At 43.2% G+C, this 288358-nt stretch overlaps 1 protein-coding gene and 1 pseudogene across 10 annotated transcripts; one reads left to right on the top strand and one right to left on the bottom strand.

Moving 5' to 3' along the window:
* Nucleotides 1-96278: 96278 nt before the first annotated feature.
* On the top strand, nucleotides 96279-263908 carry Arpp21 (cAMP regulated phosphoprotein 21). Of its 10 annotated transcripts, none has more exons than XM_051140787.1 (21): nucleotides 96279-96559; nucleotides 144924-145100; nucleotides 146957-147120; nucleotides 148090-148131; nucleotides 148888-148977; nucleotides 153384-153528; nucleotides 155502-155580; nucleotides 156245-156304; nucleotides 156981-157121; nucleotides 173251-173359; nucleotides 175625-175726; nucleotides 182134-182171; nucleotides 183896-183955; nucleotides 187341-187570; nucleotides 194184-194420; nucleotides 204345-204526; nucleotides 205301-205405; nucleotides 206821-207084; nucleotides 210703-210829; nucleotides 261804-261952; nucleotides 263119-263908. In XM_051140787.1, exons 3-21 carry the CDS (start codon nucleotides 146995-146997, stop codon nucleotides 263374-263376), a joined length of 2544 nt encoding a protein of 847 aa, XP_050996744.1. In that variant the 5' UTR covers nucleotides 96279-96559; nucleotides 144924-145100; nucleotides 146957-146994; the 3' UTR covers nucleotides 263377-263908. The 10 variants fall into 10 exon arrangements, 9 of the variants coding, with proteins under 9 accessions (XP_050996744.1, XP_050996743.1, XP_050996745.1 ...); XM_051140786.1 differs by lacking the exon at nucleotides 96279-96559 and adding an exon at nucleotides 97576-97830; XM_051140788.1 differs by lacking the exon at nucleotides 96279-96559 and adding an exon at nucleotides 144709-144838 and having other exon boundaries at nucleotides 183899-183955.
* LOC127184408 (protein CEBPZOS-like) lies at nucleotides 210361-210608 on the bottom strand (annotated as a pseudogene).
* Nucleotides 263909-288358: the final 24450 nt, after the last annotated feature.

Genomic DNA, 288358 nt, shown 5'->3' with positions numbered 1-288358 from the left:
GCCAAGGTGACGGAAGGCTAGAAGTGACGAAGGCTAGAAGTGTTAGGTGACTCTGTCTTCTGCCCCTTCCCTCCCTGACACTCTTTCTCCTGTTGGGTTCCTAATAAAGACTCCCGGGTGCCTCTCCTGAAGCAGTGTCTGGTTAGGGTGGCTATTTTTAAGGGACTTGGTTCACATTCAAGAAGTCTGTGTAAGTCTCAGGTCACATCTCAGTGGCCTGAGATTATGAGAATCGTAAGGGATGATTTTTATTAGGTTTTTACTTTTTCTGTAACTGCACGTTTACTGGAACCGATGAACACAATGCAGTCCTCATGCAAGAAGTGACTGCATTGATGGTAAAAAGCCAGGAGTATGCTGGGTATTAGGGGCAAATTGACATGTGGTTCAACAATTAACAGATCACCACAGTTGTCTGTGCATCAAGGCTTCTTCAGCAGAACTAAAGGTCACCAGTGGATGTTTACTTGTCTCTAATTTTCCGGTCGGGCGGGCACAATGCCCTGTTGAGACATAACATGAGCCCACCGTGTCCTCAGATATAGCTGGTCCTGGCATTTCAAATGAAGCCATCCTCATGTTCAGACCCATTTTCCTGCCGTAATTCTGTTTTCTTCATGGCTAAAAAAATCTGCATCAAATATGGAATATATATGTAATATGTTTATGAGCATATACATACATAAGTATTTAAGCACTTGAATACTACTAATGCAGTTTATAAGAGAATGAAATCTAAGGATACAGATAAGAAAAGGTATTCATGTGATTGGTTGTTAATCAATCTATTAAGGTATGATATAAAGAATAAAACTTGGGGCTCAAGAGATGGCTTAGTTGTTGATTATCACTGCTCTTCCTGAGGACGCAGACTTTATTCCCAGAACCCACATAGAAGCTCACAATTGTTTGTAGCTCCAGTTCCAGGGCATCTGACACCCTCTTCTGATCTCCATGGACATCAAGAATGCACATGGTACATAGACATATACACAGGCAAAACACCAATACACGAAAAATATAAGTAAATAAGATTTTTACAAACTAATTTCTAAAAAGAAAATAATCAGGTTGAGAATATTTGAAAAATGGATGACATACCACGAAAAATATAATGAAGACTAGAACAAATCATTATTTCCCACAATTAAATATACAAACATGTCTAAGAACACACACGTATACATAAACATTTACACACCGTAATATAATTTCTAAAAATATAAAATCTTCAATGGCATGATGAAATTCAGGCAATTGTCCAAAGAAATAAACCAAGATTATTTTAGAGTGAAAAACATTAAGAGAAATGCAGAAAAGGGCATAATAATAACCTTTAAAATTAACATTCCATTTTGGAGGGTTTCATGAGAAAAAAATGCAGAGAATGGTAGCAAACAGAAAAGGGTGTGTATTGTTCAACACCGGGGAAAGTGAGGAACCAGATTTGTATGGCAAAATGGAACTCAAACATGATAATTAAGATAATATAACCTTGGTGGGAAAAGTAGAGAACACTAAAGAAAATGAAAACTTTAAGGATGGTGAGTAAATACATTAACTAATAGAAATAATTTAGAAGAATTTCAAAAAGCAAAAATAAAGAGTAAGAGAAAAATAATACCTTCAATGGAAAGAGAAATATTAGCAGCCAGTCTCATGACCACAAACGAGAAAATACAGCAGAAATACATTTTCCACTAAGTAATAGTCCCAAAACTCTCAGGCATTTTCCCTTTTTAAAAATATGTCTTTCTCTAGCTTTAATAATTCAAGTGAAATCCTCTTTGATTTATATAATGACCAAGTTCTTAAGTACCATATTATACAGTCAAATTTCACACTCTACCAAAACACTTAATCTTCTAAATTTTGTGTTGTATGACCAAGCTGGTTTTATCCTAAGACAAAAATATAAAAAGAGTATTGTATCGCAAATGCTCTATATATCTATCTATGTGGTATAAGACTTGCTTTAACTTAAGTTATATATTTCTGTCATTTTATAGATTACATATATTGAAAATTAAACCATTTATCCAAGTACATTTTATGTTGAAATCATGAACATATATGTATATATAACATATTTAATATATAATTATGTTCATATTTTGTGTAATAATATAGTCACATGAACTGAAAAGACTGTGTGCTTTGTCTCATCATCTGTGTGTGTGTTGGTATAATTTGTCAGGTTTTAGGATGCAGGGCTTCACAAAACACAGCCCATCTCCTGGCCTGTGGCCTCACAACTCACTTCCCTGGTCATCACATTGTTGGTACCTGTTCAGTCACTTGTGACCATGGATTGAAGGCCTTCATGTTTTGGTATCAACTGAAAATGATATTTCTTGGCATGGCAACCTTCATAACATGACCAGTTTTTCCCAAAGTCTGATGGAGAATCTCCTAGCAACGTGATTGTCATCTTAGTGGCAATGGTTTTAGAGTAATGTCCCTTCCACTTTGCCATGTTCTGATAATTAGAAGCAGGTCATAGGTGCCATCCACAGTCACTAAGTCAGAGATTCACACAGCACACGTATTGAGGAGGAGGCTGCAAATCGGCTCAGCTGGTAGCTTAAAGTGCATGAATCCCTGGGTTTTATTCAATGCCTCATAAAACTGAGCTTGGATTGGACACTTGTTATCACAATAGTCAGGAAGAAGAGGCCGGGGTACCAGAAGTTCAAGGTCACTCTCAGCTACACAAAAATTTCAAGGCTAGACTGAGACGGGTATATATGATCATGACTCAGAACAAAATAAAACAAAAAACCAAAGATGTAGAGTATGTCAACTACACCCATGTTTATATTTTTAAAATATTTGATAATTTTATAGGGATTAGAACAAAATTTATCTTCTTACCCCTTTTATCTTTTTATCTTCTTTTCTTTTTAAGTAACATCTGTCCTGCAATAGAGCTGAGTCTCTGAACTGCTCTTCAGCTAGGGTAGTTGTCCTGCAGGCATGGCCAGTGGGACACATCCTGGCATGGGTAAAGATATTGAGTGCGATTATAGCTGGGCAATGCCACTATGAACTTTGGAATGAATGATGGTATCTTATAATTAAGTCGTTTAAGTATAGTATTTTATAGAGAAAAAATTCAACCAATGGATCTGGAGAGACAGCTCAGTGATTAAGAATGCTTGCTACACTTGTAGAGAACTCAAGTCAGTCCCAAGCACCCAACTGCCTGTAAGTCCAGCTCCTGGGGACACAAAGGCCTCTTCTGGCCTCCACACACACCTGCATACAGGTGGCACACATGTGCACACACACACACTCACTCACTCATTCACACACACAGAATCACACACTCTTTAAGACACTCACACACACTCACATACATAAACTCACACATTCACACACACTTGCGCACATGCTTACACTCTTACACACATACTCTTACACACTCATTTATACACACAGACTCTCTCAGACACTCACACACAGAGACTCATACACACTTATGCCCTCTCTCTCTGTCTCTCTCTGTCTCTGCCTCTCTCTCTCTCTCTCTCTCTCTCTCTCTCTCTCTCTCTCTCTCTCACTCTCTCTCTCTCTCTCTCTCTCACACACACACACACACACACACACACATTAAAAGTATACATCCCAAAGAGCAGTGCTCTGGATATGTATCGCAGGTTGATCTTCAGCCTTGCCTGACACAGCACAACACTAAAAGACTGAATCTACATATTCCATTGAATGTAATTAACTCAAGTTGGGTCTGGCATAACTGAAAATTGAATTCCCTTGGACACTGCTCTTGTATTTTGTTATTGTACATCTACATAATGAATTTTTGGGACAATTTACTATTCATGTCTATTCTTTTATCTTTGGGACAAGTGTCAAACAATCAGAGCTCATTGATGAAGACAACTTCTTGAAACTTCCACAAAATATTCAGAAATCACTGTGTCCATTCAAAAGGTGGCACAGGCTCGCATTGCATCCAACCATGAGATTTAAGATACTGAAACGACTATTGCCATAATGAATCAGATGTCCATGTTAAACAGCAATATCACTATATATCACGGAAGACAACTCAAGCTATGCCAAATGATGGGTTGCTCTAGTCTTGGAATAGATTAAACCCATTGTTTAACTGTAGAGTCTTTCTAAATTAATATACCTTCTTTTTTCTATTTGAATTGATTTGCAATTACTAATACTAAATGGGAGAAAGTTGAGCTATATCTTTAAAGTTAATTTAACTTAACTAAAGTAATATCACTTTACTTCAAACCAAATTTTCTCTAAGAAATGTGTTTATAGCTTCCAGATTGTACTTGGTTGCAACAGGAAATTGTCAAGCTGGTTCCTATCTAAAGAGAGAGAATCTAGCTGATCAACTAGGGGATGAGAAACCTGCAGTCTTAGACATTGCTTCCCTCCTTGTAGGTGTGTACGCATTGTGTGACAGCACGGTGCTTGTCCATGTGTGTTATAAGCATGTAGAGGTGAGAGGCCAATGGTCGGTGTCTTTTTCAACTGTTCTCAACCAGTTTTCCTTGATTCAGGGTCTCTCCCTGGCCCTGAAGTTCACTGATTCAGCTACACTGGCTGGATAGAGAGCTCTGGGCTGCTGCTGTCTCTGCCTGCTCAGTGTTGGGTTTCCAAGAGCATGCCACAGGTCTCAGCTTTTATATGGGTGCCACGGATCAAACTCAGCTTCTCATAGTTGTGTGGCAAGTATTTTACATACTAGTACATCTCCCATGCCCCATGGCTTTAGCTTTGGAGGCATATTTCCAATCTATAAATAGCTCAGAATGGTCTGTGTTACAGTTTAAATTTGAAATGTTCCCTATAGTGTCGTGGCTTTAAACACGTGGTCCCAACTAGTTGTCCATTTAGAAAGGTTTTGGAACTCTTGGTAAAGGCTGGATGAAGAAAGTAGGTCACTGATGGATGATCCCTGGAAATTCAGAGCCTGGACTTATCTCCTTTTCCTTTTCTGCATTTCTGCATGAGATGCATTGTGAGCAGGCAGCCTCCTGCCTCTGTTCCCATGCCTTTAGCCTGACCCACCTTGATAGACTGTATTTCTCTAGATGTTAAAAAAAAGAAATAGAGAAGAAAAAACTTTCTCCTTTATGTTTCCTTTGTCACCGCAACCTGAGAAGGAGCTGAGATAGCCTGGCCTCACTCACTGTGGCTCAGCCTCCCTAGTGGATATAGGTCCGTGTCATCACACACAGCTGCAGCCTCAAGCATTCTACCTAGACTTCTAACAATCTGTTCCTAATAGGAAGGATTACTATCTTGACTTGGCAACAAGACTCAGCCATCAATGCGTTAAGGAGGATTGGACTAACCAATTCAGATAGTCCAAACTTAATGATCTTCAAGTACTCTGCTGTCTGTGACAGGAGACCTGCTCTCCATTCCTTCAGCTTCATTCAGCCATCAGTGAAAGTTTATAAAATTTTCCAATTATAAAATTGTGTACACACATATATATGTATATATGTGTATATATATATTCCAATTATAAAATTATGTATATATATACCTATGTACATATATGTATATATATGTGTGTGTCTGTGTGTGTGTGTGTGTGTGTGTGTGTGTGTGTGTGTGTGTATTTTCTAAATGTTTTCTATGGTCATGAAAATGTATCCTCCTACACACCCTGCATCTCTCATGTTAGTCACTCTGCAACTTTCCAGAGTTCCTCAACACACTGTGTTCTGCCACCCACCCTCCCTCCCTCCCTCTCTCTCCCTCTTCCTTTCCCCTCCCTCCCACCCTCTTCCCTCTCTTCCTCCTTCCCTCCCTCCCTTCCTTCCTTCTGACACAGTCTTACTATGTAGCTATCATTGTCCTTGAAAGGGTCTGTGGCCCTGGCTAGCCTCAGAACTACAATCCTCCTGACTCTGCCTTCCAGGTGTTGGGACAGCAGGCCCATGACATTTTGCATACTCTTCCCCCTTACTGGAAACACTGACTACCCCCACCTTTACATGAGATCCTATCGCCTGAGCGATTTCACTAGATCCAAGCTGAGTTTTCCCTTGCTCCAGAGAGCTTTCCTTGGTTTTTGAAATGAGACTTAGTGTTAGTAACTTTTCACTAGCAGTTACCATGATTTTACTCTTCTGTAGTCTGTGTGGGCTTATGACTAGCGTCAGTCTGTCCCACCAGTGTTGATTTGTGGCTAACATCTACCTGTCCCACTAGATTTTTAAGTTGATAAGGCTGATATTTATTTTGTTTATCATTTTTCCTCCGTTTTTTTTTTCATGTGTAAGTGTGTGGTGTGCGTGCATATGTACACATAATTTTGCACCAGTGGGCCTATGTATGTGTGGTTGTGTGTGTGTGTGTGTGTGTGTGTATCTGTGTGTGTGTGTGCCAGAAATCATCCTTGACAGCTCATCCTTAGTCATTGGGGCAGGATCTCTCGCTGAATCCCAGAGCTCTCTGATAGGCCTGGTCTTGCTAGCTAGCTTTGGGGATTCTCTGCCCCTGATGCTAGACACGCAGGTGGACTTCCGTACCTACCTGACGTCTACACAGTCTTTGCGGATGTTCATTGTCCCCCCCAGTTAGCAGCACTGTCATGGCTGAGCTGATCCTCAGGACTTGCTCATCATTTCTTGAGCTACGTCTCGTTGAAATGACTCAGTTAATCTTTCTGACTGGGTTCATTTATCATGCCTTTAGCATAATCTTCCCTCCAACTGTTGCCATGGAGTGTGGCTAGTTAGCAGAGCAATGCTTCTGAGGAGAAGCCGTGCTCTCTTCACTGTGACAAAGAGCTTCCTGTGCTATAAAAGGAAGGTTGGGGTGGGCTCAAGGATCAGAAGGTCTTTGTTTCCATGATGAAAATTACAGCTCGCCTGATTAGTCTTTGTCATCCCTTAATGACCAGGAACAAGACAACCAAAAAGAAAGAACAATTTGGTGTGGGAGGGAGATAATGGCCCCAGATCAGGTTGACACCCCAGGGCTCCAAAGTCTGAAAGGAGACACCAATATACATCCCAAATATGACAACAGTATAAAACCTTTTGTGATAGAAATGTCACCATCCGAACCAGTGAGAAAAGAAGACTAATAGTCAAAGACAAAACCAAACAGGTACATCTCATTGCAGAGTGCCCACCCCAGAGAAGGACATATGTGCATGCAAAGGGCTCAGATTGTGTCTCAGATACTAAAAAATAAAATAATGCATGTTTCTTTACAAAAGAAAAAAAAAGCCCAAACATGTTGGTGTGCAGTTTGTGTCCACTGTTGAGGAGAATTGCAAAGGTGAGCATTGAGTTCTTCCTATGCCAAGTTCTTCCTAAACCAATCATAGATGAAAACCCGGAAAATGACATTTGGAAGCTTCTTCCTCAAGCCAGGGTGGGTGGTAATTGGCTACAATCTCAGAAACCTGGATGGTTGCACAGATGGAAGATTGCCATGTCACAAGTCTGAGGCCCGCCTCAGCTATGTGATCAGATCATGCCTCAAAAGAAAGCCCAATGTTTCTTCTTGAGGACAATTAAGTAATATAAGGTCAAGACTGCGAGGTGTTGTCCATGGTGATTCCTTCCTACTTTGCTGTTTTTAGGAATAGAAAACCCATGAACTCAAATTAGCAGTGGCCCTAAACACCCCATCATGGATGGTGTGGCAATTTCCAAGACTCCTCCTTCTTCTGAGGAACTACAGGCAGCTCATGGCTGCTGGGTGAAAAGAAATAATTTCTCAGTGGTATAGCCCAATGGTTCATTATCCTCACTGCAGCAAACAATCCCTTACCCACTTCAGGTAGGCAACCCTAATTAAATGCAGTCACACAACATACACACACACACACACACACACACACACACACACACACTATTGAAGTAGAAGAGGAATTTGGGAAGAAGAAAAAAGAATTAGGTGGGAGTAGAAGCTATGTATGTATGACATTGTAAAATAATAAATAAAAATTTAAAAGCCAAAAAAGAAAATAAGATCATACTCAAAACCAGAGAAGATTCAAAGAGACACACATATACACACGGACACACACAGATAATCAGGAGCCCATGGAGGAGGCATAAGGTCAGAGAAGAAAATGATGCTCACAGGTCCCCACACATCGTACTCTGGTTAGAGAGTTCACAAGCCTCCGTTGTCATTGCTATAAGTAATGGCAGAGACTATAACCTAATGAAGCTGATGAACAACACAACTGGAAGCCCTTGAAAACTGACGTACAGGAAATGAACAACTTTTGAATCCAATGAAAAGTAGAATCCTGACGATACACCCTGCAACAGCAATAGTAGTCTCTGAACACAGCATCAGGTACGGGCATTTAGACCACACAGTATGTACTTAAGGGCACCAAGTCTTTGCACTATTAATCTAGAAACAAAAAGGGGTGCTTTTCCCCCTTCAAAATCATAAAGAAAAGAGTAGACCAGAAGAAGATTGGTAATAAAAAGAATATGTGTAAAATAAGGACAGAAAATGTGAGATAATAATAGTAGATGGGATGTATAAATTCAGATGCTAATATTTTAATCTAATAACAACTATCTTTTAAGAAATATTTAAAATAAGAAAACAATTACAAACTAATATAAAAGAAAAATATAACTTAAGAAATGAAACAGAAAACATTATCAAATAATGGTAGCATTATAAAATCTGGGTATAATTTTTTATAAGTAGAAAATATTTTAAGTCTGTAAATGTTACTAAAATGCTTTTTTAAAACTTCTTGGCAGTCCTTTCTGTTTATAAGCCTCTGAGCAAGGCACCAGCAGAAGCTACAGAGATGGATCAGGGTTTAAGAGTGTTTGCTGGTCATTCAGACCCTACGTCAGTTCTCAGCACCTGTACTGGGAGGCTCACAACTGCCTGTAACTCCAACTCCAGAGAAATCTAACTCCCTCTTCTAGCCTCCATGGACAGCTGAGATCACATGCACATGTCCATATCCGTGCCACACACACACATACACAGTTAAACATGAAATATTAACTGAAGGTATATTAATTAAAGCAGTAGCACAGCTAAGTATTTAAAGAAACCATGGGTAACTTATTTTCATCTTCCTTGAGGGGAAGGCAATTTCTCACTATGACATGAATTCTAGAAAAAATATATTAATTTTATATAATCATTTTAAGTGTTTATACTAAGTACAACCTTTGAAAGATAACTGGTAGAAAGTAAAGATAGAATGCAAAGGTATTTTTATATTTATAAAATCGCAGGCTAAGAAGATAAACATACTTTAGAGAAATAGCTTTTACAGATTATCAAGGATGGAGCTCCCCAGAGAAGACAAAAAGACAAAAATCTATGGGGACTAGAAAAGGAAACTAAAATGGCAAATGATAAGCAAGGAATATATTAAGTCACATTAATCTATAAATGCAAATAAAATAATTAGACACATTTTCCTAAGCAAATATTTCACTCCTTGCAATGATTAAAAGCCTGTCCATATTTTTTTTATTAATTTATTCTTGTTACATCTCAATGTTTATCCCATCCCTTGTATCCTCCCATTCTTCCCTCCCTCCCATTTTCCCATTATTCCCTTCCCCTATGACTGTTCCTGAGGGGGATTACCTCCCCCTGTATATGCTTATAGGATATCAAGTCTCTTCTTGGCAACCTGCTGTCCTTCCTCTGAGTGCCACCAGGTCTCCCCCTCCAGGGGACATGGTCAAATGTGAGGCACCAGAGTACGTGAGAAAGTCATATCCCACTCTCTACTCAATGGTGGAGAATGTTCTGACCATTGCCTAGATCTGGGTAGGGGTTTAAAGTTTACCACCTGTATTGTCCTTGGCTGGTGCCTTAGTTGGAGCGGGACCCCTGAGCAAAAATCTGCCTATCATAATGTTCTACTTGTAGGTTTCTAGGACCCTCTGGATCCTTCTACTTTGCTATTCTCCCATGCTTCTCTCATTTAGAGTCCCAATAGGATGTCCTCCCCTCTGTCCCAGTTTCCTGGTAAGTGAAGGCTTTCGTGAAACATACCCCCTGGGCTAGTATGCAGATATAAGTCAATATATACCATTTGAGTCTTTCTGCTTCTGGGTTAACTCACTCATTATGATCATTTCTAACTTAATCCATTTATCCACAAATTTCAGGAATTCCTTGATTTTAATAGCTGAGTAGTATTCCATAGTGTATATGTACCACAGTTTCTTTATCCACTCTTCTACTGAGGGACACTTAGGCTGTTTCCATGTTCTGGCTATTATGAATAAGGCTGCTATGAACATGGTTGAGCAAATTTTCTTGTGTGCTGGAGCATCTACTGGGTATATTCCAAGGAGTGGAATAGCTGGGTCTTGAGGAAGCCCTATTCCCATTTTTCTGAGATAGCACCAGATAGATTTCCAAAGTGGCTGTACTAGTTTGCATTCCCACCAGCAATGAAGGAGTGTTCCTCTCTCCCCACATCCTTGCCAGCATGTGGTATCACTTGAATTTTTGATCTTAGCCATTCTGATGGGTGTAAGATGGAATCTCAGAGTTGTTTTAATTTGCATTTCCCTGATGACTAAGGAGGTTGAGCATTTCTTTAAGTGTTTCTCAGCCATTTGATATTCCTCTGTTGAGAATTCTCTGTTTAGTTCCAAGCCCCATTTCTCAATTGGGTTATTTGGTTTGGTGATGTTTAATTTCTTGAGTTCTTTTTATATATTTTGGATATTAGACATTTGTCAGATGTAGGGTTGGTGAAGATCTTTTCCCAGTCTGTAGGCTGTCGCTTTGTTCTCTGGACAGTGTCTCCTGCCTTACAGAAAGTTCTCAGCCTCATGAGGTCCCATTTATTAATGGTTGACATTAAGGCCTGGGCCGTTGGTGTTCTGTTCAGGAAGTTGTCTCCTGTGCCAATATGTTCCAGGCTCTTCCCCACTTTTTCCTCTAAGTGACTTAGTGCCTCTGGTTTTATGTTGAGGTCTTTAATCCACTTGGATTTGAGTTTTGTACAAGGTGACAAATATGGGTCCAGTTGCATTTTTTTACACATAGACATCCAGTTAGACCAGCACCATTTGTTGAAGATGCTATCCTTTTTCCATTGAATGGATTTGGCTTCTTTGTCAAAAATCAAGTGACCATATGTGTGTGGATTCATATCTGGGTCTTCGATTTGATTCCACTGATCAACCAGCCTGTTGCTGTGCCAGTACCATGCTGTTTTAATTACTATTGCTTTATAGTACAGTTTGAGATCAGGTATGGAGATTCCTCCAGAGCACCTTTTATTGTACAAGATTGTTTTAGCTATTCTGGGTTTTTTGTTTTTCCATATGAAGTTCAGAATTGAACTTTCAATGTCTTTAAAAAATTGTGTAGGTATTTTGATAGGGATTGCATTGAATCTGTAGATTGCTTTTGGTAGGATGCCATTTTTACTATGTTAATTCTCCCGATCCATGAGCAAGGAAGATCATTCCATCTTCTCAAGTCATCTTCAATCACTTTCTTCAGAGTATTGAAATTTTTTTCAAACAAGTCTTTCACTTGCTTAGTTAGAGTAACTCCTAGATATTTTATATTGCTTGTGGCTAATGTGAAGAATGTGGTTTTCCTATTTTTTTTCCTCTGCAAGCTTGTCATTTGTGTATAGGAAGGCTACAGACTTTTTTGAGTTAATTTTGTATCCAGCTAATTTGCTGAAGTTGCTTATCAGCTGTAAGAGTTCTCTGGTGGAATTTTGAGGGTCACTTATGTACACTATCATATCATCTGCAAATAGGGATAATTTGACTTCCTCCTTTCCCATTTGGATACCCTTGATCTCCTTTTGTTGTCTTATTGCTCTGGCTAGAACTTCGAGTACTATATTGAAGGGATGTAGAGAGAGTGGGCAGCCTTGCCTTGTTCCCAATTTTAGAGGAATTTCCTTGAGTATCTCACCATTTACTTTGATTTTGGCTATTGGCTTGCTGTATATAGCCTTTATTATGTTGAGGAAAGTGCCTTGTATCCCTGATCTCTCTAAAACTTTAAACATGAATGGGTGTTGGATTTTATCAAATGCTTTCTCTGCATCTAAAGAGATGATCATGTGGTTTTTTATTTTCAGTTTGTTTATATGGTGGATTACACTGATGGATTTCTATATATTAAACCATCCCTGCATGCCTGGAATGAAGCCTACTTGGTCATGATGAATGATATCTTTGATGTGTTCTTGTATTCATTTTGCAAGTATTTTATTTAGTATTTTTGCATCGATATTCATAAGAGAAATTGGTCTGAAATTCTCTTTTTTTGATGAGTCTTTGTGAGATTTAGGTATCAATAAGACTATGGCCTCATAGAATGAATTTGGTAATGTTCCATCCATTTCTATCTTTTGGAGTAGCTTGAATAGTATCGGTATTAGCTCGCCCTTGAAGGTCTGGTAGAATTCTGCACTGAAACCATCTGGCCCTGGGCTTTTTTTTGGTTGGGAGACTATCGATGATTGCTTCTATTTCTGTAGGGGAAATGGGACTATTTAGCTTGTTTATCTGTCCTTCACTCAACTTTGGCAAGTGAAATTGATCAAGAAAATTGTCCATTTCCATTAGATTTTCAAATTTTGTGGCGTATATGCCTTCAAAGTAGGATCTTATGATCTTTGAATTTCTTCAGTGTCTGTTGTTATGTCTCCCTTTTCATTTCTGATTTTGTTGATTTCAATACTGTCTCTCTGCCTTTTAGTTAGTTTGGCTAACGGTCTGTCTATCTTGTTGATTTTCTCAAAGAACCAGCTTTTGGTTTTGTTGATTCTTTGGACTGAACCGTCTGTCTATCTTGTTGATTTTCTCAAAGAACCAGCTCTTGGTTTTGTTGATTCTTTGGACTGTTTTCTTAGTTTCTAATTTGTTAATTTCAGCCCTGAGTTTGATTATTTCCAGGCGTCTACTCCTCTTGGGTGTTTCTGCTTCTTTTTTTCCCCCCTAGGGCTTCCAGTTGTGTCGTTAAGATGCTTATGCGCGATGTTTCCAATTTCTTTTTAAAGGCACTTAGTGCTATGAATTTTTCCTCTTAGCACTGCTTTCAATGTATCCCACAAATTTGGGTATGTTGTTCCTTCATTTTCATTGAATTTCAGAAACTCCTTGATTTCTTTCTTTATTTCTTCCCTGACCCAGGTGTCATTTAGCAGAGAGTTGTTTAGTTTCCACAAACGTGTAGGCTTTTTGTTATTTCTGTTGTTGTTGAATTGCAGCCTAAGAGCATGGTGATCTGATAGGATACAAGGTATTATTTCAATCCTCTTGTATCTGTTGAGGCTTGCTTTGTGACCTACGATGTGATCAATTTTGGAGAAGGTTCCATGGGGTGCAGAGAAGAAGGTATATTCTTTCTTGTTTGGGTGAAAGGTTCTATAGATATCTGTTAGATCCATTTGACCCATGGCATTGGTTAATGATATTATTTCTCAGCTTAGTTTCTGTTTCAATGACTTATTCTTCAGTGAGAGTGGGGTGTTGACGTCTCCCACTATTATTGTGTGTGGAACGATGTGTTGTTTAAGCTTTTTTAGCAGATCTTTTATAAATGTGGGTGCCCTTGTATTGGCGCATAGATGTTCAGAATTTTGATGTCATCTTGGTTGACTTTACCTTTGATGAGTATGAAGTGTCCTTCCTCATCCCTTTTGATTAATTTTGATTGAAAGTCTATTTTGTTCGATACTAAAATGGCTACGCCTGCTTGCTTCTTGTGACCATTTGCTTGGAATATTTTTTCCAACCTTTTACCCTGAGGTAATGCCTGTCATTATGGGTGAGATGTGTTTCTTGAATGAAGAAGAATGTTGGATCTTGTTTATGCACCCATTCAGTTAGTCTGTGTCTTTTTATTGGAGAATTGAGACCATTGATGTTGAGAGATATTAATGACCAATGACTGTTAAGAGTCTTAATTTTGATGTTGTTTCCAGTCGAGTGTTTGTGTAGTTGTGTTTTTGCCATGGGATAGTTATCTATTTCCTGAGTAATTTTGGTTGTAGCTTGACCCTTTGGGATGGAGTTTTCCTACTAGTACCTTCTATAAAGCTGGATTTGTGGATAGGTACTGTTTGAAATTGTTTTTGTCATGGAATATTTTGTTTTCTCCATCAATGGTTATTGATAGTTTTGCTGGGTAAAGTAGTCTGGCCTGGCATCTGTGGTCTCTTAGGGTTTGCAGGATCTCTGTCCAGGCCCTTCTGGCTTTTATGGTCTCTGCTGAGAAGTCGGGTGTAATTCTGATAGGTTTGCCATTAAATGTTATTTGGCCCTTTTCCCTCGCAGCTTTTAATATTTTTTCTTTGTTCTGTATGTTTTGTGCTTTGATTATTATGTGACAGGCAGTTTTTCTTTTGTGGTCAATTCTATTTGGTGTTCTGTAGGCCTCATAGGCAACTCTTTCTTTAGATTGGGGAAATTTTCTTCTATGATTTTGTTGAGAATAGTTTCTGGGCCTTGGAGTGTGATAGCTTCTCTTTCTTCAATGCCTATTATCCTCAGATTTCTTCTTTTCATGGTGTCCTTAATCTCTTGGATGTTTTGTGTCAGGAGTTTTCCAGATTTGGCATTTTCTTTAATGGTTGCTTCAAGATCTGTGATTGTATCTTCTAGACCTGAGATTCATTCTTCCATCTCTTGGATTCTGTTAGAAAAGCTCACCTCTGTGTTGCTCGCCTTCTTCTCTGAGGTCTCATGTTCTCGTTTTTCTTCTATCTGTGTGTTTATCATTGAATCCATTTTCATTTTCAGATCTTGAACTGATTTTTTTATTTCTTTCATCTGATTGTTTGTATATTCCTGAGTTTCTTCCATTGCCTCTTTAACGGTCTTCAGAGCTTGAACTGTTTTAATTATTTCTTTCATCTGGTTGTTTGCATTTTCCTGCAATTTTTCCAGTTTCACTCTATGTGCTTCTTTTATGTCTCTCACCTGTTTTGCTGCGTCTTCCTGCATTTAATTACGAATTTTATTTGTTTCTTCCATTACCATCCTTATTACTAAGGATTTAAGGTCATTTTCTTGTATTTCCGTTGTATTTGAGTTCTCTGAGTTGTTTTCTTTGGGATAGCTGGAAACTGGAGACGCCATGTTGTTTTGGGGTTTTTTTGCGTATGCTTTTACGCTGTCCTTTAGACATCTTGCCGTCTTTGTTTTTGTTGGGTAGCTTCCAGAGTTGGATGGAGGGAGTCTGATGATAGATTCACTTGTTTTCTCATGAATTCCCTAGGCTGGGAGCTCTAATGCTTCACTGGTGTAGATGTTAGGAGGTTAGCCCTGTTGTTTTGGACTCTCACAGCCTGTGTTCTTCAGCTCCCCTGTGCTGTTGGTCCTGCAATCGTTCTGGGTCTCTGAATGAGCGTTGGGTCAGGCCAAGGTATCCACAGCCTTCTGTGTCCCCTGCCAAGTCAAGTCAGGAACACTGGGCCCGAACCACGGGCAGAACTCAGCTAGATTCTCAGGGCCTGAACCGTCTGCCGAACTCAGCTAGGGATTCTGCGCCCAAAAATGCACACAGGGTCCAGCCAGAATTTTTGGGCTGGGACTGCGCACCAAGCTCAGCTAGGGGCTTTTGGCCCAAAGTGCGTGCTGTGGTCAGTTATTGACTCAGGGCCTGAACTGTCCACCAAGATCAGCCAGGAATTCTGGATTCAAACTGCACACTGTGTCCAACCAGAGTCTTAGAGCTGGTGGAACTGAGCGCTTCGCCCAGCCTGCGTCACAGCAAGAGAACTGCGGCTGCGCTGAGCTAGGGCTTCCGGTGGAACTGAGCACCCCGCCCAGCCTGCGTCACAGCAAGAGAACTGCGGCTGCGCTGAGCTAGGGCTTCCGGTGGAGTTGAGTGCTCCGCCCAGCCTGCCTCACAGCAGGAGAATTGAGGCTGCACTGAGCTAGCGCCGGTGGTGGAACTGAGCGCTCCGCCCAGCCTGCGTCACAGCAGGAGAACTGCGGCTTCGCTGAGCCAGCGCCCGCCCAGAGTGCACCACCGCAGAGGAGCTGCTGCTGAGCTGAGGTGGTGCCTAGGGTGGAACTGAGCGCTCCGCCCTGCGCCACAGCAGGGGAGCTGTGGCTGCAATCAGTTAGTGCCTCGGGCAGAATTGCTTGCTGGGCTGAGCCAGAACCCGGGACTCTGGGGCCGAACTGTCCGCCGAGTCCAGTCTGGGTCCCAAGGCACCACGCGACCCAAATCCTGCCCAGAGTCCCCTCTCCCACAGCAACTCCCACCAGCCACCACACCCATCACCTCCACCGGAAGTCTATGAGCTGCAAACCTCAGCCACCACCACTGGTGCCGCTGGTGCCGCTGCTGCTGCTGCCTCTGCCGCTGCTGCTCTGATCCGAGAAAATCCGCGCTCCTCCCTTGTGCAGGGGCATGCACCCTGGTCCCTCCGCACCGTGGAGCACTCCCCCTGCCGTGGTGTGGGGACCTTGGTGTTCCTGGCTCGGGAATCTGTGCAATTCCCTGAATTGTTCACTGGAGCCTCCAAACACGGTCCACACTGCTCACCGCCATCTTGGATCCTCGGTAAGTCTATTTTCACCTGTCCATATTTAAATGAGCCAATTAAAAAGGATATTTTGGGGACAATTTGAATGTGGACTTGGCATTTACTTATGATAAGGCACTGTGACAGTCTTAGCATTTGGTAGTGGTACTGGGGTTTTAGAAAGGATTGTCCTTTTGTATACCAAAACCAACACAAACTAAGACGTAAAAGGATGACCTGCCATTGGGCCAGTTTCATGATACACATCAGAAAGACCACAGGGCAACTGATGGCAGCATATTAATGTTGTATCTCATGAGGAGACATGGAGGTTCTGCTATTCTCTGATCTTTGAATTGTTTTTCCAAATAAAGAGTTTGATAAAAATAGTTGTGACTGTTACATGGGCCCATGTGTAAAGAAAATAATGATTTTTCTGAGGATATCAGCAAAGTTGGAATCAGATGTACATTTAAAATTTTTACCCTGTGTATTTGTTACTTCCTTATAATGGCAAAATACCTGACAAGATGCTAGGTAAGGAGGAAGGTCTTCTTTTGACTTCCAGTCTTACATGGGCTATAGCATAACATCGCTAGGGAGACACTGTGCTGCTACAAGAAAGCTTTCCGAGTGTTCACATCACTTGAAGATTGTGGACACAGGTTTCCAAACTACCCTTCAGAGAGCTTCTGTTGACTCATGCTCCTCCTTATGAGAAAACAAAACTCTTTGAAATATAGGGCTAAGTTGGGTATGTTGCCCTAACTGTAATCACAGGACTTGGGAGGTTGGCACAGAATAACTGTGATTTTTGGGACCAGCCTGAGGTACATAGTGAGATAACGTCTTGGAATTACCAAGTAAGAGGAGAGGGATAGAAAAAGGAGGAGAAGGAGAAGGAGGAGGGGAAAAAACAAGAGGAGGAGGAAGGGAGGAAGAGGTTGAGAGTAACGAAGTAAGGGGGGGAAAAACCTCATCATGTGATAGCTGGAACAGAATTAAAGTATGTGTGAATATAGATAACTATTATATATTGCACACATACATATGCACACAAACATATGAGAGATATGTGAATGCAATGCTTTTGCTGTTCATGGGATATTTCTAGGTTTGTTTCCCAGTTCTTTAGAGATGCAGAGAGGGATGGGTTAACTCTAGATAATGGGAATGAATGGAGCAGTCAATTGTGTGATGACTCAGATAAGAACTGTTTTGGTTAAACGAACTAAGAATCTGCTCCTTGGAACAGAAGGTAGGCGTGTCCTAAAGAGAAAGAAGGAATGCCTTTCATTATACACCTACCATGTAAACACCAGGACATGAGCCCAGATGCCCAGTGGGCATGGCAGCTGGCCTATAATCCCAGACTCAAGAAGGCACAGGCAGAGGCTCCATAGGGAAAGTTGGTTTGCTAGAAAGGCTTGAAGCAGAAAGCTCTGGGCTCAATGGAGAGACTCTCCCCCAATATATAAGGTGAAAAATATTGGGGGAGACACTCAACATAAACTTGTGCCATCTGTATTTATGTTCTCAGATGTGTCCTTGAATTCCCACACATATGTGAGCATGGATATGCCACACACATACACAAGAGTTAATATCAATTGGTAGCATTACTGAAAAACAAGCTTAATGGCCATATTGTTGTGTGGTTACTCATAATTAAGACATTTGATATGTTTTACCTCATCATGAAACATCTGGCTTATTAGCCTGTTCAATGAGCATTTATATAGAAGTTAATAAAACTTTTTTATTAAAGTTCTTCCTTCATTAAAAATATGGAAATAGGGAAAGAATTTATTAATGAAGACAATGTGAGATGGGATTTGCTTGCACAGACTCTGCTTCCCAAGATCAGAAGGTTTCAGTTAATTCCACTTGTATATAACATTTCTTCATACTCAAGACAGCTTATAAAGCCCCCCATGGAAATAGCTTATTGCGATAATTATATAGTATATCATTGACATTACTTTGCATGCTACAAAATTGGAAACTTATTGGCTTGAGTTTCCTACTCTGAAAAAAAAAACAGGCAATTAAAAATAGAAGAAAGAGAAAGCATAATTGTATATTGTTATATGGTTACTTTATTTATAAATAGGAAATTTTGATTCTTTTTTGCATAGTCACATGGGTGGTGTGAATGTATTTATGCATGTTCACAAGTGTGTGGGTGCAGTGTACATGCAAGAGTGCTTGCATATGTGCATAGGCCTGAATTGATGCTGAGAGTCTTGATTACTCCCCACTTTATTTATTGAAGCAGGATCTCTCTCTTGTAGAACACAAAACTCTACAGCTGTGGATAGTCTAACTAGCCAGCTTCCTCTGGGATCCCTTATCTCTATCTGCTGGGTGCTAGGATTGCAGTGGACCTCCACACCTGCCCAAGTGCTAAGGACCTGAGCTCTGCCCTCCAGCTTGCACACCCAGTGCTTTATCCAGAGCCATTTCCCCAGTCCGTGAAGAAATTTGACATATGAAATTATTTGCATATACTTATATTATATCAGGGCTGACTCTTGGTATTGATGAATGAGTCTGAGGGCTCCTCCCTGGGGCAGGCTACTTCTCCTCTCAGCATTCCTTAGTTGCCTGCAGTTCTTTGTCTAGGGCTGAGGCCCTCTGAGATTACCACTTCCACGTTAGCACCTGTACTGGTGTCATCCTCTGATCACACATTCGAGATTAAGTAGGTTGTGAGTGTGTATGGGAGGAGTTGGAGGAAAGAACGGGAAGGGGGGAAATGAGGCAATTAAACAACTAAAAAATAAAATTATTTGAAATATTTTGAAAACCATATGAAATATTTGGAATAATCATGTGACAGAGTTTTCAACAGTGCTTGAGATTTGGGATTGTATAGTCTTGACTTTTGGCTGCTTTGTCTCATACCACTTACCCCTTAAAATGGCTTTACCCAATGTTTCTGCTCTGAGAAGGACCCTGTTTGTTGTGATACTTGCATCTATCAACATTAATATCCTCTCAAACTCTAATGCTGCCTTAATTCGTTTGTTCTTTGCTCGCTCCTCATTCTGGTCCTCAGTCTTGTCCTTTACTGAGGTATTTAGGATAACAAAGCTGACCTTTACACACACACACACACACACACACACACACACACACACACACACACACACACAACCTGCTTCGAATGCCTCATTGTCTGCTTCCTCTGTCCATTTCCTCCCCTGCTCTTCTGTTTGCATGAACTGAGCAACATGACCTCAAAAGATTAAAAACACTAGAACAAGAAGTGGTCTTGGAAAAAAAAAAACCAGTTTCTACAATGAAAACTGTTCCCATAGACAATGTACAAGCCTTCAGTTTGTACAGATCATCTGGAGTGCTTCATTCATTGACTAGACTAGGATTGGGTGGCTTCGTTTGTACCCAAACAAACTCTAATTAATTCATGATGCCTGGTTTAGTCATGAAGCCCCAGAGTGAGGTCAATTGAACCAGAAATGACCCACTCAAGTGTAACTTGATTGGCTCTTTTTATTAGTTAAATGGTCTAAAATCCTTAGTGTTTTGAATAACTGTGTTCAAACACAGTTATTGAATGCCACTCCTGGAGGAGAAATTGGCTTTTCTGAGTCCTGGAACCCTGTCTCTGGATGTCAAAGGGGATCTCCACCAAGAGCTAAGTTCCCTTTTTTTCTTTCTCTTCTGAAAGTTTACAGCCACAATTCCTTCTAATTGGCTTTGGTTAGTTAGCTCTTTTGCAGTGTCTCTGGATATTTCTTTCTTCTCAGTCGGAAGGAAGAAAGCCCATGGTAAACTAGTTTGTTTGTCTCTTGTCGATCACTGCTCTGATCTGTCTGATTTCAGCCCTGGACATATCTTCCCAACACTCTGGTATTATCATCTTCATCTCTGGCTTTAAGAACAATCAATAAAATAAATAAATATCTCAAAGATAGACGTAACTCTCCAAACAGCACCTTAGCCCTTCTAAGGCCTCAACCTGCCACTTGGGAAAATTGCATTGTCTACTCTGATCTTATGTACAGCGTAGCCACCCACTGTTCTCTTTTTAACAAGGACCTAAATTCGATGCTATTATTTCTACCTAGCAACAGCCTTCCTGTTTTCTGTTCCCTGCTGTGGGTGACTGCCTCTCTATCTTTTCCCACAACTCCCCTCACCTTATAATACATCCACACACAAATTCATTTTATGTTTACCCAATGGAAAACTCATTCAAAGTGCAAGAACATCTGAAGTAAATGTGAGAGGAAGCATTACGTGAAGACCTTGAAAGATGAACAATGCCAAAGAACAGAACGTTGGCTAGGACTAATCTGATACATTTGAAGAGACCCAATAAACGCTTTGCAGATGATGTTGGTATCAAAAGCTGGTAGCTTTTGAGTTTGGGCATAATTTTATTAACTTGAAGTATATCTGCGTAGCGATTTTCTTCTAAAATAGACCATTTTGAATCCCTTGTCAATTATTTTCATTACTTTCCTGAAATGGATCAATTTCATCCCTGGCTTGTTTGACAGTCAACAGGGAAATTGGATTGCTTTTGAACAGGTAAGTGGGCTCCACACTCCTTCCCTACTGGAGAGGAAATGCTTATTTGTAGCACAAATAAACACCACACATGTCTATTTCCACAATAAGAAAATTCTTTAAAGAAGTCACTCAGCTAAGAAATATACTGGGGGAAAGAAGCTAGATACAAGTTTGTAAAATGATTATGGATAAAAAAAATAAGTAAATATGACCCACTGGACCTATTTACTGATACATCAAGGAAAACTGTGGCATGTGAGTTCTCAATACTTTAGAAAACTCCTTAGCGTCGGCTTGGGTAGAGGTGAGGTTGGACCCCGATATCTCTCTCTCTCTCTCTCTCTCTCTCTCTCTCTCTCTCTCTCTCTCTGTGTGTGTGTGTGTGTGTGTGTGTGTGTGTGTGTGTGTGTGTGTGTTCCTATGTTTTCATATGCTTGTAGATGCTGGAAGTCAACCTTGGCTATTGTTTCTCATGACATAACTCTTTCCACCTTTTTAAAAGACATTCTCTTGTTGGCTCAGCTCACACATGTAAGTAACCTTGCTGGTGAGTGAGTCCCAGGAGTCCACCAGTCTCCACTTCCCTGGTACTGGACTATGAGCAGGCACCACTATGCCTTGACTATTTGGCAGAGACTCTCAGGACAGAACCCAAGTCCTTATTCTTGAACACCAAGCACCTTAGCCACTGTGCGATTTTCCTATACCTAAAAGTTTTTCTTTTAGCATTACTTATTTGGCATTATTTTATTTATTTTAAGAGAAAATCACAAAATAGTTAATAGTTGGTTAGTAATAACTAAGTTCAAGGAGCATGTCACACCACAGAACCCCATGGTTCTGTGTCCCCAAAGACCATGTACCGGGGTCAAGCTCAACCTCAAGGGAGCGTATCAGACCAGTCATCACGGGTCCTGTCACAGCATTTGTATCATGCCTTCTTCTGTGTGACTGGCCCATGTGCTTTCTCTAGAAGAGTCCATTCTACTGGGCGATGCTCTAGAAGACATTCATTTTGTCTCATTGCCATCTTGGTCTCAGGCCTCAGCAGAGTCAACTGTGGCTTCTCTTTTCCACACACACCCCGTTGTTTGGAAGAGTTCACAGTGCTCCTGGTCTTGCTTGCTATTCGTCCTAGAGTTTCCCTTTTGGTGGGATGACTTAGTTTTCTAAGATGTCAGTTATTTGGGGAATAAGATGTCCAGATGTCTGCCCGAGAAATATAACCTCAGAAATCTATCTACCAACTGATATTTTCCAAGTGGAGAGAGTTTCCAATTACCACCATTAAAATAAATCATCAATCCTGATAAGAGTATTTGTATTCAAAATGCAAAATGAAGTCTTAAAACTCAACAATAAGAAAACAACTCAATTAAAAATAAGGTAGTATCTTTCCTAGGGACAATGGTGCTAAGCAGGTCTCTGGGGAGAAAAGACACCAATAATTTTACCCAGCACTGGGCTCTGCATACTACAATACTGACCTGCAGGGTAAGGTTTATATATCCTCTTTCTGATTCTGTGGAGACAGGAGTTTATATGACAGAATGAGGGAAGACTGAAGCTAGCTCCTGATAGCTGTGTCTCCTGATGGTCAAAATGACCCTTTGTGGGATCATAGAGGTCTACTGCAGATTTTACATTGGCTATTTCCCGGTACTTTGTCCTTCAGCATCCCAGCTCTCTCGCTCTCTGATGCTTTCTCTGGGTGTCACTTGTACACATATCTCAAACACTATTTGCAAGCCTTCCATCTAAGAGTCAAGGGATGCAGCTAATTTTTCTTATTTTTATAGTTAAGAATGAATATCAGTTTTAAAACACAATCTTATTTCTGCACTGACTTTCTCTCTCTTCCTGAGTACTTACTTTGTCTTGAGATATCTCATGTATTCCAAGCTAGCCTCAGACTCCTGATCCTCATGTCCCAGGTGTTCTAGAATTGCAGGCATGTGCCACCATGTTCAATTTATGTGAAGCTAAACACTCCATCCCGGAGCTTCCTGCATGCTAGGCAAGCACTCTTGCCAACTGAGCTTCTCCTCAGCCTTTTCCATGTAGTACATCTAAGGATGAGGTGCCTCTTCAGATCCAGGCAGAACTCTGACACACAATGTCTCACACACTCAGATATGGGATGCATAGAAAATATGGCATCTAAATATTATTTGGGGGCAAATTACTTGAAGTCATAACCATTTTTCTATGAAATAAAATTAGAACTAAGAATAAGGGACTTTTGTGTGTGCATGTGTGTGCATGTATGTATGGGTACATGAACACACATGCATGCAGAGTCCAGAATCTGCTTTGTCATTCATTTTGCAAGACTTAGGCTGGCAGGCACAAAGCCTGAACCATCTCCTTGTCTTTCTCTCTCTCTCTCTTAGGAGCATGGGCCAGCATTCTTGAAGGTAGCCATCTTCACTCCCAGTGAGGTGGCTCCTAGTTTCTGAGGCCTCTATTATTCCTGGACCCACATAGTGCAAAGGGCAAACAGACTGCCCTTTGACCTCCTTACGTGCTCCTTGGCATGTGTGTGTCCCCACACACATGCATACATACAACAATAAATAAATCAATAAATGGAATAAAACGTATATATTTTAAGTCATGCAAATGTGTGTTGAATGAATAAGGTAAGGAAACTGAATGTGCGAAGTCACTAGGTTAAGTATTCAGCAAAGATCAACATGATTCCCGATTGAGGAAGAGCACCAGAGTAATTGGCTCATGTAGTATTTTTATAACGCACCCTGTGAACACCAGGAAGGAAACGTAGACATGAATAAGTCCTCAGCCTTTCCCTTGAGGGCTTCATAGTCTAAGAAAAGATACCCAGTCTATAATACACATCCACGTTGGATTTGCTTCAAGAGAAAAATTATTTTCTGGTACAAGCATTGTGGGCACCAGCCATGCAGCCTTGTCTTAATTGAAATCCTCGGCAGAGCACCCATCACCGCCACAAAGACGAGGGGAAGTGCTTCACGTTGGAGAGCATATACCTGGACTGCGAATTTCGCCTCCTCTAAGCCCAGCTCAACGTGCAGTTGTAGATTGATTCTCACATCAAAAAAGAACCCAAATCTATACATACTTAACCTTTGCAACCAGCTACTGCGAGGCAAGAAATAAGCAAGCCTTAGGAGGGGAAATGAGTTGCCGGGAGACTCCATAGCTCTTTTAATCTTGGGAAAGATGGGGACTAAATCAATAAATAACAATAACGTCAAGATGGGCAATTATAGTTTCAAGCCACTTAAGAACACTGGGAAGAAGTGGATGGATGGTTCTAGCTGCTTTCTCTCTCTAAAAGTAACATCAACCTAAACCTTTTACTTCTGAAACTTGGGCAAGAGTCTGGCATGCATTCGGGTGTGCATTTACCAGCTTGGAAACATAGCAACACAAATGAAAACAAATTGAAAATTTAGTCCACGTCAACAGCTTTTCCCCCCTCTTAACCTTCTATCAAATTCTAAAGGACATTTTTAAAACCATGGCCTACATACACAAAGCAGTTCTATATTTATGAATTGCAAGCATTATTTGAACCTTAGCCTGAAAGTGGCTCATTTTGAGTGAAGATAATATGACTTATTCCAAGAAGCAATGTTACTTTTTTTTAAACTATCATATTATAATTTTGACCTAAGCACAAAATATTCTGCTAATGAGTTTTACTGATGTGAGCTTAAGACTCGTTTTGTCCTTTTTGTAGCTAAGCATTTTTCTCTATAAAAAAAGCCCTTTCCCTTTGAATGTGGAACTGTTGGGTCCAGGGATGATTTCAGGCTCCTGCTCCCTCTACCTCAAAAGCTGGAATTCCAGGCACACCGCCTTACATGCTGCTAAGGATCGGCCTGAGGGCTGAGGGCTGCAGCAGGCACACTAGATAAGGCCCAACCAACCAACCCCTGATAAAAGGTTCCTTCAAAGAGGGAACAAACGACATGGTGTCTGATACATAAACCAAGGCCAGGGAATCCTGGCTCACTTCCTTCCATGCTGTGAATCTGAGGTGTGAGCCAGAGGCAGGTATGCGACTGAGCCCCTCCCCTCAGCCTTCCGGTTTTATGTAACAAGTGAATCTCAGCCACCAAGGGGCAGATATAATATGCATGTCTTATCCCATAGGGAGAAATCAGGGAACAGTTAATCCTCTTTCATTGAAGCAACAGACCTCGCAAACTGCCACAAAAGTCCTCCACAGTTTCTCATACTTGCCCCGCCCCTACACCCTCTATAGGTAACTGCTCCCTTGATATTCACTATGGTATTGTCTGCAGTCACACACACACACACACACACACACACACACACACACACACACACACACACAAGCATTGCTCTAGCTCCTTGGGAAATGAGAAGGAGCAACACAGACCGATCTGAGGGTCTAAGGGAAAGCCTCGCAGCAAACAAGAAAGCCAAATTAATACGTAGTGTCAATTACAGTTGGCAAGAGGCAAAAATCAAACAAAAATGGGAGGTGGGAGGTGCAGGATGCTGAACAAGGGAGGCTTTTCAGAGGCCTCGAGCCTTTGGAGAGAATCAAGTGAGGGGGGATCAGGGAAGAATCTCAATAATAATGAAGAGCAAAGAGAAAAAAAGACCCTGGAAAGAGACCAAGGGAGGAGCAGAGGGAGAGTGGCTGGGGAAGAGACTCAGCGAGGGGGAGAAGCAGTCAAGGAGGAAGGCTGTGGCAAAGAGCTCCAGAAACTATGGAGAAGATTCAAGCAAGAAAAGCATCACCGTCATCATCACGCTCCAAAGATCCTGCTGGCAGGGGAGGAGGAGTGATGCTCACAAATCCTTGCTGGGAGCTTGGAGGAAGAGTTCTGCAAAGAATGAGAGGGATTTAAAAAAAAAATAAAATAAAAAATGAAAATAAATAAATAAATAAAACTAAAAACAAAAACAACTCCCTCCAAATGCAGAATATCTCTAAGGAGTGAGGCTCGTGACACAAAAATAGCAAAATTAGTACTTTCAAACCACACAGCGTAGGACATGACAGTGTACGACATGAGTGTGTGTGCGTGGCTGCCTGTTTTAAAAAGCCCCCGGAGGGAAGTGGAGGCGCCATGCCAAACACATGAGAAAGAACTCAGAGAAGGAATGGAGAGGGCTTGACTGGGGGGGTGAGGGGATGGGGGCAAGCCTCTCCTGTTTTTTCCTTTTATTTTTGGCAACAATAACGCTTCCGTTTGTTGACTGCCTGACTTGAATATGAGGAGCAAGAATTATAAAGCTGAATGGAACCCCAGGGGAGTTATTTAAATTAAAAATTATAAAAGTTATGTTTTAACCACTACCTTAGAAAAGATACATATTTTAGAGGATGGGTAATTCCAGAGGCGTGAACTGAATCTGATCGATCTGAATATAAAAATTTTACTTTTGAGTCTTTTTTTTTTCTTGCAACATTAATTTGGGAAATGGAATGCATATGTTTTCCAGGGAAGATGAGTAGACCACAGAAGGGGCAAGCATTGGTTAGAGGAGTCACAGACACTGTCGTCTGAGACGCTTGGTGGAAAATTGTGGAGAAGTTAGTTCTCAAGGCATTGGTGTCTGACAGAGAACAATCCCAATGCCACAGCTCTCCCTAAATATCTCCTTGTGCTCATATAGAACTAAACACTTACACCTGAGGCTATGGTGAGAGCCACAGGGACCCGCTTGGATGGGGACAGGGGTACCATTGCACTGCAGTATCTCTCACCTCCAGAAGAATGGCTCATTTCTCCCTAGAAATGGCAAATGGCAGGACACATGGCAGTGAGAATGTTGCTCTCCTGCCATGGTAAGAAACAAAACTGGTGAAGGCAAGATTTAATTTCTATATAATTAATGAGAACCTGAATGCACAAGTTTCTAGACATGGAAGAAACCCAGTGGAATGAAAAAAAAAAACAAAAACCAAAAACAAAACAAAACCAGTGCAGTGTTGTAGACTTTCAGGCAGGGAAGGCTAGTCACGAATTCTTCTGAGGTAATTGGCTGCCCAACAAGAAACAGCTTTAATTTGTTTGGGGTTCTGCTAAAGCACAGCCTCTTCATGACCACAACCCAAAAGTCCCAGCGAAGGATTGTGGGGGACATTTGAGCGCTGGAGAGTGTAGGCTTAGGTGATACCTGTTGGTGGAACAGAGTAAGCACTGTGTGAAGCTCAAGGCAAGAGCCAAAGAAGGATTCTGTTTTCCACACCAGGAAGAGCCCTGACAGGTGGCTGCTGGGTACTGTAGGATGGGTGACAAATGTGGGTGGGGGAGGGACAGAGGAGGTATTCAGAGACGGCTTTTCCTTGCTAGACTAGAGCATGTGATTTTAGGTTCTCTCTCTCCTTCTCTCTCTCTCTCTCTCTCTCTCTCTCTCTCTCTCTGCATGTGAGCACATGCGTGCATGTGTGCGTAGTCCTGTACAGGAGCTTGGTTCCGCTGCTTTGTACTTCCAGACCACCTTGGTTTCCAATACTTCAGTGAACCCCGAGTGTCCTTCCAGGGATCTGACTTGCTCAAGTGTAACAAAGGCGAATCTGTCTCTGTTGATGGCCAGCAAGGACGCACTGGTTCAGGAGTGGAGTTTTCATCAAATGTTAAATAAGAAAAATTAGAAGAGAAACATAAACATGTACTCCTTGCATTAGCTTTCTGTTACTGCGATAAAACACCCTGACGATATATCACATTGGCGAAGAAAGGGTTTGTTTTTTTTCTTACAATTCCAGAGAGAATACACATGGAGAGGAAAGTGGGGAGGCAAAAGCACTTCGGAGGTCCATCACATCCCATCTATGCCCTGGAAGGAGAAAGAAAAGCCAGGCTACAAAGCCTCAAAATCAACCCCCAGTAATACACGCTCTCTGCAGTGTTCCACCATTAAAGGCTCTGCAACTTTCCAAAGAGCGCTACCAGCTAGTGACCAAGTGTCCCAACATGTGAGTCTGTGGGGACTTGCCTCATCAATACACAACATTCCTAATGCTGCAAGAAAGTGGGGAAGCAAGGGACTCAACGTAGACAGTTGAGGCACACAGTAAGCAAGTTGCTAGCACGACTGCAGGACGGCACAAATAGGCTGCAAATAAATGAAATTGGTTGTCCAGAGGTCTCTTATCGGTCATGCCTACTGCCTGGGAAATTTCCATAAGCAGGTGTGAAAGCTGTAAATAGATGGTTTTTAAAGTGAGTTCTATGCAATGTCTTAAGCATTACTGGAGAAATGGCTCATGTGATGTCATGTGATGTCATTTCTACAAAGATTCTCTCTTCTTTTGAACTCAGCAGGACCAATAGAGTCATCCATTCTATTATCCTGGGGTAAGAAATTGAATTTTTCCATCTAGCACCAGGCGCCCTTATTTTCATTTTCAAGAAGTGCACATTTTCTCTTATGCAAGGAAGGACCAGCTAAAAGCAACCAACTTGTCTGTGTGAACTATGACTCAGGACATAAAGGGAAGTTATTCCTGATGCCCTTGGAGCCAGGCTGCAGCTGGGCATGTTAGGGTTTGATACAGACATTATACACATCAGTGGGTCCACTGTGTAGCTATCTCCGCCTTCTCTCCAATCCTGTCTCCCATGTTGCTCCTTCTTCCTTTCATCTGCACAAACCATCCGTGAGCACAGCATGCTCATGCCTCCGACCATCAGATTTAAGAGTTGCCTTGTTTGTATGTCTTCCAATGTCACTTAGCTCTTAATGTGTGAGTTTACTATGCATATGTTTACATGCACATGCATTCATGTGTAAATGTGGATAACACTGCCTATAGACACTTATTCTATGTGCCTGCCTGCCTTTTTAAATGTGGAACCTAGAGACTCAAGCTCAAGTCCTCACACTGTGTGACATGCATAAGTCATCACTCCGGCCAGTATTTGATCTTCTTAGACACCCCGCCCCCCACTCCCATCTGAATGGCAGGCTGACTATTCAGTCTTAGGGACCACGGAGTCTCTACTTTCTTCTCACAGATAAAGAGGAAACTCAGTTCTTCATGTTGGCATGGAAACAAAACAAAGACAAAAAAGAGTCTCAATTCTGGTCCATCACGGCCTCCACCCTCTGTCCTTGGTGACCCCTGATTGGCTCATAACAATGACAAAAGACATCACTTCACACTATACTCCCGTCATCTCACTGCCTAGAACATGGGTACCAGAACTGCCCAGATACTTCCTCCTATCTCTTTAGGTTCTGTTCATGTCTGTCCACTTCTACCTCCTCTACCCTACATGTCCCTGTTCTTTCTTGTAAGTCAGCACAGTCCCCTGTATCACGTCTTTAAAGACATAACAGTGACTACATGTAGGAGAAGCTGGGAGAAGAACCTTACTCTCCTCAACTCTTTCATTTTGTGATAACCAATAAAAATACTTGGTGGTGGCATAGTGACTTTGTGCTTGCCCTTGGCCATAAAATCCTTGAAGCTATGAAAATTTTGGTATACCATAGGATCCTAGTCTCCTGCTCCTGAACCTATTGACTTCTAAACAAATGGATATTAAATAGAATATCGCAAACAATTTTTCTCTGTAGATCGAACCTGATGCCACCACTCTGTTCCTGAAAAGAGCTTCCGTGTGAAGTCATAAAAGTACATTGATGGGGACAGAGCATCTCAAACCATGATTGTCGAGCACATTTCAATAATTAAATTCTGAGGGACAATTTAAAGCACACATAGTCTTCTCTTCCCTAGAGACAGCTGGTGCTCGCTGACGTTCTCCGGTTTCATTACCAGTTCATTTTCCTGTCTTCAGTGTTGGATGTATTGGCAGAGATGAGATGGCGGGAGCTGGAACACGGGATCACACAGGGGAGGTCTGGAAGGCATCGGGATCTTTGTGCACTTTGTTAAATGGGCAGCGTGGTGCTCATTCTGCCTTCGCCAGGCCAAGCGTTTTGCTTTCAATGAAATCAGGCAAGGTATGCCTGAATTTAAGTTGGCATTTAATGGTGGAGGTTCTACAATCAGTGAAATAAATAGGCTTCAACAAGCCTATTATGAATTTCATGCCTCGTTTTTCTCTCTCTGGATGATGGGGTTGCTGACTGCTGTCCTGGTGTTAGAAGGAGCTCTGTATTCAGAGAAGCACAGGGAACACAGTAGGAGTCTAGCCCAAATGGAGGTGTGGCCAGCACGAGTTAGAGCTTGCTCAGATTACGCCTGGGCTGTTTTTCTCTTCCATCCCACTCAATTCTCAGAAATCTTGTCATTCTTTTAGGACCACTTGAGACAAATGCCCCACCTCTACCCAAAACCCACCAGAGGAAATCATTGAGTCTTGAAATCCTCAAGCTTACCCTTTCTCTCTTCCAAGAAATCTCTCCTCAGCTCTTCAATGGTAATCTTATTTGTCATGGGGGGAGGGGGCGGGTAATAGCAGTGATTACTGACTTTGAAAGAAACGCTGCATCCTAGGTGCATTACTCCATCGCTGGAAAATGCTTCTTGTGAATGCTCAGAAAGTAGGGAATGCTAAAAACACAATTCATCTGCATAAGCAGCTCTCTATCTTTAAGCAAGTGCACAGAACTCAATGTCTCATGCTCCACTCTTCAAAGGACATTTCCCAAGTTCTCTAGTCTGACACTCACTGACAGAGCCCATCAGATGCTTGGCAGGACGGAACGTTCAGAAGAGTCTCACAAGGTGAGTAAACTTGGATCTCAGAGTTTCAAAGGAGATGCTATTTTCAGCTTTCTCCTTGTTCTATTGGGAACTGATATTGTAGGGTTTGAGTGCTTACATAATGTGCCTGAAGGCTGTAGGCAGAAAGATTGGCATGACCGCCACACCTACACCCACAATGGGATAGGAGGCCTGTGGGATAACTGAGCTAGGCCTAAATTTAAATTTTTTTCTTTTGCTTTTTTGAAACCAGATCTCACATAGTACAGGCTGAGCTTGTACTCAATATAGTCTAGGCAAATCTTGAACTCTGCTTCTCCCACTCCTCCTTCCCAATGGTTAGGATCATATAGGTGTAATCCCCCAGAGCTAACATCTGAATTTGGGCATCTTGATTCAGGTGTATGTCTTTTGAATGCCTGATATACAGGAATTTTAATCCAGCAACATGGCTGCTCTGGCAACTGATCCTATCCAAAGACCTTCTAGGTCTATGTGATCTGACTGGAATGCAGATATGCCACACACCTTTAACCCCTCTGGCTGGAATATAGACACAGTCTTAATATACATCTCAAACAATGAAGTCTAATTGAGGGGCAGACAAAGTGAAAAATCAGAGAAAGATTTGACAGAATGAGTCAGAGGTAGGATATGCCCAACTCTCACAAGAACCAACAGGAAGAAGATGCAACTTAAGAGAAGTGCAAGGAGAGAGAGAGTGGAAAAGCTGACTTTGGTGCAGTTCAGTTGAGCCTGTGCAGTTAGTGCAGCTCAGTTTGTGGAGTTCAGAGGCAGTTTTTCCAAGCAGAGCAGTTCAGTGAGGAAGCCAGTTTGAATCAGTCAGCTTGGAGAGGAATTTTGAACCAAAACAGCTGAGTTGAACCAGCCAGCCAGAGCTCAGAAAGGATTAACTAGAGAGGATGAGCTTATTTAGCAGTAAGTCTTAGAGACTTAAAACATTCTAGGCCTAGGTTAGCAGACAGAAGCTGGCAATTGAAGCCTTCAAGGCCCAGGTTTGCAAAAGATTAGGGTGTACAGAGGCTAGAAGCTTCAGGTGTAGGCCTAGAGACAGATTGAAACACTCTGGGCTTACCTCAAGCCATTTATTTGCAAAGCTGGGATACGGCTCTCATCCCCCCAATCAGAGGAAACAAAAATAACATTTACAGCTTGGCAACTAAGTAGTGGTTGATTTCACATTAATTTCTTAACTATCTTGCCAAAGTGTTTGTTCAGCCAAGTCAAGCACAAGTGGACAATAGGCAAAGATCTACTTAAGCATAGATCGTTTTCATTTTTCTAACCAGCCACACTTATGAAGGCAGCTTTCTTACATATAAGCTAGCACTTGATTCTATTGGCTTCACTCAAAATCCCTGTATAAGTCAAAGAAAACTAAACAGCAGCAAAACCTACTCTGTACCTCAAAGAAGGTGATGCCAAATGAACACAGTGAGAGAAGCACAGACATTCAGGAGATTGTGTGAGTCAGATGCTTTCCCACCACCCATTCTGAGTGAAAGGCCGTTCCTCTGCAATCCCACTGCCACAATGCAGCATACTCAGTATATGGGTCAGCTTCCCCACAAACAAGGGCATTGCCTTATCTTTGAACAGCAGAGGGAGAGGTTTGCTCTTGGGGGCCAGGGACAGAAAGCAAAATGTGTTTGGCCTGGTTGAAATGTTTATTCTACCTAATTGCTATGAAAGGATGACCTCTTGCTGAACAGGCACTCCATTAATCTCTGTGAAGGGCGAGTAAGGTGTTCTGGGTGACATTAGGGAGACAACAGGACTAGGGTTTCCTGTAGTCATCCCTCACAGAAACAGATCTGAACAACCTCTGCAGCAGGACAGCACCTTCCCTGGGAGAGGAGGAACCCAAGTGAATGTCATAATACCTTGATGGAGCACAGAAAACTAGATTCATTGTACAGGGGTGGAACAATATCCCACAATGCTCCTCACCGTATACACTGTGCTATTTGCAAAGAGATGGCTTCTCAGAAGGAGACTGAACTGGGCAAAATATTTCATGGTTTCTGGAACCAGGCCTCACCTAAGAAAGCCTAGAAACAGGCCAACTGCTTCAGTCACAAATTTTCAGAACACCTAGCATCATGGGAGTCCTGAAAACTAAGACTCCAAGACAGTATTTGTGGGCCTTGGTCCAGGCCCTTAACAAAGCTAGGTTGACACCTTGACAAACAATAACAACTGAGGCCACAAAATCCAGCTTAGTCCTGAAGACTCAGGCTTCAGGTCCTGCCCCTCAGCAGACCCATCGACCAAGCCTACTTCATTCTAGTCACAACTTTGTGAACTAATCTTAAATCCCAACTGAACACCAGTCAGGCACTAGGGACTCATGCTTCAGGTCAGCTCCTGAAGACACAGGGTCCATACTCACCACACATATCCCTAGTAAGGGGTTGGTCCAAAAGATCCCATTCTCCAGCCCAAACTATAAACTAAGGCACCACACTGCCTATTCAGACCCAAGCTCCAGACTTGCCCAACAAACCAAGGCACCAGATTCCTTCTGCCAGCAAATGTTCAAAATAGAAATATCTGACAAAACTCAGTTGGCTTTTCTAGTGAATTTCTCAATGAGTTCAGTATCAAATTAATGTAACTCAGCAGAATAGGGCCATATATGATAAGGTTAATGCTATGGATACCATACTCCTTAGGGGCAGATGCAAGATGAGAAACATACACTCTGTGGCATCTCTACTCAGTAAGTTCCAAATGTCTTAGTCATGGCAACTATGCAAGAAAAAGAAAAAAAAGAAAGAAATCCCACCCTGACTTACTTTGCTTTCTGTTGCTGTGACACCATGATCAAAAGTAACTTGGGGAGGAAAGGGTTTGTTTTGGCTTACAGCATATAGTCTACCATGAAGAGAAGTCAAGGCAGGGACTCAACCAGGAACATGGAGGCAAGAGCTGACGCAGAAGCCGACAGATGCTTACTGGCTTGTTCCTTGTGTCTTGTTCAGACTGCTCCATTGTACAGTGCAGGACTACTACCTAGGGATAGTACCATCCACAGTGAGCTGGAACCTCCCATGCCAGTCACCAGTCAAGGAATGCCTCATACACACACCCACAGGAAAATCTGGTGGAGACATTACCTCAGTTGATGTTTCCTCTTCACAGATGGCCCTGGCTTGTGTCAAGTTGACCAAAGCGGGGGAGGAGGTGAGGGCAGGGAGGAGAGGGGAAAAAACACACAAATGACAACAACAAAACAGCATGTTACTGGAACAACTGTTAGAAATGGGTTCAGTAAACATGCAGGACACAAAATCAAAAATTTATTTCTATGCAATAAGAGACATTGTACTTTCTTACTGAAAACTGAAGAAGAGGAGGAAGAGGAAGAGGAAAAAGAGGAAGAAGGAAAGAAAGAATTCCTGTCTCCAGTAAGATCAACAATTGTAGAATTCTTGTAAATAAATGTAATGCGGAGGTGAAAGATCTCCTCACTGAAAACTGTAAAGCTTTAATGAAAGGAGGCAAATACATGTGACCAGGCACTCATGTCCTTAGAGCGGAGTTAATATTTTAAGTGCTCACATTACCTGGAGCTACCTGCAGTTCAATTTGATTCCTGTCAAAATCTAAATGTCTATTTTTTTTTCACATAAGAAAAGAAAAACAATATTTATACAAACTCACAGAGGACCTCAAAACACAGAAGTAATTTTGAGCAAACAGAAAAGTTGAAAGTATCATAATACCGGATTTCAAAATAGAATGCCAAACCATACAAAAACACACAGAGGACCGTGAAACACAATACGGAGACCAGAGATTAATGTGGGCATTTATAGACAAATGATGAGGGACACATATGCCAAGAATGTGTAAAGAGAAGAGGGTGGTGTCTTCAGTTCATGGCCTTAGGAAACCAGGCCTCCAGGTGTAGTGCCCTGACCCCCACACCATACCCAGAATGCACTGAAGACATAAATGAAAGACCAGAAACTAAAACTACTCCAATTGAAAACATACTGAAGGGGGTTCACAACATTCATGGCAATTTCAAAAGTATGAGCACAAAAGGCGACATAGATAAATGGCATTGCATAAACCCGAAGAACTTCTACATAGCACAGGAAGGTACCAACCCAGTAAGAACACAGCTCAGTGAAATGAGCCAGGCAAACACAGCCTGGTCTTCCTCTGCAGATCCTGGAAAGGTCAAACCCTAAGAGGCAGAAGGAAGATGATGGTCACTGGTGCTGAAGATGAAAAGCTGGGAGCAGTGATGGTGGAGGTGTACCAAGTCCCAGTATGGATACACTCTAGAGGTCTGATAGACAATGTGGTGAACACAGATAATACTGCTTTGTAGACTTGGTATTTGCCATCTTAATGCAATCAGCATTATGAAAATAAGGTAGCTACTCGACAACGTGAGGTGGTGGGTGTTGATTATCATGGCCACTTGTATAATTTGGCTCTGAAATGTCTCATAGGGCCTCAAGTTGTGAGCACTCACAGTAATTAGCTGGTAATGCTAAATAGAAGGTTATGGGCCTTTCAAAATGGGACCAGGCTGCTGGAAGAAGGTCACCACAGGTGGGCATTAGAAAGTAGGACCCACTGTGGTTCTGGCTTCTCTACATTGTCTGCCAGCACGTGTACAGGCTCTGTGGCACCTTTCCTCTGTAAGGGACAGAGAGAACCCCTCCCACCATCTACTTCCACCACTCACTCTTATCACCCACTTCCCTCACTCAGTCCCATCATCCACTCCCACCATCCACTCCCATCACCCAGTCCTACCACCCACTTCCCTCAACCCACTCCCATCGCCCACTCCCATCACCCACTCCCATCACCCACTCCCATCGCCCACTCCCATCACCCACTCCCATCACCCACTCCCATCGCCCACTCCCATCATCCACTCCCATCGCCTACTCCCATCACCCATTTCCCTCACCCACTCCCATCACCCACTCCCATCGCCCACTCCCATCGCCATTCCTTGAATGCTGTTCAGGACAGAAATATTTCTGAAACCATGAGCCAAAATAACATTTCCTTACATTGTGATAAAAAAAAAACAACAAACACAACTATGGTAATCATTTGTATACCTTATATGTATCTACACATTTTTATTTATTGGTTATGTCTCAGTAAATCTGGAAAATAGATAGCAGCATTATTCTTAGTCTATGACTGCACTGAACACAGTATAAAATGACTAGCTACTACTTCTATATAATTATAGCAGATCAATAGTACACTATTGTCTTATAAAATTTTCAATAGTATGATTTCTATAAAGTACCTTGAAAAATTGCCAACTAACAAATATAAAAGAACAAATATCTAAAGAGTATTGAGGTGCACCTAAGATACCAGATGAAGTTTGTTCAAATTATGAAGGGTCACTGTTAATTGTTCAATAAGAATTGCTAAATGGTGGCTGTACTTGGAAATTACTGTGAGCTAGAATAATAATAATAATAAAAAACAGTAAATACCTTATTTAAAAAGTAAAATGACTTAAAAGAGTGCTGAAGTCTACGGACTTAAAATGGAAAAAAAAAAATCAAAAAAGAGCCTTAAGATTGGGCAGTCACATTTCTGTCTAATGGCCCCCTTGATGAAGCTGGGTGCATACACATCAGTGCGATAGCCCTGCAGTCACTTTCTGAGGACTATGTTCTAGACAGCAGAGAACTTCTTTTGTTCTTTCTTTCTTTTTAAGATTTATTTCTTTATTATGTACACAGTGTTCTGTTCTTAAGCAGGACTGGCCGTGCTGCCGATCTGAGTCGTAACTGCTGATGTGGAGAAGGTTAAGACTTTGCCATCAATGTAGATCCACAGATGAGGCCCTGTTCTATTCTTTAACCACGGTGTTAACTGTCTGCGTAAACATTAATAGTTCATAAGTTTACCATTTTGTAGAAAGTGAAGGAAGCTCAATAATAGTGTCTGTAGTAAGGGGTGGTTTATATATATATATATTCCTGTGTACACCTTATACTTTCAAAAGTATTATCTTACTTCTGATATGAGCTATATTTCTTATAAGCACTGTATTTGCTGCTGTGCTGTACGCGGTTCCCCAGAGACTGAACGGCCCTTGGCTCATGTGATAACTGAGAAGACTTTATTTTTAACACTCGGATGTACGTTCCTACCCGGTACAGTTAATATTTCCATGGGATAGGCTCCCTAGAATCTTCTCTCTGAAGCCTTAGGTAGATTCCTTTGTTGACTCACAAGTTATAAATAGATGGCCCTAAATCACGAAAGCCTCTTCTTAGCCTGGTTTACTCTATCTCTGATTAAATTTAACTGAGAGTCCCAGATAAGACTTTTTGAAGCTTAGTGTATCTTAAATTTCGTTGTTTCTGTAACTCAGTTTGAGGATAAATAGCACAACAGAGCCTAACACATGTCAGACAATGTCATCTTTGGAAGCACAACCTTGAGAGCAATTCCGGGAGGAGCAGAGAGAGCAGTGGGTGGACAGCTGCTCGCTTCAGCCCCCTTCAATGGTTCACACACGGAATCTGTGCAAGGCCTGCCTGTGGCGCAGTCACCATAACTTTAACCTCCTCTGCGGGCTCACACAGAGACACCATGGGTTGTCCAGGCCCAGGATTCCCCAGTCAGATCACTCTGCTTCCCATATCTTCTAAGGTGAATCTTCCTCCTCCAATCCTGTTCAAATCACATATTCTGCCAACTACAGGAAACCGCCCTCTGTCTTCTGTCTTGCCAGGGATCTCAGCAGACCGTTCACCTGACACTACATATTGCATTGAAGTGTTACCGGGCATGGTGACTCACACTTGAAATCTCAGCACTCAGCAGGCTGAGGCAGGGAGATGACTGCACATTTTGAGGCCAGCACTACTTTGTAAGGTACAAGCCAGCCTGGGCTACAGAGCAAGGTCCTGTCTCAGAAATCAGTTTTGTTTTGTTTTTTTTAAAGTACCTGTTTTCATGTTCTCATTCTCTTATTTTCCTCAGAATGCTGAAAATGTCTTCTTTGCTTTAAGATAAGCAGTGTGCTTTCTCATAGACTTTACACTAATACTAAAAAATCCCAGATAACACAGGAAAGAAATAATCACAGACTTAGAGAAAATTCCAGTTTTATATCTGGACAAAGATAGGCCTGTAATGAATCTCTGCTTCTACCTATGTATGAGAAGCATCTGCCTGCCTGTCTGCCTGCCTGCCTGTCTGTCTGTCTAAACTGATTATGTAATTTAAGGTCAAACCCTGCACCAAAATCAGAGCCCTCACCCAACTGCAGCGGGCCTGTCTGTGGGATGAAGTCTTCTAACTTGTGCAACTAAGTCTCTCTCTCTCTCTCTCTCTCTCTCTCTCTCTCTCTCTCTCTCTCTCTCTCTCTCTCTCTCTCTCTCTTTTAACTGATAGCTCACAATTCTATCCATCTTTCCATAGGCAATTACTACCTATGTTGGATAGCTTCTGGCCATGGATGCAATGCTGTGTGTGTGTGTGTGTGTGTGTGTGTGTGTGTGTGTGTATTGTCTTTGTGTGTGTGTGTGTGTGTGTGTGTGTGTATGTGTGTGGCACCCCCCACCCATATGCACATGTGAGTCCAGAGCAGGAAGTGTGATATCTTTTCCTATCCCTCTCCTCTTTATTGCTGTAAGACAGGGTTTCTCAGTGAACGCATATCTCATTATTTGCCTAGACTGGTTGGCCATCCAACAGGCTCTCAGAATCCACCCACTTCTTCGCATCAGTGCTGAGGTTACAGGTATGCCCAGCCATCCCCTGACACTGTGGATTACGGAGACTTAAACTCAAGCTCTCTTGCCTGCAGAGCAAATGCTAGTGCCTACTGTGTTGTCTGCTTGTATGTCAATTAGACACAGGCTAAAGTCATCAGAGAGGAGAGAGCTTCAATTGAGAAAGCGCCTCTATAAGATTCAGCTGTAGGGCATTTTCTTAATTATGGGCGAGGGACCAGCCCACTGTGTGTGGTGTCACCCCTAGGCTGCTGGTCCTGAGTTCCATATACAGCAGACTAAGCAACCCCTGGGAAACAGGAAGCAACACTCCCCCTCACCATGGCCTCTGCATCAGCACCTGCTTCCAGCTTCCTGCCCTGCTTGAGGTCCTGTGCTCACTGCTTTTGAGGACAGCCTGTTATGTGGAGCTCTGAGTGAAATAAACCCTTTTCTACCCAAGTTGCCTTTGGCCATGATGTTTCATTACAGCAAATAGTGACCCTACCTGAGACACCCACTGAGTCAGCTCTGCAACCCTGGTGTGTATGCTTTCCTACATGCTATAAAACGGCTTTTCCATCTCCAGAGGCATGACAAGGTGAGCAGATCATACAAATACAGATGGCCTAGTAGCTTTTTGAGAACTGAAAGAGATTTGTTGTCAGCGGCAGGGCAGTGGCTAATGTCTATTTCACTGCTTTTTTCATTCTATCCCAATTGCAAAAATAAGATTTAGTACACATGCATGGTAACAATTAAGTATGGAAGAAAGAATGAGACTAGAGGGTGCAGAGGTGGCTCTCAATAGCCAACCAACTTCTCCTTCAAAAGACAATATCTCAGACTCCAGGCACCCTCTTTGGGCCCTCTTCTGGACTTCCAAGTATTTTGTATATGTAGAACACATACAGACAAGGACACACACACACACACAGTATGAGGTTTCCAAACCTTCAAAGAACATTGTGCATAACTCTCAGAACTGGTTAGGACTTCTATATACCCTCACTCTCCATTTACTCACCCACCAAGTTAAAAAAAAAATCAGGTAGATGACAGACAAACAGACAATTCTGTATTTGCCTGGACAAAAAAGAAAAACCCTCTCTAGGAATCCTTGGCCCTCCCAGGTTCATTCCATCACTGAGGCTCTGGTTCTGACCTTGGGGAGAGTCCATTGTTTCCATCCCAAGGCAGATGGCCCTGCTTTGCAGATAAGTAACAGATAAGCAGTAATCTAAAAGTAAGTGCTGATGCCACTGGAGGAGAGGATTTGTGAGGCACCTTCAATAAAATGTGCTCACACCTATCCAGAGTACCATTACACTCCTGTGGCTTCATTCTTCGAGGCTTAAGCAATGCTTAAATGTTTTTAAAGTTATTTTTCCAAGACTCTTCTTCTCAGAAGGCCTATCCTTATTGTTGTGTTTGTTGTTGTTGTTGTTTGAGACATGGATTCTCTGTGTAGTCTTGGGTATCCTGGACTCCCTTTGTAGACCAGGCTGGCCTCGAACTCACAATGATCTGCCTGCCTCTGCCTTCCCATCAAGTGCTGGGATTACTGGCTTGGCATATGACAAGCTGCCCATCCATTTTTTAATCACAGAAAACAAAAGCCAAAACAAATACCACATAGAGGATGGCGGTATCCTTTACTTTCTGCCACTCCTCAGTTTTAACATGTCTTGTGCTTTTGGCCATTGAATTACCGCCCCACCTCCCAACCCCAGCCCCGCCCACAACCCTGACCCCACCCCTGACTCCTCCCCCCAATCCCACCCACCCCCCAACCCCTCCCCCCGACTCCACCCTCCGACCCTACACACACATCATGGAGCATCCCATATCCCTGCAGAAAATGGAAGCTCTGCCACCAGGTCCTTGTGAACCAATCTGAACTCACATCACCTTCTGCTAACACTAAGCTTCTGCCATATAAACTCCAGCATCCTGCCCACTTCTACAGATGAATCTTGGATATCATCCCTCTTTCTGTACTTTGTAGTATCTGTCATCCATTTTTAACTCCATATATTCCTACTGTTGGTTGCCCAACAACGTCTCTATCTTCAGATGGGTTTCCCATGAGCAGTAGCCAGCCTCCTACCTGGCTCCTGAAGACTCCTGTGTGGTGGTACTTATACCTTTCCATGCTATTCAGAGTTAGCCAGTGACCTTTCATGGCCTTCCAGACTAACGCAGAGATGAGTGGGTTTCCACTGTGTTCCCTCAGAGTGCTTTCTGTAGAAGAAACACATGCTATGGTGTAAGGACACTCAGGAGCCCATGTAGAAAAGAATCCAAGCCCCTTGTTTTCATCAAATTCCAGGTTCTAGGCCATGCAAAACTGTTCTGTCATCAGGCTCTCAGTTAACTAAAACCCCAGACAATATCTCAGTGTGTCTCAGGTCAAGTCGTCAAGCAGTGCTGTCAGCCACATCTTAGATTGCCAGTTCACAGAAACTGTGCAAGGCAACAGCACACTTACTCTTCTTTTATGCACTCATCTTTGGAGCTATTTGTTATGCAGCATGAAGTAATGACTACAGCACTCTCTGTACATCCATAAAGGCTGTCCGAGCAAGAGCAGGTGACCCACCATTATGCTTTAAAGCCTTTATTTCTCCCAACACTCACACTGGCCTTACCAAGCTCTAGTTCTAGGTCACTGAATTTCCTTGTCTGTTGCACTAGCTTCAAGATATTTAAATAAGGAGCCAACACTCTTATCTCTGAAAGTTCTATGTAGCAGTAGCATTTAATTAGTATGAGGAACATGCGTTCAATACCAGCAACAGTGGCAGAATGTCCTCAATCTTGCTTTGTACTATTAAGAAAAAGGATGAAGATACATCATCGCCGTCTCCAAGACTGAGCCATTCATGATTCATAGTGTCTGATAGAAGTTTATACCTCCGTATTTCTTCAACCATCTCTCTGGGATGTGCAGAAGATGTGGCAAAGGACCCCAGGAGGACACTGCACCTAAGAACTGTTTATCAGGCATACCTTTGATCTTTGCCCTCAGAAGTCAATGTAAGGCAGAGAGAAGCAGAGAGCAGACTAGGGAATAAGACATCAAGAACTTTGAAAGGATGAATCAGGGTCCGTTTTAGTAGAATCAAGACAGCCATTTAGCCTAGAGGGTGGTATTGTAATTTGTGTAAAAGGAGGTTTTATACTGAATTCCTCTCACATCACCGGGCCTAATACATCTTCTGTAAAAAAAAAAAAAAAATAATACTGAAGAAAGAGAATGCAGGAATAATGGATTTACAGTGCTGAGCAGTGAAGGCTGACCTAAAACTAGACAGGAAGGGTCAGTTCTGCAGGAAAATATGCATAAATGGTTCACTCTCATCTCACCACTAGGGTTAGCCCGGAGACAACCACCTTTCCCTTAGCTGCACACACAGAATGTCCAGTTGGGTGAATAATGCCTCAATCTTCAATAAAAATAGACAATCATAGTAAAAGATATTTACAGGCTTCCATCGTGGCATATTGAGAGGCTCGGAAAGCTGAGCAAAATGTTACAAAAACAAATAAAAGGCTATCAGAGGAAATAGGAATATATCCAGGAAACTGTATAAACTGTCCAAATTAAACCATCCTCGCTTACAGTTTTACAATGGCAGCTGCAAAAGAAAAGCAAACAGGAAAATAAAGACAGGGCAACCACAGCACAAGAGCACATGCGTGGAAATCACAAATAGCAGAGTAAGAGTCGGCAGACCAGCTCAACATCATCTCTCCCCAAACTGAACAAAAATACAAAAACTAGGAGAAAAGCATTACAGCTTAAAATTACAAGGTTGGTACACAAAGTGCAACTTTTAACTACATTAACATGTAGAAAATGGGAAGAAAACAACCAAGACAAAAGAAAAAGTTAGTGAAAGTTCCCCAAACCAAGGTAGATAGACTACCCAATGTTACTACAGATGCCATGCACAACAGTGGAAGAAAGGAAAGAAAAACAGCAGACCTTTAAGATTTAACATCAGGCGCCATCAAGATGTCTGTGAGGGTAAAGAGCTTGCCACCAAGCCTGATGACCTGGGTTCAAGTCTTGGGACCCATGTGCTAGGGGAGAGCCATCTCTGGCAAGTGATCCTCTGACCTCCACATGGCAAATACATGAATAAGTAAGTGTAAAAAAAAAAAAACTTTTTAAAAACATTTAACATGAATATTTTATGAAACTGAAGATAAGGCAGAAACCCTAAAAGGGGGAATTGGAAAATTAAATATTGAAAAGTACATTAAAATCAGTTTCAACATTAAAAACTGAAAGACTAGAAATGTACAAGGGTGTTTCTAACCTGGACTCCCTACATCCTGGCAAAACGATTGTCAAATGCAACACAGACTCTGAGACTGTGGACACTAGACACTTGATGTTGCATTGTCCATCTTAAAATACTGGAAGAGTTCATCAAAACAAGGATGGTGTGAGGTACAAGAATTCTTAGGCAGAAGAGCAGAGTTCAGAAGCTTTGGAAGAACAGTGAAGGACTGACCTCCATAGCCAGTGGAGCCGCAGCCTGCAGCACAGGGCATCCTTTCTAGCACAGGGTGCTTTGGTCTGCAGAGTTTGTGCTCCACAGCATGAGATGCTGGGTGGTGGAATTCTGACACATGTCGGAATCAAGCATGTGCATGTGGCATTACTGACTGACACTTCAAAATTGTAGCTTTCTTAACATTAGTGGACTTAACACTTTGCACATGTGGTCTTCTATTATTATTTTCACATGTTCCAATCCACTTTCTATCCATGGAACTGAACATACGTTTTAAAACTTTGAAATTTTGACGTTCTTCCTACATAGTATTTTATGGTATTCATGCCATTCTGATGCACCAGTGACTAGTAGCATCTAATATTTTCTTTTCACTTTAATTTTGATGTGTTTTCTTACGTTGAATTTACATAACTCTCGGCTGTAAAGAGAAATTTCATTTCCCTAAGGTGCATGCCAATCCTTCTTGGGACGAGAGGCTGCTTCAGAAGATTTGTGTTTTGCTTGTTTGGTGTGTGTGTGTGTGTGTGTGTGTGTGTAAGTGGTAACAATAGCATTGCATCAGCTCCAAGAATGGCTAATTCCCACTTTTATGAGGAGAATAGTATCTCCTCAAATATACATATATATATATGTATAATTAAAAGCTGACACATACAAGGCACTAAATTGTTAGATGAATTCTTAAGCTGAACATGCTTATGTCAACCTAGCTAACCCAGGAACGTGCTTTATGGAACTTCTTGGGCCCTCTGACTGTGGAGAAGGATTAGTTGTGGGAGAAACTCTGATCAGAAGAAAAAGGTTCGGCATAGTCACACACACCAGGAGGTCAGTACAGCTTCTCGCATTTTTCTCCTGGTGCATCGGTCGCCTACCCCCAGACACCACATTCTCCTTTGTATCTCTTTGTGACGGATCTAGGCCGATGACTGTGAACCACATGCACAGTTAGAGTCAAATGGGACAGAGGAGAGAGCCAGTGTGCTTGTGAGGAGCCACAGCCCCTCTGAGGCTCCACATCTGCTTTACTAGCTGCCCTGGCAGTGTTCTATTGCTGTGTAGAGATACCATGACCAAGACAACTTACGTGTGGCTGGCTTACCGATTCAGAGGGTCAGTCCACTGTCATTGTGTCAGGGAGAGTGGCAGCATGCTGGCAGATATGGTGCTGGAGAGAGAACTGGGAGTTCTACAGACAGATCGTCAGGCAGAAGACAAAGAGAGAGACACTAGCCCACCTCTAATTACACACCTCCTCCAACAAGACCACACCTCCTAACCCTTCCTAAACAGTTCCACTAAATGGGGACCAATCATTCAAATATATGAGCCTGTGAGAGTTATTCTTATTGAAATCACCATCACATTCACTCTGTGCCCAGCTCTCCAGAACAGTAATGATGTACAGCTATTATCAGCTCAACAAAATGTCTGAACATTCAACTACCTGTATGTCCTGTTCTAGTTATGTTAGTGCCGGCGCCAGGGGATAGACAGCAGTTTCATGTAGTTGAATCTATGTAGCATGCTGGGGAGATGGATGAGTCAAGTATGAGGGCATGAGTTCAATCCTCAGCACCCACATAAAACCTCCAGGCATGGTAGTGTACTCTGTCACCTTGACACTGGTGAGGGAGAGACAGACAGATTCCTGGGACTTGCTGACCAGCCAACCTAACTATGTGAGGAACTCCTGGCCAGTGAGAGACCTTGTCTCAAAGAGTAAGGTTGATAGTGTGTGATGAAGGGCACCTGAGGACCTCTGGCTTCTACTTAAGTGGGTTTCACACACACACACACACACACACACACACACACACACACACACACACCCCTCTATAAAAACGTACCAAGTACATAGATGCTCACACATAGATGTCAGTAGTCCTATTTCTTTGAGAAAGTCCCCATTGTTACACCACTTAAGACAGTTCTTGCCGAAAGTGGTGGTGCACATCTTTAATCCTGGCACTTGGGAGGCAGAGGCAGGCAGGTCTCTGTGAGTTCGAGGCTGGCCTGGTCTACAAAGAGAGTTCTAGGACAGCCATGACTATCCAAAGAGACTGTCTTGACAAACCAAATAATTTTTCTTTAATTAAAAATACAGTTCTTGATAGTTGAGGTTAACTTTTTCATAGAAACAGCAAATTAAGATGGCTTTAATTTAGAAAAACACCTATAAGGTAAAATTCACTCAAATCTATCCTAAATAGGTTTATGCAAGAAATTTAACAAAGGCCAACAGTTATTAACTTATGTCTTTGGCAGAAATCTTAGGTTCTTAACAAATTAATCACAGATATTCCTATGGACTGCATTGCACATGGAGATCCTAGACTCTACAAAACTGAGTTCCGTCTCCTACACTCAGAGCTGTGGGGACAGTTGTGTTTCTGCTGTCTCAGCTGACTGTTCCAGTGTGCCTTCATGATTCACTGGGGCAACATAAGGTCTCGAGCAGACAATCTCAGATGCCGCTTTTGTTTCCTACGTGCAGAGAGTTTGTTTGCAACCCAACCCTGCACCATTAGCCTCCAGTTTCACAGGAGGGCTGTGCCTCATGATGGGTGAAGTACCAGCATGGGTACTTCATGGTGCCAACATAGTACCAAAGTGGGTCTGTGATGGTGATAACCATGTCTCTCTGCCTCAGGAATTATCAAAGCTGATGATGATGGAGTCAGATGGAGCCAGCCATCCTCATTGGGAATGAGTTTCTGGTTTCTGACAGACATCACCATTCCAGCTGGGATAGCATCAGGGACACAGTCTGAGCCCCTTGGCCTTGGGGTAGATTGTAGTCAGATTGTGTTTTTCCATGCAAAACTGATTATCTCCAAGAGTCTTACTGGTGAGCGGAAAGCTTGTCTAGCTCTGGCTCAACTGCTCAGTCCTCGTTTTCATGGACTATCCCTGTGTGTATAAATACTTCAGAAAACGTGTGTGCTGTGATTCTGATACCCCAATTTTTAGACCCCACAGAGGTAATGGGCTATTCTGACTGCATGGCTCAATTAATTTCTATTTTAGCCCAGATCTGCAGATTCAGAGAGTTCTGAATGACTCCAAAGAAAATTGCTTGGATATTTACTGAGAGTTTGTACTTAAGATAGTCTCTCTGATGGACGACTACATATGATGGAAATGTTTGAAGCATGGATTTTGCAGAGATGGGTCAACAAGTATTGGCTTGTTTCCATCTTGTCTGTTTGCACAAACTATTAAGGCAACCAACCCTAGGTGTTCTACTGAGGCTGGCCAACACATACTTCATGACTACTGAGGAAAGTGGATTGTCAAAGAAGCTGCCTCCTGTTCTGACAAGCAAGCATGGAGTGACAGTCTAGTGTAACATCACGCTTCCTTCTTCTTCTTCTTCTTCTTCTTCTTCTTCTTCTTCTTCTTCTTCTTCTTCTCCTTCTTCTTTTTCTTCTTCTTCTTTCTTCTTCTTCTTCTTCTTCTTCTTCTTCTTTTTCTTCTTTTTCTTCTTCTTCTTCTTCTTCTTTCCCAGGAGTCTTCGCAGTGTGTTTCTGTTTTCTTACTACCCACATCGCATCCTCAGAGCTATGGAGATGGGTGTTTTACATGAAAGATAAAGCCTTTCATTAATTTGTCAGTGATTTGCCAGCTAGAACAAGGGAAAACAAAAGAGTTCTGACAGTGCTCCCCCAGATTCCTCACTGCAGCTGGTAAGGTCAGCTGGCTCCAGGGGAATTAACTGTACATAAGGGATGGCCTGAGTAGGTTTCCACTGGGTCTGTGTCCATATCAAATAACTGTGGCTAACGGGGGGTGGGGGAGGGGGAGTTCAAAGACTTTTGAATATAGACTTTCTCACACAGCACCAGCCAGGCTTTACCAAGTTAGCAAGTCTGCTGTGAGTAGCTGGACCTGTTGACACAGGCAGGAGAGCACAGATGCCTTCCAGCCAGCTGCAGTTCTTCCCCCATCAATAAGTTTGTCGATGTCATAATCTGCTTAGCTGCCAATGAAGCTACCAGCTAATCTACATTCAAGCCTCTGGGGGTCACTTCACACCCAAACCGAAACACACAGTGACTTTTTCATAAATCTGTTGGTCATGAGAACAGCTTGCTTTGAAAAGCATCTACCCGTAGACTTTGTTCAGTGTTTGATGGGATCATATTTGTTGTTAAATTCTATAAGGTCTTTGTGTGTTCTGAATACTAATTCCAAATCATATGGACATAATGCTATTTTTCTCTTCACGTGGGTTATATCTTCACTGTCTTGTTTCCTTTGCAGAAACTTTTTAATTTTGCTATAACATTATTATTTTTTATTATTATTGTCATTATTATCTTTATTTCTTGAGATTTTAGTGCCTCATCTACAAAGAAATTGATGTCTCTGTCTCTCTCTGTGTTTTCTTACATCACTTTTTGATACAGTCTGAAGTTTTTGTTTCATTTAGATTGGGTTCTTCTTTTTTGGGCACTTTAAAAATGTTTTTCATTTATTTATCTTTACTCTTTGCATGTGTGAGGGTTCGCCTGCTTATATGTATATGCACCACATGTGTACCTGGTGCCCGCAGAAGAAAGTGTTGGATCCTCAGGAACTGGAATTAGAGGGGGTCATGAGCTGTCATGTGAGTGCTTGGAATCAAACCCAGGTCTTTTTCAAGAACAGCAAGCACTCTTAGCCACTGAGACATCTCTAGAAAATTAGAAGAAATATTTAAGCAGTGTCAATCTCTTTATTCCTTGACCTTATGTCCCCTTTGATTTCTTTTCTCACAGCTTTGTGAGTTTTCACTGTAGAGACTGTTTTTAAGTTCTTTGGATTTATTCCTGGGTATTTTCTTTGGTTGGAGGTGTTGAAGATGGGACCACTTTCATAATTTCTTTTCTAGAAATCTTGGTATTGGTGTATGGAAATGTTGCTAAGTTTGTCTGCATATTTAGTGTACTTCAGCATTACTCTATACCATATTAGTTCTAATAGAAAAGGCTTATTTTAACAGAGAAATTATCTTCCTTTTCTACTCTTAAGAGTTCTTTGTGAATTTTTCAAAAGCTTCGCTTTGTCTAATATGTCTTTGAAAATATTTCTTTCTGAGCCTACATTTTATTTACTTTAAAAATACTTATTGTAAATTGACTATTTATAATCGTGTAGAATTTACAAGACACAGAGTGATCTGGTTTTTTTTTTTTTTTTAGAAGAATGTAGAACAACAAAAAATTCTTTGTCGAGTTTATTTTACTTTAAGTTGGTTGACAGATTAATCGCTGCAGAGTCTTAAAAAAAATACTTGTTGTGAGAACATTTGAAATGCACTGTGCAGCCATTGTGTAATGTAGAGTATGCTTGCTAATTGTCACTAACACAGTGAAGAATACATAGATACAGATGTTTAATACTTCAAGCCTTATGACTGCCATTTCAGTGTTACCCTTATCTACTCTTTATTCTGTAAGTTTGATTTAACTTCATGCATAGGAAACTTTCTGTTCAGTGCCCATCTTTCTTTACCCAGTAGAATGCTTGCATGGTTCACCCGTGTTCTCACACGCAACATCTTCTGTCTTTTTAAGACTTTATTGATTGTATATATTTACCTTCTCTTCTTTTTCCGTCCACTCATGATGAAGACTTAGATACACTCCACATCCTGAGTGTGTCAGTCCATTTTTCACTACAATAATGAAATACCAGAGGCAGGCTAACTTTAAAAAGAAAAGAAGTTTATTTAATTCCAGTGTGTTTAATTCTTTGTTTTGGAGCCTGAGAGACCAAGTAGCCTGCACAGGCTCTGGTGAGGGTCTTCTTGGTTGTGTCACATCATGACTGATAACAAAAATGTGTGTGTGTGTGTGTGTGTGTGTGTGTGTGTGTGTGTGTGTGTGTGTGTAAAGAAAGCACATCTCTTTTGGTGAAACTTTATGTAGAATCAGAATTTCTATTCCTCCATCTTATGGTTATTGCCTCTTCGCTGATTGGTTATCTTTTCACAATCTCGTTACTCCTCCTATAGCAGAATTTTCTATTTTGATGTGCATATGCAGGTACATGTGTGTGAGCATGACAGTGAAGGGCAAACGTCAACCCCAAGTGTCATTCCTCAGAAACTGTTCACTGTTTTTGAGACACAGTTTCTCACTGAGACCTGGCACTTGGTTTTCAGGCTAGTCTGGGCTCTTCACCTGCCCCAGAAACCTGCCCTTCTCCTTCTCTCTGTGCTGAGAGGACAAACACACACCTCCATGCTTGGCTCTTTATGGGACAATGTGGGTCAAATTCATGTTCTCCTGCTGGCACGGGAAGTGCTTTACTGAAAGAGCTGTCTACTTGGGCCACAAAGCTTACAAATCGTTAATGAATTACTGCTTTCCGATTATTTCTTGCATAGACTATGCTTTTCGCAAAGCATCTAGAAGTCATCGCTGTAACCAGGGTCATCTACGCTGTGTCCTCTGCTATCTCCTGCAACATTCATGGCTTCACATGTGATATTTACACCCGCGATCTGTTTTCACTCAAGGACTGACTAGAATCCTTTGTGTATGTGTGGATTTTCAATTGTTCCTGCTCCATTTGTTGAGGAGGCAGTGTCTGTGCCGGGGTGTAGCCCGACTCATCATTAAAGGTTAATTGACTAAGCTGGATATGACAGTGCACACTTGTAGTACCAGCTTCTCTAGGAGATGAGACAGGACGGTGCTTGAGTTCATGAGTTCAAGGTCAGCTTAAGGCAATATGGTGAGATTCCTTCTAGAACAAAAAATCAATTGTATGTATTTATGTACCTTGATTTCTGGTTTCTGTTATTTGTTCTAAGAATAAGTTTATCTTTTCTTCCACTACATTGCCATAATTACTATAGTGGAAGTGAATCTTAAAGCAAGATTCTGTTGTCATCTATCCCCTCGCCTTAGATTTCCCCTTTAGTACCATTTCTTCTGTGTCATTTAACTAGTCATGTCAACTTTAGAGTCAGTTTGTTAGACTCAGAAAATAATTCACTGTGACTTGGGCTCTAGACAAGGAGTTGGGAAGAACTTGGCCGTGAGCATGCCCTTTGCAAAAGCATAGGGTAATCTCTGCATGTTTACTTCTTTGCTTTCAGCACATTTCCACTTTTCCTCCATCTTGGTGTTAATGGAAATGGTGTTGTAGTCTAATTTCAAATCCCACTTGATTCTTTGAGGATAAGTAGGGAAACAATTTTAATATATAAGATTAATTATCCTGAGTTAAGCCACCTTTCCATAATCACAATAGTCTGGGGACATTATTTTTCTTATTTTTATTTCAAATTTCGGGCATAAGCAATAATACCATCTTCAAACAAAGACAATTTTGCTCCTTCCCTCATAAAATTTCTAATTATAATTGTAGTTTACAATGCAGGGAACTGAAAACATAAAGAAATTATGCTACTATCTCAGTCATCTGGTTCTTCAGTACCAGAATCAGGAGAAAAACCTCAAGATTCATGATCTATCCAGAGCCTGAGGTCTAAGGCATTACACTACCAAATGTTCACGAATGTTCCCAGAATTTTCAGGTCATAAATTCACAATGAGACCAGTCTGTGCAGAGAAACACTTTCCTGCAGCTAGCACTCACTGCAGGTGAAGGCAGATGCAGTTGATGAGTGAGTAAGGGTAGTTGAGGAATAGATACCAGGGCGCATCTCAAGTGATAATATCAGTACTAGTGGAACAAGGATATAGTCTCTATAATCTGAAACACCATCTGTATTATTTTTTTTTCTTTATGAAAGAAAATGAAAAAAATTATCATAAACCTCAACTCAAGGAATTGTCCTGTTTAACGTTCAGAGTCACTACAAATCATGTTGAGTGCTTGAAGCTATAGTGACCGCAAAATATTAGGAACTGGACTGCCATTCTGAGTGTAATCAAGGCCTTCTTATCTCAGATCAAGAGTAGAAGGCAGTAAAATGCCACAGCAAGGAGGTCCACTGGGCTCCACTCTTTCCCTTATTAAATGAAAGGTGATTTGGGGACATAGTGTCTGATTTTATGCACAGTAGGAGAAGTCAGAAATTACTTTGAAAATCACCACCTTGAAATCAACACGGAATACTTTCTACTCACTTCCTTGATTGCAAGGCTTATTACATGCCATTAATGAGGTATTAAACTTGAAGATATTTGCAAAGGACCCGGAGAACCATCATGACTTCCAGCCTCATCACAGTTCACAGAAAGCGTCTTTCGACCTGAAACAAACCTTTAAATATATAGTCAAGTCAAATTATAAGTTATAATTTATAAGTTATAGATTTATAAATTATAAGTTATAATTAAATTATATAGTTAAATTAAATAATAATTTTACTGTATCTGCCCATGGGTATACTCTGTCAGGTAGGCCATTGTTGCAGTGTTCAGAGTTAGTGACAGTTAGTGACTTTTCTCCTCCAGCAGACTGCATGGCACTCTCACCTTCCAGCACTATGAAAGCCAGACACTATGAAGGGAGCTTCCAGTCAGTACCAGTGTGGCTACTCCCAAGTCCTATAAACCCACCATTTTCTTTTATTTTGGATATTATAATACAATTACATAGTTTTTTCTTCCCTTTCATCCCTTCAAAACCTTTCATGTACCCCCTTCTTTCTCTCTTTCAAATCCATGACATATTTTATTAAGTATTGTTACATGCGTGTGTGTGTGTGTGTGTGTGTGTGTGTGTGTGTGTGTGTGTGTGTGTGTGTGTTTCTAGATATACCTTGCTCAGTCTGTATAGCATTACTTGCATATGTGTTTTCATGGATGACTGTTTGGGATTGGGTAACCTATTGGTATGCTCTTCTCTGAGGAAGAGTGCTTCTCCCACTCTGAACATTTTTTAGTTGCCTTCATTCTTTGTTCAGGGTTGAGGCCTCATGGTCTTTTCCTGCCCACTTTGGCATGTCTATCACTGCCATCCACACTGAGCAGCCATGTTAGTGAGACTTTACGTGTGTACCATCTGACATTACTAGGAGACACAATCTTGACTAGAATGCCATGGTCCTCTGGCTCTTATGATCTTTCTGACCCTCTTCCACAACATTCTCTGAGAATGGAGTGCAGGTGCCATTTTGTAGACTTATCAATTGGGACTGGGCTCCACCCCTCTGCCTTTTGCTTAGCTGTGGTTTTCTATTTGCTGCAGAGAAGGTCCTTGATAGGGGGCGGGGGTGAGAACTCTGCTTCTCTGTGGGTCTAAAGATGAATTAGTATTTAAAGTGTAGTTAGGGATGATGCTGGTACAGTAAAGCACCAGTTATAGGTTCTCCTTCAAGACCCATGACGTCACTAGTACTGCATAGGTGGCTAGGTTTCTAGTGTCAGGCATGGGCAGGTCGTTAGTCCAATTAGAGCTGATACTGCCAATGTGTGAGTGCAACTACTGCATTCTTGGGGTTACTGTGCCTTGTTGGTTGTTATTATGGGTAATGAATGTCATCAATGGCCCCCACCATTTTTTAAAAACACTGAGTCCTCTACTGCATTTTGATTAAGGATATGCCATTCGACTCACGACTTTCAGAAAAGATAACAGAAAAAAATTTATACTAGCATATTACCTCAATAGCCAAAGTTAAATCCAAATCATATTCCAGTAAACTAGGAATCATGAAATGATATTTTTAACTAAAAGATTTAGATCATTAGAGGGGACTTGGAAATATTGGTCATGGTGTTCAGAAAGATAATAACATAAATAACTAGTGTCAGGAGATGGCATAATAAAAATGAGAGTTGGCAGTCTTTGATAGCTGCAACCTTCCTTCCTTAGCAAGGATGAGTATATGAGAGAAACAAATGTGGGGCACTGAAAGCATTCATAGAGCAGACCGGAAATGTGAGATGAAGCTGCATTGGACTGCATTTTGGACCTATTAGTGTGGGATGAAAAACAAAGGGCTAACAGCTTCCAGTACAGCGGCATCGTAGATGTGTAGACTAGTTGGTGCTTTGGCTCTGGAGCATCTGCCTGTAATGACAGCAAGAACCAATGCAGCACATAGTGACCATTATGGAGAGCCTGCACTGGGCACTGTGATGAGAATTATATGCACAACAACCCAAAGGAGCTTTGTTATTCAATTATACAGACAGTTAAATGTACCATATATAATTTGTCTAAAGTCCTGGACAGAGCATGCTGTATTCCAGGCAGCCTAATTCCAAAGCTGGGCCGTTTAATGCTTCTCTATGCTCATCAATGGTAGAGTCCAATGCTCAGGTGGCTTAAATGATACGAACAACTGGTACAAATTGATGTCTAAGATTTAGGCACAATGGGGCTTCTGGGGAGAGGGCAGCATCATGGCTGTTGTTCATGAAGGATTGTTCTTTTCCCATTTAAGGTCGTCTAGTGGTTAAAGACAGATCTGTCTGCTGCCTGACAGTCTCCCAAATGAAGACTTTGTAAAAATCAAATCCCCACAACCAGTCTTTTTATATTTTTCTCCTGAGAAATAAGTGGGTCATTTTCAGAAACAGCTGTGTCAACTATGGAAAAATGAAATAGGTGCTATTGCTCACAGAGTTAACCATTTTTGCTTTGTCCTCTGCTCAAATCTTCCACTTATAGATACGTCCTATAAAAAGAAAAGAAAAAAAAAAAAGAAAGAAAAGTATCAACTAAAACATCTTTATTGTTGGGATGCAGTCCTTTAAACCTAAGAAATAGGGCACTGAGATGTAAAAACGTAGGCATGACCCTCTCTCAAATAAGCTTATTATTCAATTGCACAGATAGAGAAACATTGAGCACAGCATATAAATTGCCTAAGCTGAGTCCTAGATGGACCATACTGAACTCCATGGACTCCTTATCCAAATCAGAGGCCTCTTACGCTTCTCCGTAGTCAGTAGCAGCCAAAGCCAAGCTGGCATTGCTATTCCAATGTCTGACACACCAGACTTGAAACCGCATTTGATGCCACCACAGGCCTGTGATGCCGCTTTTCCTCCATCACTTCCCTCTGCTTGGCAAGGAGTGGGCTGGGAGGAAAGAGTGGCTCCCTTCTCAACAAAGAAAAGGATGATCAGTGGGCACAGCCTGAGGTCCTAAGTGCCTGCTACTTACATTCTGTGCAACTTTGTGTGCACTGCTCCCCTTGTCCCCAAGTCCTCCTCCCCTCCCAAGGAACAGTTCAGAGGGCCGCCTGCTTACCTCAGCTTTCCCAGTGAGCAAGCCATGGCTCCATGCCTGCACCAATCTTCTCTTTATTGTTTTATTACTAGTTAGCATAGAGGGTAGTGCCTTCATGATGGCGATTGAACACATACATGTCATGGCGCCCACACATTGCCCTTCCTCATGCTCACTTTCCATCCCTGTTTTCTGATATGTTCTCACAGCACTTCCTGGTGACTCTGAAATCCACTGCGATGTGTAGTAGCCACCCACTTCCCATCTCCAATTTTATTAAAGTTTTCTCTTTCTTTTGGGGGAGCATGTTTAAGGGCTTTTCCAAACCTGCTTATTTTTCAGAGATCCAACTCTAATTTACTGATTCCATAAGTCATCTTTTTTCTCTATGAAGTTCTACCCTGATTGTTACTACTTTTGGATTTCCATTGCTCTTGAGCTTATATTGTTCTTGTTTTTGAGATGTACTCTTAGGTTATTTACTTGAGCTTTTTCTTAATTGTCAATATGAGCACTCTTGCAGCTATGAATTCTCCTTTAAAAATTGTATTTCAGCCTCCCAAAGTATCTGGCAAGCCATAATTTCATTTCTAGTCGATCTAGGAATTTCCAAATTCCCTCTTTAGTTTCTCCACTAGTTCATTCAGCCCTGCGTACTTATGTAGTTTCTATTGTTTTTCTCACTGTTGATCTCCAGTGTCAATTCACTGATGGTCTGATAAGACAGAACCAGTTATTAAGATTATTTGTACTTGATAAGACTTTTTTGTAGCCTATAAACATTCTTTTAGTGAATGCTCTTTGGACTAAGATAATATGTATTCTATACCCTTTAGAGAGACGTGTGTGTGTGTGTGTGTGTGTGTGTGTGTGTGTGTGTGTGTGTGTGTGTCCTGGCTATTTTTTTTTTTTTTTGCCAGTTTGATGCAAGCTATACTCATTTGAATGAAGGAAATTCAATAGAAAAAAATGTCCCCACCAGAATGGCCTGTGGCAACGTCTATAAGCTATTTTATTGATTAATCATTGATTGGCCTATTGGAATGTCTGTGAGCTATTTTCATGATTAATGAAGATGTGTGAGAGCTCTAACCATTGTACATGGTGGCACCACTGGGCAGGTGGTACTGAGTTGTATAAGAAAGTACACTAGGGGAATCTAATATGGCGATGCCAATTATGTACTGTGGCTGATCTGCAGGACCTCAGCCGAGGTTGGGAGCTACAGAGCACCAGAGCTGTAGTAACCTGGGTGAAAGGGGTTCCACAATGTACAGAGCACAGGTGGGTCTAGTCTTGGGCCCCTCCACTGGTCCATGGAGGAGTCCCTGGATCACTGCATGTGTGTGCCCAGGCCTCAAAGTCTGGGTGCCTGCTTATGAGCTGTTTCTGTGCTCTACATCTCAGACTCTGTGTCTCAGACTGAACTGCGGGATGCAGGGCACCAGTGTCTAGGTCTTCTAGGCTGTGGGAGACCCCAAGGTATGGAGCATGGGTGGATCTGCAGGTCACCAGATCAATCCATGGAGAGTTACCAGGTCTAAACCAGCACAGGCACAAGTGAAGAAGAGATCCCCAAACCCTAGCCACATGTGTGCAGGTTCTCAACACCCTTGCTCTCTGTCTCTGACTAAGCAGTGAGCCATGAGGCAACAGTATCTGGGCCTTCTAGCCCAGATGAGACCCCACAGTGTGGAACATGGGATCACCCTACCAATCCACGGAGAGTTCTCAGATCTGAACCCAGGTCACCTGCCTAATCATCAGAAGGGTTCCCTGATTCCCACAGGTAAAGCATGTCAAACTACAGCCACTTACATACTAGCTGCTCTCAACAGCCAGTGAAGGACACCAGAAGTTATAACCCAAGACCAGAGACAGCAAGATGAGTGTAGGCCAGTGTAAAAACACAAAAACAAAAGCCAATATGACATCTCCAGAGCCCAGTTATCCCAAAGCAATCAGCCCTGGAAACTCAAACACAACTGAAACACAAGGAAATGACCTCAAATCTTTCATAATGAAGATGATAATGGAGAAAACTAAAAAAAAAAAAAAAATACATAAACAAATACAAGAAGATATAGCTAAACAGATTGAGGACCATAGAGAGGCCATGACAGAGGCCTATAGAGAGGAAATGAAGAAATCACTGGAAGAAATTCAGGAAAATACGAACAATCAGGTCATGCATATTTTCAGGAACAGTCTGTGGGTAACTTTTCCAGTGGAGTATGTTTCTAGAAGTCCACAAACAACTGTCTTTAACCCAGCCAACTTGTTCTTAGTCACTTAACTGATAAGCTAAGGGCATTAATACTTAAGGTAATTATTGAAAGAGGGATACTAATTCCTGTAAATTTTTGGTTATTTTCTTGTTGTTTCAAGTTAATATTAGAAATACACGTGATTCCACACATGCGTGGCACTGTCTCCCCACACACTGCCCTTCATGTTCACTTATGCACCGTGTTGAATATGATGGATTGCCTTCTTAATCAGACCACTTCTCTCTGTTCCATCCCATGAAATGTGTTCTTCCTTGTGCTCCTGTGGTACACGCTTTCTTTCCCCCTTCTGTGTGTGTAATACTCCATTCGGGTCTTCTGCAGAGCTGTCTTCTTGGTCGTGAGCTTCTTTAGTTTATGCCCAACTTAGAGTTCTAGTGGTTTGTTGGTGGTGGAGTTTGTTTGTTTGATTGGTTTGGTTTGGTTTTTTTGTTTTTTTGTTTTTCGTTTTTTGTTTTTATATGAAAGTAGGAGATTTGGATTTGTTGGTATGAAGAAGAAAGTGAGAGGGGAATGTGAGGGGATTGTGGAGGTTGAAAATAACCAAAATATAGTGTGTGTGTGTGTGTGTGTGTGTGTGTGTGTGTGTGTGTGTGTGTGCTTTTCAGTGACTATTTTTAAAGATTTTTAAAGTGTGTCTGTGTGAAGGGATAGTGTACATATATATACCATGGGCATGAAGGAACTTGTGGACATCAGAAAAAACCATCAGAATCCCTGCCACTGGAGTGTTAGGTAATTGTGAGTCCATTGATTTGGGTGTTGGCAGTGGAACCTGGAGTTTCTACAAGAACAGCAAGTGCTCTTAACCATTGAGCAATTGCTCTATCCTCCTAAAAATATGTTATTTATTTAAAGAAAATACATACAAAAAAAAATCAGAGGAAGAAAGGGATCTCAGAATACAAAGACACACAAACAACGAGACTTCAAAATAGTAACTTCAGTGACCCACTAATTTCATCAACAATCATCTGCTTGTGCTAAAAACCGATCCAGGAATACCCATGAGTGTCTTTGCCAAAAAGCCACTAAGGTGTCTATATGCAAAACACTAAAAGTTAAAAGAAAAATGCAGTATGGACTCAGAAATTAAATTTTCATTAGCATTCTTAGAAAAAAACTTAAGTAAACTCCAGTAAGACCAAAAAAAAAAAAAAAAAAAATGAAAGAAAGAAAGAGTAAAAGAAGTACAGACAGAGCCAACCACTCAGTGTGGGTACACCACAGACCATGTTGGAAGAGCTGTGGGAACTCCCACCTTGTGTTTCCATGTGGATCTCCTGGGTAGTACATTTCCTTAGACTGTAACGCTGGGTAGAGAGAGAAGGAAGAGAGACTCATTCTCATCCAAATCCATCCACATGACACAGAAAACCATCCAATGCATGTACTCCAATGTTCTTACATCGATTTCAAAGCAGGATTTTATAGACAGCTTTTTGTCAGTGCCCGAATAACACTTTGTTTTGAAGTCACAAAGCTGTGTGCCTGCGTTCTTCACGTCTCCATTTCTGAGATTGCCTTTGATGTAAATTTCACATCCTCCGAGAGTCCCGTTATTTCCCAGGTTATGCCACTAAGCTGATTTAATTTTTAAATCTTTTTGCAACTTCCCCCCCTCCCCTTTTCATGATCATCCCACTCCACACGTAGAGTAGCTGACTAGAAGATGCCGCCCATGCCCTTCACTTTTCATCTCTCTGGTTATACACTAATTAAGGAAATCAGACTTTGACAAGCATGCAACCTTATTCAAAACAGAGGTGTGTGGGTAGTCAACAAACCACTCCTTGGCAGACACAGCAGGAATTCACACTGAAGGGGGAAATGAGAAGAGAAATAAAGGTGACATAGGCAGGCATAGAGATGATGCAGTAGTTAGGAAGACGTAATTGTTCTTACAGAGGACCCGAATTTGCTTCCCACCGTGCATCTGGTGGCTCACAACCATCGGTAAATCTACTTTAAGAGGATTTTCAACAACCTCTTTTGACCTCCTTCACCAGGCAAACATAGACATATATTCAGGCAAAACAGCCATGTACATAAAATAAATAACTCTTACAAACAATTTTTAAAGAGCATCAGCCTGGGACTGTGCTTGGCTTGGGATGCACTCATGCATACACACAGACACAGACACACACAGACACACACACACACACACACACACACACACACACACACACACTGTGCTTTACACATCAAAGGGAACTTGTCCAAAATCACAGTGCTACTAATTCAGAATGAGAATTGAAATACTGCTTTTGAGTTAAAATAATTTTAAAATTCTTAACCTCAAGCCCCTTCATAATGACAGCCACTATGCTGATAAAACGTTTTCAGTACTGTGGTCTCCCTGTTTCCATCTATGCTTTAACCTTCCAATGAAAGTGACTGAGGCCCGCTCAACAACAACAACAAAAATGCATCTTATCATGCTCAGGGTTTTAAGAGCCTTGAGCACCAAAGTAGCTCAAGAGAACTAGACTTTTCCAATCAGATGGTCCCATAGAGAGCCCTGGCTAAATTAAATGAGTCACAAAATGGAACCAAAAGTCATGATATTGGCAAAGGGTTGATGGGCATGGGGCAAGCTGACAAGTATGGAGGAGTGATGAGAGAGTGGGGAGCGAGGAGAACTAAAGAACATGTTGTTTGTGTTTATAGAAACTGTCGATCAGCAAAATTACTAATAAATGAGACAAGTGAGAAATAGTGTTGAGCACGGCCTCTGAAGAGAGGGGTCCTGAGATATACACAGAAAGCAAGAAGTTCAGCTACTGAACACACCATCAACACTGGTAGCAGCTGTTGATTCTGGAAGTTCAAAGGCCTCTCTGAGGTTCCAAGTATGTAATTGGCAGTCAGAACCTTGGCATACATCAGAACCTTTTGTTTTGGTGAGATCACAGCCTAGGGACTAAATCAACTGTCATAGTCTCGATTTAGAAACAAGTACCTATAGGAACAGAGAGAATGGGGAAAAACATGCACATCCCATCCATCTATCCATCTCTCCATCCATCCATCTCTCCATCCATCCATCCATCCATCAGATTGCACTCAGTCTGATGGCAGAGAAGGATAGATTCAAGGAGACGTGATCATGTGCCCGGTTATTATTTGAGTACAATGTAACTGAGTCCCCGGGATAAGGAAGAAAATCTGACGCAGAGAGGAAATTACATTCATTAATCACCGTTCTTATTTATGATTATCGTCAGATACAGTAAAAACTCAGGCTTATGGGCGACACATTCTTCCTGAGAGAGATGGATGGGATGAGAAATGGTTTCAAGGAGTAAAATCAAGAATCGGTAGGAGGGCATTCCATCTCCCAAAGCCATCCATCTCTGGGTGCTACAGCAGCTATGCGTTATGAGATATGAGAGGTCATTGTCGAGCAGTCATTACTAGTGGTCTGCGTGGGCTGGCAACAGATACATGGCTTGATACGTAGTGGGTAACAATTACAGAAGTCGAGCCATGATGGTAGACTTGTTTCCTCAGCCTTAGCCATTCATTCTGGTAGCCACATGAATCAATGGAAAAGCATTGCTGAAAGTCATTCAGATGGAGAGGCTATTGACTGTTCCAAGACTGAAGGCCTGATTGTGTTATCAACCATCTCTCTCAAGTGTCCCTCTTCTGGGGTAATTATCTCTTTAATGGCTATTTGTACAGAACCACTGAGCAGTGGAGCCAGGATGTTCCGGGGAGATATCATGTCCAGAATGTCACCACTAGAGGCTTTCCTCAGACTCAATCCTATTTGACACTGTAAACAAATCAGAGATGAGTGCTGGATTTGAGGGGCCCTAGAGTGGACTGATCTGATCAACTGTACCTCAGGTCTTGTACCTGCACTGACCCCAGAAGCTCCTTGGACACTGTCACATGATAAAAGAAAATGGGAATCAGTCTCTTGTCTAAACCCTCTTCCTATAGGCAGAGAAACTTATACCCAGAAAAATTAAGCCCTCATCCAAGGTCATGTGGTAAGAGTTGTCACAGCTACCCAAGCTCCCACATACCACGGCTGGTTGTCCACAATCTTTTGACAATAAAAGTTAAAGATTTGACACAGCACCTGGCTATGCTTTTATCATCTACTCCCCCTCGTGTGTATGTGTGTGTGTGTTATGCATGTTTGTGTGTGTGTTCATATGTGGGCATATCCATGCTAAGGAACACATGTGGAGGGGAGAGGACAGCCTCAAATATTAGTTATTTTCTTGCACATTATTTGAGACAGAGACATGACTCTCACTGTGTTCACTAGGCTAACTCTCTGCCTACCATCTCATTGTAGGAGTACCGTACATTGCTGTAAAGACATGTATTTCTCTGCCCATCTTTCATGTGGGTGCTATGTATCCAAACTTAGGATATCTCCCTAACTCATATTCTGTTTACTTATGTGTGTGTGCATGTCCACATGCATGCATGCATGCATGTGTGTTCGTGTGTGTGTGTATGTATGTATGTATGTGTGCGTGTGTGTGTGTACATGTGCGTGTGTGTGTGTGAGTGTGATGCACCTGTGTGATCTATGGAATCTGTGCATGTGTGGAAACTGGAAGAGGTTGTCACTGTTCTCCGCAATCACATTCTTCATATTTCTCTGAGGCAAGATATTTCCCCACAATGGCAGTTCCTATTTTCTCAGCTAGGCTTGAAGCAAGCAGTCCCCCAGTCTTTGCTTTACCTTGGAGCTGTGGTTCTGGGTGTACAAATGACACCTACCTTGCTATGTGAGGGCTGGGATCTGAGCTCCACCCTCCTGATTGTACAGCAAGTGCTCAAACTGCTGCGCATCTCTCCAGCCCACATTTTGGCTCTTCTCCTTTCCTTTCTTCCTCATGTCAAGCAACTTGCACAGCAAAGAGTCTCAAAACCTCAGGAGTTTGCTAACAGCATGATATTAACAATGGGATCCCCATTCCATGATTAATAAAATACAATTTCCTAGGACAGAAGGTAAGATCAAAACCTTTGTAAGCCCTCCCAGCAGGTTCTTCAGTAGCCTGCTGAGCAGTGGCCTCAGGATTTGCCACTGGGGTGACAGCTCTGGTGATGTTGCATCTTATAAAATCTTGCAGCTTAAAACATCACGTACTGTGCAGAAGAATATGAGTCCTATATTTAAATTATTATAAGAATAAGATGACCATAAATGTAAGAAATCGTTTATTAAATTCATCATCATAGTTTGAGTTATCCGTGTAAATTCCTGCTGGCCTCATTTTACAGATTTCTGCTTGAAGTTCATTCCTGGACATTATCATGTGACCACAACCTCCAATAGGGAAGTTGATGGAAGGCTTATTGATACCTTCATTTAGTTGTCTTTCCGTATGTAAACATCTGCCAGGAAGAATTTTCCAGGACACTTGGCCTAACTATTAATGCTGCTTTTTAAAAGTCTCTTGAAAAAGATCAATATACATATTTTACCCTTGTAATATTCAAAATGGAAAAAAAAATGCATCCAAAGGAGACAAAGAAGGTATACCTTTGGTTTTAAAATAATTCACTTTAGAGATTTGAAAGGATCTCAGAATGGGCTATATCCATAGATGTTTCATTTTTTTTATTCCAAGATTTTATATACAACCATGACATGTTTATATATTTTCTACACTCTTCTTCCTATGTCCCCCCAGACACCTTGCCTCTAATTCATGATTTATTCTGTGATATATATTATTTCTCAAACAGACACACACACACACACACACACACACACACACACACACACACACACACACCTTGCTCAGTTGAATTCATTGTTCTTATCTTCATTAGGAGTCCAGATCTTGTCCCTGGTTCTCGCTGTCTCAGAGACCGTTGACTACCCATCGTTCTTCATATAGGGGTAGAGCCTTGGGATAACTTTTTTTTATCCATGTTGACATTTCTATTTGAGTGGTGTTTTCAGATCTTCAGCAGACAGTCATATTTTAGGAGTTCATGGGGGCCAGGCAACATCTCTATCCTGTTCATATAAAAACCTGTCCTATAGCAGTTGTCCAGGCCTCTGGCTTTTATAGTCTTTCTACTTCCTTTTCTGTAAATTTTCCTTAGCCTTAAATATAGGTATGCTGCCAAAGATGTCCTGTTTGGGGCTGGACAACCCAACTTTATGTTTTCTATGCAATTTGGCCAGTTGTGGAGCTCTCTAATACTCCTTGTCACCTGCAAAAGAGAAACTTCTTTGATGATAATTGAAAGTTGTACATATCTTTGAGTATAAAGATATGTACTTAAAAGGAAATTGGAAACGATTGCTTTAGTAATATGATAGCTGTAGGTTCTCCAGATCATGTGACCTCTCAAATAGTGGGTTCTTGGTTAGTTTTACAGGAGTAGAAATTAGTCCCGTTCAGGGCTTTCGATCCAATTATATGGCTGTTGGTTGCCACCTAGATGCAGGTACCACTACTTCACTGTTGAGGGTCTCGTGCCTGTCCTGTAGTTCAGGTCCTCGGGCATTACAACTTGGTTAGACTGCGGATAACTGTTTTCCACTAGTAAATTCGATAACACATTCCAATATTATGAGAGCTAACCCTTAGAGAGGAGGTGTCAAGGTCAATAACAGCTTGATGTCTTCAAGTTTTGTGACTGAATAATGTGATATCTTAAGTAATGGGGTCCTACCTTCATATTCTGGCAGGCATCCAAAAGCAATGGTAGTCACCTATGTTGTGTTGGGGTCTCGTGAACCCCTCTGACCAACAACATGAAGGGCAATGTCTCTTTCCTGGTACTGAGTTTTTGTTATATATGTTATGGCTGTTTGGTAAACATTAGCCCTCTATATGGAATAACTGCATTAAAAGTAACTCTTCTAATGTTATTGCTTTCCCTGCCACTTTCCCAATCATCCTTGGTGTTAGTTATTCCTTTTTCTTCACTCTGTGGTACACTCCACCCCACATTCTCAGGTAAACTCCCCCTTGTCTTTTTCCCTTTTCCCCCCTCTTCATGTCTACATTTTTATTGAGAGGTATCAAGAAATAGCCGTATATACATATATTTCAGCAGGATTAAAACTTGAGTCAAAGACCAGAATAATATCTTGAGTAAATTAAAAAATGGTGTTAGAGCTTGAATCGGAAGCCCTCCAAGAAGACTTATTCATCAGAGAATTGGTGCACAGCTATTGAAGGTGGAGGGCTGGGTCATGATAATGCTCACCTCATCAGTGGGCAAATTCATTGAGAAAGTAACAGACGCAAAGTGCTGTTAGGAGAGGCAGCTGGTCAATGGGGATGAGTGTGTCTTTTAAATATATGTTGGTCTCTATCTTTCTATCTTTCTATTTCTATCTATCTCTTCCGGTTGCTATAACATAAATAGCTTCCTCTGACACACTGTACTGTCATCATAATAGTCTTTTCCTGCCCAAGGCAATGCAATTAGATGACAAGGAAGTGAGACCTCTGAAACCATGAGCCAAGATAAGAAGCCATTCCATCCTTAAGCTGTCCATCTTGGGTGATGGTGCTATAGCGACAAAGACATGCTAGTGTAAACACTGTAGAAAATGAAGGTCCCTAAGAATAATGTATGCTTGAAATGTGGGCTCTCTCAAAACAGGATTTAAAAAAAAAAAGGGAAACTTAACTAAAATTAGAAAAGCCACTCGATTAAGAAGTTTGTAAGTAATCATTTTCATCTCTCAAGTTCTGTTTTCTTTTTCTTTAAGTAAAATCTGAGCACATGCTTTTTATTTGTTTGTTTGTTTGTTTGTTTTGTTTTGTTTTTTTATGAAAAGGAGATTCATGTTCTTTAGTTCCTCAGCCAAGGGACTAACAGGCAGCAACCGTACTCTCAATTTTTAAGATATTATTGCTAATATTGATAAACAAATATTTTACACAAAGAAGAATAAAGGGAAAGTGCAACCATGCCAGTGGTTCCAAGGAATGTGTTGGGGGGGAAGATGAGAAGAGAGAGAAGAAGAAAAGGATGATGATTATCTGGAAGCTCCACTGTTTAAACAAACATGCACAGACTTTCCCCCACTGGTTTATGCTTCCTTCATATTTTATTTTATTCTTAAATTACGAGTTTACATGTGCACATTTATGGAAATGTATAAATTTGTGAGTGCAGATGCCTCTCGAGGCAATGAGAGGACATAGGGCTCCATGGATCTGGAGCTACAGGTGGTTGTGATTCACCCTAAATGAGTACTGAGAACTAAACTCTGGTCTTCAGAGAGCAGTACTATGGTAGTTAGAATGCTAATCTGACCCATAAGCTATTTTTAATTATTGGTCTCCATTTAGTAGAATGGGTTGGGGAAGATTGTTGCTGGAGGCCAGCCCCTATGATGGCCAGGTCCCATGGAGGAGATTAGGAGTCGAAAAGGGAGGAGTGATCAGGCACAGGGGTCTGGGAAGTCTTGCAACCTGATTGACTGGCGCTCACAGTGCTTCTTTATTTGTACAGAACAACATGTTCATCCAAAACATAGATCATATCATTTTTTTCCTTAGACATGTGCCTTAATTTCCTCCGTGTCATACATTTAGTCACCATTGATAAACTGTGGCAGAACAGAATTATCTTTTACAATCATTTTCCATCATCAGTCCCACAACCAAACTTTTAGCAATCTTGTAGTTTCAAGGGTATCAGACAGGGGAAAACAATCTACAAGCCAGGTTGGGCAGAAAATCGTGTGCCAAGCAGTGCATTATCAACTTTTAATGGTCAGAGTGCCAATCGTCATAGGCCCAAGAAAAATATTGAGGTCAAAGCTACTGCAGTTATTCAGTCTCTGCCATAATACAATGCCTAGATTTTATATATTTGTAGACTTTATTTCTATGTCCAAACTTGCTCTTCTCTTGTTCCTTGGTCATACAACACCACAGTGGCCCTGCACAAGCTAACTTTTCTAAGAAAGAGGAGGTCTTAATGCTTCATTTTTTTTTTTCATTTATCCACACCATTCTTTGTCCATCAGTAATAAGAAGAGGCTTTTAATTTTATCGGCTGCCAACTTCTCTAGCTCATTGAGTCTTGTTTATCTTTTTAAGTTTACTTTGTTCTGGTTATCCTGTTCCTAAGTGCAGAGGCAGATGCTCCCAGAGTGTCCTGGAGGCAGAGCCTCATAAGGAGGTCTCTGGCGTCTTCATTTGAATCACAACACCCATGTTGTAAGGAAGACCTTCAAGTAGGCCAGGTAAGGTTATCTCCCTAAAGGTGAGAGGGGTAGTATGCTCAGGACTTTCCTGTGGAAGCTTAGAAGCAGTAATCCTGGGAGAATGTGGAAATGATTCATAAGAAATTTCTCATCAACCCAATATCACAAGTTGTACAAATATTAAAAGCCACCCCAAGCCCCCTCAAGGCAACACATGGAGATCCAGACCAAAAGTAGAAGCGCACATGACAGTAACTGCATCATTTGGCTCAGCTTTGCTGGATCTTTGTCAAGCAACTGTACCAGCTTTATAACTTTCGCTGTCCTTATCAGATATGGCTATGCTGTATTATTAAGTATGGCTTTGTTGGAAGAGATATATCACTGGGTATGGGTTTTGAGGTTTCAAAATCCCATGCCAAATCCTCTCTCTCTCTCTCTCTCTCTGTCTCTCTCTCTCTCTCTCTCTCTCTCTCTCTCTCTCTCTCTCTCTCTCTCTCTCTCTCTCTCTCTCCCTCCCTCTCTGCAACCTGTGAGTCACAGATAAGCTCTCAGCTCCTGTTCCTCCAGCATAATGTCTGTCTGCTTGCTGCCATGCTCCCCACTGTGATGACCACAGAGTAACCCTCTGGCACTGTAATCAAGCCTCCAGTTAAATGCTTCCTTCCATATTATTTTTGTCATGGTGCTTCATCACAGCAATAACTAAGTAACTAAGACAACCATGTAGCTGTCTCTTTGACTCATCCTTATTAATAAAAGACTTTTATACACTGAAATGCACCCTTGCACAGCATTTCTGGTCCAGTGTTTACATGTGCTGGCTATTGTTTAAGCTGCTTTCTCCAGCTCTTCCAAATCCAAGAGCTCTGGTGACAGGGATGTGGGAGGGCCAACACTGCTACCTAGTGAGGACATCTTGATTATGTTTCCTGTTGCTGTGATATATTCCCTTGGGATACATACCTTGATGGAGAAAGAATTTATTCTGTCTCACAGTTCAGGCTTACAGTCTATCATGGCAGGAAAGTTCTAGCAATGGGAGTTTGAGACAGGTGGTCAAGTTGTCTCCACAGTGAGGAAGGAGAGACAGTTTGTGTCCACCTCACTTTCTGCTTTTGGTACAGTCCAGAGTGTCTCAACTCAGGCAACAGTGCATTGTCTAGCCTCAGTGGGCCTAATGAGAGGAATCTCGTCTCCCATGGATGTGCTGGGAGGCTAATCTAATCAAATAACCTCTCACAATTGTGCGTGGAATTGAGTCTCCCAGGTGATTCCATACCCTATGGAGTTGGCAATCAATACTAACCATCACAAGAGAGAATGAAAAAAACCCAGCTATCTGTTCTCGGCCCTGCTCCCAGCTACCTCTTTTTGTTAGCCCTGTCTAGAGCAATGAGGAAAGAACAGTGTGATGTGAGGTGAGGTGATCAGAGGCTATCGGCCAATCTAGTAAGTGTGGTACTTAATCATGCAGCGTCTCTGGAACCAAAGTTGGTACATGTGAAATCTCAATTTGGCTTTTGAGAAATCCTGAAGTTTGGTTCGTGGCACCCAGAATTCTGGATTTTCTCCTTATAACAGTGATAAGGATAGTGATGCTTGCTCCCTTTTAACTCCTGAGTTCAGTTACCCCCTTTGCCTCTGTGCTGCTGTGATACACACCATGAAAAAGGGGAGGAGAAAGTTTGTATTATCATATGCTTCTAGATCAGTCCATCTTTGAGGAAAAGTCTGGGTAAAATCTCACAGCAGGAATGATAAAGAAATGCTACTTACGTGTCTCTTCTCTCTTTTTTTCCTCAATCTTTCTCTTCTCTCTCATTTGTTCAGACTTACTTAGCTTCCTTTTTTCTAATTTTTCCTTTCTTTTTTTTTTTTTTTGCCTGTGTTTTGCTTGCATGTATGTCTGTGCACTTCATGTGTGCCTCGTGCCCTCAGAGACCAAAAGAGGGTGCTGAGTCCCATGGCACTGGACTTACAGACAGTTGTGTATTGTCATGTGGGTTCTTGGACTCAAACCCATATTCTTCAGAAGGGTACCCAGTGCTCTTAGCCAATAAGCCATCTCTCCAGCCCCACATCTGGATTTTGTATATAGCCCAGATCCGCCTACCTAGCAATGTACCATGCACAATGGCTTGTGCCCTCCTCCCACATCAATTAGCAATCAAGATGATGCTGGTAGACATAGCCACAGGCCACACTGATTGAAAATAAATCCTCCAGTGGATACCCCTACCCCACCTCTGTTACTCTGAGCCATGTCAATTTACAGCTAAAGCAAGAAATAGAAGTACTTTATGCCTGGAGTCAAGTGAATTTCCTTCATGATTTATTGTCTTAACTTTCATAACAGTCCCCATGCCAAAATTTATCCCCTCATGAGTGCACCCATCATCTTGTGTTGTTAAAGAACCCCTGCCCCAAACATCGACAATCACTGCCTTTAACTGATCTGTAGATTGGCAATTTGGACTGGATACAGCTGGCTGGTTGCTATGGTTTGCCTACTCTTGGCTGGCCTTTCTTTTACATCTCCAATCAGCTGGTAAGTCAATAGGGCTGCCTGGAACATCTGGGCCCCTGTCCACCTGGAGGGCCAGGGTTTGTTCCCATGGAAATGGAGAGGGTATTAAGGAAGCGGAGTGGAGGCTGTTGGGTCCCTTTAGGGCCAGATTTGAAACAAATATGCTATATAGAGTTTGGTCCTTGAGCAAAACAGTTGTCATCTTCATAAGATTAGCTATACCTTTTTGTTAGAGATCATCTCCACTAGACCTGATGACTGTTGACAATCCCTCAGGGAAGGGGAGGGTCACTGGATCCTCTTGTAAGATTCCCAACACCCCTTCCTGTAGCTTTCAGACATTTGTGTGCAATTCTACCCCTAATTGCATATGGTTTCCTAATCTTAGGAGGCATCTGGATGTGTAGGCAGAGGAAGACATCTGAAGTGGGTAACTTTGTCTATACAACTATGAGGAAAGCATCATCTGTGCTGGGGTGATACTTTCCAGTGGTACAGCCGTTATGGGGTCACCACACACCTATAAGTGATTCCTCCACCCTTGCACTAAGTTAACTCAACTCATCTGTTCTCTTGAGTGAATGTGGCTGGAAGAGTACATTGATTTGTTGTTGAGGATTTAAGGAAGGGGCAGGTGTTACTTATGGCCCCCAGGGTAGGATTTATATAATAAAATATAATACCTCTGCTTGTACTTTTGTCTCAATCACATCCTAAGCCCTGCTTAGGCTGAAAGAGTCAAATTAAAGTCTTCTCTTAACATAAGATCACCTATAATTAATACAATTTTGCCATATATCATAGCATACCAGTTCTCTCTGAAGGCTGTTCATTGACAAAGCTGTGTGCTCTGTGGCTTCTTTGGTTTCCACACACTTCCCTGAGTCGTGCTATCATCATCTGCAATGCAAGATATTTGAAGCCATGACCTATTTTATTTTAACTCAAAATTGCTTCTTCTGGTGATTAATCCCAAGGCTAAAACTAACATGAACTGTCAGGCATTTATTCATTTGGAGGTTAGGGGCTCCTCTTCTTCTTTCCTTTCTGACAGGTGTCCCTAGAAATCCTCTAGAGCAGCAATCTGGCCCTTCTTGTTTCACCAATCTGATCACCCTGGGGTAGGATGGTTTAACAGGAGTAATTAATCATTGTGTTTGCGACAATGGGAATCGAAGGAACATTAGCTTCATGCCAGAGAGCATGTGTGCAAGTGTGTGTGTGTGTGTGTGTGTGTGTGTGTGTGTGTGTGTGTGTGTAATGAGAGAGGTGAGAGTCTTATAATTAAGGAGGAGCATAAATAATAATGAAAGTCATTAGTGCCACTTGGATGAAAGAATGTCATAAATGTAATTGGGACATTAAAGTGAAATCCATTATGACAAACATTAACACATACAAAGGAGGGGACATGTGGTTATCTTGGGTCTGACAGATAGTGTCAGCTTCCAGTGGGGCCCAGATGGCATTCAGGAAAATGTTATGAGCAGTTTATTTTAATATTTTTGGTTATGTGATATTTGGGAATCGAATGTCAACAACACATAAGGAATTTCCGCATGCATGGCCTTCAGGCGGCTGGCAGAGGGGGAAGGTGACCCAGGCAGGGGTAGCCTGGAGGGCTTCCATGGCGGATGCTGGCCCAACAGGCTTGCTGAGGTACCATGGTAACTCAAGGTGCACTGGTAACTCAAGCGCTGCCTGGCACGGAGCCTGTGAAGTGCCCTGCTAAAGTGCATATGCAGCTTGGGTGCCTTCTTTAAAAAATAGCAAAGTTTGGGGAGAGAGACAGGGATGAGAATGAGGACATTTAAACAATTATGCAGGAAATTATAGGATGCTAAAATTGAACAAGGACAGACTGCTCGATGGCAGGATTCCCACTCGTGCTGAGCTCTGCAGAGGGAACGGGTGTTGGCTTTCTCTACAAGACTGTGATTTTTTTTTTTTTGAGCATGAAATAATTCTGGATGCAAAACAAAAGAAAGAAATTAAATATGGCCAGAAATGGAAGCAAAGAGGAAGAAATGAAAGCAGTTAAAAAAAAAAATCATTAAGGTGAAGGGAATTATTTGCACGTGCATACCTGTGTGTACGTATGAGTGTGAGTGTGTGTGTGTGTGTGTGTGTGTGTGTGTGTGTGTGTGAACATGAATGCAAACACACAAACACCCACGCGCATACAAAGAAAGGGACTGATAAGTAAGTGGGTGCTTGAGAAGGGAAAAGCTTTCTTTTGGTTTTCTTTTGGGGATAGCATAGAATCAAGAGCCTCGTGCTTCTGCCACACGGGTATTCTGGGGACACAATGAATCTACCTATATACATCAAAGGCTTAGTACACAAACTGGAAAATGGTAAGCCCTCGATAAATGAGAGCTATAATAACTATCATTATAAACACTATTGTTACCATATATCAAGGCTGATGGAGCATGCCGTGTATTTGGGGATCTAGGATTATTCACACATGATAAGGGAGAGGGAGGAGGGAGTTCCCATGGGTGTGGAGCCCACTGCATGCAAAGAGAATTAGCAAATGTGTTAGTTCGATGAACACACATTGCAAAGCTGCTTGGTAGGTATTATTGCCAACAGTCAGGAAGACAAAGACTCGGGTAGTTAAATACATGTGAAACAGTTAAGGCCATCATTTGTACATGGTATGTGGGTGGTAACTGTCAGCTCCTTTGACTGTCATACCCAAAAGTCATGGTGCAGGCTGATTCTTAGGAGAATTCAGGTTGAATTCTTCTCTCTGATTCTCATTGCACCAAGTTTCTTCTCATATGAGTCATTCTGGGGCAGCTGGAATATGCTGGAAGGGCTTTGAAGCCTACAGTTAAACCTTATGTTGAAGTCTCTACTGTGATGCTTTGGGAGTGTAGGTTTTGTAGTGCAGGTGTGGGCATGATGCCCAGAGCTGAATACAAAGAAAGGGCCGTGTGCCTGCTACTAGGAAGCCTGTCAGTAGAAAGTCTTCCTTTGCCAGCCTTTTGGCTTGCTTCGGTAGCCAAGAATTATCTCATACAAGGTCACAGCCCAGCCTGAGATTGACCATACTTGATGACAGATGGCCTTGGGATTATAGAGGCTGAAACATCTCAACTCAATAGGAGGAAGTCCAAAGGCTGGTCACAGTTCTGGGCCTCGTGGCAGGTAAGGGACGGCACGAGCTAAGGCGGTCCTGGATCAACATTTCAGTTCACCTCCTGGCACGCTGCAGTTCTTTCCCGTCGTAGGAGTGAGTGCCAGGTGTTCTTTCAGTAAACATTCTTGGTGTGTGACTTTTCCTGGGGAGATATAAACAAATGTCTCCTCACCCCTAGATGGGTGGAAGGAAGGCAGACACAGGAAATGATCCCACCCAAGTCTAACTTGATGAGACCATTGATTTATTAAAACCATTTACAGGAGCATGTATGACTCAGAGGCAACTGCATCATTCAATCCCTCCCCACATGCATGCATGCATGTGCACATGTGCGTGCACACACAACCACACACACACACACACACACACACACACACACATTTCAGGGAACCCATCAGAACAAGCAATTCCTTGTCTCATATTGGAGGGACTAAAGGCTCTGTCTCTCTTCAGAACCATCATCACTGCTCTCCACAATGGCTCTTTCTACTCGGTCTCAACTAAATGGTTTCTCCTCCCACTTAGGGCTTTATTGCATCGCGTTCTAACTCCCCCATCAAGGCCCTTCAAAAGGACAATTAGTCTCTTCTCCTCCCTAACAACCTTGAAACATCTTGTGTAAGTTACAATACTGCCTACAGTAGGAACTGTTGTACCTGTCAACAATCTCTACACCTCAGGAAACTTGCCACATGAGCAGAGTAGCTGTTCTCAGATCCTCATTTCGTAGATATACTTGCTTTCTTAAATGTGTGCCTGTGTGTGTGTGTGTGCGCGCACGCGCGTGCACCCTGGTGTTTGAACTCAGATCTTTATGCTTGCAAGCCTCTCTGAGCCTAGATATAGCTAATTCCCACAGACTTGAAGTGTTCTGATATTTTCTATGATTACATCTTTAGCCAGTTAATCATTAAAAATATGCAACTTAATATCTACGTATTTTGGAGGGCATTAGCCATGAATACATTATTGATTTCTAATTTGATTTCATCAAGGTTAGCAGACAGTCTGATCTCTTGTAAATTAGATCTAATTCCTTATTTCCTAGCATATTTTCTGTATCTGTAATGCTTCAAGGGCTTGAGAAGAAAGCAGGTTTTTTTTTTCCTTTGAGGTCATAAAACATTCAACAAAGCTATTAGGTCATACTTGTTAATTTTGGCATTTAATCTCAGTATCTTTACCGTGTTTCCTTTTAATTCACCAGTTTCTCTCATGAATTCTTCCATTTCAGGTGTGTGTGTGTGTGTGTGTGTGTGTGTGTGTGTGTATACATACATATGACATCATTACAACTTTGTCTCTCAGGTACAGTCATCCTTAGGCATGAATTCCTTTATATCCAAAGGTACCTTCATTTTCTGTGGCAGTGCCAGCCGCCCTGGAGTAGGTGATATTTCCTACTAGTCTGGAGAAGGTGAGTTCATCATCTCCCTTCCCTCCTGAGCTTCTGCCAGAGATCACTAATCGATGACAGTCTTCCTCCCCACAGAGCCCAGATGCTCATTGGAACACACTGGTCCAGCACATCTCTGCCAACTGGTCACAGTGTGCCCTTCAAGTAAAGCCTTTTTGCCTTCCCTCCTTAAAACATCACTGAGTCAAGAAAAGAAAGTAAAACTTATTGCCTAGCATTCTGGGATAGAAACATCAAATCTTTTTTTTTTTTTTTAACTAAGCACAGGACCCAGCACTATTACATTTCAATACATCTTTGTGACCTTTTAGAAATAACTACTTGATAGAATCCAGACAACCAAGAAATAAATCAAAATGAACAATCCTATATTAGATAAAGCATGGCAAATGGAATCCATCCAAATCTAATTAACCAATTATAGTCACAGGCCATAAGGAATACAAGATCTACTTTGTTAATACGTATGATAAACGTTACTGGGAAGAAGGAGCCATCTGACCCATGATCTATATATCTCTAATTATGGAGAGGATGTTGCCAGTGAAGGAAAAAGGCTGGTGGAACCAAGTGTTCCTTATATACATTCTAATAAATGATGAAGTTGGCAAACATACTGAGGTGTTTGATAAAAGGAAGGTCTTTCTCTACAGAATACTATGAACAGAATATTCCTTGGTTGGGATGGTTGGCCATGGCTAGGACTGGTAGCAATGAGTCAGTGTAGTGGGATTTTCAAAACTACAATAGTGTAATGCCTATGGGTTCAGGCATTAAGAGCATCAGCCCCAAAGAACATTAAGAGTCTGGGAATCCCTGTAGCCTGTAACTGTTGGGTACCACCTGTTACCCATCTTACAGGTGCAAGTGTCTGTTGTGGTATTTGCTCTCTGCCTAATAACTGCTCCCAAAGGAAGGTTCTCAGGGGACAGAACCCTCCTGTAACACAGAGAGTCTGGGAACTGGATCTAGATCTCTTTCTCATCTTGAAGTGATTGCTACATGTTACCATGTTACAGGGGGTGGGGGAGGGGAGGCCCTAGACTTTGAAGTAAGTGCCTGACAATGAAGGCAGTCCCCTGAGGCGGCAGAGTAAGTAATTTTAAAGAACAAATGAGATTATAAATGATGGATAGTGCTAGGCAACTGTATTTCCTGGGCTGAGAATGAAAAACAAAATCCACATCTTTAACCTCTCACATTTTTGGGTGCCACTGAAGACTGAAGTAATTAAATGGGTCACAAGATAGAGACAATATTTTATAAGTCAGTGTATAAAGTTTGCTTACCTTGCCTTTCCTTTAGGTGAAGTCCATGATTTGTTATTATTGTAAGCTTTGGTCTTCACTGTGCTTTGATGTGGCGATGGTGCCATAATTAAAATATACAGTAGAAACACATGCATAGTATAATAAATTACATTAGAAAACGAAATAAACGCACAAACTGAAAAATGTAGAGTGTGTATTCTCATGATTGTTCTTTTATCTCCCAGAGTATTCATAGTTTAGTATTAAAATCTGTAAGTGAAAAAATAAAGAAAATGGAACGTTTGAATAAAAATATTTATGTTATAATAGTTGTATAAATCATATCAGGTTTTAGATTAATGCTAGATATAATTCAGTCCTGAAATATGTTGATGTACATATCTTTATAACCTAGATTTTACACATATATATGAAAGTAGAAAGGGAACTACTTACTGAGGGAGAAGGGGATATGAGGGAAGAAATAGGAAGGAAGAGGGATTTTGAAAAGATCAGAGTAGAAAATGAATATTGCATATTCTTTCTCTCAATGGCATCTAAAAAATTTAAACTATAATCATGTCAATTAAAACACTGATACATTTATGGAAACGCATAAGGAGTTACTGGTTGGATAAAACCAAACAGGAACATCAATAAAACAGACAGTTGTCAACCCTGGTAAATGGATCAGCATGCATTTAAAAGCCTGAACTCACACCCAGAGGAAATACTTGTGACATGCAGGACTCTTCTTTTACAGAAGTGCCTCCAAGGCTCAGATCCAGCCTGCACTCAGAGGCACCACCCACTGCCGCTTTCAGCACAGCAGACACTCCGGGTGCATAGACTTAGTTGTTTTCTTTGTCTAGGACATAGGGCAAAGTCTCGGGAAAGGCTCTTTCACATGGGACCTGGGATAGTGTTACTCATCCTCACACATGTGGAGTGTGACTCACACTTGTTTGCACTAAGTCCTTGACCCTGAGTGACACTGGGCTCTTAGAGTCTTTGCTAAGTATATGGGGATTCATATGCATGAGTTAACAAAATTTTGCTTGCTATAAAGTCTGGGTCCCAGAGAAGGCCTGTGATATGTCTTTATGTAAAGACTATAGCAACAAGGGTAAATTTATAACTTTTTTCAAATATGCATCTGCCTCCAAAGCTTCCCAATTCCTCTGAATTTAGTTTTCATGCAGCAAGCTTTGGTTGGTGGGCTGTGAGCAGGAGCAATGAGTGTCTTGTCTGTGCAAAGACATTTTAGAGCTGGTGCTACACCCTTCAGCCACCTACAGCCCCCACAGAAGAGCCTCCTTAACTACATAGGGAAGAGCACTGTTCCACATGCAAAGAGAGGCTTAAAAGTTCCCCCATCAAAGCGAATCTCATAACAAAGTGACGTCATTGCTAAATTATATCATACCAGACATTTTAAAGAAGAACAAATACCAGTTCAAATTAAAATGCTGGAAGTCCTTTCAAGGTGGTGGTGGTGAGGGGCTTCCAATATGATTCTGACTTCAGTGGTACCCTGAGAACAAACCAAAAAGGACATTTGTGGGTGGCGGTGGGGGGAAAGGTGAGAGCGGGAGAGAAAAAGAAACGGGAAAGGAAAAAGGGAAAGGAATAAAGGGACAAAAAAAAAAAAAAAAAGTGGAAGGGGAAAGAAGGAAAAGGTAAGAACGAAGAAAGGAAGAAATAAACAGAGTGGAAGATGGCAGAATGAAGGAATGTAGGGGAGAGGACAAGATGGAGGGAGGGGAGGAAGTAGGGGAGATGAGAGAGGGAAGAAGAGAAAGAAGGGGATAAAGGAAGGGATGAAAAGGGAGACAGAGGACAGGAGGGAAAGACTAAAAAGAGAGAAGAAGGGAGGGAGGGAGGGAGGGAGGGAGGGAGGGAGGGAGGGAGGAAAGAAGGAACAAAGAAAGGCAAACTGCAGGAGATTTTTGAGGAACACAAATGTAAACATCCTCAACTATATCCTAGCAAACTAAATCCACATGACAGAACCATTACCAAAATTCACTGAGTGGACCCACTCCAGGAATGCGTGGAGAGTTGAGTGCACATAGGTAACAAATTCGACTGAACATGCATGGTCCCCGTGTTCTACAGCACTGCCCATCATCACAAAGACTGAGGCACAGACATACAAGACATAGCTACATCATCTCAATAATGTCACAAAGGCATTTAACAAAACTCATAATTTCTTTATAGCAAAAGAATCCTCAACAAATTAGGAACAGAGCACCCAACACAAGAAAGGTGCTTTTTACCGACTCATTGCTGATGTCCTACAAATGAGAAACACTCCCCCTTGTAATTCAGAGGACCACGTTATCAGCTTTCACCACTTCTATCAGGCATAGTTCGAGAAATTCCAGCCAGAATGATAGATAATGGAAAGACGTAAAGCACATAAATTGTAAATAAAGCAGTTAAATTGCCCACTTGTGGATAACATGATTATCTAAATAAAACACCACAAAGATGTCAGCAAAAACCTGTTAGAACTAATGAACAAATTCAATAAAGTTGCAGGATACAAAAATCAATAGGAAAAATCAGTAGTGTGTACATTTGCTAATAGAAAAATCATCTGAAATAGAAACCAAGAAAATGATCCCACTTAGAGTGAGTAGAAAAGTGTCTTAGGAATACATTTAACCAACAATGTGAGTCTTCACCATACTGGCAATCACAAATCATTAATGAAAGAAATGGGAGAAGACACAAGTAAATGGAATGATACACAATTTTATGGACTGAAAGAGTTAATATTATTAAAATACCTGTTCTAAATACAGTTACTGTGGTAGGGTAAATGAGAACGGTCCCCCATAGGCTCATGTATTTGAATGGTTGGTCCCTAGTTGGTAACACTGTTTTGGAAGGTTTAGGAAGTATGGCCATGTTGGAGGAAGTGTATCACTGGGGTGGGGTTTGCCCTCTCCTTTCTCTCTCTACGCCCCCCGCTGCTGCTCCAGTATCATGCCTCTATACCTGCTGCCATGTTCTCCACATTGATGGTCATGGACTCTCCATGTAAAACTGTAAGCAAGCCCCATTTAAGTGCTTTCTTTTATAAGTTTCCTGGGTTGTAGTGTCTCTTCGTAGTAATAGACTAGTAATTAAGACAATTGTCTACAAATACCATCCCTATCAAAGCACCAATGACAGTTAGTATTATATGCTTCTCTCCAACACACACAAAAAACTTTTTTCAAAGAAATAAGATAACCAAATAACTTCAAAAGTTATGGGAAACCATGAAAGCAAAAGGCACAAAAATCCAAATTAAAACAAACAAACAAGCCTGGAAGCATCATACCTCCTGACTCCAAAATACAGGGCAGAATTATTTTAGGCTAAATCATGGTTCTGGCATAACAGTACTCACACAGAATAATAGGGAGCAAACATAAACCTGTTTATTCTCTAGTAACTGGTTTTAATGAACGGCCAAGGAAATAGAACAGAGAAAGGACAGTCTCTCTGATAAATGATGTAGGGGAAGCCAATATTCATATACAGGATCATATTGGGCTCATGCATTGCATCATCTGCAGAGCTCAGCTCAAATGATTTATGGACTTACACTTCAGACTCTAAACTGAAACTTCTAGAGCAGGACCCATGAACCTATGGCTTAATAACCTTTGGGGAGGGTTGACCAAGGCCTTCAGAAAACACAGCTATTTATAGCAAGATTCATAGCAGTAGCAAAATTACAAGTATGAGGTAGCAATGAAAATAATTTTATGGTTGGGGGTCACTACCACATGAGGAATGTTAGGAGGGTTGGGAACCGATGCTGTGGAAGAAAAGACAGGAGGAACACGTCATCACCTGGACATGAGCAAAGACTGATTCAACCCTCAAATGCATGAGTAACCATAGTAGGTAAGTATAATTTCTCCAAGCCGCATAGATTCTATATGGCAGAGAAACAGCTACAAAAAGATAAGCCTATAGAATAGGACGAAGTATGAAGGTGCTAAATATAGAAGAATCCATGCTTCTCAATATCGAGAAAATAATTTTTCACTTTTTTGAAACATGAACAAATGGCTTGAACAGACATTTCTCAAAAGAAGACAGACAAATGGCAAATAGATCATTATAAAATTACTCACCAGTGCTAATCAGAGGAAAGGAAATTAAACCATGGTGAGGTATCACCCATTCCTTTTAAGATGGATATTGGCAAAGATGGAGAAAGTGTGACCTTTATTCCACATTGATGATGTTAGTGAGCACTGTAAAACCATGTGAAAGTTACTAAGCAAATTATCATAAATTTACCTTCCTCACTTTAATTACTTTTTTTATTCATGTGTGTGTGTATGTGTGTGTGCATGTGTGTGTGCATGTGTTCACATGCCATGATACAACACATGTGTGTGCATGTGTCTGTGTGTGTGCATGTCTGTGTGCGTGCACGTGTGTGTGTGTGTGTGTGTGTGTGTGTGTGTGTATATGTGTTCACATGCCATGATGCCTGTGTGGAGGTCAGTGGCCATCTAGTGGGGGATCAGTTCTCTCCTAGTATCTGAGCTCCTGGCATTGAAGTCAAGTCAGGTTGTCACACTTAGCAACAAGCACCTCTACCCCCTTAACTCTACCCAAACGAGTGTGAATTTTAAAGCCTCGAATGAATATTCAGTCTACATGAAACAGATTCAGAGTGCAAATGCAATAATAAAGAGGAGTAAAGGACTTGGCCCATCGGGGAGGTCATGCAAGGTCATCTATGTGTCCGCAAAGAAAGCTTTTTTAATAAATATATTTAGTAAAAGTCAATAAAGCTGAAAGAAATAATTGTAATGTAACCAAATTTCAGGATCCTCCTCTTGATAAACGAGAGCATAAATGACTGGCCAAGTCAGTAAGGAAGTAGAAAATGTGGCCTCACTTAAGACAGGCTCTTTTCAAGTGTGTATGGAAGACTGACCAAGATACATCACTTGCTGGCCCATAAAGCGGTTCTCAGTAGCTATTAAAGGATACATGTCCCTTCCACTCCAGGCCAGGCTGGACCCCACCATATCAAATTAAAGCCTTTAGAATTTTGTGCAGAGAATTAAAAAAAAAATGGATATATGGGTGAGGAGCAAAAATAGGAAAATAAAATCTGAAAATGGGTGGTATGATAAGGAAGCTGCTTCTGAGTGATGGAGAAGGGTCTGGAGAGAGAGAATTATGGGCTGTATTTCTGTGGATTGCATATTCAGTTGAAAAAAATTTCAAGTGAAGAACTGAGATTTCCTAAAATCATCTCACCATGCTATCACAAGGCCACGTAGTTAGACTCTTCTGCTGAGGCTGTCTTTGTAGCATTTCCAAAGAGACGATAATATGGTAACAACCACTGTATAACTGCACTGTCTTCCACCATGCACCAAATCGTTGCAATTTTTCTCCCTTCACTAATTCGTCTCTGGGTCTCTTTAGACACTTTAAAAGTCTCCATGGAACTTTCCCAGTTGGCTTCTTCTTCCTCTTCTTTCCTACAGTTGCAGCCAGGTCACAAGACCTTCTCCACCCCCTGTTTGTAAGATAAATTTAGAAAATGCCTGATAGAAGTTCAAAAACGTGTCATGCCATATGTAGATAAATTTGATTAATGTTGTGTAGCCTAGCTACCGTGAACTAAATCTCCGTTTAATTTGGGCACACCCTGGACTGGAGACTCGGCCCTATGGTCTAACACTTGCCTAGCACGTGTGCGACTAATAGGCCAGGATCATCCCCAGCACCACATCAAAGCAGAACAAAGAAAAGGGATAGAAATAGATTAAATCTGAGTCTGTTTAAAAGAAAAAAAAAACAATACTAAGCATCCTATAATGCTGTATATATTGTTCTAGTTTGCTTTCTGTTGCTGTGGCAGAGACTATGACCCAACTCAAGCTGAGGAAGGAAGAAAAGAAGGAATTGATTATGTCTTTAGTTTAAAGTTTAGAACATCAAGGGAATCAAGGATGAAGCTCAAGGCAGGAACTGAGACATGGGACCCAGAGGAATGCTGGAAACCATACTACTTCTGGCTTGCTCACCTAACTTTCTTATACAGATCAGCCTCACAGGCTTAGGCACCATCAAATGGGGCCTTGGGCCTAGGCCCCCCAGGCAGCCATTAATTAAGAAAATGGACTGCTTCTGACATGAACTCTGCTGCCCCAACTTGATCACTTCCTTTTGATGGGGAGGCCCAGAGGCACACAGAGGAAGGGGAAGCAGGCTAACCAGATGAAACCTGATAGGCTGTGGTCATATGGTTGGGAGGGGAAGCGGTCCCGTTCTGTCAGAGGTCTAGGGGAGGGGAATAGGGTGGAAGAGGGAGGGAGGGTGGGAAGGAGAAGATATAAGTGAGGGAATCACAATCGGGATGTGATCTGAGTAAATTATAATTTAAAAGAAGAAAAGAAAACGCTTCCACAGTCATGGTCACATGGAGGACCTAACAATAAACGCCAAACATTCATTCCCTGAGGAAATTGCTGAGAAGTCAGTTTGCTGCCCCCAAATAGCCACAAATCAAAAACAAATCAATGTCTTCCACAGGAAAAAAATAAATAAATAACTATTTACCGTGGAGTATTACATAACAGGTAAGAAGTGTAACCTCTTCCTCCTGTGTACGGCAGCAGATACATCACAGAAATGAGAGTTTTGGCTACAAAAGAACATATCTAAGAGATGATATAAACTATGTAAGTTTATGTGCATTTCATACAAATCTGAAAGAGAAATATGAGGTAAGGCAATAGCTTTCAGGTTTGAGAAACAGACACACAGAGGCTTATACCATTGAGTTGAGGGCAGAAAGAAAGGAACACAAAATCACTGATTAAAGTTGGGAAGAAGTGTTGGGATTAGACTAAGAGAATTCCGGAAGTAGATTTCAACACCTCTGATAAGACCGTAAGGGCTCTTAGAGATGTTCACTGGACGATGAACATGTGGAAGTCTAGGTTATAGTAAGAGTCACACCTATTAGTAAGTTATTTTCTACTCAGCAAATACTTTTAATCAGGGGCTCAGGACGTGCTTGTTTCATGTATGCAAGGCCCCGGGTCAGGTCCCCAGCACCACGACAGCCTGGCATGGTGGCACCGGCTTCTAATCTCAGCACTTGGGAGATGGAGGAAGGAAAGTCAGAAGTTGAAGGCTATCATCTCTGGCTATAGAGTAACTGATTGAGGCAGGAGTTGCAGAAAGAAATAAGCTACACAAGAACCTGTGAAGACTAAAGACTGCAAGAGAAAGGCAATTAGAAAAGTCTAGAACATTGCTGTAACAAAAATACCACAGACAAGATTGCCTCAAAACAGCATAACTTTGTTTCCGAGATACCTGGAGTTGGAAAGTCTGAGATTAGAGACCTGATGTCGTCAGCTTTGGTTGTCTCTCAGGCCAGGTTACAGAGTGTAAACTTAATTTTGTTTTGCTTTATCTGCTTGTGTGCATATGTGTTTGCATGTGTCTGGGAACATATGGTGTGTATGAGCATGTATTTGTGTGCACATTCGTGTTGAAACCTGGCGTTGATGGCTCTTCCGCTATATCCATTCAGGCAGGGTCCCCAGGACAAACCCAAAGCTCACAAATGGCGCTGGTCTTTGCTAGCCTGCTTGCTCTTGAGTCATCCTGTCTGTGCCTTCTAAATGTAGAGTTACACCTGAGCCACGGTGAAAACAACCTAGCATTTAAATGGTTTCAGAGGATCTGAACTCAGTTCCCGGTGTTCGCAAGGTAAACACATGAACCCTGAGCCCTCTCCTCAGCCCCTAGACTGCCAGCTTCTCCTCACATTCTCACAGAGGGGAAAATAGACAAGAGAGCTCCCTACAGTCTCTTGCATCAGAGTGCCAAGCTCACTCATCCAGCCTCCTCTATCGTGATGTCGTCATCCCCTGACGCCCCCCTCCGCCAACCCCAACTCCTAGGGTGCGGGCCACTCAGAGAACAGAGAATTCTATTACAAACCTTTGTTTTCCTCATTGCATACACATGCTGCAAAATCTCCCTCATCTACCCACACATCAGAAATATGAGGAAGAAAAGCCACAGCTTCTGAGTTTTGGGGTTCAACGTGGAGAGCAGCCTTTCCCTAGCCAGGAGAAGTCATGAGAGCGTAGGTCTTCCGTGTGTGCAAGGCTCCGATCTTCCATTGCAGTTACTGAAGATGGGCTACCTATGATACTTACAGAGCAGTCTTCAACAGCATTGAAAATGAGACAAAAAAAAAAAAATCGGGGCCTGACATTTTGATGACAGCTCCCAACCACAGACTCCCCACAGGCCACCCCACAACAGGGTCTGTATTCAATGTCACCAGGTGTCACGTGCTGGCACGCCCTCCCCCCCTTTAAATAGCTTGTGAACAGCTGCGCTGGGTGCTGTGCCTCAGCTCAGCTCACATTCTCTTCCATTTTAATTCATGATCTTCTAGCACTGGACTCTGCCGGACAGCTGTCTGGCGTCCACTAATCTCCCTCCAACGTCTCTGTATTGGTGCAATAATTTGAAGCTGCTTTGATTCTTTAGAGATTTTCACACTTCACGTGTGTAACTGTGTGCAGGTATGTGGGTGTGTGCACGTGCATGCCACGTGCATGCGTGCATGTGTGTGTGCGCACGTGCGTGCGTGTGTGTGTGTGTGTGTGTGTGTGTGTGTGTGTGTGTGTGTGTGTGTTGTACATGCCTGGAACTCCCTACATAGGCTAGACAGGCTGACCAATGAGGCCCAGGTACCTGCGTGCCCCTGCATCCCCAGCCTCAGGTGCCATTTACCCTGTTATTAAGACAATATCTTTCACAGGCCTGGAACTCCCAAAGTAGGCTAGTCGGGCTGACTGAGGTACTTGCTTGTCTCTGCATCCCTAGCAAGTCACGGTGCCAGCTTCTAGGGGGTGGAACTCTAGTCCTTTTTGCTTAAAGAATTTTAGCCACAGAACCAACTCCCAGTTCAAACATCCTTAGTAACATTTCTTGTTGGAGATTCAGACCATGTGAAGCGTGTCCTCATATTTCTAAATGGTCCCTATGCCCATTCCTTTGAAATCTTGAGAGTTTCCAATACACCAAATTTCAAGGTGGCTTTAGTTTTGTCAACTCGTTTCTTCTGCAGCTCAGAGCTGGGCAAAGGTGGAGTTTCCCAACTCTTAGAAGGTGAAGTTGGGATAAGGGGACATTGAGATTCCTCCAGGCAATGGACCCCTTTGGTTGCAGCAAATGTGACTGAGGTGGCCATGGCTGTGGCATCTTCCTTTTGTGCTAGGTTTAACACTGACACTGAGATTCTAACACACACGTGGCTGAATGCTCAACCTTTGGATGGTCTCTTTGCTGCCCTCTGCCATGACTTCCGTCTAAATGTTCCATCTAAACTTCACTTAGCAAGGATATGAATCTTCTTTTGCTTGAGCACCTCTCTTCTTCTCATTAGACATCTACTGGTTCTGTGCAAGGTACCCATCCTCATTGCATTTTCTAATCATGATTTGCCTTTCTTTGACCACAGATCGCATACAGGATAAGACATATACTTACAGAATTCTCTATTGTTTGTATTCTTCCACTTATGTCCCTAATGATAGCGATGCCAGATACCTGCTGTCCACTGGTCGCCTTGTGTCTCTCACCTTACTTTATTGAACGACCCCTCCGCTTAGGTGAAGGACCCGTCGTCCGTGGTAAATGAGACAAAATCCTATGAAGCAGTCTTGCATGACATGCCAGCTATGAACAGGATGAGACATACACCAATTTCTAAAAATCCACTTTTAGTTTATGTGTGTGAGTATTTACACTGTGTGTGCAGCGCCCATGGTGGCCAGAAGGGGGCATCAGATCCATGAGAACTGGCATTACTGGCAGCTGTAAGCCAGCAGAGGCCGCTGGGAAGCAAACCTGGATCTTCTGCCAGAGCAAAGCAGCCAGGTGCTCTTTTAACTGCTGAGCCATTGCTCCAAATTCCCCTCTATTCTTTCTGTTCAATTAAGTCTATTGGATTGTAAGAAATTTGAGTGGCAATGACCAAGACAGGAATACATCAAATTTAATTTATTTTAAAAAGCAATTGGAAGATGATGGTACCTAAGCAGTGTATCTAGCAAATTGAGCAGAAAGACCACATTAGATTTCAATCTACCTTGAATTAGGAACTAGAACCAACAGGAAGATGTTAATTTTTTTTTCTCAAAAGTCCTGAAAAGAGCTTTCTCTGTTAACAAACATGTAGTGTGATATTTTTAAAGTACTTCTACTGTAAAATATGCCAGTTAGCTACCTGGATGCTTCTCTTCTCTCCTCATCAAACTTAATGGGGTAAGTCAATTCAAGTCCGCATTTCAGAGAAAGTTTCTTGATCGAGTTTCAGGAGCAACATAATGAAGGAGGCAAATTGAGAAAGCAAAGAGGAGGTGGTGGGTGAGATAACAATTGTCTGCCTTTTTTTTTTTTTCTTCATCTTTATTAGGACATGTGGAAAGGGAGTCGTGTGTCTATCCAGGCTCCCTTATGCACAGGCACAGTGATGAGACAGGGGAGTATTAGGAGAACCTGGGGTGTCACCTCCTCATCTCCAGAATCAAAGTCCTAGGTGTGCACATTCTTGTTGAGGCTTCCAGTCTGCCTTTCTTTCTCTTTGGAATCCAAGGTTCCCTTGAGTCCTCTTTCTAGTGTGGCTAAAGCAGCTCCTTCCCCCCCCCCCAACAAACCAAAACCTCTCTGCAATGCTAATAGTGAATTCTGGGGAATAAAAGCCAATAGATGTTGGGAGGGGGTTGAATCAAAGGAGCATCAGACACAAGGTTAAACATCTCCATGACTTACAGTTGGCCAACAATCCGAAGTCCGCGCTGGGTGACAGCTAAGCCTCTACATCACACAGGATCCATGGCGAAGAGCCGCCAATCTGTCCATCTCATTCATCTAAGACCTCAGGGGCCCCTGATCCGGTGTGGACCGCTCAGAGTGCAGACCTTCCTGTAGAAGAGGAAGATAAGTGCTTTGAATTTTCAGTCACTGATTTAAATATTGTGGGGGCAACTTGAGGCCAGTCATGTCAAGTCTCTTCTAAAACAAAAAAAGATCCACCCCAACAACACGGGGCCACAACAGGATAAGGACCGGATGCCATTCACCCAGTCTGTCATTTAATGCAACATGATACTCACTCTCAAACAGTAATTATAGGATGGCGTGTAGGCTGATGCCCAGGTAGTTCTGACTGTGGAATTAGTAACAAACAACTTTAGAGCAGTGATCATAATTAAACTAAATGAGGGAAGTGAAATAAATATTTAAACAAATGAAAAGGTAAGGAATATGAAAAAAGAAACAGATGCGGGAAAATGGCAAAAAAAAAAAACCCTGAAAACATCTAAGTGTTTAAGTTATAGCTGTTGTGAGGCTGAAGAGAACATGTGTGCTCCTAAAGAGACTCGAGAATGTTCCAGGCTCTTCTAGTCCTCTGAGCCCGCTGACAGCAGGAGAAACCGCTTTTCCCAGAGCAGAGCAAACCAACTGGCTGTCTAGTACCAAACGCTCAGCCCAAAAAACATACATAGAAGTAGTGTACTACAGACTGCGCAGGTTGTGTTTATGTATTTGGGCATACACGCACACACACACACTCACACGCACAAGCAAACGCACACATGTGTGACAGCAATTATTTTTTTTTTTTAAGTCCACAAATTTGGAGGAAGGCAAGAAGGCAAAGAGGGGCACACGGTACAGTTTGGAGGGAGGAAAGGGAAGGGTGAATAATGCAAATTATAATATAATCTCAGAAACTAAAATAATTTTAAAAGTAAGATATAAGGCATGAAAGCTTACGACGCTGCTAAATTCCTAGACAAAATAAACTTTCCAGATATCATAAAAGCAACCAGAGGTTTCAGGTACATGTATACACGTGAATGTGTACATACGGTCACTATATATACAATAGGTATACTACAGTATATGAGACGTATTACATGCCACAGCGCACTAAATACTCTTTAAAAATCCATTTGTTGAGTAGACAGGAATTTAAAACATAATACATAAATGGAAGCCAGAGGTGGCTCAGTGGTTAGGAGCACGTGCTGCTCTTGCGGAGGGCATGGGTTCAGTTCCTAGCACCCTATAGCAGCTCACAACCACCTGTGACTCCAGCTCCAGGGGGGTCCAATTCCCTGTTCTTACCACTGCAGGCACCAGACATGCACATGGTATGCGTCTATCCATGAAGGCAAGACACTCATGCTGATAATAAACAAATAAATATATATATATATATATATATATAAATACATAAATCTAAAAACTTCAAACCTAAGCATAAAATGCTAAGTAGGCATATGTGTGTGTGTGTGTGTGTGCATGTGTGTGTGTGTGTGCATACACATATATACACACACACACTGTGTGGACAATATACTATGTATGTATCTTACACACAGGTCAATGAATTTTTTAGGAAGCACATTAGCACAACTGAGAATACGTTAAGGAACTTGAACATGCCTTTGAAGCTGTCATGCAAACCCAGTGAAAAGTCTCCCTATACATTATATACACTGCATGTTATAATATACTATAGAATATACCGTACTACAGTATGTACTATAAAATATACACAGGTAATTATATATGTAAGAATGCATATGTGTGAAAATGCTTGGTTTATATAAAATTTTTTGCCTCATTGCTGTAAATCAGCAATGCAACACTGTTTTCTAAGGACAATCTATGAAAGGTGTTGTGTGTTCTAGTTTGTCAGCCAAGAGACGCTATGGACAGTTGATGGCCTCTGAGGTAGAGGGAGTCAGTTTCTTTGGGGTATGGCTCGAGTAGATCAGCTATGTTCCAATGGATACCCCACAGCCCCAAAAATATATATGATTAGCACAAATTGGAGTTGATGGGCTATTGCATTTAAAAAAGAATAAGATATTAATTTAACAATACCTTTAGAATAATTATTTAGTTCATTTTTCTACGGCTTCTCAGTTCACACTGGTGCATCTCTTCTGGTCGAGTTAATAGAAATGGCAAATTCACAAAGAAATTAGAAAGAGCATCCTTGGAGGCTTAGTAATTATGAGAAAGGAACTATAGATTGAAAAGAAAATTAGACTGAGGAAATCATCCAAGTCCTGCTAACGTAGTGGAAAAGAGCCCCATGCAGATTCAAGAGGAGAGTCACAGCTCCAGGAGCCACAAGAAGATGGAACGCTCATGGACTCCAGACAGTGTCCCTGCTGTGGTTGAGTGTGAACTGCCTGGCCACAGGCGCCCATCCTGGACCCCTGGGTTCTCAGCTAGGGTGGCAGTTTGGAGGAGTTGCTGAACCCATAGGAGGCAGGCTTTGGGGAAGAAGTAGGTCAGTGGCAGCAGCTGAAGGCAGTACAGCCTGCACCCACCCTACTTGCAACACTGAGCAAGGCCTTCCTCACCAGCCTCCCGACCTGCTGCCATGCCTTTCCTGCTATTTCTTGCGATGATGGACTAGATTTCTCTGGAATTACAAGCCAAAATAAACCCAATTTCCTTTCAGTTGCTTCTTTTGGGACATTTTCTCACACCAACGCAAAAGAAACCAAGGCAGACAATATGAGGAGAGATATTTAAAAGCACCCAGCATGTCATATCAGTTGTTTGTTATGTTTGCAACAAAAAAAACCCAGCTATATTCTAATAACATGAATATGCAAATGAAAACTAGGTTTTCTGAGACACAGAAAAGTAAAAACTTACTTTTTAATCTTTCAAATATATGAAAAATATTGGACTGAAACGGATTCCTTCAATTATTTTTTAAAAACCTATCAAGGACAGGTTGCTTTAAAGCTTTGTTTTTATTATTTTCAATTGTGCGCAGGTCTGTATGTTGACGTGTGATCTGACGGCAAGAGTGCAGGTGCCCACAGCAGCCACATGTGCTGGGTCCCCTTGGGCTGCAGCTGGTTGTAAGCTGCCTGACCCGTGATGGCAACCAAAGTTGATTCCTGCAGAAAAGCAGCAAGTGTTCCCAACTGCCACTGAGCCCTCTCTCCAGCCTCTCCAGCTCAGCTTCTTAAGGTTAAGGCGACTGAGTCTATTTGCATTCTATTTACATGGAGGAAAGAGAAAGGTGGCAAGTTGGCAGATGGGATGCTCCTCCAGCCTGGTCCTCTGACACTGGGCGCCCCACCGGAAGGGCACTAATAGGCCATGCTAATTGAGGACCGTGGACCAGAAGGTTGGGAAGTGAGCAAAGGAGGCATCCTAAAGCAGAACTTCTAAAATGTGTACAAATGAAATTATAGTTAAAAAACTAACAGATGATTAAGAGCACAGATTGAAAGGAAGAGAAAGAAAAAAAAAAACCCCATCATAGTAAAACACAGGGCAGCCATAAAGAAGTGTGCATGCAGGGAAATGAGACAAGTTTATCTCTAATATAAGCTTCAGGGAAGAAAATTAAGAAGCAATAGTCAAGGGGAAATTTTTCAAAATTAAATCGGGAAGAGATTTTTCACTTTGAACGTTACAGAGCGCATGACCCGTCTGGTGGTGTAAATGAAGACAGGTCTATCCAACACATCCCAGGTTGTAGTTTTAAAAGACCAACACTTGCCTACGTCTAAATGAAACATGACCGTCAGACAGAGCATACCCTCGTGACGATATGGAAGGCATGACGTGAGTGCTGTGTATGTCAACACATGCAGGTCAAAAGGAAACGTCTCTGTCTGCATTAATGACAGGCAAAATAACTAAAAATGCATAGTTAGTAATTATTAAAAAAATATAGTGGAAAAACCACATAATTTAACATCTCATAAGAAACATACTGATAGTGAAAGACACTAAAACCCACGATATTCGTATGGGAAAGGTTAGCATGCTTCCAGGAATAGTGGAACACATTGGTGGTTGTCACTCAGTGACAGGGAGAGCCAGGTGATGGGACACCTGAGCTTCCTTTAACATTAGCGCCAATGGTTTTACTGTTACCTAGCTGAGCTAACAGGTTTACACAGAGCATTGTATTAAGGGACAAACGTTGTTTCCGAAACACAGGAACTACTAAAAGAGATTGCATCACAGAGGCCAGAGGATAACTCAACTAATGAAAACCATTGAGATTAAGCAAAATTAAATCTCTGTGATAAAAGGTGAGGTGTCCTTTACAAAACAAAACAAAACAAAACAAAACAAAACAAAAAACCAAGATCACATTATAAGTTAAATGTAAATGGTAAAAATATTTTCTAAATTCTCATGGTGTGAAAAGGACTTATAATGGCAAATGGCAAATTATGGTGCAGGACAAAATGATAATAAAGCTTTGGTTTGCAGCAAACGGATGCTAAAGTGAGTTGGGGTTATACTTTTAAGCATAGCTAACAGGGAAAAGCATTTGAATTTAATGAGCTAAGTTTACTCCTTAAGAGGCCACAACAATAGCTGAACAACCCCTAAGATGTTCAAGTGAAAAAAATAAAAATGTAGGAGTTAATGAAATAGTAAATAGCCTTTTATTTAACACCTGTGCTAACATTAGTAAAAATAGGTTGGAGCTTAAACAACTAAATCTGGGAATGAAGGAGGTTATGAACAGAAGTAACAGGGATGAGTAGGGAGGGGCACTGAAACTCTCATTACAGGTGAAGACAGCAGAGAATTCAGATTTTTACATTTAGAAAGACAATCACAAATGCCACTGGCTCTCTGCAGTCACTATCTTCAACTCAATTCTAACATAAACACCTTTAATATGTTTTCTGAAGATTTCTAGGATAGTTCTAGAACTCAGCCAAAGACAAGAGTGTGATTATATTGCTAGGACAATGTTGACCTACACTCAGAATGAGCTCCTTCTGGATGGGGGCCAAGCCCTACCGTCCAGTGTCCATAGAGAGGAATGGGATGGATTTGATGCAAAGAGTTTCTTCCCTGCATTTTAGAAATGCAAAAAAAAAAAAAAAAAAAAAAGAGAGAGAGAGAGAGAGTAATAATAAAAAGTATACATAATGGAGGCTCACAGATACAAATGAGCTGCTTGAGTCTTGAATTAATTTGGTGACATATTCTGTAGTAATAGTCTGGCCTTGGGAATCCTAAACCAGGCTCTGTTTACTACAGTGTCTGCCTCATGCTGTGGAACCAGTAGTTTATAAATCCTGGCAATCTAGGTGGACATTGCAGCAAATACCATGTCTCAACGGCTTACACCACAGTACTACTTTCTGCTTAACTTAAGTATCTGATTGGGTCGTCATCAAAGCCAGTTCCTTAGAGACCCTGAGAGGTTTACCAAGTTCATGGAGATCTCATAATCCCATGTCTACATGCTCTGAATGTCCAACCTCATGTGTCACTATGGAGGGTAAAGAAGAACCTTTGTCACTATGTGATATGCACCATTCCCATGGTAGCTGATTGGTCCATTTGTTGTGACCTCATCAGGCTGAAAGAAGGCTGGAGATGGTGGGATAAATGCATGCTGGAAAGAAGGAGAGCAGTGAGCCTGAGTCGCAAGTCCACGAAGCGAAGAAAACCCAACTGCAGACTTGCCTGGGATGCTTTCCTTTCCCACAGAGCCTTCCTTCTTTCTAATGTATCCCTAGGAGCTGAGGAATTACCAGAACATAAGTCAAACCTGTGCCTTTTTCTGTGTGGCTACAGTTAGAAGCAGTGGCAGATGACAGCTTTGGGCAGCTTTGAAGGGTTCCTAGGGATCTATTTTATTCCTGGGAAAGAAGAGGGCAGGCAGATCTCCAGTCCACCAAACCTTAACTTCCTGGTCAGAAAGTGTTCCACTTGATGTAAAAGTGTTCACCAAAGAGGGAAAAAAGACCGTTAGTAAACCCAGATCATTTCTTTTCTTTACTACATGAAAATGATTTTGTCTTAATTGGAAACAATTTGGGCCAGCAAGATGGCTCAGCAGGTTTGCTGCCAAGCCTAAGGATCTGAGTTCAATCTCAGGACCTCACGTGGTGGGAGGAGGGAGCTGACCCCCATATGTTGTTCTCTTAACACACACACACACACACACACACACACACAAGATAATAAAAAATATTTTTAAAATCTCATTCATTCAGAAAATGTATTTAAATATTTCTGTGGGATGCTTTCATTTAATTCTATATAATCAATACCAATGACAAAAACCAACTACTCGATAGTAAATATGAATAATAAAAACAAATGACACTCAGAAACTAGTATGATAACTTTAATCTAAGATTGTACCAAACATAGATCTTTTTTGGATGGAGAGCTCAAGTTTTAAGATTTTCCTTGGGGCTGGTGAGGGAGCTCTGTTGGTAGAGTGCTTGCCTAACACAGAGCATCCTCTGGGTCTGGTTAGCAGCGCTGTACACACTCAGCATGCTGGCATAAACATGTAGTCCAGCCAGGAGTGGTGGTGCTGGCCTTTAATCCCAGCACTTCGGAGGCAGAGGCAGGCCTGTGAGTTCGAGGCCAGCCTGGTCTACAAAGCAAGTCTAGGATAGCCAAGGCTACACAGGGAAACCCTGTCTCAAAAACAAAACAAAATAAAACATACACACACACACACACACACACACACAAAACATAAACCTGTAGTCCAAGTACATTGGATTTGGAAGCAAAAGGATCCATTCAGGGCTATCCTCAGCTGTTTGAGGTGAGCCTGGGCTACAGTAGACCTTGGCAGGGGGAGGTGGGGCATATTTGTTTGCTTTAGAGAGAACTTCTCCCAAGTTGGAGCTCGCCCGTTATTTTACTTATACCGTAAGTATATTCAAGAATTTAATGAATTACTGTACTGCCATTAATATATTAATATAGTCAAAACCATGCAAAGAACTCTAGTGATTCATTCTAAAGTATAAAGGAGAGCAGGGAACAGAGGAGTGGATTATAAAATAACACGTATTCTATAATCCATATGTGCAAAACAGATCCATGGATTTATAGATACATATGTATAGAAATTGGCTAAGCAAAAAAGCTGTGGCAGTTTGGGTGGTTCTATTCTAGGAATTTTTTTTTTTTTTTTTTTTTTTTTTTTTCTCCTTTCCCTTTGATTTTGATATCCTCTTCTTTCCCCCCCAAATGCCTCTAAACATTGCATAGATGTAAATTTTATTTTGAAAAGATAGAAAAAATGTTCTTTGAAGAGTAAGTAGCTTTGGAGAACAAACTGTACATTTACTCAGGAGCTCTGCAGTGCTGTCCTGCGGATTTGCGGTATGAGACAACAGCTATGTTTTCAGTAAGACTTAGGTACTTTTTTTTAAGTATCAAGTGGACAGACATACACGCTCATGTGTACACACACACACACACACACACACACACACACACACACACCTGCATGCACGTACGCACTCACACACCACTCACTTTCAGGTTTGGGGAATAGTTTTTCAAATTCTAAAGTCCTGTCTCACATTACAGGTGGGTTAAAGCTATTTTCCTAACACCTTATTGATAGCCTTTTCTTGTGGTCAAAAAGCCAAATATATGATCTCCAGTTCTAAATAACTTGGTGACACTCATCTGCCTGTGTGAGGAGAGAAGTGATGTCCATCCTGGGGATCTGTGACCTCAGGAAAGGCTCTGAGAGAGATGGGTCACAGACCTGGCTTGCCACAGGTTGAGTTCTCTTCTGTGTCCTTCCCGGGCCTTCATGGGTACCATATTGACCTCTCTTTTCTCTCAGATTCTCCTGATGTTTCTGCTTTTTCGTTATTTTCATTTTCGGGCTAAGGAGGGTTTTTGTTTTGTTTTGAATCAACAACATCTTTGTCTGGGGAAAAGGTTCCTGGCGGTGGGAGCCTTTGCTGTGGAAGCCTAAGGAGCAGAGTTCAGAATGCACCAGAACACCTGACGAGCTTGAAGGCCCAGATGCCCTGGGCAAGCTGGCCAGTTAGCCTAACAGTATTGGTGAGCTCCGGTTCCAGCAAGAGGCCCCACTTTAATAAATAAAAGTGGAGACAAGACGGATGGAGGAAGCCGCCAATATCAATCTCTGACCTCCATACATATGTACACACCCATGCTTGCAAACTGCAGGTACATGTGTGCCCACACACGTGTGAAATTGCATACCTACATACACCACGCACACAAGCAAAAATAGAAAACAATAATGCCTTTAGTGGGTTCCCTGGGGGACTATATTTCTAGCAGAAGTGGTCCCAGAATAATAGATGGTAAGGGTGTCCCACCCCCTCTCTGTACAGTCTTCCTGCCTCTCCCTACCCCACCCCCCATGCCAGAACCCCATAAAAGCCTGGGGCTTCTCAGGGTGAAGATGAACAAACACAATGTTCTGCTTCCCAGCATGGAAGGAGGAAGAAGAAGAAGAAGAAGAAGAAGAAGAAGAAGAAGAAGAAGAAGAAGAAGAAGAAGAAGAAGAAGAAGAAGAAGAAGAAGAAGAAGAGAAGAGAAGAGAAGAAGAAGAGAAGAAGAAGAAGAGAAGAAGAAGAAGAAGAAGAAGAAGAAGAAGAAGAAGAAGAAGAAGAAGAAGAAGAAGAAGAAGAAAACTAGGATGCTCTGGGTGTCAATGCATTTGGCCGAGGGATGCTGAAAAGAAACATGTAACTTATTCCTGGTCTATTGTTGCTCAGATCTCTCTTGTGACAGGTTTTTCTTTAGTAACCTCCTTCTATGCTTTTCCACTGCCCCTCCCTTGATGCAGAGGACGCTCCAGGAAAGCCCCAAACACATTCATTTTTTTTTTTAAAGAGAAATCTTGAGCTGCTTTGGCAACAGAGCATCACTTCACGAGAGTACAGGCCAGGGGGTCATTTGTGGTCTGCCTGCTCACAGGGGTAATTTTCTTACATTGCACAGAGACCACTGCAGAGGAGACAGAGCTGACACCAAGGGATCGGTGCCACCCGAACATTTGGTTTCTAGTCTCCCAAGTCCTCTTTGTTTTTGATCGTGACATTTCTTCATGCTCAGATTCATACATGATGTAACATTCTCTGTTAATGTTCTGAAATGTGTTTTTGAGTTATTTTGGCTTAGTACAAAATAAGAATGGAACTCTCGGCTTCTCTTGTTGAAATGTTACTCGTGCCATCCTCTCACCCCCACCCCACCCCATCCTTCTCCTCGCCTTTCTTCCATGTGCATTTCTAAAGCTTGAAACCCAAACCCAAGCCTGTTATTTAATAGACCCTAGCCAGTTTTGCTGGATACAGGGCAGATGAGAAGCCTCTCTGGGGAGTATGTGGGCCTTTATGGTGGAGGGGGTGTCTGCCCTTAAGTGGAGTTCCTCACAGCCTAATTGTTGAGAAGTGTTGCCAGTTCAGCAGCACGGAAATCCTACTTCTTGCTTCAGCTGAATAGGTGCTCATGAAGGTAGCCGGGTTATTCTAGCAATTCGCCTTATTTTGAAAATCCAATTTGAGAGCTTCATTAAAGGGCACTAATTTAGCGTCTTCCGGGAATACGTGTTTAAAGGAGCTTGTCAACAGTCTTAGATGTTTGCCAGTGTGTAGGTGAGCTCAACTCCCTAAGCTGGGGTTACCTGGTTACAGGCATGCACCTCCATTTCAAACACAATGCCAGCAAACACTCAAGGGCCCTGAGACCAGGAGTAACAGCACCCCCTGCTCCCCCACGTCATCTTTAATGTGAGGATATTACTGCCACCGTGGACCTTCTCACCTAGAGGGACAAAATGGAAAACATTGTTCTAGAGAATTCAAGATCTCTTAATATGGCAGGCCAAAGGCCTGAGCTGTTAGGAGCCATTCTAGGCCATTTAAGGAAATGTGCACATCTCCTGAATGCCTGCAATACTAGCACTGCTCACTACCTCCCTAACAGCCCCCAAGAGGGTATTCCAGTCCCACGCATGGACACAAATTTTTAAAAACTGGATAGTTGAATACCAAATAACACATGGCCTCAAATAAACTTGAGCCTTCTCTGGCCACTGATCTGTTGGCAAAAATGTTAGAAAAGATGGAAAATGAAATCCAGTATTAATGTTTTAATTCCAAGTGTGCTTCTTATTTTCAAACAGAGCTTAAAAGTCCGCAAGAGATGTTACGCTAAACCTCATCATGCAGTTTGTCCATATATTGTTAAGATTTAGAAACTTTTTTTGTCAGAATAAGTGCTAGAGTTGTTTTGTTTCAGCTAAAAATTCTCCCAGAATCCCCTTCCGCTTTTGAAAGGCTGTAATTCCCACTCTGTTGATAGAATTGGATTCTGTTTGGGGGTGAGAGGGAATGTGTGTGTGTGTGTGTGTGTGTCAAGGGCGGGGCAGGTTGTGGGACGTGTCTAGAAGAGCAACCTACACTGACCACACACACAACCTAAAAACGATGGTGGGAGAAGAAACTTAGTGCTTTGTTCTTAGGATGGCATTTGGTTTGAAGAACAGGGATGTGATTAGAAACATTTTAATTGTTTTCTGTTACATTCCAAATGGTTGGAAACACTTACTAATATATTTTGGGAGGCTTTAGGATCCTTTTGCCTGAAACTTTATGCTGTGGATTCACCCTGCCAATAAAAGTGGAAACCCAGGGGGAGAATAATTAATTAATCAAGGACAAGCCCAATCTTCTACTCTATGGCACGTGCACACACACTCACAGACACACACACACACACATACACTTAAAGACCTATAATCTATATGCAAATCACTCTTCTAAACACCACAGAAGCCATATGTAAGCCTGTTTTGTTTTGGGGGGTGTGTGTGCGTGTGTGTTGTTTTCAAGTCTACCATTAAAGGTAGGTGTCACTAAATAGAAGTAAAAAATTGGGGATATTTTGTGGCATGGTTTGTGGTAGTTATATATTTGTTGTCTGTTCGTGGGGTTCCTAATCACCGCCGGTAACAGTTAGGTTTCTTTCCTCAATGTATTGCGGTACTGCAGCAGATCCATGGTTAATTCACTGTCTGTATTTCACAAGCTCGGGTTTTGGATATTGTCAAAATGCGCTTTGGCAATTCCACACAGCAGTGCACAACTATAATTTTGTTACCCATTAATAACAACCCAGCCAAGAAGCCCAGAATCCAAGCCTTGTTCTCAGCTGGGGGTAGGAAGCCAGAATGGACTAACTTGGCTGGTGACCTATACTGTCAGGGAAATAGGATATATAGTCGCTTGGGCATGGGCGGTATTCCGGAAATTTATTCACTCTCTTCACTATACTTTCCTACTTTTGGTAGTGTGCCGTTAGACAATGAAAAAAAAAATGAATTGCAGATAATAAAAATAGTACGCGTCTCCAAAACAAATGGGTAAATCAGCGCTTTTATTTCTTCAGGTGTCAACTCTTCTTCCTGCCCCAGCCCTACCCCTCTGAGCTCTGCAGTGCTAGGTTTCTCTCAGTCAGCGCACCAGCGCCCAGCAGGCGGGCGGCAGTGATCTGGGCGGTCTTGCATCCAGAGGACTAGCCTCGCTGAGCAGCTGGACTTGTGGTCTCTCTCAGCTCCAGAGCCTGGGCATCTGAGCTCAAGCCGGAGAATCATTTCGCGGGTTGGGTGAGGTGCTGCTGCCCTGGGCTGTTCTCTGCTCTCTGCTCTTGGCCAGGAGAGTGAGCGCGGGGTACAAGAGCTCCAGAAGCTCTAGCCAAGAATCCCTTAGGACTGGAGGTGGTACCCCAGCGAGGTAGGCAAGGGCTGGGCGCTGGGGCGCGCCCGATGGCTGGGAGGGAGAGACAGGGTGGCGGGGCCGGGGCAGCGCGCCAGTTTCCTCTCTGATTAATGATGCTCGCGCTGCCGCGCGCGTGGCTCATGCGCTTTGTCTCCAGCCCAGGGGTGGCAAGAGCAGTGGGGATAGCAGCGCCTGGCGCCGGTTGCGCTCAAACCTCGGCATGGTGGCACAGAGGCCAGGCATCTCCAGGCGTCCCCGCAGGGCCACCTCCCTTCGCGAAGGGGTCGGGAACACGGGTCTTAGGGCTAGAGCCATTGAGGGGCCATGTGCAGTGCTTTTGGTGCCCGGCGGGACAAGTCCTGGGCTGGCGGGAGGAGCTGGGCGCTGCCTGGGAGCCGCGCCAGCAGCGTGGGAGGGCATGGTCGGGCGGGGCGGTCAGAGGGACTCATCGAGGCTGTTGACTCCGGTGGGACTGCGAGAGTGACCGGCAGGTGGACGCGTTCACTCAGCCAGAGAGAGATCCAGCGAGGGAGAGAGAAAGAGAGGGCGAGAAGGAGAGGAGAGAGGAGAGAGAGAGAGAGAGAGAGAGAGGAGAGAGAGAGAGAGGAGAGAGAGAGAGAGAGAGAGAGGAGAGAGAGAGAGAGAGGAGAGGAGAGAGAGAGAGAGAGAGAGAGAGAAAGAACTCAGTGAGCAGAGAGAGGGAGAGAGGGAGGGACAGGGACAGCCAGCCCCGCGCACTCGCTCCCTGCAGTCACCTCCTCCCACCCGACCCAGGGAAGTGGCCGGAGCGCAAAGTAGCAGAGACTCTGCGGGCTCCGATGACAGGAGCCTGATCCTGCATTGCTGGTGGGAACGCAGGACGCGGAGGACAGCAGAGCGACAGGAGACAGTAGCTACTCCAGATAGAGGACCGGACCAAAGCCAGGACAGTCCTCCCCCCATCTTTTCCTGGAGCAGACAGACAGACTGACAGACTGGAGCTCAGCAGCTTGGGGTGGCATACAAGCTCGACCTCCAAGCATCCGGAGCAGCAACAGTCAGACAGCCACAGCCAAGCCATCCCCACCAGAGCAGTGCTGGGCAGTGAGAGGACCCCTGCCACCAAGCCAACTGAGGGCTCCTTTGGCTAGCAGTTAAATAAATCGACCAAACAACAAAGGCAAGCCACAAACCAAATTGACCCAACCAAAGCATTCACTGAAAAACAATAATTTTTCACAAAAACCCCAAACGAAATCCAGTCACTCAAGGCATCGGGACGCTGGGTAACTCCACTGTTCCTTCAGGTAATGAGCCAAGTCTCGGGACATGAACATCTCATGCCTTTTGTGTCTCACTGTTGGGCTTTCTGCCTTTGCCGCCCCCCCACCCCTTTTCTTTCTACCATCTATCTGAGCTTTCCCTTTGACCTGTTCGTCTCTTTGTGTTGTTTGTTATCTTGTTTCTATGTCTCGCCGCAGCTAAAGGCATTGGTGGACTTCCCTTAACCCAAAATTTGGCAGAAACTGAAATCTGGGAAGGAAATTGAAAGGGAACTTGCTTTCTATAACAGAAGTTCCCAGTAATTTTATGGGGGATTTTGTGGTGCCAAGTTTGGAAATTCTCTTAATTCAGTTGAAAAAGATTGTAGAGACAATGGAAAGTTGTCACTGTCTTCTGTCACCACAGAGGTCCTGGGTCTCAGGAGGTTGGAGGAAGGAGGGAAGAGTAATAATATTTCTGTTTTATTTTTAAAATCTTGAAGTCATTTTCATGGCAGCTTCTGATTTAAGGTTAGATGTCTCAAGTGATAAATATGGTAATGGGACTGGATTTGAATCGGGCAAGTATCTTGAAAAGTTTATTGGGAGGAGAAATTGTATGGCTTGGTATTTATGTCAGAGATGTGTTAAGTTCAAAACTTGATCACTTTCTACAGACACAGAATGTTACCAGAGAGTAAGTTTAAAAGGAAAAGCAAAGAGAAAAGTTATGGGTGGTGGGATGGGAGGCACAAGGCAAAGGCTGCTGGAAAGGGTCTCCCTAAGAATGGCTTACAGATGGAGATCATCATTTTACCGTCTGACTTCTTAAACTATGCGGCTTCTGCAAGCAAGAATGACAGTCCCTAAAACTGAAATGAATCTTTTTTTTTTTTTCAAAATTTTCTCCAATGCAGAATAAATCCAAACTGTTCCCACCCCTTTCTCATCTGCCTTGGAGATCAAATGTACAGCCACTGCTTTAAGTAAGGAGTGAAGTCGAGATGACAGGAAGGCATTCGTTTTTGTTTTTTGTTATCTTTTTTTAATTCTGTAAAAGTCAGAAAGCCTTTGATACACACTTCAGCACAAGTAGACAGACCATCTTCTTTCTTCTCCAGTACTATGATACCATAGGGCTTGGGTGTCTGAGTAGCATTTTAGCTAATTCATTTTCACGAAAGACAGTCATTTGGAAGGCTCTTCGGGCTCTGGTTATACTTCCTTCAAACGGCAGAGTGATCTTAACGTGGGGCTGCCTGTGAAAGACCTGGCCCTCGGGGGTTATGTAGCCCTTAAAGGTACGTATCTGTTTATGTTTGAGTCACAGTTTCCTTTGTCCTCATCTTCTTTTGCTTTTTAACTGCTTTGACTGACAGGTTGTTTTTATATTTCTAGAGAATAAAAATGTAGATGCCTTTTAAAAAAAGAAACACCTTGTTTTCATTACAAAAGATTGGGAAAAGACCGTCTCTTGCTGCCTGGGCTTGTGTGTGCTATCATGATTTGGTTTCAATGTAATTTTAAAGGCATTGCCTTGGACCGTCATGCTATCTGTGTCAGTTTGTCCTCTCAGGGTGTGATTTATGTCATCAGAATGATACAGTAACTAGTCCTCTTGGTGAATGCTTATTTCACGGCACTTTGGGTCCGGCATATTTACAGGACCTTACACGGCTCTGAGGGATGCCTTTAGGTTTCTTGTGACTTAATTATTTCACTACATAGTGATTTCTTTTTGCTGGTGATGATTCAGTACAGACCTAGACGAGTGTGTGTGTGTGTGTGTGTGTGTGTGTGTGTGTGTGTGTGTGACTAGATTTACAAATTGCCAATCTCCCAGTGACTGCTGGTCACAGGTCCCAGTTGAGTGTGGTTACCTTGAGAACTGTAGCAGCCGCCCTGTTAGAGCATGCTGCACTAGAGAGTTCTTTGCAGTCCGTTTTTTCATGCTGTTTAGTGAAGGAGTGGGAACCTCACTCTGCAATGAAAGAAGCATGAGAAAAGACCGAGCCCCGTGAGGCTGTACAGACTGCAGAGCAAAGGGCAAAGGAAAGGTAAAGCAAGCTACCAAGATAATCCTGTGAATTGGGTCCCTCAATCTTATCAATGAGAATCAATTGCTTCGGGTGGGAGAATTCTCTCTGAATAGCTGGTTAGGTGTTCCTTACGTATCTTCACCGGTTCTTAGAAAGAAGACTCAGTAATTTGAGTTCCTTAAAACTTGAAGGAGATGCTAACTGGGGACTTCCTGCGTGTCTACTATTTTTAATATAGGCGGTGAGAATGTTGGGTAATGAGTGCAGACATAATTTCAGATTCCTGATTCATTGCTCTGCTGTGGCAAATGGGTTGGACCTTATGAAACATTGTGGTATTCAAAGAGCTATCACCTCTTCAGATGTGGTGGTACCGTGAATTTCTGCCTTGGGAATTGTTTGATTTTTATGTCACAAACATGAAACTTTGCTCCAGAACTGTGACAACTAAGGGAGGCAGGAAATTTTGGATGGACTTGATGGAACATTGGGGTTATTTCCTCCTTTTAACTTTGGGGTAAACATTCCATGATTATCTCTCTAAAGACTGCATATTTTAAAATGTCTCAGAGGTAGCATCACTCATCTTTAGAATGCTATCCTCAGGGGAGGGGGGAGGCGAAGTGGATTCACAGAATAGCATGTAAGATACGAAAAGCCAAAGCTGTCTGTCTGCATTGCTGGCAATGCCACCAACGTGGCGATGTTCAGTCAGAAAGGTGTCTTGTTCATTTTCGTTTTAGCAGCATGCAATCATCAGGCCTCTCTTTTGTCCCCCCTCCCCCCCCCAAAGTGAAGCTCATTAGACAAAACACTTAAGTGGTTTCAAAATTAATATACATAAGAACGTGATCAGTTTATATAGAATGGGGAGCTAAGTCATACTGTTTTGTATTGATGCCTCTACAAAAACTTAAAAGGTCAATATGAATGTGACCGAGCTTATAATAAAATAAACAACTAAGAACAATACTTTGCATGGAGATGCTGCAGACTTTTGTTTGTTTGTTTGTTTTTTGTTTTGTTTCATTTTTTTGTTTTTTTATTTAATCTCCAACATGGCATCTCCAGAGGAGAAGCACCCACAGTGCCTATTACTGTCTCCCTCATGGCCCTGCCTTTTGCACCAGCGCACTGGTGCCTTTCTTGAGCTTTTCCAGTCCGAGGGCACTAGCATCTGAATTCAAAGTGCAGTTTGTCTTTGGACAAGCTAGTGATAAGCTACATGGGCAGAGCTTGGAATGAGTCAGCTTCTGAAGATACAAAGTAGCCAATAGCCGGGCATGCATAGGATGGATACTTCTTTTAGGATGAGCAGACAGTCCACAGAGCTGGACGGTGAAATTTAACTATTTGTCCATCAGTCAGTTTAATTTGATTTCTGACCTGGGACGAGAATGGGCAAGAATGGGGCACCTAAAAGTGTGGTTGACACATGGAAAGCCATTTCTTCATGGGTAAGTACTGGCATCTTTTGAACTGGGCTGTGCATTTAGGAAGCCGTAGGTCTCCTGATCGCAGAAGGACCTGGCTTCCATGGCAATGCATCCGGTCACCCGGGAAGTCTCCAACATACCTTAAGGCAGTGATATTGTATTTGCAAAATCATCCACTTCTTCCCTTAAGAGGAAGAATCTTTGTATTTTAAGATATGCTTAATCCAAAGCTTCCATGTTTCTGTGGTTTTTACTTTTTTGTATTGTTCAATCCAGCACTTCATATTAAGTATGAAAAACATATTTTAAACACTGTTATAGGTACATGCTAAAGAACCGTGGAATGCAAAAATAGAGAGAGGCAACAAAAACAAGCCTATGCGTGACTGAACTTATTTGTATTTTTGCTTTTTAGTTATAAGTAGTTTCTTTTAAGATATCTGTATGGTAAGTTTTTAAAATTTGAATTTTTTCAGTTCTCGCTCTGGTCTTAAATTAATTTGGATCATGTTGCGTTATCATTGGCAATAGATACTGAAGTCTAAATTATGTATATTTACATCACAGACATCTCATGTCTGTAAAGATCCAATATGAACTGAGATATGATGTAAATCACCATGTACTTACTAAACGATAAGGAATAAATTCCTTAAGTGTCAAGTTCATGCAACAACTTTTAATGTTGACAAGATTGTCATGTTACGGTCTCCCGATCCCCGTCTGTCTGAAGATGCTTTCTTAACATATCCAATGCCTTCATAGCATCTTGAGTCTGTCATTGCTGGGGCATATCTGTGTGATGGGCAAAAAATAAGAATGGAAGCAAGGCGAAAAGTGAATTGAAATAATTGCACAGAACAATGAAAGAGTTAATGAAAAACACAGGTGTCGACTTAGCTACATGGTATTGGCTTTCTGTATTCAGACTGGGTTCAGACTGGGTCTTTAGCTTCATGGTATGCTGCTGCTTCTTCTTCTTCTTCTTCTTCTTCTTCTTCTTCTTCTTCTTCTTCTTCTTCTTCCTCTTCCTCTTTTCTTAGCTGTCAGCATAGATCCCAGTACTGCCAGATAGAGAGAATGTTAACCACCATCGTCTGTGGTCACAATACATTGATGCTTTAAATTCCATCTCTGTCCTTTTCATATGAAAATCTCTCCTGGCAGTGTTTATAACTACAACTTAATTCATATGACAATCTTACAAGGTGTTTATGCTCTGTATAATCAAAACAGGGATCAAATGGCCATTGCAACTTATTGAAATGCTGATCATTTAGTCTAGGAGTGTCTCATTCAAGGCATATATTCATAATTGTTCCCCAGTCATAAATTCACATCACATTTAGAAATATTAACATTACTCCTTTTACTTAACAACAGATAATCATTAACTTTTTCTCCAGGGGAGGTAAGACACAAAATCTCTCTTTTATAAACTGGCCTCTAGCACATTTTCAATTTTCATATGACTTCAAGATGACACATGCAATTCTTAAATTTAAAAAAAATGTGGATAATATTCAAATTATTGCAGTTGTGCTAATGTTAAAGTCAATAACTCCTTAAGTGAGGTTCATTTAAAGGTGACGACATGCAAAATTTAATGCTGCTTTAAAGAGAGGAGTCAAGACTTTTAAGAACAACAGTGACATCATTTTAAATTTCAAATATTTTGGCAATTTTTATAGAGGCTTGCTTGACAAGTCATGGGCTACGCTTTGAGGCAGAAACGCATAATCTATGGACATATCAAAGCATCTATTTGTAGCTGTTTCCTAGAGACCAGTTCACAAACCTAAAAGAGTCTGGATTGATTAGCTCGTTGTCTCCATCGCCCATTTTAGTGTTAGAGTTCTTAATAATCTGCATCCTTTTATTTATAGGTCACTGGTTGCTTGCTTATTGTACACCAAATACAGCAGGTAGACGCAAAAATCATAACCTGAGAACAAGCCAGGAAGGTGGAGTGCTGATACTTTGGGGAGTCCATTCGTATTGCCTAAATAACAACCCTCACTTCAGAACATTCCAGCATGTGCAGTCTGTCAGTGAAGAGGAGGAGGATAAGTTCATTCATCCTGGCATTTTGACTAAGATGGCATTAGGAATCGTCATAAGGGAGGGGCTTGAGAGATTGCTCAGTGGTTAGGAGCACTTGCTGTTCTTGCGAAGGATCTGAAATCTGTTCCGAGTAACCACATGGTGGCTCACAACCGTCCTTAGACACACACATGGTGCACACACAGGCACACAGGCAAATATTCATAAGCACAAGATAAATGAATTTAACAGTAATTTAAAATTATGTAAAAAGGAATCAACATGCATGAGATAAAACTTCTCAGTTTCTCTGAAGTACAGTGTGGGGCATCAATTTCTAAAAGATTTCGTTTCTCCCCGTTTAAATAAATTGTATTTTCACAAGTATTTTAGGTGGCCCAGAGACCATCCATGCACTCAGCATTTCAAGTTGCTTTCAGGAAACTTCCTCAATGTTACATCAGTTTAGAAAAATCTAAATACAGACCACCAAATTTAAAGGAGGGACAGGCTAGCGCCTTGGCACTCAGGGGTCTTTACTCTTTTTTTTTTTTTTTTTTTTTTTACTTACCTATAATAAGATCAATGGGAAAACTAAAAACTGTCAAATGATTTTCATGTTTCTAAAAGCACAGACAAAATTCTGACATGACGTTCTAGCATTTAATTTGTAGGAAAACACGACGAATGATGTTTTGTGGGCTGGTGTTCTGTCTGTAGCTCCATGTAACTTCAGTGGGAATCCCAGCCCTGCTGTGATGACTTAATGACATCATCACTGAAATGAAAACAAGCAGATCCACCTGCGCAGTAGAATGAACATCTCTGCAGCACTTGCGTTAGCTAAGCACTGTGTCTCGGAAAGAAGTGGCTGAGTAAGCATTAAGCAAGTTAGTAGTTGAAAATGGTTCACTTTTGTTTGTTTGTTTGTTTATCAGAAAATGAGTCTATACAGTTTATCATCAGCTCATGACTCCTTAAGCCAATATGATACAAAGACAAAATCGATGTTGCGTCCTCCAAAATGAATTGTGAAAATTCTGCAGAATGGCTGAGCTAACACATGTACGTTTGTGTTGTTTCATGTGTTTATGCTTTATTTATTATAAATTTACTTAATGGCAGAGTTTTAGGAGACAAGAAACTCCACAGCAAAGAGTTGATCTAATGTTTTTTTTTTTCTGGGTGGGGGGAGATACTCATTCCCTGGCCTTTTAAAATTTGTTCTTAACACATTTCATTTGTAAAGATTGAAATCCTTTTCAATCCTGAGACATCCCGGGAACATCCAGTCATGCTGTGTTGATCGAGCTGCAGGGGGGAGGCTGAAGAACCCTGCTCGCCCCAGAACACCGTGTGTACTGTAAGGAAGTGCATGTTTCGTCTCACAATTGTTGCTTTCTCCTAGAACTATAAATAACTTCCGTTGAGGAATTCTTTTCAGCATCAGGAAGTCAGAAACTAGACACTGTGTGCCAGTTCGCGTGTCACAGAAGTGTCAGGCTCAGTGAGATGAGTCAGCCAGTGAAGGTCTCTGCTCTAAGACGGATGACCTGAGTTCAGTCCCTGGGACCCACATGTGGAAGGAGAGAACGGACTCCTGCAAGTTAGCTTCTGAAGGTCACTCACACACAGTGGCGTGCGAACACACACATATACAACACACTGAAAATAAAAATTGAAACGTATCTTTAAAAAAAGATACATCTTCTAGGGCACCAATATAATTATCCTTCTACAATTTGGGGGGGGGGGTTCAAGACAGGGTCTCTCTGTGTAGCCGTGGCTGTCCTGGACTCGCTTTGTAGACCAGGCTGTCCTCAAACTCACAGCGATCCGCCTGCCTCTGCCTCCCGCGTGCTGGGCTTAAAGGCATGCGCCACCACACCCGGCGTCTACAAATCTATGTGGTCAAATGCAATGCAGAAAGTTAGAAGCAAAAATATTTTGACTTAAGTGGAGTTTGGGATTGTAACAGAAGTTAGAGCCAGTGCAGAGGATGTGTGCACCAGTAGCCTGGGACCTCATGTGACAAGGGCACAGAACAGCTCTGTGAGATGAAGGACCATCCTTGTGGCTGCCCTCGGATTCGGTGAACAGAATGTGCGTTTCAGTTGGAGGTTCAGGAGATGGAGACTGCCTTCCACAGTTCCAAATCTCAGTTCTCTGCCTTCTGACGCCCAGAACTACAGAGCTGACCACCTGAGCTGCCATTCGGTCTAGATGCCAGGCGTCTTCCCTGAGTTAAGTGACTAGCTGTGGGACCCTAGCTTAGGAGTAAACCGGTGAAGTAGCTAGCACCCCAGCTCTAACAATCTACTATCTAACGGCTTAGTAAATTGCTTACTCCTTCTGAGCCCACTTAAAAAGTAGAACGACACTTGCAGTCCGGGATTAGACCTCGCTAATGTGGAGTGTAATCCACGACCATCAAGTCTTCATCCTTTCATATAGACACATAAGACAGATTAATTTCATTGCATAAATGAAACACGATTCTCTTATTTATTTCATTTTATTTATTTTTTATGTGTATGTCTGCAAGTATGTCTGCACCACACGCATGCCCGGTGCCTACAGAGGTCAGAAGAAGACATGTCACACCCCCTGGAAGGCACGCCACACACACCCATGAGTGCCTCCACATGGTACTGGGAACCAGAATTGTTCCCAGCCCTTCTGGAAAGAGCAACCAGTGCTCTTGATCTAACACAACTCCTTTTAAGAAAAAAAAAAAAAAAGTTTAAAAGAAAGTTAGGGTTCAGTACCTTTCCATTAAGAATGAATACAATTTCTTTTTCTTTTTTCTGTTTTGTTTTGTTTGTTTTACATTTTGGTTTTTCAGATAGGGTCTTGCTATGTGTCACAAGCTACCCTAGAACCCATAACTCTCATGACCTCCAAAGGCTGGAGTTGTAAACATGCCACCATGCCCAGGAGCTAAACATAAGTGAAGCCAATGTTAGTGCTTAAAATTAATGAGCAACTTAATCAAAGGCCTAGACAGTGACTAAATCTCAGAGGAGCCTGACTGTGAAGAGAGCACAGAACTGCATACAGCCCTGTCTTCTAGAAGCTCCTAAGGGAAGGGCATTGTACTTGGGTAATTTTGACCATAGAAAATGCACGGCCCAATTTTCAAATCTCTGAACAGGTGGTAATTGGAATGGCTCCATGAAGAAATAAATTTGCTGTCAACTCTAGGTAGGGGGAGCCAGTCAGCAGAGTTCAGATGACATGGGCGATTAAAAAAAAAACAAAAAAAACAAAACAAAAAGCAAAAAACAAACAAACAAAAAAACAAGTCTCTAGTCTATGACAACAGGTTAGAGTTTGGGGGTTTCTGAGCCGCTCCTGTCACTCTCCCTGACTCCAGCTCCCTGTCTCCCACACTCTGTTTGGACGGAGCAGCTGAGCTGGCCTCTGATCCAGAAGCATCTGCAGATAATTTTGCTCAGTGAGTCAGCACTGTGCCTGCGAATATGGCCGGAGGAGGAAGGCCGCTGCCGTCATGACGAGGGTCCCCACTTACTTCCCCTACCAGGAAGCAGGGAACCACAGCGGCACTCGATACAGAAGAGTGTGAGCCGCACACAGCAGTAGTGGCATCTGACAAGTGCATTGTATTTTCTATTGCAATTTGAATATCTTACATTTTTTTCCTGGGGAGATAACCCCATCAATTATCCAATGAAAATTCTCAGAAGCCCGAGGGTGTGTTTACAACCCTTTCTTATTACAAGATTTGCTGAGAAACAAATAAAAGAATTGCAAGGGTACATAGATGCATAAAAATACAAAGAGCGTGTGTTAAAATCAACACTTACTGACTCTCTTGCATATTTCTCACAGTCTTCAGCAGTTTCAGGCTAGTGATAATGATTATATATGGTAGTTTTTTTTAACCAAAGTTTACTGAATTAAGATGGACTCTTGTTATTATTGATTGCAGCTCGTATTCAGGGTTCCAATTGGTCCTACGTGAAGTTTTAATTGCATTTCCTTCGTGGACTCTCAGCCTGAGCAGAGCCGACTGCTGTCTTTCTGAAAAAAGAACAAAGAGAAGCCCTTAACTATAACACTGTAACTATGCTAGAGGCTCTTCTTTTGCCTTTTCAAACAAGTTTCTTTTCCCATTTCAGGGAGCAAGGAGGAATTCTGTAGCAATCACAAGGCTCCTCCCACCACGTCAGCCTGCATAAACCCACTGAGTACCTGCTTGGAAGTTACAGCTTAGACTCAGTTAGCAAAGTGTTGGGAGATGGCGAGGTGAAAGCAAGCACCACAGTGCTGAGTTCTTGGCTCATGGTGCTGGAGACATCTGGCCTTTCCCGGAGGTGTGACTATGAAGGGATTAAGTCTGGCTTGCGAAGGAAGGGTCAACCCCAAGGACTGGGCAAGTGGGCAGCCAAGTAGCAGAAGGCAGGCTCAGAGGTAGCGAGCAGAGAGCTCTAGCCCACCAGGGCTTCCTCAGGCAAGACCACCTTTCCTAAACTACAGAGTAAGTTGGCATCTTCCTGTCTCTTGGGAAGACAATAGTGTCAATCTGTCTTAAATGCCAAGGGATGCAATCCTCCCCCAGCCACTGATAACTGGTTTACTCTTGGCTATAAGGGTGATCTTGAGATTGATAAATACATAGATTACAGATAGATACACACATGATAGGCAGATGGTTACATAGTTACATGGATACATCAATATATAGATTAGAGATACAAATGATCTCATATTTATAAATAATTGATTATATGTAATAAAACATATGTAAATGAGACTATGTCAAATTAAACTGTAGGCTTTTCTAAAGAGACACTAGAAAATGGACCCATTAAAAATTGTCTAACTGTTCTCAATAGAGAACAGGTAGATGCCTGTGGTTAAAAGGATAGAGTTAGATTCCATACGATAGGGAACCCTTAGTTCCTAGGGAATGGTCTAACCTGTGGTTGCCTGCCAAGCACAGCAGTTGAATCCGATAACTGCACTGTATTTTGTACTAAAATGTGTATATCGAACATTCCTTCTTTTGGTTTTGTGTGTGCACACATGAGGATGCTGGCCAGGCAGCTACTGGGACCTGCCAGTCTATGTAACCAGCACTGTGGCTACAGGTACACGCCAGGGGGCCCAGCTTTTTGCTGGCATCTGAGGGCCTCATACTTTACCTCACGAAGGTCCTGGCGCTTATGCAGCAAGTACTTTGCCAGCTGATCCCCTTGCCCAGCTCCCTCTGACCCCTGACCCTCTCCCTTCCTTTTTATTCAAATGCAGCTCTTTCCATTGACAGAAAGCACCCAAGCAGAAGTCCACTGTGTGCAGTCACTCCCGGGATAGGACTTTAAAGTGATACTGTATTGACGTGTGGCTCATAGGATCGATTAAAGGCAGTGACCAAAACAAAGCATGGCAACGTGAGTCTCCGGATGATGCTACTGGAGCAGGCATCTGGATCCATTGCCCCAGCCTGGTTCATGTCCAAGTACCTTAACCCACAATAGTACACTGCGGGTGGAGGTGGGGGGACGGTGCTATTTAAGGGGCACCTATAAAACGATCCATGATTTCTAAGATCTCTTTTATGTTTATAATTTCCAATGATTCAATGACACTTCTTGTTGTAATAACCATGGGTCTGTTTTTATATTGTACTGTTCATGAATTTTTATTATAGTTTTTTTCCCCTTAGGCTTGAAAGCAAGCATGGGGCTGTGAAATAGGACTAATAGTTTAGATGGCGCTCTTATACAGATTAGTCAGCAAGGAAATAAGGAGGCGAGGTCCCACAAACTGGGCCCGGATCCACCTCCGTGAGGTGATTGTTTATTTCCTAAGTATTCTGCGTTGTCCACTTCATTTCTAAAGTAGCATTGCTGTGAAGGATTGACTACAAAGTGTTCATCCCAGCCGTGGGTTTAATTTTAATTTGTCCTCATAGTTTCCTGCTTTGCCTGGCTGCTTTGGTCACTCCTAGCTGGAGTTCACTTCTAGCACAGCCACGCTGCACATGTTTAGGAGCACAGAAGTCTGTCAGGTGGCCACCTGAGGTCGGGGCCATCTTTCTAGCCGACTGGCTCTTCTTGATTTGGTAGCATGGCTTGCCCTATTCAAAGCCAGCTCAGCAGAGATCCAGGTGAGGATCATTCAGGATTCCGCGTGGCCCTTTATTACCTCCACCTGACTCATCTGAGGGGCGACTACCTCTTTGTGCTCTTTTTCTAAGGAAGTGAACCAGCCTCCCTCCCAGACTCACCTTGGGATAACAGTGAGTTCAATTCTCGAACCCTCCCTGGAGTAATTTGGATTACTAGCTAAGAACCGGAAGTGATCTCAAATGAAACGCAGTCCATAGATCTGTGACTTGTGCCGTGGCAGAAAAAACCCAGGAATTGGGCTAGCACATGTCTTTTGAAAATCAAATCCATCCATTGGATTTCTCCAGACAGTGGAAGCTCTAAAGTAATTTATATTTTCCTAAAATCAAGAGAAAACATGACCTCATTTTGTTAACCTCACTGTGAAAATAGATGTTCTGATGTTTTAAGATGAGAAAATATGGCTTGTTTCATTGTGGATTGATTAGATCTTCGGGGCCTAAGCAAGGATCAGCTGGTTTGCTCTCTATGCCAGAGTGTGTGCAGCTTGGAGAGTCTGACCCCAACATGCAGACTGTGTCTGATGATGTATTTTACTCTGTGTCTACATAAACGTACGGCTAGGAATTGGAATCAGCGAAAGCCCATGATGTCTATGGAAGAATACCGAGGAAGGAAAAAAAAGGAAAAAAGGAAAATGTGGTACTTTTTTAAAAACTGGTTAGGGAAGCTAGTGTGGTTATTTGTAGTGGCAATCACACTCCTTCTGCATTGACTAGCTGATTAGTAGCATTTGTTCTGCTCCGCGGGAATGGCTTGCCTTCCTTCTATGCTGTGAATTACCTTGTTCCTCCAGTCCCCCAAAAAAGGGGGGAAAAATCTTGCTAATGTGGAGAACCAAAACCTCTGCAGGCTGCCCACGCTGATTGCCAAGGCCGCTTGGACAAAGATAAGTCAAATTCTGTTGTTGTTGTTGTTGTTGTTGTGTTGTTGTTGTTGTTGTGTTGTTGTTGAATTCATTCTGAATTTGCGTTTTAGTTATTTGTGATCAGATCTCTTTATAGAGTAACCACTTGCATAAATCATTGTCTCTGCTGTTTTGTGCTGAACGTGTGTGTGTGTGTGTGTGTGTGTGTGTGTGTGTGTGTGTGTGTGATCTCCAAGAGACCCTGCTTTCTGGTAGCGATCACACACAATGCTAGTATCTCTGGTGTGGCATATTTTCTCCCTAGGGAAATAAGACAACATTGTGTTCTTTGTGATAGGAACTATACCTGTAGCATGTAATTTTTAATTTTAAATAACACTTTTAAGTAAACAAATACTTAGGTGGTATAATCTAGAAATGAGAGGTTGAAAATCCCAGGGTCAAGGAAGGTTACGTAATAGGATTCTGATGGAGAAGGAAGGCGGAGGAAACTGGTACAAATGGGTGCCCTTGCCAGGTGTGGCTGCTGTCCTGGGCATGTACGCCTGTGCCATTGGTCCCCCAGTTTCACCTGCCACAGTTTCTCCTCAGGTAATCTGGATGATCTGAATTTGAGTCAGCTCCTCCTCTTTCTCGTCTGCCCAAATTGGCCATGGGGAGCTTGGGGTTTTATTAATGAGTCTTGCATATAAGCACTCCCCATGTAATAGAGACACAAGCCCCTCCTGTTTTTTCTACTCCCGGACTGACTGTGAAAACAGGCCCATGTGTAGCTCCCTTCGCAGAGCACGTTCAAGGCCACTTTTTACTTTATTCCCAGCACCACACACAAGAGAAGGGGAGAAAAAGCCTGAAAGACGTGAGAATTCAGAGAGTGATGCGATGTTAATTTGTTGTTTTAAATATTACAAAGTTTGGGTTTGAGAATGCTCTACAGTTATCTGGCCATGGATGACTAGGGGAAAAAGAGATGATGAAATGAACTTAGGGAGTGCCCAGGGCCTGGTTTCTCAAGAGGGTTTGCAATATGTATTATATAATTGCAGTAATAATAATAACAAAGGACGGGGTAAGGCTCCTACACTCCAAATGTTAACTTACCCTTCAGACTAACCTGACTCAGGCTGCTGGCTTAGGGACCCAGTAGTTTGTACTTAAGAACAAATAAATGCCGACAAACTAAGGAATTATAATATATATATATATATATATATATATATAAACTTTTCAGGGGAAAATGAGCTAATATTGAAAATAAATGATTTTGTAGGTATGTATTAAGTGATGAGTAAAAGTTAAAGAAAAATGACATTTCAATTTTTCTCCCTAAAGGGTTTTCAATCTGGAGACTTTCAAGCTCGTGCTGTGAGATAGCAGCTTTTAGCTCTTTAGCGTGAAGGCAGTGAGATAGCAGCTTTTAGCTCTTTAGCGTGAAGGCATGTTGCCTGAGTCTTCAGATGTGCACTCTCAGCCATCCCTCCCTCCAGCTGGAGAAAAACAGTGGGCTGTTCACCTCTGACCTGATCTCTGTCCCATGCAGAACTATTATTAACAGGTAGAGGAGCTTGTGTTTAACCGATATGTATGCATTTTAGTGATAGTTGGGTTGAAGTTACCCATTTGACGCTACCATCTTCTCCAAGTATTATCCTCCAGGACACTTAAATGAGAACTAGCCAGTGTGGTCCCCTGTCAGATACTGTTGGCCCTTGGCATGTCTTCTACCAGCCAGCCCCCTAACACCTGGGATGCACTTGTGTTTGTGCTGAGCATCAGCGTTCTGCCTGTGTTTGGCACAGGGTGGCGGTTACTCTGCAGATGTTCAGGATCAACATAGTATTTTTCTCTCTCTCCTTCAACCCTCAGGAGTCAGTTTATCAGACAAAGGAAGTGGTGAGGCTAGCAGAAGTTGCAGCATGACCCTAAAATATAAGTTAAATGGAATAAGTACAATAAACCTGTTTATCAAGTATTTGTGAAAGGCAGTGGGGTTCATTAAAAATACTCGAACAGGGACATTTAGAGACAGCGTTTAATTTTTGCTAATGAGATGTTAAATCTTATTTCATGACCGGAAGCAAAGGAATGAATCAAATAATATTATTTATTTTCCCCACCTAGATAAGTGAAAGAAATGCAGAACTGTATAAATATTCATTAAGGGTAGATAAATTTGTTTTCTTTCAATATATTTCAGAACATACATAGCTAACACATTGCTTTAAATTTTTGCATTTGTCTGCTTCAGCATAGGCATAAGCTAACACCGCTCACACAGGCACCAATTCAACTCTTTTTTGAAGAGAGAAGAGAAGAGAAAAACAACAAATATACCTAGACACATATATTACTATGTTGACATAAACACACGCATTTGCAAATATATAAATTGCATATAAACTAATAAGTAGAACTTATTTATATACATATATACATTTGAAGCCTCATTATATCATAAACATCTTAATCTCTGCTATTATAAGCGCTGTGGTAGAGTGAGACAGGCTCCTTTAGCATTCACTTATTCTACAACTAATTAATAATATCCCATTAAGAATAAGGTTACAGAACAGAGTGATAGAGGGGAGAGAATTTGCATGGGCCTCTGGCTCCAAACCTTCACCCCCAGTAAAGTGTAAAAACGGATGGAAGGGAAGGAGTTTCAAATCGCAGCTTAAGAATATATATACATGTGGTTTGTTTTTTTTTTAATATCTCCACCCCAGGCACCAACGTGAACACTATTCCCTGTCTTTCGTGCTCACTGGTGACCCAGGGGTCATTTTAGCACCTGTGAGCTATGTTTTTCCTTGAGTCCTAGTGGAACAGAACCACATGTGTTTCCCTATGTTGTCTCCAGGGGAAACCTCAGACTGCAGCACTTTGTCTTTTGTCACACCCAGCACAGTTCTTGCCTGAAGCAGTTGTCGTCAAACCTGCACAGACATTGGCAAACGTGAAGGGTTTTATAAAATAGAGAGCATCCCATCTCTGTGGGTTGGGACTCCGGTCTGAATTTTTAAGGAGCTCCCAAATGATGCTAGGGTTACCAGTCCGTGAATCCCAGGTTGAGAACACGTTATTTAAGGATTAGGCTTTCTTCACCAAGTGCAGTTTGTATGACCAATGGAAGCCCGTGGGCTGAAACATTAAAGAAGTAATATTAAAAAAAAAAAAAAAAATCTCAGAAACAGACCAGCTTCTAGCTTGGCATGGTAGCTCATGCCTACAATCCCAGGGGCATTTAAAAGACACCTTCTAAAGGAAGCTAGTGTCTTTCTGAAAGAACTACTATTTGAAGCCACTGGGGCCTCTAAAAATGAATGCTTTGAAGGTCAGGGCCTCCCCAAGTCTTCGAAGTCCATTGTAACCAAAGCTGTAATTATGGAATGTGTACACACAACTGCTGAATGGATACATGCATTTTTTTTTTCCCTCTGTGAAAGACAGACAGGCAGTGGCTAAGACACACACAGCTCTAACCAGGTGGCATGGGGACTCGGGATCCCTGTTTTCAGATAAGGAAACTGAGGCCCAAAGGGTAACTGCTGAATTGAAGGTGGAGTTAGACTTCCCTTCATTCCTGGATGGCTAACTTGAGATTTGAGACCAAAACACAACACAACACTTTCTCTGCTTGAAGTTTTTCTTTCTCTGCCTTTTTCTTCTACCATGTAAACCCAGTATCCTTCTTAATATTCCCTTCTAGTTCATAGATCGCATGCAGTCCATGAGATCGGAGGGCTCCCCTAAGTCCTTGTCCGCAACTGATCTTGTCGAGGCACCAGGGAAGAGTTTTCAGATGCTCCTGTTTGAACCTCTCACACAGGAAGCTGATGGGCAAAGTGGGTCTGCCTGTTTACCCACCTATATGGCCACAGCTACAGCTGTGACAGAAGGAAACACCTGGTACCACGGGCTCGGAGGGGCGGGGGGGGGGATGGGAGGCAATGCTGGTAGATGTCCCGGGATGCTCTCATCTTGTACAACCAGGAGGGCACTCTCTGCTGGCCACAGCAGATGCTCCATGACCGAGTAAAAAGAGCATCCTTGAGGTAGCTGGGCGAGAGACCTGCTGCTGACCAAGTGAGCCTGCTTTTCCACTTAATCACATCCAGTAATCAGGCAGGCCCTGAGGGCACAGGACAAGAAGGCTCAGCCTTCTCTCTTTCTCTGACGTGGCTGGGGGAGCAGCTGGTATGATGAGGCCCCTCATTTAGACGTTAAGAGTCAGAAACTTCTCAAGGCTCAAAGCAAACCCCAGCGAGGCTCCCACACAAGCCTGTTCATCAGAGATCGCTCCAGTCAACCCAGTCCTCAGGGATGGCTTTGAACTGAGGTCAGCTCCACCTTAGGGTTCAACTCTTCAGAGAGATCCCCAGACTCAGTGGTCAAGGTAAGACGCCGTGAACCTTAGAAAACCCTTCCCTAAACACAGTTGCATTTTGGGTGAGGGGTGACACATGCATTTGCTAGTAACTGGTCTGTGTGACTAAAGGGCTTCAGCTACAGGGACACAGATGTGTATTTCAGGGTGCATGGGAGAGAGTGCCACGGGTAGGAAGCAACTGCATGTGTCGGGCTATGGGCTGCAGAAACGACGCTGGTTAATGAGACAAGACGCATTGTGAGGTGGCTTGGTGTCTTTCTGCAGGAAGTAATGACGGCTCTATGTGTGGTTGTCGCATTCATTTTGAGTGAACACAACCCAGGTGTGTACACAGAAGGACGTGGTGGGAAACAATGGGCAGAGTGTGGGTTTCCAGACCTGGGTGGAGGATTCCAGCTTTGTTTGACCTTGAACAAGGACTCATCCTTTTTAATCTCAATGATTCCTTCCTTTCCTCTCCCTTCCCTACCTCTCTATCTTTCTCTCCCTCTCTCACTTCTTTCTCCTTTCCCCTTGCTCCCTACATATTTCTTCCCATCCTACCTCCATCTCCATCTTAAATCACACTGATCCATTAATTAACCAATTAATTGGTTTGTGTGTGGCATAGCCACGATGTGCATTTTCAGGAGCTGGTTTTGCCCTTCCCTCAGGTGGGTCCTCAGGTCGTCAGGCTTGGCAGCAAGCACCTCTGCCCACTGAGTCAGCCATCTTTATTTTGTTGTTATTTTTCTTTCATTTTTTTTTCTTCCTCCTTTTCCATTTCCCCTTCTTTATTATGTATAAATAAGTTGTACTAGGCATTATAAACATTATATATAAAATGATCCCTTGGGCACTTGGCGCATGAAATATAAATGAAGCCACAATCGCCGTTATTTTTATGGGAGGTGTAAATGCTTCTGTGTCAAAGGTGAAATCAAATATGAACCGTGATGGGCCTTATGATTGCCACTATCTAAACACTAGCTTTGTGGTTCAGCTTGTCATAAACGTGCAGCGTCATTTTCTCTCGTGTAGGAAAAATGGACCCAAGTTCCTTTTACTTAGAGCATGTCAGTGAGTCTGGTGAGGAGTAGAAGCATCCTAGTTGAGTTTAATTCCAGGACTTCCGTGGAGCTAAAGTGCACATCCATGAGGCATGGCACCCTTTAAGTAGCTGCCTTTAAGACAAGGTTGCTTTTTGAACCAATCCTTGGCCGTGGCTCTAGTTGCATGGCTGATGTGTTCTGTGCTGACTTTCAGGGCTCTGCAGATGTCGCTCTCAGTGTCCTCGCATGCTGAGAGATCCCAGGCCAGCCTTCTGCAGCTGGGAAGAGCAGCTAGCAGCTCCGTGAATTAGGGTCTTGTTTACCATGCTGTCCGCGATAATCATCTGTTTGTTTTAACTAGGATGCTCTGCCTTCATCAGCGGCATCAGTCCTCATATTTTAACGATAAGGCCTTTAAATCTCACAATAGTGTTTGCATTTCACGGGGGTGGGGGGGACCCCAGCATAGCTTGCATTTTCTCTTGACGGCTCTGGAAATCAACGCACAATGTGCGTATCTATCTTTCATCCTTCCTCCTTCATCTTGAACAGAAAGGGAGACACGCTTAGGTCTACCCCAGAGACTCTTTCTGGATACATCCATTTTAAGAAATATTTAATTTAGAATTACACACACACACACATACACGCGTGCACACATGCACACACACACATGTGAAACAAATCCTTGTGACTCAAGCCTTAGCACAGGTAACATACTCTTAGCTCTCTTTCTGCAGTCAGACTCTATATCCATCTGTGCTTTCTACTTATTTCATTGCAAATACCCAGCCGGGGATGTGCTCGGTTGGTAGAGGGCAGGAAGGAAGCCCTGGGAACTAGCCCCAGCAGCCTGTAAGCAGGGATGGCAATCCCAGGACTTGGGAGGTAGAAGTAAGAGGATCAGAAGCTGGGCGTGGTGGCGCACGCCTTTAATCCCAGCACTCGGGAGGCAGAGGCAAGCGGATCGCTGTGAGTTCGAGGCCAGCCTGGTCTACAAAGCAAGTCCAGGACAGTCAAGGCTACACACAGAGAAACCCTGTCTCAAAAAAACCAAAAAAAAAAAGAAGTAAGAGGATCAGAAATTCAAGTCAACCTTAACCTCGGTTTTAAGTTGGTTGTGGGGTGTGTGGAAAAAAAAGTGATTGAGAAAAGAGAGAGGTAAATTAAAAAACACTGAAGTAATGGCCAATCTTCAGGACTCATTAACAGGCCACCCTATCTGAAGTACAGTGATTCACCCGCAGTTTTACTCATGGTCCCCTCTTGTCTCCCATAGTTTGCAAAGCAGAACTTTATGTGCCTAGTTACAAGTAGAATTTATTGATGAGACTTATCACTTCTTTGGGGGGAGACTTGGGTTATAAGCCAGCAGCCACCTGATGTCCTCTTGTTTGTCAGTAAAGGATTTCTTGTCCTAGTTGGCCCACACATACCTGACAGATACTTCCTGTTTTCAGTTCTGATCTCCGGTTGCAACACACACGCCCGGATTAACTTCTCTTTAAAAATCCACCTTAGAACATGATAGTAAAAGTTTAAATGCAAATGGCCAATTCGTAAACAAGCACAAAACCTTAATTTTTAGAAACACTCACTTCTTATTAGAGTCCAGTTTCATTTCTAGGTCCTTGGCACCCAGAGGTAAGAAAGCACAGTCACTGACCCTGTCCCTGAGGTGAAGTGGGGATCTGTAGCCTGGCAGGAACATTAGTGTGACCCCAGGAGCATCCAGGGGATTGTTAGAGAGGTGTCTCCTGAGTCACTCTGTGGGTTAGCGCAGGCTCAGAGCAGTCACAGAGCAATCACCTGTCATACCGAGATGGATTTGTTAGAAAAAAGCAGCAGCAGGAGGATGACGTGAATGGAAGGCAGCTAGGCTTGCCTCAGAAGCTCAGCGCTCCTCCCTGCACCCCGCCCCCCAAGCCTTGTACCCAACAAGGGCAGCTCAGTCAGGATGCCCTGGCAGCCAGGGGGCGACGGGGCATGAGGACGCCTGTGTGTGTAGACTCACTCACTCACGTAAGGTCTTGTAATAAAACAAGATTGCGTTATGACAGGTGCATCACTCCATCTGCTGGCACAGGGAAGCATGAGAGTCATTTCCGGGACGGAGCAGAGTTCCTGTCGGGACAGGCCTTCCTGGCTTCAGTCTCCTGGGCCCTCTCCCCTAAACACAGTCTTCTCAAAGCCATTTTCAGAGGAGACCACCAGGCATTGCTTTCAAGGGAACTGAGACTCTGTGCCACATTTGGACCAAATGGTGGTTCTTGGTTTTTTTTTGGTTTCTTTGTTTTTCTCCCCTAGGGGATGCAGGAAACTAGTAGGTTCACACCTCTGAAAAGGGAGCACTGTGACAACTGAAACAGGTGGCAGGTCACCAGAGGACCTCCTGCTTTTGGCTTCACCTTGGTGCTGGCGTCGTCTCGCTACAAGCCAGCAGCTGCAGCTCTGACTGCTTCTCTCTCACAAACCCTAAATGTGCACCCCAGCTTTGATCTTTTTAAGCCACCTCAGATATTGGCTATGGCCTGTGTTCTCACCACAGAGTGGCCACGCCATCTCTAAAGAAAAGTCCGGGCCAGGATGCATGCTCAGACCCAGGTGTGGGAGGCAGAAGGGTAGCTGTGACTGACTCTGTGGTGTGTGAGAACTAGTCACCACAGTCTCAGATTCTTTTCCTGGTGGGATTCCAAAAGAGAATTACTAGCCCCTGACTATGGATGCTGAGTAACTGTTAGCTGTGTTATTGGATGTAAGAGGGATTGTTTATTTATTTATTTATTTATTTATTTATTTATTTAAATCATGGGTTAGTCTGTTTTCCTTGAATGTTGGCAACTGTATAAAACAGATTTATTTAGAATTCTTTTCTACAATACTTACTGAAAAACAAAGTACTTAGCAAAGTTTTACAATTATTTTAAACTGATTGCAGTGTTTTTTTTTCTTAAAAAAAAAAAGACTCATTTTTATTTTATGTATGTAAGTATTTTGCATGCATGTGCCGTGTGTGTGCTTAGTGCCTGGAGAGGCCAAAAGAGGACAGTAGATTCCCTGGACCTGGAACTGCAGAGTGTTTTGAGCTGCCTTGTGGGTGCTGAAACTCACACCCAAGGGGTGCTCTTGACCACTGAGCCATCTCTCCAGTTCCCAAGTGCAAATTTCTTAAAGAAAGTGTGCTCCTTACAACTCGTAGAACACCCATGAGGGGCCAATTTCACAAGCCTTCTCCATTGCTCCACATACTATTGGCTCTGTCAGCATTCACGCCAATGTACACATGGGCTGCCTAGCCAGATAAAGACAGGCCCTCCTCAGTCCAACTTAAGTGCAAATACAAACCTTGCCAGACTCAAAAAAAAAAAAAAAAAAAAATTAAATACTGCCTCCCACTTGACATTTTTCTGTGAGTTCTTTGCCATATTCAGGACACCAGTCATTGAACTGATGACCAAGAGGACCTGGGGTGCCAAAACTTCAGCGTCCCCAGGGGTGGCCAAAAAGAGAAGAGGAGTAATGAGTGGGGAAACACAAAAGAGTGGTGTGTGAGAGAGACCCCAGGTCCTGAGCAATGGTATCATGGAGTGAGTTCTGTTCAGCACCGAGGAGCATGGCAAGCAGATACTATTACACCCACGTAGGCCATTTCACCTGGTGAGTTCTGGAGTGGTTTTGTACATATTTTTTATGAAATACTGGAACCTGGAAATACATACATCATAGAGGGGAAAACTATATTAATCTCTAATGATCCATTATACATTTTTAAAAATTCAGCTATATTTGACACTACATTTTGATACCCTGCTTCTCCCTGCTGATAATAACACATCTCTTAGGACAAAGGGAGTCACAGCTTTACTGCTTTTAAACGTGTCAGACCTCTGTTGGGAAAGGCATTTGGCCTGGTAGTGCTTGGGGAGGCTAGGTCGAATAGAAAGGTAAAGGCTGAGAGAGAATAAATGAGGTAATTCTGTAAGCTGTTGAGCATTTAGAAGGGTGCTGTTCATCTGTGGGTCGTGACCTCTTTTGGCAAACCCCTATCTTCAAAATATTTACATCATGATTCCTATCAGTAGCAACATTACAGCTATGGGGTAGCAACAGAAATAATTTTATTTTGGGGAGTTACCATAACTTGAGGAACTGTTTCAAAAGGTCAAATCATTAGGGAGATGGAGAACCACTAATTTTGAGTACTAATTGTTTGTTTGTTTGTTTTGAGACAGGATTTCTCTGCATTCCTTGGCTATCCTGGACTAGCTTTATAGACCAGGCTGGCCTCGAACTCACAGAGATCTGCCTGTTTCTGTGTCCCCTAGTGCTGGAATTACAGGCTTGTGCCACCATGGCCAGCTCTAATAGTTCATCTTAAATGTTAACTTGATTTAGAAACCTCTGGGAGATGGAAACACCCTTTTTTGGGTGTATGTGTAAGAACGCTTACTAGAAACCTTCTTGGGGGGGGGGGACAAAAACTGTCCTGAATGCAGGTGACACCATCCCATAAACTAGGGAACTCAGATTGAATTTTTAAAAATCAAAAACGAGGAAGCCAGCCAACTGCTGCCATGCTCTTTTCTCTGCTTCCCCGGGCAGCCATGTAGTGAACTGAACAAGGCTGCCGCACTCTCTCTGCCATGGAAAGCAGAAAGAGCAAATCCATTAGCTAAAATATACCTTCTGTGTGTGGGTTGTTTGTGTTGGATCCTCTGATCACAGCGATAAAACTAACACACACACACACACACACACACACAGAGTCCCACAACCTTAGCCTCCTGTTATGGATTATGTGGAATATTAGTTGCTGGTGGTTTGGAGTTGGAGGGGCAATTTTGAAACACTTAAAGCTTGGGGTTTACAATTGTGGGTAGTAAATTCAATACCCTCTGAATGTGAAGGTGAAAACAAAACAAAACCAAAAAACATAATAACCGTGCACATGTAGAGAGGAATTCACACCCTTAGAGGAATCCACATCGTTTTTATGTGTTTTCTTGTTTAGTTTGTTTACAGTTAAATACGTGGTTACTTGAGAACCAGTAGCCGGAAGCTATGATGGGCAGGCAGGAGCCTCTGGTATTCCCTTTTAGGTCCCTTACTGATAATGTGCAACTCCTGGGTTTTGTAACTACTGCAGAGTCTTTAGAAGGCTGTGTTCAGTGACCATAGCTAGGGTCTCAGGAGCAGGGGCAGCGTGAAGTTATTTATTAACAAGTACTCTGGAGACAAACACTATTGAGAGGCTGAGAGGAAAGCAAGCTGGGAAGAGCCAAAGGGTAAGCTGCTGAGTGTTAATACAAAGAAAATGGCCTCTTCCAGGCCCACAGCATGAAGTGGAGCTAAAATGGCCTCTGGCCTGTGGATCTCCATCTGTGGTAGTCCCTAGTGGATTGGTTATTTTTCTCATGGCTGTGACAAAAAAATCCGACTAAGAGCAACTTCAGAAAGGAAGGATTCAGTTTGGTTCACACCGTTTGAGGGTACAGTCCATCCTGGCAGGCAAGGTATGGTGGCCAGAGCAGGAGGCAGATGACTTCACTACATCCACAAGGAGCAGGCAGAGACAGAGCAATGCCATGCTACGCATCGTTTCTGCAAGTCCTGAATACCCATGGGACAGAACCACTACCATTCAGGATGGGTCTTCCCACGCAGGTGACCCTTTCTGGAAACCCCCCAACAGTCACACTCAGAGGAGTGCATCCTAAGGGAGTTCTAACCCCATCCACCTGACAACAAAGGAAAGGGTGACTTGAGGTGAGCTGAGTCAGCATCCGAGAGGATCTTTCTTTCCAGGCTCCACAGGTGGTTCAGCCTGAAGCTAGGCACTGGACGGACTTCCATGCCCCAGAACCAAGTGGGAGGCATGGCGGTATGTACTTGGAATCCCAGCACTGGGCAGGTGGAGATGGGCAGAACCCTGGTGTTCACTGGCCAGTCAGCTTAGCCTGATTGGCCAGCTCCAGGCCAATCAGAGAGACTTTGTCCCAAAAAACCAAACGGAACAGCAGCACGTGAGGAGGTTGTCCTCTGGCCTCTATATATGCATGCATATACACACATTACAAATACGCACCAGCACACAACTTCTCAGATTCTCTCTCTCTTACACACACACACACACACACACACACACACACACACACACGCGCGCGCGCGCGCATGCACGCACGCGAACACACACACGCACATGGGCTTGCAGAGTCACACATCTAAGGGCACTTGTCCTAGAAGGGAGATTTGTGTCTATGACCTGAACTCCACCAGAAAGGTGAACACCAACACCAGGTATTCTGTGACAGCTGAGCACAAACACATGTCAATTGGTGTTAATGGTACTTCCTCTGCACCTTTACCAGGGAGAAGGGCCCTACCTGAGTCCAGCAGGTTTCCAGATACCTCTCTCTGGGGGGGTCTGCAAGTCTCTCACACTTCCCCTGGGCAGACTCACTCACCTGCAGATCAGAGCCTCCCCCTGGCCTACAACTGAGCATAGTGGGGGCATCCCTCTACAATTGAATCCCCAAGATTAAGTTTTAGATATCAAACTTTTTTATCATAGGAAAATGTCAACACATGAACAGAACAGGATCATGCATTCTGATCTTCTGATTGCACATGGGAGTATCCGGTATTTTGCCTTTCTTTATTCTAGACATACCTATGACAGCACCAAGCATAGCGATTTATGTGGCTGGGTAAATGACCCGGAGGATGGGCGTGGTTTCAGAGCAGGAACAGGATCTCCAGGTCTGAAATCAAGGCTGAAGGCATTGGAGCCATGGTTCCAAAGAGTGGGATGTCCACTGCACAGGCCTTGGGCGGGTCAAGCTGCTCACTTTTATTTTCAAGACTCAGATTGTCCAGAAACCTGGGGACTGCATCTGACTCTGACACCTGAGGCTGCCTCAGTGTCCTGTGACACCCAAGATGACATGTTCTGAGTCCTAGGCCATACAAAGGCACAAGATACCCGAAGGGTTTGCTTCATTTTGTCTGCATGTGTTCTTGTCTGTGCGTGCAGTAGCATACGCACATGTATGTGGTGTGTGTGTGTGGAAAGGCCAGGGACAACCTTAGGTGTCCTTCCTAGGGAACTGTCACTCTTTTTTGTTTGTTTGTTTTGTGTTTTTATTTTTTTATTACCCATTTATGGTTTTTATTAAATCTTTTATTTTTTACATATACATTTATATTATTACACATATATACAATATACTACCTACAGCAAGAAGAACCATGACACAGTCAGACATTATATAAATGTTGCATTCTTAGTGTTTTGGCCAAAACACTAAGAATGTTTTGGGTTTTTTGAAACAGAGTTTCTCTGTGTATCTTTGGCTGCCCTGGACTCCCTTTGTAGACCAGGCTGGCCTGGAAACCACAGAGATCCACCTGCCTCTGAGTGGTGGGATTAAAGGTGTGTGCCAACATGCCCTGTACTTTTTTTTGTTTTGTAAACAGTGTTTCTCACTGACTAGGCTAGACTGATTGGCCAGCTAGCATGAGACATCTATGCATCTTTAGCTACCAACAGTGGGATCACAGACATGCACTGCCATGCATACCTTGTTAGTTGGCTACTAGGGATGAATTTAGGTCCCCACCATTACAAGACAAGCATTTTACCAACTGAGCTATTTCCCCACTCCTCTTGGTGTGTGTGTGTGTGTGTGTGTGTGTGTGTGTGTGTGTGTGTGTGTGTGTGTGTGTGATTATGTTGCCTAGGAGAGGGGGGCTCCTTTTGGGAATCGATGAATCTAAAAGTGACTTGTACAGGCTCATTATGTTTCTGGCATATTTTCACCCCAGTATAAAACCAAAATGAAAACCTCTGCTTAGGAAAGGGGTGTGCTATGGAAAAATCCTCAGGGAATATCGAGAGCAGTGTTTGGAATCTGACATGAGCCCTGCCACTTGAGCACATATTTCTGATTCCCCACAATTCAAATGCACAGATGTTTGGCCGAAGTGTTCAAGATGACCTCCCATGCCCAGCTCTGTCCTCACTGTGAAGGGCCCAGGCATGCCTCCCAGGGAATCAGCAGCTGTTGTGCCATGAAAAGGGAGCAGCAGGCTGGTGCTGGGTGGTTGGCTCTGGAGCAGGTGGCCTGTCGGAGGGGGTAGGGGTGGGCAAGGCTGTAGCGCTTCCTCTTTAAGGTGGGAGCTCAGCTGCTTGCTTGGTCATGTACCCCAGTGAGTGCCTGGAGGAGGCAGGAGGCCAGGAGAACAGCGGAGACAGCAGCCAACTCCCAGCAGCTGCTACTCCTCTTTTTTTTTTTTTTTTTTTTTTAAAGCAGAAGCAGCTCCAAGCCTGTATGAGGCCTGATCTGGCATTTGGGGAGGGGCAGCAGATGAGTGTCACTTGAATACTCCTGACTTAAGTGACCTAAGCCAGCTGCTGTGCTTTCTCTCTCTCTCTCTCTCTCTCTTTCTCTCCCTCTGCCCCTCCCCCTCCCTCCCTCCCTCTATCTCCCTATCTTTTTAAATATATTTTATTAATTTATTCATATTACATCTCAATTGTTATTCCATCCCTTGTATCCTCCCTCTCTCCCTCCCATTTTCCCCTTACTCCCTTCCCCTATGACTGTGATGGACGGGGACCTCTCCCAGTAGAAGAATGGATAAAGAAACTGTGGTACATTTACACTATGGGATACTATTTAGCTATTAAAAACAAGGAATTCCTGAAATTTGTGAACAAATGGATTGAACTAGAAATGATCATAGTGAGTGAGTTAACCCAGAAGCAGAAAGAGTCAAATGGTATATACTCACTTATATCTGGACACTAGCCCAAGGGGCATGTCCCATGAAAGTCTTCACTTACCAGGAAAGTGAGATAAGGGGAAGGACATCCTATTGGGACTCTAGGTGAGAGAAGAATGGGAGAATGGGGAAATAGAAGGATCCAGAAGGTCCTAGAAACCTACAAGAAGAACATTATGACAGGCGCATCTGGGCCCAGGGGTCCTGCTCAAACTATGACACCAGCCAAGGACAATATATGCAGTAAACTTCGAACCCCTTCCCAGATCTACGCAATGAACAGGAAATTCTTCACAGTTGAGTGGAGAGTGGGGTCTGACTTTCACACGAACTCTGGTGTCCTATATTTGACCATGTCCCCTGGATGGGGAGGCCTGGTGGCACTCAGAGGAAGGATAACAGGCTACCAAGAAGAGACTTGATACTCTCTCCCTATCTTAAGTGACACAAATTACTTGAGAAGTTTATGACAGTGAGACATAGAAAGGATGCCCATGCAGCTGGAGGCCCACCAGTCTGCACATCCTCGAGGGATGCTTCATAAAGAGGAGGCTGAGCCTCCCATCCTAACCCACAATGCGTGAGTTTGACCCACACTGCTTAGCTTCTGTCTGCCGTCTGTCTCTAATATGCCCAGAAGCAGCCTGGAGAAAAGCTAGGCTGCTGGAAGGGAAGAAGAAGGGAATGCCACAACACCGCTGAGCACAGACTTGTGGCTTTGGACACCATTGCTTGTTCAAATTTATTTAAGAAAAATGTGAGTGCCTGTTGTGGGCAGTGGACATGCCAAGGCAGACGTGTAGAGATCAGAGCAGAATCTTTTGGAGACAGTTCTCTCCTTCCACGTTCAGGAAAGTTCTGGAACTTGAGTTGCCAGGCTTGGACGGCAAGCACCTTCAGTGCCTGATCTCACCTCAATGGCTGACATCATTGGTTTTTGAGACAAGGTTTTTGCTCTGTACCTCGGTTGATATGAGAGTTGCCAGGTACGTCAGGCTCAAATGTGTCACGATCGCCCTGCTTCTGCTGCACAGGGGGTGTGTGCCCCAAAACCTGTTTTGGGTTTTGTTGCTCCTGTGAATGTCTTGTTTTGTTTTAAACGTAGCCATGGGTATAGGACTCAGAGGAACTCCTACCCCAATAATAATAGAAAGAAATCTGATAGGGAAGGCGCTTTCTGGCAAATGCTTAAATGGAAGCTTTTCTTCTCTACAGTGGTGGTTGTCAGTCTTCCTGATGCTGTGACCCTTCAGTATAGTTCCTCACGTTGTGGTGTCGCCCCGCCCCCAATCGTAAAATTATTTCCATTGCTACTTATAGCTGTAATGTGGCTGCTGTTATGAACCGTAATGTAAATGTCTGTGTTTTACCATGGTCATAGGCTACACTTGTGAAAGGATCCTTGAACTCTCAAAGGGGGTTGCGACTCACGGATTGAGAACCACTGATCTAGAAGAAAAGTGATGGGAAAAAGAGGAAAGGTCCTTGGGCCAACACTGGCCGAGAGAGGCTGTCCCGTCCTTATCAGATGAAGGGTCCAGCCTTATTATTATTTTAAATCGAATTATGTTTCATTATGGTGCTTTCAAAAAATATACATATATTTGTTGCTTCTCGTCCCTTCCTTTTCTAGCAGATGCCCCCTTGCTTTGTATGCCTCCATTTTTTTGCTAGTCTTCTTTCTACTTTATGTCCCACGTGTCCCATTGTCCAACCCTCCACATGTCCTTTTTTTTTCTTCTCATGCTCTTATTTACAGAGTTCACAAGACTGTCCCACACTCTTCCTCATTTGCATACATGCAGATAAGCCTTCTAAGTTGGTTTCATCAGGTCAGGTTGCTGGAGTGGTTCTGGGTCTGGGGTTTTCCCATAAGTCATGAGGTTGGCATTTTCCTGTGTAAGACACACATCAGCCCACAAGTTTGTCCTTAGAGATGGCGTGTCTCTGGCTTGCACCTGGTGGTTTTTGTCTTTGTGATAGGGACAGTGACCAGGACCAGCATTTCAGCATTCCAATGGGTGCATTCCACACATTGCTAGTGAGAGAGGATCTTACAGAAGTGTGTAACAAAGTGATTGAAGACTAGAGAACCTATTTTGTCTCTGTTAGGGTCTGTGTCCACTTCAATAAATAGTAACCCTTCCAGGCCAAATTATGAGGACTTAGATTAATGCATATATATTACACACTTATTTACACACACACACACACACACATACATGCACTTATCTGCTTGTGTATGTATGTACTTATGCACTGTGTGTTACAATGCATATGGAGGTCAGATGACTTGCAGACTTCAGTCCTCTCTTTCCAGATCCTCAGAATTAGCTACAAGCTCCTTTACTCACTGAGTCATCTTACTGTCTCCAAAACCCTTTCTTTGATAGTTAAAGAAACTAAAGCAACTGCAAGCTCCGGGAATAAAAAATCCAATTCATGAATGTCAATAAGCCTCTATCGACTCCAAATGCAAACTTAGACGCATCCCACATGCTGTTTCCACTCAGCAGCAGTTAAACCATCTTCTGACATCATGCCATGAAGTCGATGTGTGTGATGTCTACCTCATTTGAAAAGAAAGGATCAGATTAAACACTTGAGAGTCCTAACTGACTCTTCTGGGTGACTCTCCGCAAGGCCACAGGCCCATCCCCTATCTACAAGTGCTGCAGCCTGGTATAATCTGTTTAATCAGCCCAATGCACCTTCATTGAATTCATACAGCTTGAAGAGATACCTGGACACTGTGTTCTAGTCTTGTCTGTGAGGTCTATCCCTGTCAAGTCCTTAGCTCCAAGTGGTTGCAAGTGTCACATGCGTCTTTCTTCTAAGTTCGCCACTATGGCCTCTCCTAGGAAGCCCACAGTAGTTTGGTTTTCTCTGAAATCCTTTCATCTGTGTCAAACAGAAGGAAGTAAGCTTAAAAATACTCAAGTCTTAGCCAGGTCACATTTTCAGCTCTTCTTGGCTTGGTCTTCAGTGTACTTGTGTTGTTCTGGTGGTTCTTATATTTATTCCAGGCACAGAAATATATCTTATGTGAATTTAAATGATTATCTGATAAGTATGTATATTCTTTTTTGGGGGAGGGGAGGTGTCATTTTTCATTTTATTGTATGGAGTTACACTAGTATAAATTAAAAGTGGATGCCAAATGGTTGCATTATATAAGATATGACATTTTGAAGCATGTGACAGGGTCAGAAGAGTTATTCTATTCATTATTTTAAAAAATAAAATTGGCAGGGCATGGTGGTACATGCCTTTAATTCCAGCACTTGGGAGGCAGAGGCAGGTGAATCTCTGTCAGTTAAGTATGGATATTCTTTTGACATTTCACTAAATAACTTAGTTTGCGTGTGAGGTGTTTCCTTTAGCTTTCTCTTTAACAATTATTTAAACCATTAGGCTATTAACTATTTTTTCTCACACATTCAATTATATGCATTTACAGTTCACTTTTGGCTTTATTATTAACAGTCTTTTGCACTGTGCTGGATCTCTTTCTTCTGTAGGCTGTGTGTGTTGGTCTGTGTGCATGTTGGTGTGCATGAGCACAGGCCCAGGGATTACACCTGTGAAGCATCACACCTGGACTATTTACATGGCTTATTTGCAAGCCAAGCACTTTCCCTGCTGAGCCATCTTCTCAGCCCAGTCCTGTTTTTCCATTAGTATTCAACCTTATTCCCATGTAAAGTGTCAAGTTGCATAAAAGAAAGCTAGCTGTATTCACTGGTGTGGTTTTAGTGGGGATAATGAGAATAGGTAGCTGTTGGTTTGGAAATAAGATGGCAGTGGCTTCATGCTACAGCTAAACTTCATAATCTCATAGATAAATTTAACCGTTACCTCATCTAGTAACTTATAAAGCCATTACTTAAAGTTAGAACTATTACTATAATACAAAAATACAAAAAGCATTAATATTATGTGTCTCAGGACAACAAAATTAAGGGTAGTCTTGTGGTGGCACACGACTTTAATCCCAGCACTTAGGGAGGCAGAGGCAGGTGGATCTCTGTGAGTTCGAGGCCAGCCTGGTCTACAAAGCTAGTCCAGGACAGCCAAGACTACACAGAGAAACCCTGTCTCAAAACAAACAGCAGACTTACTTCTAGCTGCTTGTGGTGGCTTATTCTGAAATTCTAGCACAGCTGTAAGTATGGGGGCTGTCCTGTCTATACAGTGAATCCAGAATAGCCTGGGCTACAGTGTGTCAGAAAGGTCAGTCCACCAGGCAGACCATCAACCAGTGTGGAGCACTTACCTGAGAAGAGCATCAGTCACTTTGAAATTCTCCCTGAACAAACAGCAAGCACATGTGGCATGACTGTTGGAAGCTGGACTCCATCCGTGGCTGTCCTCGATGTCAGTGTCTTGTGGAGAGGCAGGGGGTGGGAGTGAGGAGGAGAAGCATGTGAAAGGCCTTGTAGGCAATGAAAGGAAAGTGCGCTGATATTACCTGATAATCTAATTTCCAATAGCATTTCAGAATAGCATTAAGGCGAAACTCCCAAACGATGCACTTTGAAAGTTTCTTGTGCCACGTACCTCTTGACAACATGAGCACACCCTCACCAAAAGCCACACTAAACAGGCCTTCATAAGATAGGCTTCTGGCTTTGATGCTCCAGATAGGCTGGACCTGGACCAGCTCTGACAAGTTGAATGTCACCTACAAAAACCTCTTTCTTATAGAAACCTGGAATCAAGCAAAGGAAACTAGAAATTCCTCTCCCAAGGGACTGATGATGCCCTCCCTGCAATGCCCTTACCTTTCCTCACTGCAAATGGCCCCTTTGTTTTCATTCTGTTGGGTGAGACAGTTTCTTAAATATGGAGGTGCTTATTTTTTTAAAAAAGTAAAGGAAACTTTGCATCTGAAAATCTGTGTTCAAGGAAAACTGAATGTGTCACTTGCTAATACATATTGTGTTTGCTGCATCCTTTGCTTACATCCCAGTGTGAGGGTGTGAGGATGTATATATCTGAAAGGGGGGCTGTATTGAAATGTCCAAAGGCTACAGAGAGGATGATGAGCACGGTTTCAGGAGGATGATGGGCACAGTTTCAGGAGGATGATGAGCACGGTTTCAGGAGGATGATGAGCACGGTTTCAAGAGGATGATGAGCACGGTTTCAGGAGAATGATGGGCACAGTTTCAGGAGGATGATGGGCACAGTTTCAGGAGGATGATGGGCACAGTTTCAGGAGGATGATGGGCATGGTTTCAGCAGCTGGCTTAAATTGTGCTCCGATGTGACTTCAAGACAAAGCCAGCCTTGTAATTATCTTTCAAAACCTACCAGAGAGATGGAAAACTTAAAAAAAAATCAGTTGTTTTAAGGTGAGAGTGGCAACAGAATAAATTTACTCCTGATTTCTATGTACTGATTTAAAAATAATGTGTGTCGGGGGGCTTGGGAGATGGCTCAGCAGGTACGAGCAACTGCAGGACAAACATAAGTTCAGACTTTTAGCACCCATTTGATAAGCAGGGCCAGCTTGGCTGTGGGTGTGCCTGGGTCCCCAGAGCGTTTGCAAGGGTAAGGCAGAGACAGGGAGACCAGTACAGCTTGCTAACACCAGACTACGCAGGAATACCAGAGATTGTTCTCTTGTCTCTTTGAATATATATGCATACATGTGCATGCATCTGTGTGTATGTATGTGTTCAGTAGCATATGTACAAACATATGTATACATGTGTTCATATATTCACATATAGGGAACTGCCACATCAAAATACCTTAATTTTCTAGCAAGATTTCCATAATAACATCAGGACACACATTCAGAAGAGAAAACGGGGTTGTACAGTGGGTTTTGTTTAAACAAGGGTATTTTTTTTTTCAGCTGTCTTATAAACACATCATTAGTGGGTTTATGGATAGAGGCACCATTTGTCCTGGAAAGTAACCTTGAGTTTGGTGGTGCCTTGGGGACTCAGTGGCCCCACCATGGCACTGTAGCAGGTGTGCCCCTCCAGTGACCTGTCCTTGTTCCTCTTGCCTAGCTGAAGTTCTGATGTTTAGAGACATCTTGGTGTGAGATGGCCCCTCACATCAGCAGGCATGCCCAAGTGCCACAGGGAGGAGAAGTGGACCTCAATGACCCATACCAGCAGCTATTCATAGAACAGTGGCCAGGACATACCTGGCTCTGAGGACAGTTTTAAATGACGTATGGTTTCAAATACCTGAGATCTGCCATATGTATGTTTGCAAATAGGCAGGATTCAGATTTCTCACAAATTTTACGCAGATCCAAATGTTTTAAATTAGGATTCCAATAATGGCTTATGAGGCCAAATGTAGTCATCTATGAAAAGAAGCTTAAAATTCTTCAGCACTTTTAGCCTCAAATTGCTTCCCTTGTCGTCATGGAGAATCCTATTATGTTCCTTGTTTCTCTCCCACGTTGATCTCTTCATTAGTAATAAGTAAATTATCTAAAGTGCTGGACACATGCTCCTATATGCTATATTTTAATAGCGTGATGGAAATGGCATTTCCATCTCGCTTCTAATCTATAATTATGAACAGTGTCCTCTCTGCTAGGTGGTGGTGATAAGGCCCAATGGCTTTCTTTGTTGTCATCATTTTAGATCTTCATAAAAATCCCATTTGGGGGCTGAAGAGATGCTCAGTTTAAAGGACTTACTGTATACACCCGCGTACCTAACTTCAGATCCCAGCATGCCTGTAAAACGCCACGTGTGGTCGGGCACACCTGTGACATCAGTGCTGGGAATGGAGACAGGCAGATCCCTGGGGCTCCTCAGCCTTGTTCGGTGAGCTACAGGGCCAATGAGAGACCCTGTCTCAAAAAGTAATATATGGAGCTACTGAGGAACACACCCCGATATTCCTCTCTGGTTCACGTACACACCAACACTTTTACACACACACACACACACACACACACAGACACACACACACAGACACACACACACCTAAGAAAAGACTTAAAAATTAACAGTATATTTTTTTAAAATACTAAAACCTTTTAAAGAGATGGTTTCACTAAGTTGGCCTGTGTGGACTAGAACTAACAGAGACCTATCAACTTCTGCCTCCCAGATCCTGGGATTAGAGAGGTGCCTAGCTGAATTAATTTTAACTGAATATTTTTACAGTTTCCATCACAAGTCACTAAGTATGCTTTATTCTACTTTTCCATATTAATTCTACACGGGGAGTCTGACAGCTGCCACTCCTGCTCCCCTCCCTCTTCCTCCCGTGTACCCTGGCCTTCCTCAATTCATTGTCATTTTTGTCGTTCATCACATAAGTTTTCCCGTGTTTAGACTTTGTCCCTTTCAGTTAGGATACAGTAAGTCCCAGAAAATGCTCCACCTGGGAACACCATGGATTACTCTTCTATGCCTAAAATCTCAAAGGTTTTACAAAGAAGCCCATAGTTCAAAAACTGAGCCATGGATATCCTTCAGCATGGACAGATAATGCATTTCTGTGACGTGCCTGTCTGAGTAATCTATCCCTGGACCTTTCCACTGCTGTGTCTTGGATACGAGGATTTTCACGCTTTGAAAACTATGTGGTTGTATGTACCTGCTCTGTTATGGAATGTCAGGTGCTCAGCTCCTGTTGGGGAGGCTGGGATGTCTTGTTTTGGTGTAGGGATTCTGTGTCATATTTGGTGGGTAACGACAAGGTTGCACATTAGAGGTATGAGAATGAGGAAGGTACACATGTTTCTTCCTGAAATGTTGGTTTTCATAAGGCTTATCAGCAGTTTACTTGAAGCCTTTGAAAACACACACACACACACACCTCACAACTATTTAATCAGTTTATACCACATGTGTGCAAGGGGACTAGACCAGTCCAAGCCTTTAGCTTGGGCATTATAAAATTCTGTAATTGCATGCCAACAAATATTCAACCTCATCACCAGGAAAACCCCCAGAATCCCTGAACACATTTTAACACTTCCATCAACAGCCCTGGGGTCATTTAGCCATAACCTTGGCACCATGATCTCCAATAAAAGGCCTGAACTCAAGGCCCCTAACGGGATTCTGTTGCAACTGGTTGCTGTCACTCATGCGTAACAGAGGTAAAAATAAACCTGAGAGAAACAAACAAACAAAAAAAAATGAATTTATTCCCAACGTGATCAAACACGGACATCAGCTGATCTGTCCTTCCCAAAATCATAGACACCTTCAGGAGGTTCATTAGTACAGAGAGAACCCAAAAAAAAAATATTCATAGAAGTCAGTTCAGCTAAGCTGTGGACAGGAGTCCAAGGAAAGGATACACTGAAATTCTAGCTTTGTGGTTTCATTAACTTAATTAACCAATGTTTATTGTTATGTGTGCTGTTGGATGCTCTCCGCAGCTCAGGTGAGGACAGAGGCTAATGGTTGACATCTTTCTCAATCATTTCTCTGTCTCTTACTAGACCTGGAACCAATGGATTGGCTAGGTTGGCTGGCCTGCAAGCCCCCAGGATCTGCATGTCTATGTCCCATGCTCCCAACCCAGCACTGGGACTTATAAATATGTTCCACCATGCCTGCCTTTTACATGGGTGCCAAGAGTCTGAACTGAGATGCTCCCATTCTTGGCTTTGTAATTTCTATAGATGCCTACAGCATGGAGTGGCAAGGGTCAGAGATTTGGGCGAACAGCTTGGGATACTGCTTCTAGAGATACTGAAAATAACATTTTTCTTTAAAGTCCTAATTTCAAAGAAGCCCCACACTACTGACACTATCGAGTTACACACCAGACCGACCTTGGGCTTCCTGGTGCTGTGGGAACCTTGGCCAGTTCCTTAATTTAGAACTGAAGGAGGGCCAGCTTTCACCATGTCTTTAGTAACAGGTAGTGCTGGCGTGTCTGAAAAGCTTCCAACGCCTGTACACGCAGTCACTTTCTAAGGTCATTAGCATGCATTATTTAGTTTAAGAAGTAGAGAAAAGCAAAGAGCAAACTTCCATCCCCCCCCCCCCCGCCGCCCCAGACTGCACTTTGTCAGGGTAGAGGAGCTGGTAGGAAGTGGTGCACATTATTTTCACATGCAAACACATCAGGTTTGAATGCCAGCGGCTCTTAAGGCAAGAACATCTACTTAAAGACGATTTGCATAAAGTCAGGCTTGGAGAAGGAGGGGGAAATGTCATCACACCCCAGCTCTGGACCTTGTGATCTCAGTCCTGGCACTGAGTGACAGGAAGCAAATCAGCTCTTAGTAGAAAATGACAGACCACGTAGTCCCCCCTTGTGTGACTTTCTAAACAGGGGGCCTGCTATCATCCCCAAGGATGGGTGCAGCATCCAAGTACTAATGCAAATACACACAGTGCAGCACCTGAAGAAGGAAATTACCTCTGGTCCAGCCTTTGGGCGCATGGTGATGCTCCTGATTCTTCTCCACTGATATGCTGCAGATTTCTTGACAATATTTTCTGTGCAGGCCTGTATCTATTTATCCTTTCAGCCAGCAGTGGTCCTGCTTGGTATGAAGCCACAGTAGGAAGATACGCTGGCCAGAGGCCCTCCTGTCCAGGCAACTTAGAGACCAGTGCCCACATTCATCACTGAAACACTGTATTAGAACATTTATATTGAAAATATAAGACAAACACAAAGAAAAGAAAAACCTTAATGATGTAGAAATAAGGATTTAGAGGCATTCTTCTGCACATCTGCTTCCACAAAACTTGCCAATATCCCACTGGAATGTTGACATGACAACCTCCATCTGAAGACACAAGACTCTCCTGCCCAGTTATCTCTGAGGGAAGGCCTAGAAATCATATGTAGCATCCCATAATCTTTTCCCCCCCAGAACTCTGAACCGAACCCTTCTCTTTAGTGTATCCATAGCCATTCTGAGCTAGCTCCATTGTGACTCTCTTGCAGCTACCATCTTTGTAGATTTACAGAAGTTTTTTTTTTTTTTAAAGGGATAAAATTTCCAACACAATGCTGCTGCTCATTAGAACAACGTTAAATAAACAAAATCAGTCAATGCCAAGTACATCCACATATCTTGAATCTCAAGTGGCACTGTCATATAGGATGTCTGAGAGACATAATGATTATTGAATGTGTTTTGCTATGATTTATAAGTGCTTAAGTTATTTCTAGAAAATGTGTTGATCCCAGTTCAGTGGCTTATACATTTAATAACCATGTACATAGTGTCATCAATGTGAAATTCTAGACAACATTGTATTGTGTGGTGAAAAAGGAAAAAATTACAGAGAGAGAAAGGAGTCTATTATCCTCCATGCTCTTATTATTTGCCTCCCACTTTCAGATTGCTTTCTTACTTGTTCAGTGACCCCTTCAAGTGTGCGCCATCTCTTCATTTTTCGGGTACCCTATTCCAGAGCCATATAATGCTCCCCACAGCGGGTTCTGATGAAATGCACTTCAACTTTCTTTAAGCGCAGTGTCCAACAGTACAGAATTTGCCTGACCATGCATCCAGGCATGGATCCGGGAGCGTGCCATCACTTTGCCCCTGAGCACCTTTTATTGGTTATTGGTTAAACTTATCAAGTTGCTTCTCAGGTGTCTGGGAGTGACTAGAGGTGCTCACCTACAGTTGCAGGAAGCAGAAATGTGGTCCAAGCTGCCTGTCCGTTACTGACTCTGCTGCTCGAAAGCTCAGAACCTCACTTTATTTATCAAGTGAACAAACGCGAATGTGTACCAGGCACTGTCCCTGGGATTGGGGTTAATGTAGAGGGAGACAAGACAGGTATAAATCTCCATGACTGTCATCTTACATAACAGGGGGATGAGAGTGATTTGATGCCTTGGTCCAAACTCTGAAATTTGCTACAGAATGATTATTTTGGGGACCCAGAGGAATCCAGGGGGTAACAGGGTCATCAAGTCACCTGAATTAACACTGAGGAGATAAGGCAAGCATGCAGGGGATTTCTGCATGGTGGCTGACAAAAATAGATGTGGCTGATATAAGGATAAATTGAGTAACTGTGAAACTCAGTCTAAATGGATCACATTGTCAACAGTGAATCGAAGGAAGCTGTGCTGTCGGTTTAGATACTGAATTTTTTTGCAAACAGTGTTTCATCTGTCTGGGAAGATGGCTCCGCGGTTAAAGTGTTTACCATGCAAGTGTGAGGACCAGAGTTCCAATTTCTAGAACCTGTGTTAGTGCCAGGTGGATCTGCTGGTCCCTTTGTAACTCCAGTACTCAGGAGGCAGAGACAGAGCAAGCCACCTAACCCTGCTAGCCTGGCTAACCACATGGGTGAGCTCTCACCTCGGATGAGAGACACTGCCTGCATGAATAAGGTGGAGAGTGCTCAAAAAAGATGTCAGCATGGTTCCTACACACACACATACACCCATGCATGTATGCCTGGGCTCACACAGGTGCACACGCACACACATGCATACACACGTGCATACATCCCACATAAGCATAAGAAATAAAACTTTTTTGACTAACTTTCAAGATGCTAAAACCAAGCTTTATTCCAGAGCACCCTATGTGACTGGAAAGTCCCTTTGTGTGTCCGTAAGTTCCAGATGCTCCTTGCGGGACGGCATCTCTGTCACAACCAGTGTGCTCACTCTGCTCTCGCCCTCTTTCCCTTCCCACTCGAAGAAGGAAACCCATCTCTACCTCGAGAGCTTCTGCACCCAGAGAGACCCTCTGGACGAGCAGTTCTCAACATGTGGACCGCAACCCATTGAGATCCTCCTTGTCAGATGTTTGATTGCGATTCACAGCAGTAGCAAAGTCACCGTGATGGAGTAGCAACGTGGCAATTTTACAGTTGGGGTCATCACATCATGAGGAACTGTATTAAAGGGTCACAGCCTTAGGAAGGTTGAGAACTGCTTCTTTAGACCCACCCTCCATGTGTTCACTTCAGAGATGCCCTTCCATTTCCTAGCTTCTAGGAACATTTCAATACCTTTGCTGCGGGGCTGTGGGCCATGATATGTATCAAAGATGTCTTTGCAGATACTAGTTCTGAAAAAGCAATGTTGAGGCAGGAGCTATTCATTTGTAAGACTGAATGGCACAGCAAACACAAAACTTCATGCTAGTGGAGTTCTATTTTTTCTAACCAGGACTATGGTCATTTCAAAACTCTAGCAAATAACAGGGCACTGGGTTTTTCTCGATTTTGTTCATGTTGGAGAAGTCTCTTTTTTTTTCCTTTTCCTTTCTTTATTTCTTCTTCTTCTTCTTCTTCTTCTTCTTCTTCTTCTTCTTCTTCTTCTTCTTCTTCTTCTTCTTCTTTCTTCTTTCTTTTCTCTTTCTTCTTCTTCTTCTTCTTCTTCTTCTTCTTCTTCTTCTTCTTCTTCTTCTTCTTTTCTTCTTTCTTCTTCTTCTTCTTTTTAATCCTGCAAATGCTAAGCTCCCACTCTGGCACCTGGAACCACATCACATGGGCCAGACTTCATTGTTCTGAAATGACAGGTGCTTTTTTGTACCCCTTGTAGGAAAGCAGGAGAAAAGAGTTCATGTCAAATATGCTGATGATTGTTAAAATTAATATTTCTTCTCCTTTTCAAACGCCTTTCCTCTTTGTGATGATGAATTTCATATTTTGAGCCATTTAAGCAAGGATGAAAGGCATAGGTTTTATAATAAATCTTTGCTCCAAAAGTATATCCAATATAAGTAATGGAATTTTTTTTTTGTTTAGCCTCTGTATAAGGGGGATTATTTTAAATGCTATATGAACTTAGATCTATGAACTACGCAGGATTGTCTTTACTGGTCACAATCATGCCTTTCCATACCTAAGGACCCTGATGCTTGTCGTAAGACCTGTGGGTCACAACCCTTTGGCAACACTTTATCTCCAAGAATATTTACATAATGATTCATAACAGTAGCAAAATTATAGTTATGAAGTAAAAACAAAAATAACTTTATGGTTGGGGTCACCACAGTATGAGGAACTGTATTAAAATGTCACAGTATTTGGAAGGTTGAGGACCACTGGTGCAGGAGATCTCAGTACTAGGATACTGAGGCAGAACACTCAAGATATGTGTAAGATCCAACCTGAAGACATAACTGTCTTAAAATATATATATATATATATATATGTTTCATGAAGGTTTTGCAGTAGCATTAGCCATGTTTTTAGGAAATTTGTTTCATGTTCACTTAGAAGAATATGGTGCCACAGAAGCCTGAGGTCCTAGCATTTTGCCTTAAGATTGGGTTAATACTCATTTCTAGTTGGTGCCTCTAGCCTACCGATACTTATTTTGATTAATGTTTATTTTTAAAAAGTGATTGTTTCTTCCTAAAAACCCTGAGCCTACTTTATCTGAATATCAGGTAGACACATGCTTTTCTACATGGCATCTAGAAAAAAATATGTTGAGGCTCAAGAGGTGACTTATTGTGTAAGAGTGCTTGCAAATGCAAACATGATGACCTGAGTTCAAAGTCCCAGCACCCACTTAAAAAGCTGCATGTTGTCCAGGTTCATGCTTGTAATCCCAAGGGTGTTGGGTGCAGAGAAAGTAATATTTCTGGAGCTTGCTAGCTGCTAGCCTAGCTCCAAGTTTAGTGAGAGAACCTATCTCAAAAGAATAAGGGCAGAGAGTGATAGAATGGGACACCAGACATTCTATACCAGCTTACACACACACACACACACACACACAGAAGCATGTACACAGACTCACATACATTGCATACATTTACCACATGTACATGCTGTACACACACAGAAAGAAGAGAGAAAGAGAGAGCGAGAGAAAGAAAGAAATTAAGAAAGAAAAAGAAGGAAGGAGGGTTGGAGAGATGGCTCAGAGAGGTTAAGAGCACTGACTGATCTTCTGGAGGTCCTGAGTTCAATTCCCAAGAACCACATGGTGGCTCACAACCATCTATAATGTGATCTGATGCCCTCTTCTGGCCTGCAGGTGTATGTGCAGGCAGAGCACTGTATACATAATAATAAATAAATAAGTTTTAAAAAGAAAAGGAAGAAGGAAGGAAGGAAGGAAGGAAGGAAAGAAGATACAACCTCTGGACAAGGAAGATGGCAAGTAGGCAAATAGTTTACATATAGACAGGGCATTTGGATGCCTGGGGCATATGGCTTCCAGGACTGTCAGAGAGAGATGGAGCAGAATGTTTGGCCCAACCTTGCTTGTGAACTTGAGAATAAAATAGTGAAAGACTCTGCTCTTATCAGAATCTGAGGTGCAGTGCTCATGTGATGTTGAGTAGCTCACTGATGAGGTAGAACACAGTGCCCCAGTGAAGACATACCTGATTGCCATGTCCTGTGAGTGAATTGTTTTGATTAGGTAAATAGGTTCACATCATTATGGCAACCAGCAGCATAGGAACAAGAGTGATTGAAAAGGTCTCTGACACCATGCCAGGCAAAATGATTGATGTTAAGTCAGTTCTGCTACCATGTGGTGGTGGGGCCTGTCTAAGCCTCTGGATTTGATGTCTGTTAGGTGAGATTTGCAGTGGCTCTCTGACTCTCTGAATTATGTAATCTTTTACATTAAAGTTTACACCTGTTTGGAAATGGTTGGACCAATGCATCTATGGATATGACATCCTTCACTCCTCATAGAATGATGTCAGAAATACAGGATGCTGGGGCTAGCAAGAGATGGCTCAGCTTGTAAAAGTGTTTGCTGCCAAGCTTGATGACCTCAGAGTGATTACCAGAACTGACACAGTAGAAGGGGATTTCCCCAGGCTGTCCTCTGATCTCAACACAGATACTGTGGCATGTACTTGAACACATACCATAAACAAATGAACAAACAAAAAACTGGAGTAACAGTATGGATGTGGAGGCCATTTTGAAACATCTCTGGGATAGATGATGGTCTGTCAGTCACACTGAACTCAGCCTCAATGCTGTCAGAGTCTTGGTAGCAGGGACATTGATTCCAGTTTTGTCTTAATAAGTTGGGTTTAATAACTCCCTTGAACTACAATTAAAACAAAAATACAAAACACTGGGTCACAGATGTAACAGCTGCCATTCAGTTGTCTTGCCCTGCCCAGCTCTATCTGCCATTCCTGACAGTCAAATGTTTGCACTGCGTGGGGGAGAAAGGAATTGCAGAACTGTACTTTTTTTTTTTTTTCCCAGAAGCAGTGCTTGTTCCCATGGCGGGTAATAACACACTCTAATTTGCTTTCTATTGCTGTGATAAAACGCTAGCTGAAAACAAACTGGAGAAGGAAAGGTTTGTTTCAGCTTATAGGTTAGAGCACGTCTTACTTAGATTTCTATTGCTTCAACAGAACACCATGACCAAACAGCAAGTTGGGGAGAAAAGGGTTTACTCAGCACACACTTCCACATCACCAAAGGAAGTTAAGACAGAAACTCAACAGGGCAAAACGTGGAGGCAAGAGCTGATGCAGAGGTCAGGGAGAGGTGCTGCTTACTGGCTTGCTTCACATGGCTTTCTCAGCCTGCTTTCTAATAGAACCCGGGACCTGCAGCCCAGGGATGGTACCCACCATGGGCTGGGCCCTCCCTTGTTGATCACTAAATGCCTTACAGCTGTATCTCAGGGAGGCATCTCCTCAACTGAGGCTCCTTCATCCCTGATGACTCTAGCTTGTGTCAAGTTGACATAAAGCCAGCCCGGACAGCCCAACCTCAAGAGAAGTCAGGGTCGATGCTCAAGGCAGGAACCTAGAGGCAGGAACTGAAGCAGAGCCTACAGGCTTTTCTTCGTGTAAAATTGGCTTGCTCAGTTTGCTTTCAGAACTACCTGCCTGGGTGCCACTGCCTACAATGGGCTGGGTCAATTATTAATGAAGAAAATGCCCCTCCCCCCGGACTTGTTTACAGGCCCGTCTGAAATTCCACAATTGACATCCCTTCCCAGATGACTCTAGCTTGTGGCAGGTTGACAAAAAAACTAACCAGCATAGCACACATGTCCCACCCCCATACACTGATGCTGGAAGGTTCTGTGACTCTCAGATACCCCTAGCTAATCTCTTCCTCATCAGTTTCCACATTGTATGGATAAGTATCAAAGCCTTACCATGGAAGGATGGCTAAGGTAGTGGTGATGATACAATTTACAAGTCAAGCTTTAGCCTAACCAGGTTAGATCACAGAACTGTTTTGTATGCATTTGTCACCAAGATGCCTGAGGAAACTTTGACAGGCAGGATGCCAGCTTTCCCACTTGGGTGCGCATATCTTGCCTTTGATCGTCTGGGATGTGTAGTAATTTGCTTATTGTTTATCCATATCATATTCAGAAAGGAACAAAATAAAATTTCCAAAGGAAAGTGCATTTTTTGACCCAAATATCATGTCTTGTAGAATGTATCTGTACATAGTGGAACCTTGAAAAGGGCTTGTTTTATGTGAAAAGTAAACTCTCATACTTGACTTTTCTCCTCTAAATGTTTTCATTGACAACAGATCTCCCTCATTTTTAAACATTTGTTTGCTCATGGAGCTACACTTCAGTCCCCAAAGCATCTACTTTGGCATCTACTTCTTGACCTGTGAGGTGCACACACTCAGATATGGACATTGACCTATAAACAGGAGGTTGTATGAAAATGTTAATTAAAAATAGGTCCATGTGAAAAATAAAGTAAAATATTGCCAGAAGGATATCTGTAGAACATTTCAGTTTCCTAGAATTGTAGTGTGAACATTTATTTTCTTAAATGTAGAGGTACTATGCTGTGTTTATTTTCCAAAATGTTTCATTGTCAATTTTCTCATTTGCATACAAGCTTCGTCATCTTAAAAATGTTTGTATGTGTTGTCTGACCAAAAAAAAAATAGTTCAACTGAAGGGTCAAGTTCCTGGTTTAGTGCCCCTTACACATATATTAATCAAATCTTTTTTGGGAAGTTAAATTTATAGGAAAATTTCATGCTTTTTTTTCAACCTTGAGAAAATTCTAGACTTACTAAGGATACGGCATTCTTACCCTCATTTTTCAGGATCTTACATTAAAAAATTTAACCTTCTTAAGACTTAATCTGAGATGCTAAAACTCCTTTTAAAACTTGAAGCAAGCGAGTCTTTAGCGACTGTGTCATATTTTAATTTGTCTATGCTTCTACCTTTCATAGGAAAGAAAAAATAACTACTGTCACTTCAAAATGCAAGTGATTTTTATTTGCAGTTCTAGGACCTACTGAAAAATAGAGCCTATGGGAGAAACCATTCGGTCGTCCTGACGAGTGTCACTTGACTGTGTTGTCTTGTCACAAAACACTTACACAAATTTAGCATCGGGTTAGTCATCTCTGTGTTAATTTTTCACATATTGTGAAGGAGTGACTAATGAAGTGAGCATCTCAACTTGCAGACTTTAAACTTTAACTTCCCATTTCGAGTGGACCCTGAGAAGGAAGATCCTACTGGAATCTCAATGACGTTCTCCAACGTTCTGCAGTGATCAGTGTAGATAACACACAGATACACACAACAGGACATGCAGTGATCAGTGTAGATAACACACAGATACACACAACAGGACATGCAGTGATCAGTGTAGATAACACACAGATACACACAACAGGACATGCAGTGATCAGTGTATATAACACATAGATACATACAACAGGACACGTGAGATTTCTTGGTGGGAACAAAAGACACATATGCCTTGAATTATATTATTCCCCTCTCCAGCTCCTTTTCTCCTCACCACAATGCCAATTGCTGTTACGTTTTATTCTAAAGCAAGCTTAAGACATAAGAAAACAGCATGGACAGTTGAGACAGTCATCATTTTATGATGTTTTCTCTATAAAATAGCTCAGCGCACTGTGTCAGTTCTCTGTAGATTCATTACCCTGATGGGTTCCGCTAAGGAATCCTTCCCAACTCGTGATTAAAGTAATATTTCTAGGGCTGTGAGATGGCTCAGCAAATAAAGGTGCCCATGGCAATCCTGACTGCTTGAGCTCAGTCTCCAGGTCACACATGCTGGAAAGAGAGAGTTAACACCAACAAGTTGCCCTCCGATAGCTGCTCAGGTTCTGGGGCACATGCTTGTCCATATACACGTGTTCACATAAAAGTTATTAAATGTAAAATAAAAATAATGGCAGAAAAGATCTCCAGTAACTCGTCTTTTGTGTGTTATATATACTACGCATATTATATAATAAAAGTTCCTCTCCTTGCTGTCCTTTTATTATATAAATAAAATTTTAATAACCAAATTTATTAACAAAAAAAATTTTGCCAAGAGAAATATTATTTGTTAAATATAATTGTAGCTCTTGATAAAAATGAGAGAACTTGGACCCGGTCCGCATGAAATGGCAACGCATGAGTGGGGTTGGTTTGGCGGGCAGAAAGCTGGAGTAGGGCCGCATTCCTGGCATTGCTTCCTCAGCAAAGAGAACAATTTTAATCAGTTATAAAAATATTTGCTATCCATATGCTCCTCTCTGCTCACTCCCATATGTCCATATTCTCTTTTATCTTGGGAGCGATGATGACTTCATGATTCAGCCGTGTAAGAATAATACCTCGCTGACTTTAGAGTTTGGTTCTATTTCAAAACATGTCCTGGTAATTACGCGCGCGCGCGCACACACACACACACACACACACACAGAGATCCAGGCTGTTAGCATTTGGGTAGCTATGTGGAATATGAGTTTGTTCTGTCTTCTGGGGGGAAATTTTTATCTTACATCCTCCTACTGAAGCCAGGCTGGGTATCCGAGGCTTAGAGTTGAAACTCCATTGTCCTGTCATTTGCCTGCTGGATTAAATGCCCCCACCCAACTGTGAGGGCAAGAAAACCAGGCAAAGGCATGTGGTGGCTCACAATATAATGCCATTCAGCTTGGGAAGAGAAAAACAACACAAAAGGCACCCGGAAACTTTCACAGGAATTGTTAATTCTAGATGATCAGCTTGTAAGCTAAAGTTTATTTATTTATTTACAATTGGACATCTGTCATAGTAGCCATGACACAAGAGGTCAGAATAGAAAACTAAAATTGACCGTCAATTCGTGATTCATTTTCATCTGAGATGTGTGCTGGCCTATCCCCATAGCTACATGGTTTCTAACTAAAGGTGTGTACTTTAAAACCAAGCTCTCCACCAGCATAAAAGATGCATAAATCAGAAATTACTGGTGGGATTCATGGTCGTATTTTCAACAGTTGTTTCCCACTGCACAACAAATGGCTTTGTAACCCAATATGCCATTGACAGAGCCACTGCCAAAACAGCTAGGAGCCAGTCCCGTTCAGCTCAGCTAGTGCGGACGGATGGCAGGGAGAACGGGTTTCTAGCTTTTCAGAGCAGTAGTTGGATGCAGCTAGTGTTTTCAGAGGCAACAGGACCTAAGAGGTGTGTGTGTGCTGCTGGAGTCAGCCCCCCACCCCCGGGAGGCTGAGAGTTTGGGTTTGTTTCTGGCAAATGCTATCAGGAGCCCCGACTCTGTTTGCATCCGAGCTGTCTGTGTGCGGCTGCTTCTGTAGGAGTTGCGAGAAAAGAAAGTGTACATTAGAGCGTGGATTGTCTGCGAGGGGCTTGGACTGTGCCAATCTGTTGCTTGCTGCGGCAGCGATTCTTTGCTGTCACACGGAATGCTCAGCTGGCAGAGCTGTCCTGGTGGGAAGGGAGGGCTGTGGAGAGATTGTTCACCATGAAGCAAGGATGTTAGGAATGTTGTGCAAACTGCCAGTGCCGTGAAAAGTGCTCTCTGTGCTGTGCCAAGGCGAAAGTTTCCTGCTCTCTCTCTCTCTCTCTCTCTCTCTCTCCTCTCCCCGCTCTCTCTCTCTCTCTCTCTCCTCTCTCTCTCTCTCTCTCTCTCTCCTCTCTCTCTCTCTCTCTCTCTCTCTCTCTCTCTCTCTCCTTCATTTAAACTTTGTCGACAAGGCCTCATTAAAGTCAAAAGCCTATACATGTACTGCATGAAGGCACCTCTCACGAAAGACTCACAGATGTAGAATTAAAACATACCGCATCCACCTATAATGTAGACAAAGGCTTCGATTTAGACATAAAAGAGACGAAACCTTTAGCATGTAGGTGACTTTGATTCTTATTGAAGCAAACACACAAACTTGTTTTTTTTTTTTTTTTTTTTTTTAAATATAAAGTGCGAGATTTCACTAAAAAAGGTTAAAATTGAAGTGAGTAATCTTCGGTGCATAATTCAGTTGTTAATTTTAGCTCCTTGCGTGGGTGCCGCTCTGACTTGAACAGCCGGCTGTAGCCTTCATTGGAGAAGAAGCCGGCAGCTTGGGACAGGTAGAGCTGGAGCAAGCTGGGAGCGGGATCTGCTGGAAGCTGGTCATTAGTGTTAGAAACCCAGTCTTACTTACTGTGTGTGTCTCCCGATGGCCACGGCTGCTGTCACCGTGATTCACTCTTCCTCTTTTTTCAGGTTGTCGACCATGTATCCAAGTGTGTAAGGGAACTGCCCGGAGATGGACATTCTGAACTGCTGACAGGGACATGGGATGGCAGTTACCTCTGATCACTCGTGTGGATTCTCTCGGTGCAGAGCGACAGAAGCCGCCAGTCATTCGTCCAGATCTGCAGCTGGAATCCTGTGAAAAAGGTAAAATCACTCATGGGGCTGCATCTCATCTGTGTTTTCATGCCCTTTTTTTCCCTTACCATGCCTGTCTGCATAGACCAGTTCACCACATGCAACCCCCAGAGTCAGGGTCTGTCTGTTGGGGGTGCCCTTGGACTTGTGCTTTCTGAAGATTAGAGCTCCATTTCCTCGGTCTGTTTAGTTGTTAGTTTTTGTTTTGTTTTGTTCTGTTCTGTTTTGTTGTTTAAACTGAAGCAGTCTGAAATTGAGTTAGGGTTAACAGAAGTTCTTTGCCTTCCTGCCCTACCCACTGCTCAGAAGGAAGCAAGCTGTTCACCCATGGGAAAACGAAACTCTTATTTTGTTAACCACACATGTTGGGTGACTCTAAAAATAAAAAAAATAAAAAAATAAAAAAAATTTGGAAAAAAAAAAAAAAGCCCAAAGGCAGAAGATCCTAAAAAATATTGCAAACTTAAAAGCAGCAGATTAACCAGCTCAAACCTCTGCCTCCTTCAGGGAAACTTTTCCTTCTACAATCCCACAATCCTCTGCCAGATAGGTCCGTATACTTGTCAGATTTTGTTACAAGCCATCTGTTCTGTCACGGTGGGTTTTTAGCAAATCCGTAATTGAATTTGCCACATTGTCGATTTGTCTCCTGCTTCCTATTTCCAGGCAAAAATCAAGTTACTAAATTAGTAAAGGGAGCAGAGACATGGGAACAGGGCTCTGTCCAGTGGCACTTTACCACCATAATGACCAGGACGTGACCGTAGGGAAATTTGTGGGGGAAAAAAAAGAAGGACGTTTCTAAGGTGCATCTGCTCCAACCCCACACCCCTCTGCCTTCCCTTCCTTTCTTTCTTCTTTCCTTATCATTTTTTCCTTTCTTTCCTCCATCCTTCTTCTCTTTCCTCCCTTCATTCTCTCACATGTAGAGACGTGAGCAGGAAGTAAATAAATGAATGATAAATGATTTGCAAACACGTCAGAGGGAAAGAATTGCAAGTGCAAGAGATCTTTATGGATGTTAAAAGGGGTGAGGGAGGACAGTGACTGGGGGAATTGAAGTCTGTGAAGCTGCTTCCGGTCTGTGGAGCAGAGTGCAGGGGGCAGCAGCCTGCAGCCCTGAGTCCTGCCTGGCAGGCTGCTCCTTCCTCAGGAGCTTACAGCACAGCAGGGGTACCTGGTAGGACCCTAAGAGGTTGGGGGTTGTGGGGGGGGGGGCTGCTACTGCTGCTGCTGCTTCTGTTAGCTATTAGTTTGAAGCCTCAATGTGCTGACCCTGGGAGGCTCATGGCCCAAAGTAGATCCTATGATTATACCAAGTCATAGCCTTTCCATTTGAGTTTTGTCTCCGTACTTGTCTCTGAATGCAGTGCACTGTATTCCTTGTTGCTAGGGAGGCGTTTCCAGGGCTGAAACTTAAAAATGCTTTTCCGAGTCCTACCTGGGGTGCTGCATCCCCACCAGTAGGACCTCATGACTCAGAAGTTGGAGGTCACCTGTTGAAGCCCTGGGGAACTGTCACCATTTTCTTCTTTCACTGTGAAGCGGGATGTAGGGACCGATAGTTCGGTGGGAGCAATGTGTCTCGGCTACCGTTAGTTGACTCATTTTGACAGAGGGTGCGTGCACGTGTGCTACTGTGCGCGTGGATGGGCTGAGGCTGAGGTGACGAACCTGCCTCCTCTGTGGCACTTGCTGCTCGCTCGATGCTGTCTTGCTCTGTCCTATCGAGTGTGTCAACCGGTCGGTAGGGATGCTGGGTTGCACCTCTGGATGTGAACTTACAGGGGGACAGGAGAGATCTCCAGAATAATTGAAAACACTTCCTTGCACTGGTATTGTTCTCTGATCCTGCCACCTTTTAGGGTCTAAAAACTCGTTGTTTTAATTTGCACCTGGGAGAATGTCTGAGCAAGGAGAACTGAACCCGACCATAGTGGAGGAAGGACGGACGGAGCCAGAGTCCGCCCCAGAAAATGGCATCCTCAAATCGGAAAGTCTGGATGAAGAGGAGAAGCTGGAACTGCAGGTGAGTCCCAGGGACCTGTCTCACCTCGCCTCCACCTCTGGGATGCACTGATACTGCCTCAGGAATTTGGTAGCTGAGGGATTCGGACATCAGTAGTGGGATCCTCCTCCAATTGTTTGGTTGTTTTTTTGTTTTGTTTTGTTTTGTTTTTTGTTTTGTTTTTTTTTAATGCCATAAAATGCCTTTGGAAATGAAAAATGAAAACATCAAAGGAGGACATTTAATTACTGAATCTGCATACAGGAGCCCAGTGCCCCTTGCTAGGACTACCTCAAGCTGAGCACATAAAGCCTTTACAGGTGCGGCTTTGGGCTGTTGGCATAGATTCCCTATGGCATGTAAAGGTAGACACCCAGCTCATGGCCGAGAAACATCCAAACCATGTATTCTATTCGTCATAGACATGTTAAGGCTTAAGTCTTATTATCAGACAAACCGAAGCTCAAAGAGTCCCCAGCTGGAGTCACACACTAACAAAGAATTGAGGGAGGGGTGGGAGCTGAAAGCAGCTGGGAGAAGCAGGAGAGACCCAGGATTAAATACACAGGGATTTACAAGGGGGGGCGGGAGGGGTTGCTCCATGGAAGGCAAACTGAGCTTGTAAAAGCTATAGGTTTTCCTTGATCTGATTTACAACTGCGTTAGCATTTTCCACAAGCCAGCCACATCAAACCAGTGACCACATAGTGATCAGAGCCTTGCCAGGCTGTCATTTCTTCTCTCCTGTGTTTGCTCTGAGGAAAAAGACTGCAACTTAGGCCAGGAGGGTATCCTTCCTAGTGGTCAAAATAGCTTTTTTCTACTGAGGAAATCTCCATTATCAACAATAACGATGTCTTCCCCTTTCCTTCTCTCTCCTCCTGTCTCCTCTCCTGACTCTTCTGTCTTTCTGTCCATTTCATTCTGGTTTTCTGGGTTTTTGTTTTTTTGTTTTTTTCTGTTTTGGTTTTCTCTGTTTCTACCATGCAGCGGCGACTGGCGGCTCAGAACCAAGAAAGAAGAAAATCTAAGGTAGGGATCTTCAGGGTCCCAGGGGAGTGAGTAGCACAGTTATAAGAAATTGCACATTTCCCATGGGAGCAGAAGCTGTGCCTGTAGCTCAGAGGCTGAGTCCTGGCTGTCCCATTGCAAAGGGCTTGTGGTCCCTCTTTTTCTCATAGGATGTTTTTTGCTCAGAATCTGAACATCCATGGTACTCCAATTTGCTCTGTTTTTTGTTTTTTGTTTTTGTTTGTTTGGTTGGTTTGGTTTGGTGTTTTGTTTTGTTTTAACGGTGGTGGACAGTGTGATGCTTTACACAGCCCACATCCACGGGAGGATTTTGTTGCTGTTTTCAGATAAAATTGAGAGCAGACATTTCAAGCTTGCAAAATGATTTCTACCTGGAAACAAATGGGCAGTGCCACTCAGTGCTTGCAGCCTCCTCAACTCGCCTCCTGATTCCATTTTTTTAATGGACATTCCTTCTGTCAGGTGTTTCTTGTGATAATTTCAAGAAAGGCATCTGCTCGCTCACCCTTCATGCACAGGGGTCACCTAAGTTGCTCTTTTCCTCTTTGGTTCTCTGGTACTTTCTTTGCCCTTTGTACCCAGAATCATACAGCACATTAGATCCTGGGCTGAGAAGTTTGACTTAGGAATAGTCACACAAATGCAGCCATGTAATGACCGTCTGCGAATGTTTTCTGGTTTTGTTTCCTTGGTTGTTGTTTGTTTGTTTGTTTGTTTGTTTGTTTGTTTTGACCCTCCTTCCTCCTCCATCCCCAGTCAGGAGCAGGCAAAGGGAAGCTGACCAGAAGCCTCGCTGTCTGTGAAGAATCTTCAGCCAGACCTGGAGGGGAGAGTCATCCGGGTCAGGTATAAACCCTGCTGGTAGAGGAAATTGCATGGCTAGATCTCTGTGCGCACAGCCAATCACTGGCTGGACATGAAAATATGTCTGGGGGGAGAAAACAGGAATTGAGGAAGAATGGCCTATTTTGCTTCCTCCCCTATTTTTGACAACATTCTGCATATTTAGAAGTTTGGGGCTGGGGACATAACTTAGCAAGTAAGTTGCCTGCCAAACCGGTGTTTGGGCGTATGTTCAATCTCTAGAACCAACTCAAAAAACTGAGCATGGTGGCCTATACTTGTAATCAAAATATGGTGGAAAGAGGGACAGACAAGATACCTGTATTCCTGGGATTCAAGGGCCAGCCAGCCTAAGGCTTAATCACTGAGCCCCAGGTCACAGTGAGAGACTGTCTCAATCAATCAATCAATGGTAGATGGCAACAGAGAAGAAGCCCCTTAGAGTGACCTTTGACCCCACAGGCATGTGCCACCCAGGTGTGCCTCCTACAAATATGCACATACCGCCCCTCCACAGGCATACATATCCACAGCCCCCCCATACACACAACTAGTTTAAATGTGTATATCACAGGCTGTTGCATTTGTTTTTTTTCCAGACTCTCTGAAAACTCTCTGCAAATGGAAAGGAACCCAAAAGAATTTAGATTAAAACTTAATTAAAAAAAAAAAAAAAAAAGCACAATAGTGCTGGATGTCCACCAAGGCTCTCTCTTGATAAGGCTGAACCAAATACACCCCAAGCATCCTGTCTTTCTGGAGACAGCTTACCTCTCAGCTCCCCAAATGCACCTGCCTATAAAAAAAATGCCACTGTCAGCTCCCATGAGACTTAGGAAGTCCTGTCTAAGACGCCCCGAACTGTGGAGAAATGCCCTTAAAGCCTTCCAGGAGGGTCTTAATTTTTTTTTGTGACTACTGCAAAACTGGTCCAGAAAAGCATCTGAGCTGGTGGTGATTTTGATAGCAATCAGCTGCCGCCCATCTCCATCCTTATCTCTCTGCTCCTTACAGCAAGATGGGTAGGATGCCCCCCAAAACTTAAAATCCCAGGAGAACATTTCCATAACTGAATGGAGCCCCTCAGCCCCTCCTCCTGTGTGTTTTCCCCCCTTAACTATTATATTCACATAGTCTTGATGTTGAAGTTTTGTGACCTACCTGGGCCCAAGGGGAGGAACATTGATTACAAAATCATTAATTCTTGTTTGAATTTATTTTGTTTCTCTTTCATCCCCCTCCCCTCTTCACTTCCATTGAAATCCTCTAAATTCTCTTTCTGGACACAAAGAATGTGAAGAGCTCGTTCTTTAAAGAACCCAAAACTAAATTCTTTATAGATCTTGTCCCAAGAGTGTTTTCTTTTCTAGTCTCATTTTCTTAACATGCCACTCATGTGGAGAGGCACGGGCAAGCTGTCACGCAGTAGCCATTATTGTGTCTCATATTCAGCCTTTCTTTTTTCTTTAAAAACTCGGACTCTGAGAATCGTGTGGCTTCTCTTCAGCATTTTCTGTGTGCTTCTATTTTTTTTTTTTTTTTTAAACGGGGATGGGAAAGGTGGAACAACGCGAATATTGCTACCAATGTGCACTAATGGCTTGTAATGTGCGGCATACGATCTGTGTGAAGCCTTGTTGAATGGGAGACTCTGGGAGAAGTCACAGCCCAGTTGTCCCTCACTCCTAATGCCAGGCAGAGGAGACCAGCTTCTGGACAGTTCATCTTTGTCTCTTTTGACAAGGCACGGGAGTTTTGTTAAGGGTCATTTGTATCATAGCACCCATTTCAGGGGCAGGTCTAGGGATACCTCCACACAGTGGGTGCAAACGGTGCTTTGTTCCTGCTGGTCCTGAACCCAGAAAAGAGTACTAGGGTTGGAGGAGAGAAGTAGGCCCCTCAGGCTTTCTGTTGACTAGCCTAGGAGTTGTGGGAATAGGGGATTGGTAGTAAGCAGACACATACACAAGCAAGCCACCCAGTTCCAGAATTTACATGCAATGCCTTCACTAGATAACACTGAACACTTAGAAATGTGCGGACTGGCTCCCAGAGAAGTATACAGAACATGGAATGTATTGCTTCCCCCATGTTTGTATATTCACAGTATTTGGGAAACTGCCTTCATTTTCCTGTGTGGGGAAAACTCTTGTTCCCTGTCTTACTTGATCTCAGACCCACACCTGATGGTTAGTCTGTCCTTGAGTTAAAGGAAGTGTGCTTTTCTAATGTTATATTATTTGCTGACCAGTGTGTTACCGCAACTTGAATCATTCTTTTACTGTTGTTGGGTATAAACTTATCCTGTACCGATGTATTTATTAACACTTGTATTTTAATATTGAGCGTATCAATAAAAATATTAAAAAATAACAGATTGTTTTTTACCAACTCTACAGCACTTTTTGTGTATTCTTTCTACACCATATTGTATATTTATGTGTAGAAAATATATATATATTTTTTAACCTGAGTGCAGTATTTGTCAACACATGGCAGCAATTTGTCTATTTTTCTACAGTGGATCTCTTTGGCTTCTGCTTTTCTGTACAGAATATATTGCCCACACAATGATTTTTAGATTGCAACTTAGTGATAGCTGGGTGGTTTTTACAGTGCTGAAGAAGGAATTGGAGCACTCTCTCATGACCCACGTGCCCACAGCTTCTCTCTGAATCTACTGATGGACTGGCCCGTCCTCATGCCATCCAGAGACACATCTTCTCAGTGGGAAATGTCCCAGGGGGTTCCTGAGAAAGCAAAAGTAAAATGAAAACCCTAGCTCCTACTTGAACCCTCACTGATTGGGATGGTTCTGTCCCTAATCATGTTAAGAATGGCAACTGTAGAATTTCACACTGATTTACATATCCTGTATATGTCTACTACACACACACACACACACACACACACACACACACACACACACACACACAGAATAACCTCCTGGGAATCAGAAAACCCAGCTTAGTTAAAAATCTGTAATGAGAGCATGTTTTCTCTCATCCTCTGTATTGCAGAGGTTGGGGATCTTTTGGTTTATTGTTTTCCTCTCACTGCCATGGGAACTTCCCTCCAGCTATCATTTCCAATTAGTGGAGGGGGAAGTGTGGGGGGGGAGGGGGCACAGCTCCCAAAGTGTACAGCTTGCTTTGAGGAGCACTGCTTGTTCCAAGTAGCCACATTTGCTGAGTCATTATAAATCCTAACCCTGGCATGGTTAAAGGCCACTGTCACAGGTCACTGGCCACAGGTCAGGTGAGCTTGCAGGACGTTCTCTGTGAGAAACACTACTTCTCATTGGAAACATTGCCCGCCATGCTGCCCCAACAGCATGAAGCTGTATCGTTGAGTGATCTCTCTCTCATGGAGGCACAAGCCAGCCACATCTTCCCCAACACATCTCAACTCTCATCAGCATACACTTTGCAGAAAGTAAAAATCGAAACAACACATCGTTTGGTGCATTCTGCTTCAAAGAAGCAAACGTGCAATCAGAGTAATGGCTACTGTGTGTCAAGCAGATAGAAGCTGATCAGTTTCCAGAAGGAAAAAAAAAAAGAAATAAAATAAACGAACACAAAAGCAGATCCCGTTCAATACTGTAGTCTGCACCAAGCAGCAGCCCAAGAGAATCTGCTTGGAAAGAATTAACAGCAAATAGATTTACCCAAACATAGATGCTTTAGGTAACTTACGAAAAACGTAGCAGGGCTCACCACATTTTCTAAAAGGCAATGCTTTCTGTGACTTTGAACTGTAGCACAGTGTCACTGACGTTTGTAAGCAAGCCTGGTTGGTGACTCTAGCTCTCAGCTTCCCGCAGCTGCAGAAAAAGTTTTGTGTAGTGTGGGTGTCCTTCTTGATCTACAACCATGAGAGGATTTCTACTGTAGAGTGGCTGTTGGACGCTTTCTTTCTCTGGGTTCTAACTGTAGTTCCAACTCCTGGAGCCTGTCTGTCTGTGTGCGCACGTTGTTTCTCCTTATAAGGAACTCTAGGAGGGAATTGGATAAGCCTTTTTTAGACATGACAGTGACTCCACTGTGAGCAGATAAAGGCTTTTTCCCCTTACACATTTAAAAATAACCCTGTAGAGAAAATAAGAGTTGCGATCTACAGGAGTTTAGCTTGATTGAGGTTAATATTCATGAGGCAAAGTTTAATACTAGATGTGTCTTCTGACCTCCCACTGACTTCTAGATTTCAGTTCACCTTAAAGGGCAAGTATCCTTTTTTTTTTTTTTTTTTTCTGACAGGCTTAATTTTTTTTTTTTAACTATTTAAGAAACAGGAATCTGTATCCAGCTCTCATTTTTCAATGCCTAAGTGGCCTCTGTGCAAAATGGAAACCAGACAGAGGTGGTTACATCTGGCCCTAAAGTATTATATTTTTTTTTCCCCAACAGGAATCAATTCATTTACAGCTTTCCAGTTTCCCCAGCCTGCAAGAGGGGGATAAATCTAGGAAGGATGATTCTGAGAGAGAAAAAGAAAAGGAAAAAAACAGAGATAAACCCTCTGAGAAACCCAAGATCAGAATGTTATCAAAAGGTGAATTTGACAAATGTTTCCTTACCTCTCTTAATACGGGCGCCTATGTAGCCATAGCCAAAAGACACTGCGAACTGAACACAACTGTTTACAGCCCCCCCCCCCCCCCCGGGAGGGCACTCCACAATTAATTTTTGAAGTAGGGGAAAAGAGTGACCTTGACTCTTTTTGTTCTTGTTGTTCCTGGCCCCCCTTATTTGTACAGCTATCAAGCTTATTTTTAGAACTTATTTCTTTGCATCCATGCTTGAATCTTCTGCTCTCAGTGACAAGCTGAGGCGAAAGAGGGGATTCAAATCTGTTCTTGCATTCAAGTTCATTGACAACTGACTTGGATTGGTGGATGAAGGTGATGTGCAGCGTTGTATTTTTCACTCTCACCCTTATATTAAAAGGCAGACAGCAAAGTCCTTAGCACCTCCGCACAGTAAGCCACACGTGATGTGTAGGGGGGTCAGTAGAGTCCCCAACACAGAGAGATGTAAAGTCTCTGCATCCCGACACTACTGCATGTTGTTTCATTTGGAAACAAAAGTTCTGTTTGTAAAAGAGCCATTCCTCCTAAAGGCACAGACCTACAGTGTGGAGCTTTCAGACTGCTGATGTACCTCTAATTGCACAAAGTAGAAATAAGCCAAGCTGTAACAAAAAGAGGCATGCTGGAGACGGCACTGGGAGTCCAACCATCCTAGGAATGGTGGCTACTTTTAATGTTATGTTCTGAAAACATAATCCTGCTTAGAACAGTTAGATTCTGTGTGGATGAAAACCTCAAGCCTAAGGTATAAAAAGGGAGGGACCTTAAAATGTCTAAAATGGCTGTTTAAAACCCGAATTTATCCAGTGCCAGGAGACCAGAAAGACTTGAGAATCTTTATTCCCTGCCATGTTTTATACTGATTAATATTTAGATAGTTTTATAATAGAACCTTCATTCTTTTTAGCTGCTCTGTTTTAATTTAAAAAAAAAAAAAAAAAAAGGTTGTCATGGGATCACAGGCTCTCGAGGTCTCTGTGGGTTGGACGTGCCTGTCATGTGTAGGCAGATGCCCCGCTGCTTGTCAGCATAGAGAGAAGGCATGGTATTTGACACTCCACCACCACCACCCTCTGACACGAGGGGCATCCCTCAGTCAAGATGGCCTCAACCCTCAAGTCTCACTTTCAATCCGATGGCATCCCTCCAGGTTGCAAGTGTCTTCACACCCGTAGCTTCCTTTAACATTTACCTGAGTAGGAAAGAAAACAGAAAGTTTGCAAACCCCTCCTCACTCTGCATCCCCACCCTCCATCCTGGGACACCCCTCCCCATCCTGCATCCCCATCCTCCATCCTGGCACACCCCTCCCCACCCTGTATCCCCACCCTCCATCCTGGCACATCCCTCCCCACCCTGTATCCCCACCCTCCATCCTGGCACACCCCTCCCCACCCTGTATCCCCACCCTCCATCCAGGCACACCCCTCCCCACCCTGCATCCCCACCATCCATCCAGGCACACCCCTCCCCACCCTGCATCCCCACCCTCCATCCAGGCACACCCTTCCCCACCCTGTATCCCCACCCTCCATCCTGGCACACCCCTCCCCACCCTGCATCCCCACCCTCCATCCAGGCACACCCCTTCCCACCCTGCATCCCCACCATCCATCCAGGCATACCCCTCCCCACCCTGTTGAGAATACCACTGGATCAGCACCACCCTGCATCCCCACCCTCCATCCTGGCACACCCCTCCCCACCCTGCATCCCCACCCTCCATCCAGGCACACCCCTCCCCACCCTGTATCCCCACCCTCCATCCTGGCACACCCCTCCCCACCCTGTATCCCCACCCTCCATCCAGGCACACCCCTCCCCACCCTGCATCCCCACCCTCCATCCTGGCGCACCCCTCTCCACCCTCTATTTATTCATCATCATTCTTATCATCAATTCTGGCAACTCAGCTCCACCCTGCTTTTTGTTTCAGATTGCAGCCAAGAGTACACGGATTCCACAGGCATAGACTTACATGAGTTTCTGATTAACACTCTGAAGAACAATTCCAGGTAAATTGTGAGAGGAGATTTTGGCGGTGGCAGGAGGGGGGGGGGAGGGAGGAAGGGAGGAAGGGGGGGAAGGGGAGAGGAAGGAGGAGGGGAGTTTAGGTAGAATGCTATAAAGTGATTAATCAAAATGTGTCTAAGAAATCAAGTACAAAGCACGGATGCCCTCCCTGATGTCTCTCCTGTTCTTCCTCTTCTCTGTTGATAATATATCTCCCTCCAGATGGCTAGCCCTAATAGTGAGAGTGTACCAACTCTAGTTTCCTAACCCCAAGGAAATATCGAAGGAAAAGGGAGAGAATGAAAATAGTCAAATCAATTATGCCCCCAGCGCAGGTGCATATCCAGGAACACTCAGTACCCAGCTTTGCTTGCTTCTGGTTTCTTTCGACTTTAAGTCTCCCTTGGTTGTATGTTTAGTAGTCAAAAACTTACATGGAATAATCAGCATTAAAATGATAACATTCAATACCATCGAATACTTAAAAAATGAGATTAAAATGAAAATCCAGAGTTCGAAGCTGTGGTGCGCAAACCAAGGAGTCAACATAGGCTAGAGATGCCCTAGACAGAGCTCTGTTCTGCTTCCCTTGGATTTGATAAAGTGTATTTGCTCATTGGAAACTGACAGCGCATGAAACCTTTCCTTTGAACATTTATTTTGCAGGGACAGGATGATACTCTTGAAAATGGAGCAGGAAATGATTGATTTCATTGGTGACAGCAAGTATGTTCAATGGTGATGCTAGCTAATTTAATGACATGTCTTGGTTCAGTGTCTAAGTTAATGATTCATTCCAGAGAGAGCTGTAGATAGATAAGAAAGCATCCGTTCATATGGGTTCTTGGTATGTTAAATGGAGAAGTCACTGGACTTTGGGATGACCATTGCTTGGGTCATAGTATCCCTGCCTGTTACGTTCCTGACAAAATGGCCATAAGCAGGTGGGGCCACCGGCTAGCATGGAGGAGATGTTACAAGGAGCGACCCTTTCCATGTTCATTATAATTTTTTAATGGGCTCCAGCTGGCTGCACTCAGTTGTGCCCGGGACTAATTGCACTGCTGCATTGGGTATGAGCTGGGCAGTGACACACGTCCAGATAGTCAGCCGCAATCTCTGCGGTGTCATGGAGCCTGTCTTCTGCCTGCCTCTGTTGATAAGGTATCATGAACTAGGCCAGAACACTTGGCAGCAGGCAGGAGCAATGCCCACCGCAGCTTGATCAAGAAATCTATGATAGTAGAAATTTGTCTGCGAAAGAGGACATCAGGTGATGTTGAGATGAAAGGCACCAGGCATTCCTGGAGAAAAGGAGACAGTGATGTGTAAATCCCTGTAAAATGTGCTACGGACATAAGATGAAGATGCTGATTTCCCTTCTCCAATAATTCCGTTCCAGTAACCACTATAAAAAGTTCCCCCAGATGTCGTCATACCAGAGGATGCTGGTCCATCGGGTGGCAGCCTACTTTGGATTGGACCACAACGTGGATCAAACTGGAAAATCTGTCATCATCAATAAAACGAGCAGCACTAGAATGTAAGTCCCATCTTGGTGTTTGTTTGGTGGTTTTCCTCTTCCATTGGGGCTTGGCTTATAAGGGCACAGCCTACATTGCAAAGTATGTGACAGTTAATACGTGCAATTCTCCTGTCTTTCTGCCCCTAGCAGCCGTGGGGTGACGTAGAACCGTAGTGGACTGCGTTAGATCTGGGGAAGTCTGGAAACTCCAGGCAGTAAATGAATGTATTTTCTGATTTTTTTTTTTTTTACAAAGATCACGATTTTCTTCTTCCTATCAGACTTTCACAAAACTACACAGAAAATGGTGGTGGGGAGGGGGCTCATTTCAAAATAGCATGCTGATTAAAAAAAAAAAAAACAGGTATTGGGTTGGCAGTGTGGCTCAGTGGTAGAGGATTTGAATAACACATGCGAAGTTCATTAGAGTCCCAGGACTGCAAATGGATAGAACATAAGAAAGGAATGAAGGAAGGAAGTATGTAAGTAAGTGAGCGAGTGAGTGAGGAAGTAAGCCCTTTCTGCATAGCCAAGCATGGTGGCATATGCCTGTGATCCCAGTACCCTGCAGACTGAGGCAGGAGGATCATAATTTTAAGGATGGTCCTAGACATATGGCATAATTCTGTCAAAGAGAAGGAGAGGGAAAGAGTGGGCAAAGGACAGGATTTGTAAGGCAGAGGCACATGCAGACATTTGTCCTTTTCTTTCCCTTCTTCTGGAGTGGAGCCATGCCTTCATAAAAGGCTCAGAATAGGGCACAGAAACTTCTTCTGCATTCTTTCCTAGTGACCTGGTGGCCCAGCCTGCTGTGTTTGTTGTTGCCACCTCGGTCTCTTTACCTATGAGATAAGAGTTTTGAGCTTGACAGATAACTAAGTTTTAGCCCTAAGAAGACAATACTTGTGGTTTTTTCCCTCCTCAAGATAATCAGTGTCTTTCATCTTAAAATCTTTTTCCTGTCCCATTGAGTCATCAAGACAGTAGTAACAAGGAGACTTCATTTGCCTTGACATTTGCAATTGTCTACTTTGAACCCTTGTAGCTTCCAAAGAGAGTTTAAGCCACTTCCTTAACAAAAGGTGTGACACCCTCAAAAACTGTAAATCATCATTTAAAAAAAGTTTTTTTTTTTCTTTCTTTGATGAGTTTGGTGGCTGTGAATCACATGGTCGTTGTGTCTGAATGTTGGTGCAGGCACCTTCCTGCTGAATGGAGCACTCAGGATTAAAACACTTAAAACATGCTTTATTTTCTGCTCACTGCAGGTTAGGGCAAGTAGGGTAGCCTGAGGAGCCTCTTTCTCTCCTGGAGATCAGCCTGAGCCCAGCAGACACAGTTAGGAGTAGGAGCCCAGAGTAAGGAGCCTTGACTAAGAGAGGCTATTATCTTGGGGACACTGAGTGCTTCATCTCCCCACCTCCCCCCATGTCTGAGTTTTAGATTGCATTCTGTATCTGTAGACCGGTTTGAAGTGGGTAATGTTTAAGAGCTCTTGAATCTTCAGAATTATTGGGTCTGGCAGCTGCATTCTAAAGCACTGGCAAAACGCGTCTCAAACCTTAGAATCTTTCCACTGTATCTGATTGTTGACTCCGGTGCCTCCTGTTTTGACTGTTTTTTTACCGGAAATTAAAGGTCACTCTTCTTTAATCTGCCACATTTTGTTTCTCCATCAAATCTGCCCGGCTGGGTTGGGTGTATGATTCTTTATGTCTTTTGCTCTCCACTCTAGTTCTTCTTGTGGCTCACAGGTACCATCCAGCAGGGACAGACACATTGAGAACAAAACAGAGAAGGAACTGACTTCCTCTTTCAATTGCTTTGTTGTATCTCTCGCCTAGGCCCTGAGGGATGTGGGCCTGTGCATAGATGGAGTGGACTAAGCCTGAGAGATTTGCAACTGGTAAACAGTGGATTTACTGATAGTTACAAAGGCCTTCCAGTCTCACAGTCATGAGCATCAGCCCATGTTTATGCACTAGTTGATGGGGGATGTTATTGCCTCTGTGAAAACTCTGTGAAGTCACCTTTCACACTGTGGTAGCTCCACTTAAAGTTTAGCTTAGCTAACCTAGCTAAATTTACATTCAATTTGCATTTTAAAACTCAGTTTCCTTATCAAGCTAGTTAACAATGCAACTGCTGAGAAGATCTGGACACATCTAGAACATGTCTATGGCTTGGGGCACTTTTTAATTTTCCTATAGCTCCTTGTGTTTCCTTCAGGCTCTCCAACACCATGGTAGAATGTGGTCTGTCTTTAAGGTTTGCATTATCTCACTAACAGAAGTCCTATCACAAAGCCTCTTCCCTTCAAAGAAGCACAAGGTTTGGTCATTTTTAGGAAGTCTTGGCGCATGCATGCATGTGCTTGTATGTGGCATGTCTGTCTATGTGAGCCACATAAATGCAGTTGTCCATAGTGACCAGAAGGGGCATCAGATTCCCCCTAGATTTAGATTTAAGTAGGCAGTTGTGAGCTGCCCCGGACAGGTGCTGGGAGCCCTGCAAAAGTAGAAAGTACTGTTAACTGATAAGCCATCTCTTGAGCCCCCAGCTCTTTTCTCCCCTGAGCACTGCTAAATAGACTGCACAGGTTTCCACCTTCAGGAGAGCACCAGTGAGCGTGGGCAGATCGAGCCTCTTGAGGTGGTGACTACTTTGGTGCCAGCACCAAATCCAATCTGGTCACCACTATCTTCTCCGCCATCCTCCAATATCCTTCTACCAGCCAAGTCCTGCCTAACCCCACCATAAGCTGTGAACTTCCTAGGCATTAGCTGAAGCATGAAGCCCACTTTCTCCATCCCACCCACCATGCTGACCCTGTGTCACTTACGTGGCTCTTAGGGGCCAAGGCGGCCAGTAGTAGAATTTTGAAAAGGAGCAAACAGAAGGAGGATGGATTCAGTAAAGGCTCTTTCAAATAGCAGCATGTTGCAATTTTCAAGACTTGGGTCATGTTAGCAGTGCGAGCCATGACAGCGGTTTCGTGAGAGTGTGTGTATGTTATAGCTGTCTACTTCAGGGCCTTTGGATTTGAAAGTAGAGGTGAATCATTCTCTTCAGGGCACTGTGTTGAGGATCTAAGATGCCAAGAAGGTTGCAATTACCATTTATTTGGGGGGGGGGGAAATTTGGATTCTCTGCAAGTGTGAAGAGCTGCCTCACCAGAGCAATTGAAAGTCGACTGGAACCAGGCTAATTGGGATATATTGTTGGATTGAAATATGTTGACACGTAGAAGGAGAAGAGCAGGAGTGAGAATTGCTCCCGAGGCCCTGTATAAGTGGTGTATTCAAGGAAGCACCTTTCCAGTGTGTGCAGATTTCTAGAGTTCCCATGCAAATCCTAGAAAACTATGCATTCTAAGTGTCATTGTGGCTTAGGAGAACCGGTCCAGAATATAAACTCTTTGGATGAAGTGTAGAAGTGAGCCAAAAAGTTTTTAGATTGGTTGTTGCTTGATTTTCTTCAGTGAGTTCTCATGGTTCTATAAGGTGTTCCTGTAACACAGATGCATGAATTGTCATCACTGTATCAGCTGAAGCAACTGTCATCAGCTTCCTCCTGTCATGTTTTTCTGCACGAGGGGTGATTTAAGACATTTCAAACAGTGATTTAAGATCATTAAGTTTTTTATAGAGAGAAAATAGTTCTATTTGAAATTCAGACTGCTTGGGTCACAAGGGACCATTGTGTGATGTCATGTGCGAGTGTGACTGGCCTTTGTCTCCTGTTCTGTATCAGATGCTCAGTTGTCATCCGTTAGCTCTCCCATGGTGGAAAGCATTGGTCTCCAGCACATACTTCTGAGTGAGAGCACCTCTTCCTGAGGATCATGGCTCTATGGCACTTACTATGAGTTCACTGTACCCGATGCTTTCACTCTCAGTTTATGTATAACGTCACATCTAATCCCACAAAGAGAATTTCAGCTTGGGCCTCCTCTATAGAGAAGAAAAGAATTAGCAGGACTCAGTTCTAACCCAGTGTGTATAATGCGATGGTTATTTCAAGTCAAGCCATCTCAACTACTGAGCCAAGTCCTCAAGATGTGTGGCTGGATTCGATGGGGATTACAACTCTTTAATTCCTTTGTTGTCTGAAAAGAAATAGGGTTTAAGGAGCTGGGGTTTTAAAGATTTGCTGACTCATATAAGTAAACACCAGAACGTTTCCATAATTTGATAGGCCCTGCCATCACTACTAACATGTGTGGCTTGTTGAAGGAAAACATCCATGAGTCGTATTTATCAATAATGTGACTTTCTCACGTACTCTGGTGCCTCACATTTGACCATGTCCCCTGGAGGGGGAGACCTGGTGGCACTCAGAGGAAGGACAACAGGTTGCCAAGAAGAGACTTGATACCCTATGTGCATATACAGGGGGAGGTAATACCCCTCAGGAACAGTCATAGGGGAGGGGAATAATGGGAAAATGGGGGGGGGGGAGAATGGGAGGATACAAGGGATGGGATAAACATTGAGATGTAACAAGAATAAATTAATAAAAAAATTAAAAAAAAATAATAATGTTAGTACAGAGGCTGAAGCTATGCATTGTGTGCTTGCAAAGCCATAGCCATCAGTAGCCCTAGACTCTCACCACATTCACAGGAGCGATGTAGAATGAGAAAACAAGATGGAGGGAGTCAAGTCAAATCACTAGAAGTTTTATAGTAACACTTCCGATACTCCAGGGATTTGGAGGGAGCACGTGACTCTGCAGCAGAGAGGTTGTGTTCCTGATGCCCTGCAGCAGTGGACAAAACCAAGGGGAGTGAGCGTTCAAATAAATACAGGGAAGAGAGGACTCCTCTGTGGGATTTATGCTAATGCTCTGTGTGTATCGAGCAGTTATGAAGAGCTGAGCTTTCTGTAGTGAAGGTGGTATCTAATTCTTACAGCCCTCTAACAAAAGACTCTTTTAAAGTCACACCAGTGCCTGGACTGGAGGGGAAATCTGCCAAGAGGGAGAGAGAGAGAGTCTCGAGTTCTTATGGGAGAAAATCCAAGATGGTGCTGCCGTAGAAGTAAACCTATGCACATTAGAGAATTGATCATTTTTTTCTGTGATGCTGCAGGTTTTCTATGCCTCAGAATTAACCAAAAGAGAACAGATGAGAGTATGTGACCAATTGCCTCCAGGCACATTCTTTGGCTCATCAACCGGGTCTTAATGAGTAGTGATGACTCCCATTGGAATTATCTAAAACAGCAATTTCAGTTGCTGAGTTGAGGGCCTATGTTTTGGTAATTGTTATTGTTGCTATTTTTTCACATTCGGTTTGTTCCATTGCCCTGTCTCTTTGAATTTTGACAGCAATAAGGTTTATTCTTAAGCACTTTGTATTCCTCACCATTGGACTTCTGGTTCACTGTCGGGTTTTGGTAGCGCCACCCACTGAAAACCTACAGTGCAGATACTAAGGTCTATGATACTTGTCTACCACCAAAGACATTTATAATGTGACTATTCTCTATAATGTCACTTTCCTTCTGTGATATTTAAGATGGAACCCAGAGTCTCATGTTGGCTAGGTAAGAGCTCTACGAGTGAGTTAATGCCCCCACCTCCAGTCTCGCAATAAAATGTTGTCATTTTTGTCTTCAGACAAGCTCTCACAATGCAGTGCAAGCTGGGCTTACATGTGTAAGCTCCTGCCTCACTTTTCCATGTAGCTGAGATCATAAGACTCTACCTCAGATGAATGTTACCTTTCAGACATGTAGACAGGAGACTAGAACTATGGAAGTTTTAGCTTTATAGAAAAAATGTTAATTATGTCTATGTTGCAAGTATATGCCCGTTATGTTGGAAGTGCTGCCTTTTTATTTATTTATTTTTTGTCTCTGATCTCTATTTTCTCTATTTCAATTATTTTTATACATTTAGCACAAAGATATACATTGTTCTTTTTATGGAGTGGTTTTTTTCCATATATTTCATCTCCTTCTCCTTTTTTGTTTTTTCATCCCAGAGAAAGGATGTAGACCTGGAGTTTACCATTTGGAGATTTGAAACATCTATTTCCACTAGCATTTCCCACAAACAATGTGATTATTGCACATGTATACCTGGCTATCTCTGCATATGGCAGATCAACTTTTAACTTGTCTGCAATAATTTTTATGTTAAAAGGTTGTCATCTCTTCAACAATTTCTATTTTGCCTTTCACTCCCACCCACTCTCCTTGCCTCAAATTCCCTACACTTAAGAGTGCAGAGTAAAGCACGGCTACAGAAATTCATCAGAGGACAGCACTTTCACTCTCCACAAACTGTGGGACAGGTGGAGTGGTCCAAAGGTTACTCTTACTCATTGGGAGGATTTCCATGAGCTTGGGGCCAGCCTGGGCTACATACTGAATTTCAGACCAGCCTGGCTACAAGATGCTTGAAGCTGTCCTGGGCTGCAGACTGAATCCCTCAAAAGCAAAACAAAGCAATACAAGTGAAAAGAGGGTTAAGTGGTGTTGGATTCAAGTCCATGGGGTGAGGCATGTGGCCCTTGACACCAGCCTGGAGGGATGTGTGGTGTGCAGTGACTGCTCCAGAAAGCAGTTAACTGAGATGCCTGTCAGTTAAACAAGAACACTGAAGCCTCTTCTAACTGGAGAAGGCCTCTCTAAAAAGCGCCATCCATGAGATGGAAGAACCTTTGCTAAGAATCCCTGAAGAGACAGGGTGTTACTGTCCTTACCCCAGATTGCTGGGCCCTCCACCCTCTCAGGACATAGACCCAGGACAGAGAAGCTGGTGAAGGACCCAGGTGAAGGACCACAGGTCTGCTGAGTGCCTCATGAAGCACTGAGGCTGAACTTGGGGCTTCTTGGCTGGCCACAGTGAGGAGATTAATATCCTATAGGGGACTGTGTTTTCACTGAAGCGGGGGCAGGGGTGTGGTGGGGAGAGACAAAGAACAGACACAGGCTTCCCCTCTTGCTCATAGAGTTCGTGTCCTTGGTTTAGAGCTGTAAGAGGTGCTAGCCCCATGCTCAGCACATGTCCATGCTTACTTAGGGCCTCTGCAGAAGACCAAGCATCCATCTCAGTGCATCTAGGAGTGGTTGTCTGACACCCTAGACACCCTGCCATCTCTAAACACAGTGACACTGCTGTTAGCTTCTTCTAGGATTGCTGCTGCCAATCATCTGACTAGAACCCAGAGACCAGATGCCGAAGAACTGCACTGCTCTCAGTGCAACCATGAGCTTGTGAACTGAACACACTCTACTTCCTTTTCCTTATCCAATCGGCAAACATACTGTGTGGTTTGGATGCTTATGCGTATTGTTTAATGACAGAATGAGAATCATTACCATAATCATCTCTCTAAACATTTACCTTCTTTGGGAAGACACCCAGGGCCTCCCTAATCATCTCTTAAGCATAAACTCATAGCTATTTGTTGACCTTGGTCAAACTCCGTACCATTTTCCTCAAATATTATATTATCTTGCCTTTTCCTCTGAGAATGCAAGACTGTGTGCCTGAGAGAGGTAGATCTCAGGAACAGAGAGCAAGGAGGGAAAAAAACATTTATTGGGTTCTTTTTTCCAATTGGATGATATGGTTTGCTATTTAATTTTGGAAACAAAGCAAGCATAGATCTTGTATACAGATAGAACCTGCATTATTTTAAGGAGCTTTTACACGACACAATGATGCATCTGGGGGTTTTATTTATTTATTTATTTGGTTGGTTGTGTATTCACTTAGCTCTCAGCATTGTAGGATGTCAATCAAGCCAGTCCTTCTTGTAGGAGAGAGACCAAAGCTGGTGTCTGTCTTACCTGCTCAGCTCACAGAAGATCAAAACGAAGGCCAGGAGCTTCTGCTTTTCAGCTCTTAACCTTTCAAAGGTTAAGGAAAGAAGAATTACTATCCATGGACTCAATGATGTCCAATTATGAGGAAAAACAAGAGGATAATTAAGCAGTATTCTTTCAGTGCCATGCACTGCTTCACTTGCAAAATCCCAATTTGCATTTGATTATTTTTAAAACTGTGCAGAGGGATTTGGAGATGGCTCAGTCAGTCAAGTGCTTGCTGTGCAAGCGTGAGGACCTGAGTTTGATCCCCAAGATGCACATAAAAAGCCAGGCTTGGTGATGCATGCTTGTAATCCCAGCACAGGGGAAACAGAGACAGGGCCTCCCGGAGGCGTGGTGGCCAGCCAGCTGCTCCAAAACAGAAATTTTCAGGCCTGAGGGAAACACTTTATTAAACAAAACAAAACAAAAGGCCGAGATGGATCATGTCCAGAGGAATGGTACCTGAGGTTGATCTCTGGTCTTCATACACACATGTACATGCACATGTGCCATGCACACACATGCATACATACACAGATGCATGCCACACTTGAGCATAAAGTATTCAGAAAGCAAAATAAAGAATTATAACACTAAAGTAGGTGGTAAAACTATGAATTGTCTTAGCACATTTTTCAGTGAGGCAAAATATGACCCTGTGTCATTAAAGTATGTTAGGCAAAGAACTATTTCTCAAGTATTCGGTACTGTGAGTCCCATGAAAATGAAAGATTGTAGCTATTTTCTGTCCACTATATGGAAAAGCAGCTTCATTAAGATTGGACATGTAGGTGTACAAGCACAGTTCACAAGGTGTAAATCCAAGGCTGTATGTATGTGTCAAAAAATAAGCTCACAGTTAATAAGGTACAGGACTGAAAAGACACTGTATGTGTTAAGTTTGTTTCTCAGTGTTGTTTGTACACTAAAAGCATTCTAATATTAATGATAGTCTAAAGAATATGTAGTTCATGATCATTTCTTTTGCAGGTTTCACTTTAGGGAATAGAAGTTAGAATCACTGGATATATTAATGTAACAATACTTTTTTTAAAAAAATATTAATTCTTTCAGAATTTTTTGCTGCTTAGTTTTATGTCCACTTGACACAAGCTAAAGTCACCTAAGACAGGGAACCTCCAGTGAGAAAATATCTCCATAAGATCTTCCTGCAGGGCCAACCTGTGCGACATTTTCTTCATTAAGGATTGAAGGGGGAGGGCCCAGCCCATTATTATTGGGGTCACTCCTGGTATGGTGGCCCTGGGTTCTATAAGAAATCAGGATAAGCAAGCCATGGAGAGCAAGCTAGTAAGCAGCACCCCTCCATGGCCTCTGCATTAGCTCCTGCCTCCAGGTTCCTGCCCTGTTTGAGTTCCTGTTTTGGCCATGATGACCAATGATGTAGAAGCCTAAGCCAGCCAAATGAAGCCTGTCCTCCCTAAATGGCTTTTCATCGTGGTTCATCTCAGCAATAGGAACCCTAATTAGGATAAATGTCATCTAATGTACTTTGTTCATAATTTTCCCATGTTACTTTCCTTTGCTCCTCCCACATTCTTTACATAAGACAGAAGTAGATGGGCAAGGCACATTTGAGTTCTTGTAAATTTACTAGCAAGAGAAAGCTTAGAACTTGAATTTTTTCCCATAAATTAATATGATGGAACTGAACAAAAAAAAGTGTCCCATTATGAAGTGTTGGAAGGGAAACCATGTAAAAGCCACATGCAGAGGGGCGTGTCTTCTGTCAGGGCAGGAGCTGGTGAGGGAGGAAAGATAAGGAGATTGAAGCATGTATCATATGTGTGGCCAGGTGGAAACTACATGATTGGTTCATAGGTTTACTTTTTTAAAAAGCACCATTGAGGGTTTTGAAATACGAATAACCTAAAGTTATCTTCAGCTCATCCTGAGTGTGAACCAGCCTAATCCAAAAAATTGACAATTATTTCAAATAGAAGCCATTTTGCAAATTTATTGGCATTTTTGGGATACAAGTTTAGGGATGCCTTTATAGTTTCAGGAACCTAGTTGTGTGTCACATAATTGCCTTTGCACCTGAAAACAGAACTAGACAATATTTCATACACATCTCATGGAAAATCATCCCTCTGTGATTTTTGAAAGACTATCTTTCTGGATATTTTTTTATTTGTATAAACCTTTGGCTTACAGATAAACCTAAATAATGACACCAGTGTCCTAAAACTCAGTGCTTTGATTGTGTTCCTTATTTGGCAGTGCTGAAACTCCGTGCTCAATACAGTCCATGAATTAACTAGCCACTAAACTAAGAATACCATATCAGGTCTTAACTATACGTGACTTGCTTCCCCCTTTAATTTTTTTCATTGTATTCTTTTTATCCCCTTAAATATTTTTCTCTGTTATCATTGTTATGTCTTCCTTATAGCATGCGTGCACATGCACACACATGCATGTGTGCATGCACACACACACGCACACACACACACACACACATTCTTGGTAGTTGTTATCATTTGGCCATTATTATCTTGTCATTGGTAAAATGTCTGTTCATACAAATCAAGAATAACACACCAATACACAGGAATTTTTCAGGCTGAGATGAGTTCTTATGCACTAGAGAGTTCTAATGTGAGAAATCTGACTTGGACAAATGGGCAACACTTAATCTTTCATTTCTAAAACTTGTGGTATAATAGAAAGATTAAGAAATAATTTGGCAAAACATTTAAATCCCCAATTGTGAAGATTATTAAAGAATACATTCAATGAAGAATATCTTGTAAATATTCAAAATATAAGAATAATTGTCTATAATCCAATTATTTGGTATGAGTCATTATTAAGTTGCCTACTTATTTTGCTATCTGTCTGAGGTAATAGCTTTCCTTCTTTTGTTGCTATAAAATAATACATGATTATTGTTAACCATATATCTATAAAAGGTTAGAAGTGAAGCTGCCTGTCAGCTCACCCTCCAAAGGTAAGATTTCTGCTAACATTACTCCTGCCGTCATGTGTTATATCTTAAATGTATACATAGTCAAGTTGTGTTTGTGTTTTTATACATTGCCTTCGCTTGCTGGTCAACGTCACTGGATATTGTTTTAAAGAATATCACGTGGCTATAACATACCTCAAGTTCCTCACACAGTAGAGAAGATGCCGCCGTCACTCTCCCAGTGGGATGAAATCGAATTTGGTGTTCATTTATGGCCATTTCCTTTGGATTCATTCTTAGAATCAATTATCAAGGCAGATTGGCGTGCTTACACTTCTTCATCCACACGGCCTGGGTCTTTGTGGTGTTTCATTTTGTTTTGCTTTGTTTTTGGCAAACGCAAAAGCACCAATTTAAAACAGTCTCACAGACCTGGGTTGTGTTTGAACAGTCTCACAAGTGTCATTCATGTTAGTCTACATAAAAAAGAACCAAGCTGCCATGTTAGCCTGTGTGTCCCTGTTAACACTCAACCACACTAACGCAACTCAAAAGAAAGTGGCTAGTAAAATGTTTGATCTATAAAAACACTCCTTACACAAGCATGAGAAACTGGCCATGGTCTCAGCGTTGGGGAGCAGGAGACCAGAGGACTCCTGGGGCTTGCCAAATCAGGAGGCTCCAAGTGCAGAGAGAGAGATGGTGCCTTGAAGTGTAAGAAAGGGAACACTTGAGGAAGGCACACAGTGTATACCTCTGGCTCTAAAACCACGTACACAGATACACGTGTAACCTCCCACACATATGTACACATGGACATGTGTATACCTAAACTATTCATACATGCAAAAGAAAGAAAATGATTTTGCAAAGCCGTGAAAAATTTGAAAGATTCTACTAGCCAAAGGTATGAGAAGCTTAGGTCTGCAAACAGCCTGAATGTGTGCCCTAGACCTCACATCGTGAAGAGAGAGAAACAACTCCTGCAAATTGTCCTCTGACCTCCACACAGGCACGGTGGTACCCACATGTATACACAAAGTAAACAGTAAACAGACACAAAATACGTACAAAGGTAATTAAAAAATACTTCCACTTCCTATATTAGAGTACAATATATAATATTATATAAAAGAAAATGAAATGAAGCAAAATAAAAACTAATGTGGGAAATGGTAAAACATATTTATTCAGTAAGGATAAAGGGGGTTTTGGTTTTGTTTTGTTTTGTTTTCATTTTCAGTCAATGATCCACTGTTATGATCATTTTAACTGAAATGTTCACAGCACTGTTAGCCATCCTTTACCATTCGTTTCCCCACCCAGCTGTTGCCCAGCAGCGTTTCTTGAGGCACCACCTCACACCAGCACCACCTTGCCTTTGGTCTAGGGGACCTGCCAGGGCTCTCTGTTCCCTCACCCCCACCTCCACCTGCAGCATTAGAGGGTGGAGAGTTCAATTCTGCTTTTCTTCGTGGGGAGGGAGGAAGAGACCCCGCTAAGCTACTTGAAAGATGAGTAGCCAGTTTGGTCTTAAGAACTTAACAGCGAGGCCAAACTGTTGAAAATCCTTAAAGATAAGTGAAAGGTTCAAAACAATAGGAATAGTGAATGTTTGTTTATTTTAAGCTCCCAGGGAAATGGTTTAGAACTAAGATGGGAATAGATTGAGTAGAAGAGAGATCCAGTTTGTCTTTACCAGCCACCGCGTCCGCATGAGTTCCCTCTATAGGAGGAGTGATGTGGAGTCAACTTAAATACTCTTTCCCCCTCAAAGAGGCCAAGATTGTGGCTGGATATGCAAGCACACTCACGAGAAGTAGGAGAGGTGTGAGACAGCCTGGGAGCAATGGGTCTGCTATCTATGCGATGGGTTGTGGGAAAATACATTTGCCTAGAGACAAGGAAGCTATTATCTGTCTAAAATAAGCATCGGTTTGGTTTCCTACATGTTTTGGTGATGGTATGCAGAAAGCTAGACAGGATACCTCATGGAGCAAAATCCAAAGAAGAAAGAAAAGAAAGGGCAAGCGAGGCTGGTCTGATGCATGTCCATGTGTACATAGCAAGGTCCACTTACCATCATGTCATAAGTACCTGGCTTGTTGTAGCCTTGGGAATCGCTATTGAATTGCATCCATGAATTCACAGATTAAAAGTAATTTATTACCATTTGAAATACCATCCCTAAATGAATTACCCTAGTGTCACTCATCTTACGGCTCAGAAATAATAGTAGTATGCTGTTCAATTAGTTGTAGAAGTGATTTTTAATATCTGTGACACAATGGCCCATTGTCACTTGTTTTTAATGCAATGACTACAGTACTTCAATTTATACTTTTGCTAGCTCTAAAGCCATGACTAGTAGTCCATCAAACCTGCCTAGAAAAAAATCATGTTGCATTTGCTTGATGGTCTGTAAACAAACCTCAAAGTCACTTTATGAGCACTCAAAATCTTTTTCAAGAAACCTAAATAAACGAATGTATTTTCTAATTTTTGAAAATATAATTAAGGAAGATACTTGCAAATCAGTCACTGAGACTGTATTTTATATAGTCTATATCAGAGTGTTAAATATGCTTGATAATTATGTTATGAATAACAACAGACCTCTGATTAAGTCATGCTATCAAAGTACTTTTTCACACATGCATACAAGCATATATATGTGTGTGTGTGTGTGTGTGTGTGTATATATATATGTGTGTGTGTGTGTGTGTGTGTGTGTGTGTGTGTGTGTGTCTGTGTGTGTGTGATATATGGTACTATAGAACACTATAAAGAAATGGGATCCCAAAAGAACCATTGAAGTAGAACTTTATCATACTTTACACTAAGATGAGGATTGAGATTCCTTTCCTACTTGAGGAACTCTCAGACTTGTAACAGATTATCATAATTCATAAACATAGATTTGATGTTTAATGATCATTCTGTTTTCTATTTGAATTTATGTTCCAACCAACCAAACTCTCTGATGTCTTGTTAGATAATTACAGAAATTATGACCTCATATCTGACTGAGCGACTCAATGACCAGTCCCTGAGCCATAGTGATCCGTACACAGGGAGGCTAAATTGTAACTCATCCACACACTGATTGATTCATTCATTCAGCTGAGTGTTTGGCTGGCACCAGGTTTGGATGTGGGCATTAAGGCTTATAATGAAACCGTGTCCAGCCCACATAAGCCTACCTGTCAGCCAGCGTTCTAAATTACCATTCAAATACATTTTATTTTAAGAGAAGAAATTAGACTAAACAAACTTTCCTTGGGCTCATGCCTCAAAATGTCCCTGTTCTCGGAAGCTCTCATTTGTGTGTGAATATTTGCAGACTGCCAAAAAACAAATACAAAAAGGGTATCTGTAAATTTAGGCAAAGTATTTAATTTATTAGGGCTTAACAGACTAGTGCCGGAGGATATCAGAAGAGACTAATTAACATTGATATGATGTAATTAACATTGACGTAATCAACATCTTTATTTAAGTTGACATCCTCATCTCAGTTGCTATGGGGAAAAAAAAAAGCAGTAACAGCCAAAGAAGTATTGGAAATGCCACGATTCTGAGCTGTTTGGCAGAGATGTCATTTACCCTAGACTGTGAGTGAATGTGACTACCTAAAGCTCCATTGCACAGCAAGGAGCTCAGGGGTATGGGGACTAACCTCTATCAAACTTGCTCATTCTGAATGGACCATTTCCACTTCCGGTTCAGTTTTAATATATTAAGTGTGGTGGAAAATGTTTACATTGACCACCAAGATGATGCGATGAGGCCTCTTGGTTCTTTAAGTGGAAGGGTGAACTCTACAGCCCACTGTGTAATCAGAGGGACTCAATCACCATGTCTCATGGGGGGAAGGTATAACCAGGATGTTTGATAACTATGGTTTCATGAGCAAAATAATCACTGAAGGATGCTTTCCTCATCTTACAAAATAATAACCTCCTTCTACACCCTGCTTGCACCAACAGGACGGGGCCAGAGGATGTCATTATTTATAGAATGTGCGTACAGTATAGCTGGCACCACCCCAGCTTTTCTCCTCTTGTCTGCTCATTACCACTGTCCTAACTTATGGGCAGGTGCTGAGAAGAAATGACTTCTCACTTTGACTTGAATTAGACAGACACTTAAGCCACACCGTTTGTCCCCAAAGTGCTGTTTATGAGAAAACATTGTCTTAACTGCTGGCCACCTGTTTTAGAACACAAGCACTACAGAGTGGTTTCCTCTGCCTATGAGACCAGGAACCCAGCAGGAGCTCTGGAAGTCATGAGGCACTGTTCTGAACCCAGACACAAACACCTCAGCGTGTCCTGGGTGAGGAACCCAAGTGTCCACTCATTCACTGAGTTCCAGGATCTGTGCAGTGCCAATCGTGGGAAACTAACCCACAACGATTTGGCAAAATTGAGCAGCCACTTTGTATAGTATTCAACTACTTAGAGCCTTCCCTGCACACCGGTCAGCTAATGCATTCTTTTAAACTAAATGTCTTCCACTTTCTTAATCAAGGAACAGATGCAGAAGATAAAGTCTAGAAGTTCAGGAGCTAAAAGATCCAAATTCCAGAGCATCTGTATTGGGGGAAAGCAGAATTCATTTTTAAACAAGGCTCTCACCATAGACTCAGAGGATTTAGCATGTGCTAAGAGGTGGTCACCGGGTGCATGTGAGAAGGTGGGGTCTATGTTTTAAGCATGTCCACTTAGCTGGGCCTTGTAGTATGTACCTGTAGTTCCACCCACTTAGGAGACTGAGGCAGGAGGCCATTGGCTCAAGACAAGCTTGAGCTACCAAGTGAGTTAAGGTCCACTCTGTACTCTCTGCAACATAGTGAGACTGAGTCTCCAAACTAAGAGGAGAAAGGGGGCTGGGAGTGCAGCTCGGAGTTCTAGCCTTTGTCAGTAGGCATGAGCCCATAGGTTCTAGCATCAGTACCAGAAGATATGAGCAGGAACAATAACTTCATGTTTGCTTAAGAATATGAATTGGGGAAAGTGTGTGCTCAGGAGTCACCAAAGGTCAAAACAACCAAGAAAAACATCACAGCATTGCATGTGTTGGGGACTTTAAATGTTTCTATAAGTTCATCCCTGGGGATCAGTATGTAACAAACCAGATTCTGACTTGTAAATACCAAAAGGTATTGTAACCTACGTGTAAAGTGACATATTATGACCTACCTACATATTGCCAGCAATTCTAAGTTCACAAGCAAGAGTAAGCCTTTCTCTTTCTCTCTTTCTCTCTTTCTCTTTTTCTCCTTTAAGTTAAATGTCACTGTGGGGAGGGAAAGCACACTACGAACTAAGTTTATTCAGATGGGGAAAAAATTCTTCTTTATTGATATGTTTTACTTTGCTGGCAGACCAGAGCAAAGGTTTTGTGAACATTTAAAAGATGAAAAAAGTGAAGAATCCCAGAAGCGGTTTATCTTGAAGCGAGATAACTCTAGTATTGATAAAGAAGACAATCAGGTTGGTTCTCCAGTTTGAGAGTGGCTGACATTGTTGTTCTTGAAGTGGGCTGACTGATGTTCTTGTTGTCCCTCTGTTGTCCCCTCCTGCCTCCCAGCCCCGCCCCTCTGCCTCTGACAACCCGCTGCTGCCCTCTCTCCAACCCCTTGGCCTCCTCTGTTGCCTCCCCTTCCAGCTTTCAGTGGGTGGCCACATGGCGATGCTCCAGTTGCTTAGCAATGGCTCTGTGTTGGGCTGCATGGGTGGTGCTTGGCGCAGTCTTTGCTGCATGTTGTGGTGGGGGTGGGGGCTGGGGGATGCCGCAAGCTCCGAGCTGTGGGGGTAAGCTTGTCAGCCGCATTTCCAGATGTCTGTGTAACTCTGCCAGTCGCTCCACTCCCTACAGCTCTGTCCTTCCTTCCGTTGTGCCCAATTTGAGCTGGATTATCAATGAGGACCGATGAGCCAACCGGTGTAGCTGTAAAGAACATACCTTGTTATGGTGAGGACAGGAGGATTTTGCAACTACCCTAAAAATAAGTCTTCACAGAAAAGCATCGAGTTTCTGTTCTAGTCTCCCAGCCTTCTTCCCCTGTTTTATGGTCTATGTAATGTGTTTGCTCGTTTGCATGAAGTATAGCAGAACCGGATCCCTGTGTATTTTGCCTGTGACGAAACACTGTTGTTCTAGAACAGTGTTAATTATAGTCCTTGACCAAAGGTAAAGATGTCTTACCAAATCTCTTCTCTGTGTGGGTAGGAGGGAGGGAGGTCACAAGCAAGAAAACCAAGTAAATGGCAACCTCATCCCCACCCCCGGCCCCGCCCCCCCAAAAAAAACATTTAACGACAATAAGAACATCAGAAAATCAGGAGAATGCCGTGACAATTGTGCTTGGTGTCTGACAATCAAAATAGATATTTTTGAAACATGTCTTTTCTTTAGAATTTGTAAAGGTAAGACGATATGCCTCTTACTCAAGGTCTCATGTTAATTACTCAAACTGAGTCACCCTGAGCCAGCCTGTGCATCTCTGAATGTGAACTGTTCTTTTTAAAGAGCCTAGTCTCCATCTGAACCTCTTTGTCTCCCACCAATGCTGCCTCTGGCCTGGGTTGCACCAGGTCTCTTGTTGACTACCAAATATGCCTGTGTAGTGTACTCCACGGGTGTCTGTGAATGTGCGGATGAGTGCGCATAGTGCAGAGAGTATACTGTTCAGAATGGCGAAAGGTAGGCAGGAAGCAGCTGAGAGGCAGGGCGTGGGCCCCAGGAGGGGATGGAGACCATTAGTTCTCATGCTGGCTTCTTTGGATGGTTACTTGAGCTTTCTCAGCACTGACCAACAGACAGGTTCTCTAGGCTGAGTTTCTGTTCCCTCTGCAACTCACAGGGTCAGCCCCTGAGCAGACAAAAATGGCTGAGGAGCCAGAGACCCTCCGCAGGTTTCTTTCAGACTCCCACTTTCTCTACTTTCTTGTTCCTTCTTGAGATCCCAAATATTCACAGCCGCTTCATCCCTCAGGCCCCCTGAACTCACTTTCCCACTATTTCTGTCCAGAGTTGGCCTCCTGTTGGGGTCAGACACACTCAGCAAAGGTGAAAAGGCTAAGGCTATTCCTGCCCCTCCCAACTCTGGACCAGTTCCTGAGCCATATGCGAGCCTGTTCGTTTTGACATAGTCATCCTACTTTCTTCCATAGAGGGTAAAACCAAGAGTAACACCGCCTTCTTATGTCAGCATGTCACACACAGGTACACACACACACACACACACACACATACACATACACACACACAGAGAGAGACAGAGAGAGAAACAGAGACAGAGAGAGATACATGCATGCATGCATGCATACATACATAAACACACAGAGAGAGGTGAGAGATATACAAGCATGCATACACACACATGCATGTACACACATATGCATGCACACACAAACATATACACAAACACACACAGACACATACACACAAGCATGCATACACATACACATGCATGTACACACATATGCATGCACACACAAACATATACACAAACACACACAGACACATACACACAAGCATGCATACACACACACACACAAGCATGCACACGATACATATACATAAGCACACAGAGATACACAGAAGTCCATGTGTCCCAGCCTAGCCTCCTCAGGGAGCAGAGGGGGTGGGGCTTGTCAGGCTCCAGTAATGGAACTGAGCATTTATTATTCTCAGCTGACAGTTGCTTAACAGCTCAACATGGGTAACCCTCCTGATTTCTTTTCTCTGTTCAGCAAAACAGAATGCATCCATTTAGAGATGACAGACGAAGTAAATCAATTGAAGAGAGAGAAGAGGAGTATCAGAGAGTGAGGGAGAGAATATTTGCACACGATGTGAGTAGTTGTTTTAATTGCCTCTTGAGTACGGTCCTTCCATCAGCAGAAAGGCCCCCTCATTCCTCACACAGAGCTGCCAGGGAGTACAGAGGCTGGGACCAAGGAGTGAGTTACAAAGAAGGAAACACCAATGTTACCGGGGAGAGAACCTGGTTCAGGGATGTGGTGCAAACAGGCCCAAGAGTCTGTGTGTGCCCCCAGGGCATGACCAATGAGAGAGGAAGATGTGGCTTAGATCAGTACAGAGATGGACAATCAGAAAGGGCTGTCAGTTCCTTTACCTCCATACGAGATAGCAGATAACCTACCAGTGAGCCTGGGAGATGGCTCAGTGAGTGAAGGGCCTCCTGTGCAAACATGAGAAGCTTAGATCTCCAGCACCCTTGCAAAAAGCAGGCGTGGGGGTGGGCTTCCGGAACACAAGGACTAGGGGAGCAGAGACAGGTGGATCCTGGGAGCTCACTGGGCAAACCGTCTGGTAAATTTGTGAGCTCCTGGCTCATTGAGAGACTCTGAATACTTACAAAGTGCAGAGCAATAGAAGGAGGTACCGATGTGGGCCTCTGGTCTCCGCACATGCACCCAGGCACACACATGTGCATATACCACACACATGCTTCTACAGATGCACACACATATACATGTGCACACATGCAAACAAAAGGATTTTTTTTACTTCAAAATCAACAGAACCCAGATGAATTTTAAAGAAGTATGTGTTAGCTCACACACACACACACACACACACACACACACACACACATATATATATATATACACATACACACACACACACACATATATATATATATACACACACACACACATACACACACACACACACATACATATATATACACAGAGTATCTTCTGAATTTTAGCAAATATGAACCCTTCATTATGCAAAAGCTAGATGTGATATCCATTCCCCCTCTTGATTTTAGATAAAATCAAATTTATGAGCAACTTATCAAGAGAATAATCACTAAACAACTTCTTTTGTTGTTATTGTTAAAAACTAAAGAACATGAGGTTGTTTTTTTTTTTTAATACTATTTTTATCCATTATGCTCAAAACCAAATGCAATTAAATTAGATAAAAATTAAAATGTTAAACTTAAAAGCTAGATTTCAATGCAAATTAGTTAAAACTCTAAGAAATTGCCATAGCCTTATATTCTATGAAGTCCTTGGAAGTTTATCCCTGCAGCACTAAAGGAGGCTTCAGTGTGGTCCTGTGTGGTAAGCACTTCAGCATCCTCAGTCAAGTCTAATGTCTAGTTCAGTGGCTTGTGACTCGGGGACACACCAAACCAACTGGACACGTGGTCTCTACGTTCCTCAGTTTTGGGAAGGCGACTTCAAGCCAGGACGTGTGTCAGCATGCTCCCCCCCACCCCACCCCCCACACTTGTGCTAATTCAATAGTTTGCAGCTGCAGAAGAGGCAACAGCTACCTATTTTGGTTTCACGCTTATAACCTCCCTACCTCACTTTCCTTGAAAATACTGAAATAGAAGCTTAATAATTGAATACTGTGGTCCTGAGTTCTTAGATGAGGAGAGTGCGGGAGAGGAAAATGGGGGCTGTTGTAGCTGGGGGTGTGGGTGCAAGTCTGGAACATGTGCATGGACCACTCAGAACTGATTAATTAAGAGAGAAGACAATGACTACAAGTTTTGTCCTTGTCAGGAGAGGGCAAGAGTGCATGTGGAGTGGGCTGGCAGGTAGCTCATTCACCTCTTGAGGACCTTCAGAGAGAGCTTCTCCAGGATGCTCATTTGTCACGTGTTCTTTGATCCCCATCCTCTTTCATGCATGCACTTACCTATACACGAACAATTTTCCCTCCCACTCTGGTTCTGACAAGGCAAGAGTTTGAAGGAGTGTGTCCATGTATTGAGAAAGCATGTGCCCATCACAACACAGCAGGGCGTGGACAATCTTGTTTTGTTATTGCCTTTGTGAAATCGCACCCCAGTGTGACAGCTAGGTCCTAGGAGATACTGTCTCAGCTACCTGTCTAGAGAAAAGAATGGACCCACTGATTCTTGACTCCCCAGGAAGATGGCCACATGGACAAGGGGCCTGCATGGCTTTCCTTCACTGCACACAGAGGGTCCAGGGGAAATACAGCTACTTCTTGCCATGTTAAGCTTCACTGGCCACAGGAATGGATAATACATTTTCTTTCTTTTTTTTTTTTTCTTTTTTTCTTTATTTTATTTTATTTTTTATTAATTTATTCTTGTTACATCTCAATGTTTATCCCATCCCTTGTATCCTCCCATTCCTCCCCCGCCCCCATTTTCCCATTATTCATTTTCAAACAAAAAGCAGATCCAAGTAAGGCAGAGGCAGAGCTTAGGTGCCAAGACATTGCCAGTCCTGCTAACTCCTGGCCCATATAACTTGGCAGCCTGCTTCTAACATTGCATGCTGCCTGATACTACAGGGCAAAGTCGTAAAAATGAGTACCTTTTGGTCAAAACACACTCACAGAGGAGGCTCCACAATTGAGTGACGCCCTTCATATCATTAGTAAAATGATGTTGCTTGTGTTTCTAAGGGGAAATCTCTCTGGTTGTTTAATGCCTTCCTATGAGTTCTCACAATCCCTACAAGCCTAAGAGAGGAAAACTCCTGTCTACTGTGCTTCGCTCCAACATTTGTCTCTGGCACTCTGTGGTTACCTGAGATGAATTATCCCCAAATTTAGCAGCAGAAAGCAAACAAAATCTACTTCATGGCCTCGCTGTCTCTATGGAGCTAGGCATCTGGCGTAGCTTGGTGGCGGTGATAGCTTCTAGTCTGTAACAGTGGACTCCAGTCAGCTCTTAGCTGGGCCCAGCTCCTGAAGGTTTAGCTGACAGACTGTTAGCTGATTCCAGATCCACTCACATGGTGACTGGCAGGCCACCCTTGTCACTGGGACCAGGCTGTAGTCTGCAATTGTCTCGAAGATGAGCTTCCCTGGAAGCTGAAGAAATGGTAACACACCTCCCCCAGGAGAGTGTGATGACCCATGAGGGAAATGCAAGCAAGTCTGTTATGATGTCATCTCGGAGGTGACCATTTCCCTCTGGCTGGACACGTAGACCAACCTAGGGATGACGTGGGAAGGTTGTGAGTGTTAGGGTTGAGGTGACTCTGTGTTAACCAGATGCTACCACGGCATCTATCAACTCAAAATTCAGGCATGTATAGCATGGCCAGACAAACACATTTGCATGTGGACATATCTTCCTCACCGCTCATGGACAGCCCACTTCATGTGACACTCAACCGATGCATCTGCAGCTCCCTAGCTTATAGATTATTATCACAACTCAAACTTTACATCAACTGAACTATCAAACCAATACAAAGGATCCAACATAAGGGCCCTGTATTTTAGAGGCCTACTCTTTATTCTAACTATTCTTTGATGTTATTTTCTCATGATTAAAAAAAAACAAAAACAAAATGAACAAAACCAATTTTGCTCAGCAGATATTATTTAAGCAGGAGCTATTCAAGTATCAAGTAAGTATAGTTTCCTACCTGAGCTAACAACAAAGAGCTCAGACGTTATTTCCCCTTTAGCAAAACTCAAGCTTACTTTAAAATTAGAAATATTCTTGAGTGTTTTGAGGAATCATCTTGGTGTCTCAGATGAGAGTGTGAGTGTTGATTAACAGTGTGCATGTGTGCCTGTGTGTGTGTGTGTGTTTTTATATACGCAGCCACGTGAATAAAATAGGCACGTTGCCTTGGTGATATGCTAGAAGCAATTTCAAACATGGCTTCCAAAGTTTGGTACTTTGAGATAAGATTGCTATCTGGGACTCTAACAGTCGTAAGTGTACAGACAAACTTAGCTCTCAAATAATAGCCAGTATGTCTCTACTATCAGTAATATATGGAAGAAATATTATTTCTTCGGTGAGAATTTAATCTCATCCTCTGGTTCCTTCCACCTGATGTTACAACCTTGGGAAGACTGGTTACCAAGGCAGCCTATTCGAGAAGGGCCAGTCTTTCCTGGGAGAAATTTTGCTGAAAACATCTATGTGTTAAGAGAGTTCCTGCTAGCCCCTCCAGCATGTGTGGGGTCTGCCCTCTGCAAGCTTCTGAGAGGCCACTGGCTGTGAGCACAGTGGAGGTGGGATGTGGGGGAGAATTCTAATCCATTAAGGAAAATCATTTTCTCTTTTGGAAAAAAAAAAAGGAGCTTTTATATCTGGGTATGCACATAAGTGACAGCTTTAAACGCTGTACTTAATTACTGTGACACTTTTATCTTTCTCTGCCATTAAATGTGCAAGTTATTAATACTCCCATTTCTGAAGTTTATTTCCACGAGCTACTGAATCACAGCCCATAGCTGTCTCACTTATGAGAGTGTGGGGAACAGCTCCAGGGGAGACACTTTGGAGGCTCTTTTAAACACTCAGAGGTGTACCCTTGAAGGATGACTTGGGCGATAGGCATCTGATTTGTTGGTGTCTTGTTTTTTCATTCAAAGACTTGAGGTTGTTTAATCTCTCCCTATGCCCCCCGCCCCAATGGTTTGTAGTTAAAAAGTCTGAAAACCAACTTCCTCAAATAGGTTGATTCTCCAATTCCAGGGCCCGTGGCAGCATTACAAGGCCCACTGACTTTTTCCCAGACACTGAGGAGAACCTGTGTCTAAACTGCCTTTGACTTGGTGGAAAGAAGTAAATCAGAAAGAAAGTGGAAAACTATCTGCTTTGCTTCTCTCAGTGCTGGCTTCATGAACTGCACATTTAATTCAAAGAATTAATTGCTTGCAGGGGCTGTGGAGATGGCTCAGTTGGCAGAGCAAAGCATAGGGACATGAGTTTGATCCTCGACACAGCCAAGAAATGCTAAGGCATGTCCCATACTTATAATTCCACTAGAGAAGCAGAAACAGGTGGATCCTAGAGTTTCTGGCCAACTAACCCACACTTCTTGGTGAGTTCTAGGTCAGTGAGAGACTCTGTTTCCAAAAGAGCAAGGTAAGGGTCTGCGAGATGGCTCATCAGGGAAAGGCGCTTGTCAGCAAGTCTGACAGCCTGAGTTCAAGGCCCAAATATCCAGCTGGAGAAAGGAAACAACTGACTGCTGCAAGTTGTCTCCTGACCTTCACGTGTATACCTTGGCATGCATGCATGCACGTGCATTCACACACACACATGCACATATGCATGCCCGTGCACACACACACACACACACACACACACACACACACACACACACACACACACACGAATGCAAAATAGTTTTTAAACCACCAACCAAATGAATAAAACATGAGACAGCATCTGAGGAACAGCACTTGAACTTGTCCTCTTGTTTCCACGCACATACACACATATGTGCACAGACATACACAGACATGTGCACACATGCACAAAGAAGTGTCAGAGTCATTATTATCTCTGTAGTAAAGTGGACCTGCTTGGTCCCTATTTATCCCTTTTATAGGTCGCCTATTCATTTTGAAATACACACACACACACACACACACACACACACACACACACACACACAGAAGATGGTACATAATAGACAGACAGACAGATACCCTGGACATAGTTCCTCTGTATTATTTCCCAGGCACAGTGTGCTGTTAACATAAGCACATCTCTGCTTTGCATAGACTTCTCTTTTTCTTTCTTTAAGTTTAACCTGATCCACCTTTTTCTTATCAGGTAAAGATGTTAGTATTTTGTCTTCCCTAGAGGTGGGTCAGTAACGGTAGTAAAACAAAGCTATTGACTTTCTCTGTGGAAAAAAAAAACTAAATAACTAGACAAAAGACGCTTGATAGCAATTTCTAATTAGATTTAATCGGACAATGCTTTCTTCTATCCTGCCCCCTCACCTTAACTCAGATTAATAACTGATGACACGTCTTCAATCTTGAGAGGCCTGTAGGCGTCTCCCTCTTCTGTGAGGATGTATCACACTGAGGCGGGGATCTTAGGATTAGGTTTCACAGTTCTGCCATCCCTAGGTGGAACCTGTCAAATCTGTTTATTGTGTGTTGATTTGAACCTGTGCCCTTGGCTGGTGTCTGATGTTGCGCCACTGCTCAGAACTCGACGTTCACCTGTCTCTCCAGATGTTTCCCACATTTCTCTTTTGACCTTGATCTGGATCCGGAACTTAATCTGTTCATCCTGGGAGACTTCCTGGTGGGTAAATACCCTGTGCCACCGAGAAATGGTTACCCTGTGGACGACGCTAACCCGTTTTTCTCCTTTTAAAATCTGATCTTTTTACATAATTTCTAAATCTTTTTTCCCCTAGGAAGGGAAAGTAGCTTTAAAATCAAACAAGAACTTGAGAGAGCTCTGCCAATCCAGCATATCTGATGTGGTACTTTTTTTTTTTTTTTTATTCTTATTTTTCAGTCAGTTTGCTCTCAGGAAAGCCTATTCTTGGACAACAGGTAAAATAAAATTTGTGCTTCTTGTGTCTTTAAAGGAATGGTTTGTCGTGTGTCCTATACATCCTCATGTTCATATGTATCCCATATATACGTGTGTACCTGAATATATGTATGAGAACATACATGTATCTACGTATACACGCATATACATTCAAATATATGTTACTTGAGATCTTTAAAAAGGATTTGAATTGAGGAAGCAGTTCTCTCGGTTACCTTTAGACAAAGGCTTAAGCATTTTTGCTCAAAGTCTGTTTCTGGCCCTCCCAGCGATGTAATCTTGGCAGCCTTGACATGGGATTAGAGACCAAGTGGACAGCCAGCTTTCCTAGTTTATTGGCCAGGACACTGAAAGTATATTTAGTATCATCAGCCATTTCTTGTATCCCATCACTTTAATTAGCTATGCTTTTAAAAAAAAAAAAAAACCAGTTTATTATGATTTTAAATTTCAAACTGTAAAAATTTCTCCATCTTTCTGAAAGGGCTGATGCGAAAACTTGCTCTGAACCACTTTTCGTGTTTATTAATCCAGCTGGCTGAAGTTTTAGCGAGGGAGGTGCTTGAGAGAAAGTGTTCATGGAGTTCATAGATTGTCTTGGGGTTAAGAGCAAACCTTTTAAACTTAACACTTACCCTTTTCAAATGGTTTAAAACCGTTACACATAGTAAAATGTTCCCATGATTCAATTACGTGGATTCCAGGCAAATGAAGGAAGTAACATGAACTGCACTAACAACATTTAAGATTAATAAAAAACCTGCAACTTGATTTAGCAACACAGGACTCATAAGTAAAGTGGCAGTTAATTTGATTTCAGGTGTCAGCGTAATGGTGTCCCTCTAAATCTGATTAAAATGGAAGCTGATTAAATGCTAGTGCTCAGAAATTCAAACTGGACATCAGCGGTAACTAATCTAAAAGGTAAATCGTTACTGTGTTAGCGGTTGGAAATCTCGAGAGGATCACCTCTTTTAGGTAAAAGAAAGATGAAATATGTTCATACGAGAGCCACACAGTTTGAGGCACAATTCTCCATTTTTAGGAAAACTGAGAGTCCATAATTGATTACCTCGGTGATGATGTGAAGCATGTTAGAATTTTACACCTGTGCCAGAGACACTGAGTATTGACAGCTCAGTTCCATAGAAACATATTTCTAAGTGCTCTCACCAACCATTTCTCTACCGTATTCCCTCCTTCTAGTCATTGACTCTTAAATGCTTAGACATTCAAGTTGGATCATATTCAACATTTTAATAATTGGTCATATATGTCCATTGCCTATATGAACATGTCCTGATAGTCCAAATTGGATGTACCTTCATAAAAATTAAATTTCATATTGAACACTTAGTTCTGAAATACTGATATTTCTGAATATCAGTTCTGAATACTGAATCTGAAGGGTTAATACATAATTTTACAGTTATCTTAAGGGAAATATCAACAAATATGTTTAATTAAATTTCTATCTGTGTCCTCTTCTGTTTCCACAATTCCTCCCTTTGCCTCTCTATCTAGCACAGGATAAAGACCTCTGATACTTAACTTGCTACCATGAATTTATTCACACAAACTTTAACATCACACAGGTAGATTCTAGTAATGTGGGGTTGACTTACAAGCAAGGCATGCTGTAATGGAGTGTGTATCCCATTCCGCATAGGGTGTGGCAAACCCTCAGGCCTTACGTCATAAACATCATGTTTTTCATTCCCAGTAGGCTCCAGGAAGACATTCACATGTGCAATGAGACCTATAAGAAAAGACAGCTCTTTCGGTTGGTATGGTTTACATTCATAAACTGTGTTTTCAGACGGTGTGACAGAATCCGTGTGAAGTATAACTGTTAGTATGCAACTTTTCTGTTCATGGAATAAAGTTGTTGGGTTTTCTTCTTGTAGTGTTCGTTACACAAGTGGACGGGTGAGAAATAGCACGGGGAAGACAGGACTGTGTGTGCTCTTCTCCCAGGAAGTACTGCTAGGTGGAGGAGTCACTGTTTAACCTTGTTGAATGCTCTCAACCCTGCCTGGACAATATTAAGCACAGTGAAGCTTTCTCCCTGGAAGGCCGTAATGATGTGTCCATCCCCAACACTAGAAACTGATGCTATTGACGATAACTCTATTAGGCTGCTTTTTAAAATCACGACTGTCCGTCACCGTATCTTAAACATTACTTTAAGCACTTGCTTAATTTTTGAATATTTAAGTGATGACCTTGAACTTCTTCACTGGAAACCCAGACCCCAAACTCACACACTCTGTGGTATGGATGAGACACAAGCCTTTAAGAAGCCAATTCCTCTAACCCAAACTCCCACATCACCTCTTGGCAAAACTATAATACAATCAGGGAAGCCATCCCAATGTGGTAGCCCATCTCTTACCCAAGTCACTAATCTCAGATGCTCAGGACATATAGATCCTTGTAAAGGTGGCTCTGAGTACATATTACTCCTAAGTTGGGGAAAATAAAACCATAGTGTTCAGAAGTAAAGGGAGATGCAATTAGTTATCAATACGCAGAGAAACAGAAAGAAAGATACGTTTGCTTTGTGACTGTCATGGATAGAATACTATTTATCTACCAAAAAGCTCCAATAACCACTATTTTCCTGGATGCTGGTTGGAAGGGACCAAGCTGTTTTCCGTGGTGTTTATGATTCCATACCAAGTAGGCATAGAATTCATTTAGGACTCCAGCCTGCTATTATTGGGATTAAAAAAAAAAAAAAAAAGTAAACAGAGAAATAAGAGTTACATTTTGATTTGTATATATACATAATTGTATATTTTAATTTGAAATATCTTTTTGGTATCTCCTAAAAAGCAGAAACTTAAACTCCCTCCTTCTAAAAAACGCATGGCTTCTGGCTTAGGATAATGATTTGAACTGCCATCAGGGAAAGGTATTGTAGGTCACTTTATGGATTGGGGGCAGTATAAATCTAGATGAACTCACAGGGTTGCTGGAAACAGTGCTACCATGTCAAGGGTGTCAACAACACCCTGGAAAAATGGGGGTCATCACCTTTGCAAAGAAAGTCTCAGCCAAGCTGGCACTTTTTTTTTTAACATATTCCTGTCACAGAGGTGCAGAAGTCAGGGTAGAAGGGATAAATGAAGTGAAATCGATGATGGAAAGGAAGGATTGCCCCCATCTGGAGGATTTCCTTCTGCCACAGTCAGCAAGCTGGGGCTCAGGACTCACCACACCCTCTCCACCCCCACCTCCAGATCTTCAAGCCAATGCATTCCCATAATGAATATTCCAGATCATCTACAGAGGAGATTATTGTCCTGTTCCTGGATCACTAGTAGTTACTAAGGGATGATTTAGCTGCACTTTGTCAGACATAGCTTAACGTAATCAGAATTATCCAAAGAGAAGAATGAAGTTGAACTTGGATGTTGGAAAAGCAAACTGTACTGGGGACCCATGCCCTTGGGAAGGCAACTCTTCTACAATGGCCCCAATACCTTTCTTAAATTTCTAACGGTGTGTGAATTAAAGGCCCCTGGCCATTGGCGAGCACACCTCCTTATATCAGGCCTCCTCTGAGGAGGTGCCTGTTGCTTCCCAAGGCTCCGACAATAGGCATGATAGGAAAACTTTGGTGTGGGGGTGTTTTCAACCACAGTGCCTCATGAAAATACCTTGTATTCTCTGATTTCTCTATTGCACCCCATCCCTTGCTTCTCAGAGCTCCTATTGGTCTTTCCTAGTTCTCAAGAGCATTTCCATTCCTTATCATCACACACGCACACACGCGCGCGCGCACACACACACGCGCGCACACACACACACACACACACACACACACACACACACAAGTTTCAGAAGTTGAAACGGGAGCTAAAAGCTGTGGCTCTGCTTCTGGTCAGGTTGTCTGGAGTATTTCTCTCAGATCTCCACGCACACCCCAGCTCCTCAACAGGGCATTGTTGACTTAAAGAGATTGGTTTTCAACGAAGCTTTGATCAGGGACTAGATTTGATTCAAACATTGATTGTGCCACAGCACATACCGCTGTGAGGCGACATGTATTAGCTGTGAGTAATGCCCCCTTCACTCGTTTATACCCTGTGAAAATTCTAGGGTACTTTAATGATACATTATTTCAGCAGAGAGAAAAGAAATCTTTGTAAATACGCACAAAGTTATTCTTTAAGGGACGGCTCAGCAGTTAAGAGCACTGACTGCTCTTCTAGAGGTCCTGAGTTCAATTCTCGGCATCCACATGGTGGCTCATAACCATCTATTATGTGATATGATCTGGCCTGCAGATGTACATGCAGGTAGAGGACTGTATGCATAATAATAAATAAATAAATCTTTTTTAAAAATGGAGATTGGAAACCAATGAAACTATAATTTTTCTCACAAATTTGCACGCTCCTTGAAGAAACTCTGGAGTTCTCCAAATTCAGCTTTAGCTCTTGAGTAACTTCCATCATATTAGATGCTTTTTGGATGGAAGTCTTGAGCTTCAAGAGGCTTCTGAATTTTCCACTGATGCCCTTGGAACCTCTCATGACAAAGGGTAGTATCACCCTGATGTTTCCATAGGCTCTTCTACCTGAGAAGGACTAGCAGGCTGTTTCCTTAGATGACTGAGATTAAAGCCACAGGACAAACTCTCAGCGTGAGTTCACGCAGAAAGTCCGCGGTCACGCTTTTTTAAAAATCTTGCTGAACAAAGAAATCATACAGAACATAAACATGGAAAATAAATTAATAAATAGCTTTTCCCTGAGGCCAATTATTTAATGCTAAAGAAGAAAAAAATAACTTCTTTTTTGGGAATTATTTTTAGAATTATGTAAGATGATAATTACCTCTGAACATGAATTCATTATTGACTGGAGTCAGGAGAGTGTAACCACTTTTCTCTCAGAGAGAGTGAAGTTTACAATTATGTTTTAGAGGACTCATCTCTGTTTCCTTCACTGCAGAGGGATCATGGAGTCTCTAGGTTTGGATTTCCCATGTATAATGTGTGCCATGCGTCATATGTCATACGTTATGTGTCTTTGTGTCATCCAGGTATTTGTAACACTGAGGCGGAGGGAGGGTGTTCAAAAGGTCAATGAGAAGAGTATAGATGACTAGTCTACTGAGGGTTGATCTCCCCCTGAATCTTTCTGATGGCTCCACAGGGGAAACCGAGACAGCTCAGGAAGAACTTCCGGGAGCCGGCAGAGCAGCTCTGAGACTGAGCTTAGATGGTCCGACCACCAGCGGGCCTGGAGCAGCACAGATTCGGACAGCTCCAACCGCAACCTAAAGCCCACCATGACCAAGACGGCAAGTTTTGGGGGCATCACGGTGCTGACCAGGGGCGACAGCACATCCAGTACAAGGAGTGCTGGGAAACTCTCCAAAACAGGTAGGTATTGCTGAGCGGGTCCCTACGCTGGGGTTTCCTGGATTCTACCCAGGCTATATGCTCTCTGTTTCTCTTGACTTTGAATTAACCAATGGCAGAAATATTACTTTCATTCCATTTAGGGAATCAAGGAGGTATTATTTATTCATTTTTAAAATTTTTTGTTTTTTAATCTACATTTATATTATTACACATATATACAAGAAACTACCTACAGCAAGAAGAACCATGAAACAATTGGGAATTATATAAATGTTACATTCTTAGTGTTTTGGCTATTTGTACTTGCCAACCTGGAAGAAGACATCTTTCCTATCTTGGTGCATCTAAAATTCTGACTGGAAATCAACATCTGTCATATCTCATCATTATCAACTTAAAACATTTATCTAGACCTAAAAACATCTTAACCCCTAAACAACTAAGCTTTAATCGTAAAACTAAACTATCTGGTCTTCAACCCTATCAGAGACTTGGGAAGGAATAAAATAAATTATGTGAGTAGACAGTAGGGATTATCTACATGGGTTATTGTGTCTCTCTAGCTAGCCACAGACTTGAGGGTCATCACTAAGCTTCTTGTTCCTTAGTTTCCTTACTGGTAAAATCTAAGTTGTCAGGTGTCCTTAGAGATGAATTACCTTGGCAAATACAAATGACAATTATTTAACGAAAGTTAGCTACTGCTTTTAAATGTAATGCTATGACATATTCCTTGCAGCTCCCTTGTAAGGTCATTATAATAGCAAACAGATTCCATTGCTGCATGAGCACACTGTGCCCCCTGATGATGGGTTTGTTATTGTTTAAGTGGTATGTCCCTATTTCCTCCTCTGGGGCATATAAATGATGATATCGCTACATTTAATGGTTATTAGGAAGACAAAAAGCTTCACTGTATGCAAACCAGTATGAGTAGGCAGCATGTTGCAAGCATCCAGTCAGGTGCTTGTCTACACTTACTATGGCCATGGAATGCTCACATCCCTCATCTGCGGATGAGAAAGGCCAGTTCCAAACTTGACTGAGAAGCAAAGGTGACTTGTTCGTTTCTTTATGACTTCTGCATTATTCCTCCTCTGGGGGAAATAATAATATTTTAAGACAGACAACTTAAGGAAGGTGCAAGTGCTTAGGAACCGCTGGCGAGCGATATAGTAAATTCACTTGAACCACAGCTTCGGAATGACCAGGGTAGCCCTCAGCTGGATGGCTCCATCTGTGAACTGCTCGCTTTACAAGCGAAAGGTCTGGAGTTCGAGCCTCGGAGCCAGTAAAAACTGGGGCTGGTGGCCTGTGTGTTAGTAATCTCAGCAGCCAGGAGGGAAGAGGTGGGACTCTGGGGCTCTGCAGCCAGCCAGCCCAGCCTATTAGTGAGCGCCAGGATGTTGAGACACCCTGTGACAAGAGAATGATGGCTAGTGCCCGAGGGATAACACCAGATGTGACTTCAAACTCTTACACTAAAAAGAAAAGAAGGTGTGTGGGGGGGACACTATCACTTGAACTGTCACTGGGACTTGAACTGTAATTCCAACAGGTCCTGGATGCCCAGGAGTCGGGTACAGGAGATGGATGGAGAAGCCCATTTGAGGCTTAGACATCATCATCCTGACTGCTCTCCAGACTCACGCTAAAGTGGGAGAGACAGAGTTTGCACAAAATCCAGGTCCATTATGCTGATAGCTTTAGCATAATTACGTTGTTGACAAATTCCTCCTAAGAAATTATCTCATGTTTTCCTACATAGAAGACAAATTAATAACATTTATTCAGAGACATCGCTATATACATATCACGGAGCTCCTTGGAGAGCGCAGGTGGGTGGGGGCCCTCATCCTGAGAGCTCTGTTCACTAGCTGTTAAGCTTTGGATTCTGACTCTAATTAATTGCTCTCCTAGCCCAGTATCACAGCATCTGAAGCGCACGCGAGCCGCCACGGTGCACTTGAACTCTTGTAAACTAAGAAAGGTTAAACAGTTTCAGTTCTTAAGATGCAGAAACCAAGTACCTTAAATGGTGCACTTAAAAAAAATCCAGCACCCCAAAAGAGCTCTTACCATTTTAAAATTAATCACCATTTTCCACGCACCAACCCCCTGTCACTTCCAAAGCACAGCTCTTCGGAAGCGTTTAAAACACTTCAACAATGTTAAAACGCCACGCTCTTTGGAGAACCATTAGAGATTATAAGCGCTTCAGACTTTTTTTTTTTTTTTTTTTTTTTTTCTTTTTCATTTAAGTGTCTGTCTTCAAAAGCTTGTCAAAGTGCAGGAATAGAACGAAGAAAAGAAGTTTTTTTTTTTTTGTTTTTTTTTTTAAAGGAGATCAAGAGAGGATGTCAAAACAGTCTTAAACCTCCCCAAGATGGTTTTATGAAGGAAGCCTGCTAGTTTTTTGCTGTCATGAGCAGGTTTCTGATTCTGATTTATTTTCTAATTGGTAGGGTTAGAGTTGAAAACTCTTTCAGAAACCCAGGGTGTTTTCTGAAATAGCACATTCAAGTTACTCTTCTGCTTGCCTAGGTTCTAACTCTAACTAGCTAATAGTGAGACTTTCCACGCTGGAGGCACTCTCTCCTACATTAGCAGAAAGTGTATTACTGAATGCATTCCTATGGTCTCTTGAGGCGGGAACTGTTTGCCAGAAGCCCAGCACTATTCTATGGGGGTTGAGGATGTGTGACACTGACTTCAGGAGTGTTCCTGTGATGGCCCTTTATGCTGCGGCCTTGCTGTCCCCTTGAGATTGGCGATGGCCAGCAATGTGAGCCTACATGTCCTCCTGGCTCTGCCCTCGACTACCCTGCTTGGTCCTTCTCACCCACTGTTGAGCTCCAGAGCAATGCCCCCAACTTCAGCATCATCAGAGACAGACAGCCTACTCATGCCACACATCGTGCCCCCTCCAAGGCTTTGAGTGACAAGGTGTCAAACAGAGCCAGGCAATTTGCCTTTCTAGCAAGTTGCCAGGAAACAGTTGATGCATCCATACTTTGAAATAACCTCTCCATAGACATAAGATACCCTTTTGTTTTCATAATCCTGGTGGCTGCATAATTTTATTTCTCTAGATGTAATTCATTTCCACTGCTGTCCAACTCCATGCCAACCTCTGAGGATTGTTTTTGATATTCTAATATTAATTTTAATGCCCCCTTTTTAATAGTCTAATTTGAATGCAAGATACCTCATCTTTCCATGAACCTTCCGTTCTTTATTTTGGTTACTCCAAGTAACAGCCTGATGATTTTGGGAGCTTTAGATTACACTGCTAAACTCTGACCCTCCTGAATTGAGAAATATTTTCTGGAGTTATTCACTAAAAAAAAACCAGGACATTTGTGGCATGGGAAGAGAGGAGGAAAGTGCCTGATGGTGATAGAGAGAAGATGGCGATGCAGCCTTCACTGTGGTCACAAATTCGTGCTAACTGAGGTTCTCTTTTTGATTTGAACACTATTATTTATTTACCCATTCCCTAACAATTTCATACACACATATAATGTACTTTTATTATCTTTTGTTATTCTGCCTTTCTCCCTTATGAACCCTACTCTTCCCAATAAGTCCCCCTCTTAATTTCATTGTTTTTCTTTTCTACGTCACTGCATTTAATTAGGGCTACTTACACCAGCACCAGAGAGGCTTATTCACTGAAATATGGGCAACTTACCAGTGGTTACACTACTAAGGACTATGACCCTCCCTCCACAGTAACCGTTAGCTGCCTACAGGTCCTCAGGGAGAGGCGGGGCCTCACGAGCTTCTCTCCCACCCATGATGGAATGTTGAGGATGCTCGTCATGTGCAGGTCCGCTGCAGGTACCCATAGCTGCTGAGAGTTCTGCCCTTAACAGAGCTGGATGAAAAGAGAGATGAAGTTTTGATGCATAATACAGTGTGTATGAGCCTTGAACCCTAGTCTAGTTTCATCAAGGAAGGTATCTATACATATTTTACAACTGTATTTATGAAAAATATCTAAAACAGGCCATCTATGGAAACAGACTTAGATCAGGTATAGCGTAGAGTTAGGAGAAAGATTTGAGTTTGACCAGTGACTACTAAAAGCTATTGACTTCCTCTGAGGTAATGAGAATGTTCTAAGATGGCACAGTAGTGGTGCGTGCTCTACTTCAGCAGTAGACGAAAAGCTACTAGATTCCACACTGGAAAAGATGAATTTTATGGTACATTAAATATATGTCAAATAAAGCTGTCGTAGTGAACAAAATGACCTGATGGAACTAAAAAGAAGTTTTAAATCTTATAGTGTAGCTCTACTCTTCTGCCAGTTAGACATGGGGGGAAATGTAGGGGGGGTGTGTCTGTCTGTCTGTCTGTCTGTCTGTCTGTCTGTCTGTCTGTCCGTCTGTCTGTTTTTCTCTATTGAGCAGCTGGAGCACTTCATTCCCTCTGTCTTGTCCTATTTCTCCTCCTTTTCTTTATCTTCCTCTCTTCTCCTCTTCTCCCATTCTCCTCCTCTGTTTCTTTTTCCGTCTCCTTCTGCACTGTCTTCTCTATCCTCTCCGTGTGTTTTCCTTCTTTTTTTTTTTTTTTTCCTTGTACTCCTTCAGGGTTTTAAGCACATTAGTTTCAAGTCAGCCTAATGTTTCAAAACATCCACATGTTTTCTGTTTTATGTGAAGTAAACTTCAACCATCAGTGCCTGCTTATCTAACCTTAACTCACCTCTTGTAATGATTGTCTTCTGAAAATGGTTCACGAGTCTAAGAAAGGCAGCCTAGGTTATAAAGTGAGAGGAAAATGGGATGTACATCTTTTTTTAAACTATTTTTAAATTTTCTTTCTTTTCTTTTTCTAACTAATTAATTTATTTATTCACTTTACATCACAGTCATAGTCCCCTCCCTCCTCTTCAGGAACCCCCTACCCGCCCACCCCAGCTCATCAGGTCATATCAGGATTGAGTTCGTCCTCTTTCCCTGTGGCCTGGCAAGGCAGTCCCATCATGGGCAAGTGACTGAAAAGCAGGCAACAGAGTCCATATCAAAGAAAGCCTCTGCTCCCCTTACTAGTGGATCCACATGAAGTCTGAGCTGTCCATTGGCTACATCTATGTAGAGGACCTAGGTCCAGCCAATGTGTGGTTCTTGGTTGGTGCTTGGACTCACAGGGCCATCTAGGCCCTGGTTAATTGTCACTATTGGTCTTGTGGAGCTCTTGTCACCTCTAGGTCCTTTTATCCTCCCCCCCCCCCATTTTTCCACTAGACTTCCTATGCTTTGTCTAATGTTTGCCTGTGAGTCTCAGCATCTGTTTTGAACTGAGGCTGGATGGAACCTCTCAGAGGACAACTCTAATAGGCTTCTGTCTGAAAGCATAGCAGAGTATCCTTAATAATGTCATGGGTTGTCACTCTTCTATGGGGTGGATCTTGGGTTGGGCCAGACATTGGTTGGCCATTCCCTCAATCTCTGCTCTATCTGTTCTATCTTTATCCCTGCTTGTCTTGTAGGCAGGGTGAGTTGGGATCAAAGTTTTTGTGGGTGGGTTGGCATTCTCCTCTGTCTACTAGGACTCTTACTTAGGTAGAGGGTGTCCCTTTCAGTCTCCATGATCCCTGCTACTAAGAGTCTCGGCTAGAGTCCCCCTCATATTCTCCCAGAGGCCTACTCATACTTAGATCTCCAGATTGTCACAGAGATGTCCCCACCCACAGTTTCTCTGCAGGCCTTCTGTCCTCCTGACCCCACTCTTCTCGGGTCTGATCTCCACTCTAATTAATCTCTAAGTTCCCTCTCCTACCCTGTTCCCTCTCTTCAACCACAACCTCTGTCTGTTCTGTTTCCCCTTCTGAGTGAGATTTAAGCATCCTCCCTTGGGTCCTCCTTGTTACTTATCTTCTTTGGGTCTGTGAATTGTAGTATGTCCTTCCTATACTAAATGGCTAAAATCCACTTATAAGTGAGTACATACCATGTGTGTCTTTCTGAGTCTGGGTTGCCTCCCTCAGGATGATCATCTTAAAAGCACAGAAACACTGAAAACATGGAGGTAAAAAGATGTCTGTCATGTATGTAAAACTAAGCCGTGTTTTCCTCATGTTTCCAGTCTGTGGGATATACAGAAGAGGGCTGTGAGGCTGAGGCAACAGATACCTCCTGGAGAGACAGGGAGTTAGTGGCAGAGCGAAGCTGAGGACCCGTTCCCCTGTGCTTTACTCTTCTGCCCTGCCCTCCTGGTTCTGCACTTTGCTTTGTTTTGTGGTTCTAAGACCAGCAGTCTTAAAGGTTAGACCTGAAACTTGCTCTATACTAGCCTAGCTCTGAACTCAGAGATCAGCATGCCTCTGCCTCCGGACATTACACACGTGTCTGTACTCCAGCCAGAGCAGCCATGTTGCTGGATTAAAATTCATCTACACCCTTCCTTAGAAAAATTGGCACACCCGAGAAACAGGAAGTAATGATTTCCACAAAATACAAACTCAAAATGGTAGAATGGACATTGGCTAACCTCATCCTTCGGCACATACTTCAAACTCCCCAATATCCCCTTATGAAGGAATCAGCCTCTTGATGTCTAACTATTATGGTTCTACTTCTCTGGGTACCAAATTCTGTGTTGCTTTCTATCCTTTTGCCAGGTTCTGAGTCTTCCAGCAGCGCGGGCTCCTCAGGATCGCTGTCCCGCACCCACCCGCCTCTGCAGAGCACGCCCTTGACCTCTAGTGTGGCGGCAGCTGGCTCTCCAGCCTGTCTGGCCTATTCAGAGAATGGAATGGGGGCCCAGGTACCTCCCAGCAGCACCAGCTACATCCTCCTTCCACTTGAAACTGCAACTGGTATCCCGCCTGGAAGTATCCTCCTTAATCCACACACAGGTCAGTCCTCCCCTGCTTTGCTGAAGACACAAGTTATTAAAGGTGTGTCCTCCTGTTTGATAACTGAAGTTTGCTGTCAAGTTTTCTGAGAAGTACTTGAGTCGGAGGCAGTGTGAAGACTACTTGGAAGTGACTTTGGGGGGAGTCTGGATTTACAGCTATGTATGTAAGTGCATCAACATTCATATAGATCAGACATTTGCCACATAGATTGACATTCATATAGATCCCAGGAGTGACCCCTTTTCAAGAGTCAGGGCCGGAGCACCATGATGGACTACTTGCCTGGCATGAGAAAGCATTGGGTTTAGTTCTCTGCCCTGAATATGGAAAGGAGAAAAAGCAAGGGGGGGGGGAGGGCAGGGAGGAGGAAGAAGAGGAGAGGGAGCAGGAGGGGGAAGGAAGAAGAGGACCCCAGGCAACACGTGAGGTAGCATCTTCTTCTCTTGGTCCCTTCCTTGGCCTTGGAGTTTTATCCTTTTCTGAGTCAGCAGTGTCAGAGCTGGGATGTGCTAATCGCTAATCAAAGCTTGGTGTTTCTCACACTCATTGCTCCGTGAGCCTACGTTAAGCCTGGTGTACTTTTCACTCAAAGGCATTTTAGAAGTATGAGGCATCCCTGGGATTCCTGGACCCCAGGTTCCTGATTACAGAAGATTACAGGACTTCACCCAGCTCCTGCAGAGTAAGAAGAAGCCACAGGAGTAAAGAGAATAATGACAAGTCATTAAGTAGCTCCTCAGGGGGATAATAGACCTGGCCTTCTTACAGTGAGGCTAGAAAACTGTCCCTTCCACAGTTATGGCTCATTCAGTGATGACCAGCTAATTTCCCTAGGGGATCAGATAACTCCCATTTTAACAACAAAGAACTTAGGAGTCTCAGTAGATAAATTGAAGAGAAATCCTAAGGAAATCGGGCCCCCTCCCATCTGCCCTGCACTCCCCTCCGCCCCCCTCTGCCTGGCACCCCGCCATGTGCAGAGGCATGCACTCACAAGGCCTCTGTCAGATCTCAGGAGGGAAGAGGGCTCTGCTGGCTGAAGTGTGCCAGCCTCCCTGAGAAACAGAGCAAAGCCCCCACCACAGAGAGCAGAGAGTCCCAATATTATTAGAGCTATGCCAGCACCCTTGACATTCAGAGCGTTTTTTATCAGTGTCTGGAAAGAATGGAATTCCCTGGAGAGGAGTTGGACATTTAGCTTGGATGTGTAGAGTATTACAGCAATTACCTCAGCTTGAAACTACAACAGCAGCTGGATGACTTGCAAGAGTGAGCTGGCTGGGTCTACTCACATGGGCCGTGCTACAGGCAGTTAGAGTCCTTGACGAACACGGGAGCAACGGTAAAGCTGCTCCTGGAGTGATTGCATGTTCTCACAAAGCATATGGCCCCTTCTCAGGGCATGCGATTTGATGGAGACATTCTGAAAGCAGCACAAGTTTGAGAGAACAGAAACCATGATCTTTTTTATTGAGAACCACCTGAGAGCCTCAGCCTGGGTACTTCTGAGGAACATTTTCTGAACGGCTCTGGTTTCATTGGGATTGTTGTAAGGTTCATAAAGGATATTAAAAGAGACTGGTGTCATACCCCCACTTCCTCAGGATGACCCGACTGTTGGTGTAGAAGCTGTTGCTGCTGATTGGATAGAAAGCTTGCAGAAAGGAGCAGGCACGAAACATTCCTTTTTTTTGTTGTTGTTGTTGTTGTTTTGTTTTTGTTTTTTGTTGTTGTTTTGTTTTGTTTTGTTTTGTTTTTTTATTTGGTATAAGCAGAATTCCAGAGTGTTTCTAAAAAGGCACAACAGTATATTTTATATAGTATTATTAATAATTATAGCATGGCTTTGCATATGTGTGTATATATTATCATATGTAATCTCATGTACTTAACAAAGAAATAGAAGTCTGCTGGTGCCAAGTGTGATTCCCATTCTAATGAATGGAGTCACTTGAGGCTGTTATCAAAACATCTCTTTTGAGAAAGGCTCTCACCTAGAGGGAAGGCACCAAGAATGGCTCCTCCGTAGGCGTTAGTCTGCTCTGACAGACAGACGCTGGCACTAAATTCTCCATCACAAATGATCACGGTTATTGTGTTTTATAATATAACTGAGTGAAGTTACATGTCCTGGATAGGAGGATGGCTCAGTGGTTAAAGCACTAGCTGTGCAGGCCCAAGGACAGGAGCAAGGACTCTAGAATGCCTGGTGGCCCTGTCAGCTTGCCTGTGATTTGAGAGCTGGGAGAGTAGAAACAGGAGATATCTGGAACATTCTGGCTAGCAAGACTCACTGAACTGTAGAGCTATGGGCTTAACTGAGAGATCCAGCCTCATGAATAAGGTGGCAAGTGATTGAGGAATACTCCCGACATCAGTGTTGAGCCTAATGCACAGTCACAGGCATGCACAAGCACATTTACAACTTGTACTTACACACACACACACACACACACACACACACACACACACACACACACACACAAACACATACACCTGTGTCCACCTACATGCAAAAATACATACATGTGAAAGTAAAAAGTAAATTATATTTCTTCCATCTAGAGTTCCTTTAGTTTCATTGATTGAAAATATACATGTTCTGGGATGGAGAGATGGCTCAGTGGTTAAGAACACATACTGTTCTTGAAGAGGATCCAAGTTTGGCTCCCAGTGCTCAAGTCAGATTGCTTACAAACACCCACAAATCCACCTCCATGAGATCTGACATCTCTGGCTTCTGTGGCCGCTCACACACATGTACACACACACACACACACACACTCACACATATACACGAGAGAGAGAGAGACAGACAGAGAGAGAGAGAGAGAGAGAGAGAGAGAGAGAGAGAGAGAGAGAGAGAGAGAGAGAGAGAACTAATTAAAATGAACTCATAAGAGTGAAACACATGCATGCATGTGTTTAGCACATGTAATACATACTATATACCTGTCAGGGTGTGTGTATGTATGTAAGTACACAAGTAACACACACCATGCAACTCTTCTGTGACCTCTGCTGTAATTTATATCTTCTTGGCTGGAACCCATCCTTTACTGCTGTCACCATGGGAGAGAAACTTCCTCATACCTTACCAATACATGGTACAGATACTTTCATGGTAAGCACATAACTGCCATGCGAAAGAAAAAGAAGGAAGGAAGCAAGGAAAGAGGACATGACTGTTCCTAGGCATGATGAGGGAGAAGGTTTATTGTAGATAGGAAGGAGAGCATAGCCAGAGGCGGGGCATCTGGGAGAGTCCAGAGTGGACATGACCCTGAGCTGGACCATGTGAGGAGAGGCGGGGGGTGAGGGAGAGGGGAACAAGGAGAGAGCAAATAGTATATGAAAAGGCTAGATATTCCCGCTCAAACTATGGCACCAGCCAAGGACAATGCTTGCAGTAAACTTCAAACCCCTACCCAGATCTAGCCATGACATTCTCCACAGTTGAGTGGAAAGTGGAGTCTGACTTTCACATGAACTCTGGTGCCCCATATATGACCAAGTCCCCTGGAGGGGGAGACCTAGTGGCACTCAGAGGAAGGATAGCAGGCTACCAAGAAGAGGCTTGATACCCTATGAGCATATACAGGAGGAGGAAGTCCCCCTCAGTCACAGTCACAGGGGAGGGGAGTAACGGGAAAATGGGAGGGAGGGAGGAATGGGACGATACAAGGGCTGGGATAACCATTGAGATGTAATGGACTGGAGAAGTTTAGGGTAGGTGGATGTGGTATGCCAGCCATACCTTGTAACAGCTAATTCCTGAGGGATGCTGGGAGAACCTGGCAGCCAGATCTACTTTGATATGTTAAATAGGCTCAGTTAGTAGTTTTGGGGGTTGAGACTTAATATCTTGTTTCCTGTGCCCTTGACAAGTTCCCTTGCTGGCGCATTTTAAATGACTTTCTGGGGGCGAAAGTGTACTATTAGTTAATTAACTAATGTATTAATATACTAATGTATTAGTTTATCACACTTGGATTCACTAGAATGATTGCCAAACTTCTAGGTAGAAGTATTGGATGGTTACTGGTAAAATAATATTTGCCAGCCATGTCATGTGTTTATCAGATAGCACAGTAGTTTCCCACCCAATGCTGTATACTTGAGAATGTGATCCATGCACGAAATTATAACTGACTGAGCTTACAAGATTGGGTCAGTGGGCAAAGGTGCCCGCCGCTGAGCTTGACCATCTGGTTTTGACTATCGGAACTCATATGTAGGGAGCGAACCGACTCCTACTTGTTGATGGATGTGCGGTACCCGAACATGTGTCCCCCGATCATGTCTACTGCATGAAACAAAGAGTGGACCATCCTCTGCTTGTACAGCAGCCTAAGCTCTTGCTATGTCCTAAACATAGGGCATGCTGAGAACCTTCCTGTGTGTTCCTGTAGCTCCCCCAGGACAGCTACAGGTATGCATTTCATGTGTATGTGGGAGTATATGGCTGTGTGTATGTGTGATGTGTGTGTGTGTGCATGTATGTGTGTGTGTGTGTGTGTGTGCTATATGTGCTCGTGGGTGGACACAGAAGCCAGAAAGAGTTGTCAGACCCCTTACTCTATCACTCTCCACTTTATTCCCTGAGACAGAATCTCTCTCTCTGAACCCGAGGTTAGCCTAGCAGCCAGCAAGCCACAGCAGTCTCTGCCTTCCACAGCACGGACGTAACAGGCAAGCATGCAACCACACCAGCTTTTTGCATGGAAGCCAGAGATTCCAAAGCAGCAGGTCCTTGGGCTTGCTCATCAAGCACTCTTACCTACTGAGCCCTCTCTCCAGCCGACTGCCAGATGTTTGAATTTTGTCTTGGCCACAGACTTATCTCTTGCTCAGTCTCACTCAAACCCTTTTGATCCCCCCCCAGGCTATTCGCCGGTACCTGCATGAGTAAGTCTTCACAAAGTAGTTTTTCCAACACTGTCTTGCCTGCCAAGCAAGTCCAGACTCTGCATCCTGATCTTCCTTTAGCTGTCCTGGATCCCACTCTCCCTTGGGTAGCTTTAGCACAAGTTTCACTGCAATCTCGAAATGCCAAACAGGCAGCACACACACACACACACACACACACACACACACACACACACACACACACACTCTAGCTGATGTCACCCCTACATGTCATATTGTTGGGCTGCTTTCTCTTTCCCTTTTACAAATCCATGACTGTAAGGGCACAGCATTTTGGGGGACCTCACTCTGAAGAACCTCTCAGTACTGTCTCTTTCAGATGCTCCTCCTGGGCTTCTAGGGTTCTATCAGGATTCCCAGCTTCTGTTTGTCCAAAGTTGTTCTCAACTGTGCCCTGAAATGTTGGTGCACTGTCTCTCAAGATGTCCTTCAAAGGCTGAGTTAACCCTTGCCTGTCATATGCTTTGTCAACATCTGTATACATGGCCTTCTGCACAGCAGAAAAAGAAACCCCCACACACACTCCTTTCCCTCCTCTATTACCTTTCTATGAAGTGGGAAGCAGACAAGCTTTGGTGTCAAGAGTTTATGGCTATGTTATTCTTTATGTGACTTACCTTGTGTGTTTTCTTGTCACTAAGATATTTGTAGACTCCTTGGGGGGGGGGACATTCTCAGCTATGTTTATTTTAAAACACATACTCAGAGACACAGACATACGCTGCGCCTATGGAGGTCAGAGGACAACCTGTGGAAGTCAGTTCTGTCCCTCCGCCGTGTGGGACCCTGGGGTTGAACTCAGATCACCAGGCTTGGCGGCAAGAGCCTTTACCTGCTGAGCCATCTCACTGACTGTAGTCAGTTCTTTTAAGTCTATTTTTTTCTTTCCTGCAATAACAACAAAGTGTTCTGCCTTGTGAAATTATTCAATAATTACATATTACTGAAGTAATAGCAGAAATGTTGATGTAGACTGCAGTAAACTTTCTCAGCTAATATGTGTTTGAAAGGGATGTGTATTTTACATTCAGTCTCTCTCTCTTAGTTCTTTGAACTAAGGGCACCCTAGCTTATTTCTGACATCAAGCATGTTCCTCCTGTGCCCACTGTGCATGCTGTGGTCCACTGAGCCTGCTCCCACAGTTTCTGGAATAGTCACTTCTATCACACTGAATACACCCAGGCCCAGCCAGCCTTTTCTTTCCCTTTGCAGTCTGCCACAGCTGTCACTCAAACTAATTGTGTGTGCTCGGTGTAATTGTGTCTGGATTGGTGGAATTCGTCGGACACAGAGGAGCTGCTGTGGCCTGACTTGAAAGCCAACAGCCACCTGGCCCAGGTGTCCTGGGAAGTTGCTTTTGTTCTCTTCTCTGGCAGCCATGTGGCTTTTCCTCAGCTCTGCCACCTTTCCCGGGTGAGCATCAAAACCAAACCGGCACTTTATTCTTCCTTCTCTTTCCAGGCCCAGCCACTTCTATCTTAGGAATCATTAGAGTGCTTGTAGGCAATTATTTTGGGCCATCTCTTGCTTTGCACCACAGTGTACTAATCACATTTCAAGCTGTGGTTGTAGAGTTTACCACAAAGGATGCTGAGCATTTGGGATTGTATTCTAACTGGAGTTAAAGGTAGATTTTTATATTTCTCAGAGATGGTGGCTTAAAGAAAGGTCATAACTGAAAAGGGTCCATTCATGTGTGTGTGAGAGCCAGGGTATGAACATGTATGTGTGCTTGTGGGTGAGTGTTCATAAAGGTATGCATGTGTGTGTATGTGTTTGCGTGTCTGTGTGTGTGTGTCCTATGAGGCCATAGGTCAACAGCGGGAGTATTTCCTCAGCCTCAGCAGCCATCTGGTATAATAATGATAAATACCACAATGCGACATACCTGCTATAAAGAAGTGTACCCAGGGGCCGTAGAAGGGGAGAAGAGTTACGGCCTGGAGAAGGGGTAGAGGATGACTGACCTTGTGGACAGTCAGGCAGACAGTGACAGAGCCATGAGGGCAGAGAAAGAGAGAGAAACACACACACACACACACACACACACACACACACACACACACACACACGGCGGGGGAGGGAGAGAGAGAGAGAACGGGCAGGGCCCTTATATTGGATACACACCTGGCATGCACTTGGCATGTTGCAGGTGATGATGTCAGAGGTTACTAGGCCCCTAGAGGCAGGCTAGTGGGGGCTGCCTATGTGCTAACACATAACATCTTGTTTTTTGAAATCGTCTTTTTCATCAGCCTCACTCACTATCGAGGTGCCCCAGGAATCCTCCTGTCTCCATCTTCACAGTCCCGGGGTTAACAGAAAACTGAGCATTAGCACACTTCGAAGGCTGATAGAAATGATTTTAAACTGAAACAATATTTAGCCTTTTCCACATTGCTGGCTTTGGGAAACAATGGATTACAAGTTTTGAATCTAGAAGAAACTTGGATTTAAGAAAAAAATCATATAATAAAATGTAGCTAAAATTAAGGGGCAATGGTAAGAAAGCTGGTACCTGGGACATTTAAGAACTTCAAAAAGAAAAAATGTTGCTAGGTGCAGCGGTCACGCCTATCATCCTAGCATTCAGGAACTTGAGGGATATCCTGAGGCCCAGTGTTCCAGGCCTGACAGGGGGTGACCTCAATCACTCAGCCTAATCAAAGTATTTTCTGTGACTGGATTTCTGGCTCATTTCCTATGGCTCTCAGTGGTACTGGCTGTGAGACTACTGTCATGACCTCTGCAATCCTGGGAGGTCTATTCCTTGACTTGCAGTAAAGTGTCTGAGTTTGTTTACTCCTATCTCCTAACAGCCCATTGTTTCATGAGGTTTATGCGTGCGCCCTGCCTAGAATACTCTACTTCCTTGAGTCAGTTTTTAGAGTTACCCCCAACCCATCGCTCTCCTGCTCACTTCTTGCTGCTAACGTCTCTCGGAAGCTTGCCAATTCTCACTTGTTCTACCTACATATAAGTAAGAACAGGGTTCCTGTGTGATTGCATGCCTCTGGTTCTGAGTAAGGCATGCTCCTGAAAGCCCTGTGTCTCACTCAGTAAAAATGCATAGGCTCAGACATTTGAGATTAAGTGCTGCGGGAGAGCTCAACCTGTTGCTGGTACCCAACACCCAGCAGGGAAGGCTTCTCCCTGGAGCACCACACTGGTCCTGGGAGTCCTCCTCCAGCTAAGGATCTTCCTCAGGTTCCTGCAGTGCATGTGTAGGGCTGCCAGGTTATGGGCAAGTGAAGCAAGCAGTTGGCTGGCGGATGGGTCCCTTTCACCCTGTACTATGTCTTCTCCCCCCTGTTTTGCTAGTACTGCCATGACCACACAGAGGAAGCACAGCTTCCACGCTTCCACTTGCCTGTGTGGATCCTCACACATCAGCAGATGCCTTCTAGTTGTCATTGTTACTGCTGTTCTGAGTGGCACTGTGTCCTCTTTTTGTGTACTTTGGTGAGTCTGTTGAGTGATGTTAGGGACCACCCGGAAGTGACTGGACTTCGGGAATGTCACTACACAGAGGCATCTCCTGGTTCTCTCCCTTGCTGCTTGCATTTGTTGTCATTTTGTTTGCTGAATAAGTCGCCAGGTGTCTCTGAGCCTAACTTTATTTCTGCTGAGGTGAAGACGAGAATGCAGATTCTCAAGGGCTGTTGGGAGAGCTGAGCTCTGCGTGCAAGGCCCCTGCCTGCCACACTGGAGAGACTGTGCCCTCATCTCCTGTTCTCTTGCCTCCCACCCTTTCATTTTGCATAGCGTGTGACCTGCATTTCCATGTCCTTGCGAGCATCAACCTCCTCCATCTTTTCCTAAACTGCAAAGCTGCACCTTCACTAGGCAGTCAACGGTATCACAGGGAACATGCCCTTGTCTCAGAAGGTGAGGCTATAGACATGGTCTGTTGGAAGATGGCCCTATGGGGGCCTTGGATCCAGCATAAGCTAGCTTTGGCCACAAGTGGTACCCCTGTGCCCTCCAAGCGGGGCCCACAGTATTTTAAATATATAAAGCCTTAAAAAGAAAAACAACATTACAAAATATAGAGAGGACTATAGATGGAACAGGAAAAAATTTATATTAAGCAAAGCAGCCCAGGCTTGGAAATATAATTACTGCATATTTTCTCTCCAATTGTTATATGTGGGTATCTATGTGAGAGAATGTGTGGGTAGAAGTCTGGCCACTGAAAAGAGCCCAGGAGATGTAAGAAAGATCTTAAGATGGAGTGGTAGGTGGAGACGAGAATGCATGTGATTTGTAAATAGAGAGGGGAATAAGAGGCATAGGGGGGTGCAGTGGAGATGGGGATGGAAAATGCTATGGGAAACCTCTTACCCTGTATACCAATTAAGACGATGAATAAAGAACCAAATACCCCAGGCATCCCTGGCTGGGAGTGCTTAGAGAAAGAAGCAACGTATTCAGTGTGCTCCCTTGCTCTGAGTGTACTTTGTGTGCCTGTACTTACTCTTGTCTGGCGTGCAGACTGAGTAGAGGCAAAAATCAATGCTTCGGCGGATAACTTGTGACCGGAAGCAGTCAGACTTGTGTAAATGGAAAGTGACTGCTTTGGCTCAGTGTCCCTTGTCTCGCCGATGACTGTGAAATGGAGGGGCTAAACACCGGGCTGTGTGGAGATTGTTTCTCTGCAGGCCTCTCGACTGGGTTCCACCATCCACAGCTGCCCTTCGCCTGGCAAATCTCCCTGAAGGAGGTGGATTCATTTGCCGCTTCTTAAATTACTATGTGCGTGCTCACACTGTCATGCAGCTTGAGCTAGTGTGGGTCACAAGCAGTAACACATCATCCTTGGAGCAGGCTCCTTGTCTTGAATTCCTATTGTGTGTGCTTTTACTTTAAGGGTCTTTTTTTTTTTTTTCAGGGATTCTATGAGAGTGCGGTGTTTTGTTTTGTTTTTTTCCTCGTGCAGGAAAAACAATGAGACACTCAACTGAGCCAGGCTTTGTATGGCTTCATTTCAGGTCAGCCCTTTGTGAACCCGGATGGAACTCCTGCGATATACAACCCTCCAGGAAGTCAGCAGTCACTGCGTGGCACTGTTGGTGGGCAGCCCCAGCAACCCCCACCGCAGCAGCCATCACCTCAGCCTCAACAGCAGGTGCAGCCATCACAGCCCCAGATGGCAGGGCCGCTGGTCACTCAGGTGAGGAGCTGGCTGGAATGGGGGAGCTGAAGGTCTGGAGGATGAGAGCTGCACAGGGGTCAGGCCAGCAATCCATCTAGGAGAAAAGATGTCTTATGTAGTGCCATCACCCATTAGGCTTTTAGGTAAAATCTTCCAGAGTATAACCATTGGCTGACAGAGTATTATCAGCTCGTACCCAAGGCAAGTGTCTCCTGGGTGAGAATAGGTACTAGGGAAAATGGATGCACAGTGTCTTAGGCCTAGTGCTGTTCTTTACAAAACAGCAGGTGCAGCTTATAATCACTTCCGGGACTGAGCCACTTCACCCCTTCCCACCACAGATGCACAGGGCTGTACAATCAGTGCCTAGCTCCTCCTCAGTGGAAAGAGGAGAAATTAGCCAAGTCCAGCCAAGTCCCAAATGACCCGGATGCTCATCGCTGGGCTCCTGTGAAGGTGCAGAGATGCCCTCCTTCCCTAGGGAGGCACGGTGGAACTGGCTGTGTTCTAAGCAGGCTCCCTGGTGAGCCTCCCTTCTTAGCCTTGACCAACATATGTAGGCGCAGAGCATCTAATCAACCCCAGTGTTGGCTAGATTATCACTGAAAGGCATGCTTTCCCGAGCCTTCTCAAAGACCAAGGCCACCCAGTTCTGATGTACACTGCCTCAGGCTTTCCTCTCTGTGCTGAGGCAGCTAAGGGAGCCTGTTAAGGACAACAGTGTACTTCCCACGGAAGGGAATCTCAGCCCCGCACTCTCCTGTTACCTGATCAGTGTTTTCTTCCCTCCAGTCTGTCCAGGGCCTGCAGGCGTCTTCCCAGTCTGTGCAATATCCAGCGGTCTCTTTTCCTCCCCAGCATCTCCTGCCTGTGTCGCCAACGCAGCACTTCCCCCTGGTACTGTATCATAAGCATAACACACACACACACACACACATACACACACACGTATACACACTCACGTGTATACACACATTCATGTGTGCTTACACACACTCACTCACACTTGTGCACATGCACACACATAGGCACAAGCACATGTGCCCCCACACACACTTGCATATGCACATACACATGCGTGCACACATACATGTACACGCACACACACAAGCACACGTGAACGCACATGCACACACACACAAGCACACAGACAGAGCATTCTCACAGGTTCTACAGTTTTTCTGTTCAGCTATAGATGATGCTGGATGCTGGATGCATGGCCTGGGCTGACTGTGAGGTCATTGTATATGTGTAAATGTCTTGTGACCGACTTATATAATCCATCCTTTTGAGTGGCTTGCTTCTCTTTGCCTGTTCTCCCTGAGTTAAAAGCTTCTGCACTCTGATGCTCTTTCTAAAGTCCACTAGCCAAGGAGCTGGGGAGATGACTCAGTTGCTAAGTACGAGGAACTGAGTCAGACATTCAAGGTCCATATGAAAAGCTGGGCGTGTGGTACATACTTGTAGACTCAGTCCGATGGCAGCAGAATAGGAGGACCATTTGGTTCTAGTCAGACTGGTGAGCTCAGAGTGGTGAGTCAGAGTGAGAGACCCTGTCTCAAATCCGAAACTGAAGAAATGCCAATATTGGCCTCTGGTTTCTCATGCACATAAACACATGTACACGCATGCACACATACACATACATGAACATGGAGACACATATGCACTTGCTAAACACAGCCCATTGTCCGCAGTGTTTGCCGTCATGAGCAAACAGGTTACATAATCCTGCCATAAGGTTGTCAGGATGATTAAAGCTTGGGTCAGAGTACTAACCATCGCTATCCTAAGCTTCCAATGCCAGGGTCCACTAGGAACCCAGCCCCCTGGTTCTTTTACACGTTTCCTTGACTACAGTGAGGGCTTGGAGAAACAGCACACAGGCCAGTGAACCAGTGTTCTGTAAGATGGGTATGTGGCTCTCACTCCAGAAGAAAGGTTCATCTCTTGAGCAGGCAGGCCCAGGCTTGCTGCTGGGAGAGCAGCTGACAGCCACACCTTCCTTTGCTGCAGTGGCTTCTTCTTCAGCCTGACCCTCAATGATAAGAGACTACTCTCCTTCCATTGAGAGAAGAAGATTTGGGCCAAATTGATTCCCACTTCTGGATGTTTCATCTGAGCAAAGCTTGGCTTCTTGCATGCCTTTCCCTGTTGTGTCTGGCTGAAGTATTCTTTTGTTTTTTTCTTCCCCCATGTGTGTTACCTCCTTCCGCCCCTCCTTTCAAGTGTGAGTGTGTGTCTACCTCAGTTTGTCTCACTCATGAGCAAGTTCACCTTACCGGCTCTTCCCTTGTTTCCCTGGGTCACAGAGAGAAGAGGTGGCTGCACAGTTCAGCCAGCTGAGCATGAGCCGGCAGTCCTCGGGAGACACCCCTGAACCTCCCTCTGGTACAGTCTACCCGGCCTCCCTCATGCCACAACCAGCTCAGCCACCACCAAGCTATGTCATCACTTCTGCGGGCCAGCAGCTCTCCACAGGGGGATTCTCGGACTCTGGCCCTCCCATCTCCCAGCAGGTCCTGCAGGCCCCACCTTCTCCCCAGGGATTTGTACAGCAGCCTCCACCTGCACAGGTAGGTGTGGGCTCTCCCGCCCTGCCTCACCACACGTGGCTATGGCCTTTGGACTCCATCACCAATATGTTTTGTCCTCTTCACCAGACAGTCAGCCCTGGAGGCCCAGAAAGTGAGGCAAATAAACCTCACAGATGGCTTAATCTGGAGAGGGCCTATCTTCCTTGCAGCTGGCAGAAGGCATGGAAAGGACTGACTCCTGATTAGGGAGAGGGCTCGGTTTGTAATCCCAGCACCGAAAAGGCAGAAACAGGTGTATCCCTGGGGCTTACTGGCAAGTAGCTCTAGCCAAATTAGCCCAGTTCCAAGCCAGTTAGAGACCTCGTCTCAAAAAACTAAGATAAGCTGGATGGCTCCTGAGAAATGACACTTGAAGTTGGGCTCTGGCCTCTACATGTACACACCACACACACACGCACACACACACACACACACACACACACACACACACACACACACACACAGCATTGGCTTCTGTGTGATGCTGTTCATACTGTGGAAGCCAGGAAGGGGATGTCCAGAACCAGAAAACTTTAAACTCTCTCCCCTGCTGCTCAAGAAATTTGTTTTCCCTTCTCATCAATTCACAGCCCCCTTCTAGAGTTCATCCCCAGGCAGGCATGTCTCTATGAATACAGAGGGTGGAGGAAAGCCAATATCCGCTGTCCTTTCCTCTTCCCCCAGGAGAGCTGGGGCCCACGCCCGATCTCACAGGTAGCCATTAATCAGATTTAATTGACTGGAGCATGTAAGACACCACAGATCACTGATTTTTACTGTCTTCTCGAAGACTGATTGTGTGTCCCTGTTCTGCGCCAACCGTCTCTGGGGTGCTCCTGGGTATCCTTTGCAGAATATTGGGCGTGATTACTGTCAAGATGGAAAATGCACGCCAGCATTTTCTGCTCCGTTTTCGAGGCATACACAGCCCAACTATCTTCCCTCCTAATTATGAAGTATAGCCCGGGAGGTGCTGTTTAAAGAGCATGCCACCGTGGTGCCGTTTGTTCCACCGCCTTCACATCTTGAATAAATTATTTTCTCTTCAGGCCACACAAAAACCCTCCACCAGGAAATGATTTTTCCTCAGTTGTTCATTTTGAGTGATTAATTAACACGACACCTCCAGTCACCATCTCAGTAATATTTCTCCCCTCGTGGGATTTAAAGTGATGTTTAAAACAATTTTAAGTAATAGGAGAAAAAGTCCCATTACTATGTTAATTATTTTACCAATAAATTAGGTACTTCAAGCTCATAGATACGGATGCAGGTTGCAACCCATAGTGACTTCTGAAGTGATAAACATTTTGAAAGTCTAGCTAGCCAACTAGGTAACATTGGAAAGATGCGACCAAGTCAGTCTGCAGGTGTCTATGAAATATGCTCCCTTTCTTCAGAGGACTGCCCTTGAATGTTTGTTTCCTCTGGCTCACGAGTGCCTCCTTAATGCCTCTGGAAGGATCACCCATTCACACCAGTGAGAATACGAGCAACCTGGGGGGTGGCGCGGCACAGAAGAGTTTGTTAGCGTCTGGTCACTTCTGCCTCTGATTTACTTATTTCCTTATCTTAATGCAACCACTTTTGGATTTTCCACACCTTACTGTGGTCGTTCAAAATGAACATTTTATTCCCCTGTAGGCCATCTTGATTCCTTTCTGACTTCACTTTCACAGTGGTCTTTCAAAAATAAATCCCAGGGCTTGGCTGCTTTTCCCTCCCCTAGGACAGAGGCCAGGAGGGTTGAGGATAGAAGGAATAAGCTGGCATCAGTAAGAAGATAGCATTGCACAGGAGAGTTAAAACGTGGGCAAAGATAGCTTCTATATCAGGAAACATTTGATTCAATGAGAAGATTAAGCATGTTTTTACGGGCTGTCGGTCATTAGATGGTATATGGAAGGTTGGCAGGCTTAGGGGTGCAGACCTATAACCCCAGTATCTGAGGAAATAAGGCAGGTAAAACCATGAATCCAAGACCTCCTGGGCTACAGAATGAGTCCAAGGCTGGGCCACTAAGTATAAGTCTCTGTCTCAAATTTAAGAAGAAAAAGATCCCTGTGGGTGGCTGGGGAGATGGGTCAGTCAGTGAAATACTTACGATGCACACATGAAGCCCTGAGTGTGATTCCCCCAAACCCACACTAAAAAAGCACACACAGTAGCTCACTTTGGAATCTCAGAGCAGAGCAGGAGAGTGGGAAGAGGTAGATTCCCTGAGTTCCTCGTTCTAGCCAGCCTCGTGGAATGAACAAATTTCAGGTCAATGAGAATCTTGTCTTAAACAAACAACATGAATAGTGCCTGAGGAATGATACCTAAGCTTGACCTCTGACCTCTACACCCATGCTCATAGAAATATATGTTCATGTGTGTGTGTGTGTGTGTGAGTGTATATGAGAGTGTGTGTGTATGTGTGTGTACATACACATAAGATGCCTGGGGATATAGCTAGGTGATTGATAAGGCACTTACCCAGCATGCATAATGGCCTACATTCAATCCCCACTGCTAAAAATAAGTTTGCAGAAGATACACGAGCAATAGCTTATATAGGTCCCATTTGTAATGTGTATGCTGCACATTTTGATATGTGCTATGTGTAAATCACCCTTTAAAGCCTTAGTTAGACCTAAGGCTAGCTAAGTCTTACTCTCCAAGTCTCCTTAAAGTTCTGGTTTGGGAATCCCAGACATCAAACACTTCTTTGCACTGATCAATGCAGGTCACAGAGAGGTTCCTCAGCTCCCAGTGCACCATGGGAGAAAAGGCCTGTACATTGAACCAATGTAAGAGAAGATACTCATGGCTCCCCTTAGCATCTGCCACAGTTAAATGACTATATCTCAACTGTGGGTTTCATGTGAAAAAAAAATGTGTTTCTTTTTTGTTTATTCCTTGGAGAGTAGGTCTATTTTATTTTGACTTGGTTAAAGATTTACTCTTACGTGCTTGAAGGCCTTTTAATTATTCCTGACGTTATAATTATTAGTTTCTGTTTTTTGTTTTTTTTCATAAATATAGAAAAGAACAATTGTTTCAGAATCAGTCCTTCAGTCTTCTTTCATTTGTAAACACCTCAGCTTAGGTAACAGAGGAGAGGAGCGAAGAGTGGGTTTGCACCATGAGTGGGAATTACAGACCATGTGGCCTGAAGCTACACTCGGGCGGGGCTCTGTGGGAGTGGAGCTACAGAGGCAGAGACTCATCTTTCTTCTCTCAAGGGTTCGGTTTCAAACAGCTCAAGTGGGAAGCTGAGCGTGATGGTTGGCCTTAATTTTTGCTATTCAACCATTTTTCTCCATTTTGCTCTCTAATTCCATACAGCCCAGACTGTTCAGTGGGTTTGTAATAAACTTATAAAAGGAAGGGAAATCTCTTGTTCATTGTTTGCCAGGAATCTTGGCTCGAGTTCACCTTCTGAAATTAAAAAAAAAAAAAGCTCCAAAACCACCCACAAGTTCGACTGCTAAAACTCCTTTAAAGATCTTCTCTGCCAGTGGTTCCATGGTTCGAGCCATCCTGAGGCCTCTGCAACCAGACAGCGCACGTGCTGAGAAACGTGTTTATTGTGCACAGCTCTTATCTCTGCTTTTCTCTCCTCACGTCCCACAGATGCCTGTATATTACTACCCATCTGGTCAGTACCCTACCTCAACCACACAGCAGTACCGACCCCTGGCTTCAGTCCAGTACAGCGCCCAGCGGAGTCAGCAAATAGCACAGACCGCACAGCAAGCAGGTACGTGAAGTCTGTTTCCTTTCCGTCCTCCGCCTTGATTATTTTTGATGGTGAAGTTCATAGGTGTACTCATTGAATGAATAGCCAAAAGGGACAATTTAAGTCACACGTTTCCCCTACCCCCGGGAAGCTAACAAGGCATTTGACTCACCGTGCAGGAAACTAGCAGGTACGAGAAGATGACAGCGTGCAACCCCACCTACGCATGCGCACGCCGTTGTTCCCCTTCAAGCTATTTTTCACATCCTCCGGGCCTGTATTTAAAGCAGAGAGACTAGCACATCCCTATGTCTCAGCCCATGCAGTTTCTGTTTCCTTTTCAATTTAAAGAGAGTAGTGCCCTAGCTCTCGAGGAGCCACGCGAGGTTGCTTTGATACTTGTCCTAAAATCCAGCACCGTCCTTCGAAGAAGGCTCCTGGCTGTGCAGCATTCACTGATGGAACCCTGACTCCATGGTTCACTGTCACGAAGGCCACATGCCTGCCACCCAGAGGCCCCCGGCAGCCGCTGTGCAGTGGGAAGGGGGGCCGATGCACTGTAAGAGAGTGAGTAGCTGGTCTCACAGTGAACCGGTCTCTTTCCCTACTGTGTCCACTCCTAAGGAATGCCGTGGTTTCCAGAGAGCAGCAGGCGGCCAGCAGGCCTGAGGGAGGTGCCACTAGGCAGAATTCTGTGTCACTCCTGCTGACCAAACCGCAGGGGGAACTGCTAATTGTCATGCTGAAGATGCCTGGCTCTGAGACTCTGCCTCTGTAAGTAGGTCACACTGAAGAGTGGGGCTCCTGCTGTGGTTCTCCATAAGTGCCTGCATGGAGATCTGATTTCTGCACCAGATACATGGGAACACAAATATGTGATATGTACAAATACGTGTGGGTGGCATAAATATGTGCCGTTTTTATTAAGCTAGGAAAAGAAAAACCACCTCACAATCGCTGCCAAGGATCAGCCATAGCCACAAATACCCCCAAGGACTCCAGTGTTGAAGATGCCAGAGCTTTGTCCAATCCCGAATGGAGATAGGCTTTGTTTCTTCTGCATCTCAGATGGCTAATGTGTTCTTAAATTCAGATTATGACCTATTTAAAACATTTGAGAGACATTAGAGGGACGTGCAACAGGCAGGTTTTGATCTCGTTTAAGTGCTGTGGTTCTTTGGGGCCTCTGAGTGGCCTTTGTACTTGCATAGAGTAAGAGCATAGGGGTTTGAAGTTGGTTTTTAAAGGAAAGCCTTGGACCCTGCATTCACAATTGCCAGGAGCTGGCCAGCATGTTGGTAGGGCCTGTGTGGTCCCGCCTGCTCAGTCCTGAAGTAAATGCATTTGCATGCTCAACTCTCCCATCTTCATCCGCTAGGGTTTGCTTAAACATTGTGTTTTAGGGGTATGAGAAAGATTAGTTAGTAAAATATTTGCCATGTGAACATAAGGACTGAATTTGATCCCCAGAACCCAAGTAGAAAGAAAGAAAGAAAGAAAGAAAGAAAGAAAGAAAGAAAGAGAGGAAAGAAGGAAAAAGCAAAGCAAAGAAAATAAGCCTGTGATGACTTGAGTTTGTAATCATAGCCCTGGAAAGGCAGAGAGAGGTCAATCCATGGGCTTACTAGCCAGGTAGCCTACAAGCCAGTGAGAGAGCCTGTCTTAAAAGCCAAGGTGCATGGCCCCTAAGGAACAAAAAAGATGTCCTCTATCCTCCACACATACATGGATACATACATATAAAAACACGTTCACACACAAAGCTATCATTTAATCTGAACTTTAGTTCAGAAGGTACCATAGACACAGTTGCCTTTGGGTCAGGGACACATTTGGGAGAAAGACACTGCAGGTCATTAGTTCTACAGAGCTCATGTTTGTCTAGTATAGCGTCTGGGTATGGCTCTCAGAATTCCAAGGAGATATATTAGTCCCAATGATAGGGCGTCATGGTACAATCGGGTGTGGCTACAACAGTGTTAGGATCTGCCAAGGGTCTGTGTCCCTGTCTCAGGGGCCCAGCATTAGGTTTATAACATTCACTGGTAACACCTTGGCTATGCCTCCCCTCCACTGTCTTCTCTGATGACTGACAATATGAGACAGTAACTGCAGCGTTCTCATCCATTTATAAGGCATGGTGGGAATACTGAGAGACACAGAAATTCCCTCCTTCATCCCTGGGAGATACATGCAGATAGTCTTAAGCACGGAACTTGGTGGCCTGGTGTCTTTGTGTCTTTGGCTTGCCCCAGAGTTCACATAGCACCGTGGAGTAAATCCAAAGGAAGGATCATGTTCAGAGTAGAGATAAGGGCAGATCCCAGGTTCCTATGACATGGTTGACAGTAATTGTGCTCTGAGAAGGAGAAACAAAAAAAGGAAAATGACTCAAGAATAGTGAGGTCCCCAGACGTGCCGCCGACAGCACGCAGATGTTGACCGAGACCTTTGATTTCCTAGGATTTGCTGATGGCGCCTGACACCTGGCTACAATCTGATAAAATCCAACTGCGATAACGCATGCGATTTCTGCATTCTGTAGGCAGGAATGTAGACCTTTGCTGAGCTTAGTGACGCCAGCAGAGTTTTAACATGCCACAGTTGAGTTATTCATGGGGACAACTCTCATAGGTGGACATGGTCCTACTAGATGGTTCTGACAGCTGTTTTCTGGGAGAACTGCACAATGCCACACCCACCCTCACCTCACTCCACCCTCTGCCAGAATGAGGCTTAGGGCCCCAGGAAGGGTGGATGCAGAGCTGCAAGGAAGGGACACCACTTAGTTTCATTTTACAAAAGATGGACAGAGCACATCTCAGTATGGCTTGACCCACTCTGACAACCTGTGTCTCTCGCAGGCTTTATTTATACACAAAATCATTTCCCCAAAATCCTTAAGCATTGATTACACAGCCGCTCCAAGACACATTTTTCTAAAGTCTTCCTTGATTATATAAGTACAAATAAAAGAAACAAAGCGAGCAAACAGCAAATTCATAAGAACTAAAAATTGACATGATAAAATCAGTTTTCTTTTAACTCAATGCCTTTTCCTTAAGATTGGTGTCATAAAGCCTTGCGGTTACAGAAATGCTAGACAGGATGGCTCTGTGTGAGTTTGTCCCTGTGTCAGTTTGGCATAGCATCAATAGAATCAGAAGTATTTGCCGACTGCCTGCTACATCAAACTTACCTTTATGCAGAAGTCCAGTCTCTCTGAACCTTGTTTAATTCCTCCTTTCCTTCCTTTATTTTTCTTTTATATTTGACGTAAGGCCACCATTCCTTTTCTTTGATTCTTAAAATATCATGCAGCCTCTTTGCCTAAGCAAAGGCGGCCCCTATTCTTTGTTTTCCTACAATGTCAGAAAAGTCCTGGTGTGACAAGTCTGTTCAGGAAAGCAGGCGGTTCAGGGTTTTCCTCCATGTCTCCGTCACAAACCCTTGTGTCAATACGACACTTATCTTTATTACAATTCTGTAAAGAATAGGAGAACATTGGGCTTCCTAAAGCTGCTTACTTCGCCTTCAGGAAGGTACCAAGGCTTGCCATTAATTTCATGATCAACATTTCTTCCTGTCCACACTAGTTCTTCGTTTCTGAAGCAGGACAAGAAAGTCCAGTGATTCCGTTTCGGTTTGCCAGCCTCTAGAATTTCCCTAAGCTTTTCTTCTTTAATAATTTCCTCAAATCCTCTGTCTCATGCTTACTACCATCACTTAATAAAAATCTAAATATGTATCTAAATAATAAGATCCATGGAAGCCTCACTTTTCTGCATAGCTGTTTTTGCCTGGGGAATTTCCATTAGTTTTGCTCCTGGGTTGTCTGTGGTTAGAGGGCTGCTCAGAATCTTTACACACTTCATTTTGAGCTTGGGAAGTTTGTGGTTCTCAAGGAATTGGCCCATTTCTTGAAAGCTGTGAAACTTAGGAACATAAAATTGGCTATTTGGATTTCTTTTATTTTTATTATTATTATTATTATTATTATTATTATTATTATTATTATTATTATTATTATTAATTATAGTTTGAATTCCAGGTCATGAGCAAGCTCTCTACCACCGAGCTATATCCCCACTCCCTTTCTTACCTTTCTCACAGCTCCATTCTTGACGTTGCACATTCCTAACTCCTCTCCTTCTATTTTTGGACAGTCTTTCTGTATTTACCAATTTACCCAACTTGTCATTATTTCATTGATTTTTTTTCTCTAATATCTTACCATTTCAATTTCTGCTCTCCCTGTTTCTTTTCTCTGCTCATGTTAGGTTTGTTCTGATGTTATTTTCCATTTTCTTGAGACAGGAGGCTCAATTGCTTGGGCACATTTCATCCTTTGTACCATAAACATGAAGTGTTCTGCCCCTGTCTCAATGAAGCACTACCTCTGTGCCTGTATTTTCATGTTGTCTTTTCATTTTCATGGTTTTGTCTTTTTGCACATTGTTGGGATCAAACCCAGGAACTTTAGAATGCTTTGGTAGCAGCAAGCTATACCTCTAGCCTTGCATGCATTTTTCAAGTGTCTTCAGTATTGCCTTGTTGCCCCATGTATTACTTAGGGTCATATCATTTGGTGCGCAAGAGTTTGCAGAGTCCCTTCTTGTCTCCCTGCTATTGGTTGTAGATTGATTCCATTAAAGATAGAGATTTTGTGTGATTCTGGTTCTGCTAAAATTGCTGAGTTTGGTTTGACATAGCCAGCCATGCCCTCCCTACCTTAGTGAATGCTCCTTGAAGTTTTGAGGAAACTGAATAGTCTATGTTTAGATACCATGCCCTGCAAATGACATCTAGATCTTGTGGGCTTGCTTTGTTGTTGAGATCTCCCACATGCTGCTTGGTGCTTTATACCAGTCCTAACACTTCCTAAAGATCTAATGTAATCCTCCAGCAAGGGCTAACCTGTATCCCTGGCTTCTGAGGACATGGAGAAGCCTTCCAGGTACACAGAGCTTGCTGCCAATTGGCTTCTGTTCCAAGCAAGTGAGACGTGCTTTGGTGCCATCAAAAAGAACATCAGAACATTCTGCAGAGAAAGTGTGGAAGGGAAAGACTCTGATCCATGGGGTTGGGAAAGCATTTCTTTTAATCAATCTCTCTCTCTGTCTCTCTGTGTCTCTGTGTCTCTGTGTCTCTCTGTCTCTCTCTCTTCCTCTCTGTCTCCCTCTGTATGCATAACTACCAGAACTTTTAAAAGTATTTTTTATTTATTCTTTGAAAATGTCACACATTAGTACAATGTATCTATCCACACTACCTTCCTCTCTTATGACCATGTTCTTCCCAAGTTCTGTCTTTGCTACCATTGTTATTAATGAAATCCTGAGACCCATTAATACTTCCCATATGCTAATAGACATGGGACCATCCACAACAGGAGGGGAGACACACTGCCTCCCTCAGATGACATGAGCCAGTAGCTCCTTCAGCATGCGCGGGGCCCATTCATGCTGCCATGCACAGGTCTTATGCAGACGGCCACTGCTGCTGGGAGCTGATGTGTTCATCCACCATGTCGCATGCAGAAATCTGCATTGCACAGCTCTCCACCTCCATCATTAGCTCTCACGTCTTTCCACTCCCCCTTCCACAGTGCTCCCTGAGCCTGGGATGGGAAGTATTAGCATGGTTGTACTGAGCACAGCACTCACGGTAGTCTCGATACTCTGAGCTGAGCACTCACGGTGATGTAGCCTCAGTACTCTGAGCTGTTATGAGTTGCTACAGTAACTACTGTCCACTCAAAAAGAAGCTTCCCAGACAGACATAAGTTGAGAGGATCACAACTCCAGGGCAACAACAGAAGCATTTAGAAGACACGTCAGCACAAACGTTCAGCAAGACAACAGGTCTCTGGGCTCTCGTAGGCTTTTACACACTGTTGGTTAACAGCAGTCACATACTGCAGGATTAGATAAAATCATAAAGATGACAACAAGAGACCATCTGCAGTTCTGCCCTCCTGGCAGACCAGGAAAGCCTGTGTCTTGGCACGTCATAAAGTCTGGAGAATGAGATGGCTGCAGAGCAGAAAGAGAAAAACCCCTGAGAGATTTCTAGATTATATTATAACTGATGCTGATGATTTCCCTTGGATTTTGACAGCTGCGGAAGTTATTTTTCAGGTTTATTTTTATTGTTTTTAATTAGGTGTCTGTGTGGGTGTATGTTACATGTGAGAGCAGCTGTCTGAAGAAGCCAGAGAGGGTGCTGCTGTGAGCTGCCTGATGTGAGTGCTGTGGACTGACCCTGTGTCATCCATAAAATTAGTATATGTTTTTAACCCTTGACCTTTCTCTCCTGGGAGATGCTTCTTGCCTGCTTTTTGTTTTGATTTTTAGACAGGGTTTCACAGATTTCCACAACATCCATTAGCTCTTATATCTCTTCAGACCCCACCTTCTACTATGTTCCCTGAGCCTTGGACAGGAAGTATTAATGGACATTATTTATAGCCCAGGCTGACCTGAAACTCATGCTATACTCAAAGGTGATGTGCATTTCTTATCTCCTTGTCCCCATCTTCCAAATGCTGGGATTACAGGTGTGAGTCATCACACATGCTCTCACCTCTATTGTATAAAACCATTTGCCTTGTGCACCTTCCTCAGAGCCCCACAACTGCTGCATGACTTAATTTGGGGCAAGAACTATACTGTCAGTAGAGATTTGTCTACAGAAATGCTTCACTTTTCAAATTATAGTTTAGAGGGAAAACATGAAAATACATCTAGCTAATACCTCCCCACTCAGGCTTATAGTCATATAAACATCCATAGCTAATATCAGTAAGTTTAAAAAAATTAAGATTGGCTGGAGAAATAACCCAGAGGTTAAAAACACGCCGTGCTTTCGTAGAGGACCTATGTTCTGTTCCCAGTACCCACAGGAGGCCATAAAACCACTGGCAATTCCAGTACCAGGGTATCCAGTGGCCTCTCCTGATCTCTATGGAAACTGCATATGGTGCATATATATACATGCAAGCAAACATGCATACACATAAAATAAAAATGAATAATTTTTAAGGAGATCAATATAGAAGGGGCCTTATTATGAGGAAACATTTTAGGGGGGTGGATGGGAGGATAGGAGATTAGAAGCTCAGGAAATATATGAAATTGTCAAATAATTGAAAAAGAGGGAGAAAACTTCATTGTACTACAAAACCTAAGCAGAATTGTAAGAATTCTTTACATTTTCTGAATGCATTTCTGCTTTGTTTTTAAATCTCTGTGTTGAGTAAATGATGCTCCAATGGCCTTGGAATATTCTGGTTAGAATTCCATGCAAACACAGTGGTGAAGGCCTTCTTCACCCCGACACCAGCCTTACTCTGTAGCCCAGCCTGGCCTTAAACTCTCAATCCTTCTCCCTCAGCCTTAACAAATTGGAGATTAATCCCTCTTGGACTTTCTCATCCGCATTGGTCTAGCAGCCACCAGGACACAGGACTAGTACGCAGAGAAGCAGAGCGTGAACACTGGATGCTCAGTGAGGAGACCGAGTCTAGATCAGCCTTCTGCCCGTGCAGTCTCTCTCGTCAGATGGAAAGAAGGTCCTGTGTACTCAGGCCGCTTTCAAAACCCATGCAGGCTTCCTGTGTCAAACAAAGCCCCTGGGTATGTGAACTCAAAACCACCAAAATGCAGACAAATTATAAGAGAGTGAGAGCAATATCCCAGTGCCTTGGAGATGGGCCCATCCCAGAATTCCAGGCTTATGGCAATAGCGTCAGTGCAACATTTTGAGGGAAGGAAGAGCCAGGTCAGGAGACGCATCTTCTGTTTACCTTGCCAGCTAATATACGACAGTAGAATAACAGGGAATCTGAAGCTGGCTCTCAGGAGCTTGCGAACATCTCGAAGATCACACTTCCACCCCACATCTGACGAGCCATCGGTGTTGCAATGATTACCTCAGAGAAGAATTGCAGAGGAGGAGGGAGCCGATCTGTCAGAAATGCTGGCTTAAAGATAGCCTGTTAGATTAGGCGTCGCAACACTTGTGTGCATCTGTGTTCATTTTGGTGTGTACAGGGAGTGTGTATAAGACAACACAGAGGAATTGGAAGAGAGAGAGGATTGGTTGGTTGGTTGGTTGGTTGGTTGGTTGATTGGTTGGTTGGTTGGTTGATTGGTTGGTTGGTTGGTTGGTTGGTTGGTTGGTTGATTGGTTGGTTGGTTGGTTGGTTGGTTGATTGGTTGGTTGGTTGGTTGGTTGGTTGGTTGGTTGGTTGGTTGATTGGTTGGTTGGTTGGTTGATTGGTTGGTTGGTTGGTTGGTTGGTTGGTTGGTTGGTTGGTTGATTGGTTGGTTGGTTGGTTGGTTGGTTGGTTGGTTGGTTGATTGGTTGGTTGGTTGGTTGATTGGTTGATTGATTGGTTGGTTGGTTGGTTGGTTGGTTGAAGGGAGAAAGTGTGCTCTCTTTAGTTTTCCTTCTTGGTGTCTCCTTGTGACTTCTTTTTTAAATTTACTTGAATATTTAAAATCTAATTGGAAACTTATCAGCCATTCAATTCAAATATAAACAAGATCTCAGTTGTAATTAAACACTGTTGAATGGAAAAGAACGGGCAGCTGAAGCTGGGCTCAGTGGCGCACGCCTGCCTTTAATCCCAGCACTAGAGGAGGCAGAGGCAGGCGATCTCTGCGAGTTCGAAACCAGTCTGGTCTACAAAGTGAGCCCAGGACAAATCAGCTCCCTTCAGCAAGCAAGCAGATATTCACATGGTTGAAGTTCTGACCTTTTCCAGGCTACAGTATGTCTGGAGCCAGGGGCACCTGGTGATTTGGAAAACTGTGAAATATGAAGCTGTTAAGATTAACAGCTCTGAGTAAGATGTTGAGTGTTGAGAAGACAGGAAGCGAATCAGTCTTGACAAACCACCCTGTCCCTGCCATGGTCCCTCATTCCTCCTCCAATCACTACACTTTGTGGAAGAGAGAACAGTGGGACAGTCTTGGTGGCACTTCTGGCAAGAACATCCAATTATCTGTTGCATGTGCATGTTTGAAAATAGACCAAAACCACCGGCCCTTTCCTGCTAGGCCTTAGTACAAACTTAAAAATAATGATGCTTAGCTTAATTGGTCTCTTCTTTTAGGTGTTCTATTTACTGTACTGATGAGCTGTTTCTATTAACAGCTCTGAGTAAGGATGCTGCTACCTTCCTTATCTAACCAGATCCTGTACGTTCAGTCAAACTCACTTAGCAGTTGGTGTCAATGCCATTTGGGACTTTGAATATGTCTCTTTCGTCACTGTTTATTTATGATATTTCACAACTGGGCTTTCCCCTCTTGGGGATGGATCAAACTGGAGGGGAGGAGAGGGGAGGAAGTGGCACAAGCAGGAGGGATTTGGTGTGACAAGTAAGAACTACTTATTTATAGAGTTAGGGGGCTGGCTCAGTTGTAAAATGCTTACCAAGCTAAGATGACCTGGGTTCAAACACCCAGAACCCACATAAAAAAACAGGCACAGGAGATTCTCTGGGACTCTCTGTTCAGCCAGTCTAGACAAAGTGGTGAGGTCCAGTCTCAGTGAGAGACCGCATCTCAAATAACGAGGTGGAGAACAATTGAAAAAGACACCCCAAGTCTAGCTTGGGGGCGCGCGTGCGCGCGCGCACACACACACACACACACACACACACACAGGAAAAAAGCAAATGATATATTGATTTAAAGCCATTGGGATCTCATTTCCCTATTTTAATTTCCTTCCCTGCGATTTGATGATTCCAAAAGGGATTTATTTAGTTATTTTTCCTATGATTTCCATACATGTTAATTTTTAAAACGCCTCAGTTTTTATACATATATTATATATTTAGTTTGAGAAGATGGTATGTTACAATCACTCAGAGAAGCAACAGGAAGCTTGTCACACCTGACATCCCTGAGGAGGTGCTGTGCAATTTTCGTGCCTGCCTCGTTCTCTCAGAAGCACAAAGATAAACGATGAGAGAGCAACATGAGGGTTTTATGGTCCGTCTGATTTCTGCTAACATCCGTGGGAGTCACAAGCACAAATCCTTGTGGAACATACTGTTCAAAAAATAATAGTTTGGAAAAGGTTTCCATGGAAATGCCCCCAAAGTTTCTTCCATTAATTGCCCTAATTATTACATTCGGAGGAATGGGGTTTAGAAGTATCACATTGGGATTAGAAGGAAGGTTAACAGGTCTAGGAACTGCTGACAGGAATTGCTATTTTTAGGCATGAAAAAAATCTTACGTGTTCCCACATGTAGGTTCCCTGTACCCCATAGGAGTTTATAATGAAAGGACTTTGTTGGGTGTGTAAGTGGCATTGGCTTTAGACCTCTGCCTTTGTCTTAGCCCTCAGTTGCTGTATTTTCCTTTGTTAGGTCATTCCGACCATGAGTGTGATGATGTTTTTCCTGGTGTGTGTGTGTGTGTGTGTGTGTGTGTGTGTGTGTCCATGCATGTGCCTGTGTGTGTGTGCATATGCACACAGGACAACAAACCACCCAATTCTGCTTTCTAATTACCCCATACAAAATGGAAGGCAGCCACTGCTCCCTTAAAACAGGAAGGAGAGCTGGGCTGGGGCGACAAGAAAGGAAGGGCAGCAAGAAAAAAAAAAAGTAAGCGTGTTTTTATGAGTGAGTTTTGAAGGCTTAAGCGTGTTTTTATGAGTGAGTTTTGAAGGCTTTAGAAAGATGTGTTTGTTGGAAGGGTCTGGTCTACTAACAACATTTATGAAATAATTTAAGAGAAAACAAGCTGTTCTGAGATGGGTGCCATCCCGACTGGTTCTTTTTCCTCATCTACCATTCCCTTGCAATGCCCTTGGCTTGGATATTACCCATATCTGTGAGCTTTCAGCCCCGTGGGTCTTTAGAAATACCTTTTTACAAATTTCTCATAGCCATCCCGTCCTTCCCCTACCCAAATCTGAATCCTGAGTTCCCATCTGCAGTTTTAAGACTGCAGAGCTTGCCAGGGCTTCTCTTTCTCTTTTTATATTAGACAAGATTTCCACTGAAATCTCTAGATGTTCTGTGTTATGTTTTAATTACCCTCCCACCCTTTCTCTCTCGCTCTCCCTTTCTCTCCCTCCTCTCTCAATTCATTGGCACATGCCGTTAGAGTCACATGCTCTTCCGCATGTTAAGAGTGCTATTGTGTTGTACCACCTCTGAGTATCTGATCATCCTTAGAGCCAGCCTGAAACGTGGCCCTTGTGGTTTTGGCTTTACTTTAAGACCTACAGAGATGAAATGTCAGGAGACACTTTTATCTTTCTTCCTACCTTCAGAGATGCTATGGTACTCGAGACAGAATTGTTAGATTTGGGGGTGGGTGGGGCATTTCCACTGAATTCACTTTTGCTTAGAAATATTGGTGGCCTTCCCACTTTGAATATTAAGTAGTATGCAATTCATTAAATGTAAAGAACTGTTCCTTAGAATTAAGTACTTCTGAAGGATGAATTAAAATCCCTTTTCATTCCCACTGTCTTCAGATGTGGCAGGTTAGTACAAACTTCAGGGACACGTACATAGTTTCAGCAAAACCAGTGAGAAAAGATCCACTTCATTCATTACATCCCAGCTTGTCTCTTCACCAACACCAGAATGGTATCTGAGTATTAGCCAGCCCTTGCAGGTCTGAAGTAGCATAGCTGTTCTTTCCACACGAACAGAGGCAGGTACCAGTTACTGCTATCCAGCGAGACTGTAGTAACTCAGTAACTCAGTATCAGTTACAAAGATTCTGAGGGAGACATCTTGTCTCCCGCACTCTGTTTAGCTGGTGAGGCTCAGAGAAGAATCTTAATCGGATCGGCCCACAACCTGGATGCCCTTACCTGACGCTTCACTGGGAGACGTTGGTAACAGTGTGCAGTCTCTACACCTAGGCTCCTATTTGATCTTTGAAGCCTCAATGGACTTCCTCCATGGCTTTATCCAGGGGCCTCAGGGAGGAGCTTGATGCCCAAAGACTCCCACTAGCCAGTAACGTCCTGATGAGACTCTGTCCTGGCCTCCTGAAACATTTTCCTTAGTTTCCTAGAGATCGGTTAAAACTGGATTTTTAAAGTTTGAAAAACCTGCTACCTCTTTGCCTTTTTATTTAAAAAAAAAAAAAAAGTTCTTTGTTCTAAGACCGTGGCACATTTTATGACCATTGTTTTCTGCCCCTTAGAAAAACCTCAGCTTGCTGTCCCGCCACTGGGGATATGTAGATAAGGCAAAGAGAACAATCTAAGGCTCATAAAAGGTGTGAGTTATAAGCCATAGCACTATAACTGTTCTGAAAATATACATACATACATACATACATACATACATACAGAAAGAGGGGGCAGAACAGAGCCATGAATACCTTGCAGAATACACGCTACTTCAGACAAGCCCACCGTTGGAAGCATGGTAAAAATGCCCGTGGTAGGTCAGCCCGGCTCCTTGTGAGTCTGCATTCGTTTTTCTTACCTAAGGAAATCAGAGTGTAAAAAAAGTACCATTAAATTCATCTCCACAGACCCGTGCAGCAGTGTGCCTGGACAGGACTCCAAAGTCTGAGGGACTCAGAGACCCTCTCTGAGATCAGCTAGCTCTTTCTGCTAGCAAAGGCTCAGCCCCGGCTGTCCTGAACCTGGGTGTGTGGACATGAGTCCAGAAAGAAGAGCAATGCAAAAACAAAAATCAAACCATAAGAACACCCCCACCCACCGCACCCCTAGAACCATGTAAGAACTGAGAAAAGAAGAGATAACCCAGATGGTAGTGTCTGGAGTGTTTGGGTTGATGGAAAGCACATTTTACAAATTGTGATGGAGGAGGAGTGCTTTTAGTAAAAGACCCAAACCACCACTTTAACACAGCAGTGCTCTTCTTCCTCTGGCTTTGATCTGTGTGTTTGCAGGCTACAGACAGGAACCTGTTTTTTAATAAGAGATTTGCCACTTACTAATTATGGCAATTCATATTGATGCAGCATTTCTTTATTCAACATTTTACAATTTACGTACACTAACTCTTTCAGCATTTCTAATGCAACTATTTAATAAATAAAACCGTATTTGGTGATTCTACCAAGGCTTTGCAAAATAAAATCCACACAAACCTTCTAGAACTAGTGAGAATTAGTTTATGGTGTTGCAGAGGACAAGGACCATATATGAATTCCAGCAGATCGTTTTACACTACTGACAAATAGGAGGAGTTTAAAATCCATTTATAATAGTGCCATGCTTCTATCGACAGTATTAATGATAGTTCTTCTGACTTGGAATTCAGGAAAGCCTGGGTCAGATGAGGACCCCTCAAGAGAACTCCCTCAGACTTCTACAGAGCAGCATCTTGAGGTGTGAAAGCAACCATGCTGTGAGATGTTCCTCCAGGGGGCCTTTGGTTCCCTGTACCATGGCATACACCATGGGAACACTTGAGCTTGCAAATCTTTTTTTTTTTAATGATGATTCTTCAGCTTCCAATTTGGGCAAATAATTTAGAGCACATTGTCAGCAGTTGTCATTATTACCTTGGCAGTCGCCCCTCAGACATGGAGGAGTCCCTGGAAGTTTCAGGGTAATTTTCTTCCTCTGTCAAAGGCTATTGTCACTTAAAATGTTCTCATTGTTAAGTTGGCACAATTTGCAGTGCTCACAAGATCTCAAGTGTGTCCATGCATATACTACAGGAAGGTGATTTTACACACACACACACACACACACACACACACACACACACATTTGTGTGCCTACCTCTTCATAATGCCCTGTTGTTCACCAGGGTCAAGGCACCACCTGAGGACAGTTGCATGGTGTCTGATTTAGTCACTGACTGGAAGGCTCTCCTGCAAATCACTGATTCTATTTTGTTTCCTTAATAAAAATAGCTCATTTGTAGAACTGGCATTCTCTCATAAACTCCTTTGACTTTCCTAGTGTTTAGGTCAAGAGATAGAAAACTGGGCTAAGTGAAGTGTGTGTGTGTGTGTGTGTGTGTGTGTGTGTGTGTGTGTGTGTGTGTGTGTATGTGTGTGTGTAATTCCAAATGTGATGGTCCATATGAATTGCTTTTAAATGGTGGGTAAACTTTATTTTTACATTTAGTTTCAGTCCCTGAAATTTGTATAAAATATGTTTTGTTTGTTTGTTTGTTTGTTTGTTTGTTTGTTTTTTGAGACAAGGTTTCTCTGTGTAGCCTTGGCTGTCCTGGACTCGCTTTGTAGACCAGGCTGGCCTCGAACTCACAGCGATCCGCCTGCCTCTGCCTCCCGAGTGCTGGGATTAAAGGCGTGCGCCACCGCCGCCCGGTTTCAAGTGCACTTCTATATGAGCTCTACATACTTTTCTGCCTCTATTAAAATTGGCAAAGTGCGATGCTAGGGAAGCAGCTCCATTAGAAGAATGCTTACATGCATAAGGTCCCGAGTTCAAACCCAGCACCATATAAAGCAGGCATGGTGGATACACATCAATAATCCAGGCACTCAGGAAGTGGTGGCAGGGCAAGTAGAAGTATGAGGTCATCCTTGGATATGTAGAGACTTTGAGGTCAGCTGGGGATACAGAAGAGATGGTCTAAAAAGCATAATAAATAAGAAGAAGAAGATAAAATGCGGTGAGACAAACATAGACACGGGGCCCTTAATTCTAATTTTGGAAATATTACACAGCAAGTTTGCAGATCACCTGAGCGATCTGGAATGTTCAGCTTCCTGGGAGCACTAGGAAATCAATAAACCCACGTCACTTGAGACCTGAAGGTCAACTTCTTCCCAGTACATTGGTCCATCTTACTCTGCTTGCAGTGATGGTGAATATACAAACACAGTGGCCAGCTTCTCTGGTACCCACTGCTGAGCCTGTCAGTCACAGGAGGGAGGGTCAGCAAGCCACTCCTTCTGTGGAATTGCCACCTGCTCAGCTTGTCACTACAGAACCCCAGGCTTGCTGACATGGGCTGCCTAGCTTGTGACATGATTTGCCTCTTTTGCAGGATGAACTCCCTCGTACAAATAGAGATGAAAAAGGAATTAGTTACTGCCATTTTTTCCCTATATTTCTTTCTCTCCCCATCCCTACCTTTCTTTTAATGTGTATTAAACCAATGAACTTTTTTTTTTTTTTTTTTTTTTTTTTTAGCCTTGGGGCTCAAAGATCAGAGCTAAGGCTCTGCCAGATTTGTCATCTTTCAAAGTAGTTTGACTTACTGGTGTGGGACCATTCTTTGTAAACTGAAGAAAGATAATTGGTGATGAAAAAGAAAAATCAATGTATTTTGGCCAAGTGTCCTTCCATTGTAGTCAACAAATACTTGTACTTTGGATTAAAATGTCAATAATTTAAATTGACCAAATAAGAAGAGTGAGCCTGCATCCCCTCCTGTTCTGTAACACTGCAGTGCTCTAAGAATTACCTTCCCTTTCAATAATTAGATAGAATACACCAAGAAATCTTTTGCACATTTGTGTGTATTACAGGTTTCAGAAGCCTACAAAAAGATAGTAAGCCAGGGTTTGTTAAGGAGACTGAGAGTCGGGATAACAGGAGTCCAAGCCCCCGCCCTTTGCTCATTATTACTGGCTTATGTGACAGTAACTGGGTATAAATTATGTAGTCCAATAATGCCAGCTCCCCGTACCAACTAGAGCTATCCTCCTGCCTCAACTCCCAGCCCTGAGGGCTTGTGGCATTGTTCTAAAGTCTGTCTACTTGAATTCTTCCCGTTTGCCTCTCAGTGACAGGCAGCGTTCGTAAAATGGGACAGCTGCCATGTGGCTGTTTCTGTTATATTTGTAGCAGAAGCCTGAGCTGGGTTTGGAGAGCCTCCGGGGAGGCTGCGCCTCTGAGGAATCACAACAGATGGCTTTATTGAGGAGCTAACAGGCGTGGGAGTAGATGCAGGATGGAGAAAGACACACCAGCTGGGAGTTGCGTGTCTGCTAGTCCAAAAGGAACCTGATATGAACGCCATGATTGACTGAACTGCACTATGTACACGAAAGAATTTGGAGACGTTGTGAAATCAAATTAAAACTGTGAAGACTTTAACATGAAAGAGCCTGTCACTGGCCTGTAGACTGGAGACTTATCCTCTGGCAGAGCCTGTTAGTGCAATACCAATTAGCCAAGGCAGAGGTGGGCATGAAGTTCGGTAGGTGAATGCTTATCTAGCAGATGCAGTGCTCTGGGTTCAATCCACAGCGCCAACAAACAAACCAATAAGTTAGAGGGCTATGAAGACACCTCCATGGGTAAAGGTCATGCCATACAACTATAGGACGTTGAGTTCAGATCCCCGGGAGCCACATGAAAAAGACAGCCATCTGCAATTGCAATTTTTCTCCAGTGACATGGGAGATGGAGGATAAAAATACCCAGAAGCCCAAGAGTCAGGTTGCCTAGCTTACACAGTAGCACATAAGAGTTCTGTCTCAAAGTAGGGTAGGTAGAACTAACCCCAGAGGTTGCCCTCTGACCTTCACACCAGGGCAAACATGATTGCTGCTGGCTTACACACACAGCCCCACTGTCTCACCCCTATACCCCATGCCCAACAATGATTTTTTTAAAAACTAGCTATGAGAAAAATGTCCTTTTGTGAGTCCTAAATAACTGACTCTCAAAACATGTTGCACATGCTTTCAGACTGGCGTGTGGAAGGGTCCTGAAGACTACTAAGAAATGGGGGTTTGGGGAGTCCCAGATTCCATCAGCTGCTAATATTTAACAAAACATTATTCAATTTGGGTGGAGCACTTGCAATTCCTTCTCTCTCTTCAAAAGCTTCCTTTCTCTTTAAATGTAATGGATTCTAAACCTCACGTAGGTCAGTTTCTCTAAAATGCATTCTTCAGCAATTAATTTTGTATTAATATTTAAGAACCACTGGCTTGAGGCAAATCGACTTTGAAAAGTCTTCTGATTTTTGTTTTCTTTCCAATGTTCAAAGGGAAGCCCCACTGGTAGGAACGCCATGGGGATAGAACTGAGCATGAATTTTCATCCCCACTTTCATCTCTAGGTTACCAAGAAGATCATGTGATACAGCATTGTATGCTCGCCTTCTCTGTCTTTAGGAGTATGTTCAGCTAGGTTCACGGGTAGGAGGGTGGGCTGTCAGATGGAGAGGAAGTACGTGAGCAGGGAGATCCGATAGCAGGCTTGGCTACTTAAGATGCAGAGCCACTCAAAAGCTCACAGCATCACCACAAGAGGAAGGAGGCCAAGAACCCTGTGTCAGCTGAAGGAGGCCTGCCGCAAAGCTGGCTTTCACTCAGTTGCCTTTTTCCTTATCCTAGCTATAAGAGGTGTATTTTTTTTTTTATAACTCCTAGTGAAATTTAATCTCAAGAGGTTTAAGAGCCAACAAACTTCTTTGTTCTTTCAGGGTCAGAAAGGAAACCTGGGAGAAAACAGATTTCTAGGGCTTAGTGGCAAGAAAGATCAGTGCTATGGCTACTGGCCCCTGCAGATGTTCCTCCAACAAGTAAAGAGTTTTCAATTAGGCCCCTGTTCCTCAAAGTGGAGCCTAAATAAAAACATAACACCTGAGTATTTACTGAGCCTCAAAGAGTGTCAGCCAGGGATCCAGTTACAGTCGCAGAGAGAGAGCTGTAGGTGTCATTCCACCCTGAAGCCGTTTTCACCAGTCCTCCAAGAATCCTTTCAGCTGGACTGGGACTCCATCAATGTTCAAAGAGTGAAGAGCCTTCTTCCAGATGGAGAGTAGTTAGTGTCAAAGTTGAGACTTGTAATAACCTTCTATACGCATGTGTGCTCACACACGGGCACACACATGTGCTCATGTATGCTCCCTTCTGGGCACTGCCACTCTTCTGCCACTTTGCCTGCTCCTTGCTCAGAAGTCAATTGTCAGTTCTTCGGATGCTCTGCTCCTTTTCACTTGCTTAACATCTGTCAAGATGTCAAACGCTAAAACGGGATCATCTTTCCTTCTGTCTCCTTTCTTCTACTGTGGTTTAGGTTGAGAGAGCCATGGCAAAGCCTGTTAGAAATGTGCCTGAGATGGATTCCGAGTGAGAGCTATGAAGCTTAGGGATGAGCAGAAGGCACGGGGGCCAGGATGAAATGCTGTAACGTGCAGGAAACTGGATCCTGCCTCGTGTCCCAGGTCTTTCCACTTAACACAAAAGGCAGGCATCCGCGTACTGAAGTCAGTGGGGAAGCCTTGTTGGTTGAGCATAGCTGGGATAGAATTTCACACCTGCTTTCTTGCCAAGGAACAGAATTCAACCATTCCAAGAAACAGAGAAGTGACACGGAAATGCACAAATTCAGCAAAGAGCTTTCAGTGCTTATTAAATTAAATTGCTAGTAAGTCGTTCCCTCTTACTGAGATAAAAAAAAAAAATGAGGAAGGCAAAAAATACGTCCTTTTAGATAGGTTGACCTCAATAATTACTACATATAAATTATTTACCCCATGTAATGGAATAGTTAAGCTAAGAGCAAAGGCATCAGATTACCTGAGATCAAACCTCTGCCAAGTACAGCAGTGTGACCTTGAACAGATTAAATGCTCTGTGCATCAGTGTTCTCACACAGAAAGGAGATGATCCTAAGACCGTCTCATCAGCACTTAAATGCAATAATGTGGCAGGGGTGTGGGTGGTGGGAAGGTGAGGTGGGGGTGGGGGTGGGTTGCTTTGTTCAGTTGTTGGCACATAGTGTTTGAGACGGAGAAAAGAACGCCTGGAGAATAATGAAGCCACCAATGCCCCCAGTGGGTCTGTTGAAAAGAGGAGGAGTGACTCTGAAGATCCCCCATTCCAAGACTCCCCTCTCCTACTTAGGGGGTTAAATATCTACTAGCCAGAAAGCATAAAGTCCTGGGTTCAATCCTCACAACCCACATAAAAAAAAAAAAAAAAAACAGACATGTTAGCACATGTCTGTAATCCCAATGCTTGGGCAGCAGCAGACTCATGGCCCAAGATTCCTAGTTTACATGACTAGTTTTAGGCCAGTGAGAGACTATATTTAAAAATCAAAAGAAGAGAGGTGGGTAGTGCCATAGACACAACATATAAGTTAACTTCTGGCCTCCACACTCATGCATGTATATATGCACACATACTCTCACACATGTGTATCTGCATGCATGTGTGTTGATGAATGAACAGGCATGCATGCAGACACATACACACAAAAGTAATAGCAATTTCGTTTACTGTCATTTAAATACTTAGCCATACAACTAGAATTATAACGTATATTTTGAAGAGGAAACTGGGCACTTTGGAGTTTATCCACTTGACAAATATATAGCCACAGCTCTGCAGAGTTCCAGCCGGGAGCTAACTCGTGTGTCTCCACTAGCTGGGGCTGCAGTAGCCTGCAGGTGATGATGAATCCTCTCAGAGTCTCCAGTCTCTTTATGGCTGGAAACAAGAGCAGTTTTGCCGCTGCAGAGGATGTACCACTATCATGAAATCAGACAATTAGGCACTAATTTGTTTCCTGGCCTGCCCTAGATGTCACTGCCTGTGCCGGATCACCATGGAACATATATTCTTGCTGGAATTTGGAGCCTCTAGGCCACTGATGTGCCAGTTGCTTTCAGTTGGGGTTCTAGTCTGCAATTTATCATCAGAGCATCCTGCCCTGCTCAAATGCGCCCTTTGTGGGTAGAGGCAAAGCTAATATACTTTCCAAATATGTGTGGATTGCTTCCTATAAATCACCACAGCCAGTGTAAGCAGCTTCACCTTTTGGCAGGATAATAAGTCATCTTCGTGCTCTGGAGACATGGGCTCTCCAAGACTTTTATTTGTGTAAATTATAATGCATCAGAACACATTTCCTAAAATGAAATTAAGGAGCTCACAATGTGTGTAGTTTTAAGATACAAAGTTGTACACCAAAGACAGCGTGTGAACCAATGAAGGAAGGGAACACTTTATTCTGCTTGTTTTATAGCAGTATTTTATTTCTTTATTATTACCATGGTGATGTGAACATTAAATGCTTGTAACTGGGGTTAAATTTTGTCTGGATCTTTATTGCTCCAGGATTTCTGTGAAAACAGTTGAGAAGGAAAGAGGACTAAACGTAAGGCCTTCTCCTTACGAAATGGGGAACTAGCTCTCTTGATAAAGTGCATTCTGAGAGGATCCAAGATCAGGTCCCCAGTGGCACCAGAAGATGTGAGGTGTGACAGTGGCACCTGCAACCTTGCACTGGGGAGGTGGGGACAAGTCGATCAATGGTGCTCACTGGCTAACTGGCCTACCTGAGTTGCCAAGCTCTGAGTGCAGTGAGAGACCCTGTCCTAAAAACAAAATGGAGAATGATTGAGAAAGACCTTGTCATTAATTTCTGACAACCACATTCATATGCTCACATGCTCATGGACACACACACATGCACACAAACACACATACACAAATATACACATAATCTCACATAAACATACATAAACACACACTTTTTCATACACACACGCTCACAGACATTCACACACATACACACATACATACACAGAAACATACATAGTCACACACACACACAGACACATTTCACTTAGATATGCCATGCTGAAAAATTGAAAAACTTGCAGTTTGACGTAATTTTACCCCTTGTCAGTTCTGTTAGATAACTTTTTAATCAATGAAGTTATGAAATCAAGCAACTTCCCATAGTGTTCTCTGGGACCATCTCTGAATTTCTCAGTATTTTCCCATCCAGAGTGCATCTGACTTGAATCTTTGAGATCCCTGATGGGGAAGAAAAATGTATTACATCACAGCACAGTGTCTGAGGTTCCCAATAAGGAAAACACGCTCTACATTTGATATTGTTTGGGGACTCTATTCAGGTTGATAGACAATAAAGTCTGTTCTTTTTATTGGATTGACTGAAAAGCTGCTTGCTATCTATAATCTGTCATCAATTTGTATGTGGCAAGAAAGTACTTTTGCCTGTAATTGCACCAATAGCTCATTCTGGGAAAGTGATGTTGACAGAGACTCCAGCTTTTAGAATAAGCAACTACTGTTCTGAAACCATGTTTGTTTGGTTGGTCTGGCTTTTGTATTCTGTACTACTAAGGATGGAAGTCAGTGTTAGAGAGTTACCGGTATTAGTTCTGAGTTCAGACCCCAATACTTCAGAGGGAGAGACAGGGTCAGAGACAGACAAGGAGAGAGAGAGAGAGAGAGAGAGAGAGAGAGAGAGAGAGAGAGAGAGAGAGAGAGAGAGAGAGAGAGAGAGAGAGACAGAGACAGAGAGAGAGACAGAGACAGAGACAGAGACAGAGAGAGAGAGAGACAGAGACAAAGACAGAGAGACAGAGAGAGACAGAGACAGAGAGACAGAGACAGAGAGATAGACAGACAGACAGACAGGACAGACAGACAGACAGACAGAGAGAGAGACAGAGACAGAGACAGAGACAGAGAGATAGACAGACAGGCAGACAGACAGACAGACAGACAGACAGAGAGACAGAGACAGAGGGAAGAGACAGAGATAGCAAGATACAAACAGAGACATGGAGACATAGAAATAGAGAGAGACATAAGGAGGCATAGATAAAGACAGAAAGAGATGAGAGAGACAGAGAGACGAAGGGACAGAAACAGAGACAGATAGAGACAAAAAGGTAGAGACAGAGAGGTGAAGAAATAAGAGTATTTCCAGGCATTCTATGTTTGCATTAGTTTGCATCTTCTGACATTCATCAACAATACGGACCCGTGCAGCCTGACATAGAATTTCAGGGTTTGACACATCCTAATTTGAGGTGTTATTTTTACATCAAAGCACTCAGAGACCACTATGAATGACCATGACCTCCCAAGCTTTCCCATGCCTCATCTCAGGGTCTCTCAAGCAGTTTCCTAGAGACACACAGGGCACTGCCTTAACCCCCCCTAAGCAGGTAGACCATTAATGCCAGCACCACAGCTCCCTGGACAATCAGGGTCATCCTGTGATTTCTGACTTACTGTTTCTTCTGTTTCCTTAGATAGTTTCTGGCTCTCTCAGCTGCCTCCTTCCTAAGTCAAACAAAGCGCTTGCTACTGAAGATTGCAGGGTGCCCCATGCATTCGTGTGTGTTCTTGTTTGCTTGTGTGTGTGTGTGTGTGTGTGTGTGTGTGTGTGTGTGTGAATGTGTGAGTATACTTATGCATGCTGTGTTAAAAAAATGAAGCAGAGACATAGCAATATGGAAGCCTACTCTACAGGTTCTGAATATGCAGAACTGCCTCTTTGTTGTATCTCCTTTTCCCGCCTTTACCCTCACCTTACTTGTTCCTCTGTCCATGTACATGGGTGGGAGGGCTGATTTCTTCTTTTCTAGAAGTTACTCAATACCCAAACTCTACCTCAAACAGTAAGTGGAAGTATTATTGTTTTTCAAATATGTTTAGTTTCCAAATAACAAAACATGGCATTGCCTAACGCTAAGACACTAAGATACAATTAGTCCATATCTCTTTCTAAAAACCAATTATTTGGGGATTACCACTATTTCATCTCTATTTGGGGGGAGAAGAAAGGTCTCTGACATTTGGTTTATGATAGTGTCATTAATTTTAATAGAAATGTATCTTTGCAAGAAAGAGAAGAAGAATTTCCCACTCTCACCTTTGGAGATCCATTTCAAGATGCCAAGTACATTGTTAAAACCGTAGGCAGAGTCGGTGTTCCCACCTCAGACTCATGTCCGCAATAGAGCTTAATGTGTAAGTTAGCCAACATGAATCACCTCAGCCATAAACATAGCATCAGCTTCATCAGTAGATTAAAGGCTCTGCTGCCATTTTTATAGTGAGAGTAATCTAAACCCTCTTCCTGAATTTGTGTGCCATGGCTCCTTTGCACTAAAGGGATTGCAGTCACTCAATTCAGGGGTCTCTAGCTGAGCCCTTGTGTAGCCTGAATGCTGTCTCACATATGTGCCTGTCACAAGGGAAATGTCTTCTGTTCATGTCTTCCACCTGCAGGTAATATGCCTTTCTCTCTCTATGCACCCCTGGGAGGAGGACCTTCTGTAGGCTGAGGTATATAGTATAACCATCAAAGGCCCCCTCTCCTTGCCAACAGTAGCACAGATGGAGCAGGTCCTTCTACTGTGTATCTTGACAAAACCAACACAATGACTTCTTCTTTCCTTACTAGGCCTAGCTTTTTGCTTACTTCATTTAGAAGAAACATTTCATGGCTTCCATTTGACATGTCCAAATCCCCGGCCTCACTGCTCTTGCACTTTGAGACATGTCTTCATCAAGTGCAGATCACTTGCTGTCATGGGTAATCTTGACTGTCAGCTTGACATACTAGGGAGAGGGAATCTCACTAAGGAATCATTGTCCCTATCGGGTCGGCCATGGCCATTTGTTGATTGGTAAACCCATTTTGAAAGGCCCAGCCCACTGTAGGTGGCTCCATCCCTAAGCTGGAAGTCCTGGGATGTACAGGAGGGGTAGGTAAGCCAATTAGCAGCCTTCCTCCAGGGCTTCTGCTTTACGCCCCAGCCTTGAATGCCTGCTCCATCTTCCTAGATGATGATTGTATGTAGCCTGTGAACTGAAATGAGCCCTTCCCTCCCTGTGTTGGTTTTGATCAGCGTTTTATAACAGCAACAGAAAGCGAGCTAGAGCACTTGGTCACAGATTGTGAACCCCACAACACTAGATCTGTTAGCAGAAACTCAGCTAGAGGACTGACAGACATACTAGGCACTGGGACAGGATGCACAAGTGTAAGTCTGTGTCTCTCCACTCAAAACAAGAGACAATTTAAAATGTATTAATGGGATTTTTTTTTTTTTTTCCATTTGAACTTTAGTTAACTGTGGGTGACTGAAACTATTGGAACTACAAAAGGAGCCTGTGGATGAAGGGTGGCAACTATATGTTGAAATCATAAGGCTGCTTCATATAGATTGCTAACTTCAATTAAAAATCCCATCCAAGGTTAGCCTTAGGGGCTGAAGGTGTAGAGTATTGGTAGAGTGCGTACCGTGCATCCCTACCACTTCCAGGGTCGACTTTGTTACTATTCATTTGATTTTCGCATGCTGGGTTCTACATTTTGTAAATGTTTAATTGGGCATGACTTACTCTAATTTGTCTTTTCACAAAAAGGCCACCTGCACCGCTTCTAAATGGTGGCCATATTACAGTATTGTCACAACAAAGCTTTTATCATTAAACACAATTTATTGTTAAATTGTCAGTGTGTTTTTTAATTGTTAGCATGGCATTTTGTAATCCTAGATTCATTTAAAAAAACTAAGTTTAGTAAAGACTCAGCAATGCAACATATTATAAGCAAATTCCAAAGGGCTAAATGAGAGAATGTGTTTCTTGCATGGCAGCCTCTTTTAAGCCCAAATGGAAGATAAAGGAAGATGGTCACTGGGCTAGAAAAGCACTGAGTAGTTAATAAAAGAATTCATCCTTTATACCAAAGGATAATGTAAATAGACTTACCTATTTTCTGGAGTATAAGACACTTTTTGACACCCTCCCCCAGAAAAATCTGTGACAAAGTCAGGGTCATCTTGCCAGGTGCCTGTGACTCGCTTCATGTCTGGCACAGATAGTGGGGAGTTCTGTGGCCCATTCCCCACTCTGTTCATGGAGGAGCAAGCCGCACACATCTTCCTGTACCTCAAGGGGAATATGAGCATGGATTGGCTCTCCACCAGAAGCTAGGCATTTGACTCAAAGGGCTGCGCATCTTTGGGTTGAGTGTGAAGCACACCTTAAAGGGGCAATGTAGGCTGGCACTGGCTGTCTGCAGGCGTTTTATAAAGTTCCTGGCTGTCTGTGCCTTGCCTGCAAATAGACACATGCCCAAGTCTGCTGCACAGTGTGTGTGTTGGAAGAGGGGTAATCTTATACAGGGAGTATACTCCAAACTGTATGTTTTAACTGGAAAAGTTGGAGGTTGTCTTATATGCTGGAAAAATATAGTACATAGTAAACTTCACTGATCAACAGACATACTTTATGAGTAACAGACATAAAGTTACTGGTCTCTTCATGTGGGTGAGTCCTAGATTGATTAGAGTGAGCTATTAATGTATGCAATCCCTATTCTTGTAATCCACGCATATGAATGCAGCTTTAGACTGTGATGCTGCAGCTTGTGTGCTTGGCCTTGCCATTCTGCTGTTCTGCTTTTTAGGTAGAGGGGACCAAGGTTTTTCTGTTTGGGGATACCGTATCGACCAGCCTGGTACTGGGGAGCTACTCCCTTCCGATCTTTAAGTCTCTATCTTTTCTCCACAGTGATCGGTAATCTCTAAGAACGCCCTTCCCTGACACATGTACGCCTCTCTCCTCCTTTTCATTTTCTCATATATTCACAATATAGTTGTGGGCGTGTGCATGTGCGTGTGCGTGTGTGTAAGACAGAAATTATATGGCTGAATCTTGAGGAAGGAAAGGCCCGAGCAACTATTTTTTTCAAGTAGGAATGACCAACAGGGATAATGCCTGGAACTAAATGAATGAGAAATAATAATTCTCATGAGACAAGTTTTCAGCTCTAGGATACCATGAAGTGACCGCCATCTTTTGCATTCACTCACTAAGAGATCCTGCCCACAGTACATCAAAGCAGCCTGCGTGGAACTACATCAACTAAGGATGTAAGTCTGGGGGACAGTAAAATGGTGGACCATTATAGAGGTACCTGTCCTAAGACTGGATAGAAGTAAAGAATTGGCTCTTGAAAGTTGCCTTGACCTCCACGTGTATGTTATGCGCACGCGTGCACACACACACACACACACATACACACACACACCACCACACACACACACCATACAAACAAATGAATGAATAAATAAGTAAGTTATATACAGAAATAAATAGCAAATAAACAAGCAAAGAAATACATACATACACGTAAATTTTTAAATGGAATACAATATTCTACTCCTGCTTGTAAAATTGAAATACTGTGATGAGCAGTAGCTGCCTCATCTATAATCTGGGTGGCAACACGCCTCGGCGTCCTCTCCTAGCATAGCATCTACGTCTTATCTCTCTTCACTTTGAAGTTCAAAACAAAACAAAACAAAACGATACCGACTACAAGCGCTTTTCATAGCCAAGATGGAATATTGAAGTCTTGGCACAACGTTGTTTTGTGCGCAAACCCATCCAAGAGCCAACTCATGTCCATTCCCAATTTTATACCATCTTTGGTTGGTGAGACACTCTGTGGCTGGCCTCATGCCCTCACTCATTAACAAGAGTGGCAGCTATCAGACTGTAGTTTTGTTCTTGGTGGTCATGCGCTGGTGATGCGGAGACTGTCTACATGTATTCTTGCAGGTTCATGGCTGTCATTTCAGGCCGACTCTCTTTGCCACCAGCAAGGAGAAGAGCACACTCCTGTAGCTAAAGCCTTGTTAGAGACGGAAAGGAAGTTGGAGACAGGAAAGCACAATGTAAGAGCTGAATAATTGCTTAGGAGAGTATATGGAGTTCGACTCAAAAATGTTAAGCACTGGCTTCTAGCAACAAAAGTAAAGAGCATACTGGAATGCCGGGAAATATGACCAAGGAGATTTTGCAGTCTAAGTCAAGATGCTCACTTCCCCAAGTTAACAGAAACTTAGGGATCCAGGCAGATCTGCAAAGAGGCTACAAAGCTTTGTGATTATATAGTAGGCTACAAACCACTCATCTGAAACGTCACTAGCTTAGTTTTCTCTGGGATTCAAATTGAATTTATTTTGTGCTTTGTTTCCTAGCATAAACCCAAACTAGCTTTTACATTCTCTTAGTGTCACAGTAAAGACAAGAGTCTACTTCTAGCTGGGGGGATACCACTGTCTCCCTAGAGTTAATCCAGATGGGCTACTCAGTCACCTAATCAAGGGATCATGGGCTCATATTAAGCCAAGCTAAAGAGGTGGGAGGAATACTTATTCCTTTAATGAGCTAATATGCTTTTCCTTCCTCAGTGAAGTTGCTCCAGCGTCACCATGAAGTTCTTCTGGGTCTGTCTGAGTCCTAATAAAAAAGATACTTCTTCTCTTCTGTCTTTTTATCTTGGATGCTGTTTAGTGTCCAAGATATTTTAGCCTTTTTCACCTTCTCTATAGCTCCCCTCCCTACCATGTGCTTGCTTATCCCCTAAGAGGCTTATTTCCATGTCACCTTAAACTCAGAAGGCGTGGTCCTTTGTCTCTTCCCCATATTTCTCCTCTGGGTAGTGTTGAGTTTTCAGCCTCACCCCCACCCCAAGGGGTTTCTTTTAAATTAATAAAATTGTCCTTGAGCAGACTTTTGAGTATATCCTTAAAGTATCTTGTTAACAGTGCCAGAACTCCAGAATGGCCCTTGATTTTTCTCAGCAACACATGGTAACTGTACTGGGACTCCCCAAAATATCAGATGACATCATAGAACCTAAATAACCTGAGAAATTTGGAAACTGAGGCAGGAGGATGGCAGCTCCTCTAGCCTGGACTTCAGGTTGGTTTTCTTGGCCCAGAGGATGCTGGTGCCCTCGCCTTTCTCTACTTGCTGCCACCTGGTCCTACTCTTTAGGAAGGAGTTACTAAGGTCCGGAGGGAACTCTGCTTCTTTGTGAAACACTGCTGTTGAGCAAGGCAAAAATATTTATATACATCTGCTCTCTACGGGCTTTGTTCTACTTGGCAGGTACGGGGTAAGCAAAAAGGGATCAAAGCCAAGAAGCCACTTCTGAAGGGAATTAGAGTCAGGAAACAGAAGAAAAGTAACTTAAGAAAAGTATTGGATAGCCAACTACTATCAAGACATTCTTAATGTCCTCCAGGCTATTTTATTTTATCTGCTGAATGATAGTGAAACAGATGACCTTCAATAGACTCCAAGAAAATCTAGTTTATACCAGGAAATTTATTTGTTTTTTATTTTTGTCTGTTTGTTTGCTTTGAGACAGGGTTTCTCTGTGTAGCCTTGGTTTTCCTGGACTCACTCTATAGACCAGGTTGGCGCAAACTCACAGAGATCCGCCTGCCTCTGCCTCCCAAGTGCTGGGATTATAGGTTTGTGCCACTAAGCCTGGCTGGGGAATTTATTTTTTAAATGACTTAATATCAAATTTTGTTCAGGCTTGAAATTATCACTGTAAGTAACAAATGTGGTTGTTATTTAAAGTCATCACTGAAGTTCTTATTTTGGCTGCAGCTGTTATCAACCCCCATTCACAAACGGAATCTTTGAACGAGTCTGAAGTATTGATGTCAGCATGGGCTGCTATCAGATGTAAGGCAGAAGGAAAGATACCCAAGTGGAAAATGACTTCCAAGAGTGCAAGAAATTAATTTCAATGTATTAGTACCTAATTGTCCCAATAAAGCTCTTCTGTCTGAACTTTAGGAAGTTCTGATCATAAGGGACCTCAAAGTGATTCACAGCCCAGGCACTTAGATGCATATCCACTGATGGCGGGGAAATGGACTACAGGCCTGCACATAGACGTACCCCCAAGTCAGGTTTCAAGCTGGCACTCAAGTTGGCAGGTATACGATGCCCATTTGAGCAGTAGAATGTGTTTCTTCATTCATAAGGGATTGGATGTCAAATTTCAGATTCTCCATCTCACTACTGCCATGCCTTTTATAAAAAAAAACCATCCTGACCTATAACCGCAGCACACAGAGTGAGGTAGGAGTATTGCCAGGATCTCAGGATTAGCTACAGAGCCCCTGTCTCAAAAAAAAAAAAAAAAAAAAAAAAAACCAAAGTCAGCATAGCTGCATTCTGTCCAGTGCACCTGCTCTGGGGAATAGTGCCCTCTTGTCACTCATTTCCTGTGGGCAGGCTTCTGCATAGTGGTCACAGGCTTCCCACATACATGTTAATTAACGATTTTTGGGTACCTAGAGCAGCAGCCTTGAGTTGATAACAGCCTCAGGATGCAGGCCACATGCCAGGACCTTGTAGGCTGACCTTCCAGGACACAAGTGCCATGACAGAGCCTGGAATCAGTTAGTTTGTGACTGCTTTTGCCTACAAAATTCTGTCCTTCATAAATGCTTGAGGTTTTACTGAAGCTGGCTAACAAATGATTCTGACTCTCTTGGTATGTCTTCACCATAAGCGTCACATTGCTTGCTACTGAGGGTACTGAAATGGCATCTTGGAAGTCTATCAAAATTTATGTCCCCTCAACTGACTGTGGTAGCATACCCCTGTTGCCCCAGTGTTGTGGAGGCAGAAAAAGGATTATCCACTTGAGTGCAGTCTGGACTTCAGGGAGAGACGCTGTCTCACAAAACCAAGCTAAGGAGCAAGCACCTCGAGGCTAAGATTAGTGGCAACGGAGCCTGGGCAGTGAGTGCTAGCCATGGTGTATGATTGCCTGCAAGCAAATTCCTAATTTCAAAGCATAGGGGAGGAGGACTAGCTAGGATGAAGAGACGAATCTGGCTTAGAGCACTTGTTGCTCTGGTAGAGGCCCCAGGTTTGGTTCTCAGCATCCCCCTGACCTTTCACAACCACATGCTTTCCATTGGCATCTGTAAGCAGCACATGGGTATCTTGTCCATACACAGATGCAGACAAACACTCAAGCACATTTAAAAATAAAACACATGAAACCATCCTACGCAACTTAAGCACGTTCTGTGTACAGGATAGCATAGGTGACGGTACCACCTCAGTTAGGCTCACCAGACATTATCAGATTGGTGACATCAAGTGTATGGAGTACAAATAATAGAAATGAAGATTTTTCCCTGGTGTGTTAAATAACTGCCGCGGGATATTCAAGTAATATGGAAGACTGGGTCTTACAAGTGTTATCTCTCATAAGGACAATTTGTGCCTTCTAAAGGCAAGCAGACAAACAAACCAAACCAAAGGCTGTAATTACACTTGCTTCTCCCCACACCCCTTGCAAGCATCATCCAGTGGATGAGAGCTTGCGTCCACTAGGACATTAGATGCACCATGGTGGCTCCTGAGTACCAAGTAGTCGCTCTCATACACAGAGGGGAGGCTGTTGCTGTCCTCGTTTACTTTCAAGCTGCCCCACTGTGTCCTTCATCATGATCTTGTTAATAATGCCAGGCCACCGAGGAGTTGCTGTTGATGAAATTGCATCTTACAAACCTTCCAAGGGGCCTCACCTGCAGAAACACCAGCCTTCCTTAATTAAAAATTGATTCTCAAAAGAAGCCACTATATGTGTTTTTTTAGTAAGATAACACCACAAGTAATTATTACGCTGTGTCTGTGGCTATATCTGTTTAGATGTGGACATGGGTAGCTTTGTGTTGTCTCATGTCATTGCCAAGACAGTGTGCATGAAGCAGAGGTTCTTGTGTGTGTGTGTGTGTGTGTGTGTGTGTGTGTGTGTGTGTGTGTGTGTGTGTGCATGTTCTGTGGTGTGTGCTACGTGTTATGTGCATATATGTGGTGCCCGCCTGCAAGCATTTGTGTGCACATTGATAGACTAGTGCAGGAAGTCCCCTGATGTTCTCCAGTTGTTTTCAGGAGGCAGGGTCTCTCACAGAACTGGAAGTGCAACTTTTGGCCTAGGCCAACTGGCCAAGGAACTCTCAGGATCCCCTGACTCTGCTCTCTCCTATGGCAAGGCAACAGGCACACGCAGCCATGCCTGGCTCTAAACGGGTGCTGAGGATCTGAACTCGGGTCTTCGTGCTTTCACAGCACGCTTTCCTACCCACCGACCCATCTCCCCAGTGCCCTAGGCTGAAGTCTGCCTTAAGATCCTAATGTTCCCATTAAAAAATATATTTAGCCCAGGCTGGCTTCACACTCACTATGAAACTGGTCTTCCAGCCTCCACATGCTGCGAGCCAGGATTGCAGGCATAGGGCATGGTCTGCATCCTGCCTCTACTGTAGGTCAGATTGATGGTGGTGTACCAAAGCCTAACCGATCAGCTATGCATCCTTTGTAAATGTAGCTACAGTAAGAAGGAAAGCATTGCTGAAAAGACGCTTACAGATTTAACGTCAGATTCAGTGACTTATAGGAGCAGTGATGTTTCTGAAGAAAAAAAGAAAAATAAAAACACTACTGAAAATGTTATTAAATGTGAAAAAAAAATATCGAGTGGTATATTTTGTATTTTGAATCTTTCTTCTCAGGGAAAATTTCCGCATACATTTAACTCACAAAGGACTCTCTGAGAAATATCTCGTCTTGTTTATTGTCTTTCCTGAATCTTGTAGATGCCGGAACTTGTCTGGGTAACAATGAGTCGCTCTTTATGGTTACAAATGTATTCCCGCCTGGTTCTCTCCTGGAGCCCTGCTCTCCTCTCTTTCCTCCCTCCCTCCTGTCATCATCCTTTCCTTTTCCACTTCCTTCCTCCTCCCCTCTCCTCCCCCCCCCCCCCCTCTTCTCTCTATCCTATTCTAAAACTAAGAATCTTTGCAGGGAGCTGTATTTAGATGTGGGAGTCTACTTGACTTATCTTACATTTTCCCAGGCATGGCCATTGCACCCCACGAACTCACCACAGCAGGGACTCCCTGCATAAGACCTGCCTAAGGCTGAGCCCACCAAGTCAACAGTTCATCCCGGGTAGGAGAGGGACTCATCAGTCCCCACCCTTCCCTAAGAAGCACTTAGGGGTTATAAATAATAACCTCTATTATAAACATACCTAGTGATATAAATAATAACCTTAAACAAATAAGCACGGCTCTTGCTAATGCAGGCAGCACTAATCAAATGCAAAGCGCACAACAAAAATAATCAGACATGAAAGTAGAAGGATGTGGGCAGAAGGGATTTTGTGGAAGAGGGATGATAGTAAGACAGGATAAAGGCTTTGATTGAAGAGCATCACATGCATATGTATGAGATGGTGAAAGAATTAACGAGGGAGTGTGGACATGTTCAGGGATTGAGACACATACTGGTCCCCAGCAGAGGACCCAAGTTTTTATTCCCAGCACCCAAGTCAGATAGCCTCCTAGTGGCCTTTTCACTCTGTCTTTCTTTCTTCTTGTCTTTCTGTCTCTTAGTCTGTCTCTGTCTGTCTCTGTCTCTCTCTCTCTGTCTCTCTCTGTCTCTCTGTCTCTCTGTCTCTCTGTCTGTCTCTCTCTCTCTCTCTCTCTCTCTCTTCTCTCTCTCTCTCTCTCTCTCGCTATATATATATATAAACATATATATTTTAAATAACAAATATTTTTAAGAACTATGCTAGATTTAAAAGATGCAAAAGGTGGACTGCTCGTGTTTCTAGATTAGGCATATTGAATTTGAAATTGGTCACCTAAATTTGTGGGTTCTTAAGCCAAGGAAATGTCATGTAAGATGCTTTCCCAGGAACCAGAGTATAACTGGTAGAGAAGGGTGACACTTCTCAGAATTCACTGCCACCCAGGATGCCTCCCACATATTCAGGGTGAAGCCCCGCCCCCTCTCTCACTGACACCTCTTGTTTAAATACCCTGTTCTTCTCTTTCCAAGATTAATGAGCAAATTGGCCAGTAATTACTAAACCTGTGCTTAAGGCTTGCTGAGGATCTCTGTCCATTTAAAGGAGATTAATACATTAAATTAGTTTAACCACTTTGTCAAGAGCATTATTTTTGAAGATGTGCTCTTAGTACCCCCAGAAATGGAAGTCAGGTGAGCCAGTACTCTGTGACTTGGCCACTAACCTTACTGGCACTGTTTGCCACCCAATCACCACCAAACTTGTGTGTGTGGTGTGTGGGTGTGTGTGTGTGTGTGTGTGTGTGTGTGTGTATGCATGTGTGAGTGTATTTGTATGGGGTGGTGAGTGTGTATATATGTGTATACATATGTATGTGTGTGTGAATGGGTGTAGGATGTATATATATGTGTGTGAGCATGTGCACTCATGTGTGTGTGCATGTATGAGTGTAAATTTGTGTGAGTGTGTGTATGTTTGCACATATGTGCTACACATGATCTTGAGTGTGAAGGCAGATTCACACTTGCCAGGTCACACATGTTGTGGTCAGAGGACAACTTCTCTGTATTGGTCCTAATCTACTACTGGTGTAAAACAGGCTGATGCACAGCAGCTGCTGCCTCACAGGTCTGGGGCAGCTCCTTTTCCACTTCCTACCTCTTCCGGAAGTGCGGAGATTCATAACTTGCACTGGTGTTACAGGTGGTTGTGAGCTATCATATGGTTGCTGGGAACTGAATCAGGTTCCTCTGGCAAGAGAGGAAAACCTGAGCTGCTGAGTCATCTTTCCAGTCCCAAGCAGTTATTGATAATTACATTAAAGCATTGCCATTACCAGGACATATGCCTACTACAAAAAAATTTACCTTTTATTTAAATAAAGTATCAGAACCAAGATATGTAGATTCTAGCCTCCATTTTATGCAATGTATTTATAATGTGTATTAAATCAGAGATTAATGATTAAAATTAAATAAATTTTAAATAAATCTTTTATAAAATTAAATAAAGTTCATGAGAGGAAAACAGAGGCACAACACCTTGGCTTCAGCTGAGAAGGAATAAGGCTATTTCTAATCCATAACAGGTTTGGAGGACAAGGGGTTGTCATGAGGAACATGAATCCTTTTTGCCTTAGCTCAGAAAATAGGAACAAAATGCAAAATTCATCAAAATCAACCAGTTGGCTTGTTTCTTTCTTCTTCTTCTTTCTTCTTGTTCTTGTTCTCGTCTTCTCTCCTCTCTTCTTCTCTCTTCTTCTTCTTCTCTTCTTCTTCTCTTCTTCTTCTTTTCTTCTCTTCTTTCTTCTTTCTTCTTCTCTTCTTCTTCTTCTCTTTCTTCTTCTTCTTCTGCACAAAGCAAAATTTCGAAGTGCCTTGTTTGGGGCCAGGTGTGTCACTTGCAGCTGTTATCCTAGCATTCAGGAGACTGAAGCACATGGATTATTGTGATTCAAGGCCAGCCTGGGTGACACAGTGTGTTTCAGAGTAGCCAGGGTAATATTAAAATCATGTCTCAAGAAAACAGATTAAAAATCTTATACTTTTATTCTTCAACGTTACTTATGTTCATTTGTTATTCATTTGTTCCCAAGCCCAATATTTCATAACCGTATCTGCCCAGGCTTCCTGATGTTATTATGTTTTCTTTAAAGAGTAGCTGTCTGTCAACACAAAGCTTTAACAAGGGGGCTAGAGTAGAAATTACTTGTGCAGTGGAACTCTGACCTTGACCCAGTTCTGTGGCACGCTGGCCTGATGGGAAGCAAGGATGATTTCTGAGCCAACATAGATGCCAGGGAAAGATGGTGGGTGAGGGGGATGTCTGAAGTGATGAGACTGATTCCATTTAATTCACCACCAGGAAAATATGAAATGTCTGATCTGCTTACATGTGCACATGTGTGAGTTAATATATGTGTAATGTGGACATACCATGGTGCAAGTCTTGGCCTTGCATCTTATTTGAGATGGAGGGGGTGTTTGTTTTCTGCTACCCCTGAACTTCTGGGGAGTGTCCACTGCATGACTTCCACCCCCTGAGTCATCCTCCAGCCTCCATAAGAAGGCTTTAAGTGGGGTTAGTTCACCGTTTCCTGAAGTCTTTGATAGATAAAAGCAAAGCTACAGGATGGGTAAGCTTTGACTAGGACACAAAGGACAGAGAACTGGACTGGTCTCCTCTGCGCTGGCAAGAAGCCTCCGGTCTTTGCCGATATTGATAGTTAGATTCTGTTTGGAACCCAGAAGCCTGGCTGTTCTCACACTGTAGCCCAGAAATCAGGGTCACAGCAGGCCTTGGTGTCTGGATGGCACAAGCCTATCTAAATGTAGTGTGCTGGCTGGCTGCTCCCAGCTTGGCGGTTCTGTTCTCCACTGACCTATGTGCTTAGCCAACGATTGCATCCCAAGCTTCTTCAACTACTACAGATTAACCATGCTCTTAAGATTTGTAGGCAAAACAGCACATTCTTTGAGCCAGTCATGGTGCCTTCTGTTGACAATCTTCTTTCTCTGTGGCCCACGGAGAGTTTGGGACTGAAACCTGGATGCTGGGAGCTAGAAGGAACATTTCAGGATTTTTGATTGGTGGTTTGTTTTGTTGGGGGGAGGAGATGAGGCTCCCCATGGGATACATCTCTCCATATCCAGTTTGTTTCCTTTAAAAGCGTAATTATGGAGTGAGCAAAAGTGTGGTCCACTCACAGAGATATAAGGCCAATCACCATGGAGTGAATGCCAGGGAATGAGGAAATCACCTTACCCTGCATCTTGCCTGAGCTTTACTAAAGCCCTGGAGGTAGGGAATCATTTGATTCTGGTTTACAGGCAAAGGCGGGGAGGAGGGCTGGGAATAGATTCAGTGGGCAGAGGTGCTGGCATGCGGCTTCCAATTATGGAGCCTATGACTTTTTTCCAACAGGAAGCACACTGTAACCTTTGGCTACAGAGACAGAGTTCCATGCAAGGATCCTTCATACAGTCTCACCTTGCTGCTGGTTGCACTAAATAATTGACCAAGGCTGGAAATGTTATTTTGTGATAGAATGAATGTTTATCCCACGACTCTGCCTTCTAGCCACGGCACCAATAAAGAAGTAAATCGGGAACAAATTTTGGCTAGATGTACTGTAAGCTTAAGCCTAATTCACAGAACGTCTCCTCAGCCAGACATACTTACAGAAATGCAAGGATGGGTGGGAGCTGGCAGAAATGGAGACCTTCTTCCGTCCGCTTTTCATCTCACCCAGCGTTAACATTTGCACTCAGCCGCCATCTGCTTGCTTCTGCTGCAAGAGAAAGAAAATGTCAAATTTAACAAAGGCAAGAGGTGCAAGCTTGAGTTGAATCATAATGTATTTTTTTTCTTTTCCCCTGGGATATTTAGACAGTGACATTACTTAATAATACCTCCTATGTTATTATCAATTTCCTACCAATGCTGCCGTTTCCAAAGGGAGAGGCGAGCACTCGGGCAAGGAGTCAAGTGCTCTACCCTGAAGCCTAAGGACACCTACATTTGAGAGCTAACATTTATTTAATTGCTGAAGTGGCCATGCTAAGTGCATAGCCTGACATAATATCAGCTGTTAAAAATAATGATTTTTTTTTTTTTTTTTGAGAAAGGAAAAGGTCTCTATACAAAAAAACAAACAAACAAAAAACCAGGGGCTGGAGAGATGGCTCAGAAGTTAAGAGCACTTGTTTCAGAGCGTCCAGCTTCAATTCCCAGCACCCAAGATGATGCTGTCCATACCTCCAGCTCCAGGGAATCCAACTTCTAGTCCTCTGCGGGCACCGCACATGCGTGTGATACACAGACATACATGCAAGCACAATATTCACACACATACATCAATCTGTATTACTTTTTAAAGAATGCAAAGACAGTCTGTTGTTAGAAGCATGAGCCCACGCACTTGAAGGTCCTCACCTGCGCAGGCTGGCCCAGTGGCTGGGCAGGCACTTCCTGCTATGACCTCTCAGCATTTTCCAAAGGGAAGGAGAGGAGCACGATGGTTACCTCACTCTTCCCCAGCCTTACAGACTGCATCTCTTAGGTTACTTTTCCCTGGGGCATCAAGGGAAACCATCTTACTGTGAGGCACGCCCTGACAGAGATCAAAGGGCAGAAGGGCAGTGAAAGGAAGCAGGCCTTTCTGGCAAGTGGCCCCTTCCTCCGGCTCTCACTTTCTTCAGTGTCCTGGCAGGGCCCCTGAGGTGATTCACTAGGTCACCATTACTAATGCTGTCATCTCACCTCTTCTGGCCTTACCTCCTCATGACCTTAGCATGCTACTCAGTTTTTTCCTGCATCATTTTTATTTCCCATAAAATGAGAATAAATGACTGTTCCTCCTTTTAAACCATGTAAGCCAGGGTGAGTGGTAAGGCCCCTGAGTGCACACCCATCAACCTGGATTCAGAAAGAGCGCCTCATTTTCCCATCTGAGTACATCCAGCGTGGCTTCTGACCTCCTACCACATGGTCACCCCAGACTGCTTGTCTGGTGAAGAAGTCACACAGGTTCTCAGCCAGGGAATGATGCTTAGCATAGTAGGCACTTTTCCCATGACAATTACTGCAATTAAAACAACCCCCAAGGCGTGCCCAGAGGGCCATTCCCCAAGTGAGCCTAGATGCTTGTCAAGTTGACGATTTACACTAAACTATCACGTTAAAAAAAGAATGAAGGCCAGAATGAGTGGAAAGAAGGTTCCAAGTAAATGAAAATGGCATTCAAGACCATGCAAAATGGGAATACAGAGAGGAAAGCAAAGACAGTGATGCGCATTGCCCGCTGCCTGCCATTCACAATTGGCCCATGTCTCACAAGAGGGCGGCCAGCCTACCCTGACCTCCCATGCAAAGACCAAGCCTATTTTGCAAATAAACAAAATCAAATTAGACATAAGGGCTGAACCCATTATTGAGCTGGGGTGGTTTTTTTTTTCCAGAAAAGTAATAATTGGTAGCCAGTAGGAATTCAAAGCATAAATATGTATTAGAACTTAACTTTTTTTCTCAGTCTATCTACTTCATGAAGGCTCAGTAAATAGCAATATCAGATCTCATTCTCTCTCTCTCTCTCCCCCCCCGTGTGTGTGTGTGTGTGTGTGTGTGTGTGTGTGTGTGTGTGTGTGTGTAGAGGCCAGAGAACAACCTTTGAGGCAGGGTCTTTCATTGGTAAGGAGCTCAATAGTTACAGAGACTGGCTGGCCAGTGAGCCCCAGAAGTCCCCACCATGGGGACTACAAATGCAGGCCACCATGCCCAGCATTTTTTGGGTACGTTTTGGGCATTGAACTTGGGTCCTAATGTTTGTGGGGCAAGCACTTTACCAACTGAGCCATCTCCCCTCAAAGTGAGAGCTCAAGATTGGCATCCACTTGTGGAAAAACAACATTGCAGGCTGTAACAGAAGCTGGATGCAGGGTCCCCGGGGTCCAATGCTCTGTAGTATGTCCCTCAATAGGCATTGAGGTTCTGCAGAGAGAGGTCAACCTGCAGACCACTGACCCAGGGGAACCAATGTTCTGTGCAGGAGACACAGAAAGCAGAACGGGGAGCCCAGATAGAGCCATAAATAAGGTACTGGTTCAGGAAGCTGGTCTCAAGCCTCTGGGTAGAGGGCCCAGCACTAGGCCTCACATGGATGCCTTTGGGTGTGGCCCTCTGGCCCATCAGGGAGAGGCCAGCTTCTGTAGCCCCATGTTTGCATTGCTGTGCCAGGCTGAGGTAGTTGGAGTCTAGACTCGGAGGCTTCCTCTATTCTCCTAAGAAGTGATAGATCTGGCAGTACTTCGTGGGCAAAGTAGTCTGCCATCTGAAAGAAAACTTGAGGCTATGTGCTTACGGCCATCTTTATAAGCTCCAGCTGTGAGCTTATAAATCACTTTTAACCATGATGGAAGGCTGGCGTTACCCTTGGATGCCTTGAGGTGACAGCAAGAGTTAACAAGTGACTGATCAGAAGCATTTCTCTCCCTGCCCTGGAGCAGGCCGTTTAAAGAGTGAGGCTTCTCAGTATGCAGCAGAGACAGCCTGCAGGGGTGTGTATGTGCCAGTGCTTGCATGCTATGATGCACGTGCAGGTCAGAGGGCAACTTTCATCATCTGGTTCCCTCCTTCCGCCATGGGCTCCAGGGACCAAATTCCGGTCACCAAGCTTGCATGGCAAGTGCAGTTTACCTGATGAGCCATCTCATCAGCCCAGGACAAACTAATTTGTATCTGTTTTGGCACAGTCTGTGGATTTCTGATGATTGCCAGATTTTTTTTTTTTAAGAGGGAACTTGTAAATATCAATTCCTCATACATAGGATAAACAATCTCCCTTACTGATGTTCTGTCGGTGATGCTTTTGACTTAGGTGGTTATGCAAATGAACAGAAATTGTTTCTTGACTATTCTTTGAGCACATGACATCATCTGGTACCCAGGGGCTTTGCTTTGGGGTCTTATCTATTGGGATATTGATGTTAATTACAAAATCATATGGAATTGGAAGTCATGCTCTCAGCTCTAATGGCAGCCTTTAAAAACTGCTTAGCCTTGATTGGGGGAGAGAGGTCAGTCAGAAGACTGCTTGCAATGCAAGAATAAGTACCTGAGTTCAACCCTCCAGAACCCATGTTAAAACAAAACAAAACCTCTCCCTAAACCTTGAGAAAATTTTAGAAGAAACCAGATCTTGGTTAGCATGTGGCATTGTTATGTATATACTCAAAAAGTATGTACCCTTACCTTTACCCCATGTTTGAAAAGCAGTGAAAATAAACCTTCAAAATCCAAACAAGCCCATGCGCCTGGCTCTCTCCTTGGTCCTCTGCCTCATTGACATGTTCCTCATAGGAACCTTTGTCTTCTGCTGCCTTTGTTTCTATCCAGGTCACTATCTGCTTGACTCTTTTCTTCCATGATATCTCTGTAGCTCTCATCCTTTTCCCAGCTCTCTGCCCTCACACACGCCCCTGCCTGTTTACTAAATTCCACTCTCTTCTGGTGCTTGTAGCCTTTCCCACCTCTCCTAATACTTCTATTGATTTTTTCATTTCCACAACTTAATGCTTGAGAACTAGTATGACTTACAGGTCCAGTTCAACGGCCGTCTTAGGTGGCAGTGACTCATAAATGCAGTATCCCCAACAACAGTCATGCCCTGGTGACTTCTGAATCCATACCCTAAGACAAATGGCTTGCCTAAGCTTCAGAGTCTTTTGCTCATTTGTTTACTGATAGCTGATATGCCCTGGTCCCTCCAGTGCCGCCAACGAGGGGCTGCCGATCACTCTGTACCCCAGGGCTGTGGGTTGTTCTTTATTATTCCTTTTTGTATCTGGACAACAGGCCACAACACCTCACATTCTAAGTATCTCTTAGATGTGCTCCTTATCGCTGCTACCACTACTGCAGTGGCTCAGCTGTGTCTTCATTTTCTCTCTTGGGTTATTGTTGTTGTCCTCCATGAACTCCCCACCTTCAACTCTGCGTCTTCGATGGCTTCAGGGATGGCTTTAGGAAATCGTCCATCATTTTACCACTGCACTTATCTCTACATGATCTCTCTACTCTGACCAGATCTCCCAGCACTAGACTTTCCATTTTATGAAATGTTATTTAAGGCCCTACAACTTGAGCCTGGTTGAGCTCTGGCCCCTTCTGCGATCCCTGCCCTGTGTCTAACCACCTTTGGACTTATTTCTTATATCTCCGGGTTTTAAATTTGTGGATCTTGACTCTTCCCACCTCACACCACCCCACTAACATTTTTCATTCAACTTCCTCTCAGAAGCTTCTTAAGCTGTGGGTCATGGCCCAAATGATGTCACATAACTGACTGTGGAGGTCAGCTGTGGAAAAAATGGGTGACAACGAAGTTCTGAATGCATGATAACCAAAATGAACTCAGCATCAAATGTGGAATGAATCCAATCGTCAAACGACTACACTGGAGACTTGGTTCTAAACAGAAACATACACACTTCATGCTGGGAATGCCATCACTCCATCTAGCACCAATCACACTGCTGCAAACACTTAGGCTCAGATTCTGTACCGTGTCATGTTATGAGTGGTAGTGTTTTGGCTGCATACACAATGTTTTCTGCTCTTATAGAAATGCAGTGATTTGATTAAGGAAACAAAGATATTTCTTATTTTCCTACTGTCAATCCTCAGCATAGAGATATCACCTTGGAATGCCTGTGGTTTGTTTTATAAACAGGCATCCCATATCATTAGCACACAGGTTTTCTTTCATCTTAAATCAACAGTAAAGTTGTTTATATAATAAATAATTTAAAAGGATTATATTTATGGTTTATTATCAATAGATGTTTGGTGGTACTGGCTTTATATCTCTGTAGGTTCCAAGTCAAGTCTGGAAAAAAAAATCAGATGAAAAGGACTTTTCAAGGGAAAAAAATTAAGCCTTCCTATATCAGGCTTGTCAAAGAACCACCAGGAAGCCTTCCATTAGTCGCTTTCCATCCCTACCCCTGCTCAAAGTAAAAATTCCCAAGGAGTACTCCCTTCCTTGGGGGTCCCCAGAGTCTAAGACATGCTCCCACCTTTCTTTCCTTTCCCACTTTCCCACCCACATCTGATTAAGGCCATCTCCAGCCTTCATATAAGACCTGTGAATGGCACTTATGGTCACTCAGATGCTAAATGGCAAAGAACAAATAATGGGTTTGAGGAAGGAAGATAAAAATAACATAAATTGAAGCGAAGGGCAAGTGAGACTATTAGGTTAGAGGTGAGCCAGAAGCATCTGCTTTCAGCTTAAAGGGCTTAACACATCAGGAGCCGTGGGGCTGAAGAGACACTTGAACCAGAAAAGTGCTCGCTCTATAAACCTAAGGACCGGAGTGCAAGATTCCAGAACCCACGTAAGAAAGCCAGGTATGATAGCATAAGCTTGCATTGTACTCCTGGGGAGACATCCAGAGGTGGATCCCTGGAGCCCAGCAGGCAGACAGAGTAGTCTTCTTGAGGAGTTTCAGGCCAGTGAAAGATCTCATCTCAAAAGCAAGGTGGATGGCTCCTGAGGAATTACTCTTGAAGTAGTCCTCTGGCCATCACACACATGCTCACACTTATAACAAAAGGTGCACACACACTAACACACACATACATGCTGTGGGACTGGACACATACACACACACACACACTCACTCATATGCATACTCACATACAGATATGTTCAAGAAATAATACACTTTAAAACGCAATCAGGAATTTGCCAACTGGTTTTAAAGTCCTTTGTAATTTGAAACCAGCAACTGTGAGAATAATTGCACCAGGGAACTTAGCACATGCTTTCCATAGGGAATTTTCTTTCTTGGGCAGATACATTTCCTGGGAATGAGGAGTCAGTTCAGTAGCAGAGCACTTGCCTAGCAAACTCAAGATCAGGTGTTCAGTCAGCCATCAGTACATGAGAGAGAGAGAGAGAGAGAGAGAGAGAGAGAGAGAGAGAGAGAGAGAGAGAGACAGACAGACAGACAGACAGAGACAGAGACAGAGAGACAGAGACAGAGAGAGGTGGGCATGGGGCAGGGGCAAGTTTCCTAAATACCACTGGTAATTGGGATTATAATAAAGCCAGTTAGTTCTTTCTCATGTCTCTCAAGCATACAGCATTGATGGATCTCATGATGATTGTTCCTGCCGTGACACTTCCTAATTGTGCCTCTGTGTTCCCTCCCCCATCTCTGATTTAGCTCATATCCTAAGCATCTCTATCCCTGCTCACTGCTGGGGCTACCCAGCATCATAAGACCAATGTTTTTGCTAACCCTACCACTGGTTCAGCGTTTGGGATCAAGTCCTGTTAGTCTGGAAATGAACAAGATGATGTGATTGCTTCCAAATAACAATGAAGATTCTGTGTGTGTGTGTGTGTGTGTGTGTGTGTGTGTGTGTGTGTGTGTGAGAGAGAGAGAGAGAGAGAGAGAGAGAGAGCAGACACTGACATCAAGCATCATTCTTGGTTGTTCTCCCCTTTACTTAATGAGGCAGGATCTCTCACAGAGACTGCAGCTTCCTGATTTGGCTCACTCAGCTAGCCAGCTTGCCTAGAGTTATCATCACACCCACATCCTCAGCACTGGGGCTGCAGGTGGGCTGCTGTGCCCTCCCAGAGTGTGTGTGGTCCCTGAGGATCTGGACTCCGGTACTCACACTTGCACAGAAAAAGCCTTATCCACGGAGCCATCTTCCTGGCCCCGAAGCCTACTTCTTAGACATGATGTGTGGCTTATGAATATGTTTACCAAGCGTAGTCATAGATAACCCTCTACACCTCGAATCTATGGCACTTACCTTGACATGGTTGGCCAGGATTAGCTACACCCTTACACCTTGCCATCATGTAAGGTCAGCAATGCTGACTTCATGGCCTGTGACCTCCTAGTGAAAAAGATAAAAATCTGTGGAGACAGCCACAAAGTGACCGGTTACCACAGCCTTCTCCATCTTCCTCTTGACTCTGCTAGCACCCCCCCCCCCCACACACACACACACACACACACGCACCCTGTCCCCTTCCGGGAGAGTCTGCAGCATTACAATTAACGGGGCCAGGTGAGGTACAGGAGCACCACACTTTCCTCTGAGCCCCTACCCTCATTAAGAAAGTGAAATGCTGGTGAGTCTTGCAGGCAGCCTACGTTTCTCTGGATTGTTGGAGATCTCTGGCTGCCAGCATAGCACTCTGGGCCAGCAAAGTTCAGAGAACAACTTCAATAATATGACAGCCTCTTCCATTTAAAATGGAATTCAGCTCCGCTTCCTCCAGAGCCTTCATTGAGATTCTGCGCATGACCCATTCCTCTAGTCATGTAACAATGTCTCTCATGTTTGGCCTGATTTAAGAGAGAGGAAAAAAAGGAGAAAGAAAGAAAGAAAAGAAAAGAGAGAAAGGAACCCAGCTTTGGATTTGTGATAACGCGGATCAGGGCACTGTAATTGCGGGGAGGAAGCCCCCCAGGCCGGCAGTAATCGGACGGCTCCTCTGATGTGTGCGAACATCAGACAATGACCTGTGCGTGCCTGTTCTCGGGGGACAATAAAGAGGCTTTTAAGAATTACTCACTGTGAAGGATGAAAGCTAATGAGGAAAGGAGCGAGTGAGGAGAGAAGAGCTTCTTCGGGAAGTCTGGCTCCACTTAGACCTGTCATGGCTCCCTTCAAAGTCATTAGGACGGGCCAGTCTCTGAAGAAGTGTGCTGAGCAACGCACTTTCTCATGCAGGCTCCTCCCAGGTCAAGGCACCCCCTTCCCGAGGAATTAAAGCCACTAAATAATACATATCAAGGGAGAGGAAGGGGATGGATGCAGAGACTGCCAATAAGTAAGGTGAAAGAGGGCATCTCTATCAAAGAAGAAACAGCTCCTAATGGGCTTCAATGGCCGAAGAGAAAATGTCATTCCCTTACACGCTGCCTCCTTGCCTGAAAGGCCAAGCATAGGCTTTGAATCACATACACCAGCAGACCGGCACGGAGAAACGTGTCTTAGAAAAACTCGGGCCTTGCTTTTCACATGGACTGGCTTGTCAGGCTGGGGACCAGTCACCTGGACACTGTCATCAAAAATGGTGACATCAGATATATCCGGGGAACCTCCTGGATGCCGACCTCCTCATGCAGCATGTAGGTGGATATATATGTCTTTTGGTGAAGTTCCCAAAGGCTGCCTTCTGAGGCGTAAGATGGCAGTCTACTTCAGGAACCCTCAGGAAGGATGAAACCACAGGTTTGCTTTTCTCACCCGCAGCCCCCCCTGAAATGACAAAGGCGGTGCTTGCCCTAGCTGGGGAGGGCTTCATGTCCTAGAGATGTAGCCTCTGTGGTGAAATAAAACTAAGGGTCACACTCACAGTATTTACACAGTGAGAACACGTAACAGTAGCATATGCTCCAAAGCATGGTGCTCTTGACGTAGCCTAAGGTACGCAGGCTTTTGGGTTTTCTCCAGCCCCTCATCTGATGTCCTAGGTTGCTCCGCAGATCCCCATATTTCTCCCACCCATATTTACCCTCAAAATACTATGAATACTGCCTCCATCTCCAATAGCCAAGTGCTCTTCTGGAGTTAAGCAGTTATCCAGGAGGCTCCTGACTGAGTTGCCACCACGCAGAATTGAGCTATCTAAGATGGCCCGAAAGAGGCCCTCAGTTGAGGATTTGCCTAGATCAGTTTGGCCTGTGGGGGAGTCTGTGAGGGATCATCTGGGGTGTTAACTGAGGTGGGGGAGACTCACCCTTAATACAGGCAGTAACCTTTCGTGGGCTGTCAAGAAGGCAAAAACTAGTTACCCGTACGCAGCAGGCAAGCAGGCGGCATGGTTGCATTCCCTTCGCTCTGCTTTGACTGTGGCTTTTGTGAGGCTAGCTGCTGAGTCTAGGCATCAGTTTCCCCTCAAGGGTGGACTGACATTGGGTGATAAACCAGAAACAAAATGAGAAAACAAAACAAAACAAACAAACAAACAACATCAACAAACGTTCTTTCGTTCGTTAAGTTGCTTTTGGTCAGGGTGAGGGTACAACAGAACAAAATGGAAGGTCACCCCGCCCTGTCTGCTCTTCCAAGATTTTCAGAGTATCCATTTGAATGGCCTCCAATGTCATCCCACACACCGAGGGTCCACCCTCTGCCCTGCCATCTACAGAACCAGCCTGTGGGACACTTCCTGAGTGGAAAGAGTTAGTTTTCACAAGGCAGTCATGTTTCCACTTTGGTATTTTTTTCTTTCCCATGAAGAGGATTTTGTTCAAAAACTGTGATTCATAACTCTTCTCCTCTTTACCTAATTGTGTTAACTATTGAGAAAGCAATTAATGTACCAAATGGTTATTGAACACCTGCCACATGAGAGAGATTATATGACGCACAAGAGAGGGGGAAGCCAGCATAATAAATAGCACTTCAGTCAAGAGAGAGAAAGCAGGAGGGCTACAGGGTCAGAAGCCACAGCATAAATTCTAGTTGTCTCTCATAGCAGCTTTGAAGTCTTAATGATTTACTGCATCTCTTAAAGTCATCATTTTCCACAAAAGGCGGTTCGTGATAGTGACTGCCTCTGAGGATTCTGTAGCGTCATGCAAGAACGCTTAAGTCTCTGTTGGCCAGAGACTGGATGGTCAAGATATATAAAGCTGGCTTACCATGAGTGAATTCAAAGTGGGAGAAGACTTAGAAGAGTCCACAGGAGCCAAGAACCAGCAGATAATAGAAACTTGCAAATGGAGGGGCCAGGTCTGGATAAACAATTTGTTTTCATGTTCATAGCCAGCTTTGCCATAATCAGGAGTCACCATGATCCCACCGCATACCTCAGGCAAAAGAGCAGAGCTTGACTTCAGAAGCCAGCTTTTCCTTAAAGGTGATCTCTTAGGAGGGCAGGGATATAGGTAGCTCAGCACAGGGACAACTGTGTGGCACATGTGCATGAGTGTGTTTGTGTGTGTATAGGTGAATGTTTGTACACATGCATGTGGAAGCCTAAGGGTGACATTGGGAGTCTTCTCCAATTGATCTCTACCCTATTCATTGAGGCAGGGTCTCTCAATCTAAGCCAGAGCTCACCGATACGGCTGGCCTAATGAGCCATCTTGCTCCAGGTGTCTGCTGTCTCTACCTTCCAAATGCTGGCATCACAGGCATGTATGTATGTAGGTTCCAGGGATCAGGAGTCTGGTCCTCACATTTGCATGGCAAACATTCTACCTACTGAGCCATCACCCCCAGACAGGAGTAAAAACCGTTATAGCAAGCAGACTGTTAACTAATAGTAGAAAAAAGATATCTACCACATTGCTGTTTGATCTTGTCATTCATTCCAAATCATTATCTGTAGCAAAACCTTTAAGTAAGAGGTTTTTTTTAAAAAAATCAGTCTCAACAGTATATCAATCATGTCAAATCATTTTAAATCATTTTACATCCTGAGTTTGCATTGTATTATTGCATCAGGACAAACCTTTTTTTTTTTTTTCCTTGACTATTAGCCAAGTCCCTCAAGGTACCCACAGCATTCAACCTCTCACGCCATTAAACAGAAACCCTGTTTAATTCACAGATTTACAAGGGCCAGATATAGTGCACTCCATAGTCTCCCTTTAGTAAGCAAGGTTGTTCCTTAGTGGCCAGGAGGCGTCCGTCCACCCTTAACCTTTTCACTTTCAGAAAAATAAATGGCACACGTGACTTGAAAACTGAATCCATCTTGACTGCATATGAAATAATAAAAGCTGCTAATGTCTTCATCATTTCCTGAGCAAGCCCATCAGGCAGAGGGTGTTGCTTTTTTTTTTTTTTTTTTTTCTATTTTGTGAGATATATTATAGCTGACTAATCCTCAATAAATATGAAAGAGTGATCATTTCACAGCTACCGATTGACAGACTGGAACGCATTTTTCATTTGAGCACGCAAGATAAGCAGGCTGCCAGGGGCTCTGCCATCCCTGCCTCAGACAAAGCCTGTCCCAGGCAGAAGCTGCTGGTTCATTCCTGGGTCACCACTATGTTATTTTTAGTTCTCTGCATCTTCCCAGGAGTTCAGATCACATTCCAAGCAGCCTCCCTGTCTCAGGGATCCCTCTACATCCCACCTTCCCTGGCATAATTTAAAGAAATGGGTGCCTCCAATTAAACCATTCCAGATGTAAATTTCTTGCCTGGAGAGCGAATTGAGAAAGGAATGGGATTCATGAATATAAATCGAGCCTCCCTCACACTTCAGTTTTCATCTTGAAATTGAAGACTATTCGCCTCTCCCACATAAATCCTTATTTGCCTTAAGTGTGTTTACTGTGGGACCCCAGTGCTGAGCTGGGAGCATATTGCTATGCATAACCAAATGCTAACTCTCACAAATCATCCTGGGATGAGGCCTATGGAGGGAGAGGTTGCAAGTAGCTGCATCTGTTTTCCCTGGAAAGGAGGTATAGCTCTGTCTCAAGCTGTGCCCTATATGGAGATGGAGCAACTAACTCTGCCTCCACAGGATTTGCCTGTCCTTTAATATTTCATTTTCCTCTAAAGGAACCTCTCTCTCTCTCTCTCTCTCTCTCTCTCTCTCTCTCTCTCTCTCTCTCTCTCCCCCCTCCCTCCCCCTCCCTCCACCTCTCCCCCTCCCCCTCTCCCCTTCCCCTCTCTTCCCAACCTCCTCTCCCTCCCCCTCTCCCCCCTCCCTCCTCCCTCCACCTCTCTCCCTCCCCCCTCCCCCTCTCCCCCTCTCCCTCTACCTCTCCCCCTCCCTCCTCCCCCTCTCCCTCCACTTCTCCCCCTCCTACCTCTCCCTCCCCCTCTCCCTCTACCTCTCCCCTTCCCTCCTCCCTCCTCCCTCTCCCCCTCCCTCCTCCCCCTCCCTCTACCTCTCCCCCTCCCTCCTCCCCCTCTCCCTCCACTTCTCCCCCTCCCACCTCTCCCTCCCCCCTCTCCCTCCACCTCTCCCCCTCCCCCTCCCTCTCTCCCTCCACCTCTCCCCCTCCCTCCTCCCCCTCTCCCTCCACCTCTCCCCCTCTCTCCTCCCCCTCCACCTTTCCCTTCCCCTCTCCATCTCCTCCAGCCCTCTCTTCCTCTCTGAATATCTTTTCACCTCTATTCGTTTCCTTTTGCCTTAGTTTTGGTTTAAAGATTGTCCTGACTGAAGACTCTCTCATGAGCCACATCAGTTTATTTTTTAACACAATGAGAGACTGTGGAAGGATGGAAGTGTCTGATAGGTAAACATGCAAATGAGCTTCGGACACTAAAGCCCCTTCTCATCCCTCTCACCTCCTCTTCTTTCCTCTTCATTTTTTTTTTTAATTTACCTAATGCAGTGGTTCTCAACTTTCCTAATGCTGCCACAGTGACCTCCAATTATAAAGTTATTTTTGTTGCTACTTCATAACTTAATATCTGTGTTTTCGGATAATCTTAAACAACCCCTTATGAAAGGGTCATTTGACCCCCAAATGTGTCAGGACCCACAGGTTGAGAACCATTAATCTAGTGGCTACATGTAACCAGTAAAAGATCCATGGAGATGCCAGATATTAAAAGACTGCCCTCAGTTTTCAGCCAGAAATATGCCTCTGTTATAATACTCCTAGTGGCATGACCTTGCCAGCAACTTCACGTTGCCTGCCCTTTGTTACAGAAGCAAATGATAAGAAAGACTATAGTTTGTATTTGCACTCTGTCTTTTCAGGATATAGGTTTCTTCTGTGTATGTGGGTACTACCCTCCCCTGTGTGATTCCCCCCTGCCGTGTGTGTGTGTGTGTGTGTGTGTGTGTGTGTGTGTGTGTGTGTGTGTGTGTGTGTGTAAAACAGAGATCAATTTTGAGTGCCATTCTTCAGGTGTTGCCACTTTTCTTTTTAATTTAGAGTCTCTCGCTGGCCTGGAAATCTCCTATCAGTCTAGACTGGCCAGGTCACAAGGCCCAGGATCTGCCTGTCTCTGCCTCCTTAGGTCTGAGATTACAAGTGTGTGTCACCACATCCATGTTGCTTTTTCTTTTAAACGAACCTTCCGTGGATTGAACTAAAGTGCTCATGTTTGCAAGATGAGCATTTACTAAGTTATCTACCTCCCCTGCCAGACCTGATCATGTAAATTTCATAGCAGCTGCCTATAAGTTAGAATGGAGGGTGCACACACGAGAGACCAACAGGAAGCATTTCAAAAGGGCTTGTACTCTGCATCCAAGACCTTCTGAGAAGCAGTGTTAGCAATGGCCTAGCCTTTTTGGTACTTCTTAACCCAAGTTAGGTGGGTTTTCCTCTGAGCTTCACTCACTAAGCTGTGAGCCCTTCAGGATGGTGCTCTGGGGCTTACATGGGACTCCGAGCACATTAAAGGAAAGCTTTGCACATGCACTGTGGTGAGGGCAGAGCAGAAAGGCAGCCATTACTCTTAATTACATTGGTGACATGTGGTGTCCTTAAAGGATTTCAAATAACTTAAAAAAATTAAAAACCTCTAATAATGAGCAAGGTGTGCAGTGAAAATAAAAATAAGACGACACACAAGGCAGTTTAAAAATAGACACTGATTCAACTTCCTCACTCTAGGCACTGGCCAGACCTCCCACCTTGGCCTGTCCCCAAATTTCTTGTTCCCTGCCTTCCATACCAACAGCTCATTTCAAATCAACTTGGAGACTAGAACAGGTCCTCTAACTCAGCATCTCTCTGCAGACATGTCTCTATGATACTTCTGAAATAAATGAAAGTATTTTATATACAGCCATGTACTTTCTTCTGTGCAGGCTATAATTTTCTTTTTCCTCATTATGAAGCCACAGTCTTCACACATACTCAGTACATGCCATCTGTTAACACTGCACATACGTTCTGCGTTCTTGCTTCATTTCTTAGAATCAGGTTGTACAACGTAGCTCAGTATCCGTGAGTGAGACTCCCCTGTCGTCTTCTCAGTCTTTCCGTGTGGTTACCGTATAAGCTCTGAGCACACCTCACTGTACAGCAGGGACTGGTGCTGTTCCGTGTGTTCACTACTGTGCCGTCCTATTGAAGTCGTAACTTTCTTCCACATGTATAAGAGCAGTTCTCAATCTTCCTTCACAATATATCTTAAGCCACTTGTTTGAAGACAAACATAAACACATCAAATCTGCTCTATCACTTGAGAAAAAGAAAGAAAAGAGGGCCAACCAACTGACTCACATAAATGAATAAAAATAGATACTTTTTAAAAAGATACTGTATTCTGTGCTGTCTGATACATGTTCATGACTACTTGTTGGGTATTTTACTGGAATGTTCTCTTAGGAGCTAACTGTTGAGCAGAATTAAAGGCACAGTGGACTCTTCTCTTGCTTATACCTTCCCCCTGCTGGGAGCCATTTAATTTATCAGCCTAGGGAATTGTTTTGTTCACCAGGACATGGCCAAATCAAATCCATACTGTGTGAATAGGCTGTTTGGTGGTCTCTGCATACATAAGGCAAGTTCAGGAGAGTGGGAAAATAAGTGAAGCAGCGATTTAAACAAAAACATCTTTAATAATCTGAAATTATTGAGACCACTGAAGACGTCAAACATGAAAGCTATAATTTATGATGTCAAGAGAGGCCTCTGTGTAATTAAGAATTAATCATAGTCACATGTGCTCATTGGACTGGTCTGTGTAACAATAGAAATACCAGAAGGTTTTCATTGGACAATTCTATGTAACAATAGAAATGTCAGATTTCAGGGAGGGGGGGGTATTCTATACAGCAATGGAAATGTCAGAGGGTTTTCATTGGACCATTCTTTGTAACAATAAAAATATAGAAGATTTTTCTTGAACTGTTTTATGTCGCAACGTAAATGTCAGTGGACCTTTTGAAGCCAAAATATTGCCCATACTTGGAGATTTCTTTTTTTTTTTTTTTTTAATCATTCTTAGGAAACAGACACCTGGGCAGCATATTCATGGCACGGAGACTGAGATGTCCAAGGCTCACTTAGAAACAAGAGCTTGCACCCTAAGCAACGCCACAATTCCTTCCTCTGGCAGCCTCTTACAATCCATCAATCTATTCAGAGGAACCTTCTTTATTTTTCTTTCCTTTACAGGTTACCAGCCAGTCTTGTCCAGTCAGCAGGGCTTCCAAGGCCTGATGGGAGTACAGCAGTCAGCTCACAGCCAGGGTGTGATGAACAGTCAACAGGGAGCCCCAGTGCAGAGTGTGATGGTCTCCTACCCAACCATGTCTTCTTATCAGGTGCGTGAAGGCAGCCGGGAAAGCCCTGGTCATAAATTCACACTTTTCAAAGTAGAAGATATATGAAGTTTAGCTGGGGGGAGGGGGAGGGAGGCGGTAGTAGGGTCATGGATGCTTGAGCCATCCATCCATTAGCTAACCTTGAACTGAGATTTAAATGTAAAAAAGTACTAATGTCGGGACTTCTAAATGTTTTGCAGGATTTGCTTCCATATAAACTTATATTCATAGACGATAATATAAGAAATCCTTTGATGTTCTGTCCAAAAAGACTTTTGGAACCTTTACTAAAATGATACTTGGTAGAAAACCATCATGGCAACTCCTCAGCCGTGTTTGTATTCATTCAGGCCAGCTTTACTCTACCATAGTTGCAAGTATCGCAGATTTCCACATGGCCTCCCACACACATCTGAAGCACACTGGTGTGGGCACAGTTTCATTCTCAGACCAGAACAACTTGAGTCTTTAGCACATATTACATATGCTTTTGTACTTTGTAACCTGAAGCCTTTGAGAAAAAGAAGAAGAAGCTAGGAGTGAGTGAGAGCAATGGCTAGGCTACTCAACTTAGCTGTCCCGGGTGCATCTAGCTTTAAAGAAACTATGCTCAACCCTTCTGCTTGGACAAAGTGCCCTCCTTACTAAGGAAGTCTCCAAGCTTGTTCTCATGAAACTAGGAAGGGTCATGGTCTTCCATACTGAGAGAAAGCTAGAGGGGCATTCAGATGGTGTCCTGGGACAGAGGAGGGAGGGGAGGGAGGGGAGAAGGGAAGGAGACTATTAGAGTTCATCCTTCTAAGCATCTGCTGCATCCTAGGATCTGCACCTGCCATATTTAAGTGCTTCTTTGGCAGAGATGCACTTATCCAAATGGTCTCCACGCATGTGCAAACTATGGTTTACAGGCTACAAGGATCTTACAATACATGTGAGTACAGCACAACATAATCCTAAGCCATGACAATGTTACATGTAACAGTGTCAAAGTTATATAGTCAGACAGGTTCGGTGACTTTCTCCAAGTGAACAACTGGTAAGTGATAGATACGGGATTGGGGACCTGGTCCAACTTAAACTTATCACTTGACTGACAGACACCGTACCGTTCATTGAAAACACGGAAGCAGCCTTTTCACCTAGAGTTTTGCTTGTGTCTTGCACAGGTGCCAATGACCCAAGGTTCTCAAGCAGTGCCCCAGCAGACCTACCAACCACCAATCATGCTGCCCAGCCAGGCAGGCCAAGGGTCACTCCCAGCCACCGGAATGCCTGTGTACTGTAACGTCACACCGCCAACCCCTCAGAACAACCTAAGGTTAATGGGTCCACACTGCCCCTCCAGCTCGGTTCCTATCATGTCTGCTAGCTGCAGGACAAACTGTGCGAGCATGAGCAACGCCGGTTGGCAGGTCAAGTTCTGAGAGCGCAGGCTGCCTGCAGTCCACGTCCATCAGATGTTAACTCACGGACTTCAGAGAAAGAGGAGACTTTGACGACTGGTTGAGGACTCTAAATTCACTCAACGCTCAAACAATTTGCTGCTGGTATTCTGTACAAACTAATCAAAGACTACTACACACATTAGCTGGTTAATGGTGCATATTTCTGTCATGTCTGCTAGGTTTGCCTCTCTAGCTTAGCTAGTGACATGAATTCATCAAGGTAAGATTTTCTACCGCTGAATACCACTGTGTAGACTACAATATCCCTGATTCGGATTAGTTTTGTACTTTGTGTTGAGTTCGTGATGCTAAAAGTATTTAAAAATATATATAAACTAAATCACACTGTACCAAAGCTGTAATGGAAAAAGAAGAGAGTTAAGGAATGGAAGGAATAATTTATATACATTATAGAGTTTTCTTTTTTTAATGGATATATATGGCATTGTAGTGTTTAATCAAAATAAAAGCTTATCTGACCTTATGGAGGAAGGTCATGTTTTTACCACCAGCTTGTTTCAGTCTCTCTTTCAATATGCTATTTACTTGTTTGTTCGTGGTTTTTTTTTATCAGCAGATGTTAATTATACCAAATGAGCTTCGTCAGGAAACTGTCATATGTCGACAGAGTGCCTTTTGACTACACTTAACGTCAATGTCTCCTCAGACTCTCCTTGGTACCCTCCCTCTTCTCACTTAGTGCCACAGCTTCCTTGGCACTTTTTTGTTTGTTTTTAACGAATCAGTGAGGATTTGGGGGAGTGGCTTTATTGGGATTACACCAAAGGAAGTCAGGACAGGAACTCAAGCAGGGCAGCAGCCTATAGGCAGGAGCTGACGCGGAGGCCATGGAGGGGTGCTGCTCACTGGCTTCCTTCTGATAAGTGAGTTTCACTGGGGCTTCCTACAGACGCAAGGGTAGCGGATGATTTCCAGGAGCTTGCACAATTACCTCCTTAGAGGAAAAGTCTCTCTCCCTCATCAACCATTAACTATAGATCCTCAGAGAGGAACAGGGATTCATATGCCACCCCCCTCCTCCTCCCACGACAGGATGTTGACAAGCTCCACCATGTGCAGGTAAGCATAGATGCTGTGAGCTCAGTTGCTCCACACGGTATTACGCCTGGAAGACGGTGTTCTAAGAAGTTCCACCTCTTCCTCTGGCTCTCACATCCTTTCCTTCCCTTCCTCCTTGAAATCTGCTTTGCCTCGGGACACATCGTAGAGAAGTCTCGTTTACGACTCAACATTCCATGTCTGCTTATGTTTTATTGGTGCCACTGTTGCTCTTTCTGGGCATCATCTCACGAACACTGCAGGGAAAAGTTGCTCCAGGCATTTTTGAGTTGCGTGACATATCTCTGAGAGATACCATAAGCAAACCCTTTTTAGTAGCCCCCAAGGCTGCCATGCCATGCCAAGGCTGCTCAACCATACCTACTAGGCAATTCCAGATCTGTCACTAAGAATACCCAGCCTACATCTAGTCTTGTCCTGTCTTTCCTGGAATTCAGCCATGTACCTGAAAGATAAATGTGCTTACAGTAATATAGAAGAGATAGCACCTGGTTTCTCCTGCTATACTAGACCATGTACTCCAAAGTACCACTGGGTGACACTCAGCCAACATTCAAAGTGCTGACACTTGTCTTGGCAACTGGAAAAGAATGTGTAGAGAGAGTGATTTGATCACAAAAGCTAGAACATCTGCAAAGCTAATATAAGAAGCCTGTGGTTATCCAGTCCCCTGATGTATACTTCCCTATGGAATTCATGGTTAAAATGGAATTAGCACAACATTTAAAAATTAATAACTGAACTCTGGACTCTGAGAATCAGGCCTTAGAAAGAAGTTTATTTCAGGGAATAAAACCTCGTAGCTTTCATCTTAAATACCACAGCATAATGTTTCATTGTTTATATTTCCTACCTAAAAAACGAATTATAGGAATGGTATCAGGAAGATTCTCATTGGTTCCCACTTGATCACATTCTCTATGTTGGATTTTTCATTTTCATGTTGTTTAGCTGTGGATAGAGTTAAGCACTTAAAAACCCTACTTAGTAGATTATCATTTCTTTCTGTCTATGGTTTCCTTTTTCCTTTCAAAGGGAGCTTTTGTGCTACTCTAATTAACTTCGCTCCTTGTGATGTCTGCTCTATTTTCCCATATCTGGGTCTACTTATTTTTTCATCAAGCTAATCCCTGACCATGAAAAGTGTTGTTTAAAAAAGAAAAAAGGAACATTCCTTTTTTTTTTTTTTTTTTTTTTTTTTCTTTTTTTAGCCATTGAACCAATAACCACACTGAGGAAAGATAGTACATTTTCCCAGCTAACATCTTTCCCTAATGGAAGGAGGGTCTTGGCCCATATGGATTTATTTTTTTTTTTATAGTCATTATTTATTTATTTATTTATTTATTTATTTCGTGTGCACGTGTGTGTGTGTGTGTGTGTATGTGTGTGTGTGCTGCCTGAATGTGTGTTGGGGAATGGGGTTCTAGGGATGGACCTCAGGGTTTTCCAACGTGGAGCCCAGTACCTATACCCTCAGAATCATCTCACCAGCCCAGATTCACTTTTCAAAAACTTTCATTTCTTAGTCTTCAGTCTTTGACAGTGATTCTAAAGTCAAATGCCCCAAACATGAGCTGGAATGCTTTTTTGTGCTTCTATAGCGTGCTGTTGTTTAACACGCTCCTGCAGGGTGTGAGGGAGGCAGGAGAGGGTACACCGGCATTACAGAAACAAGATGCATAACAGTGAATATAATTTGAAGGCTGGAATAGAGCTGCAAGTCGCTATTAGAAATGTGAGCCCTTTGTGAAAAACACCTTTTTAAGAAAATGACTTGGAAAAAAATCAAACACAGCGAGGGCGAAGCAACAAACATGAAATTTCGAGCTTTCGCGGGGGCCATGTTTAGTTTCTGATTCCACTGTTGACAACAGTCAAATTGTGATGGGTGCGTGGGCACTCTGTCCCCCTCCTCCCTCTGTTCCACACACAGGCCAATGAAGCAGACACGGCTGCAGCTCTGACGTTCACCTCTCCTCAGGCACCTATATCGCATGTGCCTTGATCACCTACAAACCAGAGTTGATACTGGAAATGCCTCACTTTCAAAGTAAAGCACAAATAGATCTTTGGGGATTCTCATACTGTAGTAGACACATATTTTATATAAAAACAAAATAAAATATTTTCCTTGGAGCAATTTTTAAAATATATATTTTAAAATATATTATGTTTTTATAAATGTTTTATATATTACATATATTTTTTAAGATTTTTTTTATTTATTGTATATGAGTGCTTTATCTGCAGAAGAGGGCATCAGATCACATTATAGATGATTTCAAACCACCATGTGGTTACTGGGTATTGAACTCGGGACCTCTGGAAGAACAGGCGGCGCTCTTAACCATTGAGCCATCTCTCCAGCCCCTATATTTTTTAATATATGCACACATGAAATGTTTGTACGTGTGATGGAGGGGGTAGTTACATGTACACATGCTTCCAGTTTTAACAGCTAGGCATAGTGGTTCATATCCAGCACTAGAGGGGGCAGAGGCAAGCAGATTCCTCAGTTCAAACCCAACCTGATAGATAGATAGATAGATAGATAGATAGATAGATAGATAGTGGATGAACAGACAGACAGACAGACAGACAGATAAAAATCCTAAAATAACAAACCGTCATGTGTATACCATGGCTCGTGTGTGAAGATCAGAGGTCAATCTCAGATGTCAGGCCTGGCCTTACATATTAAGACTGGGTCTCTAGCTCCTTGCTGAGTATGACAGGCTAGCTAAGCTCAGAGCTCCTAAGGCGCCTCCTGAGTCCAACTCCACCCTCACCATCCACCCCCCACCCCCCACCCAGAGACATGCTGCAATTATAGACACTCGATATCACATACAGCTCTGTGTGTGCATGGCAGACCAAAACTCTGGTCACACACCTGTGCAGCAAGCGTTTCAACCACTGAGCCACCTCCTTTTGCCCGGAACACTTTTTTCTCCATGCTACTTATGGCTGCTATGCTAAGTAGGTGGCACATAGCGCACTTACACAAAGGAAAGGTCAATTAATATTCTTACAACCTACGTGGTTTCTGGAAATCTTTAGCATTAATTTATATTATGGATTTCCAAAAGGCAGCCATAAGTTTTCAGTTTTGCCAAAAAGTCACCTTCAGTCACAGGCAACATCAAATGGCAAATGTTTAAGGAACTAGGTGAGAACATATTATCAGAAGGTGCTGGAGGGATGGCTCAGCAGTTAAGTACCCTAGCTGCCCTTCCAGAGGACCTGGTTTCAATTCCCAGCAACCACTTGGCAGCTTACCCTCACCAGTACTGCTGGTTCCAGGCAATCTGATGCCCTCTTCTGGTTTCATTGGGCTCAAAGTATACATATGCTACACAGACATTAATGTGGGGGTGCGGGGTAAAAACAACACACATTTGTGGGAGCGGGAGGCAGTTGGGAGTTGGGCGTGGATGGGTGTTACAAGCCAGGCATAGTGGCTCACACCAGTACTGAAGGAAGCAGAGGCAAACAGATCTCTGACTTCAAGCCAACCTAATCTGCATAGTGAGACCTTGACATGTACAATGTAATTCATATTTTCATATACTCATATATTATATAAAAATCCTAAAATAATAACATATTTAGGACTTGCTTGAATCTCAATAGCAGCAATGTTCTATCGCTAAATGGAATACCACAACGCAATGTAAGATAGCTTTTGGCATTGCTGCATTTGTACCCTAACATGGTATATGAATATGGAAGGAATTGCTGTAATACCATATTTCTGCATTATCACTTTGGAACTATCAATGTTGAAGGACTTATCTCTACATTTATATCTATGGATGTGTAGTCACATTGGTATAAATGTGCATGAATACAGCTGTTTCTAATGATTCTTCCTCCCTCTACGTGATCAAATACAATGAGAGTAACTTATGATGTAATTTATTCATTATGCTCTCTCAGCAATCCTCACTGCCCTGCTTGGTTCTTGTCAACTTGGCATAAGCTAGAATTATCTGGAAAGAGGGAACCTAAGTTGAGGAAATATGTCTATCAGAATTGGTCTGGGAGCATATTCATGGAAAATATTTTTGATTGATGATTGCTGTGAGAGGAATAAGCTCACTCTGCGTGGTACAAGCCCTGTACAGGGGGGTCTTGAGTGTGACAAGGAAATAGGCTGAGCGAGCCAGGAGGGGTGGTCCAATAAGCAGTGTTCCTCCCTGGTGTCCACTGTAGTTCCTGGCTCCAGGTTCCAGCTGGAATTCTTGCCCTGACCTCCCTCAAATGATGGACTGTGAGGTGGAAGTATGAGAGAAAAGAAAGAAAGAAAGAAAGAAAGAAAGAAAAGAAAGAAAAGAAAGGGAAAGAAAATTCATTCATCCTCAAATTGTCACAGCAACAGAATTCAAAATAGGATACTAGTCAGTAATTGCAAGACCTCGAGCTGCTGTTTATGGAGCCCCTGTCTTTAAGAATCAGTAGTAAATAAAAATACAGCAGCTATAGAGCTCGGCTGAAGAATAACACACAAATAAGAATTTGAAGAAGGAGATTAGTTATCTCTCTGCGATTCTAAAAGTCCTTTGTCCCACTCCATGCTGGATACATGAACTCAAATTTGCAGAGGAGGGTGTGAATGTGTCTTAACTCCAGCTAAGAGGGATTCCTGGACGGCAAGGAAACATAAGAAAACATGAAATATAATTCAGGGTGTTTGGAGCTGAAGGTGACTGAGTAGAATCTATGGAGGGGTGCATCCTGGGAAATACACAGTGGTTTGGGCTGGCTTGACCTGGAATGCCAGGCAGAGAAAACAGGCAAACAGCAGCTTACGAAAATATTCTAAAATAAAGTAATATGATATCAGCCAAGGTTCATAAAAGAAGTATGTGCCTCCAAAAGTAAGATGGGACACATTTGAAATGGGTCTTTATTCAGAGACCATATTTCAAACACAATCAAGTAAGGTCTGCCATCACGCCACAGCTATCATTGGTATCATGGAGCAAACCAGAACTGTACGAGAATTTTGCTGCTGCTGCTGCTGCTGCTGCTGCAAGCATAAAGATGTTATGTGAATTTGTTTTTGCTTTAATCCCACGTACGGTATATCAGGATGCTTCAGATTGTCCAGAGCAGCTATGATTTGCCTCGTGCTCTAGCAAAGGCATGATTTTGCCAGCTGTGGCTAGCTTGTGCTTGGAATTCTGGGGACTCTTGAGAGGGTAAATAAATGCTAGAGCCCCAAGAGAGGCAGCAGCTGTTGCTTCCCTTGCGACTGCCCCTGTTTGCCCCTGTTGCTGGCTCTTGTTTACTCCTGCTGCTGTTGCTGATTGCTGGATTACTGGTTGCTAGTTGGAGATATTCGAACAATGAAGATTACATTCGTCCCAAGGAATCTGACACCCCTGATCAGTAGAAAGTAGTCTAACAATATCGACACCCCCTTTCCCCTCTAACCTTCTTTCTCTCCTACCTAGTGTTGGAGGGTGGGAAGGGATAGGGGTGGTATAGGGAGGTAAGAAAATGAACCAAATACAGTAGCCAAAAGTCCAGCTACAAGGATGCATGTTTTCTGTCGGCTTGGAGCACTCAACAGTTTTACTGAGGGCACAGCAAAGCTTTGGAGCCTTCTGCATCATCAGCACATGCAAATGCCTACTACTGCTTGATTTCACCTAGAGAGATCCAAAGAGATGTCTATTCACTGACAGAACACGCTGAGAGACCAAAGAAAGGATTTCCTACATGCTCAACTTAATGACCCAGTGAGTTATTGCTGTGACTTATAGGAGCATGGGTGACTAAACGGCACGAGTCTAGCCCCACAACCTGTGGGAATGCTGACAGGGCTGATCTCCTGAGGTTCCCATGCCTGTAATCTCCGTCATTCTCATTCAAGATGGCAAAGATTATGTCTGACCCAGAGGAAACAGCTACAGAAGATCTACCTTAGGCTGCTGTCAGAGTGTGGAGAACGTAAGCTGTCAGGGTTTGGAAACAGCCTGGGCTAGAACTGGAGGCATCATGGGCAAGCTGCCAAGCCTCCAGTACAACTTAACCATTCTTGATACACAATGAAACCCGATAGCTACTTCCCATGGTCCAGTATTAGAAAATGATGAGAACACCCATCCATCATGGCTCAGGACTTTGCCTCCTTATTCCTATGGGCACCACTTCAAAGATCAGGGCGCTTTGCTTCATTCCACATACTTACTTTGTTGTTGTTTGTTGTTTGGTTGGTTGGTTGGTTGGTTGTCTCCATCCCTTTTGATTGGTATGGGCTGTTTTTCTAGAGGTTTGAGATTGCTTTCCAGTAAGTTGTCATTATCAGTGTCTGTCTCAAAATTAAACCTCTACCTACTTCTAGCAGGGTCTACCACTTCAGATAATGCCACTATACGCATGTCATCAAAGGCAAGCAGCCCTGTTGCTCGTTCCCACTGTGTTTACATGAGGCAGGGCAGCTGATGGTCTCCTTGCAGAGAGGACAAGCCCTCCTGGAAGGATCCTTCATCACTCTCCCGGCTCTGTGAGGCCTCCTCTGAGACAGGATGTCAGTGGTCCTGAGGATGGTCGTACAGCAAATGCCTTGATGTTTACATTTGCTACTTGATTTGGGTTTGTTAGGTTTTATTGAATCTTACTCTTCGGGATGGAAATAGGTCAGGCTTGAAACAGAGAGGGGAAAATGTCAATCAGGAGGGGATTTTATATGCATCTGCCACATAACCTAGGAACAACCTCAAATTCATGGAGTGCTTAAGTATGTACAGATGTACTGTGCACTGGCCTAGGATACTTGGATTGGAGGAAAAAAAAAACCACATTTTATCTCTTTGCTTATTAGTTAGTTAACTTATTAATTTGTTCATTCATTCCCTATTCAATTACCGAATTAACCGATTCCCCCCCCCCTTTTTTTTGAGCAGTACCAGGCGCCACAAATCTTCCACGTAATAAGCAAACCCTGTACCCCTGAGTTACACCTCCAATCAAGAAATGCCATCTTTGTATTTAATCTCGAGGTCTCAGCCTTTCAGTCTATGGGGGTGTATGAAGGGGTGGGGTGGCAGTTAAATACTGAGGACATGGAGAACACAGGGAGGGCAAAAGATCGAGACCAGATTCACAGAGGTCCTAAAATTAAGACTCAGGTAGCAAAGGATTGAGGGGATGCATCAGTGAGTAAGGCATTTGCTGCAGGATTATGAATATCTGAACTGGCATCCCCAACACCTATGTAAAAAAGTCAAGCACAGTGGCATGTGCATGCCTCTACCCACAATGCTATGAGGCAGAGGCAAGAGGATGCTGGGGGTTGCTGGCAAGCCAGTCTATCCTAAATGGTGAGGGGGCAGGTTCAGTGAGATCTCCTATCCAAAAATGAAAAACAAAGAAGCAATTGAGGAAAATACTAATGTTAATCTCTGGTGTCCACATGACCTGCACAGGCAAATGCATCTACACACACACACACACACACACACACACACACACACACACACACAACATCTATATGCACTAAAAAATAAAAATAATAATAAATGAAGAGAGCAGGTTATTATTAAGTTCAGAATCATGTTTTACTTCTAGAATACCATAAAAATGTCCCAACATACACGCAAAGGGCAAACATGAGAGACAGACAGCCCTATCTGTGCCCCAGAAAATTTTTACTGTGGAAATGACTTTCAAGTCCTCAAGCTTTGATGACCAAGGAGCTCCCCAAAGATCCCCCTCCCCACACTTCCGTGGCTTGGCTGCCCTTCACAGCTGGTCTTTCTACAGTTTGGGGAGGTGAAGTCATAGGCAGGTCTGGTTCTGGAGGCACATGTCCTCCGCCCATGGAAGGACACGAATGTCGGCCAATGCAGGCTAACAGGGCCTTGATGGACATGGAGTGCCCTTGCCTTTGTGTTTCAGCACGCTCAGAGAAAGGCTGCCTGCAGGGCTGCGCTCTCTGCTCCCTGCAGCGCCACCACAAATCACTATCAAAAGCTGGTGAAAGCTCAGAAGCAAGAAAATCACCCGCCTTTTCTCTCACAGGCAGCGTGACCCCCCTTCCCCCCTCATTGCTCTGATGTGCTGTCCATTTTTTATTGAGAAGCATGAGGCCACATTTCCAAATGAGATGTGGGAGCCAACTGCACCCTCTCTGCAAGGGAGAGGAATTACTAAATGTGCTTAATAGTAATGTAATCGAGAGCGGTGGCCGGAGACTGAAAAAAAAATAGGCCGTTCAAATTGGACATTAAGAAAATTTCACTTGAAGCAAGGGCAATTATACAATGAAATAATTTCCTAAGGGAAACGCAGCAAGATGCTTTTAACGCCGTTGTTTAAGTGGGAATAGACGAAAGCCCTGGCAGCTGAGCCCACCACGAGATCATTTCATGATTGAGTGCCTTGGCGGCCTGGATGTCATTTGCCCTGGGGATTTACCTGACTCAGTTAGGCAACATCATCCCTTCCCTGATGTAATAATCACTGGGATTGGTCACACCAGGCAGGGCTCTCGGGGCTCCAAAAGACACAGATGTCTGCCATCTACTTTTGTCAGTGCAAACTCTAACACTCTAAGGTGATCCTAGGAAAAAGGCAAGGGGGCACGGGAGCTGCGTTTGCAACAAAGCTGTGTTGAGACGGTGCTGTAGAACACTCTGGAATGACTGTGTACACATGAATATAATCATGTAACACAAGCATTTATGCTGTCTCATACGATACCTACTTGGATTGGTTACTGTGTCTCTGTGCAACCTCATGTAAATGCTCTTACAGCAAGTAATGGATGCATTTTTTTATTAATTTATTCTTGTTACATCTCAATGTTTATCCCATCCCTTGTATCCTCCCATTCCTCCCTCCCCCCCCCCCCTATTTTCCCATTATTCCCCTCCCCTATGACTGTTCCTGAGGGGGATTACCTCCCCCTGTATATTCTCATAGGGTATCAAGTCTCTTCTTGGCTACCTGCTGTCCTTCCTCTGAGTGCCACCAGGTCTCCCCCTCCAGGGGACATGGTCAAATGTGAGGCACCAGAGTACGTGAGAAAGTCATATCACACTCTCCACTCAACTGTGGAGAATGTTCTGACCATTGGCTAGATCTGGGAAGGGGTTTAAAGTTTACTTCCTGTATTGTCCTTGGCTGGTGCCTTAGTTTGAGTGGGACCCCTGGGCCCAAATCTGCCTATCATAATGTTCTACTTGTAGATTTCTAGGACCCTCATTTATCTTAGTCAGGATCAATCGTTCCGTGGTACTTGGAAGAGGGCTGTACATCCCAGCTGATTCTGCTCCTCTCTCTGTGTCACATCCTTTCCCTGAGAGCAGAAATCCTAAACACCTTAGATCCTCACATGCACTGGGCCTGTCAGGTTTTTTCCTTTGGTTTATTTTAGTTTAGTTTAGTTATTTTAGCAACTGGAAACATGCTATAGTCATTTGGGAAAAGAGGACACCAATTGAGAAAATTCTTCCATCAGATGGGTCTGCCAGCAAGATGATTATTGGGTATTTTCTTGACTAATGACTGATGTGGGAGGCCAGCAAGCGATCCTGGAATTTCTAAGAAGCAGGCTGAGCAAGCCCTTAGGAGCAAGGCAGTAAGCAGCCCTCCTTCACAATCTCTGTCTCTTTCCATTCCTGCTTCATACACATATAGTAAAAAATAAATTACTCTTAAGAGACTGAATTAAAATGTTCTTGGTAGGGAATGCTGCAATAGTGACTAAGAGTGACCACCAATGCCAGGCTTCCCAGCAACCAAAGGGAAAAGGGTAAAACGAGGAATCACATGGAGATGTGATGAGATGTACATTAGAGAGAAGGGTGCCATCGTCTCCCTGGGAAGGAAGCTGAAGTCTTCCTGGTGAGAGGAGTTGTCTATTAAGATTCTTCAGAAAGAAGGAAGGAACTGCAGAGCTATTTTATCTCAGAGTCTGAGTATGGAGCCATCCACAGGCAAGCATTAAACCAACCTGGAGGGGAGGGGAAAGGGAAGGGGCTGGGAGAAGAGGAGGGAGAGGAAGTTTCCATCAGGATGTAAAGTGAATAAATAAATTAATTAATGAAAAAATAAATTAATGAAAAGAAAAAATATTTACCAAAAACAAACAAACAAACAAACAATAACCACCACCACCACCAGCACCATCACAACAACAACAAAAACATCTCACAGCTGGTTACCTTGCTCATACTGTATGTTGAAATAAAGAGGAGGAAAAAAAAACCAGAAATTGGATTTTGTGATAAAGAAAGCACCCCTGGAAACCATGACAAAGTTTATTTGTGAGATATGGAAATGTAACGTGGTTAATAATGATATCAAAGTGCCTCTATTTCAAACTAGAAAACAACAAAGCACAGCAAGAAACAGGAGTTTAAAACCATCTAAGCCACAGAAGCCGACTTTCTCTCTATGGGCACGATGCAGAGATATGTGACCTGGGCAGGAGATTCTATATTCACTATAGGCAGCATGGACAGCAACAGGCTCTTCCCTCCTGTGGCCTGAGTCACAATGTGTACATCAACACGCAATGTGCACTTGACAGCTGCAACCATGGAAGTGCACAGTAAAGAAAGTGTTGTGACAAGTCATCGGGGCTGTGTTTTTTTTGTTGTTGTTGTTTGGTTGCCTGGTTGTACTTTAATAAACACTATGCAGATGTACTAGAGTTTTACGAATCTGTGGGTTCGCTTGGTGGTTTTGGATCTAAGAACTGACTGGCTCGTGTCTAGGAACTGAGCACAGAGGTTTAGCCCTTTGCTGGAGTGAGGGACTTCAGCTTCCTTGCTCCACTCGTGCTATTTCTAATGGTAAATTAGTTGATCTGTCTGTTGTCCTCCGAGAGGTATCGTGCCCTAAGGACCATTCTCAAATCTCCCATCAGACAGTGTCCTGGGTGTCCTGCATAGACCTGTCACCGTGGCGTCTGCAGCCTTTAACTTCTGGTAACTAAGAGCCATCACTAGGCACCAGCATCCTAGAGTACCATCTTTAAGGCCACTCGTCGATACACCTAACTCTCTACTGCTCCTGCCACCTGCCAGCCACCGCTCACGGTGATATCTTCTCACCAGCCAATCATCTTCAATCATTCGCAATCATCCTCATGAGCCCCGTGTGATGGCTCTCCCCCTGGATCCTCCCATGAATGATGCCACTTGCAGGTCTTCTGTAACACACCCACAGCAACTAGCCATGCCCTTACCTGATTGCTCCTGCATCCATTCCCTCTCACAATAAAGTGAATTTCCTCCTTCCTCATGCCAAGCATCACAGTCTCTAATTGAGCCTCTTTCATACTGCTGAGGAGCCGTCATATAAGTACACATATCACTGCGGGGGACTCTAGGAGGCAGGTCCCTGGGTAGCGAACTGCCTGGACACAATAGCTCTACAACTTGTAAGCTGAACCACCAAACTTCAGTGAAGAGTGGATCTCCTCTGTCTCTTAGGATAAACTGAGGCTAAATGAAAAGATTACTACGATGTCTTAATTATGACAGACTTGACGGAAAAAGAAAAAGTAACAGCCCTTGAAAACAAGTGAAACACCAAGCATAGTCACAGACACAGAACCCTGACTGACATTTTAAATGGTTTGCTGCTGCAGCTGGAGCCACGCCCCCAGGGCTGAGACCTTAACTGGAGGCACATTGTCAAGAAACTCCAAAAGTGTATCCCCACCTTCATAAGGGATGTCATCGGGAGAGAGAAGGAATTCTTAGGAACAGGATGAGGAGATGTTTTATTAAATATACATGGCACTTTCTAAGATTGTATGGTAGGGATGGGTTGTAGCTCATTGGTAGACCATTTGCCTAGCAAGCACAAAGTCCTGGTTTCACACACACACACACACACACACACACACACACACACACACACACACATACACACACACAGCGCTTCACGGTATCAACACATTAACAAAGTAATATATCCAAACAAGCAAAACTACAGCATCTAGAAGTAGACACATATGAGAAATGTTTCAGTACAAACTGTAGGGAAAAAACCATTTTCTAAAAGGAATAAAACAATATTGAAAAATTCTCTATGAAAAATACAATTATACCTCTACCTCACATAGGAGCTGGGAATACCCTTGAGAGGAAGTAAATCGTAAATGAAAAAAAGGCAAAGCCATAAAATATCAGGAGAGCTGTAATGGTATCCTCATGACATCAGGGTATGACTAGATGTTCTAGAAAACACATGGGGTAACAGTAAAACAAGAGTTTTAATAAGTTTTGATCATCATGAAATTTAAACTTTATTTATAAAACATCACCATGGCAAGGTATAAAGAGAAGATGTTGATTAGAAGGTACGGTATCTACACATGTATACACACACACACACACACACACACACACACTATATATATATATATATATATATATATATATATATATATATATATATATACACACACATATATATATATAAACATATATATACCCATATCTGTATATCTACTAAAATATGTAAATATGTAAAGGACATTGGCAAATCAACAAGAAGGCCTTCATGCTGTGATGACCTTGAGGAGGCATCCCCTCCATGTGCTGACAGAGTGGAGGAGAGAGGGAAAGATGGCTAACTCTTCTCCACGAGAGGCTCATCATCACTGAGGTGAACAGCCTATTCTTGTGGTGACGCCATGAATCCCTAGGGCTGGGCCCTTATGAACTGTCACTTCTGAGGGCGTCCTGCTATCAGCACAGTTACATAGATTAATTTTCAGCCATGACTTGTAAAGGACTTTCAAACTATAGTGATGATAGGTGCCACCAACATTGAGGGAAAGGGCACACTTTCAGTCTCATATCTTCACATTTGCCACAGATAATTTGGACAGCACAAGCTGAGGATGTTAGGTGACAGACACCCACTCAGGATGGGGGGGAGGGTTGTAAATTAGAACTATTCTTTGGGGAAAGAAGGCAACAGCTTATGGATTTCAAAATAAGCATTCCCCAGGACATGCTAACCCCACCTACAGAAAGTTTTCTTGAGTGAATTGTGTGTGTGTGTGTGTGTGTGTGTGTGTGTGTGTGTGTGTGTGTGTGTGTGTGCAGTAGCATGTTTGCAAGAATGTTTAATGGGTGAAGGAAGCAACCCAAATGCTGGCTAGCAGGAAAATGGATAAATTAATACAGTCATTCAATGAAATATAATGTGACAACAATGATTTTCAAAAGCTACGATTGCAACTAGTGCAGAAAACTGCAACAACAACAACAACAAAAAACTAAGGCTGTGATAAAACACGCAACTAGAAGATGAATATTTAAAATGTGATACTTGTATAAATTTGAAAACATTCAGAGTAACTCTACGAATGGCTCATAAATATGGATACATGGCACATATTTTAAAATATGCACTAAAATATGCATGGAGAGAATAAGTATCAAATACTAGGCCCATGATTAATCCTGAGGAGATGAGAATGAAGAATGAAGAAAGCCTTTTAACATACAGAAGAATTAAACAAATTTGAAAATAAAAGGGGAAAAAATGTGCAATGAATGTGAAAAGTAATTTTTTACAAAATCCAGATGGTTGAATTCTTTCCAAATCTAGGTGGTTGAGTCTTTCCTCCCTCCTTCCTTCCCTCTTTCTTCCCTCCTTCCTTCCCTCCTTCCTTCCCTCTTTCCTCCCTCCTTCCTTTCCTCTTTCCCCCCCTCCTTCCCTCCCTCCCTCTCTTCCTCTCTCTACCCTTTTCCTTCTCTTTCTCCTCTCTCTTCCTTCTCTTCTGTTGAAGACAGGGTCTCCCTCTGTAGCCCAGGCTGCTCTTGATCTCATGGACCCCAACCTCTGGAGTGTCTTCCTAGTAATATCCCAAAGTCATGGGCAGATGAACCCTTGTCCATCGTATTTCAGCTGATGGATGTCATTCTAACAGCCTGAGCTGTCAGTACAGAAAGCTTCGGAGAAAGCCTCTGCCTATTGCATTGAGGAGATGATGAGTCCAGCTTCCTCCAGGGAGGGCAGCGCTAGAAGAAACACTAGGTGGAGAGTCCAGACCCCAGAGGCAGCCCTTGGCCTCCATGGCCTAGCTTCAGCCACTCCCTTGGCTCTACACAGTCCCCTGCAGTTGGCTTCTCGCTGCTAGAAATAAACCTCCCTTACTTCCTGGAACTGGTGTGAATTCTCCTTCTGGAGTGTGAGAACAGAGACAGCTGCTGGTTGGGACCTGAGGGAATGCTGCAGGAGGCAACTCCTCTTCGTAACTGCGTGTGCAGCATTTTAACATACACATAGCAAACAGGTTGCTTCCCTTGCCCCACACCCCTACCCCTGACTCCCCAAATCTGGTGGACTGTCCTGAGAAATGGCCTGCCTCTTCTTGTAAACAGGATAGTTAATTTGAAAGAAAAAGTTGTGGGAATCTGCTGTTTACCAATGAGTACTGCCAACTTTTACCTTATTATATACTATTTTATTTCTGCCTATTTTAGAAGAAATGACACTTCTAATAGTGGTTCCTTATTTTGGTGTATGAATATTTTAGCAAAAAAAAAAAAAGGTTGAGGTGAAGTTATATTTAAGAGAGAAAAAAGTGTGTGTGTGTGTGTGTGTGTTGTGATGTATGCTTTAGATTCTGGTTTATTTTATAAGATGAATATTGGATATATCAAAACTTTCTGTTCATTGGTGTACTGTTGGAACTTTATGACCAGTTTAATACAACTCAAAGAACATGTCAACTTTAGTTTATTGTTGTTGTAAATAGTATATTTTAACATTTATTAACACAAGCTTCATGACCTGGATGAAACAGATCATAAGAAAAAATAAAGCCAAATCAAATGAGCCATATGGAGGATTTTCTGAAAATAAATACGTAGTTTGAAGCATTTGTTTGTTTGTTTGTTTGTTTGTTTGGCTTTTAAAAAAGAAGGGAAGAATGGGGGAGAGAGAGAGAGAGAGAGAGAGAGAGAGAGAGAGAGATCCAAAGAGCTCCTCTCTCATTGTAAAATCCAGTCTGCCTGTGACCCAGTGCTTCTTCTCTGCTCCTCTGGTGTCTGAGTCATTTCCCTTGCTGATTCCAAACGTCCCCCTGGAGAAGTTGATTGAACATTGCTCACCACCATTTCCACAACTCCAAGGAAATTAATAGAAGCTCGGGGCTCAGATGTCCTTATCTTGGGAAGATGTTGGTCCTGAGCACAGTGCAGCTCTTCTTCCTACATATTGTACTTTGCCAAGTCCTCAGAAATAATTAAACTGTAAACTCTGATACCTCACAAGACAGTGGAGAGCGGCTTGTGTCAACTAGGAAGCCTCAGGGTAGGCTTGGAAGGCTCTTGGTGAGAGCCCGACTGGAATGCTGATGTCCTGGACTCTCTCTTAGTATTCATTGATTCCAAAATGAATTTGCCCCCATTGTTCTCTCCGAGAGATTAGGAAATAAAAATAATAGTCTCTACACTTATAATTGAAAATACCAGCTCAAGATTTAAAAATCGCAAGAGATGCAAAGGAAAAAAAAATTACATTAAAAAAAGTCAACCTAGGGCAAACTAACATACACAGGTCAATAGATAATCTTCTAATGGCTACAATGAATAACCTAGGTAACTACAGCCTCTCTCCTGCCCCCCCTCCCCTGCACACCCCTTGAAGGGCCTCGCATGAGTTAGGCAAGGGCTACCCCACTGAGTTACCAGCCTAATGCAGGTTGTTAAAAGAGGTTAAGAAAGATGAAGGCTACTCCCTGAAGTCTGGGCCCCGTTACGAAAAATTAAATGAATGTCTAGCATTGAAAAGAGTTCTTCACTTGAAAGCTCTGTATGGGTGGAAAGGGATATTTGGTAAAAAGACAGGATTGATGAAGTCAGAGACAGAGAATGAGATAAGATTAGTGAAAGGGTAGGCAAAGAGCTGGCAGACAAGGCAGACTAGCCCAGGAGACATGCTCACCAATGGCCCGAATGTGCCTGTGTTACTAGAAGAGAGAAAAAAGAGTGAAGACTTGATGGACTAACAGCAACACAAGGTGTGTCTGAACAAGCTGGGCTTGCTGACACAATGAAGAACTCGTCAAAACCCGGTGAAGAGTCATTTAAAGCGTCTGTGGTTGTTTGAGCTCTGTGCCCATCTGTTTCGTCAACTTGACACATCCTAGACTCAGCTGGGAAGAGAATCTGGGGCGGGGGGTGGGGCTGCCTAGATCACACTGGCCTGCGAAACAAACGTGAGGGATCTTCTTGGTTGCCTCTGTTGATGTGGGAAGGCCAGCTTGAAAGTGGCAGCTCCATGCCCTGGGTTGAGGTTTTGGATGGACTAGGAGTAGAGACGGTTAGCTGAGCAGGAAGCGCCGAGGCTTTCATTTCTCTCTGCTCTTGCCTGTGACTGTGACCAGCCGTTTCAAATACCTCCCGCTTTCACGTCCCTCAGTAATGGGCTGTAACTAGAATAGTGAGCTATGGTAAACCCTTTCTTCCCCAAGTGGCCATTTGTCAGGCTAGTCCACCACAGCAACAGAAAAGAAACGACCACAAGCTGTTTGGGTAGAACACAGCTATGGTCTAGTTGCAATCAGCCAAGCCCACTTATGGATCTGTATGCCCAGCTGATGGCTCCCCCCAAGGGATTGACAGCACACGTGGTCTAAACTATGGTGGACTGTGACCGCTCGATGTGAGTCTGCATCTTTGGGGAGAGCCTCTTCCTTATTATCCCAGTAACAACTCAGGCATTCGTGAGAGGAGTTAACGGCCAAGAACAGACATTCTCACTGTCGTTCCAACAGCCACAGAGAAAGGCAAGGCCCAAGGCCAGACTTAGAAGGTAGCAAAACAATTTTTACTTCTCAATACAGTGGACTACAGAATTACACATGGGGACTGTGGATATAGGCAGGAGAATAATTGCAGCCTTTGGGAACACTGCACTAATGCTTAGCCAAGGAACCCAGAGCCTTCTGCAAATATAGATGGTTGTGAGCCACCATGTGGGTGCTGGGACTTGAACTCAGGACCTCTGGATGAGCAGTCAGTGCTCTTAACCTCTGAGCCATATCTCCAGCCCGACTTTAGGGATCTTTAAAGGAACAGAATTGATAGAATGTGTGCATATACACATATACACTCATAACACATATATATGTATGGGGTGTGTGTGTGTGTGTGTGTGCGCGCGTGTGTGTACACACGTGTGCGTTCCAGGTAGACCAACAATGGCTGTTTCCCAGTGGAAAGGCCAAGATTATGGTAGTTGTTATATTTATAAGCCTGTATGCCTTAGCAGTACCTGGAGTCCCAGAGAATTCCTGAAGAACTGTTGGTCTTCATTATACATTGGAATCGTAAAGAGGTAAGTTCTAATATCAGTGAAGGAGTGCCTCACCATCCAGACAGATGAACTTGCCAGCAAGAGTGAAGGCAAGCTGGCAAAACGCAAGAGCTACCTCCTTCTATGTCCTTTTATAAGGACTGCCACCAGAAGAAGTGACCCAGATTTATCATGAGTTTTCCCACTTCGAATGATCTGTGGTGCTTTGAGAATCCTGCCTCCCTCGCAGAGCTCATATGTATGCGCGCTTTGCCCCCAGCTGACGAACTGTTTGGGATGATCAAGAGATCTTGAGAATAGGGCCTTGTTGGAGGAGCTATGTTGCTGAGGTGAACAGCAATGTTTCAAAAGCACCGTGAAGGCCTCTTAGTGAGTACATAGGGAGGGAGGTAACTAGAATTCACTGTGCTGCTAAGACTAGAGCCAATGGAAATTAATTGGTAACTGATTAAGAGTAAAATGGAAGCTCCTTTACAGAGCAGAGTTGCAAACTGAAAGTTTAAAAGGCCAAGATGGTGGCCTTAATGACAAGAGGCTATTGTGGAGGTGGTCCTGATTTAATAATGACCCTGTCTGGGACACAGGGACCTACAGCTCCAGCAATCTCTCAAAGTGGTATCTCACCTGAAAGGCCTCATTCTGAATACCAAAATCCTAAGGTACAGAACAAGGTTTGGAGTCTTCTTGATATCCTTGCTTAAGACAGAGTGCAAGATGGTTCTAGGGGTCAGTGCGGGGGAGGGGGGGCATGGGGCGGGACACAAACACTATCAGAGACTAGAAAGGAGGAACTGTCCATGTGGAGGGCAGAGCTCTAGCCTGGAAAAGAAGCCTGGAATTGAGACGGATAAGAAGACTCATCTTTTTCCGGGAATCAGTTTGATGTTATGTGTTGTTTAAAAGTCCATTAGAAATCACTGTTAGTGTTTATGACATGTTTTTTCTAGGTATAGCACGAACATACCATCCGGGGTGCATTTTCTTCTAAACAAGCAAAGACTCAGGGATGGGGCCACTTGACTCTTTAATGAGCAGTCATTGCTATATGCAATGCCTTGAATCAAAGTCTATGAATCTAACAGCCAGTTGTGCTGCTCTCATGTGAGCATCAGCCTTCTAGAACTTTCCATGAGAGAGCCATCCAAACATCCCAAATGTCCACCCATAAGCAAGGCTGTTTGAAACTTTTTTTTAAACCAGAGATTTAGCCATCAGGAGTCTCATCGAACCATTAACTATGTAGCCAGAGAGAGACAGAAAGTGCTGCCTCTGTAGAGTAACAACATGACTAGTGCTGATTGGCAAGGCTGTGATTGGCCCCCAAACCCCTTCTCAGTCTAGATAAGCACCACGTTCCTATGACATCTCCCCCAGGGTACACTAGACCCAATAAGGGCGTCTCTCCAGTTACTTTCAGTAGTATGGGTTAAGCCTATGACACCATCAGCTGCAGCTGTCTGCAGCTGTCATGGCGGAGGAGGAAGAGTGACAGCTGAAAATCTCTTTAGCACCACCTGTACCCCAAAAGGCAGACCTAGGCCACATGGAGCAAGCACAGCAGCCTGGAGTTCTACAAACCTATGCCTACAGACTCAACAGCACCGCCCCACCATGGGCTGCGGGCTCCATAACTCCACCATGGCTTCTTTTCTCAAATTCTGGGCTCCCGAACAGCCCTACTCTTTGCACATCCCAACAGAATATTTGCAGTAACCCCTGACTGCTCGCATAGTGTTAGAGGCCTTAAACCAGCAGTTCCCAACCTGTGAGTGGCATCTGACAACCCTTTCACAGGAGTCACCTAAAACCATCGCAAACCACAGATATTTACATTACAACTCACAGCAATAGCAAAACTACAGTTATGAAGCAGTGACAAAAATAATTATATGGTCGGGGGGTTACCACAACATGAGGAACTGTACTAAAGACTTAGACTTTCCTACCCTTAACACCCACAGGCCTGATCCTGCCAACTAACGTGGAGTGACAGCCATAAACCGCCTGCTGTTCCCTCCTACTCGCCCACTGGCCTCACCTGCCGGACAGGTGACCCAGCTGCCTTGTGCAGAAGTGCCAGAGCATCGATTCGTGAGGCCTGCCTTGTGCCTGGCTCCTGAGCAGTAGTGACTGCCTGAGCCCAGACCCTCAAATGGAGAGCTGTCACACTGGCCACAGCCAAGGACCGAGAGCCCCCCTACCCAAAGCCTACACAAGGAGTGTATCCTTAGATCTGCCGCTTGCTCCCACCTGTCTATGGGTGCTGCAGCTCATTGTTACCAAGCATGGAAGGATGCCAGGCACTCACACTGCCTGTCCATGACATCAGCCTAGACACAGGAAAAGAACCCCAGCCAACTGACTGGTGACAAGCGCCTTAATCTTGTCAATGGCAGACAGAGACCATGTTCCATGGAGAATAGACTCTCGGGGTTTACAGGAACACTGTCAGTGAACATAGTGGTCACAGGGCAGACTTCCTGGTCACACAACCTGCCCACCGCCTCAGGTATAGAGGAACTGCCTTAAATTTAAAGGGGTGCCATACTCCTTACGAAACTCCTTTTTCATTTATTTTTATGTGTTCCTTTTCCAGTTTTATATGTGGGTACACCTGCACACGAGTGTGGGGGCACACCCATGTGAAGGTGCCCACATGCCTGTGGAGACGAAAGGTTGATGTCAGGTATCTTCTTCAGTTACTCTCTGCCTTATATATTGAGGCAAGGTCTCTCCCTTGAACCTACTGATTACCAATTCAACTAGCCTAGCAAGGCACCTCTACTTCCCAGGATGATTGATGGGGTAAGCTTGCTGAGCATATAAGGGGATTCTGAGGCCCCAAACTCCGGTCCTCATGCCTACACATCAGACTCTTTATCCACTAAACCTTATCCCTACATTCCCTAATATGAAATTATTTTCTAAAAATAATTTTTTATTTATTTACGCATGCTTCTATGAATGAGTGTGTGAGTATGCGTGTGGAGGTCATGCATGTGCCTGTGTGCCTGTGTATAAGAGGAATTAATTATTCTGTATATATTAATTAACATAGGAAATTATTAAGGCAGCAATTATCTTCCAAATAGAAGACACAGGAACTTGTTAGATTTATAATAAGCCTTAAAACATCAGAGCTGGGCAGATATCAACCCTCTAAGCTGTCTTGTCTGCTTCCCATCCAAAATCCCAAATACTTGCACCTGTATCATTTGGGCTGTTTCTACTCTATCAGGACAGTCATCAGAGCAATCTGCTCTTGGCCACATGTTCCTGGTTACTTCAGGGCAACTCCTGTCTCTTCTCCATCTTCATTCCTTCTCCTTCTCTCCTCTTGCTCCTAAGGCACCAGATTTGGGAATCTTAGCTCTGCCTACCTGTCTTCTGCCTTGCTCAGGCTGTCAGCAACTTTATTAACCAATCAGGGATAATTAGGGAGCATTCTTTACATTATGTGGATACAGGCGATGGTTCAAAATACATAACAATGCCATGCTGGTGGCAGGGAGGAAACCAGATCTCAAGGCACTAAAATCAGCATCTGAAAACACAGTGCAAAAGGCCCTCCTCCAACACCAATGGAGAAGCAGAGAAGAACACTGTATCCTTCGGAGCTGGAGTTAGTCACTTGTAAGATGCTCAGCTAATTATGTGTGCCCTGGTATCCACATTTCAGTCCTTACAATTGCACAGCAAAAACTCTTAACCACTGAACCACCTACATGTGCGCACGCACGTGCGCACACACACACACACACACACACACACACACACACAATGAAGTTCTTAAGCAATTAGAAGCAGGGGCTTTGCTCTTTGTTTTTATTTTACATTTAAGTTGGTAAGTTATAATATGTAGCCCATCTTGGTTACGAGTCATCTCAACAGATGCTTATTTGAGAGGAAACAGAAGATACATGTACCTGTTAGGTGACTCCTGATATCCAAAGACAATTTAAGAGGCTTTAGGTCTAAGACCAAATTCTCCCAGACCCATCCTTCCAAGCTACCCATCCATGATATTCCCAGAAAATGGAAACCACAAACAGGATTGCGTTTGTGTAGTCTGTCACCCAGACAAATGAAGACCGAGAAGAAAATAGACTTTGATTTTCATATGTAGTGGGGCTTTTCAAAAGATTTATGTGGTAAGCTCAGAAACATAACCCCTGCACGTGTTTAGAAAACAGATCAATATGATAGGAATTTCACAGACAGTCAAGAACGCTCACACCTCCGTGCACATCTAGCCCAGAGGACTTAGTGTCAGCTAAATTGATTGACTGCTAAATGGAGGGTAGCCTGTGATTACATCTGCTCAACGGGCTCCATTGCATCCACACCATCCAGGCAATGCTCATTTGGGCCCTGAGCCAAGAGAGGGAGAGAGCCGAGAACTTGAGCCCGAGAGCTCACGTGGCGTTCATTACAGCCGTTTGCTGTCAGACATCTTGTGTGATGAGCTGGGACAGAAAGCAATTGACATTCGTTCACATCTTCTGAGGGAGACTGGATGTGTGAACAAGCAGAGTTTGAAGATCTTCATTAGTGAGGAAGTGGAGCATCAAAGCTTGCCGGGGAGGCTTTGACGCCCATAGGCCCAAGGAAATACATGTGTCCGAATCAGAAGTGACGTCCATGTTGATTTTTTTCCTTCTCCTTTGACATCAATTGCCTCGCTCATGTAAAATTAATCTCACAGGGCTGAGCTATCATATGTGCTTAGAAATTAAGACACAAGTGAGACTGTCTGTATAATTTAATGGAATCGAATGGTGCGGGGTTTTCCCTTTCCCATCATAAAATGGGCACGGGCTCCATCAACGGACTTTTCTTTTTAAGGATTTGCAAGTGGCACAATGAATTGTTGCAAGGATTTATAAAAGACAAAGTTGAGTGAGCCTTGGGGTGGAGTCAGGCTGGAGAGATGGCTCGAGGCTAAAAGCATTTGGGGCTCTTGCAGAAGACCCAGGTTCAATGCCCAGCACCCAAATGGTCTATCACAACTGTCTGTGACTCCAATTCCAGGACTCCAATACTTTCTTGTGACCTCCACAGACACCAGGTATGTGCCTGGTGCGCATATATATATGCAGGTAAACCACACATTACATATGAAATGAACATAAATAAACTTTTCAAAACAAAAAGGACGGAGATATAAGTGTGGTGGATCAGTAGGTAACAGACAGTGCTTGTTGCTAAGCCTGATGACCTGAGACTGGAACATGCACAGTAGAAGGAGAGAAAAAAATAAAGATACACCTCTTCAAGGTTGTCCTCTAACCTTCACATACCCACAAATATACATATAAAATAGATTAAAATGTACTTAGGAAGAAAATAATGGGGATGTGTCTTCATGGCAGAGCACTTGCCAAGCATGTGTGAAGCCTGGATTCATGTACATAGCTTATGTATATAAGACATAGGCCAAAAATGAGCTAAATGTTGTGAAATGAATACTCTGAGAGATGCTCAAAATTGCTCCGAACCCAGGAATGCTGTGTTCTCTTGGAAAGGTTGGATGGAAAAATGATCAACAAGTTGAGAGCAGAAAATGAAGTCTTCTTATTTGGTGTTAAGAAATTGAGAAACGCTTGATTCTTTCATTGCTACTAAGGAAGGCTATTGTAGGTCAGAAGTGAGGGGCAGAGTGAGCTTGTATGAAACCTGAAACATACACATACAAGTGACATTAAAAAGACTGAGCACATTATATTTATATATTTTAGGTATACACGGACAGAGGAAGAGGGAAAGAGGGAGGGAGGGAAGGAGAGGGTGAGAAGAGAGAGGGGAGGAAGAACATAAATTAAAAGGGAAGAGGCCATGAATTTGAAAAAGAAAAAGGATGATTTGGTGGTGGTGGTGATGGTGGTGCACACCTTTAAACTCAGCACAGGGGAGGCAGAGGCAGGCAGATCTCTAATTCAAGGCTAGTCTAGTGTTCAGAGTGAGTTCCAGGACAGCCAGGGCAACACAGAGAAACCTTATCTTGAAAAGAAAGAGAAAGAAAGAAAGAAAGAAAGAAAGAAAGAAAGAAAGAAAGAAAGAAAGAAAGAAAGAAAGAAAGAAGAAAGAAGAAAGAAAGAGCGAGCAGGCAAGGGATAAGGAATGAGTGGGATAGTTTCTAAGAAGAAAAGGGGAATAACAAAAAAAAAAAAATTAAGTTGTTAGTTAGTTTTCTGTTGCTGTGACTAAACACCCTGACATAGGTGCCTTAGAGAAAAAAAGGATTTGTGTAGTCTGACAGGTCCATGGGGTGGAGCCCGTCTTGGTGAAGGTCTGGTAACAGGCACGGAGGGCATGGCAGCAAGAGAAAACGGCAAGTCTCAAAGCCCATCTTCCTGCACACACTCCCTGCAGCAAGGCTCTACCTATCAAAGGTTCCTTGCTCTTCCCAACAGTGCTACTGACTGGGGACCAAATAGTCAATCGCACGCACCTATGGGGACATTTCTCATTCAAACCTCAGCAGAGACCAGTAGAGACATTCAGCAGACTTTGGGGAACACCACAGAATATCCAGTACAGAAGCACGAGAACACCCCACTCGCTTTTTTGA

This window comes from Acomys russatus, chromosome 32 (assembly GCF_903995435.1).
Source record: "Acomys russatus chromosome 32, mAcoRus1.1, whole genome shotgun sequence".
Lineage (NCBI taxonomy): Eukaryota > Metazoa > Chordata > Mammalia > Rodentia > Muridae > Acomys > Acomys russatus.
Note: the sequence above shows the minus strand (reverse complement) of the source record. Positions and strands in the feature narration are given on the sequence as shown.

Excerpts from the sequence above, each read along its gene's own strand:
- Arpp21 (XM_051140787.1), top strand. The coding sequence starts at position 146,995 with ATGTCTGAGCAAGGAGAACTGAACCCGACCATAGTGGAGGAAGGACGG. Across the intron at positions 153,529-155,501 it reads GATCAGAATGTTATCAAAAG|ATTGCAGCCAAGAGTACACG; the intron begins GTGAATTTGACA and ends TTTTTGTTTCAG. Across the intron at positions 210,830-261,803 it reads ACAGACCGCACAGCAAGCAG|GTTACCAGCCAGTCTTGTCC; the intron begins GTACGTGAAGTC and ends TTTCCTTTACAG.